Source organism: Geotrypetes seraphini, chromosome 1 (assembly GCF_902459505.1).
Source record: "Geotrypetes seraphini chromosome 1, aGeoSer1.1, whole genome shotgun sequence".
NCBI lineage: Eukaryota > Metazoa > Chordata > Amphibia > Gymnophiona > Dermophiidae > Geotrypetes > Geotrypetes seraphini.
The window spans coordinates 464,787,583-465,069,627 of NC_047084.1; the positions used below are offsets into that span (position 1 = coordinate 464,787,583).

At 44.0% G+C, this 282,045-nt stretch overlaps 3 protein-coding genes across 4 annotated transcripts; 1 reads left to right on the plus strand and 2 right to left on the minus strand.

Moving 5' to 3' along the window:
* Positions 1-23,160: 23,160 nt before the first annotated feature.
* Positions 23,161-143,796, minus strand: LOC117349938 (NADH dehydrogenase [ubiquinone] 1 beta subcomplex subunit 11, mitochondrial-like). Its single transcript, XM_033923707.1, has 3 exons — positions 143,540-143,796; positions 120,199-120,329; positions 23,161-23,455 (listed from the first exon to the last, which is right to left on the minus strand). Exons 1-3 carry the CDS (start codon positions 143,702-143,704, stop codon positions 23,323-23,325), a joined length of 429 nt encoding a protein of 142 aa, XP_033779598.1. The 5' UTR covers positions 143,705-143,796; the 3' UTR covers positions 23,161-23,322.
* Positions 143,797-186,870: 43,074 nt separating this feature from the next.
* Positions 186,871-233,268, minus strand: PQBP1 (polyglutamine binding protein 1). Of its 2 annotated transcripts, none has more exons than XM_033923721.1 (7): positions 233,118-233,268; positions 210,441-210,513; positions 207,312-207,423; positions 202,869-202,969; positions 201,764-202,045; positions 196,992-197,052; positions 186,871-187,137 (listed from the first exon to the last, which is right to left on the minus strand). In XM_033923721.1, exons 2-7 carry the CDS (start codon positions 210,505-210,507, stop codon positions 186,978-186,980), a joined length of 783 nt encoding a protein of 260 aa, XP_033779612.1. In that variant the 5' UTR covers positions 210,508-210,513; positions 233,118-233,268; the 3' UTR covers positions 186,871-186,977. The 2 variants fall into 2 exon arrangements, with proteins under 2 accessions (XP_033779612.1, XP_033779619.1); XM_033923728.1 differs by having other exon boundaries at positions 233,111-233,241.
* A 90-nt stretch (positions 233,269-233,358) lies between these two features.
* On the plus strand, positions 233,359-271,110 carry TIMM17B (translocase of inner mitochondrial membrane 17B). The gene is made up of 6 exons (XM_033923743.1): positions 233,359-233,515; positions 235,211-235,310; positions 235,648-235,711; positions 252,578-252,706; positions 268,783-268,893; positions 270,713-271,110. Exons 1-6 carry the CDS (start codon positions 233,490-233,492, stop codon positions 270,796-270,798), a joined length of 516 nt encoding a protein of 171 aa, XP_033779634.1. The 5' UTR covers positions 233,359-233,489; the 3' UTR covers positions 270,799-271,110.
* Positions 271,111-282,045: the final 10,935 nt, after the last annotated feature.

The window sequence follows — 282,045 nt, forward strand, 5'->3', positions numbered from 1 at the left end:
AAATTTGTCAGTTCATATTACTGGAACATTCTTTTGTTTGGGGAGGGGCCAGAAGCTCCACACTAGACCCGCCCATACTTTGCCCAAGCTCCATCCCAGATACCATCCCCATATTAGTACTAATTGTAATGCCATTTCTTCCATTCATTCTTCATATATACACAATATAATCTTATTAACAATACATAATGGTAACCACATAATTAAACTACATAAAGCATACTGCATGCAGAGAAAATTTTAATTAACTATCATTTATATTCTGCTTTTTTTCAGAGAGGTCAAGGCAGATGACTAAAATATACATTGTCACCTCAGTAATTGCTACAGAAAACTCCACTTCGGGGCCAAAGAAGTACATTAAGAAGTAATACAAAACCCTGCAAAGAGCAAAAGGAGTCCACTGACACATTATTTGCAGTGTGGATCAGCAAGGAACTAACAGCACATAAATAGGGCACTGCTGATTTTATCCCTTAGTCCAGAAGAGGTGCTGTGAGAGGACTTCCAGAGACAGAGAGATCGTCACTGGTAAGACGTTGCTGGAAATTGCTTATAAAACTTGGGAAAAGGGAAACCTAAAGCTAAAGAGATAAGCTTGGGGACTTATTTTATATAAAGTAATCTGCTCAATTAGAAAGGGGGTTTTAGGGATAGATAGTTCTTGTGTTTCTTGTGTTCTTGTGTTTTTTTTCTTAGCGTAGAAAGGCTCTATTAGAGTACATAGCTAGCATTTCAAGGGGCTATTTTCAAATTGATTTAGTATCAGTATAAAGCACAGCTAATAGGCACAGGCAGCTTCACTTTAGACTTTAATTCCGTCCCCCATCCCAACTCCCACCCTTCTTTGGTCTGATTTCTGATTTATAGGCCCTTGAACCAATTAGAAGGCTAAAAAAGTAATTAGCTAATCTCTATTAGCTAGTAATTAGCTATTAAGAAATAGTGTAAGAAATCCTTGGAGGGTAACCTACCAATTACAACATTACAAAATAATAAAAACTAAACATTTCCATAACCTATCATTTAACTAGTAATCTTAGGGGACCTTAGTGTACATATTCCAACAACTTAACAAAGACATCACCAATATTAAGAGGCAGACAGCAGTCTAGCAGTGAGATGAGGGCTACCCAGTCTTTTGCACCGAGTGTCACATATTTATCTCCCAGCTGGTGAGAGGTCTTGTGTGTGTGATCAGTGGAAAGAGCTCCGAGCATTCAAGGAACATGTCCAATCTCTTGAGGCTAGAGTAGCAGACTTAGAGGAGTTGAAGGAGACAAAGAGGTACATAGAGACCTACAGGGGCGATATAGAGAAGTCCCACCTCCAGTCTGGCAGCCTCTGTGCTGCCTTGGAGGAGGGAGGTCTTCTTAAAGGAGAGCATCACCCTGGTGAAGTAGGAAGCAATCCTGTAGCCAGAAACTGCCAACCAGGGGATACAATATCCTCTTGCACTGAGGATGTGTCTCCAGGGGATTCTACCCAGAAGGAAAGGGTTAGAACAGCCATTATAGTGGGAGATTTGATCATCAGGCATGTAGATAGCTGGGTGATTGATGGACGTGAAGATTGCTTGGTCACTTGCCTGCCTGGGGCAAAGGTGGTGGACTTCATGCGCCACCTAGATAAGAGTTTAGACAGTGCTTGGGAGAAACTTAGTCTTGGTACATGTGGGTATCAGTTACATAGGGAAATGTGGTAAGGAGGTTCTGGAAGCCAAATTTGGTTTAGGTAGGAAGTTAAAATCCAGAACCTCCAGGGCAGCATTTTCAGAAGTGCTCCCTGTTCCATGTGCAGGACCCAAGAGACAGGCAGAGCTCTGGAGTTTCAATGCATGGATAAAGCGCTGGTACAGGGAGGAGGGTTGTAGATTTGTTAGGAACTGGGTGACATTCTGGGGAAGGTGGAGCCTATTTCACGAAGACGGGCTCCACCTTAACAAGGGTAGAACCAGGCTGCTGACATCAACATTTAAAAAAGAGATAGAGCTAGGTATCTTTAAAAGACATTGCTATAAAAGGGAAGACGGAGCATCCTGATAACAAGGTTGCAATACAGGCCACAGTAGACCAGGATTCATGGGGGCAGAGGTTACAGTTGGTGTCCAGCCAAATGGCAATCCAAAGATCTTCATGTCTGGTCAATTTGGAGCTATTCTGAGGCAGAAAATCCTTTTCTCCATTCAGCTGCTGTGTGAAAAAGCTGGCACTGCAGAACTGTGAGTAACTCTCTATTACTTCCTATGAGAACTATAGGGGTGGTTTGTAAAACATGTTTAAATTCATTTTTCACAGTTTCTGAGGGTAGGGTTCAGGTCCCCCACCTCCCCAAATCGCTATAATTTATTTTTTGATTCTATTTTTGCCATTTTTGGTGCAAATTTGCTGGCTGTGGCCATCTTGAATCATGTACAAGCAGTATATCAAATATAAAAATCCAATCCAAATCTTGGATTTTAATCACTTTTTTCCAAAGTTTTATTTCTGCCTCAAAACCCCTCAATTTGATTAAAAAATAGAGCTACATTAGGAAGCCGAGTGGAAGATCTCTTTGCTTTGAAAAACCTCAAAGTATTCAGGCACTAATGCAATAAAACAAAAAAGGAAAATAAGTAAAGAGGTCTTCCACTCAGCTTCCTGATGTAGCTCTAGCGAAACACAGCTTGTGTTGAAGCTGGGACTTACCAGCTCAGATAAATGTTGATGCAGCTTTAGTGATATCTTTAATGTGCTATGATTAAACCTTTATACACCACAAGTGATGTTACATCACTGTATGGTGCTCTGTTGAATTATCTATGAGCACATCAAGATTTAAAAAAAAAAAAATCTGAAATACTTGTGTTATTCATAATTTTGTTTAGTCTCAGTAGAATTACATATTTGCTATGGGTGAAGGATATCGTTTTGTTCGCTACATCCATCTTTGGCACTAACTTTTAACATTCAACTTTCTTCCATTTTTCTGCTTCTTCCTCAATTTATTTTTCCATGTCTTACCCTCCTTCCCCCCCTGTGGTCTGGCATCTCTTTCTCCTCCTTCCCTCCCCCTTCTTGTGGTCTGACATCTCTCTCCTTCCTTCCCCTGATCTGGTGTCACTCTCTTCTCCTTCCCGCAGTCTGGCATATCTCTCTCACCTTGTTCCCTTCCCTCTTCCTTCCTGTGGTCCATTTCCCTCCTTCCCTTGGTCTGCTATCTGTCCTCTCCTCGCAGTCTATCATATCTCTCTCCCCTCTTCCATCCCTACTCTGCACCGCTGCCCACTATCTTTCTCTCTCTCCCTTCTGTTTCCAGCATCATAAGTTCTTTCCCTTCCCCTCTCTCTTACCCCAGCCTCCCCATTCTACTTAAAAAGCTGATCCAGGCCTGGCATATCCTCCCCTTTTTTATTTTTTTGAAATAATTTTTATTGATAAAGTTCCTCCTCGGTCCAATGTCATCCTCACCTTCAGTCACATCCATTTTTGTTGCAGGGGACCACCAGCCTCGGCAGCAATTCTTAACCGCTGCATGCGACTGTGCAGATAATGGGCTTTAACTCAAGTTACAGCCAAGCCTGTTGAAATGAAAGAGCATATCCTCTATTAATTGTGTGTAGTTGTCCAATATCTGCACAGTTACTTGGATCGCTTTCCAGAGAACCTTGGTGACTCAAGCAAAGAGCAAGGTGAAACATTTCGCCAAGATATAAAAACAATGGAAGCCACAAACCAGGGAATATGGGATGCACACATGGCAGCAGACTATTGTTGGACCTTATGTGGGATTGTCCTGGTAGATACCTCTCAAACGTTTTAGAAAAGGAGCTTCTTGTGTGTCGAATGACTGGAAAGTTTGTATCATAAACTTGTGCTTTTGTTATGAAATAAGTAGATTTTCAGGTTGTTCACTTTTCTTTTAATTTTTAATATGTTTCCTTCATGCTTAAAAGATATTAATTTAAACACTACATTAAAATATCTTGATTTTTTATTGGATGAGCAGAGTGAAGAGTGGTATAAGGCACATGTTCTGTATCTCAAAACGTAAATCTGATAGGAAAAAACTGGTGTCATATTTGGAATCAGGTCAAATATACCCAAAAACAAGTCTAACATTTGAGGCACCATAGTATTTGGAGGTTTTTTTTATCAAAGCATTTATTTTTATTTATTAAACTTTTATCTCGCAGATCCAAATAAAACTATGTGGGCTACAATAAAATATTTATAAGTCACAATAATGACAAATACAGCACATGTAATAATAGTAATCAACCACATATAAAAGAAAGCATCCTACTGCATCTCATACTGTGACTAAAAAATTCAATTTGTGACTGATCTGTCCAGTTTTGTGGGTCATTCAGATGCTTATTGGCAAACCTAAGGTAAATAGCATTGCTTATTTATTTATGTACAGCATTTATTTTTAAGACATCAATAGTGTATTCCTATCTATGTTTCCATGAATATCATTCTCATTCAGTTTTCTCTTGATGGCTGTCACATGAACTCTCACATCATCCACAGTGATAGGCTTACAGATCTTTGGATGTTAGGCTGGGGTTCCTTGTGACATTACGGAATATTTTTCAGTCTGGTGTTGAGGCAATATTAGCAGGATAACCACTCCTGGGCATAACTACTGCACATCTCAGCATTTTCCAGTGGAAGGATGAAGGCCCAAATGCTTAGAATTGCCTTATAGCCCCTGTCCAGACAAGTAAACATTAACTACTCTTTTCATAAGTCCTCAGAAATTGTGTTTGTTTGTGGTATAATGAGTTCTTGCTAGTTTTTGTAGTGAAGATTAAAGATTCAAACGATTATGGCCTAGATTCACTAAGCAAACCGATTGTATACCGATTGGTTCGCGAGCCCTTTGTGACCAATTTCCCTCCAACCCCATTCACTAAAGCCTGTAGCGATCCCATCCCGAACCTCCCATGCAAATTAGCAAAACCCAATGCAAAATAGCCAAGCGATTGCTTCACTAACAATTGCTTGACTATTTTGATTCAGGTTTTACTATTGGCAAACCCGACTGCTGCAGACCTGTCGGTAACTGAGTTACTGACATGTCTGCAGATTTTTGACAGGCCTGCCTCCTTTTTTATTCATTTTTTTTTCCATGGCACAGATATTTTGCGTATGTTACACATGCAAAATATCTGCCCCATAAAAAAAGAAAAGACAGGCAGGCCTGTCAAAAAACTGCTGAGGACCCCCCCCCCCCGGCAATGCATGGGGTGGGGCTTAAGTCCCTGATTGGCTCAAGCTCCTACCTTGGGAGGGGCCAGGGGCACCTGAGCCAATCAGGGACTTCCTTAGGAAGTCCGTCATTGGCTAATGCTTTGATCAATCAGGGATTTCCTTATGCTCAGCCCTAAGGAAGTCCCTGATTGGTTCAGGCGCCCCAGGCCCATCCAAAGGTGGGATCCTGAGCCAATCATGACCTTAGACTCCTCCCTGTGCATCACATGATGCAATGGGGTGGGGCCTAAGACCTCTGAGTCATCACAGGAGGCATTGGGGCAGGAGGGGTTGAGCACCCCTCCTGCTCCGTTAAAGGTACGGGGAAGGAGGGTGGAAAGGGGGCCTGGAATGGGTAGGGAGTGTCCGGGGGGGGGGGGGTGACAGGAGGGAGTTGGCATCTCTCCTGCAGTTTTTGTTTTTGGTGGGCTGGGCCGGGCCCAGCCAGGCCGGAGGGAGTTGACATCCCTCCTGCCTTTTGTGGGGCATCAGCGCATGGGGGAGGCATTGCGACTTTTTTTTTTTTAATACTTTTTTTAGGCCAGGGAGCCCGTGGTTTTAACCCGCTTTAACCTGTGGGTTAAAACCACAGGCTCCCAGTGCGGGAAGGGCAGGAGAGATTCGGGGCGAGAGCGGGAGAGTCAGGGCAGGCAGATTCAGGGCACAGCTTCGGGGCAGCAGAGAGCAATGTGCAGGGCAAACTTTTTGTGGGGTTCGGGGCACTTGGGGGGGGGTTTAATTTATTTATTTATTTTAATTGGGCAGATATTTTGTGTAAAACATGCAAAATAGCTGCCTGATTAAAAAAAGCCAGCAGAAGCCCTGACAGCAGTGACAGGAGACTACGTCTCCTGTCACTACTGTCAGGGTCTGCGCATGCTCCAGGATTGCTCTCTAGTGATCCTGGCCGTGGGTAGGGGGCATGTTAACGATTGTCCCCATTTGCATGCAGGCCTTTAGTGAATTCGTCGGCCTGCATGCAAATAGAAACAGATCGCACACGGATTGGAGGGTTAGTGAATCTAGGCCTATGAGTTTAAGACAGGATGGCTAAGCTCAGTGGTGTAATTTTAATGCACAGGTTAGTTTGTTAAGCAGTAGCACCAAAATCTAATTAGCTAATTAATTGTGCTAAGAAAGCAAGCAGTTTACTTAAGTATTTCATACACCAAACTCTGGATTAGTCTAAGAACATAAGAATTGCCATCTCCGGATCAGACCCTGGGTCCATCAAGTCCGGTGATCCGCACACGCGGAGGCCTCGCCAGGTGTACTCTGGCATAGTTTTAATCCCCATATCACTGTATGCTTCTCAAGGGAGATGTGCATCTCATTTACCCTTACCCGTATCACTCTATACCACTCTTAAGGAGATGTGCATCTAGTTTACCCTTAAGTCTGAGAGAACCTTCCAGGTGTCCACCACTCGCTGCGGTGAAACAGAACTTCCTGATATTTGTCCTGGACCTGTCCCCCCTCAGACTTCTTGTTCCTTCCACCTACATTGTGTCTCTGGAGCGATGAACTTTAATTTATGTAATTTTTATTGATGATTGATTCAGTTAAAGAAGGGTTTTATGGCAATAACTGGGTTGCTAAAATGTTCCCCTGACTTTTGCAAGACTAGGGTTAAGAGAGAAGAGGAGTTCTTAATCAGTTCTGGTAGAGTGTATGAGAGCTGGACAGCAGAAGGCTGCATTATAACCACCCGATATGAGGCAGCTGGGAAGTAGCAAGGGAACAGGCTGTATCGGAATATTTCTTGACAAAAGCCAGAGGCAGTCAAGATATTGGGCTACAAAATGCTGGCCCCTGCAGGCAGAATGCTGGCTCCGCAGGTGCTAATTGAATTAGAGCTGCTTTATAAATTTAAAAGGTTAGATTTGGAATTCCACTGCAGCACATAATTAAGTCTAGAATGGCAGCTGAATATGGCTATGTACGCATACATACATACATTTATTATCTCTATATGACAGAAATTTCTGTACTGAAGACAAATTGCCAGCAGCCTCTTGCTACAAACCTGTCTTTAATCTTCACGTCAGAACAGATTTCCATCTTTGGTAGCCTCTCACGTGCCATTTCTTTTTTTCCTTCCTTTTTAATGTTGAAAGAAGTTCTTTCATTAATCTGTGTTAACATCCCGTTTCCTAGTGCAGAAGAGGTTGGGCTGGCTAGCTCTTTTCTTTTCAAAGCCTTCCTAGGCTCCTCATTCTTCTCTGCCCAGGTCTGCAATGGTGCGAGCACATTGCAGGGTTTCAAAGAAGGTTTAGATAAGTTCCTAAAAGATAAGGGGATTGAGGGTTACAGATAAAAGAAGAGGTAGGTTACAAAAATGGACAGGAACCACATTACAGGTCATGGAATGACAGGCCGCCACGGGAGCGGACCACTGGGTGTGATGGACCAATAATGGTCTGACCCAGTGGTGGCAACTTCTTATGTTCTTAACTGGAATCCATAGTGCTGGACAGCAAGACATGCATTGTGATTCCAGGCGAGGAAAGGAAGTCACCAGTTCAGCTGGTTTTACTGATCAGTTTCCATAGTCTGGAACAGTAGCTCATTCCTATATACAACTTACTCAGTTCCTAGTAGTTTGGAAAGATGTCTGGACATCTTTCCAAGTTTCCTCACCTGCTAAGTAGAGGGTGATGCAACCTTTCAAAATAAAAGAGCTATTCCTTATATTTTTACTTTATCCAAAAATTTCTGAGAGCTGCAATAAATGAATGAATACAATTTTAGTACACAAACAGTAAAAATTAGTCACAATTTCCTGCACTCCCATTTATAGGTGTTTTCTAGCTAATTAGGGGTGTTTTATGGGTGAAATGGTGTGGGGGCCATGTTAGTCCACTCTTCAAAGTAATATGTAGAAATAAAAACATAAAGGAAAAAAATAATATCTTTTTATTGGACTAAATAAGGTTCATGATTAGAAATAAGCAAATGTTGGCAAAATCAGTATAAATAAGGGAAACATGAAAGCATTTCAGTGGTAGTTAGAGACCAAAGCAGTTTGAATTTCTTTGTCACCTCTTTGTCTCCACCTACCACTGAAATGCTTTCATGTTTCCCTTATATAAACTGATTTTGCCAACATTTGCTTATTTCTGATCGGAGGAAGAAGGGGTTACCTTCGAAAGCTAATCAAACTACATTGTTAGTCCAATAAAAATGTATTTTTTTTCTTTGTGTTTTTGTTTTATTTAAGCCAGCTAATTTGAGCACAAATAACACTCGGCCAGCTGAAATACTGAAAATGTCAGTGTAGAAAATCAGATTTAAGGGGTTTCAACAGAAACTGTGAGTTGGTTTTTAATTTTGAAATTCAAAATCACTCAGCAAAAGCAGATAGTATTTTGAATACCATTTCTACAAAGAATGTAACATTGGTATTGGGAAGTAGACCAGTGTGACCTTCTGCATCTTTAACCTTCCTTCAAAAGCAGAACACTGGTTATTTCCCGTTCCTTGGAGCCTTTGATTTAGCATATTGAAGTGAGGAGTTGGGTCCACTACAAAACAGAATTTCTGTGATATCCATTAGTGCCCTTCTCTCACAGAAAAATCTTTACTTTCTTGAGACAGGGCACAAAACGGTTTTATAACTTCACCTCTGGAAAGCCATCTCATCTTGATATGCATAAAAGAGATCATATTGGCTGTTGACTTCTTGAACAAACTTACAATGGTACTATTTTGTTAAACATCTGTATGACTAAATTACTGCAATTGATACTTCCTCTGAAAAGATGTGTGACAGGCTTTTAACTCAGTTGTATAATAAAAAAGAATTATGTGCACTAACTAAGAAACCTTTAAATGATGAAAAAACCCTCAGGAATTCAACTATCATGCTAGGTGTTCCATCTGTAACAATAGAACTTATTTTGTTGAAGCCAACTTAAGCACTTGATGACATTTTCTCCTTTCCCCATCTCTCTTTTGCATGGCTATAATTCAATTAATTCTTCTTGAGTTCCCTTAGAGCTGACACATTCACCAAAAACAGCTACTCTATGTCATCCAGATTGCAACATCCACTACAGGCAACAGAAAACAGTGATGCCAAATTAATGTCATGAACATGCTGGATACTCAAATCTGTAGCCATGTTTACAATTTAGTCTTTGCTGTTAAAAGCATTTCTCGTATTTTTAAATTACTACTTTTTTTTTTTAACTCTAAAAAGATGCTTTGATATCATAATGAAACATTCCTTCAGTTTATCTCTCTGGGGCAATTACTACAAGTGGCTTAGTTTTGCATATAACATAAAAGGAATGAACCTTACTCCTAAGCCAGGGCATGTGGCATATGACACTCTCTGTCGTACTTGCATTGTGCCAAAAGACAGCTTCTTTCCGGAGTTCATAAGATGTAACATCTATAGGCAACTTAATTCCCATTTAACCCATATGGGAAATATACATGTATTCTGCTCTGCAATGAGTTCTTCCAAAGTTTTTCTTTTTTGCATTACCAACTGGTTGCTTTGCAGAAAACCTGTTAAAGTCTATATCACAGTTCTTCAACCGCCAGTCCGCAGGAAATTTTTGCCGGTCCGTATAGGGCCGGCAAGATTGACTCCCTTCAATTTCCTGCCGGTCTGCGCAGGGCCAGCAAGATCAACAGCTGAAGTCTGTGCTGGGCCGGAGAGATCTTGGGGAGCCTCCGACAGTGGCTTTTTCCCCTCTCTGCAGCTCTCCTTTACTTCCCAGCGCAGCGATTCACGAAGGCAACCTCGAGGTTTTTGCTGAGTCGCGGCTGCCTCTGATGATGCAACTTCCTCTTTCCTCAGAGGCGGCGCGACCCAACAAAGGACCCGAGACTGCCTTCCTGAATCGCTGCGCTGGGAAGTAAGGAGAGCTGCTGGGAGGGGAGAAAGCCACTATTGGAGTCTGGGAAGCTGCTGGGCAAGGGGAAACAGGGACAGCTGCTACTGGAGAGGGAGAAAGAAAGATGCTGCTGGGAGGGGAGGAGGGAAAGGAATCTGGGAAGCTGCTGGGCAAGGGAAAAAAAGGGATAGCTGCTACTGGACCTGGAGGGAAGGTGAAGGAGAGATGCTGCTGGGAGGGGAGGAGGGAAAGGAGTCTGGGAAGCTGCTGGGCAAGGGAAAAAAGGGACAGCTGCTACTGGACCTGGAGGGAAGGAGGAGAGATGCTGCTGGGAGGGGAGGAGGGAAAGGAGTCTGGGAAGCTGCTGGGCAAAGGAAAAAAAGGGACAGCTTCTACTGGACCTGGAGGGAAGCTTGTGGGCAAGGGAAAAAAAAGAGACAGCTGCTACTGGAGAGGGAGAAGGAGAGATGCTGCTGGGAGGGGAGGAAGGGAAGAGAGTTACTGCTGGACAGGAGGAGAAGGGAAGGGAGAATGAAAAAAGGAAGGAAACAGCTGGCAGAGAGATTAGAGGAGGGGAAGGGGAGACACAGGCATGAGAAAGTAGAGAGATTGATGATAGGAAGGGGTCAGCAGTAAAATAAGCAGAGAGGGACAACGATGATAGATTTGGTGTAGGAGAGATAAAAATGAAGAAAGCAGTGAAGCTGGAATGAATCATGTAAAAAGGGGAGAGGGGGCACAAGCTGGATGGAAAGGGAAGAGGGGCATAGAAAGAAGACAGATACCATATGGAAGGGGGAGAGGACAGACAGTGGATGGAAGGAGCAGATGCTGGATTGAAGAGACAGAGAGGGCAGACGCTGGAAGGAAGAGAGTGAAAAGAAGATTGAAAGCAGAAACCAGAGACGACAAAAGGTAGAAAAAAATAATTTTATTTCTATTTTGTGATTAGAATATATCAGATTTGAAATATATATCCTGCTAGAGCTGGTGTTAGACATAACTGGGGACTGCAAAACCCAGGCAGTGCTTCTTTAGCTTCCAGCTGGCTTAGGGCGCTCTCTGACCAGGGGGCAGTTGCCCTATTTGCACTCCCTTAAAACTATTCCTGTCACGTGTGACTGCAGTATTCTGTTAGCATGATATTTCTGTGTAGCATTCTGTAATAATTTGGCTTGTTCAGTTTTCTTGATAGTAGAGGGGATATATGTGAAGGGGAGGAGAGACAGGGGTTTTGTTGATCCTTGCTCTGAATTATTTGTATTTATAAAATGACAATTGTACAGAATATTGTTTCTTTTTATACTTTAATAAAATACATTCAATATAAAATCATAACTGAGGCTTGTGTGGATGGGATCAGATGATTTGTGGGGACCGAGCTCGCGGAGATGGGGTGGAAACGAAGTTTTTAAATTTTAGTCCTAGTAGTTTGGTTTTTTTCTGCCGGTCCACGGGTGTAAAAAGTTTGAAGAACACTGGTCTATATAATACAACCATCACGATTAAAGATATACTTATGTTTCATTTATATTATTGCTTTAACATTATTAGTTCATAGGTTTGAAAACACTGCCCAATAAAATAATAAATGGGAGGAACAAAGATGGAAAAGGAAAACACAAAGATAAAGGTTGGGTGATCCATATGTGCAGAGTTATTTATATAAAACTATCTATGCTCACAAATATCCATTTACAGTTAAGATAGCTATTTCTTCATTCAGATTTAAAAAGCCATTATGTGGACAACAGTTAACTATATAATTCTTGGTCCCAATATTTTGAAGTATAACCAAAATTTATCCCTTCACTAGAAGTTGATTTTCAAAGAAAAGCATAATCATTTTTTTTTAAATAATTGACTCCATTTAATAATTTATTTTTTTTAGCAAAATGTCTTTCAACACTAACTTTCTTTTTGTTAGAGAATGTTTGCTGCAAATGAGGCTTACAGGAATTCAGCTGAGTCAGATATAAATTCATAAAAGTCAGGTCATTTGTTTTGAATGTGTTTTATAACAACAACAAAAATCTAAAAATGATGTTCTCCTGGAAATTAATGCAACCCTGTTGTAAACTGGGACACCCATGTAACTAGACTTCTTCCTCCTTCATCTCCAATACCCACTATCTTTCTCTCAAAACTCCCCAAATCCTGGCAGTTTCTTGCTCTTGTGTTCTCTTTTTCCTTCTCCTTGTTTCTAACGATGTCTCTTGCTCAGTGCGCCCCTTACCTAGCCTCTTAAAACAGACAAATTGTTTTCCAAGGAAGCTCCCAGATGCCAATCATCAAGGTATGGAAATATTTATAAGGCTCCACCTGTGTCAATGAGAAGCCACGACAATGAGGCATTTGGTGAAAACTCTGGGGACTGTTAAGGTACCAAAAGAAAGGGCTTTGTAATAATGATCTGTATGCAGAAAAAACTAGAGGCATTTTCTGCCACATTGGTGGACTAGCACACCTGTGCAAGCATCTTAAGATTCAGTGTGCACAGTCTTCTCTTCAAATAGGGGAGAATGGAAGGAAGAGTGTTCATCTTAATTTTTTTTGTAGTTAAGTTGAGATATCTTGTACTATGCTCTTGTATTTCTTAGAGTGCTATTCTAGTTTTCTTAATTTGTAATAAAACTAATTTTGGTATAGAAAGATTAGAAGAACTGGTTAATATAAGGTAATGTAATATCTGAGATATAATATAAGAAATACATCTCTGGTCCAAAAGAAGAATATGGAACAGAAGCCTTGGTTACTTTACTAGAACACAATTGACTCGGCACATTGGACCATAGGAGGAGACCAATTTCTTTCTGAAGCGAGCGAAGAGGGTCTTGAGTTAACCGAGACCACAGTATGTTTCGATCTGGCAGCAGAGTGTAGAACGAGAGGTGGCAGCCAATCTTTACAATATTGAGAATCAAGAAATCAGAGGTGATTGAGTTCTACTAAAGAAAGAGTTATACTTGACCCCCCTACAAGTATGGGAGGATATTCTATAGGGCAACCACTATGACTGTAGAGAACAGTTACAAAGTAGAAGTGTTTTTCAGATCACTTATCTTTTTTTTTTCCTGAGCTCAGCCAATGTAGGATGCTGGGTTTCATGAGGCTGCTGGATACAGGGGACAAAGGCTCTTTTACAACAGTAGTAACATCTATAGTATTGGGATGAGCTTGCTTATTTAGAGACTATAGATGTTAATGTTGCAGTGGAAAGGTGTTGTAATATGCAATCTCCAAAAAGGAAATTGCTAGCATATGGTGCATCCACCAGCTTTGTATGAATGTCCTCCCCGAGATGCACATGAGCTCTGCTATAAGGGGAACAGTCCCTGAACTTCCAAACTGTTAGTGTAGGTTGGCTAGGCAGGTTCCCTTAAAGGTTGCTCTGCTAGCTACAGAATCAATCCAGAAAGTCTGTCTTCTCACAGTCAGAGCTGTCCCAGGATTACTGGAAACCTCTGCAGCACCAAAAGCCTCACAATCCAGATAAAATACCCCAAAATAATAAAAATGATGTCAGAGCAAATCAGACAACCACCTTCCAACTCACGTCTAGAAAGGAATAATTGAGGAGGAGCTGGAGTGCAGTATAGAGCAGGAGGTGGTCAAAGAAAATGTAACTCCTACACAAACTCGTGGGTGGGGATACATAACCCACTTGTCAAGACTCCTGTACCCTTTGCACCAGAATTTAGTTTAAAGTGAATTTTCTGGCACGTCAGTTATGTAGCTAGTGGCCAATGACTAGCAAATATGTCAACTTTGTGAAATTTGGTTTGGTGTGCCATGAAGATCAGGCAAGGTTGGAAGTGTGCCCCAAAATAAAAAAAAAAAGGTTGAAAACCACTGATTTAGGATATTGCCTTTTTTGTAGATAGTGTCTTTGTTTTGGAAATTAGTGTGGGCATGGTTCTGTATATTTGATCTAGGTCATGAACGACTTCAAAAGAAAAATAGGCAAGGTCCATGAAAAATATAAATTAATATACAATATTAAGTGGAACCAATTTAAACTTGAGGAATCCTATGTCTTAACGGAACATTTTTACTTACACATTTTTATGGATATCTTTTGTTTCATGAGTAAATCAAAGAAAATTTTTGTTGTTTACCTACAATTACATCACTCTTTTCCAGAGATAAATAAAAAAAAAAGATTTGACATTGATATGTGAACATTTCTTAAGAAAGAACTGAATATTTCATGGAGATGTCCTAATATTTTTCACGATACCTTTCTCAAAATTTTTTTTCAAAAAAACCTAACAGTATCACTCAGGAATGTTAGTCTGCAGCAACAATGCCTTTAAACTGTATTAATTATCTAATGAGGGGAGAGCCTCAGATCCCCGTGCATTTTTAAACTTTAACAACCACACAAGAAAGGGAATTAACCTCACCGGCTCTTGTTCCCCCTCCTGCCCTGTTTCAAAAGCAGCTATTTTCCAGTTCACAATAATAATAATAATAAAAAAAAAAACCAAGAAAATAAAAAAAACTTAGCTTTTATATTCAAATGATTTTTATTATTTCAAGTATAACAGACAAGTACCAGAAATATCATCAGTCATAATGAACAGTACAAACTTAACCCCCCCCCCCCCACATCCCTCCCCACCCCAGGGGGTCCAGAGCCATACCAAAAGCTGAGAGTCTGAGTTAAACTTAAAGGTTCAAAAGTCTACTGCGAGCACGAGGTGTAAGGTCCTGCCAAAAGCATTCCCAAATCTGACAAAATCTACGACCCGGGCCATGTTCCAAGTCTCCCACCAGTCTCCGCTCCAGCGTTGCATGAATTATCATCAGGGATCTCCATTGTGCATAGGTCGGAGGATCAGGCGAAAGCCAGTTGGTAAGGATAGCTTTCTTCCCCAGCAAAAGCACTCTGGTTATAAAAGCTGACATGCCCCTGGGTTTGGGTGCGGCGATGTTATAAAATCCAAATAGTGCCCTCGGTTGTGGAAGCCAACGCCGCCCCCAAAGCAATGTAGTATAGCGTCCAAGGTGTCTCCAGAATTGTTGGATTTTGGGGCAAGCCCAAAACATATGACTCAAAGAAGCGTAAGCATGGGTACACTTCGGGCAGGAATGAGATATCGTAATTCCCATCCGGGCAGCACGTTCCGGTGGAATATAAAGTCTCAGAACAAATTTCAATTGCAGTTCCCAGTGGGTTATGTTAGGAGACACCTTTTGAATGGTCTTCAATACCCGCTGTAGCTGCTGGGCTGTTAAGGTACACTGCAGGTCTTCGGCCCATGCAGTCGCTAAGATGTCCAGATTGGTGCCCGTTTGACAGTCTCGAATCCCCACCACGTGAAACCGTAGTGGAATCCGCTGTTGGGCGGAGAGACTAAAAAGTTCCGAAAGAGCATCCCTGCTGTCTTCAGTAAGAAAGGTCACTGGTAGAGACTGAATATAATGTCGAATCTGGTAATAGGCAAATAGATCAGTAGGCTGTAAGTCAAATGTTTGTCGTAGCTCCGCAAATGTTGCCAGGCTCCCCTCCTCCGAAAACAGGTGAAAAAGATATTGAAGTCCCCTTTCACTCCACCTAGGAAAGGCGGCATTCTGTAACCCCGGCTGAAAAGCTCCATTGCCCTGTATAGGTAAATATAATAACACCCCAGCAGACAATTTAGCAGTTGTACAAACCCACTTCCAAGTTCGCCGAGCTGGTGCAAAGATCGGATAGTGTGACACCAAAGGACGCATCCCCGGATCCGCCACATGCAAGTAATAGCTCACATGAAACGGTGCCAACAAAGATAGCTCCAGTGGTGTAGCAGAAAAATCAGAGGTCCCTCTAAACCAATCATTAATATGCCTCATCTGACAAGCCATAGCATACCAACGTATGTTTAATAAACCATAGCCCCCCCTATCCCTAGGCAGACACATCCGAAGAAATGTCATACGAGGTCGCTTACCACCCCAGAGGAAATGTTGTAATTCTTTCATTATGTGTTATGGGCATAGGATAAGAGCAGAGGCAGGACCTGAAATCGGTACAACCATTTGGGAAAGAGCACCATATTAAAGAGGGCTACCCGGCCTGCAACCGATAAGGGGAAAGTGGACCAGTTCTGCAGATGGTGGGAGGTGTCATGAAGCAGTGGGGTGATGTTGCAATCATACAGGGACCTAAAGTCTCTAGGAATCCAAACCCCCAGATAGCGAATCGAGGCCACGGCCCACGTAAATGGGAAGTGGCCTCTCCATGTCTGCTGCAGTGTCAGTGGGCTGGCCAAAGCCAGAGATTTCTGGTAATTCAACGTAAAACCCGAATAGAATTTAAATTCGTCAAGCGCTTGCAATAGATGCGTGACAGAATGATGGGGATCCGTGAGCAAAAAGAGGAGATCGTCCGCAAAGGCTAATACTTTGAGCAAGTGGTTCCCAAAATCCACACCCACAATATCAGGGTCCAGAGACACTGTACGAAGAAATGGTTCCAAGTACAACAAAAATAGTAGGGGCGACAGTGGGCATCCCTGTCGAGTGCCTCGCTCTATAGAAATTGGGTCAGTAATAATGTCATTGACAAGTAGTCTCGCTGTAGGTGTCGAATATAGTGTGCGTATCGCCGCAGCAAACCAACCAGATATACCCATATAATTCAACACCTCAAAGAGATACTTCCAATTGACCTGGTCAAATGCCTGTGCCGCATCTAAACTAAGCAAAAGCATTGGAATGTTATGAACTTGGGTGTGAGCTAAGGATAACAGTGCTTTACGTACATTGTGTACCGCTTGCCGACCCTTTACAAATCCCACCTGTGTGGATGCTATAATAATAGGGAGGAGGGTCGCTAGTCTATCAGCTAATATTTTAGAAAGTATTTTAATATCCACATTTAGCAGAGAAATTGGGCGATAGGACTCGGGAGCAGCACTGTCTTTGCCAGGTTTCAAAATCAACGTAATTAATGCTTCGTTGGAATCTACAGGAAAATGTTGATCATGTATTACCTGCGAATAATAGTCCCTTAAATAGGGACACAGCTGCCCTGACAGTAATTTATAAAATTCTGCCGTGAAACCATCTGGCCCTGGGGCAGAAAAATTTTGTTGGTTCTGGATAGCTTTATGCAATTCTTTAGGGGTGAGGAGCGCGTTAAGAAACGAGGCATCCGATTCAGAGAGCGGCTGTAACCCCGAATCCCCCAAACAATCCCTAATGATGGGTTCTGCTCCCGAGTACTGGCATCCATATATCCCCCGAAAGTGGGACATAAAAACCTGTGAAATTTGGTCAGTATTATGTTGGAGACAACCCTGGCTATCCCGCAAGCCCAACACATAGCGATGACCCCTAGCTTGGGCGGTCAATCGAGCCAATAACTTCCCTGCGTGATTATCATATCGATGATAGCGATATTTTTGGTACAAGAGTATTTTCACCGTTCGCTCATGTATGTAAGAATTAAGGGTCGTTTCCACCGAGATCAAGTGTTCTCTAGCGGTTCGGGTTGGGTATTGGTTGTAGTGACATTTGGCAATCGCAAGTTCCTTTTCTAACCTAAGTATTCCCCGTGATAAACGGCGATTGCGCGCTATTACATAGGCCAGCGGTCCCCAACCCTGTCCTGGAGGACCACTAGGCCAATCGGGTTTTCAGGCTAGCCCTAATGAATATGCATGAGAGAGATTTGCATATAATGGAAGTGAGAGGCATGCAAATCTGCTCCATGCATATTCATTAGGGCTAGCCTGAAAACCTGATTGGCCTGGTGGTCCTCCAGGACAGGGTTGGGAACCACTGACATAGGCTATGCAATCTCCTCTGATCACCGCCTTGGCAGTGTTCCAAAACAGCTTTGGATCATTGCAATGCTGACCATTAAAGTCTAGGAAATCATCCCACTTAGATGTTAAGTATGTTTTGAAATGTTCATCAGAGAATAAATAACTAGGAAAGCGCCAGCGTGTAGGTCCTCGTAAGCCAAAGCCCACATTCACATCAAGCCAAATCATCGCGTGGTCGGAGATCACAGCCGGGCCTATTACCGCTGCATCCACATTTAGGAAGGCCCTATGCGTGGTAAGAATATAATCTATTCTTGATTGTGTGTTATGGGCCCTGGAGCGATGAGTGTAATCCCGTTCAGAGGTGTGGAGAATTCTCCATGGGTCAACTAAATCCAGAGTGGCGCAAAGATAGGGAATGCCTCTGGTTTGGGATGGAGTGGTGCTTGATCCCGGGTGGGAATGATCACAGGTCGGGTCAAGAACCTGATTGAAATCTCCTGCTACATATACCGGGTCAGTAACTTGCTCAAGAAGCATTGCTGTAAGGCCCTCAAAAAAAGAATGGTCATATGTATTGGGTGCGTACACATTCATTAGATAAAAAGAATATGTGCCTACTGTCATTTGCAACAATATGTATCTGCCCTGCGGGTCAGAGGCTACCACTTTTGCTGTGTATGGTAAGGTCTTCCTAATTAATATCGCTACCCCTGCACGCTTATGTGTAGAGGAGGCCGCATACAACGTGTCCACCCAGGACCTCCTCAACTTCTGATGCTCTAACTCCGTCAGTCGGGTTTCCTGAAGACAGGCTATGTCCACCTTATGACGTTTGAGCTGTGTTAAAATTTTTGTTCTTTTAATAGGGGAGGTAATGCCCGAGACATTCCAGGATACCATTCTTAAATTGCTAGCCAGCGGGTATCAAAAAGGCATGTGCTAATAGAGAATAGAGAATAGAAACATAGAAAATTGACGGCAGAAAAGGGCCTTAGCCCATCAAGTCTGCCCACACCAATGACCCACTCCCTAACGTTTATTCCCCTAGAGATCCCACTGAATATCCCATTTTCTCTTAAAATCTGTCACGTTGTTGGCTTCAATCACCTGCTGAGGTAGCTCGTTCCAATGATCGATTACCCTTTCGGTGAAGAAGTACTTCCTGGTATCACCGTAAAATTTCCCTCCCCTGACTTTCAGCGAGTGCCCTCTTGTAACCGAGGGCCCTGTAAGACAGAAGATAGCATCTTTGACCTCTATACGTCCCGTAATATACTTAAAGGTCTCAATCATGTCTCCCCTCTCTCTCCGTTCTTCCAGCGAGTACATCCGCAGTTTTTTTTAGCCTTTCTTCGTACGTGAGTTCCCTGAGCCCCCAAGACCATCCTGGTAGCCATTCGCTGAACCGACTCCATTCTCAACACATCTTTCCGGTAATGCGGTCTCCAGAATTGAACACAATACTCCAGATGAGGTCTCACCATGGATCTGTACAACGACATTATGACTTCAGGTTTTCTGCTGACAAAACCCCTACGGATGCAGCCCATCATTTTGACGAAGCCATCTCCATGTGTAAATAGGATCCACCCCGGGCTCCCAGCCACACCCAGGGTAGCCACGTGGCGCTCCGGACCTGCCCGAGCGTCATTGGTACAATGGAAAATTCAATGAACTTAAGTCTCAGTGCCGTTGCAGAACTCACACTCTCCTGTAACCCAAAAAATTCCAACATCATCCATATGAGCAAAGGACTCCCCCCCCCTTGAACCCCCACCCGCCCTCCCCTCCCTTCCCCACCTACCCCCTATTCGCATGGTTGTGGTCACATCCATAGGGCCGTCCGAAGGCGGTCCCAAAGGTGTGAGGGATCACAATACTATGCCACTCCGGGCCCCGAGTCCCCCATACAATAAGAAGATATTATACAGAATATAAGCCTAAATAATGAAAAACATTGGGAAATCCCCAAATACAGTAGATACCAGTCCCTGAACTAGAACAAGAGAACATTTAAGTGCAAACAAACTTGAATCTTAGTGCAACATTTCAGCCGAAACAATGAAATGCAGCGCTTCCCCAGAATCAGAAGAGCCTGGAGTCCATCAGCTGCAAATCCAAAGTCACATAAGAGGCAAAAAGCAGAGGCCGTCTCGCATCACGTGCTCGGTCAGATTGGATCTGACTGGGGTAGCACCTGGGTATTTACATAGAGAGCCGCCTCAGCTGCCGCCTCAAAAACACGCCACTGCCCTTGATGGTGTATTCGCAAGACGGCCGGGTACAAAAAAGGAAGCGTACTTTCTTTTCGGCCAAAGAGGCACAAATCGGATAAAAGTGCTTCCTGCGCTCTGTCAGGGCTGCTGAGTAATCCTGAAAAATGCGTACCTCAGAGTCCTCAAATTTTAAGTCCTTTCGGAGTTGCTTATATTTGCGCAAAATTTCCACTTTGTGGTTATAATTCAGAAGTTTGGCAATGACCATTCGAGGTCGCGCTTACCGGGCTTGTTCTCTGCCCAGCCGATGTGCCCTTTCCAAACAGATTGGACCCAAGCTCTCCCGCAAAGAGAAAGTGTTGGTCAGCCATACCTCCAGGGCTTGTAGCAGCTTTGTCCCCGACACCGTCTCTGGGATGCCTAAAAAACGTAAATTAGATCGGCGGGATCGGTTTTCCAGGTCTTCCAGCCGCTCTGCCTGCTTGTGAGTTAGGGCCTGCAATTCTTTCAGTGTAGTATCATGGGCTGTCTGCACATCATCCAGGCCAGATACCTGAGTTTCTAAAGCTGTTGTGCAGCTCATTGTGTCAGTGAGCAGGTTTTCCAATTTCAGCAGCTGCTCAGACAGCCTGTCTATACTAGGCTGCATTGCCGTTGCCACTGCCTGCGTGAGCGCATTCAGCGCCTCCAGCGCTAGTTGGTAGACCGCGGTCGAGGTGGTTGGCACCATTTTATCTGCGCCGTGCTGTGAACGCTCGCGGTCTTTTTTCTGCGTTCTCGTAGCCATCGGCGACCCGGACGCGGACAGGAATTTTTCCATGCGCTTTCAGTGCCAAACAGGCAAGTGTCCGACCGTTCTTCACACCGCCTGCAACCGGCAACGAGGCAGTTGAGGACTTGGGGCCCAGGAGCTCAGGCAGCCAACATCTGCCTCAGCTCATAGCATCACGTGATCCCTATTCCCAAAACTTAGCTTTTAACTTCAGGGCAGGGTAGAATGTTGATGGTCATTGAATATTGAATGTTTCTGCGTCTCCGCCAGTCCTTTTGCTGACGTCAAGCTAGCTGTTTCACCCTCAGGCTGCGTCAGGGCTCTGGATCAATGATTGCGGCGTTTAAACTTTCATGCTCACCATGGCAGAAAGTGTTCTTGCTCATTCCTGTATATATTTTTGGTGTCCTAATATTTTCACATGACTGTATGTGATGTCACCCACTGGTGTGATACTCACTTTTGTTTGTTAATGGGAAACAGCAGCATCATAGAGCACTTTGTAAGCAGCACCTACATATGAGCGACGTTCAATAACTTATCTACCTCAGTAGGAAAGAAGAGTTTTCCAAAATATTTTATTTTTCAATATAGTCCCCTGATAGCGCCATACACTTCTTCCACTTTTCCTGCAATGACATTAACTCCTTTGAAAATAATTCTTCTGTTTGACCTTCAAGCCAGGACGTCACAGCTTCCTTGATGTCTTTATCAGTTGAGAAACGCTGTCCGAGGGAGCCAGTTCAGGCTGTAGGGTAGATGATTCAGCTGCTGAAACCCACATTCTTAGACAGCATCTTGTGATTGTTGCGACATGTGCACTGGCGCATTGTTGTGAAGCAGCAGCATGCATGCTGTGAGTTTTCCTCATCTTTTCTCCTTGATTCCTGCAAAGCAATCTGTGTTGGCGTAACTCTCCCTGGTTATGGTTGTCTTGTGTGCAATGAACTCCAGAAGCAAATGTCCTGCATCGTCCCAGATGACATTTGCCATGACTTTGCCTGCAGATTTTTCTGTGTTGAACTTTTTTGGGGTGGGGGATGACTTGTATTCCCACTGCATTGACTTCATCTTGAACTCAGGATCTCTGTGATAGACCCAAGTCTCATCTCCAGTCACCAAACGATGAAAAAAAAAATCACTTGGTCTTCATGGAGCACCTCCAAGTTCTCCTGACAGCACTGGAGCCACATGGCCTTCTGACTTTGCATCAGCATTCATGGAACCCATGGATATGCCTAACTTTTCATGATTTTCCAAACTGTACCTGCCGAGATGCCCATTTCTTCAGCTGTTTAGGAAATCTTACTTTATCTGACAAAATTAAATCCTTGACTTTCTTGCACATTTCTGTAGAAGTTGCTTCCACAGGCTGCCCAGTGTGAAGGTCATCTTCAATGGACTTTCTACCCCACTTAAACTGCTTGCTCCAAATTTTTACTTTGTAGGATGATGGGGCAGACTCACCATAAACTGAAGTAATGAATTCATGGATCTGCTTTGGCTTTTTCCCTTCTTTTGTGAGAAATTTTATCACTGAACGGTGCTCCAAATCTAGCAGTTTCTTACTTGATTCGCACTGTGCCGCAATTGTACATAAATAACCTTGAGACATGTCACAACATCTTTGCTACTTTCTTTCATACTCAGGTAGGTAAATTATTGAAGGCCCCTTTTTTGTAAATAGCTGATTTTGCAATACACATGCCTAAGTATGGATTTTACAAAGTTGGTCTTTGAGAAAACCAATTAAGGTCCAAAACACCAATTTTTGACTTTCTGACAAGGTTTTAAAAACAAGAGTGGTAGTCACACTTTCTCCCTCAATCATTCTCCAAACCCTAAAGTGCAAACAAGTAATTATTTTTTTATTTATTCTTACTTGCACATCCTACAATTCTGAGCAAGTTACAGAAAACATACATAATGCAAACATGGACAATTATACTTATTGCTAACTCTGTGGTTGCCCACATGAATATTTTTTTTAAGTATGTGTGAAATGCTATAGAAAAGCAGGAAATACCTGCCCAGCCAAATCATGTCTAGAACATGCCCTCTCAAAAGTGCATGCCACAGATACAAATGTTTTAAGTTGCGGCTTTCCTAAAATTGCTATTTAGATGCATAGGTCCACTTATGTGTGTAAACCTTCTTTTTACATGTGAAAAGCCTTGCAAGCCTTCTAAAATGACTACTTTCATCTGTCACCCTAACACACATTCTCATCCAACCATCAGTCTTCTCTCATATGCTCTCACCTCCCTGCAAACTAATCCTGCTATCCCAAGCTCCACCCCCTCCGAGGTGAAAGGAACACTTCCTATGTAAACTCAGAATAGTTTTTATTGGTTTATATAATTCCTGTATAGCAGAGGACACATCAACAGGACACCTCCCCTTGCAAAAACAGCAGTCCTAAGTCAAAGCATACAAGAGACAGATCCAAAGCCAGTATTTCCATCTCCGGTGAGGTGGAAAGGTACAACTTCACTTCTCCTCAGAGTCAGGAGGAAGGATGATTTTACTGGAGTCATAATAGTTCTCTTCAATGAGAGGTATCCCCAGGGCTTCTTTCTTCTTCACTACCCTCTCTGCCTCTCTTCGAGCCCATTCTCGCAATCTGGATAAAGTCAGGAGACACAAGAAAAACACCACTGGTTATGACAAGCTCACCCTACAGCCAAGAACAATCTTCATCAATCATTTCAACAAAGCCAATATCAAAAAGCTCCATTAATTGGTCCTTTAATTATCACTTGTTCCTTCATTTCTCACATGTAGCTCATTTAACAACAGAGACAAATATCAGATTATGGAAGGGGAGGATAGGAATAGTGATTTTTGTGCACCCTAATTAGCCTAATTGCAGCGTGATGGCTTTTGGCCTGTATAACTAGAACTGGGAGCTTTTCTTAGATGCAATAATTCCTTTTTGATAGTACAGCAAAGTTGCAGTTTATCAGGCAAAGAGAGAGGAGGCATGTTATGTTCTCTTACTACTAGTTATCATTTCTATAGTGCTGAAAGGTGTACGCAGCGCTGTACATTTAGCATGCAATATAAAGTCCTTTCTCAGAAGAGTTTAGAATCTAATTTGGACAGACAAGAAATATAGGGGTTGGGAATGTTCTTGAAGGAAAGATTAGGTTCTTACCTTGCTAATCTTCTTTTGTGTAAACAGGAATGGTAGTCTTGTCCAGTGGGTTAAACCCTCATTAACTGTGAGGCTTATAGAAAACCCACTGTTTTGTTTTCATGCTCCAGCTCCCATCATTGTGGGATGAGCTCCATCCCTTTAGTCGATACCAAAGCTTCTAGCAAGTCCTAGAGTGCAAACATAAGAGAGGGGTGTGGGGAAACTCCCTGAAACTACATAAGTCTGTTCTTCTCTAAATACAAACATTAAACAATAATGCTTTTAAATTACTACCAAATGAAACAAACAAGGTGGAAATAAAAGGAACCATCTACCTGTGTGCTAACTGCACCAATAATTCTGTTGTTCATATGAATGAATTCCTCTTCAGTTCTGACCTTACCAGGCAGACAATAGAAAGACATCTGACCACGCAAGCATGTCTGAAACAGAATGCAGGCTAGTATACATCTGACAGGGAGGCATCAAGACTACTAGTCCTGTTTACAAGAAAGAAGATTAGTGAGGTAAGAACCTAATCTTTCCTTCTTGTGCAACAGGACTGGTAGTCTTGACCAGTGGGATGTATCAGAGCAGTCCCCGATTCCTAGGGTGGGACAGATGAGCCTGCTGCCAATAGTGAGGATCCAAAAGCAGTGTCCAGTCCAGCTGCCACATCCACCCTGTAAAACTTAGTGACTATGGAGATTGGACCAAGTAGCTACCCTGCAAATCTCTGCAGGGGAGACTGCTCTAAACTCTGCCCAAGATGACATGAGTTTGCGAGTGGAGTGTGACTCCACCACCACTGGAGACTGCTTTTCACTTCCAATATAAAGTGGAAGATATGACCATCCTGATCCACCTGGATATGGTTGCCTTAGATGCCAGTCTCCCCCAACATGCCACATTTGTAAACACAAAAAAGTGCTCAGAAGCCGGAACTCGGTCACCTCCAAGTAATGAGTCAAAGTTCTTTGCACATCCAGAACTTTCAATGCTGTTATCTGCTTTTTTCACTCCCTTAGGGTGTGAAGGCTGGGAGTCGCACCTCCTGGTTTATGTGAAAATTGGACATGATACGGTGAGCTGACGAGATGGCCAAGAGATGGGTTTCTGCCCACCAAAACAGCAGGTGAGCTTTTGAGCTCAGCGGTGCACTCCTGGTACTTCCTTGCCTGTTTACATAAGCCAACATGGTCACGTTGTCTTAGAGAACTCAAACTGCTTTTCTCTACAGGGTGCTGTCCAGGGCCTGCAGAACTAACTGTATCACTCTCAGCTCCAAGTGGTTGATCGACCAAATCCTCTGAGATGGGGATCACTGCCCTTGCAGCAGATGCCCCTCATAATACACTTCCCAGCTGAAAAGACTGGCATCCGTTGAAAGGACTGCCTACTGAGAGATCCACAGCAACATTCCCCTGGCCAGTCCAGGTTGCTCCTTGCCTGGCCATCGCAGTGGGAGATCCAGGGTATCCAAGTTCAGAGACCACATCTAGGGCATCCAATTTCAGAGACCATTTTGAAAGGAGTGACTCTTGAAGAGGGAACAAGTGCGTTTTTGCTCAGGATTCCATGTCTATTGTGGCTATCATGAATCCCAGCAGTCAAAGATACTGCCAAGTAGTGGGGGCTGGCAGTCCATGAACCTCCCAAATTTGCCTCACAAGCTTTGTTTTGCATGCTTCCAGGAAGAAGACACTGTTCTGTGTTTTCTCAAAACAGACTTCAAGATATTCCAGGGATTGGGTCGGCATCAAGTGAACAGTCAACTTCCTGAAGTTGACTACCCAGCCCAACATCCGTAGGAGCTGGACAACTTGATCCACCACTATCACTCCCTCGTCCCTCAAGGGTGCTCTTATGAGCTAATCATTCAGGTAAGGATGTACCTGAATTTCTGTCCTGCGGATAAGTGCTACTACCACAACCATCATGTTTGTAAAAGTTTGTGGTGCAGTTGCTAGGCCAAAGCAAAAAGCAGAGAATTGGAAATGCTTGTCCAGAATATGGAACCTTAAGAACTTTCTGTGAGCCAGAAAGTTGGGAATATGAAAGTATGCCTCTGTTAGATCCAGAGAAGCTATTGCACTGACGCAACCAAAGCGACGACCGAACGCAGTTTCCATGAGGAAGCAGGAGATCTTGAGGGCTGCACTGACGGACTTTATATCCAGAATTGGTTTCCAGTTTTCTGAGTATCTTTTGGGCATGATGAAGTATACTGAATATCTGCCCAAGGCCCATCATTCTCCTTGTGGTACAGGCTCTATGGCTCCTAGAGCAATGAGCCTCTGAACAGTCATCTGCACCCAAACTGCCTTTTCCGGCTTTCCTGCTGGAGAAGTGAGAAAGGGGACCATGAGGGGCCAGTAGAATTCTAGCTTGTACCCCTCCCAAATGACTTCCAGCATCCATCGATCTGAAGAGATCCGTGTCCAAGCCTGCCTACCACCCTCGAGGAACAGTCACTAAATCTGGCATTATTGCTGTTTCTTGGAAGCTGCAGAGGAATGAGATCCGGATGCCTGGTGCTCCCAATCCTTTGACTCTGGCCCTGGAAATGTCCTCTAATTGGAGGATGCTCCCAAATACTAGCGAAACCAGTTGGATTTATGAAAATTTCCCTGCCAGACCACCTCACATTCTGGCTAGTAGGGATTTTGGCTTACGATCCACCACACTAGCCATGATATTGTCCAGGCCCTTGCCAAAGAGCAACTGTCCTTGAAAGGGGAGTTTGATCAGGGTCGCATTGGAGCCAAGTCTTCCGCTCATTGCCTGGATCCAGAACATTCTATGGGCGGAAATGGCATAAGTCAAAGCCTTGCTCAAGACCCTGAAAAGGTCATAGAGAGCATCCACATCATAGTGTAAACCAATCCAAGAGGAACTAGGGGTTAGTGTTGTTGTCTGAATCTGAAGCCCAGCTTAGCTGAGTGTGGCATGCCTGGGCAATATAAGATGCCACCACTGTTGCTTTCAGCCCCAGCGCAGCAGCTTCAAGTTATCTTTTAAGGACTAAGTCTATCCTGAGGTCCTGTGTGTCCTTGAGGACTACTCCCCCTTTGCTAGAGAATGAAGTGTACTTCATACCCTATAAAACCAGCAAATTCACTTTAGGCATAGCAAACCACTGCTGGACCTCAGCATCCATCAGGTAAAGCTTAGCTATGGACTTAGCTACCCCTAAGGGCCCCTCAGGAACATCCCATTGATCTGTTAACATCTTCATCTCTGGATGTGAGGAAAACAGGCACTCTGTTCCTTGGTGCTGCTCATGAGCAAGCACTTAGCCATAGAGGCTTGAGGCAGCTCCAACTTTAATTCTTTGAAGGTCATAAGGTTTGAACAACTTTCACACCCTCGGGTCATCTCCAATATCTAAGGCTGCCACCTGACCATGGTGAATCTCCTCCCCACCACAGCTGGGATGCTGAATCACCAAGAGCTGAGGATCCTGAATGAGAAATTAAAGGCATGGACTCTGAACCTTTGACCTGAGTCCACCAGAGCTTGGGCTCCTGTGACATCTGCATGGCTCATTGGGGTGGCACCAGCGCCTTTTTCGCTAAAAACCCTGGCACTATCTCCGCCTAGGCTCCCATAGTGATAGGTCATACATCGCATGTATGAATTTAGGTGTGAACCACTGCCCAAGTTGCCCAGAAGGTCCTGGCAGGGGACTCAAGCGCTGGCTTTTGGTGTTTGTCCACTGGCATGTGGCTTTTCGCCGGGAATGCCAAGTACACTTTCTCTGGATTCTACTGAAGTATCTGGCCCAGAAAATGCTCCAGCTGAGCACCTAAGCCACCAGAAGCATAAGGAGAGGTGAAGTCCGAAACTCCTTCCCCCCCCTCTACACACCAAGTAGCACGTGGAACAGTGACCCCCTTTAGATAGGCATCTGCCACAAATCTGACATGAATCTGAAGTATCTCCACCTGAGGAATCCATCTATACTGTTTTCTGTGGTATTGAGGCATATGGAGGCTTTTAAAACAAAATCAGGAAATCTATGATGGCCATTTCAATGGCAATTCTGGTGCCTAAATGGCTCATGGAGAGAAAATTCAAACTAAAAAAATGCAGGAAAGGATTTTAGGAGGTGGAGGACCTGATCCCTAACCTCAGAAACTTTAAAAAATAACTTTTAAAGCCCCCCCCCCCATTTCCCCCATAGGTTAGTCTTACTCTATGTGCCAAGCTACTGTGCTGGAGCTGCATAGAGAAACCTCTAATCAGAGGGGAGAGAAGATTTCTGTCTCAGACAAGCTTGGAGTCCATCAGAAGACTTGTTTCTTCGGACTGCTGTCCAGTTCCTGAAGTGGAACTGGACCCTCAGACCCCCCCACTGGAACCATATGACATCTTGGGGGGAAGAACGCTGTCAGCCCTGTTCCTGGATAAAACTGCCATGGGAACCACTCAGTCTGCATTCAAGCCCACTGCAAAGAGAATCTGGGGCGAGCCACTCAAGCCCACTGCGGACAGAACCTGGGGTGAGATTTCTCTCAAGGGTACAAAACCTGAACTCTAAGAACTACTGATGCAGATTGGCCACACAGAAATCATGCAAGGCATCTGACTGTGGGCTACAGACCTCAACCCTGAGAGACCAGTGTTCTCCCTAGGGCCTTTTAACCAGGTGCTCCGCCCAGCTAATTTAGATGACCGCCCAGCTGCCATCCATCGCGAATCCTGCCGCTGCTGCTCAACATTTTTTTTTTTTAAAACCAAAAAAAAACCACCTTTCACAGGCTTGGAGATTTGCCGCCTTAGCCCGTAGCGAACTCATGCTTCGGGGCTCTAAGGTGTGCATGCTGGCTTCCCTTCTCTTCCCTCTGAAACCAGAAGTTATGTCCCGAGGGGGAGGAGAAAGGAAGCCGGCACGCACACCTTAGAGCCTCAAAGCATAAGTTCGCTATGGGCTAAGGCAGGAGACAGGTCAACGACGTTGGGAAGCTAAGGGAGACAAATCAGCGATGGAGGGAAGCTTACAACTTGCTTCGGGCCTTCTTCGCTGTCGGGTCCTGCCTACTTTCTGTTTCCGCGAAGGCAGGACCCGGTAACGAGGAAGGCCCGAAGCAAGTAAGAGCAGCAAGTTGCAAGCTTCCCTCCGTCGCTGACCTATGGAAGATAGGTCAGCGATGGAGGGAATCTTGCGACTCAGCCGATGGGAGGGATGGGAAGAGAAATGCTGCTGCTGCACCCAATTGGGGAGGGGAAGAGAAGTGCTGCTGCTGCACCCAATTGGGGAGGAGGGAGGGGAGAAGGAAGACCGGAGAAGGGAGAGGAAAGACTATGGGAGTGAAGGAAAGGAAAGGAGCTACCAGACCATGAAGGGGGGTAGAGATGTCAGGGCATATGGGGGGAGGGGGAGGAGGCAGATGCCAGACCAGGTGAAAGGAAGGAAGGAGAAGAGATGCCAGATAATGGAGTGGGAGGGGGAGATGGAAGGAGAGGAGAGAGATGCCAGTGAAGGGGGGAAGGAAGGGAAACTAAAGGAGACAAAATGCTAGACCAGAGAGAAAGAACGGAGAGGAGGTGCCAGAGAAGGAGGGAGAGATAGGAGGGAAATGCCAGGGCATGGGGGGAAAAAAGGGAAGGAGATAGTGATGCCAGATCATGGGGTGGAGTGGGAAGGAAGGAAGGAAATGAGAGGAGAGAGATGCCAGAGCATAGGGGAGGGGGTGAAGCTGAAATGAATCATGTACAAAGGAAAGAAAGGGCACAGGATATAGTTTATTGAAGGGACATAGAAAAAGGGAAGATGCCATATGGAACAGAGAGAGGGTGGACACTGGATGGAAAGGGCAGAGAGGGTGGACAGTGGATGCAAGGGGCAGAGAGAGGATGGATAGTAGATGAAAGGGGTAGAGAGGGCAGAGGCTGGGTGGAAGGGGCAAAGAGAAAGGACAGATGTTGCATGGAAGGGAGCGAGGACAAACGCTGAATAGAAAGAAGAGAGCGAAGAGAAGATGATTAAAGCAGAAACGATAAAAGGTAGAAAATTTTTTGTTGCTTTACATAGAATCAAGTAGTATTGTAACTGTACTGATTAAACTTTATAAATAGGAAATTGAAATAAGGCAATATTTCTGGGACTAAACTAAATCGCTGCTTGGCTGGCCTGGAACTTCCTCTCCGACGTTAGAATTGACATCGGAGGTGAAGTCTTGTGAGTCCGGTGCTTGTACATACCTGGCCTGGCTCGGGGAAACAGCAGGGAGAAATCGGCATGGTGGCTTGGGGGGTAGGGAAAGAATCAGGTTAAGTGGAGAAATCGGCGTGATGGCTTGGGGGCAGGGGGAGAGAGAAAGAAAGACAGGCAGGCAGGGGAAGAAAGAGAGGCAGAAATAAAGAGGGGGGCAGGGGGAAAGAGAAAGACAGGCAGGGGGGAGAGAGAAAGAAAGACAGAAAGAAAAGGGGAGGGGCAGAAAGAAAGAAAGACAGAAAGAAATATTGGATTTACAGTCAGAAAAAGGAAGTGCAACCAGAGACTCATGAAATCACCAGACAAAAAGGTAGGAAAAATGATTTTATTTTCAATTTAGTGATCAAAATGTGTCCATTTTGAGAATTTATATCTGCTGTCTATATTTTGCACTATGGCCCCCTTTTACTAAACCGTGATAGTGGTTTTTAGCGCAGGGAGCCTATGAGCGTTGAAAGCAGCATGGGGCATTCAGCGCAGCTCTCTGTGCTAAAAACCGTTATCGCGGTTTAGTAAAAGGGGAGAGGGTATATTTGTCTATTTTTGTATAGTTGTTACTGAGGTGACATTGCATATTTTAAAGTAATCTGCCTTGACCTCTGGAAAAAAAAACCGAATACAAATGATAATTAACATTTTCTCTACGTACAGTGTGCTCTGTGTTTTTTTTTAATTTTACTGTTGGTAGATCATTTTGACTTGGTCATTTTAAAAAGTAGCTCACAAGCCCAAAAAGTGTGCTGTACTGTCTTGAAGAAAGATTTGGCCTCTGAAAACTAATTGAAAAATGGATTAGTCCAATAAAATGGTATTTTCTTATTTCTCATTATTTGTTTTATTTCTATTTGTTAATTTGTAAAATGGCAATTGTTATGTAGCTGGGTTTTTTTTCAAATTTACATCTACTGTCTTTATATTTTGCACAGTATTAGAGGACGTGTCACAGTTTCTGTGGTGTTGCTTTGTATGCAGAGTCTGGTTTCTTGGTTCAGTTTAACTTTTGTCTACATAGTACTATTTTTAGTTTATGATTATTCCATATTGGGCGAGGGTGTATCTGTCTTTGTGTATGAAAAGGACATGGCTTTCTGTTAGCATCCACTGTACAGGATCAATTGACTGTGCAGGATCTGGCTTGTTAGTTTTACAATGTGTGTGTTGGTGTTCAAGTGCTCACTGCAGTGTTTAAGATGCTGCCTTTCCTAGGTGCACCCTTGTTGTGTAACTCATGGATTATTACTAAAAATATTTTTTTATATAGAGGAGGGGGTTGTTAAAAATGATCAGTACTGGATGTCATATATACTAGGTACGCCACTGGATTTAATGACCCTATTCTAACTTTCCTGTTGATGTAGGTGTTTGTCGTCCCCCCACACACACTATAAAGACTTAAATTAAAGTTGTATTAACATCAAGCAGCTTTCAAATGACATTATAAGCAAATAAAAATAAAATATTTTTAATACATTGCTAATTATTACCTGCATCTTTACCTAAACTGTTTTGCCCTAGCTCTCACTTTGCACAACAGCAAAATAAAAAAGTAGCAGATAAAGATCAATCACACAGGTCTCCTTCAAGACTCAGTAACACATCTCCATAAATTATGTGGAAGAGGTCTGGAAGTGGAGATCGCATCTATTTCATATCCTCAGTGAGACCTCAGGAAGGAACCTAGTGATCAAAACATTATTAGAGGTGCTGTAGAGCCATTTCTTGTATGACTGGATGAGCTATATTTATCTTTTTTTTAAAGTTGTTTAAATTCATGCAGAAATAAATGGCTAGATTGAACCTAATGACTTCATTAATGCATTTCCCTTTTTTAAACCTCTATACCATTTGAAAGAGAGCAAATATCTAATTATTCCCTTCTAGAATTGGATACTTCTTAAATTTGGTAAAAATATTCTGGCACAAGTGTCAAATCTTAAAAAAGGAAGTCATATTGAGCATTGGAAAATAATAATAATTAACTAATAAAAATAGTACACATTTAGGGCTCCTTTTACTAAGCTGTGATAGCGTTTTTAGCGTGCGCTTAGCACGTGCAGAATTGCCACGCTTGCTAGACACTAACGCCAACATTGAGCTAGCATTAGTTTTACCGCGTAGCACAGGGGTTTGCGCGTGCTGAAAATGCTAGCGCACCTTAGTAAAAGAGGGGGTTAATTTTTCCCACCAACAAATTTCCTCAGCCCGCCCCACCCGGCTATTTTTTATGCCACCCGGCTGGAAAAAATTTCTGGGGAGAACACTGGAGATTGTATCACCTCACGCCAAAAATGACCGGGATAACTCTGCTGCAATGAAAAGCTTCCGAATGGATAATAAAAAATGTGAAAATAATAAAGATTAAATTCAAGCAGAACAGACAGGCTTGGGTGGAGCTCATCTCAGAATGATGGGAGGTGGAGCGCTCTACAACCCTTGCAGATGATGAGGGTTTAACCCGCTGGTCAAGACTACCAGCCCTGTTGCACAAGAATCATAGGATGGACATAGGTATCTTATGGTGAATGAGAGTTAGTAGTTTAAAGCAGCCTCGAAAAAGTGGGCTTTTATCTTGAAATTGAATTCTGCTAGAGATGGAGCTTGACATATTGACTCAGGCAAGTCTGTTCCAGGCATTTGGTTCAGCAAGATAGAAGGGATGGAGTCAGGAGTTGGCGGTGGAGGAGAAAGCATAAGGAGAGATAAGTGAGAAGAGATATTGAGGAGCTACAGAGTGCATGCACTTGTAAATTAGTAAGAGGAGTTTGAACTGTATTCGGAAATGGATAGGGAGACAATGAAGTGACTTGAGAAGGATAAAGAGAGTATGGTGGCTCTGGTGGAATATAAGTTGTGCAGCAGAAATCTGAATGGATTGAAGGGGAGAGAGTTGGTTGAGTGGAAGACCTCAGAGAAGCAAGTTACAGTACTAGATAAGGGCTTTGGAAGTTTGATCGGAAAGGAGAGATTGGATTTTGGTAATATTATAGAAGAAATGACAGGCTTTAGCGGTTTGTTGGATATGAGCAGAGAAGGAAAGAGAGGAGTCAAAGATGAGCCCGAGTTTGCGAGCAGATAAGTCAGATAGCAGGAGAGTATTGTCTACAGAAATTGAGAATAGGGGAAGGGGGAAAGTGGGCGTAGGTGGAAAGATAAGGAGCTCAGTCTTAGCCATATTCAGTTTTAGATGGCGGAAAGACATCCAGACAGCCATGTTGGACCTTATGCCTCGTTCCTGTAAAAATATCTAGTGTGGAGAGGTAGATCTGGAGCCATCAGCATAGAGGCGATACTGAAAGCAATGGGAGGAGATCAGTGCACTGAGAGAGTGAGAATAGATGGAGAAGAGGAGAGGGCCCAAGACAGAGCCTTGAGGTACACCAATTGACAGTGGGATAGCAGTGGAGGAGGATCCACCATTGCATACACTGAAAGTGTGTTGGGAGAGATAGAAAGAAAACCAGGAAAAAACAGAACTCTGGAATCCCAGTGAGAACAGTATATTGAGGAGTAGGTGGTGATCAAGAGTATCAAAGTCAGCAGACAGATCGAGAAGGATGAGGATAGAGTAGAGGCCATTGAATCTGGCTATGAAAAGGTCATTAGAGTCTTTACTAAGAGCAGTTTCCGTGGAATGGCATGGGCGATAGCCCGATTGAAGTGGTCAAGAATGGCTTGAGATGAAAGGCATTCCAGACAGCGGCAGTGAACAGCACGTTCAAGTAGCTTGGATAAGAAAGGGAGGAGGGTGATGCAGCGATAGTTGGACGGGGATGTGAGATCTAGTGAGGGTTTTTTGAGAAGTGGGTCAAAAATAGCTTGAGATGAATGAAGTAAAGGCAACATTCCTGGCAGTGTTCAAATCCAAGCTAAAGGCCCACTTTTTTGAAACTGCTTTCAACTCCCCCTCACTGCTGTCAGATACCTATACCCACTATAATCTCCCCAACCATGCTGCTGTCAGATATCTATACCCACTATAATCTCCCCAACCCTGAAATGTCCTGTCTAACTTAGATTGTAAGCTCTTCTAAGCAGGGACTGTCTATTGTATGTTAAAATGTACAGTGCTATGTTTCTATGCCGTTTAGCGCTATAGAAATTAGTAGTAGTAGTAGTAGAACAGCTCATTAAAGTAGCTTGGATAAAAAGGGGAGAGGGAGATCGGATGATAGTTGGAGAGAGATGTGGTGTCGTGAGGGTTTTTTGAGGAGAAGTGTAACTGTGGCATGTTTGAAGACACAAGGAGAGCGACAAGCTGAGGATGTGACAGCTAGGAGGGATGACAGTGGGAGAGAAAGCGCCGAGAAGGTGGTTGGGAATTGGATCAGAGAAGTAGGTTTGGAGGAGGAAAGAAGTGATTTCAGAAAAGGTGGCAGGGATTGAAGGGAGGTTGGCACAATGGACAACTGAAGTGGCAAGGGGGGAGGTGACCTGGTTGAGAACTCAAGATGAATCTTGTAAATCTTGTCATAGAAAAACTGTGCCATCATCTGGAGGGAAAGTGAAGAGAGGATTGGAGGTGGTGGCACTTTGAGTAGAGAGTTGAGTGTGCCAAAGAGATGGCAAGGATTAGAGCTAAGAGAGTCAGCTAAATGGGCGTATTATTCTTGTCTGGCAAACAAGAGGGCAGACTGAAGAAAAGATAGCCACCTTGACACAGGGTGGCAGCTGAAGCAAAGTCTTTGGGGCAGATCCAGGTCTCTCTTAATACTAGTAGGTGGAGATTTTGAGAGATAAAGAGGTCATGGATAAAGGTAAGTTTGTTGGAGACAGAGTGGGCATCCCGCAGGGCTCATGAGAAAGGCAGAGAGGAAGGGGGAAGGAGAGGAATAGAAATAAGACTGGTTACATTGTGGTGTGACCCGCATGAGTAGGGCGACAGCTGATTGGGAGTCCCAGGATTGGGATTGATGTCCCTGGCAAAGAGCAAGAGAAGGAGTAAGAGAATACGAATGAGGGTGGGAGAGGCATTGGGGGTGTGGGGTGGAATGCACCGCAGTTGAGATGCATACACGTAGAGTGGGGTTGGCTGAATGAGAGGGAGAACGTATTGAAGCTTTAAGGCCAAGAAGAGAATGGAGGACAAAAGGGAGGGTAAGGTGGTGAAATCAAGAAGTAAGTTGCGTGGTGGTAGGGGGTAAGAGCGAAGAGAGATTGGGGAAGTCAGTATGAGGAGGAGTTGGTGCACAAGAGTCATGGGGAAAAGGGGAAGAAGGAGTGGGCAGTAGACACCTCCTTAGTGGACGATGAGATCCTGGATATGGGAGAGTTTCCTAGGCTTAGACAGGTGATACAGGTCAGATCTGTGAGGCTTGTGAGACAATGGTAGTTAGTCTCATAAGATGAAGATGAAAGTAGATTGGCAACATAGACTTACTAGGGAGAGTTCACGTGTGAAAGGCACTGCCACATGAGCACTACAGGTAAGAAGGTAGGGTTAAAGAAGAGGTAAAAATAAATCTGCTTGCACCTAAGAGAATGAATGAAGTTAGTTATAAACTTAATGACCATTTCAAGTGGTTGAAAGGAGGAGCTCTGCCAGATAAGTTAATCACAGGTTTGCATTGAAGCAAACTTAAGGAGGAAAGTTTGTCAATCTTTCTAAATGGGAGCATACTTTACCTTGCAAGATAGAAAAAGGTAAATGCGCCTGAAAAATTAAACAATTACATTGAAAATGCAGGGAAGCTCTGTGATACTATGCAATCCTTTCAAGATATTCCCCTACTCTACCCCCACCGGGATAGCATCACTGATCAGTCTCAGACAAGAGAGAGGAAGACCAACACTTTTTTGCCCCTGCTAACTTTAGATCAGGCATGAGGTAGAAGAATTTGAGAAGGTTCCTGAATATACTTGCATCCTTTTGTTGCCTCTGGTATTTTCCATCAGCAATCATCTCACCTTTCCAATTAGGCTGGGAAAGAGAGGTAAACTAAATAAGATAGAGTGCCTTAATTGCGCTGCACTCATGATGAATGACAACACCACTTTGCCTTAATTGCTGCTTTGTTAAGACAATAACAAAGCTAATGGAAACTGTGGGCTGGAGTTGGTTGAGGTACAGGAAGCACAGCTGCTTCACCATGAATAGCAAAAAAAATTCCAAAAAAATACTGCACAAGACACTAAATAGAAGCCACAAGCAGCAGCAAAAAAAGTCTAATAGACTTTCAAAGTAACTCACTCTTGTCTCAAGCACAGGACTACCAACAGTGTAATATAACCTGTGAAAGGGGGGATCCTCAGTGTGAAGGCTCAGCGAAAGGAGAACAATCTCCAGTGCTCACATATTCTGATGAAGGTCTAATAACCTCCACCTGCACACCATTATCGGGTCCCTCCCATGTGCACAAACCAACCAAATAATCAATTGAACAAACTTATAAGTGATAATAATAAATCACATATTCACAGTGCTAAAGAAAAAACAGAGTAAGGTACTCTGAAAGTTCCCCAGCCGACTCCAAAGAAAAAATAAATAAAGCAGACTTAGCTTGCAGACATAGTCCGAAGATGAAAAACAACAAAACCCTCTGCCTAAGTCAGGTTCTACCAGCCCGGTTTCGGAGACTATGGGTCCCTTCCTCAGGAACCTGTGGCATTGAACAGACAGCAATTATTCAGCCATGAGTGGCAACAGAAGCAAACAAGCCAGCAAGGGAGGGAGGAGGAGCTAATAGAGCTGCAGGCAAGCAGTGCTTAAAAACTGAACAGAACACATACGTCATGGAGAGACAGCCAATCAGATCCAGATGATGAAAACCAATCAACTACACAATAGTATTCCACTCCATGGATTCATTCAGTCCATGGGGATGGACTGCATCAAGTTCAAATATCCAAAACTGTTCCCGTAGCTGAATACGGGCAGACTCGTCACCTCTAAAGTCATTAGGAATTTGTTCAATGATGAACCATGTCAGATCAGCAAACGCATGGCCCTTATCCAAACAATGAGGGACCATCGGTGCAGAAATAGTAGAGGTGTTCAGCCGACTCTTATATTCTGAGAGTCTAGTTCTGAGAGTCTTATGTTCAGACAAGCCTGCCCGTATTCAGCTACGGGAACAGTTTTGGATATTTGAACTTGATGCAGTCCATCCCCATGGACTGAATGAATCCATGGAGTGGAATACTATTGTGTAGCTGATTGGTTTTCATCATCTGGATCTGATTGGCTGTCTCTCCATGACGTATGTGTTTTGTTCAGTTTTTAAGCACTGCTTGCCTGCAGCTCTGTTAGCTCCTCCTCCCCCCCTTGCTGGCTTGTTTGCTTCTGTTGCTACTCATGGCTGAATGATTGCTGTCTGTTCAATGCTACAGGTTTCCTAGGAAGGGACCCAGAGTCTCCGAAACCGGGCTGGTAGAACCTGACTTTGGCAGTGGGTTTTGTTGCCCCGCCACTGTTTTCATCTTCGGACTATGTCTGCAAGCTAAGTCTGCTTTATTTATTTTTTCCTTGGAGTCAGCTGGGGAACTTTCAGAGTACCTTATTCTGTTTTTTCTTTAGCACTGTATGTAATTTATTATTATCACTTATAAGTTTGTTCACTTGATTATTTGGTTGGTTTGTGCACATGGGAGGGATCTGATGATGGTGTGCAGGTGGAGGTTATTAGACCTTCACCAGAATATGTGAGCACTGGAGATTGTTCTCTTTTCGCAGAGCCTTCACACTAAGGATCCCCCCTTTCACAGGTTATATTACACTGTTGGTAGTCCAGTGCTTGAGACAGAGTGAGTTACTTTGAAAGTCTATTAGACTTTTTTTGCTGCTGCTGCTTGTGGCTTCCACCATGAATAGCAGCAGCACAAAAAAAGATATGAAGCCTGGACTCCTAGGCTCCAATCTTGGCTCTTCTGCTCTCTCATTTAGTACCTAAATATGACAAGAAGTTTTCTGTCTTTTGATTAGGGCCCCCAAATACCTGGCACCTTTTGCTTAAGTGATGCCTACTATGCTACACATCCTAATGAAAAACAAAAAGGTAAAAACCTCTTCCAACCAGGGGTGTAGCCAGCAGGTGATGAGCGGACAAGCATTTTCTCTCAGTCCCACCTCCCACTCCCCCCCCCACTGTTTTTGTCACGCCCCCACTGCTACTAAACATCTCCTACTGCACCCCGATCATACCTTTGCTGGCGGGGATGCTCAAGCCCTGCCAACCAAAAAGTTTCCCTGCTGGAATCTAGCCCTTGCTGTCTGAGCAGCAGAAGGCATCGCTCTGGCCTCAGCACTTCCACGCATGCTCAGCTCATATGTGAACCAATTGAAAATTTTATATAGACGATAATTTACATCAATCTGAATCATCTGCAAAGATATTAGGAATTCATTTGGACAGTCAGCTGTCTATGGAAAAACAGATCAATAGTGTACTAAAGAGTACATTTCTGATACTGAAAAAAGTAAGTCTGACTTCTGTGGTAAGCAAATTAATGCAAATGCTTTTAAAATAGAGAATGGTGAAATTTCTGGCTTACAGGAGCAGAGGCAACATGGATTCCATAGAGGTAGGTCTTGTCAGACAAATCTGATCAATTTCTTTGACTGGATGACCAGAGAATTGGATAGAGGGAGTGCACTAGACATGGTAATTTGAGTCTTATGTCCCTGGCAAGGTAGCCTCAGAACTGAACAGAGTACTCCAAGTGAGGTTTTGCAAACAATTTGTACAGCGTACTTAACTATACTTTGAATTATTGTGGATATGTCACTTCTATGATGATAGTGCCACATAAATTCCTACCTACATTTCTAATTGTGTCATGGCAGATTGGTTGACTGACTGACCTGTGTTGTGTCTGTGTGTGTTTTTCCTTTAATTTTACACTCTAGGGTAATTCTATGTTTTATGGCAGGGTGTTACTGTATTATCTCTGTCCTTTGAGTTCTAAAATTATATTTGTACAAGTATCGGAATTAAAAAGTTGGGTGTTTGTTGTTGTTTTCTTTTAAATAAAGGCATATTGATTTGACCTTTGAGTTTGAATTCATGCTGGTATTAGGCAGAGCATATTAATATTTCAGGAATGGCCCTGCTGTTTGGAGAGTATCTGTGAGGCTTTTTGCGTGGGCAGTGTTTTGTTGCTCAGGTACAAAGCTAGTTCTCTAGTCAATGGAGCGTCTGGCTTTAACAAAAAACAACAACAGGACACCTAGAGGAGAGCATTATTGGTCATATGAACAGCTATCAGAAATCCTGCCCCAGTGGGGAATGAGAGATCTTAAGTACAACCAGAAAGCGTCAGCTGAAGGTTGCACAATAAGAGAGTTGAATTGCAGTCTGGACTGGGTGAACAGATCTTGTTTTAAAGTGGGACTCTGGTGAATGACTCAATGAAAGCTGAAGGTCTTCTTGCCTTCCACACAGGAGTCATTAGCTACAGCAGGACATTAATCAGCTAGAAGAGCAGATTCAACCCCACTGCTTATGAACGCAGTGCCTTAGATTTGCATGAGCCAGGAACAAGGGTCCAAGGGGAAGATTCTCACTAAACCTGCTCCAGCTGGTTTAGCGGGGTAGTATTTTACCGGCTGATTATCAGAACATCTCGCCGTGGTCTTTTCTGAGCTTCCTAGTTGTCTCCGACTCTGCCATGTAGTACAATGAAGTCATTAATATTAAAATGAGCACTTTAGACGATTCTCTATTGTCGCCACGTAATTCCCTAACCTCGTTGTAGCACATTTGTGGGCAAATTTTTCCAGCAGGGTCTAAGCTGTCGAAGTCATACTTTCCAATCAACGTCTGAGTGCTGATTGGCTCAGACACTGACAGGAAAGTAAAGTTTGACAGCTCAGAACCCCCCCCCCTGCAAATTTTGTTTAAAAAAAAAAAAGAGACCCCAGATTGAAGATCAGCAGGAGGTATGGCTGGCCACTCCCGCCACCAGACAGCCCCCCCCCTCGCAGCAGTAGGAGAGATACCCACTCCCTCCCATCCCACCCAATCCCCCCCGACACCCCCCTGGAAGTGGAAGCCCACTCCCATCACCATAGCACAACGCCCCACTGTGCCCTTGATGACCCCCCCACCCATTCCTCTTACCACCTTTATGAAGGCCAGCCAGAAGGATGCCTACTTTATCCAGCCTCTTCAAAATGGAAGGGCCTTCCCCTTCCCAGTGCATCCTGGGATGTGCTGGGAAGAGGTCTAAGGCTCTGATTGGCCCAGGCACTTCTGGGGGGGGGGGGTGCACAGTGGCAGGAGGGAGTGGGCATCCCTCCTGCTGCTGCAGGGAGTGTCAGGAGGTTGGTGGCAATCTTCAATTTGGGGTCTCTTTTATTTAAAAAAAAAAAAAACCCAAAAAAACTTTGCAGGTATATTCTGCGCATGTTTCAATCGCTATCGCCGGTGACTCTTCCCATGAAAATTTAGCAACCGTCCTTGAACCTCATTTTCATGCAAGGTGTTTAGAAAATGACTCATCTTTTTCAAATTGTTATATTTACGGTAGCAATAGTGGCCGACGGCTTTTAGCATGAGTGTTAAGAGAATCCATTCCAAAGAATGCTATCCTTCTCTCCCTGTGGCCAGCTTCATTAACTGCTGCCTTCTCTTTCTGCAGCCTAAGTTCATTCTGGGTTTTAAGAAAATTCTTTTCACAGACAGAAGAGGCTAATAAGTCTCCAGAACTGATCTATACTATTTATTTCCTCCAACTTAATTCACAACCTTCAGAATAATCCCAAGATAGAGACTCAAACCTAAAGCAATATACTCAGAATCAACAGACTATTAAGCTGACTATTAAGCGATACCAGTGTATCGCAAAATACTGACTGCCTACAGGAAATGCCTTTCATGGCACCAGTGCCTCTTCTCTTCCTGCACCTCCCACTGGCAGCTCAGGGCCCTGTCTGGAAGGCCTTCGCGAAAGCGCGGATGTCGACGTGATGACATAACACATGTACACAACGTCATCGTTGCAACGCCTACACACATCCGGATGCCCTCGAACCGCGGCTGCACAGAGTTTGCGAGATACTGTGCTAAACCATGAAGCGATCTGTTTAAGAACTGTTGAATAGTCTAGCTGTCATTCCCTCCCGACACTATCCCTCTGCTGGGTATACATTAGTGCTGCCTGATTTCCGATTCAAATTGATTCACCAATTCACTTCGGGTGAATCAATTTGAATCGATTTGATATTTTTAAAAAAATCAGCCTGGCCAATTCGGTGACCAGCCCTCCTCCCTGTGCCTTCCTAAAGCAGGAGCAGCAGCGCTGCCTCTTGCTGGCCTGCCACTGCCGCTCCTGCTTTAGGGGATGAGGGGGAAGGGTCAGTCAGGAAGAGCTGCAAAAATGCTGGTTCTACTTTGTTCTGTGCTCTGGCTGCTTTGGCACTCTTTCCTGCATCCTTGGCTTCCCCCCAGGCCTCCCACTCTTACCACACAGCCTGCAGAGAGGATCACCGGTGCTCTACGCGATTCTTGTAGACTGCCACAGTCCTCAGAAGCATGTTTTCTCTGACGCAATCCTGCCCCCTGATGTCAGAGGAGGGGCGGGACTGTGTCAGAAGGAACGTGCTTCTGAGGATTGTGGCAGCCTACCAGGATCGCACAGAGCATCGGCAATCTTCTCTGCATGCTGCGTTAAGATTGGGAGGCCCGGGCAAGCCGAAGAGAAGGAGGGCGGGCCAGGCCTTGGGGGGGGGAGGGAGGTCCTGGTCTAGAATTACACGGAGGGAGGGAAGGGAGACAGGAGTAATGCTGGATAGGGGGAGCAGGGAAGGGAGAAGGGGTACTGCTGGACAGGGGGGAGGTAAAAGGAAGGGAGAAGAGGTGCTGCTGGACCTGGCAGAAAGGGAGGGAAAGGAAAGGTGCTACACACTGGAGGGGAGGGTGAGATGGTGCATGGGGAGAGAGCATATTGGGTTGAGGGGTGGGAAGGAGGGTTGCTACTCAAGGGAAGAGGCAAGGCCAGAGAGAGAAAGCATGCAGGAGGCAGAAAGTATTGGACTCATGGAGAGAGCGAAATGGTTGGGGAGGCAGAAAGGAAGGAAGGAGAAATGTTACACTGGAGAAAGAGAGCGAAATGCTGGATGAAAGGGTAGTTGAGAAAAGGAGAGATGGTGGATTTGGGGATGGTGGGGTCCATCAGCTACGTGGATGGAGATGAAAAAAGGTAAGATGCCAGACCTCTGGGGGAGGGAAGGGAAACAGAAGGGGAGGATAGAGATGGAAGATGGATGGTTAGCACGGAGAAAGAAGAAAGAAGGAGACCCTGGCAAGCGAGTTAGCAGAAGACAACCAGAGCCTGAGACCAACAAGATTTGAATAATGACCAGACAACAAAAGGTAGAAAAATTATTTTTTATTTTCTGTTTTGTGATTGCAATATGTCAGATTTGAAATGTGTAAGGTATATCCTGCTAGAGCTGGTGTTAGACCACGAACATGAGCTAGGATTTAACAGAGAGAGAGGAAAAGTCTTTTTTGTTTATTTTGTTTACACCATAGCGCCAGTGTGGGTAGGAGAGGGCAAAGGGTGAAGAGGCTAAAAAAAGGGGTGAAGAGGCTATAAAATAAACCCACCAGGATGTTTGAAAAAAACACCCACTTGGGCAGGAAAATCGAATCAAAATTTTTTTTCCTAAATCGGGCAGCACTAATATACACAGAATGTTTCTAGTTTCCAATCTATCCCCCCCTTCCCCCTCAGAGCTGAATATGCAGAAAAGAGCTTCACTCTCCTCCTGTACTGAGGACATAGAGAGGGCCTTTAGTTTCTAATATGAACACTTTCTCCTTCCTGTGCTAGGGATATAAAGAGGGGCTTTGGCTTATTACTGTCCTCTTCTGTACTGGAGACTGAAGTCCCTCTATGCCAGTGCCTCCATTGCTTTTGTGCATATGTAACTGATTTTTTAATTTGCATTAGCATATGTTTCTTGCCACCCTTTGCAATTGCTGAAAAGTAGGTCAGGTGTGGAACTGCTTGCAGGTGTGTTTGCTGCTTTCGGTTCAGGGAATGAATGGAAGAGCAGATCTCTGGAGATCTGATGACAATTCTCTTCCTCCTCCATCTTATCAATGTCTTTTCTGTTTCATAATTTCATAACTGAGCCGCTTGGAGGGTGTAGGATGAACCCTAGGTATTACTGAAGGGGGGGGGGGGAGATCTAGTTCTATGAGTATGGAAATGTTTCCATATGTCATAAAATCGCTATTGAGACTCCATTTCTAAAGATAATGCCAGAGCACCTCCTGCTGGGGGAGGCTGAGATCACAGTACAGTGGTACCTCGGTTTACGAGTGCACCGGTTTGCGAGTGTTTTGCAAGACGAGCAAAACACTCAGCAAACTTTTGTCTCGTAAACCGAGCACTCAGCAATGGTGGCCTAGGGGTGAGTACTTGCCTGCGGGTGCTGCACAGCGATTCAAAGTGGTGCCTTCCTTGCCTCGGGGTCCCCATGTGGCTGCCCTCCTGCTTCGGTGATGCCTCTGCCGTCCGTCAGCGCTCTCCCAGCTTCCATCTAAACTGGCCATCCTTAATGAGCACGCGCGTGACTTCTCTCTCCTCTCCTAAGTCAGCCGCTCCCCCGACAACACGCTCACCACGTACAAGGACTTCCTGCGTGCTTGTACGTGGTGAGCGTGTTGTCAGGGCAGCGGCTGACTTAGGAGAGGAGAAGTCACGCGCATGCTCATTCAGGATGGCCAGTTTAGATGGGAGCCGGGAGAGCGCTGACGAACGGCAGAGGCATCGCCGAAGCAGGAGGGCAGCCGCATGGGGGCCCCGAGGCAAGGAAGGCACCACTTTGGAATCGCTGTGCAGCACCCCCAGGCAGGTACTCACCCCTGGGCCACCATTGCAAACTTCGGTTGTGGAACGAATCTCCTGAGTTTGCATTAAAGCCTATGGGGAACTTTGCTTTGAAAAATGAGCATTTTGGATTACGAGCATGATCCTGGAACGGATTATGCTCGTAAACCAAGGTACCACTGTACTTGTGAGCTCCCCCACCCCAGTGAGTCAGTGCCGCTGTATCAATTTATGCTGGAATCTCTTCACGATTCCTTGAGATTATAATATGGAGGATGCTCTGATAGAGATGGTGCAGGTTTGCTTCTTTAAAGCCCTATTACAGTTTAGTGTGTGCACAACTCTCCTGTCCTTGGCCTCTTCTAGATGCACTGCATTTGCCATTGTACGTCAGCATATGCTAGCACTTCAGAATGCAAAGTAACTGATTCCGTTTGAGTGCAAATGGTGTTAGCTGTTTTCTACTTTAAGTGCCGAGGGGAAACAGCTGCTTGTCAGGTGCTCTGACTGGCAGGAGAGTTCCCTCTTTTCACCACAGTTCTGTTAGTCCTGGAAGATGACAGCTGAGCCTAAAGTCATCATCTAGAACTGAGAGGTGTTTGTTTGTTGGCACTTGATATACCGCAAATTATCCCAAAAAAGGCAACTATGCGGCTTACAGTAAAAACATATACAGTTGCCACATTATTCGACGCAACAAAGAGAATTATGTTAGGTGGGAAAAAATTGTTGGAAAAGATGGGTCTTAAGTGACTTCTTAAACTCTTCTAAAATGGAAATGCTCCTGATATGAAGAGGCAGGTCATTCCAGAGTCTGGGCCCGACATATGTGTGACTTTTCCTAGAGATAAGAGAGACAGGTACAGACAGAAAGGGGGATTTAAAGCACCTCATGGCAAACCCTACCATAGAGAATGACAAAGGGACAAAATTTGTCCCCGTGGATAACCGCGGGAAACCCCATACCTGTCATTCTTTAGTGTCTATCTCAAACTCGGTCCTTCTATACTAGCATTCTCAGTGCAAGGCATGAGGGTCAGTGGCAGTGCCCATTTATACTCTGATTCTTCCCTCTCTCCTTAAAGAATGACATGGGGATGGTTTCAGTCTCCGGATGTACCGTATTTTCACTCATATACCGCGCACCCGTATAAAACGCGCACACGGGTATAGCGCGCGGGAAACTGTAATTTATGTAAAGAAATTTTTATATAGCGCGCACACCCGTATACCGCGGACCGCCAGAAGAGGAAGCAGCACAGACGCAGGGCTCAGAGAAGGGGCAGGACCGCCGGCAGAGGAAGCAGCAGGACAACGGTAGGCAGCTTCTCCATGATGGCGAGGGGGGGGGAGGGAGGCTGTGGGGGTGCGAGCGGTCCTTCGGTGGGGGTGCAGGTGCAAGCGGTCCTTCGGGGTGGGGGTGCGAGCGGTCCTGCAGGGTGAATCGGACATCAGGGGGGGGAAACTATGTAAAAAAAAATTTGTACAACGCGCTCACGAATATAACGTGCATGGTTATACTCGGTTTGTAAAATCGTGTATAACGCGCGCGTTATATGCATGAAAATACGGTAATCTCTTCCTAACTGGCAAGGTGACTGAGCACACTTGAGAGAGACTACCATTGGTCCTCCTCCCCCTCCCTTCATAAATCCCCATCTTACTTTGAATCCCTCGCCCTTAAAAGGGGCGTTAATGCTTTCAACAACTAGTTACACGATTTAGCGCAGGGCTATAAAATATTTTTTGCACAGCTTTTCTGACATTATTGCTTTGTGGCTTTTCCCATTGGTTACAGTGACACTGACTGTGTCATGTAAGACCAACCTGGTTCCTTTCTGGAGATGACTGTGTTTTCAAACAACTGTGTGCAATTGCATTCCCCACCCAATCGGGACAGATCTATACCAACGGTTGGCTCGGGGGCCCGTTCAAGCTGGACTTCAGTTTTGACTGTTTTGATTTTATTTTCAATTCTTTTTAGTTTATGATATATTTTTTAATCTCACTTATTGTTTTACCACTTATTTTGTTTTATTTTATCATTCAAATTTCATTTAAATTTCCCCAGAATTCTATTGCTTCAACGGTTCTCCCTCTGCATCTATTCTTATCTCCCCTCTTTTTTCAACCTTTCAAAGTCCTTTAGATCATTGTAGTCTTATTAGAATATTTATTTTCTTATTTTTCTCATCTATTCTCTATTTTATTTCTTCATTACTCTACTAATTGTCATTTTTCCAGGTACTTTAGTTAGATTGTGAGCCTTCAGGACAGTAAGGGAATTTCTAAGTACCTGTTTTACTTATAATTTTAATGCACCAAAAATAAAAAAAAATATTGTCTATTTTTCTGTAAACCGCTTAGAATCCTAACGGAGTTTAGCGGTATATAAGAAATAAATTACATTACATTACATTACATATATGTGAAGAAAATTGATTGGGATTCATTATGCAGGTGTGAAACAGGAAAGACATACGGGCAGGAGATAGGCAGCAATAGGAGCACAGATGCTTTTTTTCTGAAATCTGGAACTCTTTGAAGGACATTCGAAGAGTGACAGGATGTTGGAATGTAGGCCAGTAATCATTCCTGTTCACTTGCTGCCTTCTATCACTGTCCCCTGTGTCTTCTCATCTCTCTAACCTTCTCAGTTTTTATACAATACAAATCAAAGTTTATATTCCACATTATGTCTATGGATTACAAATTTAAGAAGCTGGCACAACCAGGAACAATATATAAATTAATATAACATTCCTAATTTAGTTAAACATTTAGGGCTCCTTTTACTAAGCTACGAGAGCGTTTTTAACACATGCAGGATTTTAGCATGCGCTAAGCCCGCGCTATGCGGCTAGAACTAACGCCAGCTCAATGCTGGCGAAGGTCTAGTGCGTGCTTAGTAAAAGGAGCTTAGTAAAAGAAGCTTAGTAAAAGGAGCCCTTAGACTGAGTCTCTGACATATATCTAACATAGATATTCCTTAAAAAACAGATTTTTTACCATTTTTCTAAAAGTCAGTATTTAGTATCTGTCTTACTTCAATAGAAGAGAATTCCAAATGACGATTGAAATACAAAAAATACCCCAAACCTTTTTGTATCTAATGCCATTGACTACTGGAAAGCTCAATTTCATATAGGGCTCCTTTTATTAAGCCGCGCTAGCGGGGTTAACGCGTGCAACTTTTCATCACGCGCTAACCCCCGCGCTGACCTAAAAACTACCGCCTGCTCAAGAGGAGGCGGTAGCGGCTAGCGCGGCCGGCACTTTAGCGTGCGGTATTACGCGCGTTAAACCGCTAGCGCGCCTTTGTAAAAGGAGCCCATAGTTACTAAGGTTATAATTTGCTAATCTAAAAGAAGGCAGAAAAAGGTTAATTAAATATTGCGGGCCCCGAATTTAGTTTAAATTTAATCTGAGCCTCTGCTGGTAACCAATGTAAAGAGATCAACAATGGAGTTGCATGATCTTATTTCTTTGCTGAGAAAATAAGTTTGGCTGCTGTATTTTCTCAAGAATAATTTAGAATAACCTGCATATACCGAACTACAGTAATCTAACTTTGAACAATTAAAGCTAGTTTAGCAATATCAAAATATTTGCAATTTTTTTTCAAAGAAACATGATGGCAGATAAAGGCCAAATGGCCCATCTATTCTGTCCATCCGCAGTAACCATTATCTCTTCCTCTCTCTAAGAGATCCTGCCTGCCTATCCCATGCCTTCTTGAATTCAGACACAATCTCTGTCTCCACTACTTCATCCGGGAGACTTTCTGTAAAAAAGCATTTCCTTAGATTACTCCTGAGCCTATAACCTCTTAACTTCATCCTATGCCCTCTCATTCCAGAGCTTCACTTCAAATGAGAGACTCGACTCGTATGCATTTACACCACATAGGTATTTAAACGCCTCTATACATTTCCCCTCTTCTGCCTTTCTTCTAATCTAAAGTATACATATTGAGATCTTTAACTCTGTTGCTATACGCCTTATGATGAAGACCACGTACCATTTTAGTAGCCTTCCTCTGGACCGATTCCATCCTTTTTATATCTTCTGTAAGGTGCGGTATCCAGAATTGAACACGATATTCTAAATGAGGTCTCACCAGAGTCTTATACAAGGGGCATCAATACTTCCTTTTCCCTACTGGCCATACCTCTTCCTATGCACCCTAGCATCCTTCTAGCTTTCGCCATCAACTTTTCAACCTGTTTGGCCACCTTAGGATCATCACATACAATCACACCCAAGCCCTGCTCTTCTGTCATGCACTTAAGTTCTTCTCCCCCTAAACTGTACCTTTCCTTCAGGTTTTTGCAGCCCAAATGCATGACCTTGCATTTCTTAGCATTAAATATTAGCTGCCAAATTTCAGACCATTTTTCAAGCTTCGCTATTTCTTTCTTCATGTTATTCACACTATCCAGGGTGTCTACTCTTTTGCAGATTTTGGTATCATCCGCAAAGAGGCAAATCTTACCTGACAGCTCTTCAGCAATATCATTTATAAAAATGTTAAAAAGAACAGGTTCAAAAACAGACCCTTGAGGCACACCACTAGTAACATCCCTTTCCTCAGAGCGATCTCCATTAACCTCTGTCGTCTTCCACTCAATCAGTTCTTGACCCAGCCTGTTACTTTGGGGCCCATCCCGAGGGCTCTCAGTTTATTTATTAGATGTCTGTGTGGGACACTGTCAAAGGCTTTGCTAAAATCTGGGCAACTATCAACAGCATTAAAAAGGGCAGTGGTGCATCCTTTGCTAAAGAACCATCACCTTAACCATTACAAACTTGAAAGCTGCTAGCCAGTATCTAACTTCCCATTACTAGGAAAACTTACAGAACAAACAACTATCCTTTATATTTCTTGAACTTTATTTTATTAGAAATAGCAAGATATACTCCCCATTAATGTGGGCTTGAAAGGAGCTTTGTATGTATGATTTGATTATGTATTGTTTTATGTGATTTCCTTTTTTTCGTTTGAATTGTTGGATATTGTAAAGTATTCAAAATTATAAATAAAAAGAAAAACAAACAAACAAACCCTTTACAGCAGGGGTGCCCACACTTTTTGAGCTTGCGAGCTACTTTTAAAATGACCAAGTCAAAATGATCTACCAACAATAAAATTTAAAAAAAAAACACAACGCACACTGTACGCATACAATTGTTAATTATCATTCCTATTCTGGGGTTTTTTCAAAGAGGTCAAAGGAGATGACTCTATGCACTGTCACCTCAGTAACAACCATACAAAAATAGACAAATACCCACCCCCTCCCTTTTTACTAAACCACGATAGCAGTTTTTAGCGCAGGGAGCTGCGCTGAATGCCCAGCGCTGCTCTCGACGCTCATAGGCTCCCTGCGCTAAAAACCTCTATTGCGGTTTAGTAAAAGGGGACCATATTGTAAAATAGAGAGAGCAGATATAAATTCAGACACATTTTGATCACTAAATTTAAAATAAAATCATTTTTTCTACCTTGTCTGGTGATTTCATGAGTCTCTGGTTGCACTTTCTTCTTCTGACTGTGCATCCAATCTTTCTTCCCTTCTTTTAGCCTGTATGCTTCCTCTCTTCCTGACCTCATTCCCCTCCCCCCAATGTTTTCTTCTTCTCTCCTTGCCCTCTCTTTCTTTCTCTCTTCATGCCCCCATTCTTTTTTTCTGTTTCTCTTCTTTCCTTCTGTCTCCCTGCCTGCCCTCTTTCTCCCTCCCTGCCCACCCACAAGCCACTGCTTCTGCCGCTGCCATCGGATAACAGGCCCCCAAAGCCGCCCGCCGCCGGCCAAGCTCTCCTTGCTTCGGGCCCACCAGCATTCCTCTCCCCGACGTCAATTTTGCCGTCGGAGAGGAAGTTCCGCTGGCCAGAACTTCCTCTCCGACGGCACAATTGAGGTCGGGAAGAGGAAGGCTGATCGGCCCAAGATCGACATTTTGGGAAAAATGCTGCCGGGTCCTGCCTTTGAGGAAACAGAAAGTAGGCAGGACCTGGCAGCAAGAAGAGCAAATCGCAAGCTTCACTGACCTGTCTCCCGCTTTAGCCCGCGAACAGGACTCTAACATGTGCGTGCCGGCTTCCCTTCTTACCCCCTCCCCCTCCCCGGACATAACTTCCGGTTTCAGAGGGAAGCGAAGGGAAGCCGGTACAAGCACATGTTAGCCCCCGGAGCATAAGTTCTCCAAGCCTTTTTTTGTTTTTTTTTTTAAATGTTGAGCAGCGGAGGCAGCAGCAGAATTCAGGAGCGGGCCAGTCAGGAGGGGAAAAAAGAGAAGGGAAGAAGGGAACCCGTTCTGCGATCGACTGGGGTCGCCTGAGCGAGCGACCTGTCGATCGCGATCGACGCGTTGGGCACCCCTGCTTTACAGGGCCACATTTTGAATTTGTAGGTACTTGGAGGGCCACAGAAAAAATAGTTAATGTCTTATTAAAGAAACTAGTGTTTAAGCCCGTTACATTAACGGGTGCTAGAATAGATTAGTCTTATCCAGTATGGCTATTCTTCTTGTGTCTTACCCCCTCTATTCAGGCTCCCATTTCCCCTTTTACCTTCCCTATTTCCACCAACTTAAAAATCTATCCCCTTTCTCTGTCCTTCACCTCCATAGAACTCCCTCTTCATTCCCCTTTCACTTATTCTTCCAGCTCCTATCTTCAGCCCCTTTCTCTCACATGCCCCCTTTTGTAGCCCCCTTCTCCCATCTCCTCCTTTTTTCATCCCCAGCTCCCTTCTCTCACACATTCCTTTATAGCCCCCAAACCCAACCCCCTTCTCATACCTACTCTTCCAGCCCTCAGTTCTAGGCCCAGTCTCCTTATCACACCTGTATTCCTTTTCAGCCCCTTCTCTCACAACTCACCTTTTGCAGTCCCAAGCTCCAGCCCTCTTCTCCGAACTGTCTTCTTTTAACAGCCTCCTACATCAGGTCTCTTTACCCAAGAGCCCCCCTTTAAAGCCTCTTTCCCTCACATGTCCCCTTTTTACAGCCCCAGCTCCAAACCCCTTTTTAGCCCCCCCAGCCCCCTTCTCACATATTTTCCCTTTCAGCCTCCAGGCCCAGCCCCCTTTATACAGTATGTCCCTTTGCAGCCTCCTTCTCACACATATCCCCTTTTCTGCCCCCTTCTCTTACACATCCCCATTGTCAGCTTTTGCGGTGGCAGCTGCTGCTGACCACCAGCCATAACTCCATTACAAAAGATCCTCGGACGGTTGTGAGTGATCTCCCCCTCCCCCCTTTTCCGGGCAACCGATCTTGCTCCAGGGGAGTTTACTTGGGGTGGGGGGGTCACAGCCACAGGCATCGGGAGGAGTTTTTGTTGTTGCTTGGGGGGAGCGGGGGTTCTGGAAATCGGGGGTGCCACTGGTCTGTTACATGTGGGTGTCGTCCGGCTCCCCTGGAGCTGGTTACTGTTTCATCCGAAGGTGAACGCCAGTCCCAACTCTGAGCGATCTTCCGCCCAAACTGATTCCCCGCTTGACCTCCCTTACCCGGGTTGCATTAGCCAGCGCTAATGTGCGCGAGCGGCTCTAGCACCGGCTTCTCCACCCGGACCTGAGCACGCGCCGCGCTCCGCCCCTAAGCTACCAGGAAGTACCGGGCTTCACTCGCCTGCTCCCAGTAGGCCAAGAGAGAGGGCAGGAGGGGGGGGGAGTGGCTGCCGTGGTGATCTGGCCGACTCCCTGGTGACAGGAGCCACCGCGGCACCTTTAAAGTGAAAAAATAACTCTGGCAAGGGAGCCTGGCAGTTCAAGTTGGAGCTTTGGTCTGGCCTGCTCCCTGCTTGCCTTGCCATATTGTATTTTTTTATTTGAAAGACGCGGTGCTGGCTCCTCTCATGATTCCCACCTGTATCGGAAGTCCGACGCAGGCGAGGATCGTGAGAGGAGCCACCGCTGCGTCTTTCAACTAAAAAATACAATACAGCAGGGAGCAGGCCAGACCGAAAAACAGAACCCTAAGCCGCGCATGCGCACTTCCTATGTGTGCTACAGCTCACGGAAAACGGACGCACGCATAGGAAGTGCGCATGCGCGGCTTACCATTTTATTATATTAGATGACAATTTTGCATGAGGTAAAACTCTTTATAGTTTATAAATCTTCCCCCCCCCCTCCAAGGCCTGCATGTTCCTCCCTTCTTTGCAGCGTCCTCCAGCTTCCCCCCTGGCCTCCCGGTCTTAGTTTCAGCTAATTACCGCAGCCTGCAGAGAAGATCGCCGATGCTGTAACGTTCCTTGCAAGCTGCCATTGGCCTCCGCAGCACATTCCCTCTGCCGCGGTCCTGCCTCTCTTCTGACTTCAGGGTCAGGATTGTGGCAGAGGGAACATGCTGCTGAGAACGATGGCAGCCTGCAAGGATCACTACAGCACCGACGAATCTCTCTGCAGGTTGCGGTAATTATCTGAAGGTAAGAGCGGGAGGCCAGGGAGAAAGCCGGAGGACGCTGCAAAGAGTGGGCAGTACTAGTACAGACAGCACTAATACAGACTGCGGGCCGCAAAATAGTACCTGGCGGGTCGCATGTGGCCCCCGGGCCGCGAGTTTGAGACCACTGCTTCAATGTATCTAGCTCTGAGACTCCAGCTACTACTGAGGCTTTACATGTCAGATAAATCTGCCACTTCTCTCCTTCCTGTCTTCACTTCTTCTCCTACATCCATCTCTGACTTTAACCTTTGCCTTTCAATTTTCCTCCATTTATTCTTCTGCTTCTACTTACAGCTTTCCATCTCCCTCATCTATTATTCTCCAGTTATTTGCTAACTCTCTCCTCTCCCAGCATCTTCTCTCTCTCTCTTCCCCTCCCCTATTTTCACTCTTCTAACCAGTATCTCCTCTCTTGTCCCCTCCATTCAGCATACCCTCTACCCTCTTTCCTCCAACACCTCAAACTCTCTCTCCACATCCATCCAAGATCTCTCCCCATCACCTTTTACCCTTTGCCTTTTCCAGCCATCAGCCCTATCTTGGCTCTAGTCCTGCTAAACTGGATAGTAATAATGAAGATAAAAGCCGCAGGACCTTCCCTCTTGCCTACGTCGATTTAGACTCTGCTGGTCTCGATCCCACCCCCACCACTGAAGTAATTTCCTGTTTTTGAGGGACAGGATCGAGACTAGCAGAGCCTATAGTGACGTAGGCAAGAGGGAAGGCCCCAAGGCTTCTGTCATCATTATTGCCAGCCGGTTTCACGTGACTGAAGGCAGGGCTGATGGCAATATGTATGCGCCGCTGACTCCTCACTCCTTCCTCCTCCCGGCAGCCGGTAAACAGCATGGATGACCATCGCAACCACCACTAGGAGGAATCAGCTGCCTATCTCACAAGTTGGGCCTGCCCCTGACTCACAACTCCAGCCCCACAGCTAGACACCCAGGTATGTTTATAATATTTTTTTAAACTGGTTACATAAGTAATCAAGCATAGACTCAAATATAAAGAGACCCCCATTATTGGGTCTTTTTTTGGTCCAAAATCTTGTTTATATTTGACTAAATATGGTAATATAAGACAAAATATCTGTACAGAAAAAAAATCTATTCTGATATAACAGTTGTCATGCAGCAAGATGGTACAGCCCTGACAAGTAGGCTATTTCAGTTTCCAGATATCCTGAATATTACAGGAAGACCTGAATATGATATACCATAAAAATAGGAGCTATGAGATACATTAGTGACTTCTACCAGTTTTGCCCCAAATCAAATTGGAAGATGAATCAATCAGATGCTGTATAATTAGGCCCCAATTCTATAAAGTCCACCTAAAGTTAGGCACTGATATAGGCACCAATTCTATTAAACTTAGGTGCCCATTATAGAATCACATTTAGCACCACCTACGAGGAGCGTTCAATAATTTATCTACCTCAGTAGGAAAGAAAAAATTTTTTTTAATGTTTTTTTTAATTTTTCAATATACAATCTAACCTCAGTTTGCAAGTAACGCGCTTTGTAAGATGAGCAAAACACTTGAGCAAACCTTTAACTCGCAAACCGAGCGTGGACTCAATCAACGAGCGCGTCCAACCTGGGAACCGGCTTCTCTCCCCCCATGGCCCATGAGCCACCATGTCATTAGCCAAAAGTGAAGGATATAATTTTGGGACGGAGGAAAGCTTATTTCACATGGTAACTCCTAGATCTCCCATCCGATGTACCCCGACTTCAAGGGAAAATAACGCAACAGAAGAATGGATAGCGACCAGTACACCGGAAGACGACGGCCGAACAGTCGATGAAGACATCAGTAATTGGCCAAAAGATAAAAGAGACTCTTCCGCCCCTCAGCCCAGAGGACAGGAAGTAGAATCACACGAACATGTGGGAGTGCACAGCAGATTCAGGCCATTATCTGCAGCGCTACAGGGCGGAAGGAAGCAACAGGCTCGAGTGACTTACCAATGCCCAACCTCGCAGCCTCACCCGCCACTTCCAGCTCTGGAATGCGAGCCCCCCTGCCATCCCGCCTGCTTTTTTAGCCCTGCCCCATCACCGACACTCTGCTATCATTACCTCTCTCGTCCTCGTGCTTAGTGGTAGCGTTAACAGGCCCCGCTCTCACCTGCTCGTCTGTACAGGCTCCCTCTCAGCTCCCACCCGCTCCGACAGTGTTAAAAGGCAGGCTTGAAGGTGAACCACAGAGGTGAGAAAGAAAAAGGGAAGGAAGACCGAGAGAAGAAGGGATACTGGGGGGAGGAGGGAGAGAGAGATGTATTAAGTCACTGAAGTTGAGCGCAACATAGGCCTGTTTTAGGGATGTGGAATGAATCATCCGAGTTTCCATTACTTCCTATGGGGAAACTCATTTTGATATACGAGCATGCTTCTGGAACGAATTATGCTCACAAACCAAGGTACCACTGTAGTCCCCTGATACTCATAGCATTGAGCTTTTCAAGTTAGGTGCCTAAATTTCAATTATATCTAATTTTAGGCAGCCTTTATAGAATCAGGGCCTGAGTGCGTAAAATATTCTTTGCCCACATTCAAGTCAGACATTAACCAGAATGATTTTCTTTGCAAGGGGAGGGGGAAAGCTAATATCACATATCTACAATTAGGGTCAGAACATGGACTAAAAACTGAAGAAAGCAGATATTTGTGAATTTGAATGCAGATGCCCCTACTTTTGGAATTATATGAACTAGAGAGGCCTTGCCCTGCCCACTTTCTAGGTGGTTTCACATCTTTATCTTTAATGAGGTACGTTTTTTTATTTATTTGTTTTATATCCTGTCCTCCCCAGAGAGCTCAGAATGGATTACAAAGTAGCGTACATGATATTTGGACAAACGAGCTACAGAATGATAATTAGTCAAATGGGTTACTGTGACAATTATATAGTATAGTTTAACTTCCTAAATTAACACTTGCATATCCAGAATTTACATTCATATCTTAAATTAACATTCACAGATGACATGGTTTGATAATTCTAGATTAACATTACAATTACATAATAATTGATTGACAGGTGCCTGATATTTATATAATACAGTTTGTTCATTCTAAAATGACATTCACAGATAATATGGTTTGTATAACGTTTCCTGCCCTCTTCCTCATGTTTCTCTAGGCCACTTATCTCCACCCCCCCTCCCTTTCCATTCCCCCCTTTCAGCTGCACGTAACAACATTCAGAGATCCATCTGTTTGCATACCATTACCCAAGAGCTTACATTGTTCATGTCTGTAATGGCTCATTGAGAGCAGAATCTAGCATCACATTTGACACGAAGTGATGTCAGACGTGTATTTTTGGAAAGCTGTGTATTTCTTCTGATAATTGTCAACCTGGTGTGATGTGTACCATCTCTCTGCTCTTGCTAACTTGTTTATCACAACGTGACCTTGCCAAGTTTGCATTAACAATATATTGAAAGATTCCAAGTGCCTTACTTTATTTAGCACAACTTTGTGTTGTAAAAACGTGTTTGTCCATCAAAGACATCTGTAGAGGTAGCTAAAACCTCTCTTCAACATTTCCTAGCCAGAGAAGAAACTTAGCTCACTATCTCTCTGGGCTTTGGACTTATCTGCAGTACCAATAGGCCTGGAGTTCTCTGACCTTTGCACTCTTACTTACAGCAGTCTTTTTATTTTCACTAGTTGAACATATTTTATGAGGGGGTACGCTGATAAGTCTTTGGCTTTTCCTATTTAACCTACTTTTAGATTAATAATACTTTCATCGCATCAAAGCTTATTGTTTCATATGTGTCTGACCTAAATTTCGAGTCAGGGATTTTCTTTCTCTAAAGAAGATCGGGAGCCTTTGCCGACCGAGCCAGCCCAGCCTGCAACAGCGAGGCGCACGTGTGAGCCCCGCTCCGCCCCTCCCCCGAGTCAGGGATTTTCTTCAAAGAATCGCTCCATCGGGAGCCATAACCGACCGAGCCAGCCCAGCCTGCACCAGCGAGGCGCGCGTGTGAGCCCCGCTCCGCCCCTCCCCCGAGTCAGGGATTTTCTTCAAAGAATCGCTCCATCGGAAGCCATAACCGACCGAGCCAGCCCAGCCTGCACCAGCGAGGCGCGCGTGTGTGAGCCCAGCTCCGTCCCTCCCCCGAGTCAGGGATTTTCTTTCTTTAAAGAATCGCTCCATCGGGAGCCTTTGCCAACCGAGCCAGCCCAGCCTGCAACAGCGAGGCGCGCGTGTGAGCCCCGCTCCGCCCCTCCCCCGAGTCAGGGATTTTCTTCAAAGAATCGCTACATCGGGAGCCATTGCCAGAGATTAAACACAAAGGCGATTACCTTCTCCAGAGAGGTGAGCGAACAGAAATTCTCCTTCCTCTTCCGTGACAGAATAATATTAAAAAACCTTCTCGAAATCACCAACACCATTGCCACAGCCCAAACCAGAGAGATACCAGCACCAAAGAATCTTCCACTCCACAAACAAAATGGAAAATCGCACATACAAAATCATACTTGCCCTCCTAATACTCTCACTACTCATTTCCAACTGGCAAACCACAGGATATCACCTATCACCCATCCCAATTCTAACAGCAACCTACAGACAACCACAACCACCCAGAAAAATCCACACCACGAGAACCCTAACATCCTGCCCACTGACCAGCCAAGACCACATTCCCACCGTCTGGGGAAAAAGACCTCCACCAAAGCACAAGACTACTACTCAAAAAGAACAAACACCACCAAAAAATATCCTCTACCTTAATTGCAACCTTAATTCCAACACAAAATATACCTCGTTAGCCTGTGCCTACATGAACATAAGATCAATTAGCCCAAAAGCAAACCTAATCAAAGACTGGCTGATTAAAGAACAACTAAGCTGTCTCTTCCTAGCCGAAACCTGGCTAACATCCAACTCGGACCCATGCATAACCGAATTCTGCCCCAAAGGGTACAAATTAGAGCTGGTTTGTCGAGAAAACAAACGAGGGGGAGGACTAGCTATTCTAGTAAAAAACAACCTCAACCTAAAAGTTCTACACAAACACTCAACCCCTCACTCAACTCTCCGACAACACACTCACAGGCACCTTGAACTGTCTGCTATGCTACATCACTCCAGGAAAATGGAACACCTCAAAACTTGAACTCGAAGAATTCTTATTCCAGAACTCTCTAACCTCCACATACAATTTGCTCCTAGGAGACATCAATCTCCACCTCGAGGACCACACATCCAAACAAGTAGACGATATACTCTCATACCTCGACGCCCTATCCTACCAGATCCTCAATCCTGAACCCACGCACAAAAAAGGCCACCAACTTGATATAGCAGCATTCACGTCTCATAACCTCCACACCCCAAAATTTCACATCACCAATGGTACCTGGCATCCCTCTCTTTGGTCAGACCACCACAAATACACTTTCACCATCAACTGGCCTCAAAATAACATAAAATCCAAGCCACAAAAAACAACCTTCAAATCTAGACAGAAAATTGAACCTGCCACATTCTGGGATAAAGTGGACCCTGTAATCGTCCCCACAGACCCTACTGACTTCGTAAATCACTGGCACACTCTAAGTGAAACAACCTTGAATGAGTTAGCCCCTGAAAAAACCAAACACAGAACCTGCAGACCCTCAGACAAGTGGTTCGACTCCGAACTCCTCCTACTAAAAAGGCATTGCAGACAACTTGAAAGATCTTGGGGAAAAAAGAAAAATGATCAAACCAAATCCGCTTGGAGAACCCAAATCAAACTATATAACATCAAACTTAATCCGCTTGGAGAACCCAAATCAAACTATATAACATCAAACTTAAGGAAAAGCGCAAAACACACTACACTAAACTAATTGGCACAAACACCTCTGACACAAAAATACTCTTCAATTTAGTAAAAAAAACTTACGGACACAAACCCATTCCTTGCCACTCAAGGCAATAAACCACCAACAGCTTCCCAACTAGCAGACCATTTCAAACACAAGATCATTACAATCAGAACTACTTTCAACAACTCAACTACCAAACTCGACGAGATAATAACAACCCCCACAACGGAAGAAGCCATATCTGCAGACAGAACATGGACCACCTTCCCAACTCTACAATGGCCTGATTTGAACCGACTATACAAAAAAATACAGCCACACCTCATGCGACTTGAACTACTGCCCATCGTTTCTGCTTACAAATGCCTCCCGTAAATTCAAAACCAGCCTCATGCAATGGATACAAAGCACTCTCATAGAAGGTCAATTCCCACAAGATCTTGGAGAGATTATAATCACACCCCTACTGAAAGACCAAAAAGGTCCTATAGACGCTCCTACCAACTATATCGCTTCGATCCCATTATATGTCAAACTGATTGAAGGACTTGTGGCTCAATACCTCACCAACTACCTAGTTGACCATAATATACTTCATTCCTCTCAATCAGGATTTAGATCTTACCACAGCACGGAAACACTACTAGCAACACTACTAGACATAGCCCGACAATACCTCAGTAAAGGACACAGGATCCTAATTATCCAACTAGATCTTTCCGCCGCCTTCGATCTAGTTGATCATACCATACTACTCCAGATACTTGATGCAATAGGGATCTCAGGGGTGGTTTACAACTGGTTCCAAGGATTCCTTAAAACAAGAACGTACAGAGTTAAGACAAACGACACGAAATCTAACCCATGGTCAAATCCATGCGGAGTCCCGCAGGGGTCTCCACTATCGCCCATTCTATTCAATCTCTTCATCTCCTCCCTCGGTACCACTTTAGACAACCTAAATGTAACATCATTCAGCTACGCAGATGACATAACTATTCTCCTCCCCTTCGAAACCCTAGACCACACCTCAACAGGACACCTGGAAATAATTCTGGATGAAGTAGAAAAATGGATGACAAACCACAAACTGAAACTAAACTCGGACAAAACCAAATTCCTAATGCTTGAAACGGACAAAAATCCATCCATAACAGACCTAGAAATTAAAGCAACCAAATACCCAATCCAGACCTCACTCAAAATCCTGGGAGTGCTGATAGACAGATGCTGCACTATGCAGACTCAAATCAACAAAACTACCTAAAAAGCATTCTTCACAATGCGCAACTTAAGAAAAATAAGGAAATTATTTGACAAAGAACACTATAGGATCATTGTACAATCCCTGGTACTTGGTCTTGTGGACTACTGCAATATCCTATATCTACCATGTCCCGCAAACATGATCAAAAAACTACAGACCGTTCAGAACACAGCTCTTAGACTAATCTACTCACTCGGAAAATTTGACCACATCACCAATGCCTACCTAGACTCACATTGGCTACCGATTCGAGCCAGAATTCAATTCAAACTATACTGTCTACTCTTCAAAGTAATTAACGGTACTGCACCTACCTATCTAAACAATTGCCTAAACCGTAACCTTCCACCCAGAACAAGAAGAACACCGACACCATTCTCATACCCACCACTCAAAGGCACTCATCGCAAAAAGCTATATGATAACCTCCTAGCAACGCATGCAGCAAAACTCGAACCCTCCATCACCAACCAGATTGTTAACCTCAACATCTGACCTCAAAGCATTCCGTAAAGAAATCAAAACACTGCTGTTCAAAAAGTATATACAATCTACCTAATCTCCCTCTCCTCTTCCCCAAGAAATCAAAACACTGCTGTTCAAAAAGTATAAACAATCTACCTAATCTCCCTCTCCTCTTCCCCATTTCTCCGACCAGGCTCTGCTCACTCCCTGGCTCCATACCCTCAATCGACCAATAAAAAACAAACAAAAAAAAAAAAAACGAAAGGCAAAGAAAGCTACCTGAAACCTAAATTATCCTACCGAAACCGACTACCTACCAACGTATGGAATCAGACTACTTGCTATGTAATGTAATGTAACCTGACTTATCTTCCGATGTTATTAAGTCTTTACCCTCATTCTGTTATTAAGTCTATACCCTCAATCTGTATTCTCCAATATCATGTACCCTCCTGGAAATGTCCAGTTCTCTTCTTATGTAATCCGCTTTGAACCGCAAGGTACAAGCGGAATAAAAATCACTAATGTAATGTAATGTAATGTAATCAGGTTTTCTATTCTGCCTTTACCTATTCAGTTCAGATTACATTGGAAGGATCAATGTCCCAGGAAGTTACAATGGACATTCAACAGAGTTGCAAGTATGGGTAGATCAGTACAGTTATTAATAGTTAACACATAGTTACAAGTTCAAGTAGGTCATCTTTAGTTCATTGTTATGTCCCAGGAGTTGCACTGGACAGTTTAGAAATGGGCTTTTACAGTTACCATTTCAGTTACTTCTGGGTTGGCTCCCTGTCTTGGTACAGAAATACTTTTAAAAGTGGTCACAAATATTACTTGTATAATACCTGCAAATTATTACTTGTATAATAATTGCAAATCTGATAAATAATTTAAAAAAAGTGGTTACAAGATTGTAGGGTAAGTGGTAGTTGCTTCCAGGATTTTGTTAATTGATATTGGATGGATAAGGTAATTTGCCTGGTAGACTTTATATTGTTGCATGCTGGGAGTTTTAAGTGGAAAAGATTTCTGGTGGAATATTTGTTGGAGGCACTCTGGATTAGGATGGCCAACTCTTTTAGGTAGTCGGGGGCATTCCCTGACAGGATCTTAAAGGCAGTGATGCCTAATTTAAATTTAATCTTTGCAGTTATGGGCAGCCAATGTAGTTTCATATATTAGGGCTGTAGGTATTCCGATTTCCATAGCCATATATGAGTCTTACTGCTGCATTTTGAACTAGTTGTAGACGCAACAGCAATGTTTTAGAGCAAAGAACTAGAGTTACATTACAGTAGTCTAGTCAAGATAGGATTAGGGATTGCAATAAAATTTGGAATGCCTATGTTTCAAAGTATTTTCTGATGGATCTTAGCTGTCTCATCACAAGGAAAGATTGTTTCATTATTGATTGTATGTGGCTCTTCATGGATAGGTGGTTATCAATTTCTACCCCTAAGATTCGGGATTGTGGTTCTAATGGAAAGTTTGTGTCATCTACTTTCATCCTCGGAGTGTAGTGTTGGTCAGCTGAGGTTCCTAGCCAAAGTAAATTGGTTTTGTTCTTATTTAGTTTCAGGTGGTGGGTTGAGGTAATTTTCTATGATGTGGACACATTTTTTGACAGTGGTGAGGGTGTTGGCTAATGCAGCCATTACAGGTAGCATGATCGTTATGTTGTCTGCATAGATGAAATGTTTTATTCATGCAAAATCTAGGTTGAACACTGATGGTAAAAGCTTATGTTTATTGAGAGCTTCTACACTGCTATTAATGACTGGGGAGTCAATTCAGAGCAGTTTACTTGAGCTTCTATAGAGGTGTTACAATACAGAGTTAGAGAACTTCTGTGAGTTACATAGTAACATAATAAATGATAGCAGATAAAAACCTGAACAGTCCATCCAGTCTGCCCATAAGTTATACCCATTAAAAAATATGACTAAATTAACTTGTCTCTTCTTTGATATTTCTGGGCCATTAACTAAAGTCTGATATCGTCCTAGGTTCTAAATGCTGAAGTTGCCATCCAAGCTCACTCCAGCCTATCCAACCATCTCATTGTTTGCAGGATATCTACCGTAAAGTTGGACATTGCTTGGTGGGAGAGGTACATTTTGTAAAAATTGCAATATGTCATTTCTGACCTTTAAGAAATTGAAAAATTCTCTTCCGTTTAAATAGGAAATGAAATTCTCTAAATATGAAGTGAGAAAAGCTAACCAATGGACCCAGGTTTACATTTGCCCCACTAAATGAAACATATGCAAGGATTCAGAGGTCAACAAGGCAAAGTTATATGGAAATGTTTGAGAAAGATCATAGAAACCCTCCCCCTCCCCCACAGATGAATCGATCACCTTGACGGACACAAACTGTTGAAGACCAGCCAGCACGGCTTCAGCAAAGGAAGATCTTGCTTGACAAACTTACTGCACTTCTTCAAAGGAGTAAATGGGCAGATAGACAAAGGTGACCCGGTCGACATCGTATATCTAAATTTTCAGAAGGCGTTCGACAAGGTTCTGCATGAACGCCTACTTTGGAAAATTGCGAGCCATGGAATCGAGGGTGATATACTCACGTGGATTAAAAACTGGTTGGCAGATAGGAAGCAGAGAGTGGGGAGTGAAAGGAGAATACCAGGACTGGAAAACCGTCATGAGTGGAGTGCTGCAGGGTTTGGTGCTCGGGCCTGTGCTCTTCAACATATTTATAAACGACCTAGAACTTGGCACGACAAGTGAGGTGATTAAATTTGCGGACGATACAAAGTTATTCAGAGTAGTGAAGACACAGAAGGATTGCGAAGACCTACAAAGAGACATAAATACGCACGAGGAATGGGCCGCGTAATGGAAAATGAGGTTCAATGTGGATAAGTGCAAAGTGATACATGTCGGTAACAAAAATCGTATTCATGAATACAGGATGTCCGGAGCTATACTTAAAGAGAGCCCCCAGGAAAGAGACTTGGAAGTACTTGTAGACAAGTCAATGAAACCGTCCCTGCAATGCACGGTGGTGGCAAAAAGGGCTAACAGAATGCTAGGAATGATCACGAACAGATCTGAAAAGGTTATCATGCCTTTATATGGGGCCATGGTATTCCCCCTCCTGGAATACTGCGTCCAACACTAGTCGCCGTACATGAAAAAGGACATAGTACTACTGGAAAGGGTGCAGAGAAGAGCACCAAAAATGGTTACGGGCCTCGGGGAGTTGCAGTACAATGAGAGGCTAGAGAAACTGGGCCTCTTCTCCCTTACGAAGAGAAGACTGAGAAGGGACATGATCAAAACATTCAAGATACTGAAGGGAATTGACTTAGTAGAGAGAGACTGTTCACCCTCTCCAAGGTGAAGAAAACGAGAGGGCACTCACTTGAGTTAGGAGGGAAAAGATTCCGTACAAACGTAAGGAAGTTTTTCTTCACCCAGAGAGTGGTAGAAACCTGGAATGCTCTTCTGGAGGCTGTTATAGGGGAAAACACTCTTCAGGGATTCAAGGTTGGATAAATTCGTACTAGAACAGAACATATGCAGGTAAGGCTAGACTCTAATAGGGCACTGGTCTTTGACCTAAGGGCCGCCGCGTGAGCGGACTGCTGGGCACGATGGACCACTGGTCTGACCCAGCAGTGGCAATTCTTATGTTCTTATGAAGCCTACCAAATTTAGATATTTTTGTCTTGCCTAAGTGTAGTGCAACAGTTTGGATAATATATCTGATCCTTGCTGTGCCCCCCTAGCTCCGTATATTTAAGTATTATTTGTTTCTCATAGTTTAGATTGGCTTTAACACTACCAAAGATTAACTATACCAACAGGAACAAGAAGTTACACCCAGAAATACAGGAGCCTAAGTTCCAAAACATGCAGGCCATCCACAGTCTGTACAAATGCATGGACCTGAAAATAACACACACATCCCTTTCCAAAACCTCATGTCCTGAAAATCCAGTGCAGACAAAACACTGAACAAAAGAGTTATTAGAGACATGTACACAGCATACACCACTGATCCCCTCCACAAAAGACAAAAAGCACATAAAAAGAGGTAGGATGGCCAGAAGTGCAAGGATTTTAGACAAAGAAGCTCTCTATAGATTAAACGTCCCCATCCATTCCACTAAACAACACACATAAAACCTGACCATTTGAGATGGCAATGCAACTTGAGATCAGGTGAAGAGCATTATGTATAAAAAGCACCAAACAAACCATAAAAAGAGAAAATATAAGAGTTAGACTAGCAACACAGAAGGGAAGAAGGCAGTCAAATTCTGATATGCTGTGGCCCAGATAAAGCTAAGCAGACAGGTCTACACATGGCCTGCAGCAACCTTATCAGCCCCAGGAGTGTACTTCAACTATGCACATCACCACCAAGAACAAACTGTTCAAATACAAGTCAGGAAAAACACATCTCTAGACCTCAAGAGGAGAAAAATATAAAACTAGTAATAAAATAGAAAAAGTGATGAGCCTGACTGATTAAATTAAGACGAGTACAACAAAAGTGGTTCACTAAAGAGAGATAAACCATGAATCAAAGCCAGAACCCCAGGAGTTAGTAAGACACTCACAGCTAGAATTACTAAAAGGTGAATTACTATTCTTGACTCTAATTACTATTATTGTGGACAAAATGTTTATAATTTTCTGATACAATTGTGGATTACATTTGGATATTTTCTGTTTTCTATTTCAAGTTAGTATTGCATGAATGTATATGACTTCATTCTCTAAATAAAAGAAAAAAAAAAGAATTACTGATTCAATCGAAGTCAGGGAGGATCCAAGATGGCCGCAGCAGTTTGCTGCTAAACAGACGCTGCTGAAATTTACCTTGGTCCTTCACAAACTTACCGCTTCCATGCCGAAAAGAAGGGGAAAGAGTGTTGGTGGAGCCTCCCGACGCTCAGCAGTACCCTCGTTTGGCACTATCGATGAAATTAGGCGGCGCCTGCAACGAGAGACAATCATGCTGCCCCTGCCCGCTGGAGACACCGGCGGTGAGTGACGCCATGGCAGATGTCCCTGGGCTCGATACCACCCTCAGCCCCGACACTAGAGTTCCACCTCCTAAACCCCAGAGAACAAGCTCTCCTCGGGAGCTCAACATGTCCGAAGAGGCAGAGATTAAGCCGCGAGAGGCCAGTGAGGGCTTGTTAGTGAGTGCAGAAGATGGTTTTCTAAACCGGGGGAGCCAGCCTGAGGAAGGAACATCAGAGGGGATGGCTCAAGGCAGACAAGAGGTATGTCTGGAATCTGAGAAGCTTCTTGGGTCCCCTATAACTTTTTCAATGATTGCTAAACCTTCTGAGGTTACATTAGGCGCCTTGTGGGACCTTGTGGTCAACCTAGGAAAAACTTTGGTGCCTCAAGTAAATGAATTGGGGGAAAAATTAAAAGACCAAACGAAGGAAATTTCTACTTTGAAACAAGAGCTATCTAAAGTTAAAAACTGAATCACAAAAAAATTCAACATAGATTACAGTATATCTACAAAGAAAATACAGGAAGCATTGATTACGGATAATGTTTTCTTGAGGAAGAAATTAGAAATAATGGAAAATCAAAGTAGAGTTAATAAAATATGACTGTTGAATTTTCCAAAAATTCCTATAACTCCTTTGAAAATGTTAAAAAGGTATTTCATTGAGCTTATTATCTTCCTAAGAATGAAGATGAACAACAAGTAGTGAGTGAAAATCAACATGAAAGACCACTAGACGTCTCAAATTTATTAGAAACCTCCAATTCTTCTCTCTCTTCCCCAGCTGCACTCCTGCTGATGGTAGCTCTTCTACCAGACAAGGAATGGATTATGAGACTGTTTTTTCAGAAAAGATCTAAAGAATCTTTGGGGTATAAAATCCAGACAAGGAGACACAAAAAAGGAGGTGACAGTATTTGATGTTCAGGCCAGCAGTAACTGAAATTGGAGGTGTATTCCATTTAAGATTTCCTTGCAAGTGTGTTATAAGATATCAATCCTTAAAATAAGTTTTCCTAGAACCTTCTCACTTGTCTAGTTTCCGGAAGACTGGAAGGTGGCGAATGTTACGCCAATTTTCAAGAAAGGTTCGAGGGGAGATCCGGGAAACTACAGACCAGTGAGTCTGACCTCGGTGCCGGGAAAGATGGTAGAGTCGCTGATAAAGGACTGCATCATTGATCACCTTGACGAACACGGGCTGATGAGGACCAGTCAGCATGGCTTTAGCAAAGGCAGATCGTGTTTGATGAACTTGCTGCACTTCTTTGAGGGAGTAAACAGACAGGTAGACAAGGGCAATCCAGTAGACATTGTATATCTGGATTTTCAGAAGGCGTTTGACAAGGTTCCACATGAACGACTACTTCGGAAAATTGCAAGCCATGGGATCGAGTGTGAAATACGTGGATTAAAAACTGGCTGGAGCACAGGAAACAGAGAGTGGGGGTAAATGGACAATACTCGGACTGGAAGAGTGGGGTGCCACAGGGCTCGGTGCTTGGACCTGTGCTCTTCAACATATTTACAAATAATCTGGACATTTGTATGACGAGTGAGGTGATTAAATTTGCGGACGATACGAAGTTATTCAGAGTAGTGAAGATGCAGGGGGATCGCGAAGACTTGCAACGTGACATAATCAGGCTCGAGGAATAGGCATCAGCATGGCAGATGAGGTTCAACGTGGATAAGTGTAAAGTGATGCATGTAGGTAACAAAAATCTCATGAACGAATACAGGATGTCCAGGGTGGTACTTGGAGAGACTTCCCAGGAAAGACTTGGGAGTTATGATCGACAAGTCAATGAATCCGTCCGCGCAATGTGCGGTGGTGGCGAAAAGGGCAAACAGAATGCTAGGAATGATAAAGAAGGGGACCATGAACAGATCGGAGAAGGTTATCATACCGCTGTACTGGGCTATGGTGCGCCCTCACCTGAAGTACTGCGTCCAGCACTGGTCGCTGTACATGAAGAAGGGCACGGTACTACTCAAAAGGGTCCAGAGAAGAGCGACTAAGATAGTTAAAAGGCTGGAAGAGTTGCTGTACAGTGAAAGATTAGAGAAACTGGGCCTTTTCTCCCTCGAACAGAGGAGATTGAGAGGGGACATGATCGAAACATTCAAGGTACTGAAGGGAATAGACTCAGTTGATAAAGTCAGATTGTTCACATTCTCCAAGGTAGGGAGAACAAGAGGGCACTCTCTAAAGTTAAAAGGGGATAGATTTCGTACGAACATAAGGAAGTTCTTCTTCACCCAGAGAGTGGTAGAAAGCTGGAATGCTCTTCCAGAGGCTGTTATAGGGGAAATCACCCTCCAAGGATTCAAGAGAAAGTTAGACATGTTCCTGCTGAACCGGAATGTACTTAGGTAGGGCTAGTCTCAGTTAAGGCGCTGGTCTTTGACCAGAGGGCCGCCGCGTGAGCGGACTGCTAGGCACAATGGACCACTGGTCTAACCCAGCAGCGGCAATTCTTATGTTCTTATCTCTTAAACGCCTTGGGAGAGAAGAACTGACACAACAGCAACAGAAAAAAAGAATAGGTCTCCCATTCAACAGCAACCTGCAGATTTCTTAATTATACTTATTGTTCTTTTTGTTTAAATTCACTCAGATTTAATCTTGGATCTCCTTGTTTTCTTTGTAAATTTTTATTAAATTTCCAAACAACCATAGAGCAAACAAACTATTTCAATATACATAAGTTTACACGAAATGCACTTTAAACTTATAGACATTAAAGTATAACTATTTCCCCCCACCCCCACCATATAATCAGAAAAAGTACATATCTACAGGAAACCCTCCATATATTCCCCGAATGAAATTCCAATGCAAAACCCTTCCCCCACCCACCCTGGATGTGTATGCTTAAGGGTTCTTGTTTTCTTTGAAGACTTGAGATAGATTAAGAATTAATTTCCTGATTTGGTTTTATTTGATTTTAATCTAACTTACTGTACAAGTGTTGTATACTTGGAAATTATTTTGAAAAATCAATAAATAAAGAAATGCAAAAAAAAAATAAAAAAAATACTAAAAGGTATTTACCGCACTAATTGATTTTGTTTACTAAAGGCACAATTTTATGCAATGGAACTCATTTATTAACACATGCTAATGCACTTTAGTATCACAAGCCCTCAGTATCAATGGTTCCCTTTTCCCTCTTAGGCAGCTAGGAAAAGGAACCTGCAAAGGCATGAGAGATTCAGGTCAGCAGCAGAGTAATCCTAGATCAAATGTAAAAAGAGCCTGTGGCAGTGAAAGCTATGGAATTGTAGATACTCGTTGTACAGGCAGTCCCTGGGTTAAGAATGAGTTACACTTTTAAGCCTGTTCTTGTCAGATTTGTGTGTAATTCAGAACTTACAGATCTTAAGATTCTTGCTGCATACCTCTGCTCCCAGCTGACAAAAGGGTCGACTGTCCCTAACCAGTGTTCCCTCTAAGGCAGGGGTGTCAAACTCAGACCCGTGCCGGGTATATCAATGTAGGACAGCTATACTATCTTCACGATGTGTGTCAGTTGTTTTTAGACCTTTCACTTTTATTTATTATTTTTGTATTCAAAAAGTTTTTGAGGATAATACAAAAAACAATACAATATGTGTCACTCAGTTTTTCATAACTCCCTCACACCCCCATCCCCCAAAACAGAAAATAATTACAAACCGCAACCCCACCCTTCGAAAACACACCCAGAAGAACTGTAACCCCATTAAACAGAGAAAAAGAAAGAAAAAAACAAATTGTAACAATAAGCAGATCCAATCCCACCCCACCCACCCATTATACATAAATATGGTACATAGTATACCACAAACCAATTCCCCCAGCCTAACAAATCAGAAAACCAGAGCATGATACCCTAAATAAGTAAACAAAACTCCCCCAACCACCCAAAAAACAAACAAACCTGGAACCCCAATAACCCCCAATCCGACACAGGAAACAAGCAGCAGAGTTAAATGAAAGAAGAGAGAGGAAAAAGAAACCCCCCCCACCAAAAACCACCAGCAGAAGATAAGACTCATCATTGGACACCAAATCATAGCAGATCAGAAAAACCACCCCTACAACCCATTCAAGATTATTTATTATTTTTAATCGGGTTTTAAGTCATCATGTGACCATTGATTTCTTTAGCACTTTTTTATACCACTTTTTGCTTGTCATATGACACCCCCCCCCCCCTTTTTTTTTTAAATTGCTGGTGTTTTTCGAGCCGGTTTTATTTTCAGTTTGCTCAGCTCAGAATGCTATATATTATCTCTACTAGGTAAGAACCACCATGGCTTTATTTCATTCTTCCTTTTTATTTTTAAAAAGCAGAGTTATTTTAAGTTATCTTAAGTTCCCATAAAATATTAGCTATGGGTTTTTATTGTGTCACTGCAACGTTTGTTAGTGCAGGACAGCTACATTTTTCTCACGCTCTGCAGCAAAGGCTTTTTATTTATACATTTTTAAACCTTTCTGCACGCAAGGTTTTGTTATTATTATTTTTCACTATTTATATTTTTTTTGTTGGGTTTTAGTTTATTATGTGCCTGTGATGCTTCTTTGGCCACTTTATGTTTAAATTCTTTTAGTTTCTTTTGCCGAATCTTGTTCTTAAACATGGTTACGACCACAGCACTTGTTTTGGTTGGCCCGTGACTTTGTCCAAGTTTTTAATTTTGGCCCACTGTGTATTTGAGTTTGACACCCCTGCTCTAAGGTATAGAGTGCACAACCATGCACTGTTCTTAATGTGGCCATGCCTCAGCTGCGTCTATGCCACTAGAAATACTGCTCAGTGAAATCAAATGACCGCGTTCGTAAGTACTTAAGTCGGGCGTTTGTAACTCGGGGACTGCTTATATTTCAACATATCTTTAATCCTGGCACTATTTACTTTTCTATAACACCGCAAGGGAGCTGCGCTTCCCGCTGTTGTGTCATGGCAGAAGTTTTGGCCTAATGTTGGCTTGACGAGCACAAGCAACTATCATTAATATTGCATCATCTCACAAGGAAGCTCTTCTTAGAGCGAAATGGAGACGCTCCGTTGAGCGACGCAAAGCTGAGCGTTTATTGAATAAATTACTCTATAATAATAATAATTTTATTTTTGTATAATGCCACACTACATAGTTCTAGGCGGTTCACATGTAGAAGAACTGTATAGTCAGTAAATAAAATACAATTGACTTAAAAATACATTAAGATCAAATTAAAATAAACATTTTCAAATATAAGTTTACAATTTACCAATCAAGATTGAAACATCAATTTACAAATTTACCAAACAAATCAGTTTTCAACAGCTTCCTAAAAGACATATAAGAATAAGCCTCAGAAATAATAGTACATACAGCTACGAGTTGCCCTAGTTCCTGGATAAAAGCTAAGTATTTTAGGCTTTATAAGGTTTTTGAGCCTGCTTATCCAGGGATATTTTCCCAGGTGTAATATTTGATATGTTGCTATACCTCTTGGTACACTAAAATTAGCAATTTAATTGAAAAATAGTTAATTAAAAAACTATTAGGGCGGCAAAAGAAAAAACGACATTTGTGACCATTAAGTCCATTTGTTGGGATACACTCCATTGTCAGTTGGATGTGAACACTTGAAGTCCCTTTGGTCTTTCTCAGAAAAGAATCTCCTCTTACTCTCATCTCACTAATAGGTTTTTTGGTCTTAGGACTTTATATTTTGAGGATCTGTTAACTTATTTGACTCACACCTTTTCATTGGTAGGTCAAGGCAAGTTACAGTACATTCAGATCTAGAAAGTAGCTATCACCAAAGAGCTTACAATCTAAGGGCTTATTTACTAAACATTTTTCTCAGACACAAAACAGGCCCCCAAGTTTGTACCTGAAGCAATGGAGGGTAAAGTAATTTTTTCATGGTCACAACGAGCATTCACAGGGCAGTGCTTCTCTGCCCAGTCCTAGGGACACACTTAGCCAGTCAGGTTTTCAAGATATCTACAAGGAGTACCGTATATACTTGAATATAAACAGAGATTTTGAGGCCAAAAAAAAAAGGCTCATAAATGGGGGTCAGTTTATATTAGAGTCAACCCCATCCCGTACCCACTGCAGTCCTCCAGTACTATCCTGGTGGTCCAGTGGTGTGGGGAGCTGGAGCTGTCAATTCCTCCGCCCCTCCCTCCTTCACAGCGACTTTGTGCAACTACCTAACAAGCCCGCCCCCTCCGGGCCTACCTTAGGTCCCAAGTGGTCCAGCAGTGAGGCAGGGCAGGAGTGATCCTCTAAACTCCTGTCTGGCAGTCTCCATAGTAAAAAAAAAAGTTGCCTCGAGTCTTGCGAAGGTTTCCACGGGAACTCGTGGCAGCCTTTTTTTTTTTTTTTAACACTACAGAGACTGCCGGACTGGAGTATAGAGGGATCACTCTTGCCCTGCCTCACCGTTGGACCACAGGGGACCTAAGGTAGGTCTGCAGGGGGAATGGGAGGTGGCAGGCTGGTTAGTTAGTTGCACAAAGTTGCCGTGAGAGAGGGAAGGAGGGATTAATGGCAGTTCTGGCTCCCCACATCACTGAACCACCTGGGCAGTACTGGAGACCCACGGTGGGTCTGGGAAAGAGGATGGAGTAGCTGGCTTGTTGGTTACAGAGCTGGCAGACAAGACAGCAGGGAAGGGAATAAGGGTTACTTCTGCCCCGGTACCAGTACTTGAATATAAACCATCAGTTTATATTCAAGTCAACCTTTTTTCCTTCTTTTTTTTTTGGGGGGGGGGGAAGGTTACCTGAGTTTATATTTGGTATGAGTTTATCTATGGTATGTATGGGAGAGATCTGCACACTGACAAAGCAGTGCATACAAATTTTATGTATATTCATTGTGGAAATCCTGAAAATCTGACTAGTTGGGTACGCCCTGAGGACTAGCTTGAGAAGCACTAACTTAAGTGTCCGATCCAGATGACATTCAGCTTTTCATTTCAATCCCAAGACAACTCAATACAAGTGGGAAAAGCACGCAGAGCGCTAGTCATGGATTTCTTTCAAACCTCTCTTTGTATGTAAATGCGCCTTTGTTCTATCCTAATCAATTGAATGTTTGGATACCACTCCATTCAGGCCACCCATCTCTTCTACATCAGGAATTCTCAACCCAGTCTTTGGAACACATCAAGCCAGTCTGTTTTTCCAGAATATTTACAATGAAAGAGAGATCTGCATACAATGGAGGCAGTGCATGAAAATCTCTCTCTTGCATATTAATTGGAAGTATCCTGTAAAAACTGACTGGGTGGCAAATTCCTGATGTAGAAGAGATGGGTGGCCTGAATGGAGTGGTATCCAAACATTCAATTGATTAGGATAGAACAAAATGAAACCAAAGTTTGATAATTTATGAAACCAAAGTTTGATATTTTAAGAATCCATTAGAGGTGTCTTTCAGAATTCAAAGGATGAATTTTTTATACATAATGCCTCCATTCCACAGTAACAGAGGAAATAATTCTGTAACACATGCCAATTACACATGTAAATATTCTGAATGATGGCATTTACAAGTGTGTGCACATTTGTTTATATTTATGTTTAGTAAAAGCTTATATAACGCCCTTCACTTAGATATCAAAGTGATTCACAAAATGTAGAAAAAGAAAAAATCCTCTAATTTGAATAGGAAAGATGAAACAGACATCATTTAACAGACAAACTGACAAACATACAATAAAGACAGTATCCTATGCTTCATTCGTAATTTAAAAAAAACATATCCAGTGCCATGAAACAATGAACCCCATGATTTGTTACCCTTCCTCTGGAAAAGGTCATCAAAAAAAGACTATTAAAAGACTGCAAAATCAATTCTATTGCCATGAAACAATGAACCCTAAAACTCTGCTACCCTTCCTCTGGAAAGGCTAGTTGAAAAAGATCCGTTTTAAAAATACTGAAAAATCTAAGATAAGAGACTTTGGAGTGGACCTCGAGTGGAAGTGTATTCCACAAATTAGGGACCAAAGCAAAAAATGCAGAGTGATGGGTTGAGGATAGTCTTGCCATATATATTGAGATGCCGAAGAAAATTACAAGGTCACTAAGGACTAGATGCACTAAAATCAGTGATTGTCGCTGAACCTGTTTTCACAGCTTTAGTGATGATCACTTTTACTGACCTGATGCACAAAAAGCGTGCTCACTGCGTGTTTTTCCCCTCGATCACCCATTTTCTGATCCGGCCATGCAAATTAGCTAAACCCCCATGCAAAGTAGCCAAGCAACTGATGCACTAACATCGTTTGTCTATGCAAAAAAACAAAACAAAACCCCAAAACCAGGGGTTTTAGCTATCGGGAAAAAAACGACTAATCTAGACCTGTCAGTAACTGTGTTAGAGAATATTAGAGTGGAACTTGTTAAATTTCATCTAATGAGCTTCAGAAGAGACTGACACCCATTATAGAAGACTGTTGTCTTTTAAAGGCTTCGTTTGGCTTCATGAAGAAATACTGAAACGTGGCACGTCGAGGCCAAATAACTTTACACAACAAGATAAGTGCTGTTGTTTCAACATTTGATGCTTTGCACTATATTTATTATTTTAGAAGTGGAAGTACTGCAATGATTGGGTGGTGAGGATTTTGGGGGACTTTCTCCCATTTTTCCTCCATATCTCTGAGCACAACCTTTCCACATATGAGAATTTGAATTATAAACTCTTTTGAGAGTTATTTGGAGTTTATTTAAGTGTGTTATTTATTGCTGTTGTGTGATACTAATGAGGCAGCTTTATTTTACTGCTTATAAATTGTAAACTGCTGCAGTAAAGGGTTTTGAGCTTTTTTCTCCACTAAATAGTGATTCCCATACCCACTACTGAGCCCTCCATTGGACATATTTAATAACTTTTTGAATAAAATATTTGGAAATTAACTTAAGTTATTCTCTTTAGTTTGTGTGCAATTCAATTCTAGTCGCCATGTCTCAAAAAAGATATAGCGGAACTAGAAAAGGTTCAGAGAAGAGCGACCAAAAAGATAAAAGGGGATGGAGCTCCTCTCATATGAGGAAAGACTAATGAGGTTAATAGGGGCATAATCAAAAAACTAAAACGTCCCCCAAAAAAGCCTAAGTCGGCACCGATAATCAAAACCATTTTCCTGGACATCTAGCGAGATGTTTCACCTGCTATCAGTTCTGAGTTCAATGCGGGTGTTATGGGCGTGCTTTGGGCAGGCTAGACTTGGACATCTCAAAAAGATTTACAATACAATTAAAAAAAGATAAAAAGCCTGAAACCCAAAAAGTCTAAGATCTCCAATCAATAGAGTATCCCATATGCTGCATAAGTAAGTTTTACACTTTTTATAGCACCACACAAAACGATAGCCTGTTCCATAAAGATGGACTTTAAGGTGGCCGAACCAGCTGTACCTTAAATCTCAATGCTACCACCACCACTTCTGGTTTTATTTACAACTCTCCCTTCTTTCTTGTTCCAACATGATTTCTTCCATTTTCACACTGCCACCTGCTGTTAAGTTCTATGAGTTTATTTTTAGACTAGCACATTCAATAAGTCTACTTTCTGCCAACTTCCACACTGCCAACTTCCCCTCATTCTCTCTCCAAACCCAGGAAAAATGTCTTTCAAGATTCAAGTTAATTTAGATATTGATATACCATATATACTTGAATATAAACCGATCCGAATATAAACTGAGGTAATCTTTTTTCTCAAAAAAAGGAGGAAAAAAGGTTGACTCGAATATAAACCAAGTTTAGAAATCCGAGTACGTGAGCAAATTATTTGTCAGGGATAATGCCATAAGTAATCAGTAATTTTTCAGCTGGGGCCATTCTGAGTCCAAAAAAGCTGGAGAGTCGACAAATATTTTCCTACTTGGGGCCACAACACCAACTAAAGTTTCTGGACTTCTATCATCACCAGAACACCTGGCCTCAGTCACACATGCAGAAAACAGAAAAAAATCATTTTCAAATACGAACCCACAAACTAAAAGTACTATTGTACACAAACAAAACCCTAATATGCCAGATTATGCACACAGTACACCACAAGAGTATATACGGTACCACTCGCAAGCAAACTTTGAGCGATTTACAATTCAATAAAATGCGAGCAATAAAAGATAGAAAATAAGTACAGATTCTGACAGCAAAGTCATTGATAAAATAAGAATACGATTAGCTCCCCTTTCAAAAAACTGTAGCACAGTTTTTAGCACCGGCTCATGAGCGCCAGAGCTGTTATTGCTGTAGCCAGCAGTAAAAACCATACTACGGTTTTGTAAAAAGTTATTAAAATTAAATACAAATTTAGTAAAGCTTTGAAAGTTAGTAAAGCTTTGAAAGTAATATATTTATTTAAAAAATTTCTTTCCCTAGAGAAACAAGATGGCGTCTTGGTAGCAGGACGCGGTGACTGCAGCTCCTGCTCGATATTGAATTTTTTCATAGCTCTTTTGAGCTTAAAACCATGCCTAAAAGAAGAGCCTGCCTTAATGCGACAGGGAGCGATCATCAGCTTCTTTTCATATTCGCCTCGGGGCGTTCCTGCTGAGCCGGACGCAAGGGAAGCGTCGGCGCTAGGGAGCAAAATCTCGCTCAGCCCCGCGGGACCAGCGCCTCCTTCGCAGCCGGGTGAAAGGGGAACGCTGGCTGCAATGCAAACAGCAGAAGCAACACTGAATGCGGAGGATCGGGCTTGTTGGCTCCCCAGGACTCCACGGCCAGACTATCCATAACAAAGGAGGCTACAGGAATTTCAGCAGAGCGAGGGGAATTGCCATCTCTTCAACCCCTCAAGAGACCTGCTGAAATCACTTTGGAATCTATTTGGACTGCATTGGATTCCCTCTATAAGGTATGTCTGGAAATCTTACCACTTGTCCAAAAATCAAACGGCCAAACTGCAAAAGTTTGAAGAGGATTTGAAAGTCCAAGGGGAGAAAATTAAAATCCTAGAGCAATCAGTGCAAGGAACTCAGTCTTCTTGTACATCAATCATTCAGGACAAATTGGTGCTTTTGAAGAAAATGGAAAATATGGAGAACTATGCTAAACAGTTGAATTTAACAATTTTGAATTTCCCAAAAACACTTACAATGTCCCCAAAAGAACTGTTTTATAAATTTTTGAAAGAAGTCTTTAAATACCCTGAAGATGGGCTTCCACCTCTACATAAAATATATTTTATACCTGTTTCTATAAAAAAACCTTCTTCAGAAGTTGATCAACCTAATGCTGATTTGTTAAGTCCTATAGACTTATCTAGAATTTTGGAGACTTTAGAAGAAGTTGTAGTTCGAACAATGCTTCTAGTGACATTTGTATTTCTACAAGATAAGGAAGCGCTTCTTCGCCTATTTTTTAGGCTTAAAGAAGTCTCCTATATGGATGGCAAGATTTCTATATTTTCAGATGTCTCTAGAACAACACAAACAAGAAGGAAAAGATTCCTAGAATTGAAAGAAAATGTTAAAACATTGAGGGGCAAAATTTCAACTGCATTATGCTTGTAAATGTGTGATTTACTTGGATCAGAATAACTATGTTTTTTATTGGAAGGGAAAGGAGTAACAATACAGACAGAATTCCAGATGATCCCAATTTACTGGTCCGAATTAAAAATGTAGACGAGCTACTAAATTGATTTCTGTTAAATTTTCAAATCTTTTGAAATTCCATTCCCAATGGCATGTGAATTGTATTTTCTTCTAATGTGGACTACTCAAAAGTTTGTATGTACTTAAAAAATTGAAATGAGTATCTTTTTCCTTTAAGTATTTTAAATTGGGAAAACTTTTGTTTGTTCAATGAGTTTATATTGTTGAAATTATGATAAATGACTAAATAAATAAAATAAAACTTTCTTATCCGCTTAAACCTAAGCTTCTTACAAAATATAATCATAATCGTAAAATGACATACATACATACAAAACATAATGCAGTTTCAATATACTCATAATACTATCATTACTCATTCAGTTAAAAGCCTCCATGAACAGAGTTGTTTTCAGTATCTTCTTAAATTTCTGAATATCCAAAAGTGCTCTCAATGGGCCTGTCAAATTATTCCACGATACCCCTGCTATTGAGATTACCGATGCTCTCGTGTTTTCATAATGTGCATGTAAGAACTAATAAAAAAATAAACTCCTGCACTGGCTCACGCCCCGACTTCCAGAGAGGAAGGGGTAGTATACCAGTTAATATCTATTGATTGCAGCTTATGTGCCAAATGCATCACAAAATAGGAAGGTGTTTAACCCTCATTTACATTTTGGTGGGAATGTTGGTTTAGTCTCAGAGATATAGGCAAGGAATTCCAGAGTGGGAGCTTATTATAATACATTTTTTTTCTAGTGGTGTCAAGACCAATAATACAGAAGAAAGGAAGGAATTTGATCATTATTTTGTATGGACAGCTGCACAGTAAGGAAGAAGCAGGGCTAGGATAGTCTTTGCTTTCATCTTACAGTGAAGGAAAATGCAAGCTTTCCCCTGTTCTTTCCAACTCCACACTGGTAAAATGCAGGTTCCAATCCTTCTGAAGTGAATGGAATGACAGAGTAACATAGTAGGTGCTGGCATATAAAAATCATCTGATCCACCTAATCTGCCTATCTAAACTGTTCCAGTTGTAACCATCACTCATCTTCACCATTACTATCTCTTTAGCCACTGTATAAAGAATATCTCCCAGCTCTCAGTTGGAAAAATGACCACCTACAAGCTAACATGCCTTTTCCCTTGATCCTTGGTTAGAAGATGTGGTCAAATCAGCCTCTAGCTCATGCTAAGAAATGTTCCCAATGTAGCCTAATGGTTAATGCAATGGACTGAGAATCTGGGTTCAATTCCCACTGTGGCTCCTTGTGATCCTGGGCAAGTCATTTAACCCACACTGCCCCAGGTACAAAACTTATATTGTAAGCCCACCAGGAACAGAGAAAGCACCTGTATATAATATAGGTAAACTGCTTTGGTTATATATAATTATTTTGGATATATATCATATCCACAAATCTATATCTGGGGTCTTGCTGTCATTTCGTACTGGTTGACTTTGTCTCTTATTCTTGGGAGATTGATGCAGCTATACTGTCAGTCTGCCACACTGGCTTTGCCTTCACCCTTTTATAGCCCTCTGATGTTCTATGTAAATGAGCACATTGGGATCTTTATCCAGTCCAACCTCCAGTCTCCCTCTTACTGTCAATCCTCTATATATGCCACTTCAAGGGCACTTAATTTCTGATTTGGCTTATATATTAGTTTCTGAAGTAACAGAAGGTATATGACACCAGGGGTTGTATGCGTGCCCAACATAACTTTTGTATTTGGTACTCTATCTACACTAAATTTTCAGGACATCAGGAGAGAAATGGGGCAATTTGTGTACGCACAGATAGTGGATACATGCACATTTGAATCTTGGAAAACAGTAGTAACCGCAAGAACCACCTCTCTCTGCTGCTCGAGTTGTCATGCTTTACTGAATAAATTTCTCTACAACACCACTGTGCACAGGAATATTAACTTAAAAGCAAAGGTTTAACGGACACTGGGTATGTATGTACTACTAATACTCTGTACCCCTGCATACATCATTAAAAGAGGCAGTTTGCTTACCAGAGTACAGAAAAGTAAAGGCAGCTCCCTCCTACTCACCACTTCTAATAACTGCATCCCACTACAACTAAGAACCGTTTCCTTACATTTACACACTTCATTAGTCATTAGTAGAACACAAGGGCTTTCTAATAATTAAAAAAAAAAAAAAATCAATAGAGAGAAACCTCAGCAGACAGTCTAAGACCGATATGGAGGGAGAAAAATGGAAAAATGGCTCTAGGGATAATATAAGCAGTCCTGTATTCTGTACTCTTATGGTTCTATCTTCTCCTCCCCCTTCCCCCCCCCCCCAAGTTGAAAACAGGCATAAGCCAGAAGTCACGGAGCAAAGAAACACAGGTAGCAACCAAAGGGGTCAATGCCATACAGTGGTAATCACTGGAGAGAGACTAATACCAGTACAAAACACATTCTGAGCTTCCTTATCCATTCCCACTATATAGAACTTAAACAGGTAATATGTAAGGCAGGAGAGGGGAGATATGTTAAGAGATGTTTAAATACCTCTGTGGTATAAATGCACTGGAGGCAAAACTCTTAATTGAAAGGAAGCTCTGGAATGAGAGAGCATAGGATGAAGGTGAAAGAGCACAGACTTAGGAGTAACCTGAGGAAACACTTCTTCACAGAAAGGGCAGTGAAATTGTAGGGTCCAACTAATTTATATCCCCAGTTGAAGGACCATTGGAACTCCACTTTTTGTATTTTTTGACTGTTTACGTGGAGATTTGGTTCCTTTGACTGTATAGTGAATCTGTGGAGGTAGTAGAGACAAAGATTATATCTGAATTCAAGCAAGCTTGGGACAATTACATAGATCTCTAACGGAGAGGAAGAGATAGTAAAAGGCATGGATGGGCAGACTGGATAGATCAAAAAGGCCTCCCAATGCTAAGGTGCACTAATGGATTTAATGCATGCTACGATTAGTGCACATAAATGCTAAGAAACCCATAGGAATAAAATTGGCTTCTCAGCATTTAGCACATGCTAATAGTTAGCATGTGCTAAATCCATTAGCGTACCTTATCAAAAGGAGCCCATAGTCTTTATCTACCTTCATTTCTCTCTGTTTCTATATTAACTTAAAATAGAGAGGGATCTGAGCTAAGTCACAGAACAGAGTAAAGGACATATCAGGAGAGAGTCTGCAGAAGGGAGGGGGTAGAAGAGCTGGCATTTTTGATCGAGCTGACAGGTGCGCCCACAATGTTGGTGCAGGATCTGGGAGGAAGGCATTTGTTTGGCTTTTAATTGTAGAGAGAAGCATCTAGCAGTGGCGGGAAGGGCCTTGAATTTTTCATGGGTTTATTCTTGTCAGCACTGCTGGGAAAGGCAACAAAGTGCAGAAGTCAGCAAAGCTCAAATCATATATGCTAATTGGACACGTGTGTGTATATATATATTTGGGTACCTGTAAATGTACAGGAGTTAAATCTGCGTTGTAGAGCAACAAGGGTAAGGAGGGAGAGGAGAATGAGAAAAGAATTAAAATGAGACAGATAAATAAAAACCAGAAGCAAATGGAAGAAAGCAGGAACAGCAAAGAAAGGACAAAGGTTAAATTGTGACATTACAGATGTCAATCCAGTCTGCACAATTATTCATGTCCACCCTACTAAAGATACATCCCAGCTGCCAGTTGTAGAAACATCATGACTTGAAAGATCAAATGAGAATGTTAGGGCTAGAAGCATAAGAGTGAGAGAGGTTGTTAGCATGAATGTTGAAATCACCAAGGATAAGGGAGGGAGATGAATGGTTCAAGAAAGAGGGAAAGCCAGGAATCAAAGGGCTAGATTCACTATAGCACAGGTGTCAAAGTCGGTCCTCGAGGGCCGCAATCCAGTCGGGTTTTCAGGGTTTCCCCAACGAATATGCATGAGAGCTAGTAGCATACAATGAAAGCAGTGCATGCAAATAGATCTCATTCATATTTATTGGGGAAATGCTGAAAACCCAACTGGATTGCAGCCCTCGAGGAGGGCCTTTGACATCCCTGCATTAAAGGATAGTGAGTCAATCGCTGTTGGCCAATTCCTGGCTGATTTTAAAACAGTGATTGATTCACTATCAAGTTTGCATGCAAATCATTTGCATGCAAACTCTGACCCAAAAGTGATTTGAGTCGGGGCAGCCTCCCGTCACTGGTGTCAGGGCTTCTGCAGCCTTAAAAAAAAAAAAACAATCGGGCAGATATTTTGCATGTATTACACAAGCAAAATAGCTGCTCAATTAAAAAAAATAAAAAAGCATTCCCTCCCCCAAAAAAGTGCTTCCTCCCTCCCCGAACCCACCCAAAATGCCCCCTCAATGCAGCCCTTCAAAGACAAAAAGGCAGGAGAGATGCCAACTCTCTCCTGCCATTGGAAACCCGGCTGGGTCCGGCGCGGCCCACTTCCCTCCCCATACCTTTAAAAATGTTGGGAGCAGGAGAGATGCTCAGTCCATCCTGCTCCAGGCCTCCTCCTCGGTCGCACTGTGGCCTTAGGCCACATCCCAGTGCATCATGTGATACACGGGGAGGGGCCTAAGGCCCTGATTGGATAAGGCACCTCGGGCTCCTCCCTTGGGAGGGGCCTGGGGCGCCTCAGCCAATCAGGGCCTTAGCCCCCCCCCCCGTGCATCACATGATGCATTGGGCGTGGCCTAGGGCCACAGTGCGTCAGAGGAGGCCTGGAGTAGGAGGGACTGAGTACCCCTCCTGCTTACGTTTTTAAAGGTATAGGAAGGGGGTGGGCTGGGCCCGCCTGGCCTAAAGGTACAGGGAGGGAGGTGGGCCAGGCCCAGCCGAGTTTGCGATGGCAAGAGGGAGTTAGCGGGTGGGCAGCAGCGACGGCGGAAGTGGGCATCGGTGCGTGGGTCATTTCAGTGCAGTGGGGGCATTTTTTTTTAGTTCAGGGAGGGGGGCACTGTCAGGTTAAAGCCACAGGCTTGCAATACATTTTGCAGAATATATAAAAAAGGAAAAATTCCTTCTTTATATATTCTGCTAAAAGAATTGCGAGCCCGTGGTTTAAAGGGCAGGAAAGTCGGCAAGGATAGAAGCGACTGGTCTTTTCTGATCAGCAAGCCCAATCGGTGTTGTAGAAATTGTTTAGTGAGTCGTTGCCTTCCAAAATTTGCATGCCATTTCCCTCATTTGCTTGCGCTGATTAGATCAGGTGCTTATCTGAAAGTTAGTGAACTGGGTCGGGAAACAATCGGGTCGCAAAGGTACACGATCGGTTTGCTTAGTGAATTTAGCCCAAAGTCAGTGAGCAATGAAGAGAGGGATTTACAGCTACGTGGAGGTGCAGAGGTGAAAAAAGATGGAGAGAGTGAAATCAAAGGAAGAGAAGCAGTGAAACTGAAAGGGAAGGACGCAAGGGAATAGTGAAAGCGGAAGAGGGGGTTGAAATCTGCAAGAGGATGGCAGCAGTAGTCCAATGCTAACTCCACAACCAACCGGGTGAGGCATATGGGAAAACAGGTTGCCTCTATGACACAGAGCAGCAGCCAAAATAGAGCCATCCGGGCAGATCCAGGTCTCAGTCAGTGTGAGCAGGTGGAAAGATTGAGAGATAGAAACAGAGAAACATGAAACATGATTGTAAATAAAGGCTAAATGGCCCATCTAGTCTGCCCATCCACAGTAACAATTCTCTCTTCCTCTTTCTAAGAGATCCCATGTGCCTATTCCATGCTTTCTTCAATTCAGACAGATGAAAAGATCGCGGACAAAGACAAGCTTATTGGAGATAGAGCAGCCAGGCATTCCACAGGGTACATGAGAAGAACAGGGAAGAGGGTAGAAGGAGAGGGACATTGCAGTGTGATCCACATGAATAGGATGGGAGTTGGTTGGGAGGACCAAGGCTGGGGTTGATATCCTCAGTAGAGAGCAAAAGGAGAAGCAAGAAGGGTGAGAGAGGGAGAAGGCAAGGGGGGCCTGCTGCATTACAGGTGAAATGCTTGCAGGGAGAATGGGGATGGCTGAATGAAAGGGAGAAAGTGTTGAAGTTTTAGGGCCAAGAAGAGAAAGGTGTAATGGTTTCAAAAAGTGAATGGTGTGGTGTTGAGGAGTTCAGTGGTTTGGGGTAAAGGGAGAGGTTAGAGAAATTCAGTATCAGGAGGAAGGAGGGTGCAGAAGCCATTGTGGTGAAAGGGGAAAGAGGAAGAATGGGAAAAAACAGGCTATGAACTAGTCTCAGACCATGAATGTGAGAAGACACATAGGGAGACAACTTTCCAGGAAGGTTCATGTGCAAAAGGCATGGTTATATCAGTGTCATAGGAAAGCTGCAGGGTTTAGATAGGTCTAAAAATAAAGATGCGCGCAACAAAGATTAGTACAGTCCTCACTACCAGGAAGAGAATGATTTAGGGTAGTGATGTTTCTTTTTAAATCACCCTGTCATGTCATCAACTTAAGCACAGTGCCCAGGAAAGGAAAGAGGGGAAATATATATATATATATATATATATATATATATATATATATATATATATATATATATATATATATATATATATATATATATATATATACTAGTCGTTAAGCCTATTACATTAACGGGTGCTAGAATATATGTGTCTGTCTGTCTGTCTTTCTTTATCTCTCTCTCCTTGGCTGTTGTCTGTGTCCTTTTGTCTCCCCCCCCCCCCCCCCCCCGAGCAAAGCTGTCTGCCCCCAGCACACCCCTCCCCCCAAAGCAGCCCCCTTTCCCTCTCCCTAACTGTTTCTCCATGGCCCTCTTCTGTCTTCCCCCCAGAACAAAAGTAAAATAAAACAGTTTCTTGATCATATGTCTCTTTAGCTATAAATGACAATATTATTATTAAGACTTAGCCCAAAAGGAAAAATATATAAACTACAAAAAGTTTTACCTCATGCAAAATTGTCATTTCTTTCATAACACATTAACTATTTTTTCTGAGGCCCTCCAAGTACCTAAAAATCCAAAATGTGGCCCTGCAAAGAGTTTGTACTTGAGACCACTGCTGTAGCGTGATTAATAACTCATTAATCACAGAGTTAATTGCAATTAACTTGCAGCCATAAATAAAAAATACTAAAACCTAGAGAGGATTTTGCCATCTAGTTACCACTCCTGCCCCCACCACCAATCTAGCTGTGCTGTATCCAATCACCATCCACCTGACTGATTTCCAAGAAATTTCATCCTCTTGCTACCCTGTAATCTGCAGTTTTTACAAGCTCATTCTGCTTTCAGCAGCACCCTGCTTTCTTCTGCTCATTTCTTCATTTGCTTCTGCTCGAGGGCATTGAAGGATTTTGCATTTACTCACTTTTCCAAAACTGATTCAAGATGGGTTTATGGTGTTATTTGCAGTCCTCCACCTCCCAACCCTTTTCTAACCACCAGTTTCTGTCTTTGTCTCAAGTGTGCTTGAATTATGTCGCAATGCTGGTTTTCACCACCTCTAGAAGAAACTTATTTCAGGTATCTGTCACTCTATCAGTATTAAAAAACAAACAATTTCCCCATGTTTCTTCCAATTCTGCAATTTAGATCGTGACCCCCTTGTCCTTCAATTTCTCTTTTACACAGAAAGTGCCCCCTTTTTTCCTGTTAAGTAACACACAAACATGATGGCAGATAAAAGCCAAATGACCTATCCAGACTGCCCAATATCTCCTCCTCTCCCTAAGAAATCCCACCTTCCTGTCCCATGCTTATATGAATGTTTATTCATATAACCAAGCTACTTATCTGTAGAAGGTGTTCTCCAAGGCCAGCAGGATACAAGTCCTCAAAGTACTGGCAATGATACTGACAGACCCTGTGTGGGAAAGCTACTCCAGCTTAGAATCACCTATGATACTATATTATTTGGCATGTCAATGAGGGCAAAGAGTCAGATATCTTCAAATAATAACAAGCTTTTACTTATAATGACAGGGGTCGCCATACAACAAATTACATGTAATTGGAAATACTGGAGTAGACTGAACTCGTTATGCCATATATATAAAATGGAAAGAGCAATATCTACACAGAAGGGGTATTTAAGAAAGTTTCAAGATGTATGGGAGCCATTAACAAAATATTGTACTGTATAGATATCATTTTTCCCTTAAATTTACAAGTTCAATACAGGGGGAGGGTAATTTTTAGTTTATTATTTAACAATATAAGAATGATAGGGGGAATTGTATCATATGATACATATGTTTTATATTTGCTATGGAAAGGTGGGGAGGGAGGGAGATAAGTTATATGATTTGGATTATTGTTGATTATTAAGTGTTCTATTTAATGTTAAAATGTTTTAACTCACTTTCACACTTATTGTAAGTTTTAAAACAAATACAGATTTTATATAAAAAATAAAAAAATACAGAATCATATCTAAAATTGAAACAAATACCAGAAAAAAGAGTTCTTAGAACTTAGATTCTTCCTTAGATCCCCAAATGTTGGAGCGGAGTCTAGAAACTACTGAGAGAATAACATAAGGTATAATATAAATTTAAACAACAGGCCTTAATGGACAAACCCTCAGAACATTACCGTACTCTATGTTTCTAACCACTCCACTGGATAAATTCTTAATGTCCAAAAAAAATTCATAGGTGTTCGGGTTGGAAAAAAATATACTTTGAGTCCAAATACTTGACAACACACTTACAGAGGTAAGCTAGCAAAAATGAGGTACCCAAGTTCTTAGTCTCTTCCCTCATAACAAGAAATTCTTTACGTCGTAGTTGAGTAGACTTCATCACGTCAGGGTAAATCTATACCTGCTGACCACAAAAGTGAAAACCTCCTTTCTTTTTGAAGTACAGTCTTATTACTGAGGAAAGATCCTGCTCAAAAACAAAGTTAACCAACAAGGCAGCTATCTCCTTAATATTTGACATAGAGTCTTCCATAATCGTTGTAAGGTTATGTAGATCATTTACAGGGGGAATAGTTTCAGAAGGCAAATCGCCTGGTTCCAAATTTTTTGAAGGTAAATAGTATACTTGTTTAAAGGTGGAATTAATTCAGGTGAAAAATTCAAATTTTCTACTAAGAATTTTTTTAAAGACCTCAACAGGTGACATCGTTTGAATTTTGAGACAGTTTAGAACTCTTAAATTGAGACTTCTATTATAGTTCTCAATTTGCTCAATTTTCCACATGATGGAGTTCTTTTGTACAGCCACAAGAAGAGTTTCAAGCATAGTTGCAGAACCTAGTGCCGGGTTTCCAGCTCCCTCAGCGTTCTTCCGATTCTGCTGGCTTCCAGTAGTTGAAGCTCCGCCCTGATTCGCCTCCAGGGTTTCCTCCTCTTCTCTCCCCGGGCTAGAATCACCAATCCGCACCTCTGCTGGACAAAGAGGAATGGATATCGTCATGTGCGAGAGAGATGTATCTGAGCCTAAGGAGCTGAGCGCTCCCTCACTCAGCTCCACAGCAGCTTCCATCCCCTGCAGACAACCAGAAGGTTGGAGAGAGTTTGGCTCTCAAAGAAGTATTAAATTGTTGGCTGAATTGGGGAACAGGTAAGGGCTGTTGGACATGTGGGCCTCACCATCCTTTTCCTTTTAGAATGTGGCATATTTTAAATTCAAAGGCAAACTTCCTCGGGAAAAGAAAAATTTCAGAGGCAAATTTTTAGACACTGTGAACTTGCTCACATGCCATCTGCCATCTTGACACCCCCCCACTATCCCCCGCATGCTTTGCTTTCTCTTCAGTCTATATCAGAGATCTCAAAGTCCCTCCTTGAGGGTCACAATCCAGTTGGGTTTTCAGGATTTCCCCAATGAATATGCATTGAAAGCAGTGCATGCACATAGATCTCATGCATATTCATTGGGGAAATCCTGAAAACCCGACTGGATTGCAGCCCTCAAGGAGGGACTTTGAGATCCCTGGTCTATATAGTTAGACTGAGAGAATACGATTCCTTGTATCTTGCTGTCCAAAGAGAACACCTGTTATAGGTAATTAACTTGGTTTTCTCCAAAGAGAAGGATATCAATTCCTCCCAACATGAGATCCCCTAGTGACAAAGCTGTCATCAACAGAAAAATAAGACACTACAAAAGGCAGACACTAACATTTTGAAGACAACCAACCATTTTTTGTTTGTTTTCTTTTTTTTTTTTTAAAGGCACACTGGAACAGAAAGGAAAATGGGCCTAGAGAGGATAAAGTTTGATTTTAATCCCCAAAGATATTCTGGAGAGCTGACTAGCAAAATCTACTGTCACTCTTGAAATCCTTTTCCAAACAGTAGTACGATGTGAATGTTTGAACAAATGTTCATGTCGAGGCTCTGCAAATTTTCATCTGGAGGCTGATCTCAAGTGGGCTACCGATGTCACTAAAATCCTGACATTGTGAGCTATGACATGACTCAAAAGTCAAATCTACCCTGCATTAAGTGAAGGAAAGTCAATTTGCAAGCCAATTAGTGTGCATTTGTTGATGGCAGCATCCACCCTATTTGGGTCAAAAGAAACAAGAAGAAAATTAAGTGAGCAGAATCATCGTGTTAAAAGAATTTAGTAGAACTCTGTTTAGAGCCTTAAGTTCACTCATTCACTCAGAACATTGAAGTTAACACACTACCAAAAATAAGGTCAGGAACTTAAGTTTACAAGTACCAATAGACTCTGAGGGAGTTTATCAACCACACTGAAGACCCGTAAAACTACAGGAGGTTGACAGGAGGCTTCAATAGAAGCAAGCCACAAATGAACAGCTAAATGTTGTACACAGATAAGTTTACCTTCTATATGGTGATAAGTAGTGCCAACTGCACTAAAGCTATGCCTCGATGGAGTTGGTTTTCAAACTGGACTTGGACAAATGGAGAAGATATTGAAGCAGTTTTTGTGGGGGACAGGAAAAGGGGTCTAGAACCTTTGCATCACACCAGATGTAAAACATCCTCCATTTAAATTTCTAAGACCTTCTAGTGGAAACTTTCCTGGTAGTTATCAAGACTTGCAATGCACTCTCAGCCAAACTCAAATAAGCTACTGTTACCCTTTCAACATCAAAGTCCAGAAGTTGAGAGACTCGATGCTAGGAAGCAACAGAGTCCCTCAATATCAGAGAATTCCCCATTTTGTGTGTCTTCTTACGGAAAGCTCCAGAAGGAGGAACAATCCCTAATAACTCCAGTACCAGTCTTTTTACTTCCTCTCAAGACATGCTCTTTACAACCACTCCCAATCTACACAAATATGCTACTATAACCACAAAACATTTTGTGACTATCTGAAATGACAACACAAGAGCATCTGTAGTATGCAATAATGGCAGTGGTATTTCCCTTTGATGAATCTGTGATAGAGATACTGCCACCACAGAGCTATATGTGGATATAAATGTTCTTTAAGTCCAGAAAATATAACCAGTTTCTCTTTAACGAAAAAAAAAAATTCTGAACTTTGTTCCGATTAAAAACCTGTTTAGGGCCTTTAGGTCTAGGATGGGATGAGTCCTCCATTTTTTAAGTGATCAGGAAATGCGTTAGTAAAATCCCTTTCCTCTTTCCCCTGATGAAACAAATCCAACTGCATTTGCATCTAACAGGGAAGAAAGCTCCTTCTTCAGTATTTCCTGATGTTGACAGAGTGACCAAGATGCTCTCTGTGGGCAATTTTGTGAAGTTTCCAACAGTTGCAGAATAGTGAGGAAACTGCTGCTTCTTGAATACAGAAACCTTCTGTGCTCTATGGAAATGACCTTCTGGTTTAACATACATTAGAAAGAGGATTTCCCACATTCTTATTTGTATATTCTTCAGGATTCTGTGAATGGGCGGAGTCAGCCTTTTTGGGGGTGGGGAAAGCACAGGATTTGGAGAATGTTCAGCATTTCTGCCTTGGTTCCTCCTCCAACTTAACTGTTAGCTGAAGTCTCACAAAGATCAATTAACGAGAGCTTCTCCGGTAGTGATTTCCTTCTATTAAAGGGAAGAGATGGGTATGATGGTAAAGACAGATGATCCCTCTTGAGAAAAAATATCCAGTTTATAATCAGGGTCCCAGGAGGACTCAATCACACCTGGAAAAATATTCCATAGTAGAAGTTTGGATTAGAGAATGACACGGGGAAAAAATCTGTCCCAGTCACCGCCCCATCCCCGGCTCACCGTCCCCTTCACTGCCATTCCCTTCACTGGCATCCATTCACCGCCCCGTCACCATCCCCGCAGCATCCATATAAGCCTCAGTACTGCGAAACACCATGAAGACAGAAGAGAGTCCTGCCACTACTACTACTGCACTGAGAATCTGTTTCAGTGCCTCTGCCCTGTAGTAAAAACAGAACATAAATCAATTGACTTGTCCTCCCTTGCAATGACGTGTCCCCCATGTTCACCTATAGCTCGAATCAGGTCAATTGTGCACACTAAAAATGCCCACCTGAGCACATAGTCATGCAGATGCTGCAGTACAATGGGCAACAAGAGGATCTGGAATGTGAGTGGTGTAAAATGGGTAAAAGTGAATCAATTTTTTGCTCTTTCAAAAATTATGAAGACTAGGGGACACTTGATGAAACTGCATGGAAATACATTTAAAACAAATAGTGGTGAATATATTTTCACTCAAAGAATAGTTAAGCTCTGGAACTTATTGCTGGAGGATGTGGTAACAGTGGGTTGCGTAGCTGGGTTTAAAAAAGGCTTGGACAAGTTCCTGGAGGAAATGTCCATAGTCTGTTATTGAGATAGACATGGGGGAAGCTACTGGTTATCCTGGGATCGGTAGCATGAAATGTTGTTACTATTTGGGTTTCTACCAGGTACTTGTGACCTGGATTTGTCACTGTGGAAACAGGATACTGGGCTAGATCATTCATTGGTCTGACCCAGTTGGGATGTCTATGTGGCCACTTATGTGGAGGGAGGGAGATGGCGGAACGCTGCGATTGGGCGGGTGGGGACAGCGTGATCCTTGATTGCCTCACTGCGGAGACAAGTCCATTCACCGCTCCACAGGGCGGTGAATGGCCTTGTCCCTGTCCCCGCAGAGACCACTATTTTTTCTTCCCCGTTTCGATGGGTTACCCGTGGCTACTCACAGGTAGCCGCGGGTAACAACCACCGTGTCATTCTCTAGTTTGGATCTCTGCCCGTCTTGATTTACTGACATTAGAGTATAGCCTTGAGCATGGGCATCGGGATATGGAGGGTCTTCGATGCTTGGCTGCTTCCTCTCCCAATAAACTGGTGCAGCAGAAACTGTGTTGATGTTTCCCCTGACGGAAGTGCATGAATCTCAAAGATCAACTGAATGTTGCCTTGTATCAAAATCAACAGTTTGGCAGCTAAAGCACTGCACTAAGCGAAGCAGCATTCCATACACTTAGTGAATTTCCACGAAGGCTGACATCAACAAAAACAGAGGGAAAAAAGGAGTGGCCACACCCTCCGGAGTTGCCTGCAGAATATCAGAAGCCAGGAATTAAGACATAGAAACATGATGGCAGATAAAGGCCAAATGGCCCATGCAGTCTGCCCATCCACAGCATTGTAATGTAACCAATTCGCTGATTGTCCAGCACCTCTTATTGTAAACCGCCTCAAACTATTATGGCTTTGGCAGTATATAAAAAAAATAAATTATTATATTATTATTATTATTATTATCTACTCCTCTCCCTAAGAGATCCCACATGCCTATAACACACTTTCTTGAATTCAGACACAGTCTTTGTCTCAACTATCTCTACTAGGAAACTATTAATGCATCTACCGTATTTTCACGCATATAACGCGCGCGTTATATGCGTTTTTACCTACCGCGCATACCCCTCGCGCGTTATATGCGTGAGCGCGGTATACAAAAGTTTTTAAACACCCACCCCCGCCCGATTCACCCCCCCCCCAGCAGGACCGCTCGCACCCCCACCCCGAACGACCGCTCGCACGCGCTCCCACCCGCACCCACGATCGGAGCAAGAGGGAGCCCAAGCCCTCTTGCCCGGCCGACTCCCCGACAATATCGGGCCAGGAGGGAGCCCAAACCCTCCTGGCCACGGCGACCCCCTACCCCCACCCCGCACTACATTACGGGCAGGAGGGATCCCAGGCCCTCCTGCCCTCGACGCAAACCCCCCTCCCCCCCAACGACCGCCCCCCCCAAGAACCTCCGACCGCCCCCCCAGCCGACCCGCGACCCCCCTGGCCGACCCCCACGACACCCCCACCCCCCTTCCCCGTACCTATGGTAGTTGGCCGGACAGACGGGAGCCAAACCCGCCTGTCTGGCAGGCAGCCAACGACGGAATGAGGCCGGATTGGCCCATCCGTCCCAAAGCTCCGCCTACTGGTGGGGCCTAAGGCGCCTGGGCCAATCAGAATAGGCCCGGGAGCCTTAGGTCCCTCCTGGGGGCGGGGCCTGAGGCACATGGGCCCAACCCGACCATGTGCCTCAGGCCCCGCCCCCAGGAGGGACCTAAGGCTCCCGGGCCTATTCTGATTGGCCCAGGCGCCTTAGGCCCCACCAGTAGGCGGAGCTTTGGGACGGATGGGCCAATCCGGCCTCATTCCGTCGTTGGCTGCCTGCCGGACAGGCGGGTTTGGCTCCCGTCTGTCCGGCCAACTACCAAAGGTACGGGGAAGGGGGGTGGGGGTGTCGTGGGGGTCGGCCAGGGGGGTCGCGGGTCGGCTGGGGGGGCGGTCGGAGGTTCTTGGGGGGGGCGGTCGTTGGAGGGAGGGGGGTTTGCGTCGAGGGCAGGAGGGCCTGGGATCCCTCCTGCCCGTAATGTAGTGCGGGGTGGGGGTAGGGGGTCGCCGTGGCCAGGAGGGTTTGGGCTCCCTCCTGGCCCGATATTGTCGGGGAGTCGGCGGTCCTTCGGGGTGGGGGTGCGAATGGTCCTGCCGGGGGGGATGAATCGGACGTCGGGGGGGGGGGCATCAGGCTTTCAGGATGGGGACAGACCTTCAAGGGGGGACAGGACTTCAAGGGGGGACAGGCAGACCTTCAAGGGGGGACAGGCAGACCTTCAAGGGGGGACAGGACTTCAAGGGGGGACAGGCAGACCTTCAAGGGGGGACAGGACTTCAAGGGGGGACAGGCCTTCAAGGGGGGACAGGCAGACCTTCAAGGGGGGACAGGCAGACCTTCAAGGGGGGACAGGCAGTGCACGGAAGTCAGGGGGGGTGAACGGAGAGTCGGGACAGCGCACGGAAAGTCAGGGCAGTGCACGGAAGTCAGGGGGGGTGAACGGAGAGTCGGGCAGCATGCGCGGTATACCCGTGAGCGCGGTATACCAAGGTTTTTGAACATATCATCGTGATTTCTGCGCGCTATACCCATGTGCGCGTTTTATACGGGTGCGCGTTATTTGCGTGAAAATACGGTACTACCCTTTCTGTAGAAAAGTATTTCCTTAGATTTCTCCTGAGCCTATCACCTCTTAACTTCATCCCATAGCTTCCTTTCAAATGAAAGAGACTTATGTACATTTAGACCATGTAGGTATTTAAACATTTCTATCATATCTCCCCCCTCTCCTTTCCTCCAAAGTATACATATTATGATCTTTAAGTCTGTCCTCATACAACTTATAATGAAGACCACTGACCATTTTAGTAGCCTTCCTCTGGATCAACACCATCTTGTTTATATCTTTTTGAAGATGCGGTCTCCAGAATTGTACACAGTATTCTAAATGAGGTCTCACCAGGCTATACAGGGGCATCAATACTTCCTTTTTTCTACTGGCCATACCTCTCCCTATACACACCAGCATCTCTTCTAGCTTTTATTGGCACCTTTTCAACCTGTTTGGCCACCTTAAGATCATCACATACTATCACACCCAAGTCCGGTTCCTCTTTTGTGCACAAAAGTTCTTCATCCCCTAAATGGTAGTTTCCTTTGGTTTTTGCAGCCAAAATACATGACCTTGCATTTCTTAGCTAATAAATTTCAGACCAGTCTTCAAGCTTTTCTAGGTCTTTCCACATGTCATTCATACCATCAGGAGTGTCTACTCTATTGCAGATTTTGGTATCATCCATAAAGAGGCAAATCTTACCTGAAGGCCCTTCAGCAATATCACTTACAAAAATGTTAAAAGGACAGGCTCAAGAACCGAACCTCGAGGCAGACCACTGATAACATCCCTTTCCTCAGAGTGATCTCCACTGACCATTACCCTCTGTTGCCTTCCACTCAACCAATTCCTGACCCAGTCCATCACTTTGGGGCCCTCAGTTTATTTATTAGACACCTGTGAGGAATACTATAAAAGTCTCTTGCAACCTCTCTGATACCAAGGAGGATGAGTGGTTCCTCAGGTCTGAGGCATTTTGAGGACAGTGTTGATGTGCCTCAGCCTTTGCATAGAGTTTGGCATCATATTAAGAGGAAGAATTTGTCCTGGACTTCTTCAGGCAGGACTCAGTTATCCTCAGTCCTGAAAGCATCCATTGATGCTCGGTGTTGAGGATGAATTGTGCACTCAATTCTGATACATTCCCAGTATCTGATGCTCTGGAACCCATGCTTCCAATAACTATAGTCAACGGACTGGACTTCTCACTGTCAAAATTCTGTACCATTTCTTTCAACCACAAAGACCCCTCTTGGACATCTGTTAACATAATTAACAGCAAGAAGGATTATAGTTGGACATTAGGCATTGGATGCACCAGTTAGGGATATCTAAAATGGATTTAGCCTTGGTGCAACAGATGCAATTCTTGAAGCCACTATGGGGCTTTTTTCTGAGAAATCCTGGTCTGGAAAAAAATTAAGTCACTGCAAATCCAATTTTCAAAAATAATTATCCCAAATAAAAGCCCGAGATCCCCACCGAGGCCTACACCAGGATATGTGAAAAAAATAAAGGAACCTTAAAAATGACTGAAATCTAAGACAATAATGAAGTACCAAGCAAGAGGACAAAAAAATTTAGATAAGAAAGAACATAGTGAGGTGAGATTCAATGACGTTCTTCCAATCAGCTCCATTAAAAGAGAAAGACTGAAGTTGTCCCACATGATAGCAGCAGGTAGGAAGTGGTGTGTATGTGTGGTGGAGAGAGTCAAAAGCTCTGAATGTATTCTAAAATGGAGTAGCTTTGCAACATAGACTCCACTGATGTCACCATCCATGCTATCCTGCTTGTCCTTAGAGAACACCCCCTTTTTCTATTCTCCTCTTTAGAATGTCTCGTAGGACATATTTTGGTAACCTTCACTAAACTACTACTACTACTACTACTACTACTACTATTATTAATTACTACTACTGTTCTCTCATTGTCCTGAAAGTGCAGTTTCCAGAAATTAATCCAACACTAGGTGTGGATCTCACTAGTGATCTATACAAGGGCAATATTACATCCTTGTTTCTGGGGATACCATTTTTTCGAATGCATCCAAACACTGGATGAAGGAAAGAAAAAGGGGAAGCAGGTACATAGCTCAGAAAGGTTCTGGAGAGCAAAAGTCCTGGATAATTCTTTCACCAGTCCCATTAAAGGGTATCATACCTGTAGGGGGTATGAGCAGCTGTTTGTGTTTTCAGAGGCTGTCCAACTGCTAGTGTTCACCTGAAATCTTTTGTTTTCAGTTAGTTTCCTGGATTGCAAAGAAAACTAGTCACATTTTACAGAGAGAGAAACAATATCTGGTGGTCACTCCCTTGACATTAAACCAGGAGGATCCACGGCCATGAATTGCCTGTGTTATAGCCAGTACTTTCTTTACCTCCAACTCTCTCTCCCCCCCCCCCCCAGGGTAACAAGGGTTGGAAATTTCCTATGGTCAGGAACACCTTTGTTCCCAAACATGAAACCACTTTTTGGGGGTAGGCAGTGTGAGAGTCAAAACGATCATACCTCTTTGACTTTATAACATAGGTATGGAGGGGGTGAAGAGGAGTGGGACTGTTCTCTTGCTCCAAGGGTTTGCTCCACTCATGTAAGGTAAATCCTAAATTTCCCTGTCACTTTGGAACAGCAGTACTGTAAATGAGCTCTGTTTATTACTCTGAGAAGGGAGGGAGAAAGCAAGAGAGGGGGGACTAGGGGGAAAAAGATATTTGAAAAGGGGGGCGAGAGAATGGGAAAAAGTGAGATGAAGAGAGAGAATTAAGTGCTCTGGCACATATTAAAAATTGTGAAAGGACATTTGCGTCAGGATGGGAGAGTTATGGCCTCAATATATTCGCCTGCTCTCAGCCCCGAGGCTGCTCTTTTGAGAGATGAGTAAGTGATCAAAAAACAACAACAAAAAAAATCAGTGGTAGTGGGAACATTACAGGAGCAGAAGTGAGTATTCCTCAATTTGTATTATATTTTTTTCTTCGCTGACTGTGAGAGGGAGAGATTTTCAGGCTTTTAATAGAATTATTAATTTGTTGTTTACAGTTAGAGATGAAAGAAAGAAAACCTTTTGCTTTCAGCTTTGGTCATCCAGGGTCGTGACCTTGATTTTAAACAGAATAAGAGATGAAAACTGTGGCTGGAGGGACTTGTCAAGTCTGCTTCTTGTATATTACTGACATAACTGGTTTCTGGAAGCAGCTGTTTTCTGTATTTATAAAGAAATCAATATAAAAATTCCTATTTAATCATCATCTTTTATGGTGCTGTGTGCGTCTCTGGTGATACTCGATTCATATTGGTTTCAGTTTACTGGTTATACATTACTATCTTATTCAGTTACTGCAGAACAGCAATGGCGGAAGAAGCTCAGCAATGTATTCTGTGCTCTATCAACCTCTACCATACCAGGTCCTCTTTTATCACCTCTTGACTTCCTACCTCATATTTCTTCATCATCCACCCCCTTCCCTCCTCTCAAAAAAAAAAAAAAATCCCACATAGCACATATGCTCTTGGAGGTACGGGCTTCTTACTTATTACATATTAAAGACCTTGCTAAAGCAGATGTACATCAATGTTGTGTATGCTATCAAAGCTGCACAATAGTGACTTCCAGGTTGCAGGATCCAGGATTGGGGGGAGAAGAGAGGAGGTTAAATGACCTACATTATTGTTAGTGGGATGGTCCACTTCACAAAATCAGCTCACTGGACAAGTGGTCCGTGGGCTATATACTTTCTTCATAGACAGATATGTGAAACCTAGGCTAGAGCTGCTATATACCACTTTATCAATGTGTATTTTGAGTCAGCATCAGTGTGGAAGGGTCATTTTTGTATATAAAATTTAGTAGTGTCTGACAATATCCTTGTGACAGCATAGCTCCAAACCTCCCAGTCATTCAGTTGTGTGTGCATGTGTGAGAGGTAGTTTACCTCTAAGTCAGGACAGCCAGTGGGATAGATACATGTTCTCCATGCCTTCACACAGAAGGCTGAACTCTAGAGGCTGACCCCTTCCCTTCTCAGTGGTGATACAGATGCTGTCTTGCCAGCTCCCACCATACTGTATTGATTGTCACATGTATGACTACCTCCCTTCCGGGAGGCAGGCATACATATGCAGTCGATGTCAGGAACTGGCTAGCCTAAAAAAGGAGGTCGGAAGACTGCAGATCAAAATACAGGAGCTAGAGGGACTCCGCTCCATAGAGGAACCAAGGGATTTTGAACCAGCTGAGAACACCACCAGAGAAAACCACATCCACGAACAGGTCAGAGAGCTCGAAAGATTCATCGAGGAGGCCTGCAAGATGGTAGAAACACAGGATCACCCGCTCTTCAGAAGGGAACAAACGGAAGGAGGACAGGACCCGCCAGGAGCCACCAGGACCCACCAGGAGCCGAGGGAGAGGAACCTTGCGGAGGAACCAACCAGGAGAAGGAAGGATTGGAGGATCCAATCATCGACACAGACCTGAGGCCCAGGAGGAAGCTGAGGAGAGGAAAATCTGCTATCATGGTGGGAGATTCAATCCTGAGAGAGGTGGACAGTCACATAGCAGGAGGCAGAGCCTAGTGACATGTCTCCCAGGGGCGAGGACAAAGGACATCTCCGACAGAATCGAGAGTATCATGGAGGGAGCTGAGACAGAGGATACAGCAGTGATAATCCACGTCGGAACAAATGACGTCAGCAGAAGGAATTTCAACATGACAACACTGACCGAGCAGTTTAAGATCCTGGGGAGGAAGCTGAAGCTGAGAACAGGGAGGATAGCCTTTTCAGAGATCCTGCCAGTACCAAGAGCAGATGCGAAGAGGCAGACCGAGCTGCAAGCAACAAATGGATGGCTGAGGCGATGGTGTGACGAGGAAGGTTTCCTCTTTGTACGGAACTGGTCAACCTTCCTGGAGAAAAACAAGCTCTACAGGAGAGACGGACTGCATTTGAGCACGGCTGGGACGAGGATGCTGGCACGTAACATCCAGACCTGCATAGACATGACTTTAAACTGATAACAAGGGGAAAGCCGATAGTCGATCTGACCTAGACACATCGGACCACAGTATCAAGCAAGGATACTGAAACAGGAAATGGCGATAGTGGACTAGAGACAAAATGGACACTTTATGGACATAAACCCAAAGATGCAGCACAGGGACCCGAGAGGCAACTAGAAATAAAGAGCAAGACAAGGAGGAAACAGCAGGACCCAGAGGGCTATCAAAGAACAAAAAAGCGGGCAGAGGACGGGATAGACACACCACAGGAGGCAACACGTGAGGAGACCAGCAGGAGCAACAAATCAAGAGTAGATCCAAAAGAAAAGGTAACAAACTGGGACTTAAATTGCCTATATACAAATGCTAGGAGCCTAAAGACTAAAATGGGGGAGCTAGAAGTTATAGCCGGAAATAAGGACATAGACATAATAGGAATCACAGAGACATGGTGGACAGAGGACAACAAATGGGATGTGGCCCTTCCAGGGTATAAACTCTACAGGAAGGACAGAGCACACAAAAAGGGGGGAGGAATAGCACTGTATATAAAGGACTCCATTCCTTCATCCAGAACAGAAACAACAATAAGGGCAGACAGTCTGGAGTCACTATGGGTTAAGTTAACAGGAGGGGAAGGAGCTGACATCAAATTGGGATTGTACTATCGCCCACCAGGACAGTCAGAAGCAAACGACCTGGAACTGGAGGCTGAACTGAGGCAGGTGTGCAAAAGTGGAAGGGTGGTAGTTATGGGGGATTTCAACTATCCGGGAATAGACTGGGACATTGGGCACTCAAACTGCACGAGAGAAACTAAATTCCTAGAGGCGATAAGGGACTGTTTCATGGAGCAGCTGGTCACAGAACCATCGCGAGGGGATGCCACTCTAGACCTAATCCTCAACGGACTAGAAGGACCCGTAAAGGAAGTGGTGGTAATAGCACCATTAGGGAACAGTGATCACAACATGATCCAGTACAAATTAAACATGGGAACATCAAAGGTGAAAAGAACCAAAACGACAGCACTCAACTTCAGAAAGGGAAACTACAAGGACATGAGGAAAATGGTAGGAAAAAAGCTCAGCAGCAACTCAGGGAAGGTGAAGACCGTAAAGGAAGCCTGGACACTGCTTAAAGGCATAGTGCTCGAGGCACAAGACCTGTGCGTCCCAAGGTTTAGGAAAGGGTGCAAAAAAAAATCGAACTAGAAACCCAGCATGGATAACATCTGCGGTTAAAAAGGCGATAAGCGACAAGAAATCATCCTTCAAGAAATGGAAAAAGGATCCAACAAAGGAAAACCAGGAAGAGCATAAAAGACACCAGAAAGAATGTCATAGAGAGGTCAGGAAGGCAAAGAGAGAATATGAGGAAAGACTGGCAGGAGAAGCAAGAAACTTCAAACCCTTCTTCAGGTATGTGAAAGGGAAACAACCAGCCAGAGAGGAAGTGGGACCACTGGACGACGGAGACAGGAAAGGAGCGATAAAGGAGGAAAAAGAGATAGCTGAAAGGTTAAACAAATTCTTCTCATCGGTCTTCACCAGAGAGGACACATCCAATATCCCAGAACCCGAGGTGATTATAAACGGAGAACACAACGAAAGGCTGGTACAACTAGAGGTAAGCAAAGAGGATGTCCTCAGACAGATAGACAGACTAAAGAACGACAAATCACCAGGCCCGGACGGCATCCACCCAAGGGTACTAAAAGAACTGAGAAACGAAATAGCAGAGACACTTCGCCAAATATGTAACCTCTCCCTAAAAACTGGGGAGATCCCAGAGGACTGGAAAATAGCAAATGTCACGCCCATCTTTAAGAAGGGATCAAGGGGTGACCCGGGAAACTACAGGCCTGTGAGCTTGACCTCGGTTCCTGGAAAGATGATGGAAGCAATGGTAAAGGACACAATCTGCGAACACATAGAAAACAATGGACAACTGAAGGCGAGCCAGCATGGCTTCTGCAAGGGAAGGTCGTGCCTCACGAACTTGCTGTACTTCTTTGAGGGAATAAACAGTCAGATGGATAAGGGTGAATCCATAGACATCATTTACCTTGACTTCCAAAAAGCCTTCGACAAGGTACCTCACGAACGGCTACTTAAAAAACTGTGGAACCACGGGGTGCAAGGGGATATCTACCGATGGATCAAACACTGGCTAGCGGGCAGGAAACAGAGGGTTGGAGTCAAGGGCCAATTCAGATTGGCAATGGGTCACGAGCGGAGTTCCGCAGGGGTCGGTGCTGGGACCTCTACTATTCAATATATTTATTAACGATCTGGAGACGGGGACAAAATGTGAGGTTATCAAATTTGCTGATGACACCAAACTCTGCAGCAGGGTTAGAAACACGGAAGACTGCGAAGACCTACAAAGGGACCTAACGAGACTGGAAGACTGGGCAAAAAAGTGGCAAATGAGTTTTAACGTAAAGAAATGCAAGGTCATGCATGTAGGGAAAAAGAACCCGATGTTCAACTACAAAATGGGGGGAACACTGCTAGGGGTGAGTAACCTTGAAAGGGACCTGGGGGTGATGGTCGACTCATCACTGAAACCATCGGCGCAATGTGCGACAGCCTCAAAGAAAGCAAACAGAATGCTGGGCATCATCAAAAAGGGTATCACAACCCGGACGAAGGAAGTCATCATGCCGCTGTATCGCGCAATGGTGCGCCCGCACCTGGAGTACTGTGTTCAATACTGGTCACCATACCTCAAGAAGGACATGGCGGTACTCGAGGGAGTGCAGAGGAGGGCGACTAAGCTGATAAAAGGTATGGAAAATTTTCCATACGCTGAAAGGTTAAAAATGCTGGGGCTGTTCTCCCTGGAGAAGAGGAGACTTAGAGGGGACATGATAGAAACCTTCAAAATCCTTAAGGGCATAGAGAGAGTAAATAAGGACAGATTCTTCAAACTGAGATGAGCCACAAGCACTAGGGGTCACTCGGAGAAATTGAAAGGGGACAGGTTTAGAACAAATGCTAGAAAATTCTTTTTTACGCAGAGGGTGGTAGACACATGAAACGCGCTTCCGGAGGAAGTGATAGGCCAGAACTCTGTACAGGGATTCAAGAAGGGTTTGGATAGGTTCCTGGAGGATAAAAGGATAGAGGGGTACAGATAGAACTTGAGGTAGGTTATAGAAGTGGTCAGAAACCACTTCACAGGTCGCAGACCTGATGGGCCGCCGCGGGAGCAGACCGCTGGGCGAGATGGACCTCGGTCTGACCCAGTGGAGGCAACTTCTTATGTTCAAGAATGGGGTACATAAGAGACATAGAAGAGGCAGGGGGAGGGAAAGTTCAGTCAGAAATCAAAACTAGGCATAAAGTCAAGCATTCCCTTAGTTCAGGGATATGGGAGGCTTTTTACAGCCAGGGTTTTTTTGGTGTTTTTTTTTCATATTAGTACATTTTCTTTTATAGAGAGACAGCTGTAGGCACATAACAATATGAGGATTATTGTGCTAAGGTGGATGCAGGAGCATGTCAGAGACAGACAAAGGGAATAAAGAAAAGAGTGAAACAAAGAGAAAGGGGGGAGAAAAGCACAAGGGTATATATGAGAGAGAAGGAAGAGGAGTGAGAAGAAAGTCATGCACAAAGTCAACGGCAAAGCCAGGAAACCGTGGATACAAATAAAATCTACTACAGAAGCCAGTCCTGGTGTGATAAGGCTGAGGCACTGCACCGGCTGAACACTGCCAGACTCCTTGGGTGCGAGAGTCACTAGGCCTCTGGCCTCTGCATGCACAAGGCTGGCTTTAATGACTTCCCGTGGTGTCCTCTGCACTCATTTATTCTGAGCCTGTCTTTCTGAGCTGCAGGGGGCAGACGGCAAAGCTATGAATAGATCTAAAAGGAGCACAGGCTTTGAATGTTACACTCATTTTTTCTCTTCATTTCCTGCCACCATTTCCACAACAGCAGGGGCAATAAACAGATATAGAAACTGCTGAGGAATATGAAGAGCAGTAGGTACAATAATCAGAGCCATATAAACTGCTGAGGGGATAAAGATTAGGTAGAGGAGGGAAAAACTGAAGTAATACATTTTTTGCTTGCTTTTAATAGGCATTCTCTGAAAGCAGCAGTTCAAAGTCACACAGATGTGGCAGCTTCATTGGATGGAATCTGCATGAACACTTTTCCAAAGATTTCTGGAGAAGACATTGAGTACATCTAAATATGAGCAGCAGTTCCAGTAGATCGCAAAGGCAACGCCGAGTTGATCAAATTGCCTTTGCGATCTTGCTCTTCCTGCCTCCCCGAGCCAGGCCTGGCATGTACAAGCGCCAGACCCACAAGCCTTCACCTCCGCCATTAATTCTGACATTGGAGAGGAAGTTCTGGACCAGTCAATTGCTGACCTGGCTGGCCTGGAATTTCATCTCTGATGTTAGAATTGACGTCAATTTTTTGGCCGATTCAGAAAGAGCTATTGATGTACTATAAAGTTTGCATGCAAATGATTCATGCGGATGTTTATCGTAATCTCCAACTCTACTGTCTAATGATCACTGTGAGAGCGACTCTCACACATGCGCAGAGCCAGCAGGGAAAGCCCAAACAGCTGAGAGGCAGGGTAAACCCCAAAAACAGCCTCCTGCCACTCAATTGTTTGGGGCAGGAAACTTTTTTTTTTCTTTTAATGGGCAAAGATGCTGTGCGTGTTATATATGTACAATATCTGTCCATTTAAAAAAAAAAACAAAAGAAAAAAAGCACCCACCCATGCCGATGACGGCTCTCCCCGATGAACAGGCACCACGAACCACACCCCCTCAAGTGAAAATGGCTGGAGGAATGCCAACTTCCTCCTGCCATGCCAACCCCCCCCCCCCCACAAAAGAAAATTGGCAGGATACCCACTCCCTTCTGCCATGCTGACCACCCTTCCCTGGCAGCAAAATGGCAGGAGGGATGCCCAGTCCTTCTTGTCACCAAAGACCCACCCCGTGCCAGGCATCCCACCAAACATCCCCAACCCTCCACTTCTCTCCCTCCAAAAAAAAATAAAAAAGGCAGGCGGGATCCCCACTCCCTCCTGCCTCTGGAGATCCCCTGATACCCCCATCCCCCCACCCCACCCTCGGTACCTTTTTAGGAAAGCTGGAGCAGGAGGGAAGCTCAGTTCGCCCTGCTGAAGGCTGTCAGGTTAGATTTGCCTCTTTGTGGTTGATACCAAAATCTGCACTATACACCCCTGATGGTGTGAATAACATGAGGAAGGATCTAGTGAAGCTTGAGGAATGGTCTTAAATTTGGCAGCTAAGATTTAAAAGAAATACAAGGTCATGCATTTGGGCTGCAAAAACCCACAGGAACAGTACAGTTTAGGGGGTGAAGAACTTTTATGCACGAAACAGGAGCGGGACTTGAGTGTGATAGTATGTGATGATCTTAAAGGTGGACAAACAGGTTGAAAAGGCAATGGCGATGGCTAGAGTACATAGGAAGAGGTATGGCCAAGTATAAGACTCTAGTGAGACCTCATTTGGAATATTGTGTACAATTCTGGAGAATTGTAAACAGGATGGAGTCGGCTCAGAGAAAGGCTACTAAAATGATCAGTGGTCTTCATCATAAGGTGTATGAGGACAGACTCACAGATCTCAATATTTATACATTGGAGGAAAGGAGAGAGAGGGGAGACATGATTTAAATACCTACATGGCATAAATATGCATAAGGTGAGTCTCTTTCAACTGAAAGGAAATGCCAGAGTGAGAGGGCATGGGATGAAGAGGCGATAGGCTCAGGAGAAATCTAATTGTTATTATGTACAACTGTTACAGGAAGGGATGGTTCTTAAGTGTATTGAAAGAGAGTTCCACCACTTTGCCGTTAGATATGAAAAAGATATAAAGTATACTGTTTCTATATTTAATACCTCTAGGATTCGAAAATCTTAACCTCAGATGACTGCTAATCAAGTTATAGTTCTGGGGTAAGGCTGTATGGTCTTTTTTACAGAAATGTTGGTAGATGCATGGAATAGTCTCCTTGTAGAAGTGGTGGAAACAAAGGCTGTCTGAATTCAAGAAAGTGTGGGACAGGCATAAGAGATCGCTTAGGGAGAGAAGAAATATAGAACCATGATGGTAGATAAAGGCCAGATGGCCCATCCAGTCTGCCCATCTGCAGTAACCATTATCTCTTCCTCTCTCTAAGAGATCCCACGTGCCTATCCCAGGCTTTCTTGAAATCAGACACAGTCTCTGTCTCCACCACCTCTACCGGGAGTCTGTTCCACGCATCTAGCACCCTTTCTATAAAAAAGTATTTTGTTTGATTACTCCTGAGCCTATCACCTCTTAACTTCATCCTTTGCCCTCTCATTCCAGAGCTTCCTTTCAAATGAAAGACTTGACTCATGTGTATTTATATCACGTAGATATTTAAGCGTGTCTATCATATCTCCTCTCTCCTGCCTGTCCTCCAAAGTATACAGATTGAGATCTTTAAGTCTGTCCCCATACGCCTTATGACGAAGACCACGCACCATTTTAGTTGCCTTCCTCTGGACAGACTCTATTCTTTTTATATATCTTTTTGAAGGTGCGGCCTGCAGAATTGTACACAATATTCTAAATGAGGTCTCACCAGTCTTATACAGGGGCATCAATACCTACTTTTTCCTACTGGCCATATCTCTCCCTATACAACCTAGCATCCTTCTAGCTTTCACGGTCACTTTTTCAACCTATTTGGCCACCTTAAGATCATCACATACAATCACATCCAAGTCCTACTCTTCTGTCATGCACATAAGTTCTTCATCCCCTAAACTGTACCATTCTTGTGTGTTTTGGCAACCCACATGCATGACCTTGCATTTCTTAGCATTAAATTTTAGCTGCCAAATTTCAGACCATTCTTCAAGCTTCACTAGGTCTTTCTTCATGTTATTCACACCATCCTGGGTGTCTACTCTATTGCAGATTTTGGTATCATCTGCAAAGAGGCAAATCTTACCTGACAGCCCTGCAGCAAATGTAAAATATAAATATAAAATATAATATAAAAATATAAATATAAGTATAAAAATGTTAAAAAGAATAGACTCAAGAACAGAACCTTGAGGTACACCACTGGTAACATCCCTTTCCTCAGAGCGATCTCAATGGATCACTACACTGTTGCCTTCCACTCAACCAGTTCTTGACCCAGCCCGTTGAAGACCCTGCTATTTTGGCCTTCACAGACAGACTTCTCCTCCCTTCGTCACCGTTTACTTTGGGACCCATCCTGAGAACACTCAGTTTATTTATTAGACGTCCGTGTGAAACACTGTCAAAAGGCTTTGCTAAAATCTAAAAACATCACATCTAGCGCACTCCCTCTATCCAATTTTCTGGTCACTCTGTCAAAGAAATTGATCATATTTGTCTGACAAAATCTACCTCAAGTGAATCCATGTTGCCTCCGGTCCTGTATTCCACAGGATTCCAGAAATTTCACCATTCTCTGTTTTAAAAGTGTTTCCGTTAATTTGCTTACCATAGAAGTTAGACTTACCAGCCTGTAATTCCCTACTTCTTCCTAACTTTCACTTTTGTGGAGAGGGACCACATCCGCCTTTCTCCAGTCCTCGGGTACCACTCTAGAGACTCATTGAAAAGGTCAGTAAGCGAAGCCACCAGAACTTCCCTAAGTTCAGCACCCTCGGACGTACACCATTTGGCCCCATCGCTTTGTCTACTTTTATTTTAGATAGCTCCTCATGAACACAACCCTCTGAAAATTGACCAGGGTCTACCACTCCTCCATCCCTATTCTTGAAGATAGTGGATGCTGCAGATGGGCCATTTGACCTTTATTTGCCTTCTATGTTTCTATTTGTTCACCTTGCCCGGCATTCTTCTCGTCAACAAAATGGGGAAATAACTTGTGCAGGTGGTACCATTTTTTTGGTGCTTTTTAAACTTAAAAAACAAGAAACAATAAAAATGAGCATTAGTGGGGGCTGGAGTTAAATCTCTAACCCTTATAAAGTCCCTGGAGAACACTTTGGCCAGAACTGCTGTGCATGCAAGCAACAATGAGAAGCAAAATATATGAAATTAAGTCCACGTCACAATGTGAAAAATATTCCAAGTCCTTTTTTCATGCTTTTTGGAGCTGTCCGGTAATTAAGACCTTTTGGAGGCGGGTAGTCCAGTACTTGGAGCATCTGCTGGGCCATTCTATAACTTTTACTCTGGCGGAATTTCTCTTGGATAAATACGAGGCCTTTCGACTGCCTGCTAGTTCTGGGAGGCTTTTCTTCAGAAAGCGTGGATGGTGGCTAAGAAAATTATTTTGAGTGAATGGACATCAGCTCATTCCCCGTATTATTGGGCTTGGCGCAACCGTTTGCATGCTCTTATGCTTCTTGAAAGCATGCCCTTATGCTTCTTTTCGCCAGTCCAAGTTTTTCCTTCAAGTTTGGGGTCCTTAAATATATTCCTTATCTCCTAAAACCTTAAGCCTTGAAGGTCTGAACTATTCCTGGGCAGGGGAGGGTTAGCGACCCTGGGATAGATTTACCATTACTAGTAGCCTCCCAGCTGTTCTTCCTGGTGTGTTTTTTTTTTTTAGTTCTTTGTAATTGTTTGGGTTGTCAGTTACATTTAGGGATTTTGGAAGAATTTCAATTAGTGGGGGGTTCTTATGAAGTGTCTTCTGGGGCCCATAAGAGCCCAGAGCCCTGGTATAGTTACTTTCGCTTTGGTTAGGTTGTGGCTACTCAGGTTGGGTGGGTTTGGGATTTCCAATATTCTAAATGCACTTGATGATGATTGTTTTCTCTTTTCTGCAACGGTATTCTTGTTTTGTACGCATTTTTTGCTGGTTGGTTGGTTGTTTATATCTTTCATGTTGTTTCTCATCATCATCAATAAAAATTGTTTCACACCAAAACTCATTACCCGTATATACTCAAATATAAACCGATCCAAATTTAAACCGAGGTGACCTTTTTCTCCCAAAAAAGGCGGAAAAAAAGGTTGCCTCAAATATAAACTGGGGATTTTTATTCAAGTGCCCTGCCCAGCTCTGGACCCAACCCACCTCCCTCACTCCTTGCCCAGCTCTGGACCCAGCCTGCCTCACTCCCCTGCCCAGCTTTGCATCCAGCCCTCGTCCCTCCCTTCCCTATCTGGCTCTGCATCCTGTACCCCCTTCCCTCCATTCCCTGATGCCTTGCAAACCTCCCCTGAGCCTGCCATAAACCCTGGTGGTCCAGCGGTGGACTAGGACAGGAGACAGCCATTCAGATAGCGGCTCTGCACAGGGCAGGAGTGTAGAATGATTGCTCCTACCTGGTTTACCAGGGCTGTAAAGGTAGGTTGTTGTTTTTTTAAAGTCTGGGAGGTGGGATGTGTCAGTCGGCCAGCACAGGAGGCAGGAAGGATCCCTCGTGTCCCAGCCCACCGCAGAACTACCAAGGCTTACAGCAGGCCTGTGGGAGGCTTGCAACAGGTCTGGGAGGGGGTTGGATGGGCGCTGACCCAAATATAAACCAAGACCTTCATTTTTGGGCCCTTTTTATGGCCCAAAAATCTCAGTTTATATTCGAGTATAAATGGTAATCACAAGCCTGGTTAAGGTTTTCAATAAAACATAAGTACCTAATAAAACTACACAAAGAATTAAATCCACTTGCACGCTACTCTATAAATCAGTGTTCTTCAGCCTTTTTACACCTATGGACCGGAGGAAATAAAATAATTATTTTATGGACCGGCAAACTACTAGGAATGAAATTTTAAAACCCTGTTTCCGCCCCATCTCTGTGAGCTCGGTCCCCGTAAATCATCTGATCCCATCCGCACAAGCCTCAGTTATGATTTTATATTGAATGTATTTTATTAAAGTATAAAAAGAAACAATATTCTGTACAATTGTCATTTTATAAATACAAATAATACAGAGCAAGGATCAACAAAACCCCTGTCTCCCCTCCCCTTCACATATATCCCCTCTACTATCAAGAAAACTGAATAAGCCAAATTATTACAGAATGCTAAACAGAAATATCATGCTAACAGAATACTGCAGTCACACATGACAGGAATAGCATTAGGGAAGTGCAACTAGGGCAACTGCCCCCCTGGTCAGAGAGAGCCCTAAGCCACTGCCTGGACTTTGCAGTCCCCAGATATGTCTAACACCAGCTCTAGCAGGATATATATTTCAAATCTGATATATTCTAATCACAAAATAGAAATAAAATTATTTTTTCTACCTTTTGTCATCTCTGGTTTCTGTTTTCATCTTCTTTTCACTCTCTTCCTTCCAGTGTCTGCCCTCTCTGTCTCTTCAATCCAGCATCTGCCCCTTCCCTCTTCCATATGGTATCTGTCTTCTTTCTATGCCCCTCTCCCCTTTCCATCCAGTCTGTGCCTCCTCTCTCCTTTTTACATGATTCATTCCAGCTTCACTGTTCTCTTCATTTTTCTCTCTCCTTTACCAGATCTAGCATCGTTGTCCCTCTCTGCTTATTTCTCTGCTGACCCCTTCCCATCATTAATCTCTCTACTTTCTCATGCCTGTCTCTCCCCTTCCCCTCCTCTAATCTTCCTGCAAGCTGTTTCCTTCTCCATTCCCTCCTACTCTCTTCCCTTCCTCCCCTCCAAGCAGCATCTCTCCTCTTTCCCTCCAGGTCCCATAGCAGCTGTCCCTTTATTTTCCCTTGCCCAGCAGCTTCCTAGCCTTCAACAGTGACTTTCTCCCCTCCCAGCAGCTCTCCTTACTTGCCAGCGCAGCAATTCACTAAGGCAGCCTCAGGTCCTTTGATGGGTCATGCCGTCTCTGAGGAAAGAGGAAGTTGCATTATCAGAGGCAGCCGCGACTCAGCAAAAGCCCCAAGGCTGCCTTCCTGAATCGCTGCACTAGTAAGTAAGGAGAGCTTCTGAGAGGGGAGAAAGCCATTGTCGGAGGCTCTCCATGATCTCGCCGGCCCTGCACCGACCAGCTGGAAATGACAACTTGATCTTGCCGGACATGCGCGGACCGGCAGAAATTTCCTGCAGACCGGCGGTTGAAGAACAGTGCTCTAAATGATGAAAAAGATTCAAATGAGTGTTTTTAAACTGTTTCCTTAATTTTAAAGTAAAATTTCAGCTTAATATTTAATAGCAGCTGATTTCATAAATGGGGTGTAGTCACTAAAAAGGCAGAGGAAAGAGTTCTAAACAATCCTACAATTCTCAATGAAAGGACTTACAACATGCCAGTATTTTTAAAATGTAATTGTCAGACCTAGGGAATACCACTAAAAGAAACTCTTCAAATAAGCAGGAGAGTCCAAGTTACTCCATAAAACCCAAAATGCTAGTCAACATTATTTTAAATTTAATACAATGCTCTACCGGCAGACAGGGTAGAGCACGAAGGGAAAATGTAATATATTCATGTATGCCATTGCCGGTTAACATCCTGCATTGGCATTCTCTTAGAAATATCCTCCTGGTAGAAATGTCATTACATTTATGTTTACTTATTATTCCCTGTCTGAGATTATCCTTTCCTGATAATAATACTAATTACATATCTTCATTGTTATTATGTACAACCTGTCTTTGCTAAAGCATTTGAAGCAAAAGAAATAGCAATTCCAATCTTATTTAGGCCAAAAAAAAGGTCACGATGGACCATGCCAGGCAACAAGAAACTGCTCTCTGGCGATGCAAGGTGTTCACCTTTGTTGCCATGAGGCCTTGCTAAAATTGCTGGAAAGTCAATAGATTAATATGGCAATTTGACACAGCAATATACAAAAACACAGGTTCACAACCTAGACAAGCTCATCATTATTCTGCACCTCAACAGGGGGTCACACAATTTTAATTTGGCTGCAATCATAGGGTCATAGCCTCAAAAAGACTGGGAAGCACCGCTGTAAAGGCAGGATCAAAAGGCTAACAAGTGCTTTGGGCTCTCGTTGTAACATAGCATTTTACAAAATGGGAACCTTGTACAGTGACACCTGCTGAGGAGGAAAGCAGAAGATATGAAGTACTGTTCACCAGTGACACCAGCTCACTGAAGGACAATATACAGGGGGTAGGAAGAGAGCACACAGACCACAGCAGGCAGTGGCTCCAGTCCTTCACCATTCTATCTCCCAAAAGCTGATTTAGAAGAACAAAAATATGTCTTGGAAGTCACTGAATAGAACATGAGAAAGCACCCTAGTATGCCTATACCTTAATCCTGTTATGATAAATCTTGGCGAAAAGCAGATAAATCACTGGGGCGTAGACCTCTCTTAACTCTGCATTCTGAGATGACCACCACAGAAAGTGTAACCATCCAAGTCAAGTAATTTAGCATAAAGAAGTCCAGAGGTTCAAGAGAGACTTTCATCAGTTGTGCTAACACTATATTGAGGCCTAAAGATGTGGGGGTAGCTTCATATGAAGCAAACTTGCAGAGAAAGTTATCTGAAATGCATATTGATAGAATTCACCAATTAGACTGGTGTCTACCCTGACAGAATTGGGTTTGAACCTGGGCTCTGAGGTATGCAGAAAGTATTCAAGCACATTTTGTATGAAAATGAGCCTTGCCATTATACCACAAAATAAACCTTATACATTTACAGTTATAAGACTTTCTGGTGAATGTCTTCTTAGAAGCCTGAAATAATTGATTAAATTGAGAAATCAAAAGCAGGTTATCACTTTGCTCTCAATCTTCAGGCCCTCAGGACTCAAGAATCTGAAATAAAGCAACTCCTCCTAGCTTTGCAATATTAAAGGTTGAAATATCTTCAACTTGACTGCTTCTCCGATGCATAAATCCAAGAGGACCGGAAACCAAATTTGAGAATCTTTGTTATTTTGCCTCTTCTCAGTGGATAATACACATAGAGAAGGTCTCTTCCTCAGTGAAGAGTGAAGGAACTTGATGCTAATCGGCTTTCTGGTCTTCTGAATAAGAACCCTAGCATCTGGACTGGCACAGTGGCCATGCTTATGTACCACCATGCAGAGAGATCTGGGACTATTCCCACTTCTTGAGGTAGCTAGATATGGCACAGGGGCTGTTTCTCAGTGATCATTCATAGCCTCTGAGAGGGAGAGGAAGTCATAATACAATGGATGACCCTTATGGTCCATTTTAAAAGGCTTCAAACCTTTGTACCTTTTTCATATTCTGTCTAAAAAATATGATTCAAAATGTATTTTAAAACAGCAGTTTGTTTCACTGATCTACACAACATAATCTACACCAGGGGTGCCCACACTTTTTTGACTTGCGAGCTACTTTTAAAATGACCAAGTCAAAATGATCTACCAACAATAAAATTAAAAAAAAAACACAACGCACACTGTACACATAGAATTGTTAATTATCATTCCTATTCCGGGGTTTTTTCAAAGAGGTCAAAGCAGATGACTCTATGCACTGTCACCTCAGTAACAACCATACAAAAATAGACAAATACCCACCCCCCTCCCTTTTTACTAAACCACAATAGCAGTTTTTAGCGCAGGGAGCTGCGCTGAATGCCCAGCGCTGCTCTCAACGCTCATAGTCTCCCTGCGCTAAAAACCACTATTGCGGTTTAGTAAAAGGAGACCATATTATAAAATATAGACAGCAGATATAAATTCAGACACATTTTGATCACTAAATTTAAAATAAAATCATTTTTCCTACCTTGTCTGGTGATTTCATGAGTCTCTGGTTGCACTTTCTTCTTCTGACTGTGCATCCAATCTTTCTTTCAGCCTGTATGCTTCCTCTCCTCCACACCTCATTCCCTCCCCCAACTTTTTCTTCCTCTCTCCCTGACCTTTCTTTCTTTCTCTCTTCATGCCCCCTTTCTTTTTTTCTGTTTCTCTTCTTTCCTTCTGTCTCCCTGCCTGCCCCCTTTCTTTCTTTCTCCCTGCCCTTCCCCAAGCCACTGCCATCGGGGAACAGGACCCAAACCGCCACCAATGGATAAAAGGCCCCAAAGCCGACGACGCCCCATGCTCTCCCTGCTTTGGGCCGACCAGCATTCCTCTCCCCGATGTCAATTCTGACGTCGGAGAGGAAGTTCCGCCCAGCCAGGCAGCGATTGGCTGGCTCGAACTTCCTCTCCGACGGCAGAATTGACGTCATGGAGAGGAAGACTGATCGGCCCGATAGATCGCCAAGGCAAAGTGAGTCCTGGGTGATCGACTCACTTTGCCTTGGCGAGCTAGCCGTCGATCGCGATCGACCTATTGGGCACCCCTGGCCTAGAAGGTTGACTGGGCAGTATAAGACATTTTAAATAAACTTGAAACTTTGGAATTATCATGTTAGTGAAGCACCAATTACCTTGCTTTATGATGTTCTGTAATATAGATCCCTCTTGATTTTTCCAGATTTCCTCATTTTATTTCTTGAGGGCTAAAGGATGAATAGCTCTTATTTTTGCAAAGGTATAAGATATTTTCCTTTGATTAATGCTTTTTTTTTATTCAAGTGGATTACTTGAACTATAATTTGTAATTCTAATAAATATATAATGTATACCCTAGAAAACTTAAAATTCACAAGTGTAGCACATCAATAGGACAGGTTTTGATGGATAAAATGGGCCCAGTCACTTTTTGTACTGTCCCAGCAATTATCTGTAGTCAGTCACACTCATGTATCACATTATCTTCCCAACAGAACCCAAAATAATATCAATCAGAATTACAGAACACCCAGAGGATGGATGAAAGCATTGCCGAGTCCAGATTTAGTCTTGGTGCCAGCTGATAGTAAAAGACATTTTGTAGCTCCAGAAAGTGAGTCATTCAGTTCTCTAAGAATAGTCACCAAAAGACGGCATCTTACGTGGCCATACATATAACCTGCTCAGAGTTGGAACCGTGATCCGAAAGTATAGCCAAGGTTGCTTGTGTTGACTAAGCTAGTGACCAAGTTACTGCAAACAGTGACATTGTAGCAACTAAACTTGTGGTCAAGGCCCTCAGAACAGTCCACAGTCATTCATTAATTTGACAACCTTCCACTACTGGTGAAAATAATATTCAAAATAGATGTGATAGCCAAAGTAGCCTTCAGAGGAGTCTAAAATAAGAAAAACAGTATGCCCAAGGAGAAGAGTTGGCTGAGGGGATTTATGATAGAAGTCTAAAAAATATTGAGTGGAATGTAACGGTCAGATGTGAATTGCTTGTTTACTTCTTTTAAAAATACAAGGACTAAGGAGCATGCAATGAAGCTATTAAATAGTACATTTAAAACAAATAGGCGAAAATATTTCTTCACTCTGCGTTCAATTAAACTCTGAAATTTGCCAGAGAATAAGGTGAAAGTAGTTAGCAGGGTTTAAAAAAAGGTTTGGGTAATTTCATAAAAACAAAACCCATAAGTCATTATTAAAATGGACTTGGAAAAATCTATTACTTATTTCTAGGATAAACAGCATAAAATCTGTTTTACTCTTTGGGATCTTGCCAGGTACCTGTGCCCTGGATTGGCCACTGTTGGAAACAGGATACCGAGCTTAATGAACCTTCACACTGTCCCAGTGTGACAACACTTAATGAATACAGTTATTCTCTCACCTCTACTAAATACATACATAGGCCCAAGACAGTGTCCAAAATTTCAATGAAAAGGGTTGTACAATTACTGCCCTTTATGGCTATATATCCGGATTTTTCACATTAGCTAATCTGCTGCGATTGGGTGCTGTAGGCCTTGTTGAGCTTACTGTAGGTTTTAAGACAGGTTTTGGAAATGTAATTAATTTTGGATTATCAGTGACAAAAAGTTGAAGACTTGCAATAAAGGTTTTCTCAATTTTTAATCCTCTTTTTGAGTATTTTTATCATTTTTTTATGCCAAAAGTGTAGATCAGGGGTGCCCAATACGTCGATCGCGATTGACCGGTAGCTCAGGAAGGCAATGTGAGTCGATCGCAGAGCCCATCCCGGGCTCCGTGATAGACTCGTGTTGCCGTCCCAATCTATCGAGCCTATCAATCTTCCTCTCCCCGATGTCAAAGACGCCGACGCAGGGCATCCACTGTAGACTGTTTTTTGTCATTTCGGGGGGGGGGGGGGGGGGCATGGCAGCGGCAGCAGCAGCCTGAAAAAGAAATCATCTTGGCCTGGGTCGGTGTCATGCTCCGAACTTCTACCTCTTCCAGCAGCCTTCCTATCTGGCCCTCTCCCTTCTACCTGCTTCCGGCCACACCCCCTGCTCCGCGGCTCTCTTCGGCAACTCAGCAGCAGCGATTGGTCCAGCCCAGCCCAGCCCAGCCCAGAAGAGGGAGGATCTCCGACGCACCGCCCAGCCTAGGCTGCGCCAGAAGAGGGAGGATCTTAGGGCACCGGCACTGGTGCCCAGTCGGGGTAAGGGATGTCATTGCCATGCTCGGGGGGAGGGGGATGTAGGATCACGGTGGGGGGAGGGATGCAGGATCGCGGGGGGGGGGCTCTCATACAGTGAAGCAAGCTCGGTTTACGAGGCACCAAGTTTGCAAATGTTTTGCTCGTCTTGCAAAACACTCGCAAACCGGTGCACTCGTAAACCGAGGTACTACTGTACTCGAAATAAGTAGTAAAGATAAAATTGTAATTTAAAACCCTGGAGGCCATCATCGAATTTTGATAAAGACGACAGCCAAACTTGTCCATGGTCCTGCCTTCTCTGCCAGGAGGTACGATAGCATAGACCCTGGAAGGATGACTCCTCTTTAAGGAAGATTCCACAAGAAGGGACTGATGAGATAGTTGGGAATTCTCAAAGCCCTTGCCTCGATTCCAACTTGCCTGGAACAGCAGGGATGGCATAAGGAGTCTCCAGGTTTCGTTTGAAAGTTTGAGACAGAAACCTGTTAAGAGGGAGTTTGAGAGACTCCACAGGAGGCAGAGGTATACTCATTTGCTCTAAATACTCCTTAGAGTACTTAGAACCAGCGTCCAATTTAACATCCAGGTCCTCAGCCATTTGACGGAGGAAGTAGGAAAAGGACAATTGATCCACAAGAGGATAGCCTCGAGGCACCTCGAGTGGAAAACAAAAGCAAAGCCTCCCTGGAGTATTGATAGCCCAGCGAATAAGCAGACTGGGATGAGGCACTGGGAGAAGCGGAGCCCTCAGGTTCTGCTATTGGTGTTCTGGATCAAGGAGTTGGAGGCCTCGAAGAGCTGGAAGGCCTGAACGAGGAAGGCTTCTCTCTGGAGGAGGTCCTGCACCTTGATGAGGGCCTCGACCGGCGATGAGAGTGCTGCTTGGAAGCAAGTCTCGTGCGAGGTCGAGGAGACTTTGCCCTATGCCTCGAAATGGACAATGCCTTATGTGAAGATATAGGGCTGGAAGCTGTAGATCGAAGTCCCATAGACTCAATGGTTTGGATCGAGGAATCTCAAAGCACTCTCAAAGACTCGGCTCCTTGTATGGAGTGTGAGGATTCCAGATGAGACACTCACAAAGACTGGACTCTTTGCATAGAGTGTGAAGATTCCAGACCAGACACTCGCAAAGACTCGACTCCTTGCATAGAGTCGAGTTGAGGCAGGACTATAAACAAATTCCTGCTCTAAAATGGTCTGGATGGTAGCCTGCAATTGTGGATCCGAGTCTGAAACTGGACCACTTGCTGAGGCTAAAGGCTCCGAGGATGAATGCTTTGACTTGGAGGAATGATTTTTAGGTAGCTTGAGGACCACTGCTGGAACTGTCTGTTGAGATATCTGACCTGAGGGAAGCTTAGAAGGAGATTTGGCAAATTTACTTGAAGTCGAGGAGTTCCAAACGAGGAAGGTTTGATGAGAGTCGAGGTCGAAGTCGTGGAGGCTGGAGGACACCCCATAGCAGGCCTGACCGAATCGGAGGTCGAGGGTGTAGCAGGGGTTTCCATACCGAAAATCTCCACTTGAACTCGACGACGTTTGAGGGCTCGAGATTGAAGAGTAGCACAGCAAACGCACGATTCCGGGCAATGGTCAGGCCCCAGACACTGAAGGCACTAACGGTGTGGGTCAGTGAGGGAGATCGCACGCTGGCACTGGCCAGGATATAGAAGGATTTCTGTGTCTGGCCGGAACATAGAAGGAAAGATAGCTGCCGCAAAGTCGAAGCCCGCAGGCTGAGGGCGTGCGACAGGCCCCGTCAGTCACTCAACAAAAAAATGTAACTTTTTTTTGAACAATGACCGAAAGAAAAGCACAGCGACACTGTAATAAGAAAAATAAAAACACGAGCCACGCAGAGCGTCAAAGACGGACTTCTCGGTTCCGCAGAAAACTGAGAACTATAGGGACGCACCCTGTGCTGGGCGAGAAGGCATTCAGCATGTGCAGTGTGGTAGAATCGAAACTTCTGAGTTTCTTCAAGCAAGTCTGCTTGCAAGGTTGTCCGCATCCGGGCTCCTTGGATGACGTCACCCACATGTGAGAATAGGCTGCCTGCTTGTCCTGGGATAATCTCAGATACTTCCAGGGTCCCAGGAGTATAAGGATATGAAGATAAGCCTCTGTCAGATTCAGAGATGCAAGGAAGTCCTCCCGAGCCACTATGGTGACTGACCGTACCACCTCCAGGCGAAAGGGCAGAGTCCACAGAAAGGCATTCACCAACTCCGAGATCCAAGAAGGGTTTCCAGATCTCTGAGCCTAACTCTGGCACAAGGAAAAATAAAAATTATCTGCCAGAGCCTAATTCACTTTCGGGAACTGGCTCTACGGCTTGGATGACCAAGAAAAGCTGGAGAGTAGCTTGGAACATGGACTCCTTCTCCTGCTTTCCAACTGGAGAATCCAGACACAAATCTAATCTAATCTAATACTTGACTTTATATACCGAGTCATCATTCAAGGAAAGCTCGACTCGGTTTACAATAGTTAAGTTATCGAATAAAAAACCAGAAAATAATAAGACTAAGTTTGGTAAAGTTAATTTTCAAATTGTTTAGCAAATAAAGTAGTTTTTAAGGATTTACAAAAAGGTTGAAGTGAGCTGGAACTCCTTAAAAGAAGTGGAAGGTCATGCTACAGTTGAGATAGCTTAAAAATCAGAGAGTGACTGAAAAACTTAACTCCCTTAATCCCTTTTTTGGAAGGAAGAGATAATTTGAATCCTGGGGGAAAGAAGTCCATCAACTATTGGTCCGAGGAGATCTGATCCCATTCCTGCAAAACACCAACAACCTGCCTTCAATTGGAGGAAGCACCATCGGACTTCTGGCGTCATTGGGACTTCTTGGTCTGAAGTAGATGTAGTGGTGCCTGAACTCCTGGGAATCTCTCTGAGCAGCATGAAAGACAAAAATTATTGCAATCCTTCCCAAGGGATGTTGAAGCTTGCCATCCGGGGGAGCTTAAGAGCGGTGGCCTGCCATACTTCTAGTAAGCTCATCCAGCCCCTTGCCAAACAGAATATGACCTTTGAAGGGAAGCTTGCTCAGTATTGCCGTAGATGTCGAATCTCCAGCCCAATGGTGGATAAGTGTCCTGCGAGCTAACACTGCCTAGAACTCTGATGAGGTCATTACAAGGCACCCACCAGAAAATTTACACCCTTCAAGCACCCAGCATAATCTTGTGCAACAGGTATGTGCCACAAACGAGGCTGCTGCAATGTTAGAGATGTAAGTGGAGGAGAGAGAGAAAGGGAGTATAATGTGGCATCCAGCCTCAACTTATACATGAGACAACATTTTTGACCATTTTTAGTCCTAAAACTATTTTGACTTACTGTATGGGGAAGCATATACAGTACTGTTTCTTTTTTTCCAGTCACTGGTGGTGCCGCAGTGTTTGTTAGTGATTTATCTGTACTTATATGTAACTGTGGAAACAAATACAGATTTGCAACTAAACAAAAAAAGATAAATAAACTTATGAGGAGAAAATAGGAAGATCAGGAAGAGGAAATAAATAGGGAACTAAACAAGGAAAAAACAGCTATATACAAAAGACAACAGCTGTGACTTCAATAATCTGCATGGTGAAATGGAAAATTAGGAAAATTCATTTTCCTCAGCCCAGAGTGCTATACTGTATACGACAACAGCAGCAGCTTCGCCAAACCCCACCCAAACTGGCTATAATGCCTCTTTAAAACAAAAGAATCGTCTCATTGTCCAGAGGGCTGAAAGTTAATGGTAGGTTACAGTATGAACCTATTCTGAACAGATAAGAACATAAGAATAGCCTTACTGGGTCAGACCAATGGTTCATCTAGCTAGTATCCCATCTTCACAGAGGCCAATCCAAGTCACAAGTACCTGACAAAAACTCAAATAGTAGCAGTTAAGGAAGTGTGAGGACTAGACAGAAAAAGCATATATTGCTGAAAGGGGAAGAGGAATGAAGGAAATAGACTTAGTAGAGAAAGAGAGATTGTTCACCCTCTCCAAGGTAGAGAGAACGAGAGGGCACTCTCTAAAGTTAAAAGCGGATAGATTCCGTACAAACGTAAGGAAGTTCTTCTTCACCCAGAGAGTGGTAGAAATCTGGAACGCTCTTCCGGAGACTGTTATAGGGGAAAACACCCTCCAGGGATTCAAGACAAAGTTAGACAAGTTCCTGCTGAACCAGAACGTACACAGGTAAGGTTAGATTCAAGTAGGGTACTGGTCTTTGACCTAAGGGCCGCCACATGAGAGGACTGCTGGGCACGATGGACCACTGGTCTGATCCAGCAGCGGCAATTCTTATGTTCTTTCCCAGCCCCCTTCTTCTTTCTCTCAGTCCTTGAAATATCACCACATACTATACTAAACACTAAGACCTTACTCGTATGTATGTGCCCTTTATATGTAGGTTTCTCCCATCCCTTTCACTGTTGCTGAAGATCATGGTGCACTGTAGTTAATGGGAGGTGGGCAGCTGTCCAATGAGCAGCAAGAATAATTTATAGCCTGTATTTTACCTGGGAGCTTACCTGAATCTGCTATATGGTTGTGATCTTTTACAACTTGCTCATGCTCTGACTGATCTTGCAACTTTTAAGACAGAAGCTATGAAACCTTCACATTGAAGTTTGGTTCCCTCTGCTGTCACAAATGTACCCTATGGCACAGAGCAAGTTACTTAACCTTTTCCTGCTGTACTTCACTTTTGTCTCCAGTCATGACCTCAGAACTGTGAAACTCAGAGGTCCCACAATCTATTTTACCTACTGATCAGAGGCAGAGGAGGGTCAATTTACTGTAAAGTCAAGGGGCTCCTTCTGCTGCCTCCCCCTTGAAGGCAACTCATGATTCAGACGTCTCCAACCCCCCTGCTGGAGAAATGCACTGCACCACAAGTATCTTTAGCACCATCAGAGTGGTGGAGAGCAGGATAGGAATGGGGTGCCTGCATCTCACAGCTCTGATCCAGGGGAAGTAGTAAGTAGGAAAGTTACGCACTATAGTTCCATGATAAGTTAGGTGAGAAGAACAGAAGGATGTCCAGCACGATGAAAGCTCTAAGTTAGTATAAAGAAACCACCACAGATTGAATGAAGTCTCTGCTTCCCAGACTGGATATATCATTCGTTCTGTATCATCCCAGGTAAAGAGTATCACTCAGGCAGGGAGAGAAACAGCTGCTTCTCCTTCAAGAATAGCATCTAAGAATGCGTAGACCCAGATTTTGTGCAAACGCACTTCAGTTCCCAGGCTTGACTCAAACTGTCCCCAATAAAGATACAATAAGCCCCCCCACCCACTCCTTTAGGCAGCACAAGCCGATTCGCCTAGAGAAGTGATTTTCAACCCAGTCCTTGGAACACAGCCAGCCAGTTGGATTTTCAGGATATCCACAATGAATAAGTATGAGATAAATCTGTATTCCAAGGAGGCAGCGCATGCAAATCTATCTCACGCATATTCATTGTGGGTATCCTGAAGCCCCAATTGGCAGGCAGTGTTCCAAGGACTAGGTTGAGAAGCACTGCCCTAAAGCACAAATATCGTACTGTGGAAGCTGCTCCAAAACAGGCAGCCAATGGGGCTGCAAGCAGATCTACCATGTAAATGACAACTACCTGACTTGACTTTAAGATGCCCCCTCCTTTCCTCTGTCAGAAGATGACCCCCAACAGCACCCACAGAGCTATATTTAATCACTGTCTGCCAGCGTGAATGTGCTATTATAAGCAGTGCAGTGCTGTTGGCTCAGCCACCTGCCATCTGTTCAGCCTGCTAATTACAGACTCGGAGAAACAGATTAATTTATAATTGCATCATAAAGAGAAAGAGCATGGGTTAAGGCTGGGTTGCTACAGTCACCAGACAAGCAACTTGATTTCCAGATCAGGTCTTCTGGTCCCAGGGCAGGCTGGGACTGGAGATGCTGCAGTAGCATTCAAGAGCTCCTGGGATGGGGGAGGTAACAGTAGACACTGAGTAACAGTGACACCTAATGGCCAGACTTGGGAAGTCAAAGTTGACCAGAGTTCAGAGGGAATCACTGCCTCTGGCCAAGGTCTGCTGCTATTTCAACAGAGTTGTGTTAGGGATATTAAAAATAATAAAATAAGGGGAAAAACAAGAGTGGGCACTGAAAGAAAGACTATGGCTTAATAGGCCAACACAGGCTGATTCCAAATGAGATAAAAACAATAAAGGATATGGGGTTGGTTGTTGCTGCCCCTCCTCACAATCTTCCCATACTAGCAGATAGTGCTGCCCAATTCAGGAAAATAAATTTCGATTCGATCCAGACTGCTGAATTGATTCGGTACTCCTTCCCATACCCCTGTGCAGCACTTCCCAACCAACACCCCACCCCACCCCCGGTGAAGCCTGACACACCTCTAGGGCCTCCTAAAGCAGCAGCAGCAGAAGTAGGCTCTGAACAGGCTTGTTTGTGGCCTGTCCCATCAGGGCTTCCCTCTGCCTGTTCAGAGCCTACGTCTTTTATCCGTCCATCACTACCGCTGCTGCTGCTTTAGGAGGCCCTGGAGGTATGTCAGGCCTCACCGGGGGGGGGGGGGGGAAGCTGTTAACTGAATCGACAAGTCCGATTTTGGGGTGAAACGAATCAATTCAATTCACCAAAGTGAATTGGTGAATCAGGCAAGACTAGTAGCAGATGCATCAACAGCAGCAACTTCTTCTCCATCCCACTCACCTTCATGGACATCTGGTCAGTGCAGAATGAACAGTAAGCTATGCTTCATTTATATATGGGTGATGAACTGAAGATAAGCTAAGAGAAGACTCTGGCACCACCATCAGCACAATGTCAGTTAATGCACACTAACCACAGGGGTTAAGATGAAGGATATATTTTATGGCTCTTACCCTTGGTCTGGTAGATAATGGACAAAGGTTGAACCCAAGACAATGCAAACAGAGATGCTAAAGAAGAAGGCCAACCTCATATTCCATAAGTCGACTATCGGGTCTTTACTAAAACCGTGGAAGTCTGGATTCTAGAGTGGACAAATGGAGAGGAAGAGAGAGAAAAAAAAAATCAGTAAGATTAGTCCCATCAGGAAATGAGGTTCAGAATATGTATCAGACAAAGAACAAGTGAAAAGGCTCAGGAACGTACCAGCATATCATACAAACTCTTCATAAACTTTAAACAACAACAAAAAGACAACAATTTATTATTGCTATAGTGCTACCAGATACACGCAGAGCTGTACATTAAACACACAAGAGACAGTCCCTGCCCAATAAAGCTTTCAATCTAATTATGACAGATACAAGGGTGAATCTATATATGACAGACAAAAGGGTGAATCTATATATGCTGATCAGGTAAACTAAACTAAACCTTAAGTTTATATACTGCATCCTCTCCATAAAGATGGAGCTCGGCACAGTAGAAGGGGAATGATGAGATGGAGAGGGTGGGGGGACTATGGAGGGAATGACCAGCAGAAATGGGTGCTTTACAAGTTGATTGGGTTAGGACCTGAACACAGCTTTAAAAATGTGGGCCTTCAGCCTGGATTTAAATATCTCCAGAGACAGAGCCCAATGTACCAAGTCAGATAGGTTGTTCCAGGCATACGGTGCAGCAAGGCAGAAGGGACAGAGCTGGGAGTTAGCCACAGAGGAGAAGGGTACTACCAAGAGAGACAAGCCCGAACAGAGTTCTCGGGGCGGAGTATAGGGAGAGATAAGAGAAGAGAGATACTGAGGAACTGCAGAGTGAATGCATTTGTAAGTCAATAAGAGGAATTTTGAACTGTATGCGGAACCAAAAGGGGAGCCAGTGAAGCAACTTGAGGACCAAAAAGGGAGCCAGTGAAGCAACTTGAGGAGAGGGTAACGTGAGCATAATGACAATGGCAAAATACGAGACATGTAGCAGAATTCTGAACAGATTGAAGGGGAGAGAAATGACTTAACGGAAGACCTGTGAGAAACAAGTTGCAGTAGTCCAGGCTAGAAGTGATGAGAGTGTGAATGAGGGTCTTGGCAGCATGCTCAGAGAGGACAAAGGAAGGGGCAAAGAGGGTTTAGGAGAAAAGATGAATTCAGTCTTGATCATGTTTAATTTTAATAATAACTTTATTTTTCTATACCGCCATAGTCGAAAGACTTCTAGACGGTTTACACTGAAGAAGGCTGGACAATCAGCGAATTACAGATTGCGAGAGGTGAAAGGTTACATAAGAAATAGGTAAAGGACAGCAAAGTACATCAAGTTTGGCAAGGGGAAAATATCATTTAGAGTGAGGGGCATCTGTTTAGGAGATGAATTTGTCAAATAGAACATTTTTTATAGATTTTCGGAATGCGTCGTAGGTCTGCCTGGATCTATTAATGTAGTTTCCCAGCCAGGATTGATGTCTGCTTGCTTGGAAACTGAAGGTCCTGTCCAAAAAGAATTTGTATTTGCAGTCTGTAATCTTTCGGTATGCAAAGATGTTTTGGTGTCTGGTTGATAACGATAATAATGATGATGATGATGATGATGATAATAATAATGATGAGACATCCAGGTAGCAATGTCAGCCGGGAAGGCTGAATTGGGCCTGGATTCCTGCAGAAATGTTAGAGGTAAAGAGGTAGATTTGTGAGTTATTAGCATAGAAGTGATACTGGAAGCCATGGGAGGAGATTAGAGCACCAAGGGAAGTATAGATGGAGAAAAGAAGAGATCCCAGGAAACAACCAATAGCGGAATGGTGGCAGAGGAGAATCCTCCAGAACACATGATAAAAGTGTGACGGAAAAATATGAAGAAAATCATGAGATAACAGAGCTCTGAAATCCCAGTGAAGACAGCATATCAATGAGGAGACGCAAATAGAGGAAGGAGTAGAGGCCCTTGGATTTAGTCAGAAGAAGGTCACTGGAGACTCTAACAAGGGCAATTTATGTAGAATGAAGAGGGCAAAAGCAGGACTGAAGCGGTTTGAAGATAGCTCGAGATGAAAGAAAGTCAAGATAACTGCAGACAACTGCATGTTTAAGTAGTTTGGATACAAAAAGGAGGAGAGAGACGAGATGATAATTGGAGGGGCAGGTAGGATCCAGTGAAGGTTGAGGAGAAGCGTATCTACAGAATGTTTGAAGGCGTCAAGCACAATTGCAGTGGAGAGCGAACAGTTGAGGATATGGCAGATAGAGAGGATGACAGTAGGAGGGAATTGTCCGGATCGGAGTGATGTGCACTGGAGAAGTGTGCTCCAGCTAGTCTGGTAATATGGGGATCTTTGTTCTTCCAATGTCACGGTGAATGCATTCAACGACTCAATGACTCGACATGTACAGATCCATGGTGAGGCCCCACCTGGAATACTGTGTGCAATTCTGGAGGCCGCATTACTGTAAGGAGGTGCTGAGACTGGAGTCAGTCCAGAGAATGGCCACCCGGATGGTCTCGGGACTCAAGGATCTCCCGTACGAGGAACGGCTGGATAAGTTGCAGCTGTATTCACTCAAGGAATGCAGAGAGAGGGGTGACATGATCGAGACATTCAAGTATCTCACGAGCCGCATCGAGGTGGAAGAAGATATCTTCTTTTTCAAGGGTCCCATGGCAACAAGGGGGCATCTGTGGAAAATCAGGGGCGGGAAACTGCACGGGGACACCAGGAAATTCTTTTTCACTTAAAGGGTGGTTGATCGCTGGAATAGTCTTCCACTTCAGGTCATTGAGGCCAGCAGCGTGCCTGATTTTAAGGCCAAATGGGATAGACACGTGGGATCTATTCACAGAGAAAGGTAGGGGAGGGTCATTGGGGTGGGCAGACTAGATGGGCCGTGGCCCTTATCTGCCGTCTATTTCTATGTTTCTATGAGATGGCGATCAGTAGTTGGGTGGGGATGAGATCAGAGGAACAAATGAGTTTAGAGGAGGAGAGAAGATGTGCGGTTTCCTCCTCGGTGATTTCAGAGAAGGAAGAAAAGGAAGCAGGGTCAATGGAGGGTCGGTAGGGTAGTTGGGAGGAGTGAGAGGTGGAGGCAATTCGATTAAGAACTCAAAGTTTATCTTGTGAACTTTGTTATGGAAGTACTCGTCCATAGTCTGAAAAGAAAGTAATAATAATAATAATAACAGCTTATATACCGCAATACCGTGAAGTTCTATGCGGTTTACAAAAGATTAAGCAAAGGTACAAATTGACTGACTTCAAGAGGGGAAGAAGAAAGAGAAGTAATTAGACAGGAAATTCATTGTTGAGGAGAAAAGTGATCAAAAGGACAGTAGGTCGCTATTGAGAGGAAAGAGATAAGTGGATCAGTTGTCAAGATGTTTTAGGAACAGGTGTGTTTTTAGACGTTTCCTAAATACCTCATAAGTAGAGGGCGAAAGTAATTGTTCTAGGTCTTTACCCCATGATGCTGCTTGGTGTGAGAGAAGGAATTCATGGTGTTTTTTCAGTTTGCAACCTCTCACTGGGGGGGGGAAACGAAGTTGGAATGTGAACTTCTCTTGTGTCTGTTGGTTGAGAAGGAGAAAAGGTCAGTAATGTATTTGGGGGCAGTTCGTGTAATGCTTTAAAGCAGAAACAGGCAAATTTGAACTTTACGCGTGCCTTCATCGGCAGCCAATGTAGCTGCCGGTAGTAGGGTGTCACGTGGTCAAATTTTTTTAGTCCAAAGATTAGTCTGACTGCCACATTCTGCAACAGTTGTAGGCGTCGCATATTTTTTTGGGAAATTGCCAAATAGGCGATGTTACAGTAGTCAAGCAGGCTTAGTACGAGGGATTGGACTAGGATTCTAAAAACCGATGTAACAAAATAAGCTTTAAGGGATCTGAGTTTCCAGAGAGTGAAAAATCCCTTTCTGATTAAGGAATCTACTTGGTCTTTCATGGTTAGGCATTGATCCAGAGTTACACCTAGTATCTTTATGGAGGGCTGGATAGGGTAACTAAGGTTATTGATACAGAGGGGTGATTTAATGTCAAGTGGATGTGGTGAAGCAATGAAAAAAGTCGTTTTATCTGAATTAAGTTTGAGCCTAAAGTTTGTCATCCATTGTTCCATCATGTTTATAGCTTCTGAAGCTTTGGGAATAGTTTCGGAGACAGAATTGGTGAATGGGATGATAATCGTAAAATCATCTGCATAACTAAATAGTTTTATCCCCAGCTGGGTTAGCTTCATGCCCAGTGAGGACATGTAGACGTTGAAGAGCAATGGGGATAGTGGAGAGCCTTGGGGCACACCGGATGGATTGCTCCAGGTGTCGTAAAGCTCATAATTAAAACGAACCTGATAGGTGCGGGATATAAGGAAGCCACGGAACCAGTTCAGCACCTTATCCCGGATACCAATGACTTCTAGGCATTGCAGCAGTTTCATGTGGTCCACTAGATCAAAGGCAGAACTCATATCGAATTGCATTATCAGGGCATTAAGGCCTTTATTAAACAGTAGGTGCAAATTGTCTAAGATAGCCGCAATTACTGTCTCCGTACTGAATAATGGCCTAAAACCAGATTGAGTTTCATGGAGGAGAGAGAATTGATCAAGATAACCCATCAGTTGGGTGTGAACCAATCCCTCCATAATTTTTATAATAAACGGAATGGAAGCTACCGGTCTATAGTTGGATATTAGGGCTGAGGATACTTTACGATTTTTTAGAATTCGGGTTATAATAATGTGACCATTATTAGAGAGGAACTTCCCATTGTTTAGGTTGTAAGCCAAGTATTGCATCAGTGATAATTTAAATTCTAAAGGTGCTGCTTTCATAATTTCTGGGGGGCATGAGTCCAGGACGCAATAGGATCTAGAGTATTTGTTATATAATCTGATATAATCATTCCACTCTAAATCCTGAAAGGAGCTCCAGATCATGTCTGCCGGTATATCATTTCCTTGGGTGTTCGCTATTTGATGATCACAAGAGTCGTTTGTTGAACAATGGATTCTAAGGTTCTTAATTTTAGAATCGAAGTACAGAGCTAAGTCATTTGCAGAGGGTAGTTTAATGTTGTGTGTGGGTGAGGTGTAGCGAGTGGTGTCAAATAAATTTGTAAAGGAGGAGCTGGAAGTAAGGGTACTTTGAGTAGAGAGCTGAGAGTGGAAAAGAGATGGCGAGGGTTGGATCTGAGAGAATCAATCAAGTGGGCATAGTAGTCTTGTTTTGCAAGTGAAAGGGCAGATTGTAAGGTGATCAGCAGAAATTTGAAGTGTATAAAGTCAGCATGAGTGTGGGATGTCAGCCAATGACGTTCTGCAGATTGCCCCAGAAATGTAAGTAGCGAATCTTAAAGAGGTGAACCAGGGCCGAGGTTTGGCGTGCCTTACAGAACGTGACTTGGGAGGAGCGAGGGTATCAATTGTACCTGCACCTGCTCTGTAATGGGCGTGAAGGAAGCTTGTGCTCCTACCTATCCTACAGAGACTAGAATAGAAGTACTCAAGTGGAGCATTAAAGTTAGCATGTGGTGGTTTTAAAGAATGGAGACCTTTTGCTTCTGCTGCTCTTGTTAATGCTGCTCCTGTAACACCTGATCTGCACTTCCAGCTAGTTCATTGCTTGTACCTAGAAGATTTTAATCTCCATCTCTGCTGGCTGTTGCTAGTGGGGGGGGGGGGGGGAAAGAGAGGTACTAAGTGAACCCAGCAGGCTGCCATCATCCACAAAGAGAACTGGGAAGAAAGCAAAAGGGCACAATGCAATATTAATGAGAAGAAACAGAGCCAGGAGTTTCAAGATGCTGCAGAAACGCCTACCCTATGTATGACTTTTGGGAATCACTGGTCTGTCTGTGCCTCCATTCTAACTCCTGGCTCTGTCATCTAGAGAGATTCTTCAGGACTACAAATAAATTAAGGGCTCCTGATTTTAGATGTTAACCAATAAAAACACACACAACACAAAATAAACTTGTAACTGGTGTTCATTAAACACTACTTCCCCTGGTTCTCTCTCACCTCTCTCCAGCTTCTCTTGTATCCACCATATGAATGTTTTGCATTTCCTGAGTGGATGACTCCTCAGTAACACATCTGATTCTACCATTAAAAAATGGTATCCAGTAATATATGTGGTGCAAAAACACAGAACACTGATTTTGTACCCTCAAAGAATTCTTAACTACCTGAAAAATAAACTCTTTCATTCATAATTTAGAGTCAGTTAAGAATGGAAAATCTATTCAATTATATTTTGTTGACTTCTATAGTAACATTTTGAATGCTGCACTACAATGTGTCTAAAAATCACACAAGATTCCTAACACAGATTGCTGAAACAAAGGACAGAGCTCCCACTTGTGGCCACTGAAAGTGCTGCAGTTTAGGAATGAAATATGGCAGACCCAGGAGTAAAAGAACACTATAAAGCAGTGGTCTCAAACTCGTGGCCAAGGGGTCACATGCGGCCTGCCAGGTACTATTTTGAGGCCCTCGGTATGTTTATCATAATCACAAAAGTAAAATAAAAGAGTTTCTTGATCATATGTCTCTTTAGCTATAAATTACAATATTATTATTAAGATTTACTATGTTACTTAGCCAAAAGGAAAGATTTATAAACTATAAAAAGTTTTACCTCATGCAAAATTGTCATTTCTTTTCTAAGAAATTAACTATTTTTTCTGAGGCCCTCCAAGTACCTATAACTCCAAAATGTGGCCCTGCAAAGGGTTTGAGTTTGAGACCACTGCTATAGAGGGTGAGGGTGTAAAAGCCTGGCATAGGAGTCCCAGCAATACAGTCCTTGTCATTTATTTGTACTGCTCTTTGGGGGACAGGGCTCTTTGGTTTTACTTAGGCGATTTTTTGGTTGGCTAATTTTTTGGGTTCTCTTTGCATGTTTATTCTTGTTTAGGGTATTTTTTTTCAGTTGTGTTCTAATCTTTAGATTTTCCTTCCTCTCTCCCTCCAACTTTTCTTTCTATGTAGGTAAGAAATACCTCCAAACTGCAGAGGCAACGGTTTCGCCTTAGCTCAAAGTGCAATCCTCTTTCCTCATCCTTTGAAGCCCTCCTATTCCTTTCTTCTCACCTCAGACCTTCCTACAGCTCCCCATTTCTCTTTGCTCCCTCTATTCTCAGCTATTTTATTTCTTCAGATCGCAATGCCTCCTATCCAGGCCCTAAACAGGATTGAAGATGCTGTCTTCGACTACCCAGGCCTTAGTAACTGCTGATAAGTTTGTCCCTCTAGACCAGTGGTTCCACTTCACAACCCTGTCCTGGAGCCAGTCAGATTTTCAGAATAGCCCTAATGAATGTGCATGGAGCAGATATGCATGCCTGTCACCTCCATTATATGCAAATCTCTCTTGCATATTCATTAGCACTATCCCAAAAACCCGACTGGCTGGTGGTACTCCAGGACAGGGTTGGGAACCACTGCTCTAGACCACCTTCAACCTAAAGAAGAACATTATCTAGAGCAGGGGTGTCCAACCTGTGGCCCGAGGGCTGCATGCAGCCCTGTGAAGTATTTTGTGCGGCCCCGGTCGAAGGCGATGCAGTGTTTTCCTCTGCTGCCCCCGGGTGTTTACTGTCTTGCCGGTTCCCTCCTCTGTCTTGCTGCAGCGTTTGCACATTTGTGCGGCCCCAGAAACTTTTTTTTTCGGCCAACACAGCCCAGAGAAGACAAAAGGTTGGACACCCCTGGTCTAGAGCTAGACACAATACTTTAGGTAAAGTCTCAGCAACAAGGTGTACAGAAAGAAGCATTAAAACTGCCTTTATCTGGAAGGGGGAGGGGGGGTTTCACATGATGTTGTTCTCTACTTGAGTGGACATCTCGACTCACACACCAGCTCTGGGGCACTTCTTAAATAAATCCTACTTACCTCCAATGTATCTTTTTGGCAACCGCTGACATCTCTTAAGCAGTTGAAACCCTCTGCTATCAGGAAGCACTATTTTTGAGAGACATACTTTTGAGTTATGGTTCAAAACAAAAAAGAGGGAGATAAGCTGAAAGCACAGGACAGTAAAATGGCCAAAGTAAAGATTGAATATGTAGTTTCCTTACACAGGTTAGCATTTCAGGAACCCATCAAAATCTACACTGCCAAAGAGGACCTTATTTGAACTCCAGGCTAATAAGAATTCAATGGGCAGAGGATAGAATAGCACAAGAGTATCACGTCCATAACTTCAAGAAACATATTCGTAGCCTGGAAACAACTAATAAAACCATCTTGGACTGAATAGAAAACCAAGACAATCAAAACAGGAGAAAACACACAGTTCACTGGCATACCAGATAGTATTAAAGATTCTAAGTTGCAGGCCATGCTGGAGAAATGGCTGGAAGATATTATGGGCCCTGCTATGTCACAAATACCCATTATCCTCTATAGTGCACTGACTAGGCCAGAAAAAAAGACAGAGACAGTTGACCACAGCCAGTTATTGTCAAATTTCTAAATTTTGCTGACAAGAGGGTTCTAATTCAATTTTGCAAAACACATAGCTTCAAATTTGATCACAAGATGCTCCAAGATTTCTCCATGCAGGTTGCAAAACGACATCAAGCTATGGTATCCTTGTGCAGCAAGCTTCATAATCATCAAATAAAATTCTCTCTGCTTTACCCAGCTAGGGCAAGGATACAACACACCAATAAAGTACTCTTCATCGACACAGTGAAAGGTCTAGGAACAATTTGTAAAATCGCTGCCATCCTTTCCAGCTGGGGGTGATGGCAATGGCCCTTGAAAGACCTCAGCAAGATCATCCTTATGAACTCTGTTAAGTTTCTTGGTCCTCAAGAACCTATTACCCTGAGAGTTCTAGATGAATCAGTCCTTGTCAAAAGTATATTTATAAAATATATTGTATGACTTTATTACTACTATTTTATTGCTCTTAACTACATAAGGTGTTCGACGTCGATTGCTTCATCAAAGCACAGATTATTCTGATGCACAGTTTGGTTCCATGGCGCGTCTGTAGCAGTGTTTGTCCTCTAGGGTAGGCATCGCTCCATGTGCAATATGGGCTATAGGCTAGCCTGGAGAAAACCATGCCTATTATTGCTACTATTCCTATTTGTACATTTTTGTGGTTATACATAATACAGCATGCCTACCAATAGATTTACAGAAGTAGACCCACAGGCCCCAATTCTGTATAGTGCGTCTAAAGTTAAGCATGGTTTGGACGTCCCTGCAGATAGGATTATAAAAAAAAATTAGATGTTTTTTACAAAATCACGCTAAGCGCGAGTTAGATGTCCAAATTTGTAGACATCCTTTAGAGAATCGTATTTTAGACGGAAGTTAGACATCCAGAAGAACATCTATAATGTTGTCATGTTTCATTATTATGACGTTATTAGAATGGCGATTTTATGTTGTTTTTCATTAAAATTGTATACAGTGAAATGCTGGCAAACGTACAGTTTATATTTTTTTAATTGGATTTTTTAATCTTTTTTTTTTTAATTTCTCCTCTGTCACAGGGAGTGAGTGGGATTCGAACCAGCAATGTCAGGGTAGAAGGCTGTAGGTCTAACCAGTGTGCCAGAGTGAACTAGCAAGCTCCATAGCAATTGTAAAGCAAGTCTACTTTTGAGGGTGGTTTGGGCGATCGATAAGATGTGAGTTAGGTGGACGGGACCTAGGCGGGCTTTGAACACCTCCAATGCGTTTTGCTAAATAGGGCACATGAATACAAAGATATTGCATGCAAAACCTTCTATTTTTGTGGGAAAACAGCAATGTTATTTGCTAATTATAGGAAAAGATCCATTAACCGAGAGCACATGAAAAAGATAGCTTTATATATTTCTTGCTCCTTTGGACAACGAAAGCAGTGCTCTAAACCACTGAGCTAGTAGAGCTGTTTTCTTTCAGGTGGCTGTGATATGATACCCGAGGAGATCATACCTTAGGAAATCCCTAAGGTATCATATCACATGGCACAAAGAGCTACCTGAATGGAAACTGCTGTAGCTCAATGGGTAAAAGCCCTGTTTCCAAGTATGGTCAGCTCCCCCAGCACATATCCCAATTTTAATTGTTGCATTCTACCTTCCAGGTCACCCTGATGTTCTCACAATGAGGTCACCATTGTGCAGCTGGAGACCTCCATTTGCAATGAACTACAAGCCATGCTGAGGTCTGTATCTCTTTTTTCTGTTCTTAACCTTTGGAAATGAAGTTATCTATGCAATATATATATATTTTTCATGAGCCTTGCTTGCTTAATACAGTTCTTTCAAGAATTAGTTCATTGCAGCACTCTTTAGTCAGAAAAAAAGGGTAGCTTTTTAGTAAGAAATATAAAGCTATCTTTTTCATGTACTCTGCTTCAGTTAATGGATCTTTTTCTATAATTAGCAAACAACACTGCTGTTTTCCCACAAAAATAGAAGGTTTTGCATGCAATATCTTTGTATTTATGTGCCCCGTTTATGTGGTGCATTACTAAATGTATTTTGAGCTTAATAAAGCAAAAATAAAAACCCTATTAATCTATTTAGCAAAACGCATTGCAGACATCCAAAGCCCGCCTAAGTCCTGTCCACATTGCTCACGTCTACCTGCCGCCCAAGTCCCACTCAAAAGTAGACCTGCTTTTCATTCACCTACAATTTAGGCATTAGGTAGACGCACTCGGGCATTCAGCGATAGGTAAAGTAGTCAACAGATATCCAAATCGAAGCCTCTCCCACGCCACGCCCACACCTATTTCTTTAGGCGCAGCTTTTTTCCGATGGGCATCCATGAAATTGTGGACGTGTCTTGGAACTGATGTCCACATCCTTTGGATGTCCAAGTTCCAATTAACGCTCATTAAGACCCTTAAATTGCTTATTAACCACTTATTTGGACGCCTAACTCCCGCCTAACTGTAGGCGAGACAAAAGATCGCTCCTGCTAGGTTCACCACTGGACCACCAGGGAATTGAAAGGTATGCGGGGGAGGCGGGATGGAGGTAAAAAAATTGTCACTGTCAGCTGGGACAGGAGACAAAAGGGATCCCTCCTGTCCCGGTTCACCATGAGACCACTAGGGAATTTAAAAAGGTACGCAGGGAAAGTGGAAGGGAAATAAAAGTTTTTAGAGTCAGCGGGGACAGGAGGAGGGAGGGATCCCTCCTTTCCTGGCCCACCACTGGACCATCAGGTCTTACGGCAGGTCCAGCGGATGCCTGCAACAGGTTCAGGAAGAGGACAGGTGGATGCTGACAAGGAGAGATCCCATTTTTGGGCCATTTTTTTGGCCCCAAAACCTCAGCTTAGATTTGAGTATATACAGTATTAAAGGCAATTAAAAAGATGAAACTGGCAAAGTCTCAGACCAGAATTCTATAAGATTTTACAAAACAGCATCACTGGCCCAATGCAACGACTATTTACAGGGCTCTGTCTTGGAGAAAAACACAACTGACCAGATGTGTAACAGAGAGCATGTAATATTGCCTAAACCAGGCAGAGCCAATGATCAACTTGGTTCCCACAGACCATTATATCTCCTAAAACAGAACAAATTACTGGCTAATATCTTGGCCACTTGCCTGAAACAATTTTTATCCACACTTATACATACCGACTAAGTAGGATTCGCGCTGGGGCACTATGCCTCAAAGAGCTTGTAAAACGTCCTATCTGTACTGCAAGTTAAATCGGAGGCCAAAGACAGATCCATTATTGTAAGCCTAGATGTCAAGGAAGGCTTCAACATGGTCTCATGGAACCACCTATTCTGACGATGAATACATTTGGAATTGAGGGAGGCTTTATGATTTAGATAAGAGAGTTATATTTTCAACCTACAGCCCAACTTATTGTAAATGGATGCCTCTCAGAATCTTTTGCAATACACAGGGGTACAAGGCAGGGATATCCATTCTCCACTTTGTTGTTCCTATCCCTGGAACCCTTGGCCATGAAATTAAGATCAGAGGTTACATCAGAAGGAGGACTTGGTCAAAGAAAGGCCCCGGAGCAGGCCAGTGAAGTTTTTTTCTTTAGTCATTGAGCTCCTAAGGTACTAAAGGGTACAGGGTAGGAGGGGAGGTGGGAGTTGTGCTGCCTGATTCAGGAAAAAAATTGATTCGATTCAGCCATTTGAATCAATTTTTCGATTCGACTCGATTTTCCTGCCCAATTGGCTGTTTGTTTGTTTTTTCAAACATCCTGGTGGGTTTATTTTATAGCCTCTTTACCTTCTTCTAACCCCACTGGCACTGTGGTGTAAACAAAATAAACAAACAAAAAAGACTTTTCCTCTGTCTGTTAAATCCTAGCTCACGTTTGCGATCTATCACCAGCTCTGGCAGGATACACGTTTCAAATCTGACATTTTAATCACAAAACAGAAAATAAAATTAGTTTTTCTACCTTTTGTTGTCTGGTCATTATTCAAATCTTGTCGGACCCAGGCTCTGGTTGTCTTCTGATAACTTGCTTTCCAGGGTCTCCTTCTTTCTCCATGCTAACCATCCATCTGCCATCTCTGTCCTCCCCTTCTGCTCCCCTTCCTTCCCCTGGAAGTGTGGCATCTTTCCTTTTTCTCGTCTCCATCCACAGATCCACCTTTTCTCAACTACCCTTTCATCCAGCATCTCTCCCTCCTTCCCCACCACCCCAGGGTCAACCATCTCTCCCTTTCTGTTCCCAACTACCCTCCCATCCAGTATATCTATCCCATCTCCATACTATCCCTTGTGTCCAACTTCTCCCCCTTTCTGTTCCTTCCCTCCCTAAATCCAATTGTCCACCATATCTCTCCCTCTCCTCTGTTTATTTCTTCTCCTCAAAGTCCGGCATATGCACGTCTCTTTGAACCTCCCCTGTGTACTTCTACACCAGGGCCCCACTGAAGGCCTGCCCCCTACCCCTGAAGGCCTGTGCCATCATCCCTGAAGGCCTGTCCCTCCCCCCTTGAAGGCCTGCACCTCCCTGCCCAGGCTACCCCACCATGCTCTGCCCGCATGTACCCATTTTCTTACTTCTTTTCCCCTTCTTGCTTCTCTACTTCTCCTCTTCACTGTTTTCTTTCTTTCCCTTTCTCCCACCAGACCTTTTTCTCTGCTCACTCCATCCCTCTCTCCAAATACTCTTTATCCTATTTCCAACCCTATATTTCTCTTCCTGTCTCCTTTCTTATTCCCATCCTTTGTTCAGTACTTTTTTACTCCTTTATAGCCTAGTCCTATTGGCTCTTCACTCCTTGCCTCCTTCCCCTCAGCTCTCCTCTCACGCTGCCTACCCTTGATCTCTCTTTTTTTATTTTTTTTAAATCATGCAGCAGTCTGATGGCAGCAGAAGAAATGCTGTGCTGCTGTGGGTCCAGTCTCATGGCAAGTGTTGCAGGATCCTCCCTTCCTCCCCCCGAAGCCTGCCTGCCTTCCCCCAAGCCGACCTGCCACCGATTCCGCCTCCCGCCATTCATCCCCTGACCGCCGCAGCTGCTAGCCGACTCCATTTAACACCCCCCCTGCTGCTGCCGCAACTCCAAAAGGGCCAGGCGTGTGTAGCGATTGCACCCGCCGGTCCATAAGCCTTCCCCCGACATCAATTCTGATGGAGAGAAGGCTTATGGGCCGGCGGCAATCATTGCACACGCCTGGCTCTTTTGGATTTGCGGCAGCGAGCGGAATTAAATGGAGCCGGCGGGCGGGTCACAAGCAGGCAAGGACCAACAGCAGCATTTTCTATAGAGGCAGAAGATATGCACAGAAACACCACTGCCGCCTGCACTCATCTAAGCAATGCATCGGGCCCACCCTTTAATCCGGCCCTAGATGAGCTAGGGGGGAAGCCAGAAACCAGCACTTCCCGACTGACCCTCCCCCTTTGCCCTCTAAAGCAGGAGTGGCAGTGGCCGGCCAGCAAGAGGCAGTGCTGCCGCTCCTGCTTTAGGGGGCGAGGGGGGGAGGGTCATTAAGCAAATCAGGAGGCCGATTTTTTTTGTTTTGAATCGATTCGAATGGTGAATCGGGCAGCACTAGTGGGGAGGGAAGCATAAAGGGTATGGGAGTCACAGGGATATTTTTTGTTTTTTTAACCAAAGTGGGAGTGTTTGCTGGGGCTGATAAATCTGCTGGACCCATGGAGGGGTGCTGACTGGCTGGATACGAAGAGAAGGGAGAGAGAGGTGCTGGATATGGTCTGAGGATTAGAGGGGAAAGGATAGAAGTGCTGGACCCAATTGGTGGGGGACTGAAGCAGGAGGGAAGGAAGAAGTGCCAGATCCATATCTGGGAGCTGGAGGGAGAGGATAAAGAGGTGTTAGACCCATTGAAGGGGGGGCCGGAGGGAAGGTAGAGAGTTCTTGGACTCATGTGGGGTAGAAAGGTATTGGACTCAAACTTTCAGACTCCTAAGTAGTTTCCTTCTGCCGCAGTGCTTAAGGAAAGTTGGCGTTTTAGGTCACACGAGGCATGGGAGTGCTTATCTTTGAAGCTTTAATTCTCACCAAAAAAAGGTCGGGTCCAAGATGAAACAGGATAGCTACTGTAGCAAAAAACATGCTCTTTTAAATGATATTAAAACCAAAAAAAAAAAACCAACCTACACATTAGAGATATTTAAATCTAAAAAACAGTGAAAATTTGCATAAATGCATAAAGCCATATTTTTTGGGATGGTCATATCTTCAGCGTCACTTGACTGTAAAAACTCATATTGCAAATCTTGGAAGTACTTCATGGTACATGTCTGCTGGTAAAGTTGTACCCTCAGCTGACTTACCTACCAACAGCAGTATGGAGTCGAACTGTGCCAAAAATGTTCATTCGTTAATTTTTTTGCTTAGTTTGCTGACCTGTAGAAATGGAAGCACGTTCTAAAAGATTTCAAACTTGGCACAGAAACTCGCCCCAAGATGTTGTACCTAGGTAGTTTCCTTCTGCCGCAGTGCTTAAGCAAAGTTGGCGTTTTAGGTTACACGAGGCATGGGAGCAGATCGATTGCTTTTGTTCAACCAACCCTAGCTACTGACCAAATTTAGATCCAAAAAATTTTGCAGAGTTTCATTTGAGACCATAGACAACATCCCTGTAAAATTTGGTTGGATTTCAAGGGGAGGGGGGGGGTCGAGCGTGGGTGGTTTTCCCCCTCCACTTGACATAGAATGACCCTCCTGATAAAAGGACGGGCTCATCGCCCTTACTTTCTAGTGTTCATAGCCTGGAATGATAGGCGTGGGTTACAAAAGATGCCACAGTGACCACCTTGACTCCCAAAGATAACACCTCAAACAGTCTCTTGAGGACCACATCTACTTGGCAAGCTTGCATATTTATTTATTTAGATTTCTATCCCGTTCTCCCGGGAGCTCAGAACGGGTTAAAATTGACATCCACAATAAAGTTACAGGACAATAAAATTATAGGCATTCAAAGAATAGACAGGTGAGAAGACATAGAGAGAGAAGAGGAGGGGGAGCAAGGGGAACACAGGAAGGGAGGAGGGAAGAGAAGAATAGAGATGGGGGAGCAAGGAATTAAAGGAAGGGGAGGGGAAAAGGAGCATGGGAGGAGAGGAGAGAAGGAAGGGGAGCTAGGAGGTGGTTGTCCATTAGCACTGTTCAATTGAGTACCATGTCACCCTCACTCAAGAGAGAAGTGCGTTTTGTAACTTATATAACAAAGGAATCCACCTTGGGCTGAATAAACAGCTGAGACCCTTCTGGAGCATCCCACTGCTCCATGACTAAGACACTAATGACAGAATGCCAGGGAAACGTAGAAGACTGAACTCTCACACCACTCAGAGAGGAGAAGGTAGAAGGAACTGGCTGGGAGTCCAAATTCAGCTTTCGAAGGGATTTGGAAATGAGATCCAGTAGTCACAAATTTGAATAAGCACAGAACCGTGGGATCATCCCCCAGATCAAAAGCTAGCATGGACTCCAAAGTGCCTGACTGGAGCTCTGCATCCCCCAATAGGGTGGGTGCATCCTGAGACAATAAAGAACAGTGAGAAACATATCATCATCTGAATCTGCATCCATACCTTGGTCTCCCAATTCTGTGAAACAGGACCATTTTGGAAGATCTTGTCCCCACATGTGGTGTCTGGAGCGCTGCCAGACTATGCTACAACAGGATGGCTCTCCTGAAAGGCTTTCCACATCAAATTGACAAATTCCAGGGAAAATGATGATTCCTGAAAAGGGGACTCCAACTTGCATCTCTTGGGCACAGATGCATCTGTGCCTTTCTGTGTAGAACAGCTGCTGTTTTGAGGCCCAGAAAATGACATTAACTAAAGGTCTCTCCCCTCTCTTGCGCTGTCATGTCTCCACTATAGTGGAGAGGGGAGAAAGGGAAAGACCTTGACACAGCTATTTAGCAAAACATGATTCATGTCAGTCGCTGAGTCCCCTGCTCATTCTTGAGGTAATGAAGAGATAAGTAAATAATTGCTTTGAACAGAAGATATAAAAAAATTTTTGAATAGAAAATATATAAGTTGTATACAAAAGTGGAATCAGTGATAATATGTCTAAATCCCTGCCAATAATGATGTTCTGAACTGGCAAGGGTGGCATTGCTGATGCCCCTGAAGAAATTGAAAAATATATGCGATACCAAATAGTTTGTTTGAGAAGTGAACTTGAGTGGGTTAAACAGCGTTATTACTTTTGAGTAATTAATTAGAATATAAACATAATCATGGATTAATGAGAGAAAGCTAACAAGGATTTAGTCAAGGGAAGTCTTGCCTCAACAATCTACTGCATTTCTTTGAAGGGGTACATTAATATGTGGATAAAGGTGAGCTGGTTGATATTGTGTATTTAGATTTTCAAAAGGCTTTTGACAAAGTACCTCATCGAATACTTCTCAGGAAATCAGAAAGTCATGGGTAGGAGATAATGTCCTATTATGGATTAAGAACTGGTTGAAAGATAAAAAACAGAGTACCGGTAGGTTTAAATGGTCAATAGTCTCAATGGAAAAGGGTAAATAGTGGGGTTCTATCAAAAAGAATGCAAGAGAGAAGGTTCTATTCAATACACAAAAAAAAAATACCTACTCTATTCTCTTGAAATCTTAAAACACAATAGTTTGGGTTCCTTATTCCCACGTGCATCACTTTGCACTTGCACACATTAAACATTATCAGCCATTTTGATGCCCAGTCTTCCAGTCTCATAAAGTCCTCTTGCAATTTTTTACAATCCTCTTTGTGTCATCGGCAAATTTAATTATTTCACTAGTTATTCCCATCTCGAGATCATTGATAAATATATTAAAAAGCAGTCCCAGCAAAGACCCCTGGGGAACCCTACTATTTACTTGAAATCTTAAAACACAAAAGTAATTGTGTACCATAGACAATCCTTATAATAAGGAGGAAAAGCCTCAGATCCTCGTCTTCAGCCAGAACAAATCTCACTGAAAGACTAGAAAGGGTAAACACCTCACAGGCTTATAAAAAAAACCTCCTTGCTCAAGATTTACAAGGACTCATAAAAATTGAGCAAGGCAGTTTTTTATAAGCCTGTGAGGTGTTTACCCTTTCTAGTCTTTCATCAGGATTTGTTCTGGCTGAAGACGGGGATCTGAGGCTTTTTCCTCCTTGTTATAAAGATTGTCTATGGTACACAATTACTTTTGTGTTTTAAGATTTCAAGTAAATAGTGGGGTTCCCCAGGGGTCTTTGCTGGGACTGCTTTTTAATATATTTATCAATGATCTCGAGATGGGAATAACTAGTGAAATAATTAAATTTGCCGATGACACAAAGAGGATTGTAAAAAATTGCAAGAGGACTTTATGAGACTGGAAGACTGGGCATCAAAATGGCTGATAATGTTTAATGTGTGCAAGTGCAAAGTGATGCACGTGGGAATAAGGAACCCGAACTATAGCTATGTGATGCTGGGTTCTGTGTTAGGAGTCAATGCCCAGGAAAAGGATCTAGGTGTCATTGTTGAGGATACGTTGAAACCCTCAGTTCAATGTGCGGCAGCGGCTAAGAAAGCAAATAGAATGTTAAGAATTATCAGGAAAGGAATGGAAAATGAAAATGTTATAATGCCCTCGTATCACTCTATGGTACAGCCACACCTCGAATACTGTGTGCAGTTCTGATCTCCGTATCTCAAAAAAAGATACAGTGGAATTAGAAAAGGTACAGAGAAGGGCAATGAAAATGATAAAACGGATGGGATGACTTTCCTATGAAGAAAGGCTAAAGCGGCTAGGGCTCTTCAGCTTGGAGAAGAGACGGCTCAGGGGTGATATGATAGAGGTTTATAAAATACTGAGTGGAGTGGAAAGGGTAGATGTGAATCACTTGTTCACTCCTTCCAAAAATACTAGGACTAGGAGGTATTCAATTAAGCTATTAAGTAGTAGATTTAAAACAAACTAGAAAAAATATTTCTTTACACAATGTGTAATTGAACTCTGGAATTCATTGGCGGAGAATGTGGTGAAATCAGTTAGCTTAGTGGGATTTTAAAAAGGCTTGGATAATTTCCTAAAAGAGAAGTCCATAGGCTATTATTGAGATGGCTTAATGGTTTGGGGAAAACTACTGCTTATTCCTAGGATAAGCAGTATAAAACTTGGGATCTAGCTAGGTACTTGGGACCTGGGTTGGCCACTGTTGGAAACAGGATACTGGGCTTGATGTCCCATTATGGCAATTCTTATTGTTCTTAGAGTTCAGAGGAGAGCAACACGTCTAATTAAAGGGATGGAAAACCTTTCATACGCTGGGAGATTGGAAAAACTGGGTCTCTTTTCCCTGGAGAAGAGGAGACTTAGAGGGGATATGATAGAGACTTACAAGATCATGAAGGGCATAGAGAGAGTAGAGAGGGACAGATTCTTCAAACTTTTGAAAATTAAAAGAACAAGAGGGCATTCAGAAAAGTTGAAAGGGGACAGATTCAGAACGAATGCTAGGAAGTTCTTCTTTACCCAACATGTGGTGGACACCTGGAATGCGCTTCCAGAGGATGTAATAGGGCAGAGTATGGTACCAGGGTTTAAGAAACAATTGGTCAATTTCCTGCTGAAAAAGGGGATATAAGGGTATAGATAGAGGATTACTGCACAGGTCCTGGACCTGTTGGGTCGCCGCGTGAGTGGGCTGCTGGGCACGATGGACCCCAGCTCTGACCCAGCGGAGGCATTGCTTATGCTCTTAAAACTGTTATGGGTCAACTTTAAAATATTTGTATGACGCCTAGTTAGAATGTCACAATGTTTGGTGTCCTTATTATATACCTCTTTTGAAAAAAGAAAAAAGAGGGAGAGAGGTTTCAAGTTTTATTAAATTTGATAAATCGCTTATTACATACTAAGCGAGTAACAATTAAAAATATGTTATGTACAACCATAAGAAGGGGGAGAAGAAACCACTAACAGACAATACAGACAAACTGAAGTACGTAAGGAAGGAACAAAGGTAGGTAAAAGTTACAAATTGCAGTTTCTCTAGAGAGAAGAAAACGAAAATCTAGTAGGGGAAAAAATGGTAGGATGGATTTTTTGTTGTTTTTTTTACAATGAAATATTTTATAATCAAATTAAAGTGATTTAAAAAAAGAATATGTTTTAAATATTAAAAGAAGCTTTAAAAAGGAAAGTTTTTAGGTTGGTTTTAAATAAGTTCAGGTCTTTAACTTCTCTGATATATAAAGGGAGTGTGTTCCAGGTAAGAGGGGCCATAACTGAAAATATGTCGTGACGTCTGGTTCCAATGATCTTAGGGATCGAGTCGAATTATGTGGGATTAAAAATCGGTCTATGAATTGAGGTTCGTTGTTGGATAATGTTTTAAATGTTAGAAGTAATATTTTGTAGGTTATTCGTTGGTTAATAGGAAGCCAATGTGAGTCTATTAGAAAAGGTGTTACATGATCGTATTTTTTGCCATTGTGGATAATTTTAATTGCAGTGTTTTGAATTATTTGCAAACGTTTTTTTTCTTTTTGAGTGATGTTTAACAGGAGTGAATTACAGTAATCTAATTTGGATATGACTAGACAGTGTAATAAAATGTTCAATGATTTCGGTTGTAAGAATTTAGTCAGAGCGGATTAAACGCAAACGAAAAAAGCAACATTTTACCACATTGCTGATGTGCTCATGATACGAGAATTTGTCATCGATAATGACTCCTAGTAGTTTTAGTGAAGATACTATCTCAATTGGTGTATTGTTTATTAGAAAAGGAGCCGATAATTTTAGTCCCTGTTTCATTGGAAAGAATAAGGCCTTAGTTTTGGTGATGTTTAATGCTAGTTTGTTTTGTGAGAGCCAATTTTTTATTTTTTCTAGTTTTTGGTTAATTAAGAATATTTCATTAGAATTTTCAGGATTGAATGGGTGGGTCAGCTGAATATCATCAGCGTAAGCGTAAGTAGTGAAACCTATAGATTGACTCAAACTGAGTAGAGGTGAAAGAAAGATGTTAAACAGCAACGGAGATAGAATGGAACCCTGTGTGTTAAACTCACACAGAAGACATGGCCACATAATGCTTTCAAATATACAGTAATGAGGCCATTAAGTATTCCACAGCAATGCAGAGAAGAGACCAGCGGCTTCTGATGTATGGGCAGAACAATAAATTTTTATCCAGGGCAGCAAAGAAGGACTAGAAGAAAGAATTTAATGCCAGTTTAATAAAATTAACTACCAGTTATGTCTTATTCTGTCTGACTGGTGGTATAAGACCTTATACAGTAGAGGTCTGCACAGGAACGGGAATCACAGAAATCCCATGGGTCCCATGGGGATCCCCCCAGGTCCACGGGACTCCCGCAGGGATGGACGCTGGTTCTCTGGGGTTCCCACAGAAATGTCAGCCTACCTTTGTTCTAATGTTCCTTCTAAGCTTCTTCAATTGCCACTCACATGGGAGAGCTCTGCACATCCACCAACCAGGGAGACAGAGCTGGAGCTTAATGGTCAATCATGAGCACTTCCTTGTAGAAGTGCTCCTGATTGGCCATCAAGCTCCAGCTCTTTCTCCCAGATTGGTGGATGTGCAGAACACTCACAGTAGTGAGCCTTGGTGTGAGACCTCCCCTCAAAAATCTCATTGGCTCAAGCCTATCACCACTCATTACGGCATGTATGTATGTATGTGTGTGGAGTAGAACAGGTACAAGTGAAGATCTGTATCAGAAGTATTTCAGTACTTATATCTTCAACCTCCCTGATGATGGACTCAACTGAAACTCAGCTGGAGTTGGAGGCTTATGCTGATTTAACAATATACACTTCTCCCTCCGTATCTACGGGGGTTAGGGGCAGAGCCGGTCCACGAATATTAAAAAACAGCAAATAATATTCAGGCCGGTTCTGCCCCTAACCCCCGCTTTCCCCTGGCTATTTTAAGCCCTGTAAGCCCTGCCCCCCTTAAGCCTTACCTGGTGGTCTAGTGGGTTTTCGGGACAGGAGCGATCTTCCCATGCTCCTGCCCCGTGCAGACCTCTCACAGGAAATGGCTGCCTTGAGCTCCCGTAGTCTCTCGAGCCATTTCCTGTGAGCCATCTGCACGGGGCAGGAGAGTGGGAAGATCGCTCCTGCCCCCCAAAACCCACTAGATCACCAGGTAAGGCTTAAGGGAAGGCTTACAGGGCTTAAAATAGCCTGAAAAATTAAAATGGGTTTTTGGGTTTAAAACCAAATAACCAAATTCGCAGTTGCTGAAACTGCGGATTCGGAGGGACAAGTGTACAGAGGAGCATGGGAGAAATTGGGCAGTATAACTGTGCAGCTCCAGAACCAGACTACTCTGCATTAAACTGCTTCAGCCCAGCAGGTACCAATATAAAAAATGTAATTAAAAAAAAAAAGAGCAGAAGGGGAGATAATTGCAGTGCCGGGAATCTTCTTTCTGTTCCATCAAATTGTGCCTTAAATCTATTTCTTTGGAATAGTATTTTGTTGATATGCAAACCCCACCTGACCGGGGAGAGAGAGGGAGAAGGGGTATTGGTTTTATGCCTGCTCTGGCAGATGTCTGACTTTGTTTTTAATTTTCTGTAAAACTCAATTAAAGCTAAAATCAAAACCGTCAGAAGAAATTGCTGCTTTTTATGAGGGACAGGTAATTTTTAGAAGGGGGGGACAGAGGGGATTCCTCGGGGGGACAGGTAGGGACAGAGGAGATTCTGGCGGGGACGGGTGAGATTTCTATCCCTGAGCAACTCTCTATTATACACACGTCAGGACAAAAACAAAAGTGTCAACACACACAAGTAATTTTTTTGCAAGGCTTATATTTACATGTAGAAGAGGCGCGGATGTGTGCTGACACTTCCATTTTTGTTCCAGCATGCACACAAAATGTCACCCCAAAACCTCTGTACTGCATCTAGCAGGCTCCCCGATTAGTGTCCAAGTTCTGTGCACATAAAGCTTGCGCATACTTAACTTTCTATATAGTCTCTTATAGAAGGACATGGCAGTACTTGAGGGAGTCCAGAGAAGAGCGACTAAACTGATAAAGATTATGGAAAACTTCTCATATGCTGACAGGTTGAAAAAGCTGGGGCTATTCTCCCTGGAAAAGCGGAGACTTAGGGGAAGACATGATAGAAACCTTCAAAATCCTGAAGGGCATAGAAAAGGTAGACAGGGACAGATTCTTCACACTGTGGGGAACCACAAGTACAAGGGGGCACCCGGAGAAATTAAAAGGGGGCAGGTTTAGAACAAACACTAGGAAGTTCTTTTTTACCCAGAGGGTGGTGGACACATGGAATGCGCTTCCGGAGGCTGTGATAGGCCAGAGCACGTTACAGGGCTTCAAAGAAGGTTTGGATAGGTTCCTAGAAGATAAGGGAATTGAGGGGTACAGATAGGAGTAGAGGTAGGTTATAGGAATAGTCAGGGACCACTGCACAGGTGATAGGCCTGATGGGCTGCCGCGGGATGGACCTCTGGTCTGACCCAGCGGAGGCAACTTCTTATGTTCTTATTACTGTGCCCTCTTGGTAGAAACCTTACGCTCAGCCATCCATGCGTGGCTTTCTGCATTGGCCCCACAGGGCAAAAATAAGTTTTACACAAACACGTAGGCCCCCATAGTGCTCTGAATAGCTGCAGAAATAACAGAATCTATAACATTCATCATACTTATTTAGCTTTATTTATCCGAGTGCTGCCTGTTCTATCTGTAGCACTGCGTATAAATACAACAGACAGTAACAGAGATAGCATTGTGGATTAACAAAAGAGCGGTGCAGACTGCAGTCGTGTTGCTTGCAAGATAATTATAATAGAACAGCTCTATACTCTCCCAGGCCACCGCTCACCTTCTCGTACAGGTTGACCTCCTCGTCGTCGTCATGCGAGGCAGGCACCACGTCCTGCACCTTCTGCCCGGGGAGGGTGGTAGCGGCGACAGAGGAACGATAGCGCACACCAGGGGAAGCGCGGAACGCCACCGGCAACCGCGAACAAAACCGCCACAGCGACATGACCCTGCCAGAGAGCGACCTCACCAGGATCGACTCCGGAAACTGCCTCAAACCAAGCCTCGATCCTGAGACCGGACTCTGCCTCTCACTGGCCAAGCCGTCTGCCGGGTGTGACCAGGTCCAAGCCTCGTTTTCGAAACCAGAACGCTATCGTAGTGTCAGTGTGCGTTTCAAGCCTCTGTCTGAATAATTTTCTCCAGCGGTCTATAAGCCAAGTGCACCTGGGAGTCATAGTTCCTGGGCTTTCTTGTAACCGCTAGAGCCAAGGTTTTGGGAATTTGTATTATCACAGTGGAAAGGCGTGAGATAGACTAACGCGCTGCAAACATATGTAGCCTTGGTTCCGCTCACATACAGTCCCTGGGCCAGCTCGACGGGTCGGGCACTGGCAACCAGGGTTTACAAGAAGAAAAAAAAAAATAAAATGATATGAACGTCGGAGCTATTACCGCAGCGGCTGGCGCTAAAAACCATGCTACAGTTTTGTTTTAAAAAAGGGGGTGGGGCAGTTATTTACTTAATTACCTATCAAGGAATCAAGCTGAGACCAAGGTATAATTGATAACTGGAACTTCTTGTACAATCCCTCTGGAGCCTGAACTATAGGGTAATGCATCCATTCCAGCCTTGGCTGCAGAACCTAAAAATAACACCTCTCCCCTCTGCGATGTCACCTGTGTGGCCATTCCCCTTGAAATTCACTTTGATTCTGCAGCCTTGCTGAGAACTTCTAGTTTTCTTCTGCTCGTGATTTTTTTGTTTTGCTTTTTTTCCGGATCATCGGAGGTTCCTGAGGTTGCATGTTCTCGGGAGGCACTTCCAGGTCGCGGCACTGCCCGTTGGGTTGGTGTCGGCGCCCAGATCATTCACCATAGTCATGGTGGTGGTGGCTGTTCATCTGCACTCGCTGGGGGTGCAAGTCCATCAGTGCCTCGACGGCTGGCTGATCAGAGTAGAGAATGACACGGTGGCGGTTTACCCGCGGCCACCGCGTTTAGCCGCGGGTAACCCGCCAAAACGGGGAACGAAAACTAGCAGTCGCTGCGGGGACGGGGACAAGGCCATTCACCGCCCCGTGGAGCAGTGAATGGTCTTGTCCCCGCAGTGAGGCATGAAGGATCGCGCGGTCCCCGCAGCCCACACCTGCCTGCCCAATCGATCCTAGTGATTAGCCAGCTCTCTCCCTTCTCCTCACCTTAGTTTGTAGGTTTTCTTTTTCGGCGACCCACACACTATCAAAGAGCCGCGCACCTGCTGCTGCTCAGTTTCGATCTTCTGCTCTGACGCAACCGGAAACAGGAAGTTGCAGCAGAGCAGAATATTGAACACTGAGCAGCCGCGCATACGCGGCTCTTTGGGAAAGCGTGCAGGTCGCCGAAAAAGAAAGCCTGCAAACTAAGGTGAGGAGAAGGGAGAGAGCTGGCTAAACACTAGGATCGATTGGGCAGGCGGGTGGGGGCTGCGGGGACCTTGCGATCGCCCGTGTTCCCGGCTCAAACTGGAAGGATGGAGTGAAAGGGAAAAGGATTCTGGGCCAAGGGGATGAAGATGGAAAGAAAAACCCACAGCAGGAAAGAAAGGGAAGGACAGGCAGGTGAGCCAGATGCTAGAAGCAGGGGGGGGGGGAGAAAGAGGGAAAAAAGCTAGATGGGGTTGAAAAGAAGAGACACACTGGTATGGAAGAGGAAGATAGGGGAAATCTGGACACAGGAAGGTAACAGAAAGAGGGGAAATTATGTGCATGGAGCATAGGGACAGAGACATAAAGGGGACATGCCATAGGGATGGTATATGGACACAGGGGGGGGGCAATGGCAGATACATAGAGGAGATATTAGAAATGGAGAAAATAGGAGCACAGAAGCGAGATGGTTTGTGGGGATTGGACAGGGACCGAGCTCGCAGGCTCCAGTGGCTTGCACAAATTACATTGTAACGTGCCTTGAAAATAAGAGGGAGGAAGGTAGATAGATAGGCCACGCGAGAGGAGCTGAAGGGTGGTAGAAAGGAACAGATGGTAAAGGAGGGAGGGAAGGGTGGTGGTGGAAAGGAATAGGACAGACATTGAAGGAGGGTGTGAAAAGGATTCAGGTCCCAATTCCTGCCCCATACTTTCTCTGTCTCTGTCATTTGTAAGTCAGGTACCTGGGGACACATCTTAAAGACCAGAAACCATCTTTCAAATATGTCCGTCTTTTACTATGAGTTTCACATCTTTTATACGAATCAGGTTTGTCAGCATGTGATGGCATGTGACGTAAATACAAACCATATATGGATACAGGTCACATGAAACTTTAAACACATCAGCATTTTTCCTAGCTAGAGATTGAAGTCCAAAAGGTAAGAAAAAGCCTTGACCAGCAGAGCTTCTTAACTAAAGCTGTCTGTAAATACGGCTTAACAAAACAATTGAATTCACTTCACATTATCTCTGTTTAAACATTCATGTCAAAGAAAGAAAGACAAACATAGATGTCCTTATACCATCTTCAAAGAAGGGAAAGATAAACAGGGCCTACCTTTGCATCTTTAAACAACATATGCCTAAGGACACTTACTAAAGTTCTGATACGTGTCCGTTCAATTCCCCTCTTACGTCATGTAAATGACGTCACAAATACACAGCATGAGCTGGAAGGGAGTGATACTCTAGGTATGTCTCTCAAGGAGGGGTCTTTTAGGAGCTGTAGTACGAATAACACAGTACATGAGCAGTCAAGACAAGAGTGCAAATAATAAGAGATTATGCATTCAACTAAAATGCTGATCCCAAGAATTAGATAAATCAGAGTTACATTTGAACTCAGCAAAGAGGTCTGCTAATTTCTGAATGTCCATAGGAGGACCTATATTGTCAGAAAGAAAAGTACAACAGCTTAAAGTACTGAGGAGAATTTTTCAGAATTCTCAGCTAGAATCATATCTAGGGCCATATGATTTTGAGAACCATCTGAGAAGTGGAGCCTAATTGATCAGTAATACCTTGCAAGGCGTCCCTAGAATAGTTCACAAAGCGTTGCTGATTATAATAATTTTAACTAATCCGATCAACATTCTTATTAATAGTAATAAAGGGAATAAGGAACTCAAACCCAGCCTTAACCTGAGCTCGGGCCTTAAATTCATCTGGGACCCCTCTTGGGACCCCTATAGCATCTATGTATACATGTGATCAGATTTATATCAAGACAAATAAAAGGAAAAACCATGTGAATAGGAAGGATGCCTTTCAGAACTAAAGTGCACTGGCCTATCCACTGGCTGGGTAGCTTAACAGGGAGCCAAAAGTCTCCATAAAGCCAGTAAATATCAAATCTGATGCAGCAACAATAGGGCATACCTATGAGCCAAGACAGAACAATAACCTGGGGGTAAATTACCTACAAAACTACTCTGTGTCAGATTAGAAACATGACATATGTAATTGCCCTTATAGATGGTAACGGCAATATCAAGCTTTTGCTGTCCTGGCAACAAAGGGTATTTAGAACACTGCAGTGCACAAAGAGGATAGGTAAAATTAGAGGAGATATTGGTAAATAACCCAAAAAGCATGGTTGGATACCAGGAGGGAGGTCCAGATGTACGGTTCCTAGATGGGGTCTAGCTTGAGCACATATGTAACAATTACTCTTATTATGTTGATCAGCAGTGAATTTCATCCATTCTAACCAAAGGTTACGTTCTGAAAACCCTACCTCAACAGCCACAATATCTTCAAAAGTGGGATTGGCAATAGCCATCATGTCAGTAAGTTTATTGAATGTAGGGGCCAGTGGGTTAGTATTTTTTGGGGCCCCCACAAAATGGTGGGAGAGGATGAGTAGAGGTAGATAGATCCCGTAAGAAAACTGATAGGTCGGATAGCTAGACCCACCCTTAAACCACATGTCCATAATGTACATACCTTCATCAGTAGGTCTAGGGTTGTCAATAGTAAGAGAAAGCTTAATAATTTGTGCAGGAACACTTTTCCTATAACAGTGTCCAACCTTATGAAGGGTCATACAAGTAAGCAGTGATTTACCATTTTGGTCCACTGTTTTTCAGGGTATTTTCTAGTTTATAAGCCCAGTCAGTATTAATATTCCACCCTACCACTCCCCAGAATGCACACTTATCCCCCCAACGTAAGTCAGTAACATATACATATATGTCCTTAGTTTTAGGAATCTCTGAGGACCAATGGCACAGCTTTGGGATATCAATTGATGAACAGTCCACAATGTCACAATACTCAAAGGAGAAGGTGGCAACTTGCACACTGCTGGAATTATACCAAAGGGTAGCATACTATCGGTCTTTTCTGGATTCCAATTGAAGGACAGCCTTTGCGAGGGAGTAGTCCAGCTTGACGTCATGTTCGCAAAGAGGTGTCGGGGGTGCTGTTTACAGCAGGAATGTCATTTACAGATGGGTATGGGCAGAAAGTGTCGTGGACCCAGAACACATCATCCCTGTAGACCCAGTTAGAAATGATCCATACAGGGAGAAAAACTAGCAGCAGCGGTGCCAGTAAGAGAATGATAAAGTTGGTAGAATGCTGCAATGAGATCATTATGTTGTTCCACTGGAGGAGGTGAAATCTGCGCAGGGAAGACTTGCTTCTGGGGTTTTAGGTTAACCCTCTTCAAGCGACTTGCGTGGATCCAAACAGGAAACTCCTCAGTGAGTGCAGCGGGCCTGGGCACAGCGATCACAGTAGTGGGAAGGCCAAAGGGGAAATCCGTCTGCTTCCGATCCTTGGAAAGCTGCTGGATAATCACCAGGCTGGAAAAAATGGGTAGGAATCTGTGGAGAGAAAGGAGAAGTGCAAGACACGTTTCTTTGAACAAGCCCTAATATTTCAATTAGCTTTTAGACGTATTCCTCCTGTATCAAGGGAAAATCTACCCATGGGGCGGGGAAAGGTCATCCCGTGAGAACCTCAAAGGGAGAACAGCCAGATGTCTGTGCATACAGAAAGAGATACTTGAAAAGAAATGCTTGGAAAGCATTCCAAATATCATTCAGCAGCTGTACTCCAATGTGATCCAAATAAGAGATAGAAAACAAGAGAAACCATGTTGCCTGTACTGAATGTGGCAACATGCAACAATACCAATTCATTCACTTAGCATAGCCATGGCAAAAGAGCGACAATACTCAGTTACTTAAGGTTCTTAATTGAACAATCCAAAAGGATATGTTTTTTCGTGCTTCATATAACTATTATGCACCTCAGAGAAACCATACTGATGTACTGAATGTATTCAGAAATGTATATTGAATGGATCATATGTAGGAAACACCACGAAATAAACGCTGTATAAAGTAAAACTTTTTCTTATAACCCCTAACTAAACTATATTCAGAATATAAAAGCTATAGGTAAAAGAACATTGCGCAGTTAGGCTAGTAAGAAGTGGAAAAAGAGCTCTAGAAATGGCCAATATTATGTATCCTGGGGTACCCACTAAACTAAAACAAGTAGACATGACACAGACAAAACATAAAGTTTTTTAAACGTGGAGCTATTTCTCCATCTGTCAAGTGTGCAGGGCTGAATTTAACTCTGCAAATAAACACATTGATATAAAAAAACCAAAATAACAAATAATGTATATCATAACCGTCTCATATTTGAAAAAAGGCATAAAGCTAATGTCTCTTTGGAGCGTCTCTATCTCTGCAGTGATAAAGAGGACCCGTGGGAAACATTAGAAATATCTGTGCCAAAACGGATCTGGGATGGCTATGTATAAATCCGGAAAAACCCATTTTAAATTAGCAACATCCTAACTTCAGCTAAAACAATAGAAAGGAATTGTATTTTCCAATTTATTTTCAATTCACAACCGTGCCAGCTGTAATTATCGAGCTATATATCTCTGTATCAAGGAGCAAAAGGTCAAGAATGAAAATATCACTAGCAAGAAGTTAAAATGTCGAGCGAGCACTACGATAACCAATACCATGATATTGGGCAATGAATAAGGGAGAGCTAGCAGCTGGTATCCAGGGTTTCCCCTCTTTGCACCAAAGTCCGTCCAAAAGGGCGGCTTTGGGCACCTGCCAAACGCCAGGCATCAAATTCAGAGGAAGCTGTGAAAAAGGAGAGGAAGAGAATCCTGTTCACCCTTGAGACCCAGAAGCCTATTTAAAAGAAGGGCTTGGACATCGTGAAAAGTATGAAGGGTAATGGGGTGACCTAGGATCAGAGAAGTAACCATCTCTACCACAATAGCACAAGCAGCCAGGGCTTTCTTGAACAGGAGTGACTATAAAAAAGGCAACAGAGCGTAATTTACCGCCATGTTCTCCCTTCATGGTGTTACAATAGTCCCAAACAAAGAGATAAAACATGTGGGCATAAGCAGGAAAACCCAAACTTGAGCTAGAAACCAAAGCACATCTTAAATGTCCAACATTTCATAAGTCCATCTGATAAGAGCAGTCATTTCAGAAACCAGGGTCTGTCTCAAAATCTGGTCATAGAAGGAACAAGCAGAGATCCATTGGCGGCAGTGACCAATCATAGCAAGAAAAGTAAGCATGTCTTTCTTGGTAGCTGGGCGGGGCCGACCTAGAATAGCAGCAATGCAGAAAGTGCAGATTTTCCTTTGACCATGAGACAGGACAAAACCCAGGTATTTCACTTCAGATGTACACCAGTGCAGTTTATTTCATGACACCTTGTGACCACACACAGACAACCATTATAAAAGATACAAACTATCAGCCTGACAGGTCTCCTGAATTATGGAACACAAAAAGTTGTACAAAATGAGAATAGGACCATGAGGGGCAGTGCATGACTTTGTAGAATAGCCCGAAGGACATTCCACACTAGGTATACTGTTGCTTAAAGGTGAAGGCAAAAAAAGAGCTGAAAAGCCTCACCAAAGGGACTAAAAATAAAACATTCTTTAGGAAAATGACAGAAAAAATCATTGGCTGCCGGTGGAATGGTGGAAGAAACATAAGGGCAATGAGAATTACCAAAACATTAACAGCCCGAAAATCTAGGACGAAACAGGGAATGCCATCAACTTTGACAACAAGAGCGATGGGCGTATTATAAAAAGAGATGGTGGTTTTGATAATGCCGGAGAAAAGTCAAGAGACGAGCAGTGGAATCTCACCTTACTGCTTTATAAAACCAAGAATGAGTAACTTCAAAGAAGCACTATAGGGGGTCAGTGGAAGCCCAAACAGAGAAGTCTGGGGGAAGGGACAAAAACATTCATGCACAGACCCTGATAATGAAAGCAAAGAACAGATTAGCTTTGCTCTGCACAAGAAAGAAAACCTTTAAAACGGAATTTTTTCTTTTTCTTGTTTCTTTTTTTTTTTTTTTTTTAACTACAAGGGAAAGATCTTAGACTGGTTCAAACAGCGCATTCAATTCATTCCACATAACAGCCTGTCCTACCTCAGTATTAAACATTGGTGACACAGAAAGATGGGAGCTGAAGGAAAAAATGTCATACACACACACATCCGTACAAGTCTCATTTGTCTAGGAGTAAGTGCCTTTATGACTCATTACAAAACCCAATATAACAATGCAAAAATATTCGCTTATCTTACCTTATAAGCGAGGTACAGTAATAAGAGACAATAAAATCTTATACTCTATAAAAGTTTTAACCTTACAAATGACAGAGTGGGCAGGGGGGTTCTATAAATAATTTCATTCTTCCCGAAAGAATGGCAGCTGCGTATATATTCATGAGGGGCGCTTACCGAAAGTACCCCGAGATTTTTCCCAAAAAAACTCCATAATAGAACCCAAAGCTTGAACTTAAAATAAAGGGTTGGGTACAGGTCACCACTACCCAGTGAGTATTAAAGAACAGAAAAAATTCAGAAATACTCACAAAATACCGGTGATATCATCTGCCCATCGCGGACAAGCCCCCAACTGAAAAGGATTCAGGTCCCAATTCCTGCCCCATACTTTCTCTGTCTCTGTCATTTGTAAGTCAGGTACCTGGGGACACATCTTAAAGACCAGAAACCATCTTTCAAATATGTCCGTCTTTTACTATGAGTTTCACATCTTTTATACGAATCAGGTTTGTCAGCATGTGATGGCATGTGATGTAAATACAAACCATATATGGATACAGGTCACATGAAACTTTAAACACATCAGCATTTTTCCTAGCTAGAGATTGAAGTCCAAAAGGTAAGAAAAAGCCTTGACCAGCAGAGCTTCTTAACTAAAGCTGTCTGTAAATACGGCTTAACAAAACAATTGAATTCACTTCACATTATCTCTGTTTAAACATTCATGTCAAAGAAAGAAAGACAAACATAGATGTCCTTATACCATCTTCAAAGAAGGGAAAGATAAACAGGGCCTACCTTTGCATCTTTAAACAACATATGCCTAAGGACACTTACTAAAGTTCTGATACGTGTCCGTTCAGGGTGGAGAGGAACAGACCCTGAAGGGAAATGTGGAAGACAGAGTGGGAAGAAGACAGATGCCAGACTATGGGGGAGCGGAGGGAAGAAGATGGGTGCTAGACCAATTGGGGGGGTGAAGGGAGAGGCACAGTAACAGCAAATGGAAGACGCAGAGAGAAGACACACAGTGGATGGAAGGAATTGAATGAGAAGATGTGGAAAGCAGAAACCAGACAACAAAGGTAGAAAAATTTTTTTTATTTATTTATTTATTTTTTGCTTTAGGATAAAGTAGTATATTAGTTGTGTTGATAAAAATTTATAAACAAAGCCCTGCCAGCTGAACATCTCTTTCTCTAGTTCAGCAGCAGGAACTTTGATTTATAAGAAAGGAATAAGCTAAATATTACAGTACTAAGGCTTAAATGGATGCAGCGGGGACGGTGACGGGGCGGTGAATGGGATGGCAGTGGCGGTGACGGGGCGGTGAAAGGGATGGCGGTGACGGTGATGGGGCGGTGCAGAGGATGGTGGGCCAGGGACGGGGCGGTGACGGGGACAGATTTTTTCCCTGTGTCATTCTCTAGATCAGAGCTCCCACTTTGGTGGAAGGCTCTTGGCGGTTTGCCAAGCGGTGACTGCTGGACAGTCTCGGCTGGGTGATCCATCTCACGACGTGTCGCTTCGAGCTGCTGCAGGACTTGGAGTACCATGTGGTTCCATGTGGGCAGGAACCAAGTGTTTCTGACAGACTCCGAGACGATCAAGCTTCGGAGTGCAGTCGGGATATGTTAGTGGCTCCAGCCCCGACAGCCTGGCAGTATCTGCAGGTATTGGGTCTATTGGTGGTGACCATAGTTGTGATCCGTGGACAAGGGCTCACATCCGTTCTCTTCAGTTGTCCCTTCTGTCCCGGTGGAATCCTAAGTGGGATGTGCTGAGGTGAAGTTGCCATGCTTGGCAAAGACTCGCAGCTGTGAGGTGTTGTGGTTGATCCTGGTTTCTCTGCACGTCTTGGACTGGGTGCCTCTGGCGATGGATGCAAATCTCTCATGTTGGGGAGCAGTTTGCCAGTCTGTGCCGGTCCACTGTTGGTAGACTGCGTTGGAGAGCAGATGGTTGTTCAATCGGCTGGAGATGTGTATGGTCTGTTTGGCCTGCTGCGATTTCACGGGATTCTCTGCGTATTCTCGGACATTGTGCCTGTGGTTGCCTATGTCTTCTTGTCAGAGGGGCATGAGGAGTCCCCTGCTGAGCCTAGAGGCTCGGATGCTCGTTGCCTAGGCAGAGAAGCGTATGCTGGCCTTGTCCTCCACTCCTTTGGCAGGGGTGGACGATGTGCTGGTAGACTTCCTCAGTTGTCAGATTTTGGACCCGGAAGAATGGTCCCTGTCCGGGCTCGCATTCAAAGCCATGTTTCTTTGGAGGGGTCACCCCCGCCTTCGATCTGATAGCGTCCTCGAGGAACCAGAAGGCGGACCGGTTCTTCAGCGCTGACAGGAGGTCGGCAGGGCTCAGCGCTCTGGTTCAACCATGGGCTGATGGGGAACTTCCGTATGGCTTTTCCCTGTGGCCTATGATAGGGCGCGTTCTGGGCCGGGTGGAATCTCACGCAGATCCTGTGTTCCTAGTGGCCCCAAACTTGCCCGGCTGTCCTTGGTACACAGACCTGGTGTGGTTGAGGGGTCTGTGTATTCCTTGCCATCGGAGATTGCTCACGTAGCCCTTCCAGTTCCGGGCGGCTTGGTCTTGCGACCTGGGGCTGTACGCAAGGGCTAGGGGCTTCTCTTCTACTGTCATTGCCACGTTTCTTCATGGCAACAGGAATTCGATGGGGGTTCTCTGGTGTCTCCCCATGATGTTGGAGGCTTCTTACAGGGGGCGGGGAGGCTGCGGCCTCCCTTGTGACTGCTGGGTTCTCCAAGGGATCTGAATTTGGTTCGCCGCTCACTGGCTGAGATTTCTCTGAGAGATGTTGCCGTTAAGACTAATTTCCTCTTTACGATTGCTTCTGCTCAGGGTCTGTCGGAGCATCAGGCTATGTCATGCAGGGATCCTTTTCTCCGCATTACGGAGTCTGCGGTTGTTTTGAGGACCGTGTCTTCTTTTCTTCTGCACGTGGGGTCAGCAGTCCACGTCTCCCAGGTAGTTCGGCTGCCCACTTTTGTCCTGTCGGGTTCCAAGTCTAAGCCCAGTGTTTTGCGGTCTCTGGAGGTGCGGTGTCTCCTTTTGTGATGCCTTGAGGCTATTAACGACTTCCATCTGTCAGACCATCTGTTTGTCCTGTCGGGCCCCAAATGCCAGAGTTGGCCTGCTTCCGAGACTACCTTCTCGCGTTGGTTGTATGTGGGCATTTCCGCGGCCCATGTGGCAGCGGTGAAGCAGCCTCCCCTTGGCGTGAGGGCTCACTCTTCCGGAGGAAGGGCTTCCTCGTGGGCTGACTCTCATGTGGTCTTGCCTGAAGAGATTTGTCGGGCAGCCACATGGGTTTCCTTCATATTGTTTTTCCGGGTTTTACCGGCTTGATGTGGCAGCGATGGATGTTGCGGCCTTTGGCCCTTCTGTTCTGGTGGCGGGCTCATTGGGCCCCCCTGAGATTTGGGGCTGCTTTGGTACGTCCCGATAGTTCAGGCTCCAGAGGGATTGTACACGAATGAAAGATTAGGTTTCTTACCTCTGCTAATCTTCCTTCTTGTAGATATCCTCTGGAGCCTGAAATCCCGCCCATCTGTTTTGTCCAATTCGCAGGTTTCCTGCCAGTAACTGGTAAGTTGCCTTTCTCTCTTTAGCCAGCCTCGCTAAGATTTGCCCACTTGTCCTTTTATTTAAGCTTATGGGGTTTTAGGGGTCCTGGGATGGTGCCCCTTCTGCTCTTTAGGCTGGTTCTTCTTTAGTGACCTGTTCCTCAGGTTTGCAGGTGTGAAATATTTCAATTTCTTATTATCCTAACAGCCTTTTATTGGCCGTAGTTGATTATGTATTTGGTTATCATGAGCAGCATTGATTTGTATCGGGGAGTCCCCGCACCCCCCTTTCTTTTTCTTGTGTTTCCTGTTTGTATTAGATACTCCAGGCTTTGCTACCTACTGAATTTCAAGGGAATTGACTTAGTAGAGAAAGAGAGATTGTTCACCCTCTCCAAGGTAGAGAGAAAGAGAGGGCACTCTCTAAAGTTAAAAGGGGATAGACTCTGTACAAACGTAAGGAAGTTCTTCTTCACCCAGAGAGTGATAGAAATCTGGAATGCTCTTCCAGAGGCTGTTATAGGGGAAAGCACCCTACAGGGATTCAAGACAAGGTTAGATAAGTTCCTGCTGGACCAGAACATACGCAGGTAAGGCTAGACTCTAGTAGGACACTTGTCTTTGACCTAAGGGCTGCCGCGTCAGCAGACTGCTGGGCACGATGGACCATTGGTCTGACCCAGCAGCGGCAAATCTTATGTTCTTATGTTTTTATGCTGGTGCAACATAGAAACATGATGGCAGATAAAGGCCAAATGGCCCATCTAGTCTGGCCATCTGCAGTAACCATTATTTCTTCCTCTCTCTAACAGATCCCATGTACCTGTCCCACGCTTTCTTGAATTTAGACACAGTCTCTGTCTTCACCACTTCTTCCAAGAGACTGTTCCACGCATTACCACCTTTTCTGTAAAAAAGTATTTCCTTAGATTACTCCTGAGCCAATCACCTCTCAATTTCATCCTATGCTCTCTCATTCCAGAGCTTCCATTCAAATGAAAGAGACTCAACTCATGCGCATTTATGCCACATAGGTATTTAAATGTCTCTATCATATCTCCCCTCTCTTGCCTTTCCTCTAAAGTATATATATTAAGATCTTTAAGTCTGTCCCCATACGCCTTATGATGAAGACCATGCACCATTTTAGTAGCCTTCCTCTGGACCGACTCCATCCTTTATATCTTTTTGAAGGTGCAGTCTCCAGAATTGTACACTGATACACCAGTCACTCTCACTCTGCTGGTGCAACGTACCACCAGTCACTCTTGCTCTGCAAGTACAACTGGTCACTGTTTAAGGACACTGGCCCCTTAGTCTCTGGGGACTCACCTTATCACTCAGAGGGCTTACTAGGAATTAGACTTATACCTGTGTTCCTCCTCCTGCAGATCACTCTTGCAAACCAGGACTCTGCAGTATGCTCTTTTCCTCTGAAGAGTCTTGAATAGGATCTCCTCTTTTCCTTAGAGTGAAGGGATGCCAGCCCAGTCAAAGCCCCCTTGGAGTCCTATAACCATGAGTAGGGTACTTTTCCCTCCCTTTTTGGATCTTTCCCCAGTCTTTAGGGTCTCGTAATGGCTTCAGAGCCCTTTGTATCTCTGTAGTAAGTACATATGGAAATAACTATGCAAATTAGTGCCTTCAAATTTTATTTATTTATTTAAAAGATTTCTTACCCACTTACACCTTACAAGATCCAGGCATAATATTAGGACATACATAGAATAGTATACAAAAAAGATATATCTCCATAAAAATTATTATCATTCATTTAAACATTTTCCACATACAATGATACCAATGTCTCCATAAAATATTAAAATTCATTCATTTAAATGCCTCTGCAAAATAGTTTTCAGTACTTTCTTGAATTTTTGAAGGTCCAGAAGTGCTCTCAATAGTCCTGTAAATTTGTCAATAAGGGCACTCCTGCAATTGAAATTACAGATACCTTTGTCTTTTCATAATGTACTCATGAGAACTCATTTAATGACAGTCATTGCCCCTTCGGATCAGTCCATTTTATCTTCTGAGCTTTCTTTAATCAATAGTCACCCCAACCAAGGCATCCCCAGCAAAAAGAACAAGGGATATCTGGGTCCTGTGTTAGTGCATGAAGTTTAATACTAGTACAAATAGCTTGAATTTTTTTCTTTTTTTCCCATATGCACTAAATCTCAGGCAGTAGCTGAAGAACCGGTGTGGCAAATAGAGAGAAAAGGGTTAAAAGGAATTATACAGATAATATTCTCTGAAATTCTGCACATTTTGCCTGGTCTGCAAGACAAAAGGATACCAGAATTACAGAAGGCCTGAATCTTCTTGTGCTTTGATCTTTCCTGTAACTAACTACCTTCTATTTAGTTTCTCTGTGTTTTCTCATCTATTAAGGATAATGAAAAATTACCTCCAAGGCTTTCTTAGCATATGTCATTTCCCTTTTGATCAGGCCTTGTCTTTCCTCTCTACCTGGTATCTGTCTGTCTTTCCCTAGCTGTAAAGCAGTAAATAACACCTGGGATGCATTCTCCCACAAACCCAGTTTAAGTTGTATGCTTCCTTTCCCATGGATAGCAGTAACTTAGGTTAAGGGACTTAGGCCTCAGAATTATGGACTTCCTGATGCCTCACACCTGCAGAAACCTGGTTTATTTTGTGCATGGCCCCCACTAATTACAGGCACCCATTATCTCTTGTGTGTGTTTATATCCCCCATAAAATCAGAAAGGGTATTTATTCTTGTCAGAAGTACTGTCAGAGTTTAGCAGAGCATCTGCCACTTGAAAGGAAACTAAGAGAAGTTTTATGACTGACACTAAAATACTAGAAAATGATCATTGCCATCATCCATAATGACCAATAGAAAATATACTAAACAAAAGGAAAGCCATGGCCAAGGGTGGGGGATGATTTTCGGTTGGCCCCTGCATGGATTTTGTCTTCCTGTGGAGAATGACCAAAATTCCCCAGTGAATGCTCTGTGTGCCTATGTATGAACGGTGAGACTTCTTTCCCTCTGAGTGTGTGATTCTTATTTGGAGTCAGGGTCTCAGGCCACTGCTAATTTTTGCCATAGGAATTCTCTGATATATAGATATATATAGATATATATATATATACTGTATTTTACTTTGTGCCCATTTTTTATCCCTCACCTGTGCAAGTATATTTCTTCTGTCTATGATCTGTGGTGATTCTGCCACTTATGACTCGCATATTAGGTTCTAAGATTTATTTTGTAAGCAATATATTCTTCTCTGAATATGTGGGCTATTCAAAGCTTCTGAAAAATAAAGTTTTTCATAGAGAAAAGATTGTGGTTATTGTCTATGCATAGATGGGTGATAGTGTGCATGAGCTCTTTAGGCAATTGGAAGGGATAGTAGTGGTTGCAAGGTGTAATAACTTTACACCCGTCACCACCCTCCTAGTCTCTCTACGCTGACTAGTACCTCCCAGGCAGGACCATAATCCCTCCAGTTATTTCCCTTTTCCCATGGGCTCTTCTACAAGAGGATGAGGTGACTCATGGTCCTGGGGTTCCTGAGACGGAATGTACACCATGCCACAGTTTTATGGCTTTTTGGAAGCCAATAATGGTTTATTTTAAATTTGTACTGGGCAGGAGATTGCCCTTGCAGACAGATATTCAATTGCTTTCTAAATTTGTTCCTCTAAGGTTGAGAAAAGGGATGCAATCCTTACTATACAATACCTTTTTGTTGGCCTGGAAATGTATTTTGACTTGCTGGAGACAATCTACTGGACCTTCTGTGATAGCATAGAGAAATAAATTGTATCAACTATTGAAACTGGAATGGTTGGGTGCTAAGAAAGGCTCTCCAAGAGTATGGAGGATGTTTCAACAAATATGGTATCCTCCCAGGGCTCATAGTTATTTACTTAATTTGTGAACTTAAGCACATGGGCATGGGAATGGAGGAGGGTTAGGATGGATTGAGTAGGTGTCCTATTTCTTTTTGATTGATTGTGAAGGACTCACTCTGGTGATCTAGGAGCTTATTGAAAAGTTTATTGTGGATTTTTTTTTAGGTTTGGTTCATTCTCCAGAAACTTCTGCTCATTGGGTAAGTTTCTCTTATCTGTACCATTCTCTTCCATGGCCGACTCCAGACTCCATCCTTTCTACTTTGCTGCACTATATGCCTAGAAAAAACTGCCTGACTCAGTATGTCAAGCTCTGTCTCTGACATTATTCAAATCCATGCTCACAGCCATTTCTTTGAAGCTTTCAATTCCTAAAACCAACCTATCTGCTAGCACCTGTCTGTCTTGCAATCCCTCTGTAATTCCACATCCGATTACTGTGTATTGCTGCACCTTTTAGTCCAGTTTGTCTGTCTTAACTAGATTGTAAGTTCTTTTAAGCAAGGACTCTTGCTTCCATGTTTGGTGTATAGCGCTGCATATGCCTAGTAGCGCTATATAAATAAGTAGTAGCAGTAGTTATCTACAATGACAAAAATACAAAACTTTTTTGGATGACACTGAACAGTTTATGGTTAAGAACTGTAAGATTTTTGCTAATGTATATTATATTGAATTTAAGTAGTGTCAATATAGATAATAATAATAAAAACTTATCCTGCTGACTGGCGGTATGACCATTGGTCTTATGGTAGTAGGCCAAGTAATCACATGACACTTAATTACACTGCGGTTATCACCAACAATTAATCACTTGGGTAATTAACCATGCAAAATTTAATAAAGCATCACTTAGGGTCCTTTTATGGAGCTTTGTTGCGCACTGATGCACATCCAATGTATGTACCATGGGACGCACATAGGATCCTGCGTTAACTTTGAAATCTGCACGTGCTTACCACAAGCTAACAAATGCTTCAGATTTTTTTAGGGGCACATCAAGGGTGAAGAATGGGTGTTTCTGCGCTAATCAGTCAGCAGATCTACATTACCGTGTGACAATTAGTGCATAGATATGTGAGCCTTTACCATATAAAAAATGGGTGATGGTAAGTGCTCATGTAATAAGTTTAAAAAAAAAAAAATGGTCATGCTAATGATATTGCTAGCACTTGCCCATTAATGCAAAAAAAAAAAAAAAAAAAATCAATGGTTTTACAACCATACTTAAATGGCCTTAGTGTGCGGGAAAGACCCACATAAAGGCATGCTAAGGCCTATTTTTACAGCAATTTAGGGCTCCTTTTATGAAGGTGCGGTAAAGGTTTAACACGCGCTAAACCGCCGGATGCGCTAGCCACTACCGCCTCCTCTTGAGCAGGTGGTAGTTTTTCGGCTAGCGCAGGGGTTAGCGTGTGATTAAAAGTCGCGTGCATTAAAGCTGCTACCGTGGCTTTGTAAAAAGAGCCCCTAGTAAAAGGCCCTTTTAATCACTTGAACATATAATCCCATTTTAATTAATCACCTGATTTATCATACACCCAGACATTTAATCCATATTGATACAATTGCATGTAGATACAATGAAAAAGAAAACAGGTGATGTTTCAGGAACAACAGTTATTGGTTCTGTAAGCAAACAGCTGGAATCTAAAGTGGATATCTTGAAGAAAGACATTGCAGTGATTGACTAATATCTGTCTTAGGATCCGCTGTCATACCACCTCCGTCTGTTGATATCAATTTCATTAGTTCCATAACAATTTGAAGATTTCTATTTGACTCCAGACCAGGGGCAGAGTGAATCATAGTAATGGGTTGCAGCGAACTTTTAGATGGATTTGTGTGAATGAAGCTATGGTTGACAGATGGCATTTAACTTTTGGCAACTCTAGATAACCTCTAGATAACCTTGGAACGATTGCATGTCTCCATGATGGTGATAATACATTTAAAGTAGTGCTATTGTCGTTTTTCTAGAATTACTTTGTTCAGTTTGAACTTATACCAAGAATAATTCTGGCAGCAGTTTACTGGCTTATGCAAAATCAATTACTTATAACAAAAGTACTGATGACACTTAAGGACATGGTTCTTCTGGCTGTGCCTGATTGAATACCAATTAATTTAAAAAGGGCTACTAGGGATGCATTCCATATGCATTCCCCAGAGTCACTATCTCAGGTTATTACTTTCATCTTATGCAAAACATCCAATGCAAAGTTCAACAAACACGTAGAAACAAAAGCTGAACATTAATCCAACAATGAGTTATGTTTGTCTGTTCACTGCTTACTGGCATTGTCTAAGGATTTGGCTAATGATGTCCCACAGGGTTTTGAGACATTAGCTAATAGCATGCCCAACCATGGATTGCTATCATACTTCAGAACACATGCATTCAGGGTAGATGTTTTGGCCATGGTTTGAATTTTGGCTCAGCTATTTTTTTCCAGCTGAATTTGGAATCACTTTGGAATGTATAGCTTGAAAAACTAATCCCTTTGAAGGTTGGCATTACAGTTTGCAGGCTTTATTCCAAGTTTATTTAGAGACTTAATATCCTGCCTATCATAAAAATGTCTAAGCAGCTTACAGATTAATTAGAGGGAGGCAGGATGTGCTAGTCTGGACATTGACAGTGGGGGGAGGGGGTAGAACTACAAAAAGCACAGTTACTTACCGTAACAGGTGTTATCCAGGGACAGCAGGCAGATATTCTTGACTGATGGGTGACGGCACCGACGGAGCCCCGGTACGGACAATTTTAGAGTGATTGCACTCTAAGAACTTAGAAAGTTCTAGTTAGGCCGCACCGCGCGTGCGCGAGTGCCTTCCCACCCAACGAAGGCGCGCGGTCCCCAGTTAGGATAAGCCAGCTAAGAAGCCAACCCGGGGAGGTGGGAGGGACGCAAGAATATCTGCCTGCTGTCCCTGGATAACACCTGTTACGGTAAGTAACTGTGCTTTATCCCAGGACAAGCAGGCAGCATATTCTTGACTGATGGGTGACCTCCAAGCTAACAAAAAGAGGGATGGAGGGAAGGTTGGCCATTAGGAAAATAAATTTTGTAAAACAGATTGGCCGAAGTGTCCATCCCGTCTGGAGAATGCATCCAGACAATAGTGAGATGTAAAGGTATGAACTGAGGACCAAGTAGCAGCCTTGCAGATTTCCTCAATGGAAGTGGAGCGGAGGAAAGCTACAGACGCTGCCATAGCTCTAACTTTGTGGCCTGTGACAGAACCTTCCAGTGTCAGGCCCGACTGAGCATAACAGAATGAAACGCAAGCAGCAAGCCAATTGGATAGGGTGCGTTTAGATACAGGATGACCCAACTTGTTAGGATCAAAGGACAAAAACAGTTGAGGAGATGATCTGTGAGGTTTAGTGCATTCAAGATAGTAAGCCAAAGCACGTTTACAGTCCAAGGTATGCAAAGCCTGTTCACCTGGATGAGAATGAGGCTTCGGAAAAAATACAGGTAGGACTATGGACTGATTAAGATGAAAGTCCGACACAACCTTAGGGAGAAACTTTGGGTGTGTACGGAGAACCACCTTATCATGGTGAAAAACAGTGAAAGGTGGATCGGCCACTAGAGCATGCAGCTCACTGACCCTCCTGGCAGAAGTGAGAGCTATTAGGAAGACCACTTTCCAAGTGAGAAATTTGAAATGCGCTGTGGCCAAAGGTTCAAAAGGAGGCTTCATTAAAGCAGAGAGAACCACATTGGAGGGGGCTTGAGAGGTGGTTTCAAATTGAAAAGGCCCCTCATGAACCGAGAAACCAAAGGATGAGCCGAGAGGGGTTTTCCATGAATGGGCTCATGAAAGGCCGCTACGGCACTAAGATGAACTCTGATAGAAGTAGATTTGAGACCAGAGTCAGACAAGGAAAGAAGATAGTCCAACACCAGTCCCACTGCTAGAGATATGGGATTATGGTGATGTAAGAGGCACCAGGAAGAAAACCGAGACCACTTCTGCTGATAACATTGAAGCGTGGCCGGTTTCCTGGAAGCATCAATGATAGAACGGACAGGCTGAGAAAGGAGAGAGTGAGCCGAAGTCAGCTCGAGAGATACCAAGCTGTCAGGTGCAGAGACTGTAAGTTGGGATGCAGTAGGGTCTGCTGATGCTGAGTAAGCAGAGAAGGAAACAGTGGAAGAAGTATGGGTTCCCTGGAACTGAGTTGAAGTAGAAGGGAGAACCAATGTTGCCTGGGCCACCGTGGAGCGATGAGAATCATGGTGGCTTGTTCCCTCTTGAGCTTGAACAAAGTCCGCAGCAGGAGCGGTAGAGGAGGAAATGCATATAGGAAGAGACTGGTCCAATCCAGGAGAAATGCATCGGGTGCCAGACGGTGAGGAGAGTAGAGTCTGGAGCAAAACAGGGGCAGCTGATGATTGTGAGGAGCTGCAAAAAGGTCCACTTGAGGAGTGCCCCATTGAACGAAAATGGACTGGAGAGTCAAGGGGTCGAGAGTCCATTCGTGAGGTTGAAGAAGTCTGCTGAGATTGTCTGCTAAGGAATTCTGCTCCCCTTGAATGTAGACAGCCTTCAGGAATAAATGACGAGCTGTCGCCCAAGACCAAATCCGTTGGGCTTCCTGGCACAACAGGCGAGAGCCCGTCCCTCCCTGTTTGTTGATGTAGTACATTGCAACTTGATTGTCTGTGCAAATGAGAAGTACTTGAGGAGAGAGAAGATGTTGAAAGGCCTTGAGGGCATAAAACATCGCTCGGAGTTCCAGGAAATTGATGTGGTGTTTCTTTTCCTGGGTAGACCAAAATCCCTGAGTTTGGAATTCATTCAGGTGAGCTCCCCAGGCATAAGGGGATGCATCTGTGGTGATCACAAAATGATGAGGAGGTAGATGGAACAGTAGACCTCTGGATAGATTTGAAGATGTCCACCACCAAAGAAGTGACTGTCGAAGAGACGAGGTCACAGATATGTGTTGTGAACAAGGATCTGTCGCTTGTGACCACTGAGTCGCTAGGGTCCATTGAGGAGTACGCAGGTGGAGACGTGCGAAGGGTGTGACATGTACTGTGGAGGCCATGTGCCCCAAGAGCACCATCATGAGATTTGCAGAGATGGTAGTCTGTTGAAACACCTGCTGACAGAGATCAAGGATGGTTTGAAGGCGGTTTGATGGAAGAAACGCCCTCATCAGAACAGTGTCCAGAATGGCTCCTATGAATTGAAGTCGCTGAGTTGGAATGAGGTGCGACTTGGGTAGATTGATTTCGAACCCCAACAGTCGAAGGAAGTGAATGGTCTGATTGGTGGCAAGCAGAACCACCTGAGGTGAATGAGCCTTGATCAGCCAGTCGTCCAGATAAGGGAAGACTTGAAAGTTGTGAGAGCGGAGATAGGCCGCTACCACAATCAGACATTTGGTGAACACTCTGGGAGAGGAGGCCAGACCGAAGGGTAACACCTTGTACTGATAATGATGTTGGTTAATGAGAAAGCGTAGATATTGCCTGGACGTCAGATGGATAGGAATGTGTGTGTAAGCCTCTTTGAGATCGAGGGAGCATAGCCAGTCGCCCTCAGAAAGAAGAGGGTAGAGGGTGGCAAGAAAGAGCATTTTGAACTTCTCCTTGACCAAACATTTGTTGAGATCTCTGAGATCTAAGATAGGTCTGAGGTCTCCGGTCTTTTTGGGAACTAGAAAGTACCGGGAGTAAAATCCCTGGCCTCGCTGATCTTGAGGAACTTCTTCGATGGCATTGAGAAGAAGGAGGGATTGAACCTCTTGAGCGAGAAGGAGGAACTGAGACTTGTTGGAAGCAGACTTTTTTGGCAGGCCTAACGGCGGAGGAGTCTGAAAATTGAGGGAGTAGCCGTGGGCTATGATCGAGAGCACCCACTGGTTGGTGGTGATTACTTCCCATCGAGAGTGAAAAATGTGTAGTCGACCTCCTTTGGGCTGTGGAAGAGGACATGAGGGAGGAAGACTGGCAATGCCCTGGAGAAGGGAGTCAAAAGGGCTGCGTCGGCTTAGTTTGAGGGACAGGCTTTATGGCAGGCGGCTGTTGCTGATGAGCCTGTTGGTGCTGCCTCCGAGGTTGAGGAGGATGAGGCTGAACCTGCCGAGCAGAAAACCGCCTCTGATCCGATGGCTGTTGTCTAAATGGACGAGGAGGAGGAGGCTTTTTCTTATTTTTCAATAAGGTATCCCACCTCGTCTCATGGGCAGAAAGCTTTTGAGTGGTGGTATCCATGGATTCTCCAAACAGCTCATCCCCCAGGCAGGGAGCATTGGCAAGACGGTCCTGGTGGTTCACATCCAGGTCTGAGACTCGAAGCCATGCCAATCGTCTCATCGCTACAGACATAGCGGTGGCTCGGGATGTCAGTTCAAAAGTATCATAGATGGAACGGACCATAAACTTCCTGAGTTGCAAGAGACTAGACGTGCATTGTTGAAATGCAGGAAGCTTGCAGTCAGGGATATACTTTTGAAAAGTGGCCACCTGTTGGATCAGATGTTTCAGGTAAAAGGAGAAGTGAAACGTGTAATTACCTGAACGGTTGGCCAACATCGCATTTTGGTAAAGTCTTTTACCAAATTTATCCATGGCCTTGCCCTCTCTGCCAGGAGGGACAGAGGCATACACACTAGAGCCTGTAGATTTTTTGAGGGTTGACTCCACCAGCAGAGATTCATGGGGAAGCTGATGTTTGTCAAACCCTGGAATAGGAATCACTTTATAAAGCGATTCCAGTTTCCTAGGGGCTCCTGGAATGGTTAGAGGATTTTCTAAATTCTTGTAAAAAGTTTCCCTCAAGATATCATGGAGGGGTAACTTCAAAAATTCTTTAGGAGGCTGGTCAAAATCCAAAGCATCAAGAAATGCCTTGGATTTTTTAGAGTCAGACTCTAGGGGGATTGAAAGGGTGTCTGACATCTCCTTAAGAAACTTGGTGAAGGATGAGTGCTCTGGCTTACTAGCAGGATCCTGCACCGATGGATCATCCTCATCTGATGAATAATCTTCCTCGGTACCGAGGGGATCGTCAGAAGCATCCCACAAATCAGGGTCCCGTACCGATGGAAGACGGCCCTGAGAAAGGGGAGTAGAGGATTCGGTATGCTTGGTTTTGCGTACCGATTTCCCTGAACACATCGATACCATACCTGGCGACTGTACAGCGGTACGGGTATCAGAGAACAGTATCGGATCAGAAGCCGAGTAAGCAGTACGCCGAAGAGACTTCGGTTCTGCCGACAGAACAGGCATAGATACGGAAGATGCAGATTTTTGCGGTGCCGATAACGTCGATGCCGATAAAATAGGCTGGTCGACAATCGGCACCGAAGGCTCAGTAGGTACCGACACTGGAAGGTTCGGAGTCAGCAGAGCCGGGAGCAGTGTTCCCTCTAAGCGGGCGGGTGTTGTGAGCAAACTTTTTTCACCGTGAGCCAAAAATATCGGGCGCCAGCAAGTTATGAGCCAACTCGCCCGATTCTCCTCTCGCCGCCCTGCCATCTGCCGTACGCCTCTTCCGATCGTGCGCTGTGACGAGAAACGTGTGCGCTGCGATGTAATATTTTGTGCGCCAGCGCACGCCAGCGCAGCTTAGCGGGAACACTGGTTCAAATGGTTTTATTTATTTCCCCAAATTTATTTTTGTTATACGCATTGAAAATATTTGATATTGCGTTTAAATCAAAATCTCAATAAACTTGAAACGAGTGCCCGTGAGATTGTGGGAGGGTTAAATACTCAAAACTTAGAAGTTTTTGCTACGCCAGCTTTCTGGTATCTTTACATACAGTGGCGTACCTAGCATATGTAACATCCGGGGCCCATCATTTTTTGGCACCCCCCCCCATCTGTAAGAAAAACATGATTTTTAGTAACAAACCACACGTCACACATGAGTACCTAGGAAAAGGCAGCATCTTACATATTGCAGTGAGCAGTACATCAATACACCCATTGTAAAACTAAACAAGCCAGACCAGCACAGATCAATCCTACACCGTCAATCCTAACAGAAAACCATGTCTTTCGAACACACAGAACACAGAAAACACCTTCGCCTAGTAAGGAATATGTAATCACAAACTAACCCCTCCCTCTTTTACAAAACTGTAGTGTGGATTTTAGCTACGGAGGTAACAGCTCTGATGCTCATAAAATTCTGAGCATCAGAGCTGCTACCACCAAGGCTGGTGCTAAAAACGCTTCACAGTTTTGTAAAAGGGGGGATAAAATAAAAATACATAGACAAAGGTTAAATTGAACCAGCAAGAAGCTGGACTCTGCATACAATGCTTCACAGAAACAGTGACACATGTCTCCTAAAGCAATAAATAAATAGAAATTTTTTTCTACCTTTGTCTTCTGTGGTTTCTCCTTTCCTCATCTTCTTGTAACTCTCTTCCTTCCATCCACTGTCTGCCGTCTCTCTTCCCCTATATGGCATCTTCTCTCCTTCTATGCCCCTTCCAGAAACTGTATGCCTCCCCCTTCCATCTCTCCTTTCACCCCATTGGTCTGGCATCTCTCTCCTCGCCTTCCCTCTCCCACACCTCTCCTCATAGTCTGGTATCTCCCCTTCCCTGATTCTCTGGCATCTCTCTCCTTTCCTTTTCTTCCATCTTTCGCTCCCCCTCCATGCTCTCACATCTCCCCCTTCCTTTTCCCTTAGACTGGCATACCTTCCTCCTACGCTCCAAGCCCTGGCATCTCCTTTAATTCCCTCCCTCATCTTCCTTCTCCCTCCAGCTGGGTACCGCAACACTCTTCCCTGCAGCTCTGCACTTCCCCACAATTGCCATGCTTCGGTTCCTCTTCTTCCTTCCTTCCTCCCCCCCCCCCCCGCGGGACCCTGCGGCACCATCAACTCTTACTCCCTCTAATGTCGGCCCTGCAGCTCCAGACTTCCTCGCACCTTCTCCCCTCCCCCTTTGGATCGCTATTATTTTAAATGTTATAGCCGCGGAGCTGTATCCATCAGTGGAGATGTCTAACCTCGGCCTGCCCCGGAACTCTTACTGCAACAGTGACTTCCTGTTCCTGCCTAGACGGGCGGCTGCTGCAGTAAGAGTTCCGGGGCAGGCCGAGGTTAGACATCTCCACTGATGGATACAGCTCCGCGGCTATAACATTTAAAATAATAGCGATCCAAAGGGGGAGGGGAGAAGGTGCGAGGAAGTCTGGAGCTGCAGGGCCGACATTAGAGGGAGTAAGAGTTGATGGTGCCGCAGGGTCCCGCGGGGGGGGGGGGGAGGAGGAAGGAAGGAAGAAGAGGAACCGAAGCATGGCAATTGTGGGGAAGTGCAATCCCCCCAATGCGTCCCCTTACCTTACCGACGCGTGTGTGCGCTGTGAAGAGAAACTTTGCGCTGCGATGTAATATTTTGTGCGTGAGCGCAGGCCAACGCAGCTTAGCGGGAACACTGGCCGGGAGCAATTGTTGCAGTTGCTCCTTAAGTTGGACCTGTAGGATGGAGGCAATACGCTCATCCAGAGTCGGTCCCGATGGCACCGGTACCGCTTTTTTCTTGCTCGGTACCTGCGGTGCAGCTCGACGCTCAGGCGAAGTCGATACCGATGAAGAGGCAGTAACTTCAATGGGAGCTGAGCGCTTGCGGGGCCGGCGCGCAGTCTGCAGGACTTGGCTCACTGCATGTTCGACTGGCGGGCTGAGAACAGTAGGGGATGGATTCTTAGCCGGCTTACCTACCGGGTGCGATACCGGCGATGGCTCTTGCGGTGTCGACACCACCGGTGTCGACTTGGAGGAAGTTGCAGGAGTCGATGCCGGTGGAACTTCCATAGCGGTACCGAAGAGAATCCGCTGCTGTATTTGGCGATTTTTCAGAGTTCTCTTTTGAAGAGAACTACAGCGGGTGCACATTTCTGCCCTATGGTCCGGACCCAGACACTGAAAGCACCACTTGTGCGGGTCGGATAAAGATATAGGGCGCGCACACCGCTGACACTTTTTAAAACCCGGTGAAGGGGGCATGAAGGGAAAAACGGCCGTAGCAAAATCGAAGCCCGAGGCTTCGATGGTGCCAACAGGCCCCGCCGGGGCCGACCGAAAAAAATAAAAAAAATTGACTTTTTTTTTTTTTTTTCCACAAACGAAAGAAAACAAGAAATGGAGCAATTTTCGAAGAAAAATTAACGCGCGAGCGGGAAGGCGAGTATAAAGGAAAAAAATTTCCAACAGCCGTTGGAAACACGCGTCTTCTTAGCTCCGCGGAAACTAAGAAACTGGGGACCGCGCGCCTTCGTCGGGCGGGAAGGCACTCGCGCACGCGCGGTGCGGCCTAACTAGAACTTTCTAAGTTCTTAGAGTGCAATCACTCTAAAATTGTCCGTACCGGGGCTCCGTCGGTGCCGTCACCCATCAGTCAAGAATATGCTGCCTGCTTGTCCTGGGATAATTGATGTTATGGAGTGCCATGCAAGATTTAAAGGACACGGAAATACAGGACTCTTCCTTCAAGGCCTTCAGCCAACAGCATTAAAAAATTACAAGGACCTCAAGCGACACATGCAAAAAGCAATTAACTGTTATTCCTCTGTACCCAGTCATACATCTGAGAAATTCAGAGCACTTCATTTGGTTTTACAATATAAATTTGGTAAGTGATGTGTTATTAAATTTCATATGATTGTTATGTGATTAAATGTTACCAAACCTAGTCCTATCAAAGCTCTATTTGGTGGGCATCACAGGGATGGAGGCCACTGAAGGGAATGCATGAATCCGGAAGTGCCACACTTATCACGGTCTCTGTCCAGTGTTGTGAACAGAGCTTCGGAAGATGGTGGGCAAGATGTGTGAGCTAACCACAGCGTCTGTTGTGGAGGTCCCATACTGGAATCTTTATTGAACTCAGAGCAAAGTGGGTCCAAGTGGCAGGATGTAGGTGCTGAAGTCAGTCTGTCGATGCTGGACTCAGGACTGGGACTACTCTTAGCTACTGCAGGGGACGATGCCTGTGAGGTAATGCTGATTCTGGCCATGCCAGTCCCAGTATCGAGAAAGTTTACTCCTATTGCACCACCAGATTGTCCTTGAAAAGAAATAAGAACGATATTTTGGAAAAGACGTCCAATCAGAATTAGGGCGTCCAGATTGGTTTGTTGCTGTTAAGTGCTAGTATTTTAGAATAGGATCTTCCAACACACAGCCTGTTCTAAAATACATGAGAAATGGATGTCCATGTACTGATGTCCAGCATAAGCAAAACAACAAAAAGAGTGGGATGGGACAATGGACTCTCCAATGATCAAGCAAAGCCAGCAGGATGGGTTTTGTACATCTGAATTGGATATTAATAAACAGTGTATCATCCTTCTGGCTTCGCTTGATCATTGTAGACGTTGATGTGATGACATCACCGGTTGTCATCTGCGCATACTCAGAGGTCCTGTAGACGTGACCCCAAATTTAATGTGCCACAGTGGAAAAAGTTTGTGACACACTGACGCAGATTATCAATTGACATTGACACCTACCTCTCCCATTTCTCTCTTATGTGCTGTGTATGTGGATGCTTGAAGAGTGCGGGCATCATATAGGGAAGTACTTTATGAATGTTGGGGTTTGTTGGAGTTACATTTGAGTTTTCTACCCTAACAATAGACTTAAATTGATAAAATTAAAGGCCATCTTTAAGTGAATTGCATAGTGTATAATCTGTACGCATTTTCATTTAATAAGTCTGTGGAATGAGGCTGGGATAGTCAGAGACAACAGATCCGAACTTGAGAGGATCCTGTAGCTGACAAGAGTTTGACTGGGTAAACCTAGAGTTGTCTGTAGCTAGGAATGATTGTAGAAGCCAGTGACATTTAGAAAACTGGGGCACCAGTAAGTTTCAGAGAAGCTTGTGGCTTAGTGGTGAATTTTAGAAAAATCTGGGACCGGGAATATATATCTGTCACACTTAGGGAACTCCATGGCTGCTAAGTATGTCTTCATGATTGGGGTCTGTGAATGCAGAGGCCTTTTGCTTTTTTATAAGAAGTCTGTGATCACAGCAGCCTTAGATGGAGAGGGGGTGATGTTTCACAAAAGCATGGAACTGCTATGTATGGATGACTCCCCTCTCCCATTTCACCCCACACTCCTTCCTGTTCTTGCCCTAGTGCCTCCAACAACAGCCCCATTGGCGTCCGCTTTAGCCCGATGTTTGTCATCCTGTTCTCAATCTTGTTCCTCAGGTTTCGCAGGCGTAGGGAAGCATGGATAGTGATCACTGGGGACAGAGAGATGAATGTCAGTCAATCACGTTATCCAATGCTCATGTGTGTCTCTACCCATAATCTATGAATCCTGGCTCATATACACCTCAGTTTACTAGTTGCATGCCACTTTGTTACTCAGCAGAATAGGGATGGACAAGTAAGTAGGAGCTAACCAAAACTGGTGGTTTTAGTTCAGATTGAAACAAAATCCTGGGCTGATATTCACTGCTCAATTTTAGTAGGAAGCAGAACCAAAACTGGTTGGATTGGATTTAATACCTTGATATACCACAAATTATCACAGAGGTTTACAATAAGGTTTCAAACATATACATAATATCATGATATATGCTTCGTGGTTCCTCTCGTGCCAACCACTGTCACATTCCATCCCCCCCCCCTCCATCCACATCCCGACCACACTCCACCCATTTCCTTGGTCCCCCTTCCCATCCTCTGTACCCTTACAAGTGCTTCTCTCTCTCCCTTCCTTTAACTTAACCCTTATCCCGCATGGTTGCTTCTCGCTCTCTCTTTCTCCTTCCAATCCCCTTCTCCTGTGGGTGCTTCTTTATTCCTTTCTCTCTTTCCTTCAACCCCCCTCCCCCCCGGGTGCACCTCTCTCTCCTTCTTATCCAACCTTCTCTCTTGCTGTTTTTGTCTCCCTTCCCATCCAGCACTACCCTACTCCATGCTCTTTTCTCCACTCCTCCCTTCCTCCATGCTGTTTCTCCAGCTCCCTTCCCTCCCTCCTCCAACCTCTGATGCTGCTTCCCTTCATGATCTCTCTAGCTCTTGACTCCTCCACCTACCTTCTTCCTGGGCCCAACTGCTATAACTGAATCTTCTGGCAGCCAGCAGTAACAACAAGGTAAGCCTGCTACCATTGGCCTGCTCTGGAAGCTGCCTCTCTGCAGTGACTTCCTGTTCCTGCACAGGCGGGACTTGCAGAGAGGTGGCTTCCAGTGCAGGCCAGTGATAGCAGGCTTACCTCATTGCTGCTGCTGGCTCCCCAAAGATTCAATTACAGTGGCCGGGCCTGGGGAGGAGGTAGGTGGGGGAATCGGGAGAACTGGCTAAACCTGGACAGAGTCCCCTGTTTTTTAAAAAATGTCTGGGCACCTGGATAGTCCTTAAAAAAGAGGACATGTCCAGGTTTTCCTGGCCATCTGGTAACCCTATTTCTAGGAAGCGCAATTCCCAGTCACCATTGCTGGTTCCTCAGCCAAAATGGCTTCCTCAGGGGTCTTATAGGGTCCTTGGCTGTCTTAAAACATAAAAATCACAACAAATCCAAGTAGTTAAGAGGCTACAAACGTGCGGCACAGCTCACAAGACTACACGGCCCATGCAGCCATCAGTAAATTTAAAAGATGCCCATGATGTTATGGGCATCGATCGGAGGTCTTGTTGTAATATAATGACCTCATTTGCATGGCAGAGTCAGCAAACATACAAATGTGGCAAGCAATTGTGTACATTGGGTTGGCAAATTAGGTCATCGCTAAACGAGTTCAAACTAGTTTAGTAACAATCGTTAGACAATGGGAGAGTTTAGTGCATCCAGGCATAAAGGACACACAATGCAAAAAAATAGTAAAAGCAGTTAATGGATTTTAAAAAAGGTTTAGATAAATTCCTGAAGGAAAAGTCCTTTATTAAGAAAGACATGGGAAAGTCACTGCTCATCCCTAAGGTTAAGTAGCATAGAATCTTGCTGCTTTTTAGGACTCTGCCGGGTATTTGTGACCTGGACTGGTTGCTGTTAGAAGCAGGATACTGGGCTAGATGACCTTTGGTCTGACTCAGTACAGCAAATGTTATGAGTAAGTGGATGGAGGTGAGTGGTCTAGTGGTAGAGCTGCTGTCTCAGCACCCTGAGGTTGGTGGGATCAATCCCAACACTGCTCCTTCTGACCCTGGGCAAGTCACTTGATCCTCCATTGCCCCAGGTACAAAAAGCCTGTATATATGTAAACTGCTTTGAATGTTTTTACCACAAAAAGGCGGTATACAAATCCCAACCCATCCATATTCCACTGAACTGTTTTGCCTTCAGTACTAGATAAAAGGATATAAAGAGCTGGACTTCTCTGAGGACTTTAGAGCACCAGAGACTTTGCATATAATTAAGCTTCCATTGATGAATTTGCCTGTGTCTGCCACTGCCATATTGCTATTATGCCTGAAGAGAATGTAAGTTTAACGTTGGTTCAAAACAAGGGCCTTGGAGTTGATTTTCTTTCTGGAGGCAGATGCAAAAAGACTCAGTAGTGTCTTTACCTCCAAATTAGTGCCACAAAAATCCTGCTGCATGCCTTAATCAATCAGCAGGCTAATACTGCTCTATTAAAATTGCGGTATTGATTTGCAGGCTCGTTACTAAATGTCAACCTTTCCTGTCAGTGCCTGAGTGGTAATTGGCTTAGGCCAGTGTCTCGCAAACTTCTGGAAGCCGCAGCACCCTAAATCCTGTGCCGTGGCTGGAGGACATCCAGAAATGCGCAGACATCGATGCCATGACATCATGCACATGTGTGACATCGTCACGACGATGTCCGTGCATACATGAAAGCCCTTCAGACGGGGCCCTGAGCTGCCAGTGTGTGTGTGGGGGGGGGTGTTTCTGCAAGAGAGATGTGTAGAAGAGGCGAGGCGCCAGTGAGGAGACACATCCTGTAGGCAGTCTGCTGGTGCCAGCGCCTCTCCTCCTCGCTGGTGTCTCAAGGCACACCCGGAATCTTGCCACAGCACACAGTTTGTGATACACTTGCTTAGGCACTGACAAGAGGGGTTGACACACATACACACCACGGCATGCATCAGCCCCTCTCTCGTGTCCTGAGAAGCATCCCCCCAACCCAACACCTCTTCCACTTGGCAATAACATCTAATTTATCAGATTTACTACTAATCATTTCTATATCGCCACTAGAATACACAGCACTGTATATCAAAACACAGAAGAGACAGTCCCTGCTCAAAAGAGCTTACAATCTAGTCAAGACAGACAAACTGGACAAGAATATGTATCAATATACAGTGCTCTCTCTCTCCCCCCCCCCCTCAATCTATCCCTGGTATCTAGCAGCACCCACCTCACCCCCCACATATATATCCCCCCTACACCTGTTTAAAAAATGCCTTGGTGGTAATGGCTCCCCAGCCCCTCACATAAATTCCCTGATAGTCTAGTAGTCCCCTCCTTCCCCTCCTCAGTTGTCCCAAAAATCTTTGCTAGTCTAGCAGCCCTACCATGACCCTGTGCCTAGCTCCCCTACCCCATAAGGCAGGAATGATGCCCACTGGCTCTTCAAAATGGCAGCAACCTGACTTGCATGGTGCATCCTGGCATGCACCAGGTGGGGCCTGTTTACCATATAAGGGATAAATTATCTTTTATGATAGACAAGCCCTGCCCACTGCATCCAGGAGCCTTTGACACTTCTAGTGATCCCTGGGCTGCCACGAAGCGACGGCACACTTGGCCACACCTACTGGACACCGAGCTGATAGTCCCTTTAAATCCTCACCCTCTTGCGGGGCACGCCAAAGAAGTGCACTTAAGGAGCCTGCTCCTTAATGCGCTCTTTTGTGCGCTTCCTCTGTGTGCTTCTTTTTAATAAAATCTCTATCAAGTTATCCGTTTGGATAAAATGCATTTACTTCTGTCATTGTACTTTCTTTCTTCTATCAATTTTCACCTATACTTTTCTTCTTTATCACCTATTGACATGACTGTAGAACCCATTCCAGTGTTCTGGGGAAGGTGTTTCTGCCCTACTGAAAGGCAATATAATCCTTCAGTAAATAAGCTGAATTTAAAGTCTATTCCCCTCTTGAACTCTCATAACCCTCCTATACGTCTCCCTCCCACAACTGTTATTTATACTTTGGGCCTTATTAATGTCCGTTCTCTAAAAAATAAATTTCATCTAATTAAATATTTGATCATTGTACACCAGTTAAAAATTCTTTGTATCACGGAAACCTGGCTAAGTGATGGAGAGGGGGCCTACCTCACTCAGGCCTTCCCCCTTACCCCCCAGTTTTTCTTTTCTTCTTCACAATAGGCAGAGTAAGCAAGGAGGAGGTATAGCTGTCATTTATGACTCTTCCCTAAAAATCAAACTTAAGGCTGCTGACCCTCATCAGAGGTTAGAACAATGGTCTCAAACTCAAACTTAGTGGGGCCACATTTTGGATTTGTAGGTACTTGGAGGGCCGCAGAAAAAATAGTTAATGTCTTATTAAAGAAATGACAACTTTGCATGAAGTAAAACTCTTTATAGTTTATAAATCTTTCCTTTAACAGTTAAAGGAAAGATTTATAAACTATAAAGAGTTTTACCTTATGCAAAATTGTCATTAACTATTTTTTCTGCGGCCCTCCAAGAACCCTATTTTTTCTGCAGCCCTCACATTTAAAGTTTAATATCTTTCCTTTCTCAAAACACACATTTCAATCACTATATTGAAAATAAAATCATTTTCCCTACCTTTGTTGTCTGGTGACTTTATTTTTCTGCAACAAAACAACAAAAGAACCAAAGGTCCAACTTCGTCTGCAGTGAAAAAACAGACCAGAGAAAACAAACCAAAACTGCAGACTTGTACACGGTGCAGGCAAATTTTATTTTGACAAATAAATCTTAACTAAAAACCTTTTACCAGACAGGGGACCCAACACGGTCCGTGTTTCGGACAACCTTCATCAGGGGTCCATGGTAATAAAGGTAAAAAGAAATATATCACAAAAAGAAGCCTGGAAAAATAGCGTTTGGTAGCACACCAGTGAATCTCTGAAATGCACTACAAGTTCGTCACAGTAAAAGTTTTTAGTTAAGATTTATTTGTCAAAATAAAATTTGCCTGCACCGTGTACAAGTCTGCAGTTTTGGTTTGTTTTCTCTGGACTTTATTTTTCTGTGCATTTAACTATGTTTCCAGGGTCTTCTTGTCCGGACTGGTTGTCTCTCCGTCTTCACTTTCTGCCTTGCATCCATCTTTGGCATTAACTTAATATTCAATTTTTATGCTTTCTTTTCAAAATCTACATTTCCATGTCTTACCTTCCCTTCTATCTCTCTCTTTTTCTGTCCCTATTTCCATGGTCTGACATCTCTTTCTTTCCTTTCTCTCCCTCCCTCCTTCCTTCCTTTCCCCTGGTCTGGCATCTGTCTCCTTCCCTCACCCAACTTTTTATTTCTTTCACCCTGCCCCCTTCTTTCTTTCTCTCTCTATCCATGCCCCCATTCTTTCTATATGTCTGTCTGTTTTTCTCTCTCTCTCCGTGCCTCAGGGAACAGGCCGCCACCGCCGAAATCGGGGAACAAGCTGCCGCTGCCGCAATTGGGGAACAGGCCGCCACCGCCGCAATCGGGGAACAAGCTGCCGCCGCCATAATCGGGGAACAGGCCAGTGCCGAGGTCTTAACTCTCCCTGCTTATCTTCCCCAGGGCGGGGCCAACCAATTCACGCCACCTGACGTCAATTCTAATGTCGGGGAGGAACTTTCGGGCCAGCCAGGCAGCGATTGACTGGCCCGGAAGTTCCTCTCCGACATTAGAATTGAACGTCGGTTGGCGAGAACTGGTCGGCTCCGAGCTGGGGAAGATATGCAGGGAGAGCTAAGACCTCGGGCGCTGGCCTGTTCCCCGATTGTGGTGGCTTGGGGGAGGGCAGTGGGAAGGGAAGCAGATTGGGGACCTCTGCTTTAGGCAAGGACAGATCGCGGGCCGCAAAATAGTCCCTGGGGGGCCGCGTGTTTGAGACCGCTGGGTTAGAAGTTATGCACTTTTCACTATCTGATGCAACCCAATTTGACTTCCTCCTCATCTATCACCCGCCACCAAGCACTAGGGACTCTATCAGTCCTACAATCCCTTACTCTAGATTTCTGTACTGCAGATACCAATCCTATTTTACTAGGAGACTTTAATCTTCACTTCGATAAGTAGCCCTTTGACCTCTAATTTTCTAATTCATATTTCAGATCTAACTCTCTCCCCTCTTATCTAAGAGCCAACACACACAGCTGGGCATAAACTCGACATGGTTCTTTTTGCAAACGCCCTGAAACAAGATACATTTTTATCTGAGATTCTTCAGCTTCCTTGGTCAGATCATTCTCTCAATTTATTCAATCTAACTAACTCTATAACTTTTAAGAGTTCCTCAAACACCCAAACAAGTTTTAGAGACTTTATTTACTAAACTAAATCAAGAGTCCATTGTAGATTCATTTGATCTTAATATAACAAAATTTCAAACCTTATCAATTGACAACAAGATAGAAATTTGGACTAATGCTTATCAAAAACTCTTAGATGAATTAGCCCCCCCCATTCAACATCAAAACTCTTCCTCTAAAAAATTTTAAAAAGTGCCCTGGTGCACACCAGAACTCATTTTATTGAGACGCCAAGTTTGTGCGCTCGAAAGACGGCACCATCATCATATCCCCAGTTTACTATGCCATTACTTGGACAAAGCCACTTTTTACAAGAAACAGTTTCAGGAAAACAAAAAAAAAAATCTACTTTAATAAAAAAATTTCTGCAGCAAAAAACTCTTCAGCCTTGTATGCTATATTGAAATCACTTATAATGAAAGGAAATAATAATTCATCCCTTTCCTCTTCTGCTCTCTCTGCACAGGATCTGGAAAATTATTTTTTTAATAAAGTTATTACTATATGTAACACCATAATCCCCATGAATTTAGTATCTCCAACCACACCATTAGACAATTCCCACTCCATCTCTTTCAGCAGTTTTTCTAACTTTAATGTATCATCTTTACTAGAAATAAACAAAACAATGCACTCCATCAATAACTCAGGAATTCTAGGGCAGTGGTTCCCAACCCTGTCCTGGAGGACCACCAGGCCAATCGGGTTTTCAGGCTAGCCCTAATGAATATGCATGAGAGAGATTTGCATATAATGGAAGTGACAGACATGCAAATCTGCTCCATGCATATTCATTAGGGCTAGCCTGAAAACCCGATTGGCCTGGTGGTCCTCCAGGACAGGGTTGGGAACCGCTGTTCTAGGGCATTCTCTACCACCTTTCTTAATTAAAAAATATTTTTCTGTCTTTGGCCCGTTCATTCAATCCATGATCGGCAATAGTCTCTCATCAGGTATAATGCCGACTCACTAGAAATTAGCAAAAATAAGACCCATTCTCAAACTTACTTCTGGAGATATAGATGATTGTAATAACTACCGCCCTATAACAAATATTCCCTATCTTGCCAAACTAATAGAAAAGATTGTCTTTAATCAATTAACACCACTTCTCGAGCAAAAAAATGCACTCCATCTCAACCAAACAGGTTTTAGACCACATTACTCAATTGAGCTATCTTTCTTAGGCTTAGTTACAGCAGTCAGAAACTATTTGGATCAAAGAAAATCGGTTCTCCTGATTTCACTTGATTTAAAGGCAGCCTTGAACACAATTGACCATACACTTCTTTTAAATCGTCTTGAAACATTAGGAATTTCCGGAGTCGCTCTCAAATGGTTCAACTCTTACCTTTCCGATAGACAATATCAAGTTCACTTCCATAACTCTCCTTCAAAGCCATATACTCAAGATTCAGGAGTACCACAAGGGTCCATTCTCTCGCCTATGTTATTTAATTTGTTTCTTGCACCATTATTAACTGTTGCCCAATCTTTAGGATTCACGGTTTATGCCTACGCAGATGACATTCAACTAATCCACCCGTCTAGAACAATGATCATGCCGAAATCCGGACTATTAATCAAAAATTAAATCTTGTGTCTGACTGGATCTGTCAAAATTTTCTCTCTTAATATATCAAAAACCAAATGTATGCTTTTTTTCTCAGGAACAATATAAAACTCTTGTCTCCCCAATATGCATTTCTTCAATCCCAATTGAATTTGTACCGGATATCAAAATTCTAGGAGTGATCCTGGACAACATGCTATCTTTCAAATCTCAGATCAGTTCTGTGGTACAAAAATGTTTCTTCAAACGATCAGATCTCTCAAATCACTACTTAACCCAAATTCAATTAATATTCTTATCCATTCTGTAGTAATTTCAACTTTAGATTATTGTAATTCACTTTATCGGGGCATCACTCAAAAAGAGATCAGGAGACTACAGGTCATCCTACTACTTATGGGGAATTCAGGAAATACCTAAAAATATATCTGTTCCTGAAGTACTTAGGTAACTGACCTATACAATCTTAGTCCACAACAACTGATCTTTAGAACTGTTAATCACTAACTCCTAACTTTGATAATTCCACTCAATCTGTAGCTGTAGCATCTTCTAATTATTATAAACCGCATAGAACTTCACGGTTCTGTGGTATATAAACCTGCCCACACTTTTCACACTACCCACAAGCGATACACTACAGCTCGAGTTCTCATGCAAGGTCCTTGGTATCACTATCGATTCCTCTCTCTCCCTCAATGACCACCTCAACTCCTTGGCAAAATCATGCTTTTTCAGCCTTCACATGCTGAGGAAAGCTAGATCCTACTTCAGCCAACAACACTTTGCCAACCTTGTCCAATCCATCATCCTCTCCAAACTAGATTACTGCAACGCCATCTACTTAAATCTATCAAAAAAAAGTATTCTAAGACTCCAGCTAATCCAGAATACTGCAGCCAAACTGATCTTCTCAAAACGCAAGTCTGACCATGCCTCCCCACTCCTTGCCAAACTTCATTGGCTCCCAATAATCTCCAGAATCCATTACAAATGTTCCTGCCTGGCTTTCAAGATCATTCACGGAATCCTGCCTCCTCTTATCCCACTGTCTTTCAACTCCTCCAGTCCCGACTCCTCCAGAACTGCCCAAAGGCTTAAACTAGCCTTCCCCTCTCCACGCGGCATCCACTATTCAGGCAAATTGGGAAAATCCCTTCTCTTCAAAATCACAGGTCTTTGGAACGACCTCACTACCCCGCTGCGGAACCTGAGCTCCCTTCAGTTATTCCGCAAATAACTGAAAACCTGGCTTTTCAGCAAATTGTAGCTCTATCCTTCCCCCCCTTTCTCTCCCCCCCTTCTACACATAAATTCATGTAATCCTTTTTCTTCTTCTCTACCCACTATTTTAAGTTCTTGTAAACCGTGTCAAGCTCCATTCTCATGGAGATGATGCGGTATATAAACTTAAGGTTTAGATTAGATTATTATTATTATCCAGAACACTGCTATAAAAATCATTTTTAATGCTAAAAAAATGTGACCATGGAGAGATTCAAGATGGCGATGAGAGCGGACGCCTGAGAGTGAGGCTCCCTCTCTTGTTCTCGGCCGGCGTTGCTATTTCTGTGGAACTAGCAGTTCTCTTACCTCAACATGGGTAAGAGAAAAGGAGCCCTCCGCGGCAACCCTCCAGCGGCGGTAGCGGCACCGCGTCTGGTGCAGAGCACAATTGAGGAGGCTTTGGCCCGATCGGGCGAATCGGCGGTGGCTACTTCAGGGGTGAGCCCGAATTCGTCGGGCGAACTCAGCCAGCAGCTTCGGGCGATGTTAAGCCCGGAACAGAGGCATCCACCCCCACAACCTGGAAGCAGTGCAGTACTGGGAGTTCCTGATGCATCATGGACCCGGGAGGAGTCTTTGATCCTCAGTGAAGGAGGGCTGGTAACTCCAAGTTCATCTGGAGCCGAAGAAGAAGCTGCAGTACACCGACAGCTTACCCACACTGCAGGAGAGGAGAGAGGAGCTTCGGGAGGAAGTAAGATCACTTTTGGGGTGTTGGAGAAGCCTAAGATAATTGATATGGAGGCTTTATGGCAGGCTATTTCAGTTATGGACGCTAACCTCAAAATGTCTTTTTCCACTTTAAATACTGACTATGGGACTATCCACTCTAAAGTGGAGCAACAGGGTTTGGCCCTTAAAGATTTAAATGAGAAAATAGAAAAACAGGAGTCAAGAATTTGTGGAATGGAAACATTGGACTTGGAATTAGTAAAAGAAAGAACATTTATTGCTAGAAAAATGGAAAGTTTCGAGAACCAATTAAGGAAAAATAATTTGAGACTCCTAAATTTTCCAAAATGTCCCTTAATTTCACCAATGGAGATGGCAAGAAAGTATTTCAAGGAAATTTTGCTTATTCCTATTGAAAGTTTGCCACCTATTGTTAGAGCTAATTATTTTCAAATTAAGAGATCTGTAGAAGTTTCCACTCCTAATGAGATTCAAGGGACCAACAATGAAAATATGAACTTAACAACTTTTCTGGAAAACTCCTTGGAGGTTATAACGGAAAGGAAAACCCTGTTAATAACTCTCGCTTTGGAAAGTGATAGAGAATATATATTGCGTTTGTATTTTCGTCATATCAATGATCAGTTTTTAGGTTCTAATGTTCGAATATTTCCTGATATGTCTTTAAGATCCCAGAGGCGTAGGAAAGAATTCTTGGCATTAAGGCCAAGAGTCCTTGCCTTGGGGGCAAATTTTCTATTGAAATTTCCTGTAAAATGCTTTGTCTTTTATCAGAATAAGAATTACTTGTTTTTTGAACCTAAACAACTAGTAGGATTAATAGAATCCAAAGAGCAAGTAGTGCCTATGACTGAGAATGTATAACCTGCCATGAATGGCTGTAGCACCGCAGATAATTGCCGCTTTCTAGGTTGGATAAGATTGTTTCTATTGTTAATTTTCTTTGCTAAGAATCTCTTATAAAAAATTGTGGACTAAATATATTGGAAGTATAAATGAATAACCAAAACACTGATTTAAGTGGAATTGGTTTATAAGTTTTCTTTTTAATAATTTATGTTAATCTGAAATACAAGTAATGTATTGCTTGTTTGTATTGATAAAATTGAATAAACAAATAAAAAAAATAAAAAAAAAATGTGACCATGTAACACCACTCCTCAGAAAAGCTCACTGGCTACCCATTTCACATAGGATTACTTTCAAAATACACTTCTCCCTTGGTATTCGCGGGGGTTAGGGGAACAGCCAGACCGCGAATGGAGAAAAACTGCGAATATCTTCTCGTCTGGCTCTGACCCACCCCCGCCTCCCTCTTGCCTTCCTCCCGGCATCCCGGTCTTACCTGGTGGTCTAGCATGCTTTCAGAGCAGGAGCGATCTTCCTACGCTCCTTCCCCATGCAGATCGCCAATAAGAAATGAATGCCGTGAGTTCCTGTAATCTCTCTAGATTATGGTGGGAGTTTATGGCAGCCATTTCCTATTGGCGATCCTCTTATTGGAAGATCGCTCCTGCCCCGAAAGCCTGCTAGACCACCAGGTAAGGCCAGGATGCCGGGAGGAAGACGGGAATGTGATAAAATATGGGTTCCCCTCCCCCCCCCCCAAAAAAAATCGCGAATTTGTGAAACCGCGAGTGTGGAAACCGTGAATGGGGAAGGGGAAGTGTACTACTTCTTACTTTTAAAGTTCAATCTAATCACATTCCATCCTTTATAGATAGGCTGTTAATCCAATATAATCCACATAGAACTCTACGTTCTTCCCAACAAAACCTTTTAGCAACCCCTTCAGTACGCCAACTGTTTCATGATACAATGCGGAAAACAATCTTCGCTGTGACCGCTCCCACACTGTGGAATATATTACCTCTGACCTTGAGACAAGAAAAGAATATCAATAATTTTAAATCTAATCTTATAACATTTCTTTTCAGAGATGCTTTTGAGATTTATATTTAATTTTTAAATTCAAAATCTCAGACATCAGGCCTTACATTAATGATTCCTTTTGTGCCTTTTGTTTTTTATCTCCCCTTTTATATTTTATGCAATGTATCCTCCCCATTTGCCCATCTATATCGTGTTGTGTCTGTATGGTAATTGTGAATTTGTTCCTTTATTTTCTTTTTTTAAAAAATCTTTTAAAAACTTTGTATTAATTGGAAACCGCTTTGACTATAAAAGTGGTATATCAAGATCTAAATAACTTGAAATGACCGTATTTACATACATTGTAATGTGGTCTGTGGTAAAGGTTTCCACATGAGTTAATACCTTCATTGAAACTATCTGAGCATTGCTTGGCCAATAAAACTCAAGGTAAAACTGGGTTAAAGCCGTAGTAGTGCTTTGTGCATCAGTCTCCAGGAGAAAACCATTTGCAACTCTGGTTCCCAACAAATTAATTTTTTAAAATTATTTTGCCTTTATAAAGAGATTCACCCAAGGGGTGTACAGCAAATATAATTCTTCATAAAACAATTTTGTTAACAGCATAAAGGTAGTAAAAAGACCAAATACTGTACTGTATAAACAAATACAATGAGTGAGGTAAACTCAAAATCAGCAAATTGAAACTTAATAACAGGACTACCGTGAAACAGTTTAAAAAATATACTTATAACAGAACTGAAATTGAAATAGGAAAGATATAATACAATGTCAGCATAATATTTATGAAAGAAATAATATGTACGTGTCCCTCTGATTCCAAAAATACATTAGTTTGTAAGCTTTCTGGGTCAGGGAAATACCTATCCTACCTTCAGCCTCACCATTTGCTCCGAGTGGGTAAGACGATGAATTAAATCTTAAATCCAAAATCCGAATCAAAGCAAAACTGCTCCCCACCCCTCCCACTTCAGGGAGACCTCTCCCCGCCTCCTCTCTTAGCCCCGCCCCTTCAGGGAGATGTGTTCCACTGACTCACCCCCTATTAAGAGCTGTCCCAGTAGCAATACGCTGTAGTTGGTCTGGAAATAGAGTAGGTTGTTGATCACACGGCTATTCCAACGCTGCATGTCTCTGATCACGGGCGGAGAGAAACGGGCCGAGTTTAGCAGAAATTCATCCATCGAACGCAAGGGAGGCAGCTGCACATCCATCTTCGGTCGTTGGGATCACGAACGGATGTTGGGAATGAGGGATAAAAAGAATAATTACATTTTTGTTGGCTTTCTTTAAAAACTACAAGTTCCAATCGGCAGCAAGGGAAGTGCATTATGCGTTTTATGGCTTAGAACGCATTGAGTATGCTGGGAAATGCAGTCTTGAGTTGTTGGCCCCATTCTCTGTTCTGCTACATTTTCATTGGCTTTGGGATCTTTTCACGTGGCAGGGGTCGCAGAAAAATTATGTTCCATGACGCAGCCTGTTACAGGATTGCTGGGATCTGTAGTTTTGTTTATCCTTACAATTTCTTTCTCAAGGCACAATAAGTACAGTACTTTAATTGATCCTGTTACATCTTCTCAAAAATATTCTTTCAAAGCATTTTGGGAACTATAGTTCTAGGCACACTATCCTCTCATCTGGTTACAATTAAGGCTTGCTGCTTAGCAATGTTCTTTTCTTTCTTTCCTTCCCCCATCCACTATTGCCCAATGTCTTGCATGAAATTGACAGAACCATATGCTGCCTCCTAGGTGATAGTAAAGGTAACCTAAACCGCAAGTGCCAGCCACCTTGCCATTTAACCTGGCACTTTTGGCGCAGCATAAACTAGTAAGCGGTTTTCTAAGAAGGCTGTATATAACATATTTATTATCAACTAAAATTATCTTAGCACGTATAGGGTTCCAGATGTCCAGGAAAACCCAGATGTTTTTTTTTTTTTTTTTAAATGGGGGGAGACTGGGTTTAGCCAGCAATCGCACCTGTTTCTTCAGCCCCCCCCCCCCCCCCACCTCCTTCCCTCAAACTCACGGCCTGCCAGGTACTATTTTGAGACCCTCGGTATGTTACCATTGTTCTGGAACATTGCCCGCCTCATTGCTGTAATCTCACGCAAGCGCTTTCCTGCATCTGTATGCAATTGTGAGGTGGAGAGGACAATTGCGTACTGACGCAGGAAAGCGCTTGCGTGAGGTTACAGCAGTGAGGCGGGCAATGTTCCAGAAAGCAATGTTACTTACCGTAACAGTTGTTATCCATAAGGTCAGAGCAATGGCAGCCTCAGTAGCCTTCCTCAGATCGACACCGATTGAGGAGATTTGTAAGGCTGCCACTTGGTCCTCGGTTCATACATTCACCTCTCATTATTGTCTGGATACTTTCTCCAGACGGGATGGACAGTTTGGCCAAACAGTGTTACAAAATTTATTCTCCTAAGTTGCCAACTCTCCCACCATCCCATTGAGGTTAGCTTGGAGGCCACCCACTGGTGAGAATACCTGCCTGCTTGTCCTGGGATAAAGCAATGTTACTTACCGTAACAGTTGTTATCCAGGGACAGCAGGCAGCTATTCTCACATCCCACCCACCTCCCCTGGGTTGGCTTCTCTGCTAGCTACCTGAACTGAGGAGACACGCCCGGAGCATCGGGCGGGAAGGCACTGGCGCATGCGCGGTGCGGGCATCTCGAAACTTCTGAGTTTCTTCAAGCAAAATATGCTTGTGAGACGTCCGTATCGGGGCTCTGTCGGATGACATCACCCACTAGTGAGAATACCTGCCTGCTTGTCCTGGGATAACAAAAGGTAACCATTGGAGGAAGTGCAGCTTATGCATGTGTACGCAATCTCGTGAACTCTTGTGAAATTCTGCACTTCTCCTGGTGGTGACAGCTTTATGTAAGATGGCGGTTGTGTCCGGTGCTGGAGGAGGTGAGAGCTGAAGGCAGTTGCAACCACCGGACACTTAAGGTACAAGTTTTCCAGGCACAAGTCGGATATTGATTCTCCCTTCTACAAACAAGCCTAGAGGACTACACCAAAATCTTGTCTCTTGCAGCTGATATTTTAGATTAGAAACTAAATCACAATTTTGTATGAGGTAAAACTTTATGGTTTATAAATCTTTCCTTAATTGCTTCTGATAATTTCAGATATACCCAGCTGAAAGCAGTGCAACATGCAGAAAATGAAAAACTATCTAAACTTCACTTTCTGTATGTTGCACTGCTTTCATCTTTGTATAACTGAAATTATTAAAAGGAGTTAAGGAAAGATTTATAAACTATAACGAGTTTTACCTCATGCAAAGTTGTCATTTCTTTAATGAGACATTAACTATTTTTTCTGCGGCCCTCCAAGTACCTACAAATCCAAAATGTGGCCCTGGAAAGACCGCTACTCTATACTTTATCTCCTCTACCCTCCTCCAATGCCGCTTCCCCTCACAATCTCTCTATCTCCCTCCTCCCCGGCTGGACGTTGTAATTTAATTTTCGGGCAACTGATGGCAGCAGCAACAAGGTGAACCTGCTACTGCCGGCCTGCCCCAGAAGCCACCTCTCTGCAGCAATTTCCTATTTTCTGCATAGGGCGGGACTTGCAGAGAGGTACTTCATGAGCATGCCGGTGGTAGCAGGCTCACCTTGTTGTTGCTGTTGCCACCGGCTGCCCGAATGTTAAACTAGCTGGGGAGGAGGGAGGAGAGGGAGTCTGGAGATCATGAGGGTAAGCAGCACTGGCGGGAGAGATGGCTGGAGAAGCATTATAGAAAGGAGAAGAGTGCAGGAGAAAAGAGCATGGAGTAGGGTAGTGCTGGATAGGAGGGGAGAGACAAACAAAAGGAGAGGAGGTTGGAAGGATAGAGAGGGGGCAGCTGGGCGGGAGGGGGTTGGAAGCAGAGAGAGAGAAAGAAAGCAAGCACACACAGGAGAAGGGGGGTTGGAAGGAGAGAGAGAGAGAAACACCCTGTGGGGGAGGACAGTTGGAGGAACAAAGAGATAAGCAGTAAAAGGGTACAGAGGATGGAAGAGGGACCAAGGAAATGGGTGGAGTATAGGCGGGGCTATAGGTGGAGTGTGGGCAGGGTCATGTATCCTATTTTCTGTCTTCACAAATATGGTAACCCTAAGCATATGTTATCTGCAGCAGGGCCCTTAAGAGTAAAATGGGTGCTGTGGAAGCTGCAGATAACATACACTAATCTTAGGGTGTTGTTTTTTTTCTTACTCTCTATATCAGAAACATACACAAGGATTTCAACACTAGCAGTTTAATTTGAATTAGCAATTCCAAACGTTATAAAAAAATCCACAAGACAAAAAATAAAACCACAAAAGACAGGATGGAGGGAAGATGGGGGATTATGATTCTTGCTGCTTTGCTCTTGAAGCTTCAGCATTGGCACGGAGGACAGCACCAGGGCTTGGATATGGTCGCTGTTGGAAGAGGGGACCAGCAGCTGTGGTGTCTGCACCAGTCTTGGCTTCATTTCTCTTTGGTAGCCCCGTGGACCATGTGCCTCTGATCAATAAAAATACAAAAGAGAAGACATTAACAGTTGCTCAATGAATAAACAGGATTACCAGACGTCCAAATTTTCCCAGACGGCTTTTCAAAACCCGGCACTTTGCCCAGATTTTGAAAAGCTTCCCGTCATAAATCACGTTGGAAAAGGACATCTGCGCATGCTCATGACGTCATTGCGTCGTGTCCACCCATGCACAGATACCGTCTGGGGGCTGGGCTGGAGGGCGGGAAAGAGGCAGAACTGGGTCATTGTGGGGGCATGGCCATGGATCTGGATTTTCCCAAAGGAAAATCTGGTAACCCTATGAATAAAGCCTTTATTGTAATTACTCTACAGAAGATGTGAGCAGTTCTGTATCCCTGCGCCAACTCCCTAGGCTCATCCTGTCCCCTAAAATTAGTGGCCTTGAAGCAGTAGGTTCTGTATCCATATGCCAATTCTTTACACCCATTGCAAAACGATGCTGTGGGGTGGTCTACGTTACAAGGATGGTCCTACCAACCACAGAAATGGACCTGGGTATCACAAAGATCGGGTAATACTGAAAACAAAATGTGGAATCAGTTCCTGGGCTTGCAAGAATGTAAAATGGATATTAATAGAATATTAAGTGTGATATTTGAGTATAAAATGTTGTATTTACTGTTACACTTATTGTAAGTTTTGAAAATAATAAAGAATTGGGAAAAAAAAAACTTGGAAACTTGACCAGCGTTGGAATCTCATCGAGATGTTGAAGATAAGTGTTGCCCCTTATAACACTTATGGCCTCATTTTACAAAGCCGTGCTAGCAGCTGCCACGCAGCAATGGCCCCAAAGCCCTTTAAATCTCTATGGGCTTTGGGGCCTCATTAGCGCAGAGCAGCCGCTAGCGTGGCTTTGTAAAAGAGGCCGTTAGTTATACATGATACTGACGTTTATCGCCAAGGGATTAATAGTTTAAATTTTTCATTAGACTTGTAGAAGGGTTGTTGAAATGGATTATTAAACAGAGGACACATGATTAGAAGTTTAATCTCAGGATTGGGATTTGAAATAACTGTGTGTTATACATGCAGTTTGGGTGAGAGTTCATATACACACCCTCTCTTTTTTGTTTACTGTAACTAGAGGTAGGCAGGCTCTATAGGTCATTGTACATGTTGCACTTTACATGTTTTATATGGTTGGGATGCAAGAGATTTCAAGGAGGCTGGTTTTGGCCAGGCAAAAAATTGTACATGTGTGTTTTTCCATTTTACAATGGGATTCATTATATTTAAACAGATTTCCCACTGTCTTCTGCACCAGCATCATGGACACAGGTTTAATAAAAAGTGTTTGTTTTGGTCAGTTATTTAAGGAAAACTCTCTTCTTATTTTTGCCTCCAAATTTTAAAAAATTTATTTTTGAAGTTTCCCTAGTTCAATGCCATAACTTTTAAAAAGGAGTTGTGGGAAACTGGGTAACCTAATGATGTGGCGCTTATATGTGGAAGCTGATGAATGATGCTGCTCTTTTTGTGCCCCACATATATTCTTCCAAAATTGCTGCTTCCACTGGACATGCTGGCAAACACACATGTATTTACAAGTGTACTTAACTGTACTTTAAAAATAACTGTTTGACAGGGCTTTTTGTAAAGCAATTAAGAAATGTTAATGTCCCAATCTGGATGTCATGGAGTGTTCGGTATCCCTATGCCATTCAGCTCTCTTGGAAAATAAATTATGCATATAGCAAAGTAACTTACCTTTAGCAGGTGTTCTCTGAGGACAGCAGGCCAAATATTTTCACAGCTGAATGATGTCATCTGATTGAACCCGGTGCAGATGCTTACTAGCAAGAAGTTTGTAGAAGTTTCTAGCAGCGAAACACCATGCATGTGCGGATGCTTTCCCGCCCAATATACAAGCACAGGTCCCTCATTCCTATAAAATAGCTAAAATACAACTCTAAAGGGAGACAGGAGGGTATGTGAGAATATTTTGGCCTGCTGTCCTTAAGAACACCTGCTACAGGTACATAAGAACAGCCTTACTGGGTCAGAACAATGGTCCATCTAGCCTAGTAGTTCGTCCTCATGGTGGCCAATCCAGGTCACTAGTACCTGGCAAAAACCCAAACAGTAGCAACTTTCCATGCAAGCAGTGGTTTCCCCCATATCTGTCTCAATAACAGACTATGGACTTTTCCTCCAGGAAACTGTCCAAACCTTTCTTAAAACCAGCTACGCTATCTACTCATCATGACCTCTGCCAACGCATTCCATAACTTAACTATTTCTATGAATGAAAAAATATTTCCTCCTGTTGGTTTAAAAGTATTTCCTGTAACTTCAAGTGTCCCCTAGTCTTTGTAATTTTTGATGGAGTAAAAAAAAAAATTGATCCACTTATATCTGTTCTATACCACGCAGGATTTTGTAGACTTCATATCTCCCCTCAGCCATCTCTTTTCCAAGCTGAAGAGCCCTAACCTTTTTAGTCTTTCCTCATACGAGAGCAGTTCCATCCCCTTTATCATTTGGTAGTTCTTCTTTGAACCTTTTCTAGTTCTGCTATATCTTTCCTGAGATAAGGAGACCAGAATTGAACACAATACTCCAGATGAGGTCGCACCATGGAACAATACAGAGGCATTATAATACTCTTAGTCTTGTTAATCATCCCTTTTTTAATATTCGTAGCATTGTTTGCTTTTTTTGGCTGCCGCCACACATTGGGTGGAAGGTTTCATTGTATCATTTACAATGACACTCAAGATCTTTTTCTTGGGCACTAACCCACTAGGTGGAGCCTAGCATCGCGTAACTATGGTTTGGGGTTATTCATCCCAATGTGTATCACTTCACTTTCTCCAAGGACAAGCAGAAAACAAGGCTAGAACAATAGGAACTTGAATCATCAAGGCCGGTACAGCAATTAATTTGAGAAAGAATACATACTAATGGAAAGATGCAGCCTGGAACAGAATAAAAGATGGGCCTAGGGGGATGGAAGTTGGATTCTGGACACTGAACATAATTCTGCAGGAGCTATGACTGAACTGGCTGTCATGTTGAGAATCTGCTCAGTGTCATAGTGGTTACATGTGACTGGGGCAGATTACCATGTCGCAGCCTTGCTTACCTCCTCTATATAGGCTGATCACAAGAGGATTACTGGCGTCGCCATAGCTTTGATATTATGAGTCTTGACATAATCCCAGAGAGTCAGAAGCAATCTGTTAGCCAGTTAGAAATTTTGTTTGCCGATGACTACTTTCAATTGGTTTGGGTCCAAATGAAATTAAAAATGGGTAGCCTGTCTACCCACTTAATCCACTCCAGTGAGAAGGCTAAGGCTCACTCGCAGTCTAAAGGTGTGTAGTACATTTTTGCCAGGGTGAGCATGAGGCTTTGGGAAAAAATGTTGGCCAGAAACAATTGACTGGTTAAGATGGAACTCTGTCACAACTTCAAGAAGGAAACTTTGGGTGTTGTACTGAGAACTACTCTGTTGTGATGAAATTTAGCATATGGTGGATTCACTACTAGAGCCATTTCAGCTCACTAACTGCAAGCTGAAAAGACCACCACTAGGAATACCACTTTCCAGGTCAAAAACTTCAGATGGTAGGAATCAAGTGACTCAATAGGAGCTTTCATCAGTTTGAAGAGAACTGCACTGAGAACCCATGAAACAGTAAGAGGTTTAATAGAGGGCTTAGTCTACAACAAACCTCTCATCAATCGAACAACTAGAGGCTGTACATAGATGGGCTTAACCCCTACATGAAGATGGTAAGTACTAATTGCACTAAGATGAACCCTTACAAATCTGATTTTCAAACCTGACTCAGAGAGGTGTAGGGAGTATTCAGTTGTTGTGCATAGCAAGTAAAGGGATCTAGGGCCTTGCTCTCAGACCAGACTGCAAATTTCTTCTACTTAAGAGTAGAATCTCTTAGTTGAGTCTTTTTGGAAGCAAGCAAGACTCAGGAGATACTCTCAGGCAGATCTAGAGATTGGAATTCAACATCCAGGCCATAAGGGTAAGAGATCGGAGGGATACAGAAGGGATCCCTCATTCCCTAGACCACAAGAGGACATCCGCTCAAACTCAGGGGAGGGAAGTTTCGTGGAAACGCCAGGAAGTACTTCTTCACGGAGAGAGTGATCGAGCATTGGAACAAGCTTCCAGTGCAGGTGGTCGAGGCACGCAGCATCCCAGACTTCAAGAACAAATGGGATACCCATGTGGGATCCCTACGAGGTCATGCCAAGGGATAGGGTCACTAGGACTTGAACGAGCGGGTCAGTAGAGTGACAGTATAATTACAATTATACTTAAGGGGTCAGAAGACTTAAGAGGGTGGGTAAATAGTGTGGGCAGACTTGATGGGCTATATGGCCCTTATCTGCCGTCATCTTTCTGTGTTTCTATGTTTCTATGATGAGGTTTGGAAAACACTCCAGTCTCCATGGTTCTTTGGAGGATAAGTCCAGAAGAAGAGGGAACCAGATCATGGTCCCGCGCTCTTTGAGTTTCAGCATACAGTAAACCTGTCCCCCCAACTGAGGAGGAAGACATTTGATGCTAGTCTGCCATATGATCTGAGCCTGGAACAGAACTGGGGGACATTTTTGCTGAGATGAGAGGCAAAAAGATCCATCGAAGGGGTGCTGCACTCTCAGAAGATCTTGTGGGCCATGCTCATGCTGAGCAACTACTTGTACAGTTGCAAAACCCTGCACAGTCTGTTTGCCAGGCTGTTATCCTTACCTGCAAGGTAAATGGCACACAGGGCCATTCTATGATGGGGAGAGCCCACTGCCATATGTCAACAGCCTCCTGACAAGGGGTATAGACCCATATTCCCCCTTCTTGTTCACATAAAACATTGCAATCTGGTTGTCTGTTTGAATGAGAATTTGGTTTTATAGCAGATCTCTGAAAGTCTTTAGAGCATTCCAAATATCCCTTAGCTCCAGGAAGTTGATGTGGAGATCTGTCTCCTAAGAAGACCATGTGCCATGGGTGTTAAACCCATCCACATGAGCTCCCTACCTCAGGTTGAAAGCATCCATTGTTAACATCTTCTGAGTAGGAGAAATTTTGAAACGGGAATTCTTCAGTCAGATTGGACTGAATTGTCCATAAGAGATGTGAATGACTTGCCATTATTGAGATGGCTTGAGGAAATTACTGCTTATTCCTAGGATAAGCATTATAAAATTTGTTTTGCTACTTAGGATCTAGCTAGGTGCTTTGGACCTGGGTTGGCCACTGTTGGAAACAGGATACTGGACTTGGTGGATCTTTGGTCTGTCGCAATATGGCAATTCTTATGTTCTTATTTTTCTTGGGCACAGGGAAATACCTTGACTAAAATTAATTCCTTTCTGCCCTGGGATTGACCGTATTGAACTGTAGAAAGGCAGAGTTTTCCTGAATTAGTATCTACTTGTGCGGAAATGATGTGAGGAATGATGCTCTTGATGGGCAAGGTGGTGGTCTTTGATGCCAATTCAGGGCATAACCAAGACTGGCTATTTAAAGAACCCACTGGTTGGAAGTTGCAAGGGGCCACCTTTGATGAGAAAAAAAAAATTCAGCTTCTCCTCCATCAGAAGGTTGTCCAGGACAATTACTTGGACTGAAGCTATGCTTTCTTTGAGCCAGTCAAAAGCTTACCCCTCTGCTTTGACTAGGGAGTTAGCTGGAACTTCTGCTGATGGGGATGAAGGGGATGTAAACGCTGAGGCTGAGATTGCTGGGCAGTGCAGGACACCTACACCTTTGAGTGTAGTAGTATCATCTCCTAATCCCTCTGAAAAATCTCCTAGTAGAGGAGACTGCAGCTGCTGGCTGCCGAGACAAGAGACTGAATGGTATCCATGTGCTTCTCTGCATTTAAGTCTCAATGGTACCAATTTATGAAGCACCACATTTGTTTGTCATTCCCTTTGTAGCTCCTACCTTCTCTACCTCTTTTCTCTTTGTATCTCCCCACATGAACAGCATATACTGATTTACTATTTTTGTCCAGTGTATCTTTCATAATTAGATTGTAAGCTCTGTCGAGCAGGGACCATCTCTTATGTGTTTAATGTATAGCGCTGCATGCGTCTGGTAACGCTATAGAAATAATAAATAGTAGTAGTAATTCTTTATGAGATCAGCAACCTCTCCACTTTGGGCCCAAAAAGATTATCGCCACAGCAGAGTATGTTCGCTATCCTATACTACTACTACTTCTTATAATTTCTATAGTGCTCTCAAACCTTTGTCTCTGGCCCTGAAATGTCTGGAGGATACTCCCAAATACTGACGAAATTGCCAGGAGTCATGAAAATTTCCCCTACCGGACCCCCCTCGCATTCTGGGGTCTGCCATCTGGTAAGGATTTTGGCTTACAATCCTCCACACTAGCCATGAGATCATCCAAGCCCATGCCAAAAAGCAACTGGCCTTGAAAGGGGAGTTTGCTCAGGATCACCTTGAAGGCCAAGTCTCCGGCCCACTGCCTAATCCAGAGCATTCTGTGGGTGGAGATGATGTAAGCAGAGACCTTGCACAGTACCTTGAAAAGGTCATAAAGGAGCAGCCTCAACATAATCAACCCCCTCCAAGATGAACTCGGGGTTAGCTTTGCTGTGCGGATCTGGATCCCAGCTTAGCTGAACGTGGCATGCCCGAGCGATATATGATGATTCAGCTTTTAGTCCCAGCGCAGCAGCTTCAAATTGTCTTTTGATGACAAAATCTATTTTGCAGTCCTGTGTGTCCTTGAGGACTACTCCCCTTGAGCACTGCCAGTGAATCCATTTTAGGTGTAACAAACCACTACTGGAACTTAGCATCCATCAGGTAGAGCTTAGCCATAGACTTAGCTACCCTTAAGGACTCCTCAGGAATACCCCAATGATCTGTTAACATCTTTCTGATCTCTGGATGCGAGGGAAAACAGATATTCTGTTCCTTTGTGCTGCTCATGAATGAGAATTGAGCCGTGGAGGCTTGAGGCAGCTCCAACTTTAATTCCTGGAGGGTCTCCATAATTAAACCTTGAAGGCTGGAAGGATTGAACAACTTTTGCAACCTTGGATCATCTCTAAGACTCAGGGCTGCCTCCTGATCACTGGGATGCTGAATCTCTAAGAGTTGAGGACCCTGAATGTCATGGACTCTGAACCTTTGTCCTCTGAGTCCACCAAAGCTTGTCCCTGTGACATCTAGATGGCTATTTGTGGTGGATCCTGCGCCTTTTGCTGAAAACCCTGGTGTTACCTCCACTGAGGCACTCACAGGGTTAGGTTGGTTTTAGAAACTTAAAAAGGCTTCATACATCATGTATGAATTCAGGAGCGATCCACTGCTCAGAGGGTCCTGGCAGGGTTTCCCGTGCTGGCTTCTGGTGTTTTTCTGCCAGCAGCTGCGCTTTGCTGGGGATGCCAACTTCGCTTTCTCCAGCCACCAGAAACATAAGGGGAGGCGAAGCCGGAAGCTCCCGCCACCCCCCGCCACTCACTTGCCATGCAGTACATGGAACAATGACCCCCTTCAAACAAGCATTCGCTGCAAATCTGGCATGAATCTGAATTATCTCCACCTTAGAAGTCCTTCTATATTGTTTTCTGTCAAAAATAAGGAGTATCGAGTCAGATGGAGGCTTTTAAAACAAAATCAGGAAATCCAAGATGGCCACTGTGATAGCGATTCTGGTGCCTAAAATGGCCCGTGGAGAAAAAACACAAATTAAAAATATTCAAGGAAGGAGTTTTGGGAGGTGAGATCCTTATCAGAAACTTTAAAAAAATGCATTTTATAGGACCCCCCTCCCCCCATAGGTTGCAATAACCTTACTCACTGTGCCATGCTTCTGTGCTGGAGCTGCACAGAGAAACCTCCGATTAGAGGAGTGAGAAGATTTCTGCCTCAAGACAAGCCTGGAGTCCAACAGATGGCTTGTTTCTTCAGACTTCCATCCAGTCCCTGATGTGAAACACAGTCTGCCCTGATCCTGGATAAAACCACCAAGGGAACCGCTCAGTCTGCGCTCAAGCCCACTGCGGACAGAACTTGGGACATGATTGCACCCAAGGGTACGGACCGTGAGCTCTGAGAACTACTTATGCAGACTGTCCACACAGGAATCATGTGAGGGATGTGCCTGTGGGCCTACAGACCTCAGCTCTGAGAGTCTATATCTTCTCACAGCTAGAGATGCCCCAGGAATGACCAGGGTCCTTTGGAGAACCGAAAGCCTTTGACTGGATATTGAAAAACTCGAACATAATAAAAATTAAATTTGAACAGACAGATCCCCTATTCCTCTTTTGTAGAGAGTAAGGCTGAGGGGGTAGAGCATGAAAACAAAACAGTGGGTTCTCTACAGTCTTCGCGGCTACTGAGGGTTTTATTCACCGGTCAAGTCTACCAGTCCTGTTATACGTACAAGAAAAGAAAAAATCCCAAATGGGAACGTAAAATTGCGTTTGTGAAAAATCACTGAGGTGAGAGAAAATTTTTATGGCTTGGCCCAAAGTTAGATTCTCTCCTTTCTGTTGTGATCTTAGACTCAGGAGAATCTTTGAAAATTGAGTTTTCCTCGTTAATACTGGGTATTGTTATCAATTCTTCACTTACATTTAAGGACCAACTAAACTCGCTTATTAAACAGTGTTTTTTCAATCTTCGTGCTCTGAGAAGAGTGAGAGCACTTTTTCACCAACAACACTTCTCTGTATTGGTTCAATCAATCATTTTGTCAAGGTTGGATTACTGCAATTCAGTGTATTTGGGTCTTTCAAAGGTCAGTCTGCAGAGACTTCAATTAATATAGAACACTGCAGCTAAACTTATCTTTGGTAAGAGTAAATTTGATCAAGTAACCCCTCTGCTCAAGGAATTACATTGGCTTCCAGTGTATCTCAGAATTCAATTTAAGTGCATTTGTATTGCAGTTAAGATCCTATTTGGCATTTTTGCCACTTTGATTCCTTAAGACTGGAATGTTCATAGATCTCATCTTGCCAGAAGTTCTCAAAAATTAAAATGTACATTTCCCTCTCTCTGTGGTAAAAACAGAACCTTTAAGAGATTTAGTTATTCTTTTGCTTTTAAATTAACCGAATTATGGAATTCTTTACCGCTTACACTAAGAAGTTTAGGTTCTTTTGCTTTATTCCGGAAAGTTCTGAAAACTTTTTTGTTTGCTAAACATTTTGGAAATTAACTATTTCAGTCTACTTTTTCTTGTCAAATTTTTGTGTTATGTTTTACATTATTGTAAACCAGGGATCTCAAAGTCTCTCCTTGAGGGCCGCAATCTAGTCGGGTTTTCAGGATTTCCACAATGAATATGCATTGAAAGCAGTGCTTGCACATAGATCTCATGCATATTCATTGGGGAAATCCTGAAAACCTGACTGGATTGTGGCCCTCAAGGAGGGACTTTGACACCCCTGTTGTAAACAGAGTCGAGCTCCTCTTGGTTGATGACTCGGTCTATAAAATTAAGTTTTAGTTTAGTAGTTTAGAAAACCAAGTCATATCCTTTCTGCTCCATAGAAAAACAAAGATTGAGGGACCTGCATTTGTACATTGGGTAGGAAGGTAGTTACATAGTGCAGCACTACCAGAAATTTGGGGTCTGTTGGATAATGTCACCTAGGTGTGAGAATATGAAAGGCCTGCTTGTTCTCAAAGAAACACCGTGATAATGAAATATGAGAAATATACAGGTAACAAATTGGAAAAACAAAAGAAGCAATAAATTCATTTACTCACTTAAAGCCAGCTAACTATACATCTAAATTATTACACAGGTCTCTTGAAATTTATGTACGGCTGGATTTAAATGAAATATTAGACTCATACCGTGGGGCATCTGAATAAGCACTCGGGTCCATGGGATCCAGTTCTTCATCTTTTCTGCTCCCTGAAAGCATTACATATTTTTTAAACAGATAGAAATAATTTAGAGTAATATGTAAGAACATGTTTCTTATAAAAAACCACCTCAAACAACCACCCAAAACACTAGAAAGTTTTGAACAGGTTTCAGTTAATACAAAACACTATAGCTAGGGTCATTGCAGGCTGAATCTTTGGAAGTCAATTCACCCACATTACTGGTTACCAGTAGCAATTTAAGATCATTATTTTGGTCTTTAAGGCCATCCATGGTTTGGCACCAGATTAACTTACTAATTTGTAGATGCATTATTGCCCAGCACAAACGTACATTTCTGGAATCGAGTCTACTGATCTGCAATAAATTATGTAGGCATAGGGCTTTTTCTTCTTTGGAATGCCTTTCCTAATTGAATAAGGAGCTTTTTAATTCTTGTTAATTTCACAGAAAGGTTTAGGCTTGGATCTTTGTGGCTGCATTTCAAAAATATTGCACCCAGTTGGGATGATTTGGATTTGTGAAAGAGAAGAGTAGCTTGTTACATTTTTTTGCCTTTTTTATTATATTGTGTTTTAATGTAAAATACATTGAGTTTATATGTAAACATATAGGTTTAATTAAGTGTATGTGTGCATATATTTATTTAGATGGATAAATATAGCCATATTATATATGGCTAGTATTCCAAATATTTGTCTGGGTAATTTTGGAAATACAGGCAGTCCCCATTTTACGAACATCCGACTTATGTCGGACTCGTACTTATGAATGGGGTCCTGTTCTACCTTCGGTGTCCCAACATGCTTCTTTCCTTCCCTCCCGAGTTCCAAAGCACACATCTCTCCCTCCCTCCCTCCTTTCTGTGCTCCAAGTATGTGCCTCCCACCAGCAGGTGTTTACCTATTTCTGGCCAGCTCCCTCCTCCTTCCAACTGCAGTCATTTCTCTGCACAAAACTGCAGGCAGCAGCTCCTATGTGCATCCCGCGGCTGAGTCAGAAGCTTCCTCCAACATCAGAGGGAAGGCTTCCGACTCAGTCACAGGATGCGCATAAGAGCCACTGCCTGCAGCTTTGTTCAGAGAAACCTCTGTAGCTGGAAGGAAGAGGGAGCAGGCCAGAAGGTAAACACCCGCCAGAGGGAAGCATGTACTTGGGGCACAAAATGGAGAGAGGGAGGGAAAGAGAGGGGCGCATTGGAACACAGGAGGGAGGGACAGGGGTGTGTTGGGGCTTGGGAGGGAGGGAGCACAAACTTTGGCCAAAGGATGGAAGGAAGGAGAGAGGGTGCATGAACATGAGCCATAGGATGAAAGAATGAATAGAGGGAGTGAGGGAAAGGGATTCTGAGGTAGGGGAAGGAATAGAAAGGGAGAATTGGGTGTCTTGAGTGAGAGGGAACAAGAGATGGTGCACATGGGGAGATGAAGAAAGAGGAGATTTGTTGGGCATAGGGAGGGAGAGAGAATTATTGAACATTGTGTTGGGAGAGGAGTGAGGTAGAGATGCATGGGGGTGAAAGGAAGTAATGTTGGATGTGGTGGTAGAAAGGGAACAGTAGGATGGATGGAAAGGGATGCATGAGAGACCTCAAGGAGGTGGAAAAGGTGGGAAGAATACTAGGATCCGAGTTACGTACAAATTCAACTTAAGAATGGTTTAAAAACCAGAACCTGTTCTTAACCCGGGGACTGCCTGTAACTCCCAAAAAACAAGCAAATTAGGCAATGAAATATATTCAAACCACACAAAGATCACCACCTCTTGCAATGGTTGAAATTTTTTTTTTATCAATGGGGAAAAAGGCCTCAGAACCCCATCTGTGGCAATGTTTTATCTGCTCCCACATTAATTAAACACACTGGAAGAGAATCTGGGCCTCCATGCTCAGAGAGGTGCTCCTGGTGCCCCCCTAGTGATTGATATTCACCACCACCATGGCATTGTCGACTGCTTTGAAAGCTGAGGGACTATCTTTCTATAGATAATTTTCAAATGGTTGTTAGTGCTATGCTAACCCCTCTTCTTGATTACTGTAACTCTCTTTACTTGGGTTTGCTAAAGTATATGATTCAAGTGTTACAGTTGGCCCAAAATGTTGCCGCATGTGATTGTGGGTGCTTCAATGTTTGATCACATTACACCCATTTTGCATGATCTTCACTGGCTGCCTATTGCCTCTTGAAAATTAAATTGTATGTTTGATTTTCAAGTTGTTGAATTATAGGTGTCCGATAGCATTGAGTTCTCTTTTGCAGATGTACCATCCACCTCAAGCTTTACATTATGAAAATAAGATCTGTTTAGAGGTTCCATCTTTAAAGCATATAAAGCTAGATAGCATTTATCACTTATGATAACTGTGCAGGAAGTAATATTGTGGAACGCATTGCCATTGGAAATAAAAAGTGTTTCTAGTCTAAGTCTACTTAAGTTCAGGAAAATGGTTATAATTCTGTTATTTAAGAAAAGTTTTTTGTAAGTGACTGAGTTTGGGAAAACATTACTTATACGATAGGTTTTTTTTTTTAATATGATGAGTGTAGCTTTTAAACTTCCTGCAGTGACCATAGCTTGCTTTACTAGTTCAAGCAATAAGAGAAAAGGTGCCACCTTGGCTTTTTGAATCCTGCTTGATTTTGGAAATACTTTATAAACTGCATTGATAATAGTTTGCTTTACTAGTTCATGCAGCAAGAGAAAATTTGCTACCTTGGTTTTTTGAAACCTGTTTGATTTTGTGAGGACTTTGGCTGTTTTTAAACTGACTGTAGTACCATTCACTGACTGCGTTTCCTTCTGTTTTATTGAAAACATAGGTGAATGTGAAAGAGTTTTGTTTATAAAAAAAGAAGAGCTGCCTCTTTAGATTTTCAATCCTGCTTGTTTTTGAGAGTCCACCCGGAACTTGGTCCCAGAGATCCGCAAGAGCTGCAACATCCCGTTTGTAGTGGTGTCCGCCTGCGTAATTAATGGAATGGTCAGGGCATCTGGGTCAACCACGATACAGCCAGCACACTAACCGGTACCACAGTGGGGGAGCAGGGAAGAATCCCCGTGCCCTGAGAAAGAAGGGTTCCTATAGCTGGCGAGGACACTTGCGGAGCGGCGACTGGCATCAATTTCTTAGCCAAATAAGCCTGATACATCATATTAATAAATTGGGGAGAAAACCCATCATTTGGGGCAGAAGCAACCTCCTGCAGACCCTTCTTGGAGGACTTGTGACATATGACTATTGAATAACATTTGCGTTTCGCTGGGGAGGCAACTGCGCATTCCTCAGGGTCCACTTTCAACATCTTCCTGTGCCTGGGGGCAGAAACAGCCTTCAGAGGTCAAGGGTACTTGGGCTGATAAAATTCCGCCCCCTACGATGCTGCAGATCACAGGAACACAGCCATTTGCTAGACAGCCATCCACCGCAAACAAGGCATGAATCCAAAGTATCCTGCCTTGGGAACTTCATCTGAGTGGTTTTCTTGTAAAAACAAAGCTTGTAGAAGCAAATTCCAATTAAGAAAAATCCAAGATGGCCACCAAGTAATTTTCAAAAGAAAATAGCTCAGGAAAAGCACAGGAATCCCTCCCCCCAAAGTGGTAATTTAAGATTGTAGGGGTGGGGACTAAGACTTATTCCCAAACTGTCCAAAAACCATTTTTAAGGACTCCCCCCCAAATCTCTGTGACAGACTGTCGGCTCTGTACTCACTGTGCTATGCTGTGTGCTAGAAGGCTGCAGAAAGAAGCTGAATCAGCTTACAGGAAGATCCTCTGCCTCAACAAGCCTTGCAAACTGGACTGCTAGTCTTCTGACTGCTCCACTGGCCTGAGTTCTGCGGCCAGGGACCTCTACCACCGAAACACACCATGCCACATGACCTGGTGGAGGAGCACAGTCGGCCTCAATCCCAGACACACCTCCATAGCACCATGAAGTTGTGGGTTCAAACCCACACTGCTCCCTGTAACCCTGGGCAAGTCACTTAATCATCTACTGCCCTAGGTACATTAGATTGTGAACCCACTAGGACAGATAGGGAAATGCTTGAAGTATATGTATATAAACCACTTTGAGTGTGGTTGTAAAACTACAAAAAGGTAGTATACAAGTCCCAATACCAGGTAGTATACAAGTCCCAATACCTACCTTCTCAGAGCCATGTAGCCTGTGCTCGACCCACTAGTGGACGAACCTGGGGTGAGCCAGCTCACAAGGGAACGATCCCTGAGCCAAAAGTACAGGCTGTCCAGAGGGTGCACTGTCAGGGAGCCAACCCCCTGGAAACAAACCTTCCCCAAAGTCTGTGATCTCCCGCAGCCAGAGCTGACCCTGTGAGGAACCTCTGCAGCACAAAGGCAGAATTTGCGAACTAAAAGACTGGATTTAAAGAAAATAAACATGAGCAGAGAAGACAAGTCTGGCGAGTATGGGAAAATAACTCACTAGTCCAGGAACAGAGTGGGATTGCACAAAACACTATTCTATAAACAGATATTAACTTTGAGGGCTGTTTATAAAATAGCACTCAACACTATTTTTTTCTGCAACATTTACAGAATCTAGTCCTGTATGTACTTAAGTGATTATTTCAAGTACAAAAAGTAAAAAAAAAAATAATACAATCTTATGAGAGAAAATTATATTATCCTGATTGACATTCCCAGTTTTCAATGCATTACTCTCATTCCAATGTTTTACTGATTTTGCTGGCTTGCTCAGACTGCTGACACCCACCTTTCTTCCCCTTTTGATAAGGTGCCAATTCCTCTCTTCGCTGGCTGCGCCGTTCCTTGACTTCCTCACGCTCTGCCTTCTCATAGGACCGCTCCTGTCTCTCAGGCCGCTCTGATCGCTCTAGTCGTTCCGGCCTTTCCAATCGCTCTATTCGTTCGGGCCGCTCAGGTCGTTCCTGTCTCTCAGGTCGTTCCATTCGCTCAGGCCGTTCCGTTCGCTCAGGCCGTTCCGTTCGCTCAGGCCGTTCCGTTCGCTCAGGCCGTTCCGTTCGCTCCTCATGCTCTGCCACAGAGAGAAATAACAAGTTCAGCTCTGGAGTCCCACTGGAGATCAAGCTCTGCAATCCCATTTCTCTGTAATACACACAAGATATACTGGACATCAACATATCAAAATCTATGACAACCCTTGCACTCATCCTGCATCTTCCGAGTCCATAACACAACACACTAAGGTGGCCAAGTCTATAATTTGGCGCCTTAAGTTTAGGCACCCCAACGCCATACTCGTAGCACCAATTCTATAACTTGGCGTCAAGATTCTGTTATAGATTTCTAGCGTAATGTTGCCACTGGTGCACCTGCATTTAGGTGTGCCCTCTTAAGCCATGTTGATGGCAGATATAAGTTGGCTTAGCTAAGTGCACCAAGTGACGTGCATAATTTATAGTGTTCTATAAACTATACACATTAACTGGGAGATAGGCCCATGCGTGTGTATGCCCGCTTGCAGTTAGGCCCTATGGCACTTAGGCCCTTCTTTACAGGATAGCATCTAGTGCTATCAATTAATGGCGCCTTTAATGCATGTAAGTGGTACATACCTCTAGGCACTAGTGTACAGAATTTCCTTCTAGGTCCAACACTAACCATATAACGTATTCCTCCCATCATGTCATCCTGTAACTCTCTAGAATCTCCCCCAATCCCATTCACACTCCTATGCTCCCCTCCCAATATAACCAACCCCAATCAGCTCACCCTTAACTCCCAAACAGCCTCCCCACCCATATATATTAGCTTTCATCATCTTCTCACACCACAAACTGCACCCATAACTACTATTGTCAAATATCACCCAAGGGGTTTTTTTTTAGTCAACTCACCTTTTAACGTTTTCGCTGGTTTGGTGATGATAGCACTGGGATCATTAGGTGATAACCAGGAGACCAGTTCACTTTCCACATTCCAGTAGTAAGGAAGTCCGCTGCAGAGAACAGCCACAGAGGTTACTATTACAGGTCAGTGTCTGCAATCTCCTGCGAGACTGGAGCTGGAGTCATTCTCTGTGTTAGAAGGCAGCACCAAAAGACACACAAAAGAACCCAGCCACACAGCTAAAGAAAAAAAAGATGTCAGCAGGAGAGGGGACAGTTACAAGCATCACTTCTCCTCCAGCATTCCTGAATACCTCTACATGGATGAGAAAAGGGGGCAATGTTTGGAAAGCAGAATATACCGTATTTCCACATGTATAGGCCGTGGTCTGTACATGGGTTTTATAATCCCCTGCAGTGGGTGTGGCTTCTTTATATGGGGTGGCCTATCTAAAGACATCATAGATAAGCTGCCCCATTAGAAGATTAGCCGCAGAGTCCCCCGTACCTGCAGCTCCCTTCTGGACGGCTACCGGCTGCCTCGTCGCGGCCAGTGGTGCAGGGCAGGAGCAATCTTTTCAGCATCTAGCCGGCCCCGAGCTGCTTCCATAATGCCTGGGCTAGGTCTTGCGAGTCACGCGAGAACTGACGCAGGCAATGAGGAATCAGCACGGCGCCAACTAGATGCTAAAAAGAATGCTCCTGCCCTGCACCGCTGGCCGCAACGAGGCAGGAGGCAGCCGGCGAAGGTATTTACCGGGCGGGGGGGGGGAGGAGGAATGTATAGGCTGCCCCAGCCGCTCCATTGTATAGGCCGTTTTAGGTTTTAAAACACTTAGATAACCTGCGGCTAGTAACATGGGGTGGCTTATCTAAAAGTTTTAAAATCTAAAACGGCATTTTCTGCGGCCTATACATGGGAAAATACGGTACTAATGCTTGAAGTATGGGAAACAAGATTCTGGATCTAGAAGCTCTGATGGAAGAAGATGAGTTGGATATAGTGGCGATCACAGAGATGTGGTTCATTGAGAACCATGACTGGGATGTAGTTCAAGAAAGACAAGGTAGGAGGAAAAGGAGGGGGAGTAGCATTACATGTTAAAGATCATATTAAAGCCACCCAATTGTAGAATCTGCAGGGCAAGGAAGAGGCACTGTGGATCAATTTGGAAAGAGGGAATGGTAAATATATTTACATTGGTGTGTGATATACAGGCTTCCTTCACAGACGGAAGAAGTGGACAGAGATTTAATAGAAAACATTCAGAATATAACTCAAAAAGGGAAATGTTTACTAATAGGCAATTTTGACATGCCGGATGCTGATTGGGGTATCCCTATTGCGGGGTCTTCTAGAAGTAGGGAGATCCTGGATTCTCTACAAGGAGAACTGTTCCAGTTGGTAATGGAATCCACACGGGATGGGACTTAGTGCTTACAAACGGGGAAAGTGTTTCTGATGATACAGTGGGTAATCATCTGGCATCCAGTGATCACTGCATGGTACGGTTTAATATTAAGACGGTTATAGAGAGGGCTCATTCAAAAGTAAAGGTTCTAGACTTTTTAAAAAAACTAACTTTGTTAGGATTGGGGGATTACATTAAGAAATTGTTTTCTGGAAGGAGTAGAAATGCAGTGGGCAAAACTGAAAGATGTCATTGTAAGGGCGACAAACACTTTTGTGAGGCAAGTAAGTAAAAAGTAAGAGGAAAAGAAGGCTGCTTTGGTTCTTAAAAGTAGTAGCTGAGAAGATAAGGAATAAGAGGTTAGCTTTCAAAAACTGCAAAAGATTGCAGAAAGAGGAAGACACAAAAATATCTAGAAAAGTTAAGAGAGGTTGGTCAAGTAGTCAGGAAAGCAAAGATACAAATGGAAGAAAAAAATAGATGACACAGTAAAACAGGGAGACAAGACATTTTTAGATATATCAGTGATAGAAAGAAGTTCTAGGCGGTTCACATCAATTAAACAGAGTTACAGGCGGTTCTATACCGGAATTGATCAAAGTTGTGAACAACGAAATTGAAGTTGGGGGTGGTAGGGCGGGGAGGGGAAGGTGTAGCAGAAGATAGCAGAAGGTGTAGCAGAAGATAGCAGAACTACTGCAGCAAATATACAACCTATCCCTGGAAACAGGCGTGATCCCGGAGGATTGGAAGATGGCCAACATCACGCCCATCTTTAAAAAGGGATCAAGAGGTGACCCGGGAAACTACAGACCGGTGAGTCTGACCTCGGTTCCGGGAAAAATGGCGGAAGCACTGATAAAAGAAAACATCGATGATCACTTGGAAAGAAACAAACTTTTGATAACCAGCCAACATGGTTTCTGCAGGGGGAGATCGTGCCTAACCAACTTACTACACTTCTTCGAAGGAATTAACAAACAGATGGACAGAGGTGACCCCATAGACATCATATACCTTGATTTCCAAAAAGCCTTTGACAAGGTGCCTCATATGAACGATTACTCCGGAAACTGAAGAACCATGGGGTGGACGGAGACGTACATAGATGGATTCAGAAACTGGGTTGGCAGGTAGGAAACAAAGGGTAGGGTTGAAGGGCCACTACTCTGACTGGAGGAGGGTCACGAGTGGTGTTCCGCAGGGCTCGGTGCTCGGGCCGCTGTTATTTAATATATTCATAAATGATCTAGAAACAGGGACGAAGTGTGAGATAATAAAATTTGCAGATGACACCAAACTATTTAGGGGAGCTCGGACTAAAGAGGACTGTGAGGAATTGCAAAGAGACTTGAACAAACTAGGGGAATGGGAGACAAAATGGCAAATGAAGTTCAACGTTGAGAAATGTAAAGTATTGCATGTGGGAAGCAGAAACCCGAGGTACAACTATATGATGGGAGGGATGTTATTGAATGAGGTTTTGTCGAGGGATTTTTTTGAGTGGCATAGTTTTAGGGAAGGGAAGGCGAAAAGTTGAGTTCTGCAGAACTTTTTGATGCAGTGATTCAGGGTGAAGTGAGGGGTGATGTAGCTTGGGGATAAACCAAATACTGTTTTGTAGCAAAAGCAGGCGAATTTAAATAGGATTCTGGATTCTAGTGGAAGCCAGTGGAGTTTGTGGTAGAATGGGGTGATGTGTTCCCATTTTTTCAGGCCGAATATGAGGCGAACAGCAGTGTTTTGGATCATTCCGAGTATGTAGAAGCTGATAAAGGAAAGGCTGAATTGCTTGACAAATATTTCTGTTCTGTCCCTCCGGGAGAGGGACCGCAGAAGACAAATGCGAATTGCAGAGCGGGACCGAAGAAGACAAATGCAAATAGGGATTGGGCTCCAAAGTGGGCCAAGAAACTGGTTGAATGGAAGATGACAGAAGAGTAGTGATTAATGGAGATCGCTCTGAAGAAAGGGATGTTACCAGTGGTGTGCCTCAAAGTTCTGTTCTCGGGCCTGTTCTTTTACATTTTTATAAGCGATATTTGCTGAAGGGCTGTCAGGTAAGATTTTGCCTATTCCAAAATCTGCAATAGAGTAGACACCCCGGATGGTGTGAATAACATGATGAAAGATCTAGTGAAGCTTGAAGAATGTTTTGAAATTTGGCAGCTAAAATTTAATGCTCAGAAATGCAAGATCATGCATTTGGGCTGCAAAATCCCAAAGGTACGGTACAGTATAGGGTGTGAAGAACTTTTGTACATGACAGAAGAGCGGGATTTGGGTGTGAATGTATGTGATGATCCTAAGGTGGCCAAACAGGTTGAAAAGGTGACGTAGAAAGCTAGAAGGATGCTAGGGTGCATAGGAAGAGGTATGGCCAAAAGGTATGGCCAAAATGGTGAGACCTCATTTAGAATGTTATGTACAATTCTGGAGACCACACCTTCAAAAAGATATAAAAAGAAAGGAGTCAGTCCAGAGGAAGGCTACTAAAATGGTGCGTGGTCTTCGTCATAAGGCATATGGGGACAGACTTAAAGATCTCAATATGTGCACTTTAGAGGAGAGGAGATATAGAGATGTTTAAATACCTAAGTGGCGTAAATGCGCATGAGTCGAGTCTCTTTCATTTGAAAGGAAGTTCTGGAATGAGAGGGCATAGGATGAAATTAAGAGGTGATAGGCTCAGGAGTAATCTAAATAAATACTTTTTTACAGAAAGGATGGTAGATGCGTAGAACAGTGGTGGAGACAGAGACTGTCTGAATTCAAGAAGGCATGGGATAGGCATGTGGGAACTCTTAGAGAGAGGAAGAGATAATGATTACTTCAGATTGGCAGACTAGATGGGCCTTTTGGCCTTTTTCTGCCATCATATTTCTACGTTTCTTTAAAAAGGAAAGATCAATCTGGAAAATGTTGAGTCAAAGAAAGGGTCTGTGACATTCAGAATGACAAATAAACTAAAAGCGCATTGTCAGAAGCAGAATGCAACAGTACCATACCACTACCACAAAGCTGCTAAAAATTGTCTTACCAGATTGGGTCAAAGACCTTGTACCAGTTGGGAGGCAGATTCTCTACACGAGTGGCTTCATAATCTATGTGGTTATCATCATAATCTTCAGCTATGATCTCTTCTTCGGGTTCTGAAGACCCCAACATAAGGAAGACCCCCCAATAAACAGAAAGAGCAATCACAGTTATCATTGTTAATTTAATAAATTAGATATTGTAACAAGATAAGACACCATTTCTACAGATAAGAAACAAATAGAAAAGTAACAGCGATTCAAGGAAGGGTACAAAAAAAACAATTAAACTCTATAAAACTTAATACAAAACAACAAACTGCAAATGGCACCAAAGGGCTCCACAAGATAAATGAAGCAGAAAAACAATAAAAATTGTGGAACAGGAGATCAGATGCACCAGTTTGTAGTTTTATAATAAATATCCAAATAACTTAAAATCAATCCACAAAGGAAATATACAGCCACAAGTGACCCACAAAATAAAAACAAGCCAAAAGGTATATAAAATTTCAAGTGACACTATATGGGCTAAATTTTGGCAAAACTAAAGATGCCTTTCTCAGGGTTCCTAATGGGTCCTTCGCTGTCTTACATATACAAATCACAAAAAATCCAAACAGTTAAGAGGCTGCAAAACAGGCAGCACACCCACATTGGAAGTTTATGTGGGTGTGTTGCCTGTTTGCAGCCTCTTAACTATTTGGATATTTTGTGATTTTTATGTTTTTTTTAATATATAAAAGACAGTCAATGACCCATTAGGACCCGAGGAAGCTTTTTAGTTTTGTCGAAACATGGCCCGTGTCAGGTCACTTGAAATTTTATATATAACTTTTGGCTTGTTTTTATTTTGTAGGTCACTTGTGACTGTATATTTCCTTTGTGGATTGCTTTTATGTAACTTGATAAAACACATATCAGTTAAGCAGTCCCAGGTCACCTTACTACAGGGGTGTCAAACTCAAATCACATAGTAAAAAAATGCTTTTTCAATCTTCACTTGTTAAGGAAAGTGAGATCCTGCTTCCATCATCATCACTTTGTTGTCCTCGTACAATCCATCATTCTTTCCAGACTGGATTATTGTAACTCTATCTACTTAAGCCTGACAAAGAAAAGCCTTCACAGACTCCAGCGGATCCAGAACACTGCGGCTAAACTAATCTTCGCAAAAAGCAAATTTGACCACGTCTCCCCGCTTCTGTCTAAGCTTCACTGGCTCCCAGTAATCCTTAGGGTTCACTACAAATGCGCCTGCCTAACCTTCAAGTCTCTACACGGTATCCTGCCTCACCTTTTTCCACTATCTTGGAACTCCTCTAATCCCAACACCACCAGATCCACTCGAAAATTCAAACTATCCTTCCCCTCTTTAAAAGGCATATCCCATGCAGGAAAACTAGGGACTTCCCTCTCCTTCAGGATCACCGAACTCTGGAACAGTTTTACCACCCCGCTTCGGTGCCTGTCCTCCTTCCAACTCTTCTGAAAACATCTGAAAACTTGGCTCTTCTCAAAATGCAATGACCTCTCCCTCATTGATTTACTAATTCCCTCTAATCCTCTCTTTCTAAGCCCTTCTACTTTTCATTGTAGTTTCTTTCTATACCAATTACTGTAAACCGTGTCGAGCTCTACTTCTGTGGAGATGAGGCGGTATACAAACTTAAGGTTTAGTTTAGTTTAGGCCAGATTTTTTTTATTATTATTAAGCTACTTACCTCTCCTTTGCTGATGCACAGCGTGGGCCCCTGTGCTGGTGGCTGCTCCGACACGCACAAGACTTCTGTGAGCGTCGGTTCAATCGCCACTGACGCCTCCAAAACCCACGCTGCGCGCAAGCAAAGGAGGGGGTTAGTCTTAGTAGAAGTATAGGGATACAACCTCTCAACCCCTCACCGACTACAAAATAAATAAAAAAAGACTTTTCCTCTCTTTTAGGTCCTGGTTCACTCTTGCTGTCTAACACCAGCTCTGGCAGGATACACATTTCAAATCTGACATATTGTAATCACAAAATAGAAAATAAAATTATTTTTTCTACCTTTTGTTGTCTGGTCATTTTGCTTTTAGTCCCAGTTTCTCTTTTTAATTTTGTCTATCTTCTAATTCTCTTTCCAGTGTCTGCTGTCCATTTTCTCCTCTTCTCTCTTGCTCCAGTCCCAGTCTCCAACATATTGATCTCTCCCTTTCAACTTTTCTCCTTTTTTCTTTTCTGCCTCTGTCCACTCAAATCGCACCCTCTTTCTCATCCTTCTCCTTTTTAAATTTTCTGCTATCTATCAATTTTCCATCTCCAGATCCAACTTCTCTCCCTTTCTCTTCCCAACTGCCCCTCATCCCATCTCTCCCCCTGTCTGCCTGCCTCCCTCCCTCCCCCCAGGTTCACCATTTCTCCCTTTCTCTTTCCAATGGTTCTCCCTTCAAGTATCTTTTTCCCTCTATCTCCACACTACCCCAGGTCCATCCTCTCTCCCTTCATCTCGCTCTCCTCACAGCCCAGCTTACCTTTCCCTCCAGCACCGGTCCCTCTCTCCTCACAGCCCAGCTTGCCTTCCCCTCCAGTGCCGGTCCGATTTCACCGCCAAGCCGAGGAGTCTGCCGGCCTCAGCCATTTGGCAGTGTTGTACGTGGCTCCCCCTCCTGCTTTTTGCCTGCCGCGGTCTGTTTCCAATGACGCGCAACTTCCTGTTTCCGCCCAGGTGGACCGCGGCGGACGTAAGGCAGGAGGGGGAGCCATGGACAACACCGCCGAATTGCTGCCTAAGCCAGCAGACTTTCCAGCGTGATGGCGATGTCGGACCGGTGCAGGAGAGAGGACATGCTGGGCTCTGAGAAAGGGAAGTTCGAGAGCATTGCCGCAGGCCACATAAAAAGGCCAGGCGGGCCAGATTCGGCCCACGGGCCTCGTGTTTGACACCTGTGCCTTGCTACAACAAAATGCAGCACATTATACAACTGCACAGCACTTTGCAACCCATCAAACTACATACTGAAATACAATGCTGCAATGTGGAACACTACACATATTGACACAGAAACTACACACCTCAAAACTGCAACAAAACACATTCCAACCCAACATGTGCTATCCAGACTCCCCTTCCCTCCATAGCACAGGGAGAACCCACCAGTTTCCAAATGCTTGAGAATCCCTCTTTTGGCCAGGCGGGCCTGAAGTGCCAATGGAAGGGGCATTGTGAGCTGTAAGAAAGAACAGGAAGGATCATTACACTATCTACAGATAACACAGTGGCCCAGCCATAGCTTCTTTGCAGACCAGTGTCCAAAACTCTGATTTCAGAGACACATTTCAGTTAAGATCCAACTCCTCAAGCCCACAGAGACTTCAGGAAACATGTTCTGTCCACTAAGCCAAACTAAAATTTATCTCCAGTCTCTGTCACTCTAATTGGTCCCTACCTATGAAATTCTACAATCCCTGATTTTTAGCCAAGATTCCAAAGGGATAAAAAGATAGAAGTGTGTATGTATATGGCCATACCTCTAAACAAAAATTACGTTCTTACCTTGGTAATCTTCTTTCTTGTAAACCCACACTCTATTTCTTAACAACGGGTCAATCCCATCTCACGAGATCTCTTGTAGGAAGCTTCATTTGCTTAGTTTTACTCCTTCTCTCTTACCTCTGAACTATCCTCCAACTTCCAGTGTGTGACAAAACTGACAATTATTTCTGTGGAGGTCTTGCAGTAATATATCAAACGTCCTTACAACTATCCTTTGAATCACCTATATCTAACTCTAATTTAGAATATCTTCAGTTTAAGGTTATGAAAACACAGCCATTAGACTTTTTACTTATCAATCATCCCTCTACAGTCTCCTTAACACTAGTGCAAACAGTCATCCTTGAGCATTGCATAACCTCTAATCTCCCGATAAATTTGGAGATTTTAATGTACATTTTGAAAATTAAAAAAAAATTATTTAACATTAGAACTCTTAACCCTAACCACTGATCTTTCTCTAACTCCATTGATTTCTAAACCCATGCATTCTGCCGGTCATATATTAGATACTAGTCTTTAAGCCCGTTACATTAACGGGTGCTAGAATATATGTCTGTCTGTCTGTCGCTCTCCCTGCCCCTGTGTATTTCTTCCTTTCTTTCTGTCTCCCTCCCGCTGTTTATCCTTCTTTCTTTCTCCCTCCCTCCCTCCCGCTGTCTGTCTTTCTTTATATCTGTCTCTCTCCCTGCCCCCTATGCAGCAGCAGCATTCCCTCCCCCTCTATTTCCCTGTGCAGTTTGGGAGTTGTTGTTTTTTCAAGATGGTGCCTGGTTAGGTTTTAGGTTGTGGTGCCTCCCACCCTTTTTTTTTTTTTTTTTGGTTTACTGTTCCTGCATCCTTTTGATCTTTTTTTGCTATCTTGGTTTGTTTTGTTCTCTTTTTGACTTGGTCCAATTGAGTAATCAATCATTTTTTTTCAATTCTGGCTGGATCGCCTTTGCCTTGCAATTAACGGTCAAGTTATTCCATCTTACTCGCCTTCTGTGGTGGTTTCTGTCTCTGTCTGGCAGTATGGATGAGCATTGTACGATATTTGGCAGGCAGTACAGTGTGGTCGGGAGTTTCTTCTGATTTCCAACGCTTCTCTCCTGCTGCTGCTGCTGGTGGATGCTTGTCAGATGATTGAAATCGGACCCTTCCTTTCATGCTGGGGTGGAGTTTGTTTCGGCAGCAAATCGTTGTCCTGGCTCATGTATCAGGGGATCAGGTGCTGCAGTCTTCACCTGCGAATCACCGGGAGCTGGTCCACAGCTTCAGACGGGAGATGTCCAGAAAGACCCGTTTCAAGACTTCGAGTTTACGCCCAGTAACGTCTACAACGAACTATCGAAACTCAAAGTAAACAAAGCCATGGGACCGGACAACCTGCACCCCAGGGTGCTCAGGGAGCTATGTGGAGTCCTGGCCGAACCATTATCTGAGCTTTTCAATCTCTCCCTACGCACAGGAAAAGTCCCCTTGGACTGGAAAACCGCCAACGTAATCCCACTCCACAAAAAGGGCTGCAGGACAGAGACGGCAAACTACAGACCGGTGAGTCTCACGTCTATAGTGTGTAAACTCATGGAAACACTGATCAAACGGAACCTTGACATAATCCTGGACGAAGAAAAATTACGAGACCCCCACCAGCACGGGTTCATCCAGGGTAGATCCTGCCAATCTAATCTGATTAGCTTTTTCGACTGGGTTACTAGACAACTGGATGCAGGAGAGTCACTGGACGTGGTATATTTGGACTTCAGTAAAGCATTTGATAGCGTCCCACACAGAAGGCTATTGAACAAATTGAAAGCGATAGGATTAGGAAGCACTCTAACTGCATGGATTGGAGATTGGCTAAGCGGTAGACTTCAGAAGGTGGTGGTGAACGGTACCCCATCCAAGGCATCAAGAGTGGCCAGTGGGGTGCCGCAGGGCTCAGTTCTGGGCCCAATTCTATTCAATTTATTCATAAGAGATATGACACAAGGACTTAAAGGAAGGGTAGCACTATTCGCTGACGACGCCAAACTTTGCAACATAATAGGCAAAAGCTTATTACCTGATAATATGACACACGATCTACGACTGCTGGAAAGATGGTCAACTACTTGGCAGCTAAGCTTCAATGCTAAAAAATGCAAGGTGATGCACCTGGGAAAGAAAAATCCGCACAAAAATTATGTACTGAATGGTGAGACCTTAGTTGAGACCAAGACAGAACGCGATCTAGGGGTGATTATTAGTGAGGACATGAAGGCTGCCAATCAAGTGGAGAAGGCTTCCTCCAGGGCAAGACAGATGATAGGTTGTATCCGTAGAGGATTTGTCAGCAGGAGACCTGAAGTCATGATGCCGTTGTACAGATCCATGGTGAGGCCTCACTTGGAATACTGTGCTCAGTTCTGGAGACCACACTACCGTAAAGACATACTGAGGATCGAGTCAGTTCAGCGAATGGCGACCAGGATGGTCCTGGGGCTCAAGGATCTCACGTACGAAGAAAGACTAAAAAAATTGCGTATGTATTCACTTGAAGAAAGAAGAGAACGGGGAGACATGATCGAAACGTACAAATACATCACGGGACGTATCGAGTCAGAAGATAATATCTTCTGTCTCATGGGACCCTCAACAACCAGAGGGCATCCGCTGAAAATCAGAGGAGGGAAATTTCATGGCGACTCCAGAAAGTACTTTTTCACCGAGAGAGTGGTGGAGCGTTGGAATGGACTACCACTGCAGGTGATTGAGGCCAGCAGCGTGACTGACTTTAAGAAGAAATGGGATACTCATGTGGGATCTCTAAGGGAATGAACTCTGGGGGGAGGCAAATTGCAATGGGCAGACTTGGTGGGCTATAGCCCTTTTCTGCCGTCATTTTCTATGTTTCTATGTTTCTATGGAGGCACGCTGGCCTGCTCCGGTGTCAGTCGGCCGGTGCAATTGCTGATGGAGAGTCTTCTGCTCATCCCTGGGTCCTTGATCTGGCAGCAGTGGTGGCCAGATTGGTGTGGAGCCCGGGCTTTTTAAAATTTTAAAGTTGCCATGGCAGCTATCCTCAGTCGCAGCGGCGCTAGGTGAAAAGTAGGGGGGCCCAATGCCTTGCGCGCTTTTGCCGCTCCCACCGGCTTATTAGCCCTTTTTGGCGTCTGCCCTCCGCCGACAGCCCTCCTCCCAAGCAGCCGCCACTCCGTGCATCCTGGAGTCCTGGTGACGTAGTAAGCGCACATGCGCACTCTTGCTAGCACAGCGCGACGGAACAGGGATCAGGGAAGCACGCGGTGAGAGTGCGCATGCGCGCTTAGCGTTAGGTTTTGACAGAGATTTCGGCAGTTGGAACCCAAGCACAGTACCGGGTAGAGCTTTGTATTCTTGCCCAGAAATAGCTAAGAAGAAAAAAATTTTAAAATTTAAATTGAATCAGGTTGGGCAGATTGGATGGACCATTCGGGTCTTGATCTGCCTTCATCTACTATGTAATAATGGCTTATAGACTTCTCCTTTAGGAAGGTATCTAAACTTTTTATAAACCCTGCTAAGCTAACTGCAGCAGCGGGAGGAAGGATAATTGAAAAGGGTCTGATCCTTGTAATCGTGCCTTTATCTCTATGGTTATCATCGGTTTTCTTTTTGCTATAAGCTAGGAAGCTGAGCCTCTAAGACATACGATTTAAAAAAAAACAAAACACAAAACCCTCAGGTGACAAAGTTTTTAACTGGGAGGTAATACAATCATTTTGCCAAGGCAATCAGGGTTACTCTCTTTCTTGCCTAGATTTATTTCGATTGCTGTCTGCTAGTAGCTGCCAGATGACAGCTCATTTCCATGTGGTTTATTTTGAATGGACACTGGTTTTCTTAGTATAACTTCTCTTGGCTTCAGCGGCCACGTAAATCACCTCTCTGCCTCACTACATGCAGGATCTGTCGCAACAGGTGCGGGTCTCCGTCCTTTCTGTCCCGGCATTTCTCCATTTGGCAGATGCTGATCTATCTCCTCGCTAACCCTGGCACTTGAAGAGATTACCATACGACCTAACCTCGAGAAGTTCTACTGTGGCGGTGCCTTTGAATGCTTGTTGACGTCTTCGCCATGCTTGTTGACGTCTTCGCCGTCCCAATTGCAAGCACTAAACAGCGCTAGCCTACGCCATCTGCCTCTTCACCGTCAGCCATTTTTTTCCCTCCTCTTTGCTATAGATGGGGGGGAGGGATCACTTCCAGTCTAGTAAACGAAATCGACGATGGGGCAGCATCTTCTGCGAAGATGGCGCTTGAGGGATTCTGCGAGGATGTTCCGGCGATGCAGCTGCTCTCCGTCCTGGCCCGGCGTCTGTCCTCCGCCGACAGCCACCTTGCCTCGAAGCCCTCCTCCCAGCAGCCGCCGCTCCGCGCGTCCTGGTGACGTAGTAAGAGTGTATGCACACTCTTGCCGGCACAGCGCGACAGAACAGGGATCAGGGAAGCATGCGGTGAGAGTGCGCATGCACGCTTAGCGTTTTATTATTATAGATGCACATCTGCTCTGCTACCTATTAAGACGTTTCATTGTATTGTGCTGACATTACAGATAAGATACTCACACTGTGCTGCCTACTGAAGTGCTTTATTTTTGTGTCATATTTCTGTTTTATGAATGTTCTAATGTGCTGTTTTGATCTACATAAGAACATAAGAAGTTGCCCCCGCTGAGTCAGACCAGAGGTCCATCTTGCTCAGCGGGCCGCTCCCGCGGCGGCCCATCAGGCCTAGTGCCTGAACAGTGGTCCCTGATTAATTTTGTAACTTACTTCTAATCCCATCCCTATAATCTACCTCTACTCTTATCTGTACCCCTCAATCCCTTTGTCTTCCAAGTACCTATCCAAAGCTTCTTTGAACCCCTGTAGCGTGCTCCTGCTTATTACATCCTCTGGTAGTGCGTTCCATGTATCCACCACCCTCTGTGTGAAAAAGAACTTCCTGGCGTTTGTTCTAAACCTCTCCCCTTTCAATTTCTCTGAGTGCCCCCTTGTACTTATTGATCCCCTTAATTTGAAAAATCTGTCCCTGTCTATTTTTTCTATGCCCTTCATGATCTTGAAGGTTTCTATCATGTCTCCTCTAAGTCTCCGCTTTTCCAGGGAGAAAAGCCCTAGCTTTTTCAGTCTGTCAGTATATGAGAGGTCCTCCATGCCCTTTATTAGCTTAGTTGCATTACTACCACAAGAAAAGTAAGACTAGAGATAAATGAAGATGGTTTATTATAATTCATTAAAAAGAAGGCATAAAACTCAACATGGCCACTTTTCAGCACACACCTGCCTAAGGGATAAATGAAATCTTGGTGAAATCTATAAAACACACATATGGCCATGTCAGGTTTTATGTCTATTTAATGAATTATAATAAACCATCTTTGTTTATCTCTGGTCTTACTTTTTTTTTTAACCTGTATTGTCTCTTATGAGACTTTACCTCTCCGATTTAACTGTTACATTGGCATTTGGTTATTGTACCACTCTTAACGCTGTTACTAAAATGTAAGTTAAGCTATACCTGATGTACACTGGCTTAGGTGAATCTTTTCATGAAGGCAGTTAATCTTAATGATTAATAAATAGAAGTTCAACAGACCAATCAGTTCCAAATGAAGTATATAATTTTTCAATTTCTCTTACAAAGAAAGCACAGTTACTTACCATAACAGGTGTTATCCAGGGACAGCAGGCAGATATTCTCTACATGTGGGTGACATCATCCACGGAGCCCTGACGCAGACAGCTTTTCAAGCAAACTTGATTGAAGATTTCAAGTTTGCTGGTGCTGCACCACGCATGTGTGTGCCTTCCCGCTCCACTAGAGGGCACATCCCCTCCTCGTGGTCTTCAGTTCAGATAGCTAGCAAAGAAGCCAACCCCGGGGAGGAGGGAGGGTTCGAGAATATCTGCCTGTTGTCCCTGGATAACACCTGTTAAAGTAACTGTGCTTTATCCCAGGACAAGCAGGCAGCATATTCTCTACATGTGGGTGACCTCCAAGATAACCAATAAAGGGACGGAGGGAAGTTGGCAATTTAGGAAAACAGATTACGCAAAACCGACTGGCCAAACCAGCCGTCACTCCTGGACAAAGTATCCAGACAGTAGTGTGAGGTGAAGGTATGAACCAAAGACCAAGTGGAAGCCTTGCAGATCTCCTCAATTGGCGTGGACCTGAGGGAAGCGACAGAAGCCGCCATCGCACAGACTTTATGTCCCGTGACCCGACCATGCAGCGAGAGACCAGCCTGAGCGTAGCAGAAGGAAATACAAGCAGCCAACCAGTTGGACAAGGTGCGCTTGGAAACAAGACGCCCCAACCGATTAGGATCAAAAGACAAGAATAATTGAGGAACCTTCCGATGAGACTGGGTGTGTTGGAGATAGAATGGCAACGCCCTCTTACAGTCAAGAGTATGAAGCGCCACTTCACCAGGATGAGAATGGGGTTTAGGAAAAAACACCAGAAGAACGATAGACTGATTAAGGTGAAAATCTGACACCACCTTAGGCAAGAACTTGGGATGAGTGCGGAGGACCACCTTGTCATGATGAAAAATAGTAAAAGGAGGGTCCGCAACCAAAGCCTGCAGCTCACTAACCCTGCGAGCAGAGGTGAGGGCAAGCAGGAAGATCACCTTCCAAGTAAGGAACCTCAGATGAGCTTTGTCCATGGGCTCAAAAGGAGGTTTCATCAATTGAGCGAGAACCACATTGAGATCCCAAACCACAGGGGGAGGCTTGAGAGGAGGATGGACATTCAAGAGACCCCTCATAAAATGAGAAACCAAGGGGTTAAGAAAGCGACTTCCCATCCAGCTGCCGATGGAAGGCGGCAATCGCACTAAGATGTACACGAACCGAATTGGTCTTGAGGCCAGACCGAGACAAATGCAGCAAATAATCCAAGACCGAAGGTAAAGAAGCAGACAAAGGTTCCACCCGATTCGAAGCACACCACGTGACGAATCTAGTCCACTTCTGGGCATAACACTGCTTAGTAGAAGCTTTCCAAGAAGCCTCCATAACATCCCTCACCGACTGGGACAACTCAATGGAGGAAGTCAGGTGGAAAGGAACCAAGCCGTCAGATGTTGACTGTAGATTGGGATGCAACAGCGACCCCGACTCTGAAACAGCAGAGAAGGAAACACAGGCAGAAGTAGAGGATCCCTGACACTGAGTTGAAGAAGCAGGGAAAACCACGGCTGCCGAGGCCACCGAGGAGCGATCAAAATCATGGAGGCGCGAGCAGACCTGAGATGGACAAGCGTCCTCAGAATCAACGGAAAGGGAGGAAACACATACAGGAACCTTCCCGTCCAATCCAGAAGGAACGCCATCGGCCTCGAGACGATCCGGGGAGAACACCCTGGAGCAGAAAAGAGGCAACTTGTGATTGAGGGGGGAGGCGAAGAGATCTATCTGCGGAGTCCCCCACCGAAGAAATATCTGACGCAGAGTCTGGGAATGGAGAGACCATTCGTGCGGCTGCAGAAGGCGGCTTAACTTGTCCGCCAGGCAGTTGTGCTCGCCCTGGATGTAAACTGCATGAAGAAAGACGTTGTGGCGTAATGCCCAATTCCAAAGGCGCAGAGCCTCCTTGCAAAGAGACAGGGAACCCGTACCCCCCTGCTTGTTGACGTAATACATCGCCACCTGGTTGTCTGTGCGTACCAGGACCACCTGATCCCGAAGCAAATGATGGAAGGCCACCACCGCATTGTAAACGGCCCGAAGCTCCAACATGTTGATGTGGCAACGACGGTCCGCACTCGACCAAAGGCCCTGTGTACGTAGACCGTCGAGATGCGCCCCCCCCCCCCCAAGCATACACCGAGGAGTCCGTGGTCAGGACTTTGTGATGCTGAGGAGCGAGAAAGAGCAACTCTCTGGAAATATTGGAAGAGCTAGTCCACCAACGGAGCGAGCGTTTCAAGGAGGGAATCACCGCAATGTGATGAGAAGCGGGATCCCGATCCTGTCGCCACTGAGAGGCCAGAGTCCACTGAGGGACCCTTAGTCGTGCGAACGGTGTGACATGCACGGTGGAGGCCATGTGTCCCAAGAGGACCATCATCTGCTTGGCCGAGACCCAAGCTCACAGGGAAACCTGCCAGCTAAGTCGCATGAGCGTGGCCTGCCAAGGAGGAGGCAGAAATGACCGGAGGCGAACCGTGTCCAGCACAGCCCCGATAAACTGGAGGGATTGAGAGGGGCTCAACTGAGACTTTGGGAAGTTCACCTCAAACCCCAAACTCTGAACGAAGGTAATAGTCTGATGTGTCGCTGAAATAACCCCCTCCTCCGTCGAGGCCTTGATCAACCAATCGTCAAGGTACAGAAAGACCTGAAGGCCCCTCGACCGCAGAGCCGCCGCCACCACCACGAGGCACTTACGTGAAGACTCGCGGGGGAGGAAGCCAGCCGAACGGGAGGACCCTGTACTGCAGATGGCAGGTTCCCGACCTGGAAGCAAAAGGAACCGGCGACAAGCTGGATGAATTGGCACGTGAGTATAGGCCTCCTTCAGATCGAGGGAACACAACAGTCCCCCTCGTTCATCAACGGGTACAAAACCAGGGAACGAAAGCATCCTGAACTTTTCCCGAACCAGGAACTTGTTCAGCTTCTGGAGGTCCAGGATAGGAACGGAGGTCCCTAGTCCTTTTTGGGGACCAGGAAGTACCTGGAGTAAAACCCCTGTCCCCGCTGACAAGGGGGAACCTCCTCCACCGCCTGAAGGGGAAGAAGGGCCCAAGCCTCCAGAAGAAGCAAGGGAAGCTGCGCCCGATCTGAAAGGACACACGACAGGAGGACTGTCCTGGAGGCAACTCCCGAAAGTTCAGCAAGTATCCCTCTCTGACAACGTTGAGGACCCAAGCGTCCGAGGTAAGGCGGCCCAATTGGGGTAGAAAGCCTGAAGACAGCCCCCGATAGGAAGAGGGGCGAACGTCAGCCAGCCCCCCTGCCGCCCAGCCAGTCAAAAGGACGGTGCAGGCTTAGACACAGCCTGGGTCCTGAGGTTTCGGGAGGAGCCCGCTGCTGCTGCTGGCGCCGAGGAGGCAGGGCTAGACTTCTGCGGGTACCTCCAGGGCGGCAGCCGATAAGTCTTAGGAGGAGTGGGCTTCGGCTTGGGCTGCACCAAAGAGGCAAAGAAACGCTTGTGCTCCGAGAGGCGCTTAGTGGCCGCCTCGTTCGAGTCGTCAAAGGAGTTCATTCCCCAAACAGGGAAGATTGGGCCAAGCAAATCCTGCAGATTGGGGTCCATATCGACGATGTGGAGCCACGCCAAACGACGCATGGCCACCGCAAAGGTAGAGACCCGAGAGGAGAGCTCAAACGCGTCGTAAGCCGCATGGAACATGTGCAGACGCAGCTGCAAAAGAGAGTTCACCAGCTGCCCAAACTTCACACGGCGGGAGACCCTGAAAAGCGGGCAAGGACTTGACCAGGACCTTAAGATACGAGGTGAAGGTAAAATTATAATTTAGGACCCAGTTGGCCATCATGGAGTTTTGGTAGAGGCGTCTGCCAAACTTATCCATCATCCTCCCCTCCCGGCCAGGTGGGACCACCACGGAGACCCTGGAGGGATGACTCTTTTTCAGAGAAGATTCCACCAGCAGGGACTGGTGGGAAAGTTGCGCCTTTTCAAACCCCGGACAAGGGACAGTCCGGTATAGAGACTCCATTTTGGACGGAATGGCCGGGACCGCATAGGGGGTCTCCAAATTCCGGAAGAAAGCCTGGCGCAGCACCGGATTCAAAGGGAGCCGCAAAGACTCCAGAGGAGGACAAGGGAGGTCCATCTCCTCCAAAAACTCCTTGGTGTATTTTGAGTCGGACTGGAGTTCAAGATGGAGCACCTTCCCCATGTCCTGAACAAACCTGGTGAAGGCCGACGGCCGACCGGCCCTCGAGGGGGGTGGTCGAATGAGACCGAGGCGCCGCCGAAAAAGAGGGAGAAGCCTCCCGAGAGTAATGCGGCGGCCAATCAGTGCCCTGTCCCGAGCCCCAAGACGCCTCGCTGAGGGAACGGGCGGGGTTGAGGACTGCCGACGCCTTGAAGGCGGCTGAGGCGAGGACCCCGGGGTCCGAGGCACCGAGGTCCTCCGACGCCCAAGGCGACACTCTATGGGAACACGGAGGAGACCCCTTCGAAGCCGCGGCCTCCCGGAGCGGAGCCCCGGACTGGGAAGGCGACTTAAACAACCGGGGGTTGGACAAAGACAACTCCGAGACCCGGGCGACCACCCGGGGACCTACCCCTCCTCGGGGGGGAGTCCCGGGGCCGTTTTGCTGAACGACGAGACGGGGGTCGAGGCACGCCTTGACCCCGTATGCCCCGAGAGTCGAGGAGAGGAGTCCGAGGAGGAGAGGCACCGAGACCGACGCACCTTGCCCCGAGGGGCCTTGACACTACGCTCAGGCTGGTCCGGTGCACGTGAGGCCGAGGCCGGGGTCAAATGGGCCAAAGCTGAGGAGAGCTCCGAGGATATCATAGCCCTTAACATCTCCTGGAACACGGGCACCGAAAGCATTGAAGGCATATCAGGTGCAGCGGTGCATTCCACCGAGGGCGACCTCGAGGTTGACTATTCCTTGGAGGTGGAAGCACGCTTTGAGGGCTTGGCCAGTCTCGATGGGGCTGGTGGAAAAGCACTCCCACCATGAACAGCCGGAGACTCCGAGGTTGGCTTCCTCGCCAGCGCTGACTCTGAAGAGGAAGAAAGAGGGGACTTACCCGGAGCTGAGGTCTTCGAGGCCGGAGTCAATCCCTTCGAGGCCGAGGTCTTACTCGGGGCCGAGGTCTTCGAGGCCGACGTCAAGGCCAGGGCCAAGGTTGAGACCGGAACCGAAGCCAGGGCCGGTTCCACAGCAAAAAGTTCAGCCATGCGGGCCCGACAACGTCGCAGGGCACGGTGCTGAAAAGTCGCACACCTGGGACAAGCGTCGGTCAGATGGTCAGCCCCCAGGCACAAGATACACCACTGATGCGGGTCGGTGATGGACAGCAGCCGACCGCACTGGATGCACTTTTTAAACCTGGTAAGAGGCTGGGACATAGGAAAAACAGGCCGCAGCCGATCGAGGTCCAGCAGCCACAGCAACCCGGGGGCCCCCGGATGCCGAGTCCGAAAGAGGATTTTTTTTTTTTTTTTAAATTGACGATTGAACAAAGGCAAAAAGGCGCACAGCGACTCCCAGTACAAAACAAAGAAGCCGCAGTGCTAGAAAGGCACGGAACACACGGAGAGAAAAACGACAGGGCTTTCTGGCTCCGCAGAAAACTAAGAACTGAAGACCACGAGGAGGGGATGCGCCCTCTAGTGGAGTGGGAAGGTACACACATGCGTGGTGCAGCACCAGCAAACTTGAAATCTTCAATCAAGTTTGCCTGAAAAGCTGTCCGCGTCAGGGCTCCGTGGATGACGTCACCCACATGTAGAGAATATGCTGCCTGCTTGTCCTGGGATAAACTAGCGTATCTTCACTGGAGTTGATCTAAGGGCCTTGACAGAGGAGATGATCAATAAATGCTTCACCGTGGAAAACAATTTGTGTGGCTCACTGATGGCATTTCAAATCCTCCAAGGAAAACAGGATTTGGCGGTATTTAAGAGGTGGGGACAAATAAATATAAATATAAACATACGAAGTAATAATTTGTGGTACTATGTTATAAGTTAAACCTCTCCTTGATAAATTTAAAAGCCGTCTTTTCTTGATTTTGACTGGAATTGCGATTCATTTGATCACAAAGAATTGGAAAAGTCATGATAGATTAAATTATACATTTTGGTGGACAAATGTATGTAATACATATCAATATGAGAGGATGAATGCAGAATGTTCAGGATTTAGTATTTTATTTAATAAAGTATAGAGTCCGTTGACTTTATTTGTAGCTTCATAGTAAAGGATAATGTATTACCTTCTGAGTTTTTTCATTACACATCTGGGCAGGAGAGGGGTAAGGGAGGGAAAGATACTGGAAAAATTGGATATTAAATCTTTTTATTAAAGTAATGAAGATGTTTAGTATTATCGATAATTGATGGAAGGGGGATATAGTTATGCTTCTATATAATTATATGACATGGTGTATTCTCTGTAATATTGCTATTTTTAATCAAATGTATTACACTGTTGTAATTTAATAAAATAATAAATTTTTTAAAAAGAGGTTTTCCAGCCATCTACTTTGTAGCCTTTCTTGATTATGAGATAGAAATCACAGATCATAATTTTTCTTAGAAGTGATGCAGTTCTGAATTGCAAAAACCACTTCAAGTACATTATGTACAGTAAGGGGTTCTAACCAGTAGTGCTTGCATCCCCGAGATGCTTGGGAAGAGTTCAGATGGGGTACAGAGAAGGGTTTTGAAATCTGAGGAGGTACTTTTTTTGAAATTGTCTAAACAGAGTGAAGGTAGTTACAGTATTGATAGTATAATAATAATAATAATAACTTTATTTTTGTATACCGCCATACCCAAGGAGTTCTAGGCGGTTCACATTTGTTTATCAAAAAAAAATTACAAGTGGTTTAAAACAATTGAACACTATTAGAAGCGAGCCATAAATTACAAGTGGTTCGAAACAATTGAACAATATTAGGAGCAAGGAAGTAGTTGAGGTTAGAGAGAGAGGGGGGGAGTGTAGGTCAGGGGGGGGGGGTTGGAGGTGGGTAGGCTGGGAAAGAGGTGGAAGGGGGCAGGAGGAGATTGTTGTTCATTGGAGAGGGGTGTTAGGTGTCTTGTCCATGGAATAGGTGAGTTTTGAGAGATTTTCTAAACCCGAGGTAGGTGGGGGCCTCAAGGACAATTTGGGCTAGCCATGGGTTCAGTTTGGCAGCCTGGAAGGTGAAAGTTTTGTCAACTGTATAACTGTGTACTACTATAATTTTAGTGATATTAGAAGTTAGCACTGTTAGCAGCTAACAGCATCATACATAGCTGTCAGTAGATACTAGTGGACACATGTTTAGGAAGAGGGTGTGGGAACCAAAAAGGTTAAGAACCCCTGATATATATATAGTGCGATTCCATAAACTGACCACAATTGAAAGATTAGCAGAATTCATTTTAATGGCTAAAGAAGCCCAGTAAGATTCATAGTTAGCTAGATCCTCTATCATATTTTTGAATTGCAGGACAAAAAAGAACAATACACGTAGAATGGATCTTGTAAGTAAGTTAAAATGTGACAATCCAAGGCACTTGGATCACAATTATGTACTACATGTGACTCTGCTCTACAAATATCTCACCATACTCCCTACTGTGTATTAGACTGACCAACCCATGATTAAAGAATGGAAAAAGGATCCGAATGAAGAAAATAAGAAGAAACAAGCACTGGCAAGTTAGATGCAAAGCACTGAAAAAGACAGCTAAAAAAGAATCTGAAGAGAAACTTGCAAAAGAGGCAAAAGCTCATAGCAATTTTTTTTAGGTACATCAGAAGCAGAAAACCTGTATGTAAATAAAAGTAAAGTATATTCTATCTGCCTATGCTAATTGTCTGAGTGTTATCTGTACATATCTCTGGGAAACCAAAAAGAATTATAGCAGTTATGGCAATGGGCTAGCTATGACGAGCTTAGGGACTTGGCAGGCCTTAGAATCTGTGAGCTACTGGTGAAGAGTTTGTAGCATAGGCAGCTGTTTAGAGGCATATATCAAATTGGTAAATCATCCCTGTTTGGTGATGAACAACCTGAAGAGGATGTAATGTGTCAAACTAGGCCAAGCCCATAGAGCTCTAGGTCTTGAGCAGGCTAATGGAAGCAAGTCATGATATCTTTAGGTACATCACTATGTCATTAAGGACAGGGTTGTGTCCAAAATGAAAGGTGAGGAATCATTGTCTATAAAATTCTCAGAGAAAGGGCGGGACCGCCGGAAGAGGAAGCAGCGCAGACGCAGGGCTCAGAGAAGGGGCAGGACCGCCGGCAGAGGAAGCAGCAGGACAATGGTAGGCAGCTTCTCCATGATGGAGGGGGGGTGGGGAGGCTGTGGGGGTGCGAGCGGTCCTTCGGGGTGGGGATGCGGGTGCGAGCGGTCCTTCGGGGTGTGGGTGCAAGCGGTCCTGCGGGGGGGGGGGGTGAATCGGACGTCGGGGGGGGGAGGGAACTATGTAAAAAAAATGTGTACAACGCGCTCACGAATATAACACGCATGGTTATACTCGGTTTGTAAAATCATGTATAACGCGCGCGTTATATGCGTGAAAATACGGTAACTGTCTACTAACCTAAAGGCTTGGAACAGTTCATTTTCAGAAGGCCCTTCCTACCTGCGTATGGTGACTGGAGATCGCTGCTGAAGGCGGGACCAGTGGAGGCATGGTGGATCGCTGCTGGTGGTTGCCTAGGATGGGCGGCGTCTGTTCTCTCATTGGAGAGGAACTGGAGTTGTCTCTGGATCCATGGAATTAGACCGTGCCATGGACTCCTCCTCCCGGTTGTCCGATGGAGGCAGAGTGCTGTATTCTTTGGGAGCTGCCCATGAGCATCCGCCGCCCACCAAGAGCTGTGCGGCCTGGCGCTGGATTGTTCTATCTCTGTGCATCTTCTGCCTGGAAGTGATGAGTCAGGGCTGCAGCAGCTGGAAAGCCTGAGTTGATATCTGTCCCGTCTGGTCTTTTGCCGTTGGGATTATTTAAAATATGCTGAGGCAACAGAGCTGCTTCAGGAAATTGGACTTCTGCCAGACTTATTTGATTTTGGTTTTCAATTTTTTCTTCCAGTTTATGAATTATTTTAAATTTCATTCCATTGTTTTTACCCCTTTTCTTTTTATTTTATTAACTGAATTAATTCTATTGTTTAACGGATCCTCCCTTCTATTCCTTTTTACATATTCTTTTAGTTCATTTAGATATAATTTACATAGATGGTGCTCCTATCTGTAAAGTTAGGAATTTCTATGAACTATTCTACATGCTTCTCTCCTCACCACTCCTTCCTGCCCTCCATAATCCTCCCTACCCTCTTCTAACCCCTTCCTCTGTAATGTTGCCTAGAGCTTGTATAGGTATGTGCAACGCACAAATGGAAGAAATAAAATAAAGAGACGACTGTTAAGGACTGAGGTGTGGAGTACGAGTTGGATAGTTAGGGCAGGAGGGGGAAGGGTGAATGGAGGGTCTGTAGTAGAATGTTCATGCCACCCAGTGGAGGGAACTGCTAGATGATGTGTGAGCTGCTCATGTTTTTCGGGGCTGACTGGCAAAGGACTAGTCAAATTATCAGATGGCAATTATCAAATGGTACTTCCTTTTAGGTGTGCAGTCAAGTACATTAAAGGGGAAATTCTATACTTGGCACCTCTAGTGCTAAGGTGCTGTTATAGAATACTAGTGTAAACCTGAACTGGTGTACTAAAATTTAGGCGTCACATTTATGCCAGCCCTATAGCAGACATAAATGGGCATGCTTAAGTGCACCATGCAAAACACATAGAGGGGCATAATCGAAAGGGACGTCTAAGTCCGTTTACTTCCATATCGCAAGTCGTCCAAAGTTAAAAAGAGCCTAAGACACATTTTCGAAAGAGACGTCCAACTTTTTTTTACTTTCGAAAATCGTCTAATTATACGTCCTGCCGATCTGATCGTCCAAGCCACTAAATCGTCCATCTTTATACCACATTTCCGTCCAAGTCCAAAACGCCTAGAACAAGCCCTGTTGGACATGGGAGGGGTCTGCAAAGTGATGGACTGAACACCCAGACATGGCACCTAAATAGTGGGGTACCTTACAGGGCACTGCTGTGAACTTCACAAAAAGGGTGCCATGGCTTCTCCTTACTACAGCTCCCTTACAGGCGACGGTAAGCCCCCCAAACCACCTCCAGAATCCCCTAGACCAGGGGTGTCCAACCTTTTGGCTTCCCTGGGCCGCACTGGCCGAAAAAAATGTTTCTGGGGCCGCACAAACGCTGTAGCAAGACAGAGGAGGGAGCCGCAGGTTGGACACCCCTGCCCTAGACCCACTTATCTACCACCCCAATAGCCCTTATGGCTGCAGGAGCCACTTATATGCCAGTCAAAAAGGGTTTTGGGGATGTATAGGGGAGTGCACATGTTGTAAGTATCAATGCAGTGATTAAAGGGGCTTATGGGCATGGGTCCTCTTCTCTATGGGTCCCTAACCCACCCGGGTCCCTAACCCACCCCAAGACAACTTAAGCTGCCTCTGGGCTGGACTAGGCTTTCCTATGCCTATTCCAGGCGGCCAGGTGATGATGGTCTGGAGGCTGAATTTTAAAGTTCTGAATAAAATTTTTATGGGGGTGGGGGGGGTCGATGATCACTGGGGTAGTGTGTGGGGGTCTGTGTTATGTGTTTGCAGTGCTTATCTGGTGAGTTTAGGTGGGTTTTTGTTTTACATGGTCTAAGTCACAATGGATGTGGGTCTCTTAAGCTCTCAGACGCCTGCGTTAGCTTTATCATTGTCTATAAGCCAACAAAGCAGACATGGTGGTATCTTTCATCGAGCTATAGAGAGTTTTCTTATAAATATTTTACATTTTTTTAAAGTTTTTTAATATGCAAATAAAATTTCATGCATCAAGTTAGAAATGCATTACGAGGTCAAAGTTAAAACAACGAGCCTTAACAGCTCGAACAGTAATCCGACTCCTGATGAAGCCCTATTTTGGGTGAAACGGGGCCCGTTGGGTGACTAATAGAGGATTACACCGGCGAATATCACTTAAAAGCTAAGAGCCGGTCTTTGACCTCGTAATGCATTTCTAACTTGATGCATGAAATTTTATTTGCATATTAAAAAACTTTAAAAAAATGTAAAATATTTATAAGAAAACTCTCTATAGCTCGATGAAAGATACCACCATGTCTGCTTTGTTGGCTTATAGACAATGATAAAGCTAACGCAGGCGTCTGAGAGCTTAAGAGACCCGCATCTATTTTGATGATATATTTTCAAAGTCCTTGTTTGCATTTACTTGTCTAGGAAAGGACTTTATCCATTTTTTGATTTAGTCTAAGTCACAATGTCCAAGTTCCGTCTAGGCTCTGTTGTTAAACTTTCGGTTATACATGCTGTATGACTAAGTCTAAGCCGGCCCATGTCCCGCCCAACTCCCGCCCTTGACACGCCTCCCGAAATGCCCCGTTTAGCTTTGGACGCTGAGCGGCACTATGAAGGCCTAGGTCGTTTAGAAATACGGTCAAAACCAGTTTTTATTTTCGGCGCTTGGACATTTTTGAGAAATGTTCGTCCAAGTGCCGACTTAGGCCAGTTTTTGGACGTTTTTCTCTTTCGATTATGAGCCCCATAACATTTAGTATTCTATAAAAGTTATGCATGATTGTTGGAGACATGCCTATATCCATTCATGTTCTGCTCACATATATGCCCTCTTGCAGTTACAAACTACTATATAGAATTTCTGTGTTACCTTATAGAATGGACCCTACTACACTTACATATGTACCTGCAAATCTTGGCACTTCCAGTGTAACTAAGTGTTAGTGGCAAGTTACAGAATTGCCCCATAAGTATTTAAGAGTACAAATAACTGCACAAAAGGGAGCAACCTGGACAGACAGGATAAGCTAAACCTATGTGGATGAATTGTGTTAAAATCAACTTGCCAGAGTTGCTTTTATGTTTCAGACACTGTTAAAGGGATATTAAAGAATTGCATAACATAAGAATAGCCATACTGGGTCAATCAAACCATTGGTCAATCCAGTCCAGTATCCTGTTTCCACAATGGTCCAGTGGTTCCCAACCCTGTCCTGGTGGACCACCAGGCCAAACAGATTTTCAGGATAGCCCTAATGAATATGCATGGCGCAGAGTTGCATGCCTGTCACTTCCATTATATGCAAATCTCTCTCATGCATATTTATTAGGGCTAGCTTGAAAATCCGATTGGCCTGGTGGTCCTCCAGGAACCACTGTATTATACCACTCAGGATTTTGTAGACTTCAATCATATCTCCCCTCAGCCATCTCTTTTCCAAGTTGAAGAGCCCTAACCTCTTTAGTCTTTCCTCATACAAGAGGAGTTCATCCCCTCTTATTTTCTTGGTCACTTTTCTTTGAACCCTTTCTAATTCCGCTATATCTTTTTAGAGATACGACGACTAATTGGAATGCAATACTCAAGAAGAGGCCACATCATGGAGTGATACAGAGGAATTATAATATTCTTAGTCTTATTTACCATCCCTTTTCTAATAATTCTGAGCATCTTGTTTAATTTTTGGCTGCTGCTGTACATTTGGCAGAAGATTTCAGCTTATCATCTATGATAACACTAACATCTTTTTCTTGGGCGCTGACCCCCTAACATTAAAATTAATCTGATATTTGGATGCCCAGTCTTTCAATTTCCTAAGGTCTGCCTGCAATTTTTCACAATCTGCATGATTTTAACAACTCTGAAAGGTTATGTCATCTGTGAGAAGTTGCAGAATGTAGAGCCTTTTCAGGCTCAGATGTCAGTGTTCTAGAGTTTCTTCAGGATGGTCTTGAGAAGGGCCTGGCTGTTGGTTTCCTCAAAGTGCAGGTAGCAGGCCTCATGCTTTGGGACTTGAATGGAGAAAGTTTCTTTAGCTTCTCATTCTGATGTTGCCAGATGTTGAAGGGAGCACCTAGGCTGCATCCTCCTGCATGGGAGTCGTTCCCAATATGGAATCTTAACAATGTTTTTCATACCCTCAGTAAGGTCCCATATGAGCCCTTACAAGAGGATTCGTGCATGGATCTTACCGTTAAAAGACAGTTTTCCTAGCAGCCATTGCCTCAGTGAGGGGTCTCAGAGCTGCAGGCTCTGTCGTGCAAAGAGCCTTTCCTCAGATTTATGGAAGCTGCAGGTCTCGCTGCACATGGTTCCTTCTTTTCTATTAAAAGTGGTTTCAACCTTCCATGTAAATCAGGAAGTCCGGCTACCTGCATTCCATACCACAGGTGTGAAGAACAAGGATAAAGTTTTGGCATTGCAGGATATTAGGATAGTTCTTCTATGTTAACTTGAGGTGACAAATGATTTTTGTCTCCCAGATCATCTCTTTGTTCTAACGAGTCCTAGCTGCCAGGAGAAGCTGGCTTCTAAGGCTTCCATTTCAAGATAGATTCACATTGCTATTTCTTCAGTGTATATCAGGTGAGGTAAGCAACCACCAATTTCTTTGAGACCACACTCTACGAGGAATGTGGCTTCTTCTTGGGCAAAGACCCGGGCAGTTCTGCCCAAAGAGATTTGTAGGGCAACTATATAGTCCACTCTCCATACTTTTACAGGGTGGATGTAATGGCATGACTAGATGCTGCTTTTTGGGTCCTCAGTGCTATCAGCAGGCTCATCTGCCCTGCCCTAGACTCAGGGGACTGCTTTAGTTATGTCCCACTGATTTCAAGACTCATATACCTTTTGCACTAGAAAGGAAGATTAGGTCCTTACCTCAATAATCTTTTAGAAACGCATACGAGTCTTGAAGGCCCACCCTGTCAGATTTCATTTATGAGAAAAGTCAAAGTCAAAAGTCATAACATGAGATTAGAACTGAACATAAACAAGACGAAGATCATGAACATGAAAAATGATGAAGATTTTGAGCTTGAAGGCAATAGAATCGAAGTTGTAAAAGATTTCAATCTCCTGGGCTCTTTTGTAAACAAAGAAGCAACTAGCAGGGAGGAAATACTCCGCAGAATAGCACTTGGTCGCTCTTCAATGAAGACTCTCGACAAAGTATTCAAAGGCAAGGAGGTAACACTCCAAACGAAGATCAGACTTGTCCATGCACTCATTTTCTCAGTGGTCAGTTATGGATGCGAAAGCTGGACACTACAGAAACAAGACAGAAAGAAAATTGACTCATTTGAGTTTTGGTGCTAGAGAAGGATTTTAGGCGTGCCTTGGACTGTCAGAAGAACTAACAAATCGATTCTGGAAGAGATCAAACCGTCTATGTCACTCGAAGCCCAAATGATAAAATATAACTGTTTTATTTTGGTCACATCATCAGAAGAGAGAGATGACTGGAGGACATCATGTTTGAGAAGATTGAAAGAACCAGGCGAAGAGGGCGACCTGCAATCAGATGGCTAGACACGTTGAAAACAACCATGGGGATGACCCTGGAGGACCTTTCAACTAGCACAAAACCAATTTCTTTTTAAATCTGCAATTCATCAAGTCGCTAGGACTTAAGCATAAGTCGATGGCATCTAACAACAACTTTCTCAGACATGTATGTATTTCCAGATGCTGAACTGTCTCCTCTCAGACAGATTTGAAGAGTGATGAAATAACTCTCTATTGTAAAAGACAAATGAGAGACTGTAAGAATTAGTGCTGTCTGATTCAGGGAAAAGTTTTTCAATTCGATTTAGCCCATTGAATTGATTTTTTTATTCTATTCACTTTTCCCACCCAATAAGGTGTTTTTTCAAATGTCCTGGTGGGTTTATTTTGTAGCCTCTTCACCCACCCTACCCCACCCCATGCCGGTGCTCTGGTGTAAACAAAATAAACAAAAAAGACTTGTCCTCTCTCTGTTAGGTCCTAGCTCATGCTCTCTAACACCAACTCTGGCAGGATACATATTCCAAATTTGACATATTGTAATCACAAAATAGAAATTATTTTTTCTATCTTTTGTTGTCTGGTCATTTTATTATTCAAATCATGTTGGTCCCAGGCTCTAGTTTCTGTTTCTCTTCTGTTAACTTGCTCGCCAGGTTCTCCTGCCCATTTGATGTTTTCTTCTTTCTCCGACTACCATCCATCTTCCATCTCTGTACCTTCCCTTCCACTGCCATATCTAACATCTCTTTCTCACTGTCTTCCATCTCTCTTCTTTCTTTTTCTCTCTCTCCCCCTGCCTTGTGCCTGGGTCAAACCTCTCTATTCTCCTCCATGCAGCATCTCTACCTTCCTCCCCTCTATTATCATGTGCAACATTTATTTTTCTCCCCATGCACCATTACCCTATGTCCAACATTTCTCCCTCTCTCTTCTCCATGCATGTCTCCCTCCCCTTCACCATAAGCAGGATTTCTCCTCACCCCTTTCTACCTCTTTGTTGCATCTCTCCCTTCATCTCCTTCCCCTCATATCCAACAATTCTTCCTCTCTCCCCCCATGCACAGCAGCTTTCCATCTCTCCTATGCCCCCTGTGCAGCACCTCCCTCCCACCCTCACCCCCTGATCTGACATACAGGCCTCCTAAAGCAGAGTGGAGGTGGCTGAAGAGGCAGTGCTTGGAACAAGCTGCTTCTGGCCTGACCCACCAGGGCTTCCCTCTACCATGTTACTGAAGGCCCCGGCAGGATAGCCCAGGCGCAGCCTGTTCTGTGTGCTAACTCATCTTGTCGGCCACTGCCACCTTGCTTTCGGAGACCTGTTCAGAACTCACTGAATCCGATTTTTTAAGAAAGTGAATTGGTGAATCAATTCAAATCAGCAAATCAAGCAGCAATAGTAAGAACTACTTAAGTGTTAGTGTTGGTTGCACTCAGGTGGCTTGTTCGGTTCCACCTTGTTTTCTGTTATGTTCCTATTGTCATTGATTTAATTGTAATCATTTAAGAGCAGAGCAGACTTGGTTTTGTCAGAGAGTTCCCCATGTCCTTCCTTTTTATTTCTCCTCTTATAGTGGTTATCAACTGCTTTGGTATGAACTGAGAAGGTATAGCACAGCCCGGTGATACAGGAGATGGAGCCAAAAAATGTTAATTATGCCTTCTAAACGACTCACGATTAAAAGTGAATAACCCACTGTTTCAAGACTTTGTATGCCTTTCTACTCGAAATAAGATTATCAAGGTAAGAACCTAATCTTCCCTAGTATTGCCACATTTTGCTCACTCTGTCCTAAATTCAAGATAGGGGTTTCAGCTCCTAAAAGCTAAGAAGTTAGTCCAATGTTTAGGAGTGGGGGGTTATTAGCCTTTATTACTATACACTGAATACTTTCAGATTCGGAACAACGGTTGCTCTTCATAAATACATGCCGTGCCGTGCCTATTCAATTGCAAATATGTTGGGAATCACTGAGCTAGCATTACTGATCACTCCAAATCACGAAAGCCAGCTTTAGTTTTATTGGTTCCTACTGCACGGTGGGCGCTGTAGTCTCTATTTGGAGCACCACAACCCCCAGCATGCACTTAGTTAAATAAACTAGCATCGGCTCGGCTTCTTTGGGTTCAGCCTGAGCGAATTCGTGACCCGCCACATTGCACTGGGAACTAAAACACGGAGCACTACCTCTCACCTGCGCTTCCTCTGTCCTGGTTGGGGCCCCCTCTGACCTCACTTCCGGAAGGACTGTAGACAACTTTCACCTTCGCTCTACCCGGCCACCATCCCTTCACCAAACTTAGTGAGAAATCCTTCCTAATCGCCGCTCATTGGCTCGCCGTGATCACGTGCCGACGATTTTGCTTGACCCTTGGCCCTCTTTCTGACGTCGCCAGTTGTTGATTGGCTTTGCCTGCTGACGTCTTCCTACTTTCCTTCCCGAAGCCCTGCCTCTGATGTTTTAGTCTCTGATTGGTTCGTCTCCTTCACGTGGTGAGGATTGGCAACAGCTTTGTGCCTGGAAAGAGGCTCTGGCCGCAGCCGGTAGCGGCGGCGGGAGGACGAGATGGAGGAATACGCCAGGGAGCCCTGGTAATGGCAAAGCTAGTCCGGTACTGATGTTTATAGGAAAAGGCGGTGGTTGTGCCTCAGGGGGGATCCCCAGGGTCAGCAGTGAGATTGAGCCATGGCCCGCTGTAGGCACTGGTATGGGTGACCCCCCTTGGGGTGAAGTTGGCTGTAAAATCCAAGAGCGCCTGAGACTCTCACTGCGAATATCATATTGCTGTAGGATTTGAGAATAGGAAAAAAAAAATAAAAGAAACAAAACAAACTGAGTGCCAGCCTAAAATGGAGCTAGAGCTGCCTGTAACTAAGTCTACGCTTACCTGGCAGGGTTTAGCGCATTGCATAAGGGACTTGTTCTGGTTTCCTGATTATGAAGGGGAAAAAAGGGGTTACCTTCGAAAGCCAATCATAAAATGCATTGAGTTAGTCCAATAAAAATGTATTACTTTGTTTTCTAAATATTACCTAATTTTGTTCCCTAAATAAAATTAGAAATTATTAACTAAGTGAATTTCAAGAAACCATTTGGGAAGTAGGACTAAGAGCTGTGATTCCCCACCACTTTACATCATAGGGGTTGTAGTCTTCTGTCTCCCATATGTCAACAGCACAGCCTGGATTACCTTTTTGTCTACCAGTCTTCTTCATCCTTTGGGTGTTTTGGTCTGCCTCTAAGTAGGGCTGCTCAAAAATGTTAGCCCAGCATCCTTTCTAAAGCATAACCCTCTAATATAGCCTATAATTCTACTAATCATTTCTATAGCACTATTAGACCTATGTAGTGCTGTGCACATAGGCAAGTACCTGTCCCTAGTGGGCTAACAATCTAAGTTTTTGTACCTGAGGAAATAGAGGATTAAGTCACTTTGCCCAAGGTCACAACGAGCTGCAGTAGCATAGTAAGGGGGGTGCAGGCAGTCCGCCTCGGGCACAATCTTCCAAAGGGTGCAGCACCCCCCCTTCCTCTCTGTCCCCCCCCTTTTCCTTCCACGCATGCCCCTTGCCTTCCCCGTTGCCTTTATTACTTCCCTGATGCAAGGTTGCTGCCCACGTTGACATCAGCGCTCTCTCTGATGTCACCTCCGGGAACAACACCTAGGAAATGATGTCAAAGGTTGAACCAACACTGATGTGGGCAGCTCATGCCGGAGAAGTTAAAAAGGTACAGGGAAAAGAAGGGGGGGCAGGGAAGAGGGCACCATTCACCCTCACTACGCCACTGTGTAGTGGGAATCAAATGCTGTTTGCTAGGATAAAAGTCCATTGCACTAACCATAGAAACTTCCTTAAGATGCATTCCTACAAGAATGGGAGATGTTGCTGTGCTGTTTGTCTTCATCCTGAGCTTTGTAACATCTGTGACATGGCTAGGTTTTAGCTAGAGCACAGTTTTAGAAGCTGCTTGCCCTGGATTGGTGGCATATAATGTTGGTACTATTTGGATTTTTGCTAGGTATTTGTGACTTGGATTGGCCTCCTTGAAGACGGGATACTGGGCTAGATGGACCATTGGTCTGACCAGTAAGGCTATTCTTATGTACTGTGGTAATAAACGGTGTAATTCTAAATAAGAGCTAAGGGCAGCAGAAATACAAATCCAAACATATATCCAATCCTTGAACAAACAAGGCTGACTCTTTTTGTGACTTGTGTTAAGGCTGCGGTGGAGATAAACATGCATGAAACTTTAACGACTGTATTTTATATTTTCTTTTGTAGCCCATGGCGGATAGTGGATGACTGTGGGGGGGCTTTTACTATGGGGCTCATTGGAGGGAGCGTCTTCCAAGCTGTGAAGGGCTTCAGAAATGCACCTGTTGTAAGTAAAATGCTGCTTACCATTTAATGTTCTTTACTCTTAAGTATGCTCTGAATGGGAGTGTCTGTCCTGAAATTGCAGAAGTACAGTGAGACAGGAATGAAATTCACAGACAGAGCTGTGTGTCCTGTGGAAGGGATCTTTGTATATGAAGAGTAGCAAGTGATGCAGGACAGGTTTGAATGATTGGCAGAGCTATTTGTGAGGATACCAGTACTGGAATAGCAAAGAATTTTGCAGAACAGGTGTGAGGTGTGCTGTCAGAGCAGTGTTTGCTGGGGTATCAGAACTGGAATAGTAGGGGAGACATTCATCCAGCTCGCAATCTTGTTTCCAGGGGGTTCATCATCGGTTCCGAGGTAGTATGAATGCAGTCCGAATTCGAGCACCACAGATTGGAGGTGAGTATTCTAGAACAACCCCCCCCCCCCCCCCCGTGCATCTGATGTCTTTTGTTTCATAGCTAGCCATAGTAAACAGTTAAGTAGTTTCTCTGCAGCATAATTCAGGGACCAGTGGAGAAAGCCATACATGGATTTCTGAGCTCATGGTTTCTACAGCAAGCATAATACCATGACATGCAGAAAGTATATGCAAATTTTTTGTGTACAAAACTTGCATGCTAGCCTGAGGAAGCCTGCCAGATGCATTTTTACTAAGGTTTCATAGTAAGCGCAGCTTTTGTACTTTTGGAATAATGTCAGCACACATTGCTGCCTTTTTTTCTGCTTATAACATTTTTCTAATCTAATCTAATCTAAACCTTAAGTTTATATATCGCATCATCTCCATGAGAATGGAGCTCGACACGGTTTACAAGAACTTAAAATAGTGGGTAGAGAAGAAGAAAAAGGATTACATGAACTTATGTGTAGAAGGGGGGAGAGAAAGGGGGGAAGGATAGAGCTACAATTTGCTGAAAAGCCAGGTTTTCAGTTGTTTGCGGAATAACTGAAGGGAGCTCAGGTTCTGCAGCGGGGTGGTGAGGTCGTTCCAAAGACCTGTGATTTTGAAGAGAAGGGATTTTCCCAGTTTGCCTGAATAGTGGATGCCGCGTGGAGAGGGGAAGGCTAGTTTAAGCCTTTGGGCAGTTCTGGAGGAGTCGGGACTGGAGGAGTTGAAAGACAGTGGGATAAGAGGAGGCAGGATTCCGTGAATGATCTTGAAAGCCAAGCAGGAACATTTGAAATGGATTCTGGAGATTATTGGGAGCGCAGCTTTTGTACTTTTGGAATAATGTCAGCACACATTGCTGCCTTTTTTTCTGTTTATAACATTTTTAGAGGCTGATAATTATGTGCACAAAAAACAGGCACTGATGTGTACTGATACTTCTGTTTTTATTCCAGTATGTGCAAATACTTTGTTATCCCCTGTTTTTCAAACTTTGGAAGTACTTCTTTCTGGTTGCAGAATAAGTCAAAACTGGGAGTTAAATCTTAAAACCGGCATTAAATCCCTTCCATGCTGCTGAGGACTTGGCAAAAACTCTCTCTTATTTTCCACATCGCAAAAGCCACTGTCCCTTCTCTGAATTGCTATGAATACTTAATGGCCTATTCTAGTACAATGTGTCTAGTGGTCCTGAATGCTAGGGTTATGTATATGAATCAGCAAGTTGTTTGCAGAATGCTGTCAATCATCTTTGAACTCCGCCTCCTTCCTAGGCAGCTGCTCCTGCCCCCTCAATTTTTTCTGCAAGCAAGTTGCTCAGAAGTTTCTGCTCTGCTCTGCAGTTTTATTCTTTTCGGGTATTTTTTCTTAATGTTCAGTTGAAGGCTCGATGCCCAGAAGTTAGAACATAAGAATTGCCGCTGCTGGGTCAGACCAGTTGTCCATCGTACCCAGCAGTCCTCTCCCGCGATAACCCCTAGGTCAAAGACCAGTGCCCTAACTGAGACCACTTGTTGAGACACACTCATGTTGCGGAAGTCTGCTACTAGCAAGATCAGCCTTCAGGGATACCTAGCCAGCCAGCCTGCTGTTGTCTTTTTTTTTGGAGCTCAGGGGCCATCCCCTGCATATCTTGCTTGCATCCCTGATTTATCAGGTGCTCGAGCAGAGGCTGTTTGGCTCCATCCCTGTTTGACCAGGCTTAATAGTGGTCCTCACCCTCTTTGTGGCGTGAGGTTTTCCGGGAGTTGAGTCCTACTGGCAGTCAAGTTTGTCCAGTGAACCTGTGAGGCAGAGTTCTTCATTTGTCCTAAGTTTAAGCAGGCAGTGAGTAAGGCTATTATAGCCATTGGGTAAAAATGTGTGTGGGGGGGAGGTGGGTCCAAAAGTGAAATTTGAAGGTATCTGCTACCAGAACCAAGGCTCCCCCCACCTCTAAAACCTCTTTCCTTGCATTTTTTTTTGCTTCAGGGGAGTCCCCATGAAGCAAATGATGATGCCAAACTAAGCAATGTAGTGAGCAAAAGCACAACAGACAAAAATTCAATGGCAGACGATATGATGCATGACCTACTTCTACTGGAGCGCTGATCTAGGTCCTGGCAACTCAGTTTCAATGCCAAAAAATGCAAAGTCATGCACCTGGGGAGCCGAAATCCATGCAAGATTTACACCTTAAATGGCGAGATCCTGACAAGAACTGAAGCAGAAAGAGACTTAGGGGTGATTGTCAGGGAAGACATGAAATCTGCAAACCAAGTGGAGCAAGCTTCATCCAAAGCAAGGCAAATCATAGGTTGCATACGCAGGAGTTTCGTCGGCCGTAAACCAGAAGTCATTATGTCACTGTATAGATCCATGGTGAGACCGCACCTGGAGTACTGTGTGCAATTCTGGAGGCCGCATTACCGCAAGGATGTGCTGAGACTGGAATCAGTCCAGAGAATGGCCACCAGGATGGTCTCGGGACTCAAGGAGCTCCCATACGAGGAGCGGTTAGGGAAGTTGCAGCTCTACTCACTTGAGGAACGTAGAGAGAGGGGAGATATGTTCTAGACATTCAAGTATCTCACGGGCCGCATCGAGGTGGAGGAAGATATCTTCTTTTTCAAGGGTCCCGCGGCAACAAGGGGGCATCCGTGGAAAATCAGGGGCGGGAAACTGCACGGTGACACTCGGAAGTTCTTCTTCACTGAAAGGGTGGTTGATCGCTGGAATAGTCTTCCACTCCAGGTTATTGAGGCCAGCAGCGTGCCAGATTTTAAGGCCAGATGGGATAGACATGTGGGATCTATCCGCAAAGATAAATAGGGTGGGTCATTAGAGTGGGCAGACTTGAAGGGCCGTGGCCCTTATCTGCCGTCTATTTCTATGTTTCTATGGGCCATTTTTGGCACGATTTTGCTGGTGGTGGCCAACTTGAATGTTAAACCATCTTTTTTCTAAAGCTTCCATCTGCCTTAAAATCCCTCATTTTTACTTAAAAATGATAGGGATGCACCCCTCAGGCTTTCCTACAACCTGTAATATGCCAGGTTTGCTGGTCAAAGAGCGTCCCTTGTACAGCAGAGCGCGCAGAGGATGGGTGGGAGCTTTGTGCTCAACCTCCTCCGAGTCCTCCAGGGCTGGGGATCCATAGGAGGTATAATCCAGGGGAAGAGACCATTTCCAGAGCTCTCCAAAGGTGCATTGGTTAAACGCAGTCACGTGGTTGCTGCGGAGCCCAGGAGGATGCCGAGGTCCTCGAGACCCCCCAATACAAGGTTTCACCCTGAATTTTGTGAGCTTGATGTGGAATGCCTATTTGAACTGATGAGGGTCTTCAGTGTCTGTGTTAAGCATGAAGGAGGTGATGGTGCAGGGGATCTCTCTTCAGCATGTGCCCCGACCAGACAAGGACACTCAGCTGGACCAGAATGTTCAGTCTGACATTGACTGGAAGGATGGAAAATCTGATTCCATGCCATTATTGTCCCATGATACAGTTTCTCTGGCAGAATCTGGTTCTCTGCATGAAAACAGTGGTCAAGAAGCAGTAGAGGGCCCTAGACCAGAGGGAGGTCCCCATGGTGTGCCAGCTGTTCAAAGCCTCTGTGCTCTCGGGCATTATATCTACCTCACTGTAAGAAATGAAGCTGGAAGTTCCTCCAGTCCCCTCATCGCAGTGCTCAATTATGAACAGCTCTGACCACGTTCTTTCCCTCGCATCAGGACATCACAAAGCTAATCATGGAGCACTGGGAGTTGCCAAAGGGATCCCTGCAAGTGGCTAAGACTAAGTCCAAGATTTAACCTATGGCTCTGGATTTCCAGCAGCTGTTAATTCAGCCGAAGGTGGATTAGCCGGTTACTAAATAAACCTCCTTGCCTCCTCTGCCAACTCCAGACTCTGTCCATTCTGTCTTGCTGTGCCATATACCTGGAACAAACTGCCCGAAACCCAAGGTGAGCTCCCCCTCTGGCAGTGTTCAAATCCAAAAAGCCCACCTCTTTGAGAATGCTTTCAACTCCTAACTCCTCTCACCTTAGGTTCTGCTTCCCCAACCCTGTATGTCATGTCTGTCCAAGATAGATTGTAAGCTCTTCTGAGCAGTGACTGTCTATTAAATGTCAAAATGTGCAGTACTGCTTACACCATTCAGTGCTATAGAAGTGAATAGTAGTACCGTATTTTCACGTAGATAACGCACACCCGTGTAAAACGCGCACACGGGTATAACGCGCGGGGAACACAAATCTATGTAAAAAAATTATTATATACTGCGCACACGGGTATACCGCGCATGCCGCCCCGACTCTCAGTTCGCCGCCCCGACTCTCCGTTCGCCTGCTCCGACTCTCCTTTCACCCGCCCTGACTTTCCGTTCGCTGCCCCGACTCTCCTCTGGCTGCCCCGACTCTCCGTTTGCTGCCCCGACTCTCCTTTCGCCCGCCCTGCCCTGCTCCCAGCTCTGTAAGCATGCGCAATGGTCTGAGCATGCTTGCCGCTCAGTTTTCTGCGCCAGGTTGTGGGTTATTTTATAGCTTTTTCACCCCCTTCGGTCTGCCTGTCCCTCCTTGAAGTCCTGTCCCCCCTTGAAGGTCTGCCTGTCCCCCCTTGAAGTCCTGTCCCTCCTTGAAGGTCTGCCTGTCCTCCCTTGAAGTCCAGTCCCCATCCTGAAAGCCTGATGCCCCCCCTCCCGACACCCGATTCATCATCCGGAAGGACCGCTTGCACCCACCGCTCGCACTCCCACCCCGATGGACCGCTCGCACTCCCACCCGAAGGACCGCTCGCACCCCCACAGCCTCCCCCCCCCTCCATGGAGAAGCTGTCTACCTTGTTTCCGGATGCCAGTGAGCCCAGCTGCTTCCTCTTCCGGCTGACATCAGAGAAAGGGCGGGACTGCCGGAAGAGGAAGCAGCGCAGCAGGGCTCAGAGAAGGGGCAGGACCGCCGGCAGAGGAAGCAGCTGGGCTCACTGGCATCCGGTAACAAGATAGACAGCTTCTCCATGGGGGAGGGGGGGGAGGCTGTGGGGGTGCGAGCGGTTCTTCGGGTGAGAGTGCAAGCGGTCCATCGGGGTGGGAGTGCGAGCGGTGGGGGTGCGAGCGGTCCTTCTGGATGATGAATTGGGCGTCAGGGGGGGGGAACTGTGTAAAAAAAATTTTATATAGCGCGCTCACGCGTATAACGCGCAAGGTTATGCACGGTTTGTAAAATTGTGTATAACGCGCGCGTTATATGTGTGAAAATATGGTAGTAATGATATTAAAGGATACTCGGGATTGTAAGTGGATGTGGTCCTCAAGAGATAATTTTAAGCTTTGGCCCTAAGAATTAAAGCGACAGCTGCAGCTTCCTTTGTGGCACATGCTTGTCACACCCAACTGACCCAAATGCTCCTATCTGGGGTGAATTATATAGCGGACACTCTGTATGACATCAGAGGCATGAGCAAGATGTCAGCCTATGTTATCTCCACTTGGCAGATGTTCTGGGTTAGACAGTGAGCAGGAGTTACTCTGAGCAGGCTTCCCTTTCAGGGGACAGGTGCTATTTGGCAAGGGTCTGGATGACCTGATGGCCAGTGTTATGGACCATTGTCTTAAGGCCTTGCTGTACGGCAGACCGCAGACGATATGGGAATTTTCAAGGCTCTGGAAGATTCTGTCCTTATGTAGGAGGCCAAGTGATACAGATGTCTTTCAGGGTTCATGGCAGAGGTTCAGTGGAGGCAGGAGACAGCAAGCCTCTGCCTCTCGCCCCTCTCCAGCTTCCAAGAATGCACAATGATGCCAGGACAAGGACAAGCCCCTTAGATAGGGGGCAAACTCAGATTTGTGCAAAGCATTGAGTCCTAGAAGTTGTTTGAGAAAGCTACGAAATTGAGTTCTGTCCCTCCCTTCCGAACCTTTTTTGTAGATTATCTGATCAGCTGGAGGCCTGCAATAAGTCTGGGGGGTTGCTGGCCCAAATATAAACCGGGATCCCCATTTTTGGCCCCCAAATCCTGATTTATAGTCGAGTATATACGGTAAGTTTTCCAAGGTCACTTTTGTTAACCACTATGGATATGGTATGTAAGTATCTGATGAATGTGTTAAATAAATGGCACCAGAAACATTACCCTTGCTGGTGAGAGCACAATATCTGCCATTATTGGGGAGAATAAGATTAGAGACTCCTTCTCTCGAGGAAAGAATCTGTCTTTGGATTTAACAGCTTTTTTTGGAGTCTTCTTTGGAGAGAACTTTATTAGTTTTGTGTTAGAGCAGTGGTTCTCAACCCTGTCCTGGGGACCCCCCAGCCAGTCGGGTTTTCAAGAATATCCCTAATGAATATGCATGAGAGAGATTTGCATACCTGTCACTTACATTATATACAAATCTCTCTCATGCATATTCATTAGGGATATCTTGAAAACCCGACTGGCTGGGGGGGGTCCACTGTGAGAACCACTGTGTTAGAGCCTGATTGAAATTTGGTTTGGCACTGATACTTTAGACATTTGAATGACCTGGTTTTGAGGGCCTTATAAGATTCAAGGTCTGCACAGAAGAAGTGGCAGGACATTTTAGTTTTTAGGATGAAGTTAGGACCCAAAGTGGTAAACTGGATCAGAAACTAGTTGATAGATGCCAGTAGGTGGTAGTTAATGGAATTTACTCAGAGGAAGTAAAAGTGAGTGAAGATCAGTCCTGGAGCCAATTCTGTTTAATATATTTGTGAGTGACATTGCTGAAGGGTTAGAAGGTAAGGTTTGCCTTTTATGGATAATACCAATATTTTTAACAGTGAACATTCCAGAGGGAGTGGAAAACATAAAAAAGGATTTGCAAAAGTTAGAAGAATGGTTTAATGTTTGGCAATTAAAATTCAAGGCAAAGATGTGCAGAGTGATGCATATCGGGAGTAGCAATCCAAGGTAGCCAAATGTGCTGAAAGGTGAGAGGCTGATATGCACAGAAAGGGAGAGGGACCTTGGGGTGATGGCTACAAGGTGATACAGTAGCCAGAAGGATATTAGGCTGTATAGATACTAGGCTATATAGAGAAAGGCATAACCAGCAGAAAGAAGGAGGTGTTGATGCTTCTGTACAAGTTGTTGGTGGAGCCCCATTTGGAGTACTGTATTCAGTTTTGGATACCATATCTAGTTAAGGATGTAAAAAGACTTGAAGCGGTCCAGAGGAAGGCAACAGAAATGGTATAGGGCTCGCGACAAAAGACCTAGATGGTGAAGAGACTGGAAGACCTGAATAAGTATACTCCAGAGCAGTATTTCTTAACTTCTTCAAACCAAGTACCCCCTAAGCCTAACAAATATCAACCAAGTACCCCCGCCCAGGCTTCGCCCTACCCCTATAATAGTACTAATTGTAATGCAATTTCTTCCGTCCATTTTTCATATACACACAATATGATCTTATTAATACATAATGGTAACCACAAAATTTAAAAAAGTACACTGCATTCAGAGAAAATGTTAATTATTTATATTCGGGAGTGTTTTTTCAAAGTCAAGGCAGATGACTTTAAAATGTCATCTCAGTAATAACTATAGAAAACCTGAATATAGTGCAAAATATAGACAGCAGATATAAATTCTCAAAATGGACACATTTCGATCACTAAATTGAAAATAAAATCATTTTTCCTACCTTTGTTGGCTGGTAATTTCATGAGTCTTTGGTTGCACTTCCTTCTGACTGTGCAACTAATATTTTGTTCTGCCTCCTACATGCTTCCTCTCCTCCAGACCTCATGCCCTTCCCCAACCAACGTCTCTCTCTGTCCCTCCATGAGTCCAGCATTTCTCCCTCTCTCATCCCCCGGATCATGTGCAGCATTTTTCACCACTGCCCACCAGCCCCATTCCCATTTCTCCTATCAACCCTCTCCAGCACCATACCACATCTCTCCCTCCATCACTATGTCCAATATTCTTCCCCCTTGCATCCCCTTCAATCTGTTCCCTCTCCATCACCATATCCAACATTTCTCCCTCTCATCCTTCTCTTCCCCATGCATCTCTACCTCTCTCTCTGCCCAATTTTCTTTCCCCCCCATGTGCACCATCTCTTTACTTCTCACTCACATACTCATGCCCAACAATTCTCCCTTTCTTTTCCCTCCCTCCTATGTCCCAAGTTAGTGCCCCCTCCCTCCCTTGTGTCCCATGTTTATGCCATCTCACTTCCTTCTGAGTTGAGTTTGTGCCCCCTCCCTGCATTCTAGCTATTGTCCCAGAATCGTGCCCCTCCAATGACCCAATGCACTCCTTACCCCCCCCCCTTTTTCCCAGAAAGATTGTGTCCCCTTACTTATTCAAACCGCAGGCAGCGATTCACATGCTGCACGTGGCTGACCCACAAGCCTTCCCTCTGATATCAGAGAGAAGGTTTTTGGGTTAGCTACGTGCAGTGTGTGAACCGTTGCCAGTTGCGAAACCCCCCAACCAGTTGCCTAAAGCAGAAGGAGCAAGTGCAGCAAGGAGGTAACTGGGAACATTCCCCCAACCCGGAAGGCTTTCCTCTGACGTCAGCTCTGACATTGGAGGGAAGCCCTGTGGGTCGGCTTCAGGAGGGAGAGAGGGAAAGGGGGGGGGTGCAGACAGGGTACCCCGGCAGTGGCTTCAGCAGGTGGGGTGGGTAGTAAGGAGGGATCACCAGCGGCGGCAGCACAACTTGGGCGGGCAGGGAATATTCTCCACAACGGCATACCACGTACCCCCAACAAGTGGCCCGTGTACACCCAAGGGTACATGTACTGTGTGTTGAGAAACTTCTCTAGAGGAGAGGAGAGAATGGGAGATATGATGCAGAAATTTACAGCAAATACTTGAAAGATATTAATATAGAAACAAATCTTTTCCAGAGAAGGGAACATGATAAAATTAGAGGACATGAATTGAGGTTGCAGGGTGATGGACTTAGGAGTAACATCAGGAAATTATTTTTCATGGAGAGAATGGTTGATGCCGAGGGAGATGGAGGTGAAAGTGGTGATGGAATTCAAAAAAGCATGGGATGAACATAGAAGATCTCTAATTAGAAAATGAATAGTATGATCCAAGATGGCCGATGGTCCCGGACGCTGAGTAGCACGCCGGAGAAGTCTGATTTGAAAAAATTTTCTTTTTGGAGCGATTACCTACTTGAGATGCCGAAGAGGAGAGGCCGCAGCGCCGCTGGAGCATCGCGGCGTTCAGCGGTCCCCTCTTTCGGCAATATTGAAGAGCTCCTGCGTCGGATGCAGGATATCCCGGCAGCGTCGGCACCCCCCCCGCTGGAGACGCCTCAGAGAGGCGGGAATGAGGTGATCTCCTTGGGGCTAGAGACTGCGCTCAGCCCCGACGCTAGGGCACCTCCCCCACCTCCTCAGGTTACCAGCTCCCCACGAGTGGAGGAGCTCCCGGAAGGAAGCAAGCACCTACCCTCGGAGGCCAGGAAGAACAGAGAGGGGAGCGTGGAGATGGACTCCCTGAGTTTCCAGGTGAGTCCAAGAAGTACAGAGGATTTGGAAACATCAGGGATCATTTCAGCCCAGCAGAAGGATTGCCAGAATCAACTGATAACCGGTGAGACTATTCAAATTCCCAATCTTTCATATGTTATTGAAAAACCCAGAGAAGTAACACTGGACTCAATCTGGGATTTAGTTGCTGACCTAGCCAAGTCTGTTAAGCCCCAGCTTTTGCAGCTGGAAAATAAAATTACTCTTCAAGAAAATGATATAAAAAATATAAAAGTTGAAGTTGATGAATCCAAGAACTCAATTCTGAATATACAACAGGAGTTAAAAGCATCAAAACAGCTTAATGAAGCAATGGTAAAAGATAACACAAGTTTGCGCAGAAAATTGGAAAATTTGGAGAACTTTTCTCGTAATAATAATCTCCGCTTGATTAATTTTCCTAAGATAGCCTCTGTGACACCTAGAGATATGATGAAACGTTATATGGTAGAGATTTTGGGTATTCCAGAGGATACATTACCACCACTTACTCAAGTATATTACTTACCAATGAAAACTACTAAATTACCACTTAAACAACAGGAGGATAATCAACCACTTAATGTTTCAGCAATCTTGGAACTTTCGGACAGAGAGCTAGCATCTCCGGCAACATTGATTCTTACGGTGGCCCTTGCACCAGATAAAAACTGGTTGCTTAGAATGTACTTTAGGAATAAAATGAAAGAATTTCTTGGACATAAAATATTAATGTTCCCAGATTTGGCACGGGAAACCCAGAGAAGAAGGCGAGAGTTTCTTTTGATGAAGCCAGGTGTTATATCTCTTGGAGGGACCTTTTTCCTACGACACCCTTGCAAATGTGTAATACAGTACCATATGAAGAAATATGTATTCTTTGAGCCATTCCAGTTGACAGCTTTTCTGGCAGGAACTCGACTGGATGAAGGGAAATCAAGCGAGGTCCAATTGAATAAATGATATCCTTCCTCAGCTAAGGGACTTTGTTTTCCTAATACTTGATTTGATATTTGTTAGCATCTGTTAATATGTCCGCCTCATCCATCTTGGATCTAATTTAGAGGACTTGAGCTGAATTTAAGCTAAACATTTATTTTTATTTAGTTGATTATTATGTATTTTACCTATGAGTATTATTTTTCTGCTTTTCTTCAACTTTCTGTACAAGTGGATACTTGATTTATAAAATGTAAAATTTGATAAATATAAAATAAAAAAAAAAAAAAAAAAAAAAGAAAATGAATAGTATTAAAAAAAACTTGGTGTTGCAGCAAATATACAATCCAGCTGCCAAGCTTTTTGTCTAGAGCTCTATCAGCGACCATAGTAAGCCAGTTGTGAAGGCCGTGCTGCAGTGAGTTGGCGCTAGCATAAGGCCTTGAACTGTACTCTAAATATGAAAGACTTATCTTTAAAATCATTTTTTCAATGTTTGCCTAACCACACACTCTTAGGTGGAAATTATTTCTTTTGATTGTTACAAGGAACAGGCTTCTACTTGCTCAGCTCCATGTAGAATAGTACACCTATAATTAAATGCTCATTGTTCAATTTATACTTTGTTACATTGTTGTATAAAACCTGGTTCTTTGAGCTAGAATTTTCGTTCTGGGTAGGAGGCCCTGTAACAACAGTGAATACATATTTATTATAGGGCAGGGATGTGCTCCAAGTCAGTAGATAGACAATGCTACTTAACACAGGCTACATGGAGGTACACACTTTTAAACATTTTGTTTCTTTTTTTTTTTTGTTTATCCAAAATAAAACAGTAGGAGAAAGAGGAGATGAAACTAAACTGACTGAAACTGTATCTGTCTGAGGCTCATGTACGCCGCTCATGTATGTGATTGCTTTTAACCAGAGTGAACGTTATGTGAAAAAATACAGGTGGGACCTACGACATTAGTGCGCATAAGCGGATTGTGTGCTTATCAGAATTGCAAATACCCAGAGTTTACATCCATTGACTGTAATGTAAAAAAAATGGGACCATAGTGGTAGGCTGCAGATAACTGAAGCGTGCACTTAACCAACGTGCACTTAGGTGGAGTCGACTGTATTTCTATAATTATGTGTGTGGAGTATAGTCTGTGTTTTGTGGTGGTGGTTCTTTCCAACACAGCAGAAGTTGGAAAGAATTATACATTAGGGATCATAACATAATAAGAGTAAATGGCAGCAGGCTCTGGAGTTAGCATGAGCAGGCTGTATGAATCGCTACATCGTTAACTAGAGATAAAACTTTTAAAAGGTACACTCCATTCCAGCAAAAATTAAGCCAGCCCAACCAATAATTGACCCTCAATTCCCACGGCATAGCAGTTGAGAAATACTGGCCTGTAGTGTAAGCGATAAGACACTGGCCCTGGGTTTCTCAGGGATCAGTGTGTTTTTCTCAATAACGCTGCCGGCCATGAAGGCAAGTTTTTAAAAAACCTGGGAGCAGTAGGGGGGATACAGGAGGGAGAAGAGAGGGGCATTTGCTGGAACCCTAGATTGGGCGGAGGAAGTACAGTGCAAGAGGAAAGGAAAAGCAAGGGGAGAAACTAGACATGAGGAGGGGGCACAGGGACACAAGGGTAATACTGGTAGATGGTGAGGGTGTAGGAAGGGATCTGATGCTGGGGGAAGGGGGTCTTATGATAGGGTTTGGGAAAAGGAGACTCAGAGGTAACACAGACTCGGAATAAGGGTTGGAGGAGGGATCTAATTCTGGACAGGGTGCTTTGGGGGTGAGGGTGGGGGTGGGATGGAACTGAGAGTGGAGTTGAGGAAGAGCTGCCCCCCCCACCCAAGGAAAAAGGCATTCTGCCCCTATCCAAAATGCCCCCAGTGCATTTCTTTAAGAAAAGCAGTCTGAACAGCTGTAGCATACAAACACTAATGAGCAGTAGCATTACATAAGAACATAAGAAGTTGCCTCCACTGGGTCAGACCGAGGTCCATCTCGCCCAGCGGTCCGCTCCCGCGGCGGCCCATCAGGTCTGCACCTGTGAAGTGGTTTCTGACCACTTTTATAACCTACCTCAAGTTCTATCTGTACCCCTCTATCCCTTTATCCTCCAGGAACCTATCCAAACCCTTCTTGAACCCCTGTACAGAGTTCTGGCCTATCACTTCCTCCGGAAGCGCGTTCCATGTGTCCACCACCCTCTGTGTAAAAAAGAATTTTCTAGCATTTGTTCTAAACCTGTCCCCTTTCAATTTCTCCGAGTGACCCCTAGTGCTTGTGGCTCCCCACAGTTTGAAGAATCTGTCCTTATTCACTCTCTCTATGCCCTTAAGGATTTTGAAGGTTTCTATCATGTCCCCTCTAAGTCTCCTCTTCTCCAGGGAGAACAGCCCCAGCATTTTAATTAATTAAGGAATTCCACCTTTCAAATGGCCCTGCCCTCTCCCCTTATTTCCCAATCCCAGATACTGATATAAATATGCACACTGAGCATAAGAATTGCCATACTGGGACAGATTTTCCCAAACCATTTTAATAATTGCTTATCAACTTTTGTTTTAGGAAATTATCCAAACCTTTTTTAAATCCCGCTAAGCTGATTTCACCACATTCTCTGGCAATGAATTCCAGAGTTTAATTACCTAATGAATGAAGAAATATTTTCTCTAGTTTGTTTTAGATCTACTACTTAGTAACTTCATCACTTACCTTCTAGTCCTAGTATTTTTGGAAAGAGTAAACAAGCGATTCACATCTACCCTTTCCACTCCACTCTACTCAGTATTTTATAGACCTCTATCTTATCTTCCCTGAGCCATCTCTTCTCCAGGCTGAAGAGCCCTAGCCACTTTAGCCTTTCCTCATAGGGAAGTCATCCCATCCCTTTTATCATTTTTGTCACCCTTTTCTGTACCTTTCTAATTCTGCTATATCTTTTCTGAGATACAGCAACCAGAATTGCACACAGTATTTGAGGAGTGATAACAAAAGCATTAAAACTTTCATCTTTGTTTTCTTCCTTTCCTGATAATTCCTAACATTTTATTTGCTTTCTTAGCCACTGCCGCTCACTGAGCTGAAGGTTTCAACATATTCTAAATGATGATACCTAGATCCTTTTCCTGGGCATTGATTCCTAACGTGGAACCCTATTCACGTAGTTATAGTTTGGGTTCCCCTTTCCTACATGTATCACTTTGCACTTGCTCACATTAAAATATCTGCCATTTTGATGCCCAGTCTCACAAGGCCATCTTGCAATTTTTCACAGTCCTCTTACGACTTTGTGTCATCAGCAAATTTAATTATCTCACTAGTTATTTCCATCTCTAGGTCATTGATAAATATGATAAAAGACAGTTATCCCAGCACAGACCCCTGGGTGCGGGCAGCCTTGAGCAGGTATTTGTATGTCTTTACAAGCTCAGTCCTCTTCATTCCCTGATGCAGACACAGTGCAAAATGCTGTCCATTGTCAGTCAGGCAGTTTTCTACTGCCTTACATGTCAAAAAATAAGTCCTGATAATTTGCTATGACTTATTCAAACTGAATTAAACTAGATTGAATTAAATGAACATCAGAGGTTTTTATGCCTATGAAGTGAATTGCCCTCTGGTTAGAGGAGGGTTTCCTCCCTGACAGGGTTCTGAGACTTTTCTTCCATATATACCTTGTCACTTGTTTTCACTGAGTGTTTGGCAGCTATTTTTTGGTGTTTGGAAGTTTGATGAACCCCACTATTTACTCTTTTGTATTGGGAATATTGACCATTTAAGCTTAGTCTCTGTTTTCTGTCTGTCTTTCAACCAGTTCTTAATCCATAATAGGACATTACCTCCTATCCCATGCCTTTCTAATTTCCTCAGAAGTCTTTCATGAGGTACTTTTGTCAAATGCATTTTGAAAATCCAAATACACAATATCAAACGGCTCAACTTTATCCATGTTTGTTCACTGCTTCAAAGAAATGTAGTCGATTGGCGAGGTTTTCCTTGACTAAATCCATGTTGGCTTTGTCTCATTAATCCATGCTTATGTATATGTTCTTTCATTTTGTTCTTTATAATAGTCTCTACCATTTTGCCTGACACCTACGTCAAATTCACCATTCTTTAATTTCCCGAATCATCTCTGAAACTCTTTTTTAAAATTGGCCATCTTGCAGTCTTCCAGTAAACCATGCAGATCTGTCTTCCTCCCCTCCATTATCATGTGCAACATTTCTTTCTTTCCCCATGTACCATCTCTACCTGCCATCCACCCTATGTCCAACATGTCTCCCTTCTCTCCACCATATGCAGGATTTCTCCCTCTCCCCCCATGTGCAGCAGCTTTCCATCCCTCCTATCCCCCTGTGCAGCAGCTTTTCATCCCTCCTATCCCACTGTGAGACACCTCGTGACTCCCCTCCTCCCCCCCATGAGATCTGACATAGGCCTCCCAAAGCAGCAGCGGTGGCTGATGGGAAGAGGCAGCGCTCGGAATAGGTTGCTTCTGGCCTGCCCCCCTAGGGCTTCCTTCTGCCATGTCACCAGTGATGTCATCAGTGATGTGGCAGAGGAAAGGCTCTGGCAGAGCTGGCCAGAGTAGCCTTTTCCAAGCTGCTGCCTTTTCCCGCCCACCACCACTGCTACTGCTTTGGGGTGCCTTTGTTAGATCTCGAGGAGTGGGGGCGGTCAGGAGGTGCCTCACAAGGGGGATAGGAGGGAGGGAAAGCTTCAACTTTTGTGCCCCATGCTGGTACTGCACATGCTGCATACTGGTGTGCTCAGGCATTCCCCCTGCCGCACACAGGCCCGCTCAGTCATTCCCCCTGTCAAAGTCCCTCCCTCCGATGCAACTCTGCACTTTGCGAAACAGGAAGTTTCAAGTTACGCTAGAAGGAAGGGCTCCGACAGAGAGACAGGTCTAGGTGAGCCTGTACCGAATAGATTGGCGGCGAGGAGGCTTGTGCCCCTGATAAATCGGTGAGTTTGTTTTTTCCTAAAAATGAATCGATTCGAATCGATTCACCCAAAGTGAATTGGTGAATCGATTTGAATCGGGCAGCTCTAAAGCAAACTTGCTTACAGTTATTTGTTTTCTGGCTAATAACTCCCTCACAGGTAGTGCAGTGTGAGCTAGTGCATTGTCGTGATGCAAGAGCCATGAGTTGGTGGTGAAAAGTTCAGGTCATTTTTGTTTAACTTTTTCACACAGCCTTTTCAGCACTTCCAATTGGAACACCCTCCATACTCACCTAATCTGGCCCCCAATTACTTTTTTCTTTACCTGAAGATAAAGGAAATATTGAAAGGAATACATTTTGATGACATTCAGGATATCAAGGGTAATACAGTCACAGCTCTGGCCATTGCAGAAAATGAGTTCCAAAATTGCTCTGAAAGGTGGACTAGGTGCTGGCATCGGTACATAGTAGAGAATGACACAGTGACTATTACCTGTGGCTAGCTGCGGGTAACCCACAGGAACAGGGGGGAAGACTGGTTGCTGCGGGTACGGGTATAAGGCCGAGCGGTGAATGGCCTTGTCCCAGCAGTAAAGTATCTGCAGCGGGTTACCTCCCGCTTCCTCCCATCCCTCCTTGTCACAACCCTCCTCGACGCAAACGCATGTCCAGCAGCCCCTTCCCCCCTTTGTGGGTGCAGCAGCAGTCCCCCTCCCTTGTGAGTCCAGCAGCCCCCCTCCCTCCCTCTTTCAGGTCAAACAGCCCACCCTCCCGATGGCCGGCAAAAAAAACAACCCTTAAATGGGGATTTTTTTTGTAGTGGGGTCTGAGCTGGAAAGCCTTACTTTCCTGTCAGAGCCAAAGCCAAACAGTGCTCAGGCACTGATGGGAAAGTAAGGCTACAACAGCTCAGACCCTGCTGGAAATTTTTGCCCGCAAATGTGCATAGAGGTTAGAGAATTGTCCAGAGTTCTTTTTTAAAATTAATGACCTTGTTGTACTACATTTGCATAGTGCAATTGAAGGCTGCTAGGAAGCACGGAAAAGAGCATGGTGAGCCATTTTGAGAATCAGCTGGTAAAATACTTGGATGCTAAACCGGCTAGGACTGGTTTAGCATCCATCATTAAATGCATGGTGAGTTTTGAGAATCTGGCCCTCGGCCTAGGAAACAAAAGACCTATGCCAGGAGTTCTCACAACTTTAAACTCTAGGCCATGCCGTCAATCGAGGAGGGAAAAAATTGGTGAGATAGTCAATGAATAGCTTACTTGAGTGAAATGCAAAAGGTTACAAGGTAAGGTTAGTGGTTTGCTTGAGTCTTTGTGTTTAACCTCACTTTACTGGAGCAGTTAACAATTCTCTTGCAGTACAAATCAGTGCTTCACTGCTGTTTGCCCTGTAGTATGTATCGTGTTCCTTAGCATTAGTGAGAGAAATAAGGGCTCTAGAGACTTGTCTCTCCCTAATCTCTCTCTTCTCCCCAACAGGCAGCTTTGCAGTGTGGGGAGGCCTCTTTTCCACCATAGACTGTGGCCTAGTCAAGCTCCGTGGAAAGGAAGATCCCTGGAACTCCATCACCAGTGGAGCGCTCACTGGAGCAGTACTGGCCTCCAGGAGTAAGTAACAGCCAAGAAGCACATTTTGCAAGCCACTGTTGAAAACAAGATACTGGGCTTGATGAACCTTCGGTCTGTCCCAGCTTTGCAATGCTTATGTTCTTCTACAATACATAAATTATTTTTTTTTTAAGTAGTAGTAAAAGATACTTTATCTTGACAGTATTCTCCTGCTCCATTGGCCCTTCAGCTCAGTGAGACTCAACATTTGTGTTGGGTTATGGCCCCCTGAGTCCTTCATTCACAACTACCCAGCTCCTCTCTCACTTCTCCCCACAAGACACACACTTTTATTATTTGAAAACTTAAGAGCCAGGTATCAAAATTCCTTCCAGAACCTGGTTAACAAGGACTTCAAGTCTGGCCACTAGGTGTCACTGCTTTTTGGAGCATCCTCTGCCCTGGGAACAGAAGATCTGAGCTGAGAATTAAATGCAGCTTCTGTTACATAAAAATAAAAAACACTTGGGAGACACTGTAAATCTTAAATTGAATCCACAAATAATGAGTACACTTCTCCCTCTGTATTCGCAGTGGGTGCGGGCGGAACATAGCCGCGAATAACTTCAATAGTTATTTGCAGTTTACTGTAAACGTCAGCGTTTTTACCATTAAAACTGCAAATGCAGTAGTGTATTACGGGGGATTTAAAAGAGCTCCTGAGCAAGGGGAAAGTACACACTTGAATGCATGGCGGGCCTCCCCATCCCTTGCTTACCTTGGACACAATAAGTGACTCCCCGTGCTCCAGGCCTCCTTTCAACATGAAGCCCCATGGCGCTCCCCCTTTCAGCTGCACTTGAATGCACTGGAAAGGGACGGCTCTGCTCTCCATTCTCTCCTCCAGGCCGGCGGTGGGAGCCCCCTGATCCATGCGCTGCACTAATCCGCAGCCGGCTCCATTCACTGTCCACTGCAATTTTACACACAGGACAAAGAAGAGGTTGGGGCACCCGCCTCCGGCAAGGATCAGGAGGCACTGACAGTGAGCCGGAGCACCGAAGCCCTGCGACTGACAAGACACCTCAGCAATGAGCGGCCCGCGCCTGCCGAAATCCAGCCAATCATCTTGCAGTATACAGAGGGGGGGGTGTCCTCTGAGGTTTAATTGTTTCACTCTACTCTTCTCGCTCCCCCTCCCCCCCCCCCACACACACACTCCCTTCTAAAAAAATAACAAAACACAAAATTCTTAGCGCAAGAAAGAAAGAAGGCAGAGCATGGATGCAGTGATTTTCAAAGTGATGTAATTTTGGGGGGCGGAGTCAGCTGACAAAAAATTCACGAATAAGCGAAACCATAGATAAGGAAACCGCGAATATGGAGGGAGAAGTGTACTGCATATCAAAATTCAATTAAAAAAACACAAAAATAAATAAAGAAAAGTAAGTGTGTATATATAAAGCATATATTAAATTAATATTATGAGTGCTCAGTTCAAAACACCAACTATACTCGGCAGCTATGTTGGGTGTTATTAAGTTGAGAGAACAAGTCTCCCCAGACCCAAAAGGAGGGGTGGGAGGAAGAGACAGCCCAACAAACAACCTACCAAAATTTATTAGAGTGAAAGGGAAGACCTCAGTCTCACAGCCTGCAGTGGGAACAAGCCCCTAATGCACCAGCTGTCAAGGTCATACACCCAAAAGGCTGACCCAAATTGAATTAACCGTGAATAAACTAGTGCACAAACCGGGGTTTGTATTCTCACCCAGCTGGAGTCCTGAAGTGATCTCTTTCTTCCTCCTGATGAAGCAAGTGCCGTGAAACACGATCGGTGTAGAGGATACAGTGGATTAGTTTTGAAAAATATTTTTCTTTGTATTTTTCAATGTTTTGGGTTTTTTTGGTACACATTTGATTTGGTACACATAGAAGTTGATATCTACTAGCAGCTATCATTATATGTGACATCTATTTCATCTCTCACCGGAAGTCCTGCATGGAACATTTTGATCTAAGCTAAGTGATATTTACATCTATTACGAGACTGGTTAGCTTTCTCCAAATAGTTTTTTGAACAGGTTTTGAACAATCTCATATAATACAAGATTAATGACCAAGGTAGGCAGGTGGGTGCTATGATGTCACTTAATAACACCTAACATAGCTGCGGAGTCTAGTTGGTGTTTTGAACTGAGCACTCATAATATTAATTTAATATATGCTTTATATATACATACTTCAAGTTTCAAGTTTATTTAAGATTTCATATACCGCCCAATCAGCCTTTTTCTTTATTTTTGTGTGTTTTTTTTTAAATGAATTTTGATATGCAGTACTCATTGCTTCTGTTACATATACATAGATGAGCCAGCCTGATTTGTGTTACTTCAAGGCTCGGGATTTGTTTCTGGGAGCCTGCTCATCTTCTGAGTTGAACACAGGCTGTGGGGCCCCTTTGGGTTCAGGGAGCCAGCTGCATTTTGTACTCCCCTATCATGCTGCGAGGATTTGTGGGGGTTGAGCCTTCATTCGGTTCCGGTCTGACTGACAGCCCAAAAATCTCCATGTCTGGACTGTTCCACAAGTATCTGGGCAGAAAATTCTTTCCACTTCATTCTGGCTGAAGCAAAGCTGACACAGGCAGGCAGCAGCAGCAGCACTGTGAGTACAGCCCGTTTTTCCCTATGGGAAAAATCAGAGGGGGGAGGAGGTTCTGAAAAGTTGATTTCAAGGGTTTCTGGGGCTAGAGATAGGATCACCCACCTCCAAAATTCCCTTTCCCTGAGTTGTTTTTTTTTTTTTAACCTTCAGGGAAGCTCCCATGGACAGTTTTTGGTGGCGATTATTATTATTTATATTTTTTCTGGTGGCGCCATCTTGGAATTTTAAATTATCTTTTTTCTAAAGCCTCCATCTGCGTCAAAACCCCTCAGTGTGGCTCAAAATCGACTGAGTTGAACTCCTCAGGCTATTCTACCCCTATATCATGCCAGTTTTGTGCTGGATGGTGGCCAAGGACCACCCATTTACCGTGTGCATCAGTGCAACAAAGAAGGGAGCTTTGGGCTTAGCCTTCTCTGAGTTCTTTAGGGCTGGGGAACCACAACGGGGTCTGAGTGGTAGGGACAAAATTCCTCCCAGAGTCCTCAAACAGCAAAAGCACAAAACGCAAATGCACGGACACTGCGGAGCCCAAGAGAAGCCAGTCTGAAGTCCTGCAGGGGTCCTTGGGAAAGCTCGAAGTATGGAAAACAAGATTCTGGGTCTAGAAGCTGTGATGGAAGAAGATGAGTTGGATATAGTGGCGACCACGGAAATGTGGTTCATGGAGAACCATGACTGGGATGTAGTTATACCAGGCTATAATCTGTTCAGGAAAGACAGGGTAGGAAGAAAAGGAGGGAGCATAGTGTTATATGTTAAAGATCATATTAAAGCCGCATAATTGCAGGATCTGCAGGGCAAGGAATCAATTTGGAAAGAAGGAATGGTGAATATATTTACATTAGTGTGATATACAGCTCCTTCACAGACGGAAGAAGTGGACATAGATTTAATAGTAGACATTCAGAATATGTCTAAAAAAGGGGAAGTTTTACTGATAGGTGATTTTAACATGCCGGATGTTGACTGGGTTATTCCTCTTGCGGGGTCTTCTAGAAATAGGGAGATCTGGATTTTCTACATGGAGAATTGTTCCAGCAGTTGGTAATGGAACCCACATGGGAAGGGGTCATATTGGACTTAGTGCTTACAATTGGGGAAAGTCTTTCTGATGTTACAGTGGGTAATCATCTGGCATACAGTGATCACTGCATAGTACAATTTAATATTAAAATGGGTATAGAAAGTGCTCATTCAAAAGCAAAGGGTGTTCAGATGGGGGATTATGTCAAGGAATTATCTTTAAGGGAATGTCTAGAAGAAGTGGAAATGCAGTGGGCAAAACTGAAAGGAGTAATTGTAAGAGCGACAAACCTTTTTGTGAGGCAAGTAAGAGGAAAAGAAGGCTGCTTTGGTTCTCAAAATCAGTAGCTAAGAAGGTAAGGAATAAGAAGTTAGTTTTCATAAACTACAAAAGATTGCAGAAAGAGAGGCAAAAATATTTGGAAAAGTTAAGTAGTCAGGAAAGCAAAGATGCAAATAGAGAAGAAAAATAGCTGACGTATATTAGTGATTGGAAGAAGTGCAAAAGAGTCTCGCAATGCCACAAAGGTGAAGGGAAGAAATATGTAGAAGCTGATAAAGAAAAGGCTAAATTGCTTAACAAATATTTCTGTTCTGTGTTCATGACTAAAGCGCCGGGAGTGGGATCACAGAAGACAAACATGAATTATTAATTCCACACTCCTCAAATCGCTCTCTCCGGTCTAATAGTCAGGAGCTACTTATGGTTCCATCATTGAAAATAATAGGAACTAGGCGACATGATATTTTTTCAGTCAAAGCCCCGCTTATCTGGAATTCTCTTCCTTTCTACATTAGGAATATCAAAGATCTCACTTTATTTAAAACTAATCTAAAAACATTTCTATTTAAGGCTTCCTTTAACCCTTAAACAGGAACCTTCTCTTATCTATTGAAAATTTCATAAACTCCGAAAATTTTCTACTCTTAGGTACCCCCATCCCAACGTTCTATCCTACCCTATCCAATTTTCTTCGTCTATCTATGTGGACACAATAACATTGTAACTTTTTACCCCACATGTTTTTCCCAACCCCTCCAGTAGTGTCTGTTTTGTTAAGTGTTCACGAATATGTTTGTTAATGCACAAAAATGATCTTAACTGTTTTTACCCTTATATTTATTGTAATGTTATTCGCTTAGAATTTTTAAGCGAACCATTAAATTTAAATAAACTTGAAACTTGAATAGAGATGGAGGAGTGGTAGACCCTGATTGATTTTCAAAGGATTGTGTTCGTGAGGAGCTAGCTAAAATAAAAGTTGACAAAGCAATGGGGCTGGATGGTGTACATCTGAGGGTACTGAAGAAACTTAGGGAAGTTCTGGGGTTCCGCTGACTGACCTTTTCAATGAGTCTCTAGAGTCGGGAGTGGTACCGGAGGACTGGAGAAGGGCGGATGTGGTCCCTTTCCACAGAAGTGGAAGTAAGGAAGAAGTAGGGAATTACAGGCCAGTAAGGCTGACTTCTCTGGTAAGTAAATTAATGGAAACACTTTTAAAACAGAGAATGGTGAAGTTTCTTTAATCCCGTGGATTACAGGACTGGAGGCAACATGGATTTAATATAGGTAGTTCTTGTCAGGCAAATCTGATCAATTTCTTTGACTGGGTGACCAGAGAATTGGATAGAGGGAGTGTGCTAGATGTGGTGTATTTAGATTTTAGCAAAGCCTTTGACAGTGTTCTACACAGACGTCTAATAAATAAACTGAGTGCCCTCAGGCTAGGTCCCAAAGTAACGGGGCTGGGTCAAGAGCTGGTTGAGTGGAAAGCGACAGATGATAGTGATCAATGGAGATTGTTCTGAGGAAAGGACTAGTGATGTGTCTAAAGGTTATGTTCTTGGGCCTATTTTTTTAACATTTTTATAAACTATTGCCTCAGGGCTGTCGGGTAAGATTTTTCTCTTTGTGGATGATACCAAAATCTGCAATAGAGTAGACACCCAGGATGGTGTGAATAACATGAAGAAAGGCCTGGCAAAACTTGAAGAATGGTCTGAAATTTGGCAGCTAAAATTTAATGCTAAGAAATGCAAGGTCATGCATTTAGGCTTCAAAAATCCAAGTTTAGGGGGTGAAGAACTTAAGTGCACGACAGAAGAGTGGAACTTGGGTGTGATTATATGTGATGATCTTAAGTTAGCTAAACAGTTTGGAAAGGTGACGGCAATAGCTAGAACTATGCTAGAGTGCCTAGGGAGAGGTATGGCCAGTAGGAAAAAGGAGATATTAATGTCCCTGTATAAGACTCTAGTGAGATCTCATTTAGAATATTGTGTACAATTCTGCAGGCCGCATCTTCAAAAAGATATAAAAAGGGTGGAGTTGGTCCAGAGGAAGGGGACAGCCTTAAAGATCTCAATCTGTATACGTTGGAGGAAAAGCGGGAGAGGGGTGGTATGATAATGACGTTTAAATATCTATGTGGCATAAATGCACATGAGTCAAGTCTCTAATTTGAAAGGAAGCTCTGAAATGAAAAGGCATAGGATGAAGTTAAGAGGTGATAGGCTCAGGAGTAATCTAAGGAAATACTTTTTTTTACAGAAAGGGTGGTAGATGCATTGAACAGTCTCCCAGAAGAGGTGGTGGAGACAGAGACTGTGTCTGATTTCAAGAAAGCCTGGGATAGGCATGAGGAAGAGATAATGGTTTCTGCGGATGAGCAGACTGGATGAGCTATTTGGCCTTTATCTGCCGTCATGTTTCTATGTTTTTACCTGCTTTGTATCCTACGGGTTTGAACAAACAAGATGAGATATTGCAGAGGCTAGATTTGTGAAGAATTCTTATCCCAGGACTAGCAGGCAGCATATTCTCACATGTCGGTGACGTCATCCACAGAGCCCCGATGCAGACAACCTGACAAGCAATCTTGCTTGAAGAACTCTAGAAAGTTTGCAACTGCCGCACCACTCATGGGCAAGTGCCTACCCGCTTGACATAGGGCATGCGTCTTCTCAGTTCTAGTTTTTCTGCGGAGCTGAGAAGTTCCTACTTCATGGTTCTTGCACGAGCATCTAAGTTCCTTCAAGCTGCGAGATTTAGTTCCTATCAGTTTTTTTGTCTTTGTTTCTTTTTTCTTTTATTTTGCTTCGTTATTGTAAAAAAAAAAAAAAAAACCCACAAAACTGTTTGTTTTTTTTCTCTTCAGCCATTTTCAACGGCGGGGCATGTTCACCGCCTCAGCCCTCGAAGTTTGATTTGGCTGAGGCGGTTTTTCCCTCCATGTCCTGCCCGATTATGGGCTTTAAAAAGTGTAGCAAGTGCAAGCGCACAATATCGATCACAGACTCACACAAGTGGTGCAACCAGTGTTTGGGCCTGGACCACTGTGTGAGGTCATGTTCACGCTGTATTATGTTACAAAAATGCACTATCAAGAACCTGCGTATGGATTCTACTCCAGCCAAGTCATCGACATTGACTTCGGTCTCTACGTCAAGTAAGCCTACATTGATGACCAAGCCATTGTCCTCATGGAAGACATTGACAACGAAGACGTCGACATCTCTTGATGTTGCAAGGTCCCAGTTGCTATCTCCAAATTAGTCAGGTAAGCTAGCGAAGAAGCCTGCAGCTTCCCTGGCTGAGTCTCTGGCCATTCAGGCATTGAGCCAATTTGTGCCGGCCACTCAGAGATCCCTTATGCGGTTTGCCTCCAAGTCTAGAGGAGCATCATCATTGATGTCATTCTCCCAGGAGCACACCGCAGCACCTGTAATACCAACATCTACACCCTCGGTATCGGTGTATGGTCTGAAAGAGATGCTCGATGATCTCTTTTGATGGGAGTTTGGTAACATGTTTGCCAAGTTTGCTTCCATATCGATACCTCCAACTCCAGTCCAGCCTGAGCGTACCTCCATGCCACTGACTGGTGTCGAGTCATCGACGCTGCCTTGATGTCGAGCCATGCTTCATCACGGCATCAGTCATTAACCCCCATCAAGACATCGATCTTCGACGCAACACTCTCCATCGAAGCATCTTGCTTCACCTACATTGAAGCAGCGTTGGACTTCAGAGTCTCGATCAGCATCGAGATATCGCTCCGCGTCGAGGAAAAAGTCAGTATCCCCTAAACATCGATCTTTGAGGAAGCAGTCACCCTCTCCTTCATGTTCATTGAGGCATGGGTCTTCCTCATCGAAACATCATTCCTCGGAGCTTCAGCATTCAAGACAGGGATCCAGTCTCTCAAAATATCGATCTTCTGAATCAGGGAAGCAGATGTTCAAGTCTAAGCATCTTTCCCCTGTACATTCTGCTTAGAGGAAGCATTCAGCATCACCTGCTCCTTCCACGCCTCAACGCTCTAGGGGTGCTATTCCTCTTCATCCATGCATGAGGATTCAGACATCCACTATCAGTATGCTCAAGCAGCTTCACCTTCTTACTTGGTGGTAGAGGATTCTCCAGTGGAGGGGTTCCCCTGGTTCCACCTCACAGAGGGCATCTGAACCAGTTTTGTTTACTAAGTTCCTTCATCAAAGGAGTAAAGATCTCAACATTTTTTTGGAGTCTGATTCCAAGTACACTAAGGAGTATCTGGAGGAATTGGAATTAAAGCATTCTCCAAAGGAGTCACTGACATTGCTCATGAATTGCATTCTTAAACATACTTTCAACAGAAATTTAGATACTCCATATTCAGTTCAAGTAGTTCCTGGCAAAATGGAATCTCAATACAGAATGGTTCAATGTAAAGCGTTTGAAAAACCTCAACTTTCCGACCAATCTTTAGTGATGGAGTCTTCTCTGAAGAAAACAAACCCTTTTAAGGTGTATGCTACAGTTCCCCCTGGGCATGAAGGTAGATCCATAGATAAATTTGGTCACAGACTATATCAAAATTCTATGATGACAAATCAGATTTTGAATTACAACTTTGTCTTCACCTCATATTTGAAATATTGGGTCAAGTCCATGTCTACATTTTTTCAAATATTTACCTTCCCATAGGCTGTCACAATTTAAAGATATGCACCGTACTCTCGCACAACTTTGAGTGCATATGGTACAAGCAGCATATGATGCATTTGAGATGACTTCACGTGTCACAGCATTTTCTGTGGCCATGTGACGGCTGGCATGGTTACGAATTGTGCATGTGGATCCTAATCTCCAAGACAGATTGGCAAACATCCCTTGTCTTGGAGACGAGTTTTTCGGGGAATCCATTGAGGCTGCTACTAAAGGATTGTCTGAGCATGAGAAATCTTTTGCTACTCTACTTCGACCTAAGCCCAAACCTTCTGCTTCTCAGGGCTATAAACCTACTGCCTCTTATCAGAGACTTTATCCCCCCAAGTCTGCACCATATTCCAGACCACCACAGAAGAAACAGCCTCAGACACCAGCTGTGTCCAAAGCCATACAGCCTTTTTGACCATCTCAGCCAGAGCATAACATCAATCTCTGCCTTTGTCTGCTCCTCTTCCCATCGGAGGTCGCCTTCATCACTTTTGTCACCGATGGGAACTCTTATCACTTCTGAACTCTGGGTGCTCTCAATCATCAAAGGAGGGTATTCTTTTCATTTCCTGCAAATTCCCTGCAAATTCCCTCAGATCACTCTCCAAGAGAGTGTCCTTCCAATTCGTTGCAGACCCCCCCTTCTTCTCCAGGAAGTACAAGCTCTGCTCTCTTATCAGTGCCATAGAGAGTTCCTCTAGAACAGCAGAACATGGGGTTTTATTCCCATTATTTCCTTGTCCCAAAGAAGATGGGGGGGTCTTCAACCAATATTGGATCTCAGAGCTCTCAACAAATTTCTTGTCAAAGAAAAATTTCAGATGCTGCCTCTAGCATCCTTGTATCCCCTTCTGGATCGCAACGATTGGTTATGCTCTCTGGATCTCAAAGAGACATTCCCATTCATCCAGCCTCTCGCAAGTTCCTCAGATTTTGGATGGAAAATCATCATTATCAATACCTTTTGGCCTGGCATCATGTCCCAGAGTTTTCACCAAGTGCTTGGTAGTGGTAGCAGCAGCTTTATGAAGTCACAGTATTCAGGTTTTCCCATATCTGGACGACTGGCTCATCAAAGATTCAACGTCTCAGGGGGTTACTGGAGCGACACAACAGACTTTATCCCAGGACAAGCAGGCAGCCTATTCTCGCATGTGGGTGACGTCATCCACGGAGCCCGGATGTGGGCAGACTTGCTTCAAGAAACTCGGAAGTTTTGAGTCTGCCACACCGCACATGCGCCTTCCCGCCCAGCACAGGGCACATCTCAGTTTTTCGTGGAGCTGAGAAGTCCATCTTTGACGCTCTGCGCTGAACTTAGTTTGCTTCGTGCCTTCTCTCACTGCGGCTCGTGTTTTATTTCTTTATTACCGTGTCGCTATGTTTCTTTTATTTTGTTTATAAAAAAAAAAAAAGTAGAATTCTTCATTGTTTTTTTTGTCAAGTGACAGCAGGCCTTGCCGCACACCTTCAACCTGCGGGCTTTGATTTTACTGCGGCTATTTTTCCTTCTATGTCCCGGCTGGTCATGGGCTTTAAGAAGTGTAGCCAGTGCCAGCATGCAATCTCCCTCACTGACCCACACCGCTGGTGCCTTAAGTGTTTGGGGCCTGACCATTGCCCAGAGTTGTGTGTTAGCTGTGCTATTCTTCAACCTTGAGCCATTAAACGTCATAGAGTGCAAGTGGAGAAGATTTTCGCTATGGAAACCCCCCACTCCGACCTCGACCTCCAACTCGGTCAAACCTGCCATGGGGTATCCTTTTGCTTCCACGACCTCGACTCTCATCAGACCTTCCTTGTTTGGAATGTCCTGGACTTCGAGTAAATCTGCCAAGTCTTCTCCTGAGCTTCCCTCAGGTCAGATAATTCAGCAGACACTTCCAGCGGTGGTTCTCAAACTGCCCAAGAAGCATTCCTCCAAGCTGAAGCATCCTTCCTCTTCGTCCTTGGAGCCTTTAGCCTCAGCAAGTGGTCCAGTTTCAGACTCGGATCCACAGTTGCAGGCTACCATCCAGACTATTTTGGAATGTGAGTTTGTTCAGTTACTGAGCAAATATAGTCCTGCCTCAACTCTGCTTCCTGTAGTCCAACCTGGGCATTCAGCAGTCTCACAAGTGGTCGAGTCCTTGCCTGTGCCTCAAGCTGAATCTACACACTCTATGCAAGAAGTCCAGTCTTTGCGTGTGTCTGGTCTGGAACCTTCACACTCCATACAAGGAGCTGAGTCTTTGGGAGTCCTTCGAGATACCTTGAGCCAAACAACTGAGTCTATTGGGTCTCGTCTTTGATCTACAGCTTCTAGCCCTTTATCCTCACATACGGCATTGCCCGTTTCAAGGCATAGGGCGAAGTCCTCGACCTCGAACACAACCTGCTTCCAGGCAGCACTCATCACCGGTCAAGGTACTCATCGAGGCACAGATCCTCTTCAAGGGAAAAGCCTTCCTCATCCAGGCGTTTCAGATCTTCGAGGCCTCCAACCCCTCGATTTGAGGACACCGATAGCAGACCCTGAGGGTTACGCTTCTCCCAGTGCCTCGTCCAAGTCTGCTTATTCGCTGGAATATCAATACTCCAAAGAGGCCTCGCCTTCGTTTTTTACTCGAGGTCATCGAGTCCCTCTCGAGGCCATCCTCTTGCGGATCACTTGTCTTTTTCCTCCTTCCTCCATCAAATGGCTGAGGACCTGGACCTTAAATTGGACTCTGGTTCTAAGTACTCTAAGGAGTATTTAGAGGAAATGCGGAGTCTCTGAAACTCCCTCTTAACAGGCTTCTTTCCCAGACTTTCAAACGAAACCTGGAGACTCCTTACTCCATTCCTGCTGTTCCAGGCAAGCTAGAATCGAGGTATAGAACTGTACATTGCAAGGGCTTTGAGAATACTCAACTATCTCATCAGTTCCTTCTTGTGGAATCTTCCTTAAAGAGGAGTCATCCTTCCAGAGTCTATGCTACCGTACCTCCTGGCAGAGAGGGCAGGACCATGGACAAGATTGGCTGTTGTCTTTATCAAAATTCGATGATGGCCTCCAGAGTTTTGAATTATAATTTCATCTTTACTACTTATTTCAAATATTTTATTGAAATACTCCCTGGTTTTATTAAAGACCTTTCTCAGCACAGGCTTTTAGAGTTCCATCAAGTCATTACTACACTTAGATTATACCTTAGATTATACCTTCTCCAGTCATCTTATGATGCCTTTGAGCTTTCCTCCAGGGTCACTGCTTTCTCAGTAGTGATGCGCCGCCTTGCCTGGCTTCGCACTATTGATATGGACCCCAACATTCAGGATTGTCTGGCCAATATTCCTTGTGAAGCCAATGACCTCTTTGATGAATCTATAGAGGCCGTCACCAAGAAGTTGAGCATGGGAAATCTTTTGCTTCCATCGTCAGACCCAAGCCTAAGCCAGCTCCTACCAAACCTTCTCAACCTCTTCCATCCTATCAGAAGTGTTATCTTCCCAGAGCAGCTCCTCAAACTTGAGCACCTCCTAAGAAACCACAACAACAGCAGCAGAAGCAATAGAAACCTCAGCCTTCTGCTGCACCCAAAGCTTCTCACTTGGAAAGTGGTATTCCACATTGCTCTCATGTCTGCTCGCAGAGTCAGCAAGCTACAAGCTTTAGTAGCAGACCCTCCTTTCACAGTATTCCATCATGACAAGGTGGTACTCTACACTCATCCAAAATTCTTACCAAAGTTGTTACAGAATTTCATCTCAATCAATCAATTGTAGTTCCAGTGCTTTTTCCCAAGCCTCATTCTCATCCTGGAGAAACAGCTCTTCATACTCTGGACTGCAAGCATGCTTTGGCCTTCTATCTGCAAAGGACTAAACCACATAGATCTTCTCAACTTTTTGTCTGCTTTAATCCAAGCAAGTTGGGATATCCAGTTTCCAAGAGATCAATCTCCAATTGGTTGGCTGCTTGTATCTCATTCTGCTATGCTCAGGCTGGGCTGCAACTGGAGGGTTGAGTCACAGCCCACAAAGTTAGAGCCATGGCAGCTTCTGTAGCTTTCCTTGGATCTAATCCTATTGAGGCGATCTGCAAAGCTGCCACTTGGTCCTCGGTTCATACATTCACATCACATACTGTCTGGATTCTTTCTCCAGACAGGATGGCCGCTTTGACATGCAGTATTACAAAATTTATTCTCCTAAATCACCAACACTCCCACCATCCCATTCTGGTTAGCTTGTAGGTCACCCACATGTGAGAATAAGCTGCCTGCTTGTCCTGGGACAAAGCACAGTTACTTACCATAACAAGTGTTATCCAGGGACAGCAGGCAGATATTCTCACAACCCACCCCTGAACTGAGGAGACGCACGCCCTACGTCGGGCAGGAAGGCACTCGTGCATGTGCAGTGTGGCAGTCGCAAACTTTCTAGAGTTCTTCGAGCAAGATTGCTTGGCAGGCTGTCCTCATCGGGGCTTCGTGGATGATGTCACCCACATGTGAGAATATGCTTCCTCCTGTCGCTGGATAACACCTGTTACGGTAAGTAACTGTGCTTACTCCACTGCCTGGAACAATTGAGTCCACTGCCTGGACAATTGAGTCTCGCCTTTCTAACCATTATTTTGTGCTAACTAGTCAGTCCAGACTAGGCAGACTAGCTTCCAAGGCTTTTATCACCAAATGGATTCAAATGGCAATTTCTTCAGCATACATTGACTGTGACACACAGCTACCTATTTCTGTCCAAGCTCATTTGACTAGAAGTGTGGCATCTTCATGGGCAGAGACCTAGGCAGTTTGCCTGAAAATATCTGTAAAGCAATTACTCGGTTTACTCTTCATACCTTTATAGAGTGGACGTGGCAGCTTGAGAGGATGCCACTTTTGGGTCCTCAGCCTTGCTAGCAGGCTCATTTGTCCCTCTCTAGATGTCTGGCACGACTTTGGTATGTCACCTAATGTACGGACTCCTGTGTATATGTAACAGAATGAAAGATTAGGTTTTTACCTGGATAATCTTGTTTCTGTTATGTGCACAGAAGTTCATATAGCCCGCCCTGTGAAATTTTATATTCGCCTACCTTCTACCTTGGACAACTCTGCAGTCCGGAACTGGAGTTTTCTCCTGTCAGTAGGATGAACATTTACTAATAGATTGTGATTTCAATAATGTGTTTGCTCAGTTTTCGAAGCTGTGTTGCTAGTTGTACACAGCAGGTTCATTCATTTATACATCTATGTTGCCAATTCATAACTACAGTATTGTTCTTTTTGATGAGTTACAGAGCAGTACAGAAATGTATGGTTTTCTAGGGAGGTTCCTTGTGTCTGTCATCTTCTCTTTTCTCCCATTACAGCGGAGCTTGATTTCTTTGGTACAAACTGAAGAGGGAGCTTTACTCTACTGGTAAAGGAGGAGGAGCTGAAAGATGTGATTGACACCCTCCTGCAAGAGGCTCATGAGCATGGATTGATCACCTAATGTACAGACTCTTGTGTATATTAACAGAAATAAGATTCTCCAGGTAAGAACCTAATCTTTCATTTTGGGTTCACCTCAAGGGTTTATTCAGCTCCCCTTGTTAAAGGTTACTGCTCCCAATTAGTTTTTATTTTGCACATTTTGACCAGTGCTACCCCCCTTTAAAGGAATTCTTTCATTTAGCTACCTTGAAAAGGTAGCCAAGTAAAAAGCTTGCACTGTGTGTATGATACCAAGAGTATGGTATGTTAGGTGTTTTTGTTTTTATTTTCCTGTTAGCTTGGTGTATATGTACTGTAATTCCTGATTCATAAGAACATAAGAATTACCTTACTGGGACAGACCGAAGGCATGAAGCCCAGTATCCTGTTTCCAACAATGGCAATCCAGGTACCAAGTACCTAGCTAGATCCCAAGTAGTAAAACAAATTTTATGCTTCTTATCCTAGGAATTAGAAGTGGATTTCCCCAAACCATCTCGATAATAGCTTATGGACTTCTCTTTTAGGAAATTATCCAAATCTTTTTTGAGCCCTGCTGAACAAACTAATTTCACCACATTCTCTGGCAATGAATTCCAGAGTTTAATTACACGTTGTATGAAGAAATATTTTCTCCAGTTTATTTTAAATATACTACTTAGTAGCTTAATTGCATCCCCCCTAGTCCTAGTATTTTTGGAAAGAGTGAACAAGCGATTCATATCTACCCTTTCCACTCCACTATCATATCACCCGTGAATCATCTCTTCTCCAAACTGAAGAGCCATAGCTGCTTTAGCCTTTTCTCTTCTTGACCCTTCTCTGTACCTTTTTTTAATTGTGCTATATCTTTTTTTGAGATATGGCAACCAGAATTGCACACAGTATTCGAGGTGCAACTGCACCATTGAGCGATAGCATTTTATCTTTGTTTTCTATTACTTTCTTGATAATTCCTAACATTCTATTTGCTTTCTTAGTTGCCCCCACACATTAAGCCAAAGGTATCAACGTATCCTCAACAATGACACGTAGATCATTTTCCTGGGCAGTGACATCTAAAATAGAACCTGGCTATAGTTTGGGTTCACTTTGCATTTGCTCGCATTAAATGTCATCTGCCATTTTGACACCCAGTCTCACAAGGTCCTCTTGCAATTTTTCACAGTCCTCTTGCAATTTAACAATTTTGTGTCATCAGCAAGTTTAATTATCTCATTAGTTATTCCCATCTCTGGATCATTGATAAATATGTTAAAAAGTAGCGGTCCCAACACAGACTCCTGGAGAACCCCATTATTTACCCTTCTCCATTGAGAATGTTGATCATTTAAACACACTCTCTGTTTTCTGTCTTTCAACCAGTTTTCAATCCATAAAAGGACATTACCTCCTTTCCCATGACTTTCTAATTTTCTCAGGCGTCTTTCATGAGGTACTTTGTCAAATGCCTTTTGAAAATCCAAATACACAATATTAATTGGTTCACCTTTATCCTCATGTTCATTCCCCCCTCCAAAGAAATGCAGTAGATTGATGAGACAAGATTTCCCTTGACTAAATCCATGTTGGCTTTCTCTTATTAATCCATGTTTATGTATATGTTCTGTCATTTTGTTCTTTATAATAGTGTCTACCATTTTGCCTGGCATCGATGTCAGACTCGCCGGTCTATAAATTTCCCAGATAACGGTATCATGTTGGTCACCCTCCAGTCTTCCAGTACTATGTTAGTTTTAAAGGAAAAATACAAATTACTAACAGTAGCTCTGCAAGTTCATTTTTCAGTTCTATTAGCACTCCACTTTACTGTATCCCAGAGTCTAGTAGTGGCTGTATCTTCCAGACTGCACTTAAGGTTTAATCAGCCAGCTCCAGTTTTATGAGACAGGCCAATCTCATCGTAGATTTGACCTTGTAGCTCTAATTTCTCTCAGTTGATGCTGTGATAGGACTACTAGATGCCCTGTCCGAGAAGCCCCTTGTTAATTACATTGCTTTCTCTCTCTTCCTCCCCTCAGGTGGGCCCCTTGCTATGGTGGGCTCAGCAATGATGGGAGGGATTCTTCTGGCTCTAATCGAAGGTGTTGGCATTCTCCTGACCAGATACACAGCACAGCAGTTTCAGAACCGTGAGTGATGGGGATGGTGGGAGTGTGGGACAGAGAGAGGAAGTTGAGGAGAGCCTCCTAGCAAGGTTTACAGCAGGAACAGAGAGACATTTGTATAAGAGAGAAGGGGAGATGGAAGCAAGGAAAAGAGGTAGGAAAGCAGACATTGTAGAAAAGGGGGCAGAGAATGAATGTGTTAAGAACTTTGAACAGTACTTACCAAACCTTCTGGGGCTGTGACCCCTTTTTCTTTTAGTTACAGTAAGTATATGATCTTAGTCCTACCTTGGACCTGTGCAACTGCTCCCGGTCCTCCTACAGCAGTGTATCACAGACTGTGTGCACAGCACACTAGTGTGCATCCTGAGATTCCAAGAGTGCTGTGGCACACTGAGGAGGAAGAGAAGTGCCAGCCAGCTGACTTCTCTCGCTGTGAGAGGCATCTCCTGTAGGGCCAGAGGTTCACATGCCGATGCTGCATGTCTACAGGCAGCATCTTTCAGCTGCTGTCACATTGGTCTCTGTGCACACACACACGCACCCCCACCCGACCAGCAGTGGCATCTCGGTGTGCTTTTAACTTGATCACACAGCTGCCACTAGGATTAATTTAGACGCAGTTTTATCTGTGAGCCTCGGGGCCTTTGCTAGGCCGGCCCATTTCGATGATGCAATTTCCTCTTTTGTCAGAGGTAGGCCGGCCCTGAGGCTCCCGGATGAAACTGCGTCTAAATTAATCCTAGCGGCAGCTGTGTGACCAAGTTAAAAGCACACAGTGAGCTACCGTTAGAGACAGGAGAAGTACTGCTGGACAAGGGAGGAGGGAAAGGGAAGGTGTACTGCTGGACAGGGGGAATGGAGAGGATGGAAGGGAGAAAGGGGTACTGCTGGATAGGGAAAAGGGGGAGGATGGAAGGGAGAAAGGGGTACTGTTGGACATGGGGAAGGGAGAGGATGGAAGGAAGAAAGGGAAACTGCTGGACATGGGGAAGGGGGAGGATGGAAGGGAGAAAGAGGTACTGCTGGACGGGGAAGAGGAAGAGGTGCTGCTGGACAGGGGGGAGAGGAAGAGGCGCTTCTGGACAGCGGGACAGGGAAGGGAGAAGAGATGCTGCTGGACCTGGCAGATGGGGAGGGAAAGGAAAGATGCTACACACTGGAGGGGAGGGTGAGATGGTAGATGGGGAGAGAGCATATTAGCTGTGGGGGGAGGGAAAATTGTTACAGGAGGAGTGAGAAAGATGAGAGGGGGAGAAATGGACATGGGGTGGAGGAGAGGGAGAAATGAGCTTGGGAGGTCTGTGGTTGGGGTACTCAGTTAATATTTGTTAGACTTCCCTACTGGCATTTCAGGGCCTGTCTGGAGGGCCTCTGTGTATGCATGGATGTTGATGTGATGATGTCATGCATGCGCATGATGTCATCACAGTGACGTCTGTGCACTTCCGGGTGCCTCGAGCCTTGGCCACTACCTTTAGTGTGCCCCGGCTCAAGAAAGTTTGAGAGGCATTATCCTACAGCTTTAGCTACAACATTGCTGTTATATCCTGCCTTCTCTGCTGTTCATGTAGGCCTCACTATAATGAGGCTTGATAGGAGGTGCAGGCTGATTGAGTTTAGGTTATTTTTGGTTTGGTTTTGTTGTGTGTTTGGGTTTTTTTTTTTGTTTTTTTTTGCAACCTCAAAAGCAGTTTGCCTTAGAATGTTGCAGCTTGGTATTTTCAGGGGGTGGTTCAGGGCTTGTTAAGCTGTACAGGTTTTGTCATCATGTGATAGAATGCAACTCTGAATCCTTCCCAGTTTTCTCTAATCTTTCTCTTCTTTCTCTCTTGCTTTGTAGCAAGCCCCTTCGAGGACCCAAGTCAGTTCCCCCCACAGGATGGCACCCCACCACCTGGCTACGGCAATTACAGACAGTATCAGTAAGGTGGTATTTGTACACTTGGAAGAATTGGAGGGCTCAGGGGAGCTGAGAACTTTGGGATTCTGCTCTCCAAATTGTTGTCATAAATCCTCAGCCCTTGCAGCTTTCAGACCTGAAGAGGAGGAGAAATCTCAACACTCTACCTTCAGAAACTGAATTTTCAGGACATTTTCTTATAACACACAAGAGAAGTTCTTTTTATAAGTAGATTATGGGGCAGGGGAAAGAGGATGGGAGTTGTGTGAGATAGATGTGGACTATATATATGCCCTTAACATTAATTCTTCACAATTAAAAATGAGTTATAAAGTGTATTCACAGAGCTGTGTGAGTATGGAAGATATCTTGGTACTGGAACAGTAGTCTGTGGGGAATCTCAGCTGCCATCTTCTTCAACCAGATGGTGGAGCAGGAGTCTGGAATATGTGCAATAATAGCTTCCATTGAAAAGCCCTGGCTATTAATTTACCTTTTTTTTTTTTTTCTGCTGTGCAGAACCGAAGATTAATGTGCTTGCTCAGAAGGAAGGTGCAAAAAATATTTTTCTCATTGAAAGTGGTAATAACTTGAAGCTGATTTTCCAGGAGAGGTGGTAGGACTCAATCTGCATGGAACACACATGAAAGGACCTCAGTGACTGAAACCAGATACTGAGTAAGAAGATAAGTGCCATGCAGTATGCTTTTTCCTAAGAGTGGTCAATGCAGGTCACTTAAAATAAGTACACAGATGCCAATAGGGAGATTTTCCCTCTTGCTTGCCCTCAAAATTAAAAGGTAGTGATCCTCCTGTCTGTCTGGCTAATAATTAATGGATCTTCTTTCCAAGAAGACAGGTGCTGATGCCAAGCCCCAGGATTTGCCTGTAACATTCACCATCTATCTCTTCCTCTGCCCCACAACATAGATGTGGAGGCCTGATGATGGTAATATTAGTGGTGGTGGTGGTGGTAGCAGCAGCAGCATGGAATTATAAGGGTACTTGGGTTAGTTGTGAATTTTTTCTTCCCCAAGCCTTGCTCCTTCCTAACCTCTGTAAAGGAAGTGTGGCTTGGCAGAGGGATGTGTTCCGAGTACCGAACATATCTTGTGCTGCTTCTACCAAGGGACCTTAGAGTGACTCTAGTTTTAAAGTAAGCTTATATTTATGGAACTGGGAGAACCACAGGAGTGAGAGGAAATGTACTATTTTGTCATACTAGGTGAGCAAGTTAAAGCTAATTAAATTTAAAAGAGCTGAAGAATTGCCCTTATACAGAGAGAGATTTTAATGGTACAGTGCCTTGTAAAAGTCTTCACGCTTTTTATACTAGGGCTACATATTAATCACAATTAACGTGTTAACTATTAGTTACAATTTAAAAAAAAAATTGTGGCTCATGATCAGTCATGCACAGCATTTCTCTTCCTCCTACCCCCCATGCTTGGCCTTGCATCTCTCCCTTACCTTCCTTTCTCCACTTGCAGTTCCATAAAACTCTCTAACCTCCCCCAGCTTATGTACTGTAACATCAAGTCTTTGCTGAGGCAGTGATAGTCACTTCAGCTTGCATTGGGACTATCCATCTCTGATACTTCATGCCATTGAGAAAATAGGAAGTTTAGTCAGAGGGAAAGCTCCAGTGCAGGCTGCAGGCAGTGTATTGCTATCACTGTCAAAACAAAAGGCTTGATCTTAAGGTACCCTGAGGGAGGTGATGGAGAGAGCTTTATGGGATGATAGGCGGGTCAGCGAAAGAAAAGAAAGATGCCGGAGGGAGGGAAATAAGTGGAGGAAGGGGGAGAGATCTTAGACTCGGAGATAATGGACTTGGGGTGGAAGGACATATAATGGTCCTTTCCAGTGCAAAAGGAACATGAGTGTTAACTAGTGGGTTATTTATCTTTACCTGCAAGTTTTGCAGAAGTAATCCTCCACAATAGAGAATAACACAGGGAAAATAAATTTGTCCCCGTCTCCACCTTGTCCCCATGAGCTCAGTCCCTGTCTCCTCCCCGTCCCCGCAAACCGTTTGATCCCATCCACACAAGCCTCGAATAGTTATGATTTTATATTGAACTTATTTTATTAAAGTATAAAAAGAAACAGTATTCTGTACAATTGTCATTTTATAAACACAAATAATACAGAGCAAGGATCAACAAAACCCCTGTCTCCACTCTTCTCCCCTTCACAAATCCCCTCCACTATCAAGAAAACTGTATAACCCAAATTACTACAGAATGCTACACAGAAAAATCATGCTAACAGAATACTTCAGTCACATATGACAGGAATAGTGTTAGGGGAGTGTAACTGCCCCCTGGTCAGAGAGAACCCTAAACCAGCTGGAAGCTAAAGAAGCACGGCCTGGGCTTTGCAGCCCCAGTTATGTCTAACACCAGCTCTAGCAGGATACATAATTCAAATCTGATATATTCTAATGACAAAATAGAAATAAAATTATTTTTTTCTACCTTTAGTCATGTTGGTCTCAGGTGCTGGTCTCTGTTTTATTTCGTCTTCTCTTAACTCACTTGCCAGGGTCTCCTGACAATTTGATATTTTTTCATGCTCACCATCCATCTTCTCTCTCTATGTATATATTGTTCTCCATGTTCAGCATCCCCCTTCTCTATGTCTCCTATACATCCCTTTCTAGTATTTTCCCTGTGCCCATCTCCTTGCCTTCATCATGTCATCATTCTATGATTCCCTCCCCCTGTATATAGCATCACTCCTCTATATCACTATGCCCCCCCCTGTCCAGCATCTTCCTTCTGCATTCTTATTCTCCCCCATGTCTAGCCATCTTCTCTCTCTGTCTGTATACCCTCCCATGTCTAACATTACCCCTCTGTGTCCATATACCACCCCATGTAGCATTCCCCTATTGTCCCTGTTCCTATGCTCCCATCCATGCCTACCATCTCCCCTCCTTTTGTATATCTCCCTGTGTCCAGCTTCTCACCTTTCTTACTCCCTTACACCAGTGTGTCTCTCACACTCTCTTTTTCCTCCCTCCCTCTGTTCAATATTTCACTCATTCTTTCTTCATTCTCTTGGTTCAGCTTTTCTCTTTCCCTTCCCTTTTCTCTCTTCCTCCCTGCAAGTCCTGCACCTCTATCCCTTCCCTCTAGTCCCCTTTACATTGGTCCAACACCTCTATCCCCTCTCTTCAGTGCCTAGGTGTGGGTCTGGCACCTCTCCTTTCCCTCTAGCTCCACTCCACCCACCATATGGGCCCCAGCAGCTCTTTCCCTTCTCCCCTAATCCCCAGATTTAGCAACTGTCTCCCGTTCAGCTCCAGCAGTCCAAGCAACCCCCTCCCCCCTTTGCGGGTGCAGCAGCAGATTCCCCCTCCCGCGCTCCTAATTGTGAGTCAAAACCAGCACAAAATACCCCTACAACTCCCCTGTGTCGGCCCCTTTGCACCTCCCGGGGTGGGTCTACCAGCCTCTTAGAAGCTTTGTAGAAGAAGAAGCAACATCACATGCAGGGCTACTCCGGGACCTTCAGGCCAAGTCCCTCCATCCAGAGCACTGGTCCATCATGGAAAGGTTACTCAGTGGGAACCAGAGATCCAGTCAGAAAAGGACCAGAATTACTGGGGGGGGGGGGGGGGGTCAGGATCATTTCCTTTACTCCCATAAAGTGAGTTGTCAGGTTTAGAAGATTCCAGGTTGCAAGAATCTGTGGTAGTCCTGGACCAGGGAGAGGACCCAGTGGTGTGCAGACTGTGTTAAACTAGCAGATTTAATGGAAGTCATTAAAGTATCTCTGAGAGTGTTAAATTTTGCATACTCCCTGGCTCAAATTTCCTTTATGAATAGCCCTAAGACCCAGTCCACATTTTTCCTTCATATCCAGAAATCACCATGATGCTAACAGAGCATTGGGAGGCACCAAAAAACCCTTTAAGGGTTGCCAGAGCCTTGATGGAATTGTACCCGATGGCTCCTGAGATCCAGCAGTTATTCATATCACCTAAGGTGGATTCACTGGTAGCGCAAGTTACAAAATTCATGTCATTTCTTAGTGAAGATGGAGTAATTCTAAAGGATGTACAGGATAGCAGAGTGGACTTAGTCCCCAAAAGATGGTTTGAAGCTCTAGCTTTGGGACTTAAAGTGGTGATGGCAGTTTCCTTTGTGGTGCACACCTGCCATGAGATGCTGCATTAGGTTCCTGCTTTGGAGGAGAACGCATGCCTCCAAGTGGTACTTTTGAGGGTTGATTATGTAGCAGACGCTCTGACATTTTTAGGGTCATGAGCAAAGTGTCTGCTTATTCTATCTCTGCCGGCAGAATGCTCTGGATCTGACAGTGGGCAGGAGATTCTGCTTCTAAAGCTACTTTGAGCAGGCTTACTTTCAAAGGACAAATGCTCTTTGACAAAGGGTTGGACGACCTTATGGCCAGTGTGGCAGATTGTTGTCCTAAGTCATTACCAGACAGTAGACCATGTGTCCCAGGGGAGTCAAGTTGTGGTTCCTTTTGTAGTTAGTCTCGCCAGTCATCAGCAGGCACCTTTGCTCAGAAATCATTTCATGGATCTAGAGAGAGGTTTGGGCGCTCTGGAAGAACTCAGACAACCAGGTTCCGTAGCTATGCTGACACTCAGCAGCCACTTCTAAGATGTCCCAGTGACGCTAGGCTGAAGTCTGAGCCTAGATGAAGATTTGTTCAGACAAATGGGTCATTGACGTTATTTGAGAGGGCTACAAGCACGAATTCTTTCATCCTCGGGATTTCTTTTTGGAGTCTCCAGCCGGAACTCCAGAGAAAGCGGACAAAGTCCAAGCAACAGTAAAACGGCTTCTGGATATTCAAGCTGTAGAATCTGGGCCAGATGCAGAATCGAGCTCAGGCAGATACTCCATATACTTCATGTGCCAAAGAAAGACTCGGATGACTTGAGACCCAATCCTGGATCTGAAGTCTGTCAATGCAGCACTAAATGTGCCTAGGTTCTGGAGAGAGACCGTGTGCTCAGTCATTGCCTTGTTGCTACTTGGGTAATTCGTAGCTTCGCTGGATCTGATGGAGGCTTACTTACATATCCCTATATTCCCAGAATGCAGAATTTTTCTGAGGTTCTATGTGCTGGAAAAGCATTTTCAATTCTCAACACTACCGTTTAGTTTGATAACAGCATTTTGCACCTTTACCAAGGTGATGATGGTAGCAGGAGCGCATCTGCGCAAGGCAGAGATTCAAGTACTTGGATGATGGATTAATCAGGGTTCTGTACAAGACTGAAGGACACAAGGCAGTGACACAAGTTGTCCAGCTCCTGCAAAACCTGTGCTGGATTATCAATTTCCAAAAGAGGCACCAGGAACTGACCCAATCCCTGGAGTATTTGGATTCTCTGCAATAAGGTAGAAGGCCATGGTTTTCTTTCAGAGTCTCACAAGCTGAAGCTAAGGACCCAGATCTTAGAGTTCCTGGTAATGCCAATTCCTATTGCTTGGCACTACATGCAGGTACTGGGGTCAATGGTAGCGATCATAGAAGTGGTGTCTTGGGAAAAGCTCATTTAAGCCCTCTTAGAATGCACTGTTATTCCGCTTGTCACTGCAGACGGATTCACTCCCATGTTGTTGAACTAGATGGCAGAAGCTGTCAAAGCTTGTGTTGGAGGCTTCGGGCAGAGACACTGTCGAAGGACTTGGTTCTCCATGTTTCATCTTGGGTGATACTGATGACAGATGCCAGTCTCTACGACTGAGGAGGTTGTTATGAGGCTTGGCCAGTTCAGGGCTGATGGTTACCCTCTCAGAGATCTTCCATCAACAGATTGGAACTGAGAGCCAGTCACCTAGCGCAAAAGTACAGTAACTTGAAAAGACCCTGGAAGGCAAAGCGATCAGAGTCTTCTCTGTAATTAACACAGCGGTGGCATACATTAACAAACAGGGAGGCACCAAGAGTGCTCCGTTTAAGCTAGAGGCCCAGCTGTTTTGCTGGGCAGAATTCCATCTACAAGCTTTTTCAACGGCGCATGTAGCTGGAGTGGATAATGCATAAGCAGTCTATCTTAGTAGCCAGACTCTGTATCTTTTGTCCCAAAGTGCTTTCAACAAAATTGTAAAGCACTGGGGGAGACTGACATTCGATCTAAGGATGTCATTGGACAGCAAGAAGGTTTCTTGATTTTTCAGCCGCAAAGTAGAGCCAGGAAGCCCCGGCATAGACACCTTGGTTCAACTGTGGCCAGTAAAGGAACTGTTGTACATATTTCCCCCATGGCCTATATTAGGCCGAATTATTTGAATAATAGTAACCCACCAAAGGATGATGATTCTCCTAGCACCAGATTGGCTGCGTCGCCCACGGTAAGCGGTTCTAACTTTTGTCCAGTGCTGCTGTTGCAGGGTCCAGTTACCCTAGAGAGTACAGAATGATTTGGGCTTCCGGCATGGCTCTTGAGAGCACAGCTCTGAAGAAAGGATATTCGGAGGAAGTAATAGCTACCTTCCTATGATCTAAGTAGCCGACTACAGTCACAGCCTCTGCTAAGGCTTGGAAGACTTTTCAGCGCTGGTGTGTGGAACAGAATGTAGAGCCTTTTAGGGCTCTGATTTCCACAGTCCTGTCATTTTCTTCAGGATGGTCTCAAAAAGGGCCTGGTGGTTGGCTTCCTCAAGTTACAGGTAGCAAGCCTCTTGTGCTTTAGGGTTTGAGTGGAGAAAGGGTCTTTGACTTCTCATCCGGTTATGTCCAGGTTTCTGAAGGAAGTATTGCAGTTGCATCCTCCCGTGCGAGAACCATTTCTAACATGGAATCCTACCATTATGCTATGGGCCCTCAGTAAAGCCCCATACAAGCTCTTAACAAGAAGCATTCCTGATGGATTTGACAACTCAAGTCGGTCTTCCTGGTAACTGTAGCTTTGGCAAGGAGGATTTTGGAGATTTAGGCTCTGTCATGTAGAGAACTATTGCTCAGATTTATGGAGGCTGGTGTCTCGGCGCATGTTGCCTTCTTTTTGGCCAAAGGTGTATGTCTGACTGCCTGCATTCTAGACTGCAGGTGTAAAGAAAAGGGATAAAGTTTTGGAGTTACTGGACATGAGGAGAGTTCTCCGTTTTCTCGAGGTGACAAATGATTTTCATATTTTAGAACATTTTTTTGTGCTTGCCAGTTCTGAAATGGGGAATACCAGCATCTAAGGCTTCTATTCCCAGATGGATCTGCATGATTATTTCATCTGCATACATTGGCTGTGGTAAACAACCGCCAATATCCTTGAAGGCACATTCCACCAGAAGTGTGGTTGCATCATGGGCAGAATCCCAGGCTGTTCCTCCTAATGAAATTTTTAGGGTAGCTACATGGTCCTCTCTCCATTCTTTCACATAATTTTACAGCGTGGACGGGATGACAGAAATGGACATCATTTTGGGTCCTCAGTGCTAGCAGCAGGCTCATCTGCTCTGCCCTAGACTCAGGAGTCAGCTTTGGTATCTCCCACTGGTCAAGATTCATGTTCCTTTTGTGCTGGAAGTGAAGATTAGGTTCTTACCTTGATGAACCTCTATCTAGTATAAAGGAACACGAGTCTTGATATCCGCCCTGTCAGATGTCAATTTAGTCTGCTTACTGTTTTGAACATGTATGTATGTTTCCAAATGCTCACCTTGGAGCAGCCAAGAGAGCATAAAGATGAGATTTATTCAGCTGTCAAGCAAGTACAGTAACAAACACCTAAACCATGGAATTTGCCATGGCGGGCTATCACATCAGTTATTGAATAACTGATGCAATAGCCCGCCGTAGCAAATTCCATGTGAGAGCATATAGCAGCTGTATAAATGTTAATGCTGGTTGCACTCAGCTAGGTGTCTTGTTCTTGTTTTGTTCCATTTTGTTTGCATTAAAGTTGCAGAAAAGTCTTGATTTGGTCGGGGAGTTCCCTGTGCTCTCCTTGTTATTTCTTTTTAAGGATGATCACCTGCTTTGGTACAAATTGAGGAGATGGAGCACTGCCCATTGACATAAGGAGGTGGAGCTGAAAAGCTACTGCAAAACTCGCGGGTAAAGGTGAATAACCCACTGGTCAAGATACGTGTTTTACTTTATACTGGAAATAAGGTTATCGAGAACTTAATCTTCCCTTAATCAGTGGTGTACCCATGGTGGGGTGGGGGGGGGAGGAGAAAACTGCAGTACCTGTTCAATGGGTTGCAAGGTTGCCATACCCCTACCAATAGAAGAAATCTAGTGTATGAACCACCCCCTTCCTTGTTCTGCTTCTGGAGTCTGCTTTGGGAGTGCTGTCATTGGTGGCTAGAGGTATGTTATCAACTTCCTCACTCCCGAAGCCTCCCTTAAGCCCTGGTGGTCCAGCGGTGAACCTGGACAGGAGCGATCTTTCCTGCATCCTGTCCCAACCTACTGTTAACCCCCTGCTTCCCTCCTGCCTCCTGGACTGCCCTCTAACAAACCTTTTGAACCCTGGTGGTCTAGCAGTGAAGTGGAGCAGGAGCAATTTATTTATTTTTTTTTCTTTTTCTTCACTCCTGCTCCATGTACAGCCCAATCAGAAATGGCTGCACAAGTTCCCAGGACAGTCTTGTGAGTTTTCAATTTTTTGAATATTTCTATAATTGTTCTTTCACATTGAAGTGTAAGATCTCGTGTAGATCAGAGAAACACATTCCTACTTTAAAAAATTTCAATTCAGGACACTTTGGACTGCAGACCTTTTCAAAATGTTCAAGGATATGAAGTTTTACAAAGTGCTGTTAGAAAGATAGTAGCAAATCTGTAGTTCCGTATAATGCTAGGGTAAATGCTATTGGGTCCTGCTAACTTTTTGCTGTTTAGTTTAATTTAGACCCCTTAAGTTAATTGTTTCTTTCAGTTGATCTGAATCATTATCTGTTATGGTCCTTTGATGAAGAGCAAAGCAATTTAGTTATTCTGTTGTTTTTTTTCCTATGGTCATTTAACGGTCCCACTGACTTTCCCTGTAGATGACTTCTGGGATTTTTTTTATGTACTTGAAAACATTTTTATTACTTTGTTTTCTTTTTTTTTTTTCTTTTTTGGCAAACCTGTTCTCTAATTCTCTTTTGGCCTGCCTTATTAATTTTTTAAATCTAATTTCCACATGCTCTTATTCTTTCCTATTTTCCGTGTTAGGATATACTTGTGTTTTTAAACAATGCCTTTATGGATTTAATAGCCTTTCATAGTTGCATTTAGCCATGCTATTAGACATTTGATCTTCATTAGATCATTGTTTTACTTGAGGAATACATTTTTTTTTTCTCCATGGAAAGGCAATCGCGTGTGGGTGATATCATCTGCCAGTATTGAGGATGGAAGTGCCCCTAACTTTGAAGAAAAATTTTTCTATTCTACTATGTATGTGCTGTTTGCTGTACCTGACCAGGGATTATTTGGCTTTTCAGCAAATTGTAACTCTATCCTTCCCCCCCTTTTTTCTCTCCCCTTCTTCACATAAGTTCATGTAATCCTTTTTCTTCTCTCTACCTACTATTTTAAGTTCTTGTAAACCGTGTCGAGCTCCATACTCATGGAGATGATGCAGTATATAAATGTAAGGTTTAGATTAGATTAGATTATATAAGGTTACTTTCAAAAAATACCCTTCTCAAATGTCATTTCAATTTTCTTAGTCCACGTTATCCAGAGGTGTAAATCCACTATGAATAGCTCCTGAACTTAAATCCTTTTTAGTTACTATCAAAGGAGTTGAGCTTCAGATCCCCGTGTGATGTATGTGTTTCACAATCACACTAGAAAGGGAATTAACCTCACTGGGGCAGGAGGGGAGCATGAGCCAGTGAGGTTAATTCCCTTTCTAGTGTGATTGTGAAACACATACAACACACGGGGATCTGAGGCTCATCCCCTTTGATAGTAACTAAAAAGGATTTAAGTTCAGGAGCTATTCATAGTGGATTTACACCTCTGGATAACGTGGACTAAGAAAATTGAAATGACATTTGAGAAGGGTATTTTTTGAAATGAATATATGTTCTTTCTCATCCTGTATATAATTTTGGTGATTATATAAGGTTACCCCTTTTTTTTTTTTTTTCCTCTAAGGAATGAACAAGATCAGTCCCCACACTACTCTTACTGATTGGTTGTGAGCTCCTTTTTGGAAATGCAAGTTTTCACTTAGGTTGCCTGGGGGTTTCTTTGGATTTCTTTTTCTAAATTTTGATGTATTTGCTGTTCTCAAAATACCTTGCCGTGGAGTAAAGGTCTTTATTAGTGAGAAGAAAGCTTAACGCTTGAGATCTTTGCAACCTACAAGTCTGAGATGGCTCTCAGAGGCTGAGGTAGGCTGACTATCCAAATGCTCAAGGCTGCTCTCTTGATGCCATGTACATCATTTCAGTCTTCATTGATTTCTGCATCTGTAGAGGCTCTTTTGGCTCATTTGCCAGCCTCCTCAGAGGTTTCCCATGATATTCACTTGGTGATGATGATGTCAGGGCCTTTGATTACATGGTGTCAGCCATTCATTCCAGTTTGGTTTTGTCTGCCTGAGTCACCTCTAGGCTCCCTTTGCTCTTGATGATTTAGAAGTACTTTTTTATCTGCTGCACAACCATTGTATCAGTAGGTTATTAGTGAAACAGAAAGCCTAGCGCAAATTGATCTTGAATATTACATAGTATATGATGTCAGATAGACCTACATGATCCATCCAGTCTGCCCATTAAGGCAGCTAAAGCTGCTGCACCTACCCACTCTGCAGTTATAGTCCTTCATAATCAAATACTGGCATCACGAATAGGACGGAGATAAAACCAAATAGAATGTTTAGGAATTAGGAAAGGCATGGAAAACAAAAATGAGAATATTATAATGCCTAAGTATCACTCTATGGTGCGACGGCACCTCAAATACTGTGTGCAGTTCTGGTTACCACATCTCAAAAAAAGATATAGCAAAATTAGAAAATGATAGAGAATGGAACAACTTCTCTATGAGGAAAGGCTAAAGTGGCTAGGGCTCTTCAGATTGGAGAAGAGATGGCTGAGGGGAGATATGATAGAGGTCTATAAAATACTGAGTGGAGTGGAATGGGTAGACGCGAGTTGTATGTTTACTCTTTCCAAAAATACTAGGACTAGGGGGCACGCAATGAAGCTACTAAGCAGTAAATTTAAAACAAACCAGAGAAAATATTTCTTCACTCAACATGTAATTAAACTCTGGAATTTGTTGCTTGAGAATGTGGTAAAAGCTGTTAGATTATCAGGGTTTTAAAAGGTTTG

Coding starts and splice junctions, on each gene's coding strand:
- LOC117349938 (XM_033923707.1), bottom strand. CDS start 143,704: ATGTCGCTGTGGCGGTTTTGTTCGCGGTTGCCGGTGGCGTTCCGCGCT. Junction 120,330..143,539: donor AGGTCAACCTGTACGAGAAG/GTGAGCGGTGGC, acceptor TGTCCACTCTAG/AATCCAGACTTCCACGGTTT. Junction 23,456..120,198: donor CATTATCTACCAGACCAAGG/GTAAGAGCCATA, acceptor GACTTTATCCAG/ATTGCGAGAATGGGCTCGAA.
- PQBP1 (XM_033923721.1), bottom strand. CDS start 210,507: ATGCCCCTTCCATTGGCACTTCAGGCCCGCCTGGCCAAAAGAGGGATT. Junction 207,424..210,440: donor TCTCAAGCATTTGGAAACTG/GTGGGTTCTCCC, acceptor TGGGGTCTTCAG/AACCCGAAGAAGAGATCATA. Junction 202,970..207,311: donor AAGGTCTTTGACCCAATCTG/GTAAGACAATTT, acceptor TGTTCTCTGCAG/CGGACTTCCTTACTACTGGA.
- TIMM17B (XM_033923743.1), top strand. CDS start 233,490: ATGGAGGAATACGCCAGGGAGCCCTG. Junction 233,516..235,210: donor GAATACGCCAGGGAGCCCTG/GTAATGGCAAAG, acceptor TTTCTTTTGTAG/CCCATGGCGGATAGTGGATG. Junction 268,894..270,712: donor AGCACAGCAGTTTCAGAACC/GTGAGTGATGGG, acceptor CTTGCTTTGTAG/CAAGCCCCTTCGAGGACCCA.